General features: G+C 40.6%; 14 protein-coding genes across 19 annotated transcripts in view; 8 read left to right on the top strand and 6 right to left on the bottom strand.

Moving 5' to 3' along the window:
• LOC133623984 (uncharacterized) overlaps positions 1 to 8,206 on the top strand; it is a 75,836-nt gene extending 67,630 nt beyond the window's left edge. Inside the window, exons 1-3 of one of the 2 annotated variants that reach the window (XM_072916183.1) lie at positions 2,443 to 2,852; positions 5,039 to 5,257; positions 7,087 to 8,206. In XM_072916183.1, the coding sequence (XP_072772284.1) occupies positions 2,729 to 2,852; positions 5,039 to 5,257; positions 7,087 to 7,913 (1,170 nt within the window). In that variant the 5' untranslated portion in view covers positions 2,443 to 2,728 and the 3' untranslated portion in view covers positions 7,914 to 8,206. Of the gene's footprint in view, positions 1 to 2,442; positions 2,853 to 5,038; positions 5,258 to 7,086 lie in introns of those variants that run through there. The other variant, XM_072916184.1, reaches the window with a different exon arrangement.
• Positions 1 to 57,296, top strand: part of LOC133623983 (uncharacterized) — a 185,528-nt gene extending 128,232 nt beyond the window's left edge. The window contains exon 3 of the mRNA XM_072916108.1: positions 57,259 to 57,296. The gene's annotated coding sequence lies outside the window, so the exon portion shown is untranslated. The remainder of the gene's footprint in view (positions 1 to 57,258) is intronic.
• On the bottom strand, positions 14,176 to 30,470 carry LOC140679855 (uncharacterized). The gene is given in 3 exon segments (XM_072916206.1): positions 14,176 to 14,986; positions 14,988 to 16,029; positions 30,056 to 30,470. Coding segments are annotated over 3 exon segments (1,320 nt in total). The 5' UTR covers positions 30,252 to 30,470; the 3' UTR covers positions 14,176 to 14,904.
• Positions 46,323 to 50,119, top strand: LOC133624029 (uncharacterized). Its single transcript, XM_061987613.2, has one exon. The coding sequence runs from the start codon at positions 46,726 to 46,728 to the stop codon at positions 47,842 to 47,844; it is 1,119 nt and encodes a 372-aa protein (XP_061843597.2). The 5' UTR covers positions 46,323 to 46,725; the 3' UTR covers positions 47,845 to 50,119.
• A 3,088-nt stretch (positions 57,297 to 60,384) lies between the features above and the next one.
• LOC133623949 (uncharacterized) lies at positions 60,385 to 124,755 on the bottom strand. Its single transcript, XM_072916117.1, has 10 exons — positions 124,645 to 124,755; positions 118,363 to 118,469; positions 116,894 to 116,920; positions 109,874 to 111,055; positions 94,919 to 95,065; positions 93,713 to 93,869; positions 93,380 to 93,662; positions 70,779 to 70,941; positions 68,686 to 68,868; positions 60,385 to 62,040 (listed from the first exon to the last, which is right to left on the bottom strand). The coding sequence occupies exons 1-10, from the start codon at positions 124,695 to 124,697 to the stop codon at positions 60,611 to 60,613; spliced, it is 3,732 nt and encodes a 1,243-aa protein (XP_072772218.1). The 5' UTR covers positions 124,698 to 124,755; the 3' UTR covers positions 60,385 to 60,610.
• On the top strand, positions 71,198 to 84,318 carry LOC133623994 (uncharacterized). The gene is made up of 2 exons (XM_061987564.2): positions 71,198 to 71,857; positions 82,558 to 84,318. The coding sequence occupies exons 1-2, from the start codon at positions 71,743 to 71,745 to the stop codon at positions 83,925 to 83,927; spliced, it is 1,485 nt and encodes a 494-aa protein (XP_061843548.2). The 5' UTR covers positions 71,198 to 71,742; the 3' UTR covers positions 83,928 to 84,318.
• LOC133624013 (uncharacterized) lies at positions 96,870 to 106,919 on the bottom strand. Of its 2 annotated transcripts, XM_072916216.1 has the most exons (4): positions 106,785 to 106,919; positions 100,646 to 100,766; positions 100,543 to 100,569; positions 96,870 to 98,153 (listed from the first exon to the last, which is right to left on the bottom strand). In XM_072916216.1, exon 4 carries the CDS (start codon positions 98,116 to 98,118, stop codon positions 96,886 to 96,888), a length of 1,233 nt encoding a protein of 410 aa, XP_072772317.1. In that variant the 5' UTR covers positions 98,119 to 98,153; positions 100,543 to 100,569; positions 100,646 to 100,766; positions 106,785 to 106,919; the 3' UTR covers positions 96,870 to 96,885. The 2 variants fall into 2 exon arrangements, with proteins under 2 accessions (XP_072772317.1, XP_072772318.1); XM_072916217.1 differs by lacking the exons at positions 100,543 to 100,569; positions 100,646 to 100,766 and having other exon boundaries at positions 106,785 to 106,902.
• A 13,588-nt stretch (positions 124,756 to 138,343) lies between the features above and the next one.
• LOC133624007 (uncharacterized) lies at positions 138,344 to 141,493 on the bottom strand. Its single transcript, XM_061987582.2, has one exon. It carries the CDS (start codon positions 141,451 to 141,453, stop codon positions 140,161 to 140,163), a length of 1,293 nt encoding a protein of 430 aa, XP_061843566.2. The 5' UTR covers positions 141,454 to 141,493; the 3' UTR covers positions 138,344 to 140,160.
• Positions 141,494 to 141,499: 6 nt separating this feature from the next.
• Positions 141,500 to 240,218, bottom strand: LOC133623954 (uncharacterized). Its single transcript, XM_072916116.1, has 7 exons — positions 240,166 to 240,218; positions 237,696 to 237,818; positions 229,510 to 229,632; positions 162,440 to 162,667; positions 150,783 to 151,025; positions 141,565 to 141,719; positions 141,500 to 141,508 (listed from the first exon to the last, which is right to left on the bottom strand). Coding segments are annotated over exons 2-7 (759 nt in total). The 5' UTR covers positions 237,697 to 237,818; positions 240,166 to 240,218.
• Positions 168,447 to 181,097, top strand: LOC133623958 (uncharacterized). Of its 2 annotated transcripts, XM_061987495.2 has the most exons (4): positions 168,733 to 168,842; positions 172,929 to 173,084; positions 173,192 to 173,246; positions 179,253 to 181,097. In XM_061987495.2, the coding sequence occupies exons 2-4, from the start codon at positions 172,950 to 172,952 to the stop codon at positions 180,890 to 180,892; spliced, it is 1,830 nt and encodes a 609-aa protein (XP_061843479.2). In that variant the 5' UTR covers positions 168,733 to 168,842; positions 172,929 to 172,949; the 3' UTR covers positions 180,893 to 181,097. The 2 variants fall into 2 exon arrangements, with proteins under 2 accessions (XP_061843478.2, XP_061843479.2); XM_061987494.2 differs by having other exon boundaries at positions 168,447 to 168,842; positions 172,929 to 173,246.
• On the top strand, positions 199,522 to 211,361 carry LOC133624034 (uncharacterized). The gene is made up of 3 exons (XM_061987619.2): positions 199,522 to 199,639; positions 199,718 to 199,744; positions 209,872 to 211,361. Exon 3 carries the CDS (start codon positions 209,919 to 209,921, stop codon positions 211,359 to 211,361), a length of 1,443 nt encoding a protein of 480 aa, XP_061843603.2. The 5' UTR covers positions 199,522 to 199,639; positions 199,718 to 199,744; positions 209,872 to 209,918.
• A 606-nt stretch (positions 240,219 to 240,824) lies between the features above and the next one.
• On the top strand, positions 240,825 to 256,936 carry LOC133623985 (uncharacterized). The gene is made up of 2 exons (XM_061987549.2): positions 240,825 to 240,968; positions 254,821 to 256,936. The coding sequence occupies exon 2, from the start codon at positions 255,048 to 255,050 to the stop codon at positions 256,683 to 256,685; it is 1,638 nt and encodes a 545-aa protein (XP_061843533.2). The 5' UTR covers positions 240,825 to 240,968; positions 254,821 to 255,047; the 3' UTR covers positions 256,686 to 256,936.
• On the top strand, positions 240,929 to 277,276 carry LOC133623988 (uncharacterized). Of its 3 annotated transcripts, none has more exons than XM_072916190.1 (2): positions 240,929 to 240,968; positions 275,094 to 277,276. In XM_072916190.1, exon 2 carries the CDS (start codon positions 275,132 to 275,134, stop codon positions 276,686 to 276,688), a length of 1,557 nt encoding a protein of 518 aa, XP_072772291.1. In that variant the 5' UTR covers positions 240,929 to 240,968; positions 275,094 to 275,131; the 3' UTR covers positions 276,689 to 277,276. The 3 variants fall into 3 exon arrangements, with proteins under 3 accessions (XP_072772291.1, XP_061843536.2, XP_061843537.2); XM_061987552.2 differs by lacking the exon at positions 240,929 to 240,968 and adding an exon at positions 258,808 to 258,938; XM_061987553.2 differs by lacking the exon at positions 240,929 to 240,968 and adding an exon at positions 265,451 to 265,779.
• A 9,756-nt stretch (positions 277,277 to 287,032) lies between these two features.
• The window catches only part of LOC133624005 (uncharacterized), a 10,250-nt gene continuing 8,924 nt past the window's right edge, over positions 287,033 to 288,358 (bottom strand). The window contains exon 2 of the mRNA XM_061987579.2: positions 287,033 to 288,358. This exon is cut by the window's right edge and continues 200 nt beyond it. Within this exon, the coding sequence (XP_061843563.2) occupies positions 287,327 to 288,358 (1,032 nt within the window). The 3' untranslated portion in view covers positions 287,033 to 287,326.

The raw sequence follows: 288,358 nt of genomic DNA, 5'->3' as shown, positions 1-288,358 counted from the left end.
TCTTGCCCCCTTCAACATAATACATAATCTCATTCAATGGATATCATCAGGGGCGCCGAAAAGGGGGGGTAAAGGAGACGGATTCTAGGGGCCCATGATGGAGGGGGGCACAGAGAGGCCCCTAATGATGATGAAATTATAATACAGAAAAAATAATGACACTGTGTTGGGGGCCCTGTAAAGATTATTTTCATGGGGCCCAAAATACCTAGCGGCGCCCCTGGATATCATACAAACCAAACAAATATATCCAAATATAATGAAAACAAACAAAAAAACAGAACAAGTGCAAAAACCAGCCAAAAAAACAAGTGAATTTATAAATATTAAGCAAAATGTAAACACTTATGACTGTCCATGTGATCTTATTGTTCTGTCTTTATATATTTTTTTCAATTAGAATATATTTTTACAGTCTTTTATCTAATTGTAAGGAGAATTCCATAGTTTAACCCCCAGCACTAATATACACATTTGTTTTAAAGTTGTCCTTGAATACTGATGTTTGAAATGACCTTTTCTTCTACGCTCTTCATTCTCAGAAGTGATGGCAAGCATTTTTTTTGTAAATTTGCTGGTAATGTTTTACTTTTAGCCCACACTTGCCAACCCTCCCGAATTTTCCGAGAGACTCCCGAAATTCAGCGCCTCTCCCGAAAACCTCCCGGGACAAATATTCTCCCGAAAATCTCCCGATTTTCAGCCTGAGCTGTAGGCCACGCCCCCTCCAGCTCCATGCGGACCTGAGTGAGGACAGCCTTTTTTCACTACGGGAGGACAACAGGGTGACAAGAACTAAATCATCCAGACTAGAGATAAATTTAAATATTATTATGTTTATCTTACCTAAAAAAAAAAAAGATATTTAACATCCATCCATCCATTTTCTACCGCTTATTCCCTTTGGGGTCGCAGGAGCCTATCTCAGCTACAATCGGGCGGAAGGCGGGGTACACCCTGGACAAGTCGCCACCTCATCGCAGGGCCAACACAGATAGACAGACAACATTCACACTCACATCCACACACTAGGGCCAATTTTTAGTGTTGCCAATCAACTTATCCCCAGGTGCATGTCTTTGGAGGTGGGAGGAAGCCGGAGTACCCGGAGGGAACCCACGCAGTCACGGGGAGAACATGCAAACTCCACACAGAAAGATCCCGAGCCCAGGATTGAACCCAAGACTACTCAGGACCTTCGTATTGTGAGGCAGATGCACTAACCCCTCTGCCACCGTGAAGATATTTAACAATTAAAAAAAAAAAAAAAAATACTAAATACATTTTTACTATATTTTGCTAAAAACATCAAAATTAATTGTATTTTTATTTTTATTTTTTCTGACTCCTTATTACATCCAGCCATAGAATTTTACATTAAAGTAAACATATTTGAAATAATTAATTTTAAATTATCATAATAATTCATTTAAAATGACCATATTTAATTATTAAAATAATTGCTTGTTCATCAACAACTTTAGCATTTTATTCATTACATTTTGAAGCTCTCAGAAGCCAAGTTATGTTATATTCCTTAATATTTATTTATGCAAGTTTGAAGTATCAATTATCCAAACACAGTTTTGTTTGCATATTTTCAGGATGTATATATATATATATATATATATATATATTTATATATATATATATATATATATATATATATATATATATATATATATATATATATATATATATATATATATATATATATATATATATATATATATGTATGAAATAATTGACTTGGTGAATTCTAGCTGTCAATATACTCCTCCCCTCTTAACCACACAGTTTGTATGTGTAAAGTTAAAGTTAAGTTAAAGTACCAATGATTGTCACACACACACTAGGTGTGGTGAAATTTGTCCTCTGCATTTGACCCATCCCCTTGATCACCTCCTGGGAGGTGAGGGGAGCAGTGGGCAGCAGCGGCACCGCACCCGGGAATCCTTTTTGGTGATTTAACCCCCGATTCCAACCCTTGATGCTGAGTGCCAAGCAGGGAAGAATGCTGGTATGAGCTTTTAAACATAACCCGTTAACTGCTGCCAATCAAATGGTGAATAAGATACTCTTTAGGGTTCATATGTTTGTAAATCTGACTGTGATGAAGTCAGTGCCTCACCAGCCATCAACCTCACCACCGCACGTCACTGACATATATATATATATATATATATATATATATATATATATATATATATATATATATATATATATATATATATATATATATATATATATAATTATTATTATTATTATTAATTTTTTTTTTGCATTCTATTTTAGTTACTTTATTGAGTTTACAACCCCCTGGCGCTGGTTTTTACTGTTTTTGTACTTATTTTGATGATTATTTCTCAATTGTTTGTAAATGTTGCAATTTATAAATAAAGGTTTATAAAATTTAAAAAAAAAAAAAAAAAAGAAGAAGAAGAAAAAGCAAGATGGCGTTTGATGGAGAAGACGCGAGGTTGTTTATAATAGTTTTGTGTTCTTAATTGGTGCGTACATGTACTAATATATGTTGTTTTACAGAGAAAACATCGTTATTTGTTTGTGTTGGATACATTAGTCCGAGCACACTTTGACGCTTTCCGTGCTAGCTTAGCCTGCTAGTTAGCTTAGCGTGTTAGCTGCTAACAAAGAGAGGCGGAAGTGATGAAAACACATCGCTAAGCAGAGATCAAGTGTGAGTGTAAAGTGTTGTGATTGTGTGAAAATGTGCGAAAGAACGATAGCAGAGTACGAGGAGGAACTTTGTCCAACAAAAGAGGAGAAGGAGCGACAACATCAACTACTGGACGCTGTTTTCAAGAAACATCAAGTTGTGTTACACACAACAGGTTTGTTTACTTCTTACTCTCACATCTTTACTAACGTCATATTTATTAATTATCACTATTCTTAAATATTTTGTCTATAGGAAGGCGAGTTGTCTTGTGAGGATGATGCACTGCTACCAAGTAAAACATAAACAGGAGTGTTGCTTTCAAATATCTACTAAGTACATCAATAGTAAGAATGTTGTGTTCAAGTGTTTACCAAGTAAAATAATAGTGTTGCATTCAAATGTCTACTAAGTACATTAAAAGTAAGAATGTTGTGTTCAAATGTTTACCAAGTAAAACATAAACGAGAGTGTTGCGTTCAAATGTCTACTAAGTAGATCAATAGTAAGAATGTTGTGTTCAAGTGTTTACCATGTAAAATAATAGTGGGAGTGTTGCGTTCAAATGTCTATTAAGTACATCAATAGTAAGAATGTTGTGTTCAAGTGTTTACCATGTAAAATAATAGTAGGAGTGTTGCGTTCAAATGTCTATTAAGTACATCAATAGTAAGGATGGTGTGTTCAAGTGTTTACCAAGTAAAATAATAGTGTTACATTCAAATGTCTACTAAGTACATTAAAAGTAAGAATGTTGTGTTCAAGTTTTTACCAAGTAAAACATTAACGAGATTGTTGCGTTCAAATGTCTATTAAGTACATCAATAGTAAAAATGTTGCGTTCACGTGTTTACCAAGTAAAACATAAACGAGAGATGTGATGTTCATGCACGGTTCATTTTTTGCACCAGTAAAAAAAACATGGTAACACTTTAGTATGGGGAACATATTCACCATTAATTAGTTGCTTATTAACATGCAAATTAGTATCATATTGGCTCTTAACTAGTCATTATTAAGTACTTATTAATGCCTTATTCGGCACGGCCTTATTATAACCCTAACCCTCTAACCCTGACCCTAACAAACAACTCTAAATTAAGTCTTTATTACTTAGAATATGTTCCCCATACTAAAGTGTTACCAAAAACATATAACTTTGTCTTGAATTTAAAAAAAAATAACATTTTATTTTTCACTAAAGAAGGGTTGGGCGAATGCGCATATGAAACTGGTGGGGTTCAGTACCTCCAACAAGGTTAAGAACCACTGCTCTAGATCAACATTAGGTCTATGTGTCAATATAAAGTTGTTAAAGATTTAAGTTGTATGCTCTTTTTGTCAAAGAAAACCCTGTCTTTTTTATGGAAAAAACACAAAATATGCAATATTTTCACCCAAAAACATTTTTAAGTGGAATATTTTAGATTGTTTAATAATTGGAGCCTTAAAAATGTCAATAACTCATAACATTGATTTTTGGAGCAATGACACTTAAAAAAAAAAAAAAAAAAAAAAAAAAAAAAAAGGCCCACTAAAATTATTGGGGATCCATAAGGGTCCTGCTCAGTAAAGTTTTACAAAATAAATCATACTTTTTTTTTTCTTTTAACACAATAGTTTCGAGATCAACTTCAGATTTATCCGTCAATTATAAGTATTGTTGTTTATGTTTTTTGTTTGTTCATTTTAGGCCCTTCTTTTAAAAAAACAAACAAAAAAAACGTTGTTTTTCTAAATGGCAAACACAAAATATGCAACATTTTCCCCCAAAAATATATCAAATGTAACGCGCCACAGTCAATCAATCATCAATCAATCAATGTTTGCTTATATAGCCCTAAATCACGAGTGTCTCAAAGGGCTGCATAAGTCACAACGACATCCTCAGCTCAGATCCCACATCAGGGCAAGGAAAAACTCAACCCAATGGAATGACAATGAGAAACCTTGGAGGGGACCGCAGATGTACTAGGTCGCGTTGCGCCGGCGGACGCAGGTGGTCTTAAACGGTGGCTTGTTGTGTGTGGACACGGAAAAGGTTAGGTGGGATTTACCCTGGATAACCTTATCTGGTTTAGTGTAGAAGGGGCCTAAGAATGCCTCAATCAATGCTGGCTCGTCCTTATGAAAACTTTTCAAATTGCCCACCCCGCCCTCCTCAAATGTCCAAGCCTGATTTTTTTTACTCACTGTATTGCTTTTGAAGTAATTTTAGTGGCTGGGACAAACGGAAGTATTTCCCGGTTGTTAAGCTACACACTTTTAACACAACACACAAAAGAACACAAATAATGTCATTGTGTTGACAGTGTCAGTCAAAACGATTTCTATTTTCTCTTAATCTTATTTACCCAACAGACGCCCAACAGCGCCCCCACATTAAAGAGGAAGAGGAAGAGCCACAGCCCCCACATACTAAAGAGGAAGAGGAGGAAGTGTGGATCACTCAGGAGGAAGAGTGTCTTCTAGGGCAGGAGGAGGCTGATCTCACCAAGTTTCGACTGACTGTTGTCTCTGTGAAGACTGAAGACCATGAAGACAAACCACCTGAGTCCTCACAGCTTCATCACAGTCCAAGTAAGCACATATCATTTTATTCTCAGGGCATTCAGTCCATCACAACTGGACTGTTCACTTTGTCTTAGAAGATGTTTGGCCTCTCATCCAAGCAGGCTTCATCAGTTCATGCTCATAGACTTCATACTTACATCTAATAGTTTCATTTTTAGGTCGTAGGATATGGTAAATTCTTTCAAAATCTTGTAAAAAAAATCTTATATACCTACTTGAAAGGTCTGGAAAAATTATATTAACAATATTTTTGTTATGTATAGTCAAAGGGAAGGAGGCGACACCAGGGCAGAACTGCGGTTTAGAAGGTTTATTTAAAGGCCAACTGAAACCCTCCACTACCGACCACGCAGTCTGATAGTTTATATATCAATGATGAAATCTTAACATTGCAACACATGCCAATACATATAGTTTACTAAAGTGCAATTTTAAACTTCGCGCGAAGTATCCAGCTGAAAACATCTCGGTATGATGACGTCAGCCCGTGACGTCGCGGGTTGTAGAGGACATTTTGGGACAGCATGGCGGCCAGCTATTAAGTTGTCTGTTTTCATCGCAAAATTCCACAGTATTCTGGACATCTGTGTTGGTGAATCTTTTGCAATTTGTTCAATGAACAATGGAGACAGCAAAGAAGAAAGCTGTAGGTGGGAAGCGGTGTATTGCGGCCGACTTCAGCAAGAACAAACACGGCCGGTGTTTCATTGTTTACATTCCCGGAAGATGACAGTCAAGCTTTACCATTGGCCTGTGGAGAACTGGGACAACAGAGACTCTTACCAGGATGACTTTGAGTTGGATACGCAGACACGGTACCGTGAGTACGCTTCCAAACATTTGATCGCTTGCCCGTACGTGCGTGCCGCTATGTGCATGTCACGTACGTAACTTTGGGGACTTTGGGGAAATATATGTGCTGTATGAACTTTGGGGAGGTGAACAGTACTTTGGGCTGTGGGATTGAGTGTGTTGTGCAGGTGTTTGAGTTGTATTGGCGGGTTATATGGACGGGAGGGGGGAGGTGTTTGTTATGCGGGATTAATTTGTGGCATATTAAATATAAGCCTGGTTGTGTTGTGGCTAATAGAGTATTTATATGTCTTGTGTTTATTTACTGTTTTAGTCATTCCCAGCTGAATATCAGGTTCCACCCGCCTCTCACAGCATCTTCCCTATCTGAATCGCTCCCACTGCCCTTAGTCCTTCACTCTCACTTTCCTCATCCATGAATCTTTCATCCTCGCTCAAATTAATGGGGAAATCGTCGCTTTCTCGGTCCGAATCGCTCTCGCTGCTGGTGGCCATGATTGTAAACAATGTGCAGATGTGAGGAGCTCCACAACCTGTGACGTCACGCTACTCGTCTGCTACTTCCGGTACAGGCAAGGCTTTTTTATCAGCGACCAAAAGTTGCGAACTTTATCGTCGATGTTCTCTACTAAATCCTTTCAGCAAAAATATGGCAATATTGCGAAATGATCAAGTATGACACATAGAATGGACCTGCTATCCCCGTTTAAATAAGAAAATCGCATTTCAGTAGGCCTTTAATTCTTTGCCTCTTGTCTTGTTTAATAGATGTCATCAGTGTTTGAACCTGACACCCAATATCTAAGTTACATTTAAACCAGTGTGGGTGGCACTGGGGGCGGGTGGGTAAAGTGTCTTGCCCATGGACACAACGGCAGGGACTAGGATGGCGGAAGCGGGGATCGAACCAGGAACCCTCAGGTTGCTGGCACGGCCACTCTACCAACTGAGCAAAACCGCCCTAAATGTCTCTTGTGACTGGACCTTTCTAAAGCATGTGTTTGTCTTCTTGTGTCCCGCAGACGTCTGTGAAGAACATCTCCCTGAGCAGCAGGGGTGGAGCTTCAAGATGGAGCAGGAGGAGCCAGGGCCCTCTTACATTAAAAAGGAAGAGGAGACGACACAGCCTCCTTACATTAAAGAGGAAGAGGAGACGACACAGCCTCCTTACATTAAAGAGGAAGAGGAGGAACACATCATCGGTCAGGAGTTCCCAGTGATTGATGTCATTGTGAAGAGTGATGATGATGAGGTCAAAGGTGAAAGTGAGGAGAAGAGGGAGGTCTCTAAAGGTAAAAAGACACGTCACACTGACAACACACGCTTTAAATGTTCCCACTGTGACAAAACTTTTAAATTCCGTTGTAATCTGATCACGCACGTGAGACAACACACTGGAGAAAAACCATTCATTTGTTCAGTTTGCGGCGCGAGCTTCTCCACAAAGTGCAATTGGGACAAACACGTGCAATTGCACACCGCAGAAAGAGATTTTATCTGTTTCCTCTGTGGTAAAGGTTTTAAACAAAGACACAATTTGAAAACACACATGAGGATACACACCGGTGAGAAGGTGTTGAGTTGCAGTGTGTGTGGTGAAAGATTCTCTTATAAGTACCAGTGTAAGAAGCACAAGTGTGCTGGTGAGAACAGCCGCAGGAAGGGGGGCAACGTGGCTCAGATGGTGGTGTGGCCGTGCCAGCCAACCCAGAGTTGCTGGTTCCTCACGAGCGTCCGTAATCCGAGTCCCGGCTGTAGTGTCCTCGTTCCCAGTGCCCCAACTTTGTACGCCGCCGCTAGGCCCCTGGTCCTCTCAGTGTCGGGGGTGAACTCGTACTCCTGCGGGTGAAACAAAGATCCACGAGGAGGACCTGGTTTTCGATTTGTTCAATAACAGCAGCAAAAAATGAAGACGCAGGATTTGAAATAAACTGTCAAGACTTTGTGAACTTTGACTTTCTAACGACAACATGTGTGACATCATCGTTGTGTGCGTGTAACACCGTCTTGTTAATATGATTCTAACATTTATAGATTAGATTTTTTTTAGATTGGTGCTTTTTTCAAACAAGTACCGTATTGTGGAAGGTTATGGACTGTAGTTTTGTTTTTAATAATCTACATTTGTGAATAAAAAATGTACCAATGACAATTACTGTGTTCAAATCATTTTTATGTTTTTTCCCTTTTCTTAGAATCCACAAAACTATCAATTTCAGAACATGAGCACGTTTGGACTGTTAGGGAACACAATAATGTACATCATCCCACAGAGCTTTACTGTACGTACATTCATCAAATAAATGCACTGTTGATTCTATGTCGCCATCACAGAAAGAACACGTGTTGTCTTCAAACTCAAAATGACATCTTAAAGATGATTCTGAAGGGGTAGACTTCTAAATCTTCAAAAAAAAAGCCCTTCGAAAAGTGGGAAGTTTCAGGTTATCTTGTACATTTTTTGGTCTAAAAAATTAACCGAGAAATTGAGTTAATAAAAAAACAATTCTTATTTTTAGAATTTGAAAGTTTGATATGTGTAATATTGTGTCCATCCACCAAAAGCCTGGTAAGTTCTGGAGTTTCATTGTGAAAAAAATGATAGGCTGTGTTTAGTAATAATTTGAGGGATAGTCTTCATATTCTATGTAGTAACAGACACCTTCATAACAATATGTGATATGTACAATATACACACTGCAAGTATATATATAATGTAGTAACAAACACCTTCATAACAATATGTAATATGTACAATATACACACTGCAAGTATATATATAATGTAGTAACAGACACCTTCATAACAATATGTAATATGTACAATATACACACTGCAAGTATATATATAATGTAGTAACAGACACCTTCATAACAATATGTATTATGTACAATATACACACTGCAAGTATATATATAATGTAGTAACAGACACCTTCATAACAATATGTAATATGTACAATATACACACTGCAAGTATATATATAATGTAGTAACAGACACCTTCATAACAATATGTAATATGTACAATATACACACTGCAAGTGTATATATATATAATGTAGTAACAGACACCTTCATAACAATATGTAATATGTAAAATACTATGAGGTAGCATCTCTAACTGTTACCGGGAGGGCATTCCAGAGTACTGGAGCCCCAATAGAAAACGCTCTATAGCCTGCAGACTTTTTTTGGGCTCTGGGAATCACTAATAAGCCGGAGTTCTTTGAAGGCAGATTTCTTGCCGGGACATATGGTACAATACAATCAACAAGATAGGACGGAGCTAGACCGTGTAGTATTTTATACGTAAGTAGTAAAACCTTAAAGTCACATCTTAAGTGCACAGGAAGCCAGTGCAGGTGAGCCATTATAGGTATATATATATATATATGTATGTATATATACAATATAGACGTAATATGATCAAACTTTCTTGTTCTTGTCAAAAGTCTAGCAGCTGCATTTTGTACCAACTGATGGTTTTTGCTCTCCTGCTGAGCTCCTTTGGCGGTGGTCCTGGTCAGACCCTCCACGCCGGCTTTAGACTCGGCGTCCTTCACCTGTCCCACGTTTCCCACCTGTGGACGCGTTCCACCCGGTTAAACGAATCATCGGACCTCCAGCCAGCTTCTCCTAAAGCACAGGTTCTGGCCCCGGTTCTGGCCCGCCACATCATTTTATGTGGCCCGCGAAATCCTGGAAAAAATAGGTTTCAATAAAATACTTTCAAAACATTTTTTTTTACTTTAAATTTTGACAGAAAAAAAAGGCATATTTTAAACTTTAATATTATCTGATCATGTCAGGACGTGGACTATGGAGTGGTTGTTTTCCCGAGATGCAAGTGAACTTGAACCGGACATGGCGTGAGGGTAATGGCATCTTTTATTTTTACACTAACAAAAAGGAACAAACAAAAGGCGCTCACAGCGGAGGTACAAAACGTGGCTATGAAAATAAAACAGTCGCACGAAGGCAGAACTATGGAAAAAACAAAACTTGCAAACTATGGCCTGAATAAAGAGAACTTACTTGGAACGAGAAAAAGACATGAAAAAGAGCAGCATGGACATACTTGCCAACCTTGAGACCTCCGATTTCGGGAGGTAGGGGGTGGGGGCGTGGTCGGGGGTGGGACAGGGCGTGGTTGAGGGCGTGGTTAAGAGGGGAGGAGTATATTGACAGCTAGAATTCACCAAGTCAAGTATTTCATACATATACATATATATATATATATATATATATATATATATATATATATATCCTGAAAATATGCAAACAAAACTGTGTTTAGATAATTGATACTTCAAACTTGCATAAATAAATATTAAGGAATATAACATAACTTGGCTTCTGAGAGCTTCAAAATGTAATGAATAAAATGCTAAAGTTGTTGATAAACAAGCAATTATTTTAATAATTAAATATGGTCATTTTAAATGAATTATTAGGATAATTTAGAATTAATTATTTCAAATGTTTATTTTAATGTATAATTTTAATGCCTGGATGTAATAATGAGTCAGAAAAAATTACAATTAATTTTGATGTTTTTAGCAAAATATAGTAACAATTTATTTAGTTTTTTTAAAATTATTATTAATAAATATATTTATTTGTAGGTAAGATAAACATAATACAATTTATCTCTAGTCTGGATGATTTATTTCTTGTCACCCAGTTGTCCTTCCTTCGTGAAAAAAGGCTGTCCTCACTCAGGTCCGCATGGAGCTGGAGGGGGCGTGGCCTCCAGCTCCGGCTGAAAATTGGGAGATTTTCGGGAGAATATTTGTCCCGGGAGGTTTTCGGGAGAGGCACTGAATTTCGGGAGTCTCCCGGAAAATTCGGGAGGGTTGGCAAGTATGAGCATGGATAATCAACAAGGGTGTGTAGAGAGTGATGTCGCCAGGCTGACTGCCTGGCAACTACAGGCTTAAATAGTGATGACATGATTAGTGAAAACAGGTGCGTGACTCAAAATGTGAAAACGTGAGACAGGTGCGTGACATGAGGATGTGAACCAGGTGAAACTAATGGTTGCTATGGTGACAAAGCAAAGGAGTGAGACCAGGAACTAAAAAGTGTCCAAAAACCAAGCAAAACATAACTAAACAAAACATGATCACAGACATGACAGATCATGCTTATTTTATATATTGTATTGCAAAACTATTGTGATATAAAAACAAATAGTTGAATATCTGCTTGTCATCTTTGATTCTAAAGCAAGTTATACATTTTAAAAAATCTAAATCAAATGCATATGCATTTCGATTAATCATGATTAATCACAGGTTATTACCCGCATGCATAGTGTAAATTATTTTTTTTAAAAGCCATTAATGCGATGTGGTCCACAATGAAAATGAGTTTGACACCCCCGTCCTAAATGTTGCCAAACACTGACGTCTTCCCTCGCCCGCAATGCTGCCCCCAGTCATGGTGGACCCTTTGGCGGCTCCACAGGCCACCAGAGCCTGAGTGAGCAAGAAAGAACCCTGCAGCGACACGAGAGCATCGCTAACATCAAGAGGACGGCCACTGCGTCTCCATGGTAACATCATACCTACTTTGAGGTGGACCTTTATGAGCCTGTCAAAGTGGTCCTCCTCCATGCTGGCATGCATGGAGGAGGACTTAAAGTCAACTGGTCAGGACCAGTTGACTTTAAAGACAATCCCAGTTTTATACAGGGTATATAAGTAGAGGTCCATCTCTCCCCAACTTGTAGGATCAGGGTTGCCAACTCCTCAGTAAGGAACGCAGCTATTGGCTGTCGTCATCGCCTCATTTACATAATCCATTGCAATGGTTGCTATAGAAGAGAAGAATAATGTCACGGGAGAGATACAAAAGTGACTTTAAAATATGTTAAGTATGATTCAAACTGCAAATAAACTCTTCTATTGATTCTTTTTGTCACACCGCGGTGAGGGATGTCTTGTCTTGGTTTTTTCTGTCTTGTGATGTGCATGTTTTAGTTTGAAAAGTAACTCTCCTCTCGTTTCAGGTCACTTGCCCTTCCTTTTGTGTCATCAGTCGATTCCCTGATTGTTTCCACCTGTTCCCTATTACCCTCATGTGTCTTATAAGCCCACTCCTCCCTTTGTTCTGTGCCAGATTGTTTCGTTTATTCGTGCTCTCTAGCATCCATGTCCCTGTCCGTGTCCATGCCTTGTCTTGCCTTGCCTTGTCTTGTGATTAAGTTCCTTGATCCTGAATCCCTTCGTTGCTTATTTGAGTTTTTCCTTTCTTCCTCCTCAGCAGAGTGAATTTTTGTTATTTAGTTATTCAGCCGAAGTGGTGAGTTTCAGTTATTTTTCATTCTTTCCTCAAATTTTTGAGTGACAATTTGTTAATAATTTATTAGATTAGTGTAGAATTTTTCGTAGCTATTTGTTTCTTCCTCCTGTTGGAGTGTTTTCTGTTTATACATTTTATAGCATACACACAATTATAGTTCGTCTTTGCTTTTGTGTTTTCCTCCGTTCGGAGTGATTTTTGGTTGTTCCTATTTTTTTTGGAACCTTTTTTGCCGATTAGTTTTTGGTTAAAATAGATATTGTAATCCTTGACTTTGGAGGTGAAAGGAAGTTGTCAAAATAAAAGCCTGTCTAAATTCCCTACTCTGCATCTGAGTCCTATCCTTTTACCAAGCCTGACACTTTTTTCTTTTTTTATTTGAATTCAAATAATTTGTTCTGCATTGTTAAATGTTAGAATATCACATTTCATCAAAAGACTGGAGGGTTGTGACTTTGACGAGCGAACAGAATCTATTGACTGGCTCATTAACATGAACCATATTCAACTAATGTGACTCAATTAGGGATGTCCGATAATGGCTTTTTGCCGATATCCGATATTGTCCAACTCCTTAATTACCGATACCGATATCAACCGATATATGCAGTCGTGTAATCAACACATTATTATGCCTAATTTGGACAACCAGGTATGGTGAAGATAAGGTACTTTTTTTAAAAATTAATAAAATAAGATAAATAAATTAAAAACATTTTCTTGAATAAAAAAAGAAAGTAAAAGAATATAAAAACAGTTACATAGAAACTAGTAATTAATGAAAATTAGTAAAAAAAAATGAAGTGTTAAAGGTTAGTACTATTAGTGGACCAGCAGCACGCACAATCATGTGTGCTTACGGACTGTATCCCTTGCAGACTGTATTGATATATATTGATATATAATGTAGGAACCACAATATTAATAACAGAAAGAAAGAACCCTTTTGTTTGAATGCGTGTGAATGAGTGTAAATGGGGGAGGGAGGTTTTTTGTGTTGGTACACTAATTGTAAGTGTATCTTGTGTTTTTTATGTTGATTTAATTTAAAAAAAAAAAAAAAAAAAAAAAAAAAAAAAAATTAACGATACCGATTAAAAAAACCTGATACCGATAATTTCCGATATTACATTTTAACGCATTTATCGGACATCCCTAGACTCAATGTAACGTGCTTTGAGAAAATTGTGGAATATCTTTCATTTATAATCATGTTCTTAAAAAAATTCAGTATGAGCAAGATATGAAAGATAACTGCGATATTAAATAGCAGAAAATTCATACTCACAAATATTAACTACATTTATCGTACCCAACTTTAGTTGAAACATACATTGTGTTACGGTGGGGTTGCAGCTTACTGCGAGGTTTGTTCTCCCAGGATGCAAACGGACGACTACGGACAGGACTTGCAGGTAGGAACATGATTTAATCGTAAATTAACGCTCAAAGAGGTACAAAACAGAAAACAAACCGACGGAACAAGGTGCTGATCGCACCTGAAGCTAAGGCTACTACTTAGCACAGACTAGAGATCACTAGCAGGGGCTCGGAGACAAGCAAAACTTACGTAACAGTAGCGTGACACAAACTAAGAAGCCAGACCGACTGACTGGCAAAGGCAGGCTTAAATAATGTCTCTGACTACAGACAGGTGCGCGTCCCGAACACAAGAGGCAAGTGAAACTAATACGTAGTGTTGCGTTTGGACCAGATGTTTCTCCAAGTGAATTTAAGTTACTGGTCAATCCCAAGTTCTTTTGATGACACATAAACTGAGTTTAAATTATCACCAGAACAGAATAGGTATTTTGTAATTTATTTTCAAAGCTTTGAAGATAGAGACCAGCCTAGGACAACACATTCAATTGCGTAGCCAAGTTGATCTGAAAAACATTACCCAAGTGCTGTGTTCTTCAATATGTCCCTCACCCCCACTCTCCAGAACGAATACACATGTCTATTCTTCTCCTTAGCTAGAGGCAGGATGAGGTAACAAATAAAAGGGAGTATTGCTACTCCCTGCATTTCGAGCTCAAGGTAGTCCACAATGTACCCTCGGTCATGAGATGGAGAAAAAACAGAAAGAGCACAAAGAGAAAACACTAGTTATTAGAAAGAAATAACTCTTAAATATGGATATATGAAGATATCTATCTTCGTCAGTAGCCATGGTAACAAACTCAGAGGTGCATAAACAGGAACTCAAGGAGTCCAAAACTAACAGAAAACACAAGTGACTCGAAAAATTTAAACAGACTATGATCCGGGCAGCGGATCATAACACATTGCTTATTGCATAAAGGTCTGGGGACATACATATAAAACAATCACAAAACAATATTCATATTACAGAAGAGAGTAATAAAGATAATTAATAGAATGGATTATAGAGACCCAAGTCAAAGTTACTGCATCTTCATTTGCTGCTGCTGTTCTCACCAGCACACTTGTGTTTCTTACACTGGTACTTAGAAGAGAATCTTTCCCCACACACACTGCAACTCAACACTTTCTCTCCTGTGTGTCTTCTCATGTGTGTTTTACAAATTCGGCTAGGTGCCAAAAACTTTTGTTGCAGCTTGTACATTAATATGGTCGTTCACCAGTGTGTTCGCATGTGTGCTTTCAAATGGTTCCTTTGAGTAAAATCCTTGCCACAGATTGAACAGGAAAAGGGTCTTTCTCCGGTGTGTGTTCTTATGTGTACTTTCAAGTTGGTACTTTCGACAAAACCTTTACCACAGATTGAGCATGTAAAAGGTTTTTCTCCCGTGTGCGTTCTAATGTGTACTTTTAAAGAGTTACGGTGTACAAAACATTTACCGCAGATTGAACAGGAACACGGTTTTTCTCCAGTGTGTACTCTTATATGTTCGTCCAGCACACTTTTATGTGCAAAACCCTTTGCACAGAATGAGCAAAAAAAACGTTTTTCCCCAGTGTGTGTTCTCATGTGTCCTTTCAGCGCACTTTTAGTTGCGAAACCTTTGCCGCATTCTGAGCAGATAAAAGGTTTTTCTCCGGTGTGTGTACTCATGTGTACTTTCAAATATGGCCTTTGTGCAAAACCTTTACCGCAAACTGAACAGGAAAAAGGTTTTTCTCCGGTGTGTATCCTCGTGTGTATTTTCAGACTCCAACGGTGTTTAAAAGCTTTGTCACAGTAAGAACATTTGAAGCGTGTGTTGTCAGTGTGACATGTCTTATCCTCTTTAGAGTCTTCATCATTAGCGTCAATGTCACTATCTGATAGTGGAGCTAAGAGCTTGTCTGCTTGTGATCCTCCACAGTGGTCTCCATCAGCTTCTGTTGTCATGTGTTGAGTTGAGCTGCTGCTTGGAGGCTCCGCCTCTCTCTTCTCCTCACGCTCACCTTTGACCTCATCATCTTCACTCCTCACAGGGACACCAGTCACTGGCATCTTGGTGACATCAACCTCCTCCAGTCCTTCAAGATGCTCTCCCTCCCGACTGATGCGGAGTCCCTCCTCTTCCTCTTTAAAAAGAGGGGTCAGTGGGTCCTCCTCTTCCTTTTTAATTTGCAGTGTCTGTGGCGCCTCTTCTTCCTCTTTAATGCTGAAGGGCTGTGGGTCCTCCTGCTCCACCCCGAAGCTCCACTCTTGCTGCTCAGGGAGAAGATGTTCTTCACAGACATCTGCAGGACACAAGAAGACAAACATGTACTTTAGAAACGTCCAGCTCTGCTCAGTCACATAAGGAATTGAGTATGTTTACATGTGCTAAAGAAAACCAAGTTATTGTATGAACTGGCCTAAAATCTCCGTGGGGGACAAACACGCCACTCGTACAACATTATTCACAGGAAAAGAAGACCAGGTCGAGTAAGGGTTGGAGGTAGCGGGGGTGTATATTGTAGCGTTCAGGTGTTGTGCCGGATAATGCACCCCCGGCGTAGAATGCACCCTCTGACGGGAGTGTTATATCAACTAAAGCCCACGCTTAAAGTTTCCACGTGCAAGATTGAATCTATTTGAAAAAGTTATTTAATAAGAAGCCAAAAGTGCAAAAACAACAATGTTCGTGTTGGAGGAGTTGTGAATGAATGAAATATGAAATCCGTGCTGCAGTCTGCAGGTGTACCTAATGTTGTGGCCCAGCACCGACTGCAGCACGCGGCTTAAACAAGTTTTTTTTGTGTTTTTACTGCTCACAGTAAAACAGCAGCGGGTTACTTTGCTGTGTGTTAAAAAAATAGTCTGTATTAGCGTTTATAATAACAACATTGCTAATATTAAGTTAATATTCAGGTCATGATATGTATATAGAGTATTGTTGGTGGGTTTTGGATGGTTATTTAAAGGGTTTTGTGAGCAAAATAGAGAGCCCCCATTGACTGACTATTTATTTATTTATTTACGACTTAAAATGCATAAAAAAAAGAAAAAACGTGTTCATGTGTTATATAAAGATTGTGAATGATAGACAGCACTTCTCTCTCTAATGTTGGCGTATTTCCAGTATGACTGGCCTGGAAACTTGGTCAGAGTGCAGAAGTGTTACTCCAGTGACGTCAATCTAGGAAAACTACCGAAGGTACCGTATTTTCCGCACCATAAGCCGTCCTGGGTTATAAGCCGCGCCTTCAATGAACGGCATATTTCAAAACTTTGTCCACCTATAAGCCGCCCCGTGTTATAAGCCGCATCTAACTGCGCTAAAGGAATGTCAAAAAAACAGTCAGATAGGTCAGTCAAACTTTAATAATATATTAAAAACCAGCGTTCTAACAACTCTGTTCACTCCCAAAATGTACGGTAATGTGCAAATGTGCAATCACAAACATAGTAAAATTCAAAATAGTGCAGAGCAATAACATCAATAACTTAATGTTGCTCGAATGTTAATGTCACAACACACAAAATAAACATAACGCTCACTTTCTGAAGTTATTCTTCATTCATAAATCCCTCGAATTCTTCTCCTTCGGTGTCCGAATTAAAAAGTTGGGCGAATACGGGATCCAAAATGGCCGGCTCTGTCTTGTTCTGTGAATCTTGCCTTCCGGAAAGCTCGGACCACAGTTGTGACCGAAATATCCGCCCAGGCATTTACGATCCACTGGCAAATGTTGGCGTATGTCGTCCGGCGCTGTCTCCCTGTCTTAGTGAAGGTGTGTTCGCCTTCGGTCATCCATTGTTCCCACGCCGTTCGCAGTCATGCTTTAAATGCCCTGTTGACACCAATATCGAGCGGTTGGAGTTCTTTGGTTAATCCACCCGGAATGACGGCGAGTGTTGTATTTGTGTGCTTCACTTGTTTTTTGACACCATCTGTGATGTGGGCGCGCATGGAGTCGTATATCAACATGGAACACACAAAGGAAATGAAACGTAATACCCGCGCCCTTCTTCTTCTACGGGGGCGGGTGGTTGCTTACCGTAGAAGAAGAAGCGCTTCCTCTTCTACGGGGGCGGGTGCTTACCTTGGCAGTTGCTTACCATAGAAGAAGAAGCGCTTCCTCTTTTACGGGGAAAAAAGATGGCGGCTGTTTACCGTAGTTGCGAGACCGAAACTTTATGAAAATAAATATTTATATTAATCCATATATAAGGCGCACCGGGTTATAAGCCGCACTGTCAGCTTTTGTGAAAATTTGTGGTTTTTAGGTGCGGCTTATAGTGCGGAAAATACGGTATTCGGAGCGGAATATTCAAAATGGCGATGTTTAGAAGATATTTTCACATACTTTGCGGATTGTAAATACAATGGGATACGGTTTAATGGATACAAGGAAACACAATATAAAGCCAACTTGTTTTTTCCACTCTACTGGTACTTTAATGATCTTCAAATTTTAAAGTATCAGTATCAGCATTGCTATGATCAATACATAATTCCCACAATTTCCATCTGATTCAAACAGTTCCAACTTCAAAATATTCAGCCTGTTCAGGAATTGTGTGCTCTACTTCAACAATTCTAAAAAAAAAATTCCTGGATTTCCCATAATTCCCTTTTTTTTTCTTCTTTTTTTTTTTGCACTTTCCCCATTCAAAATGATTTGGCCATTTTTCAAACTGATTCAAACCATCCACCTTCAACACATTCAACTCATCCTGGACATTCAAACTACCATTTTTCCACATTCAACAAATGTCAGAATAATTGAATCTAAGTTATCACAAAACTTTGTGATAACTTAGCTGTCTTTAATCCTACCAAGCAAAAGGCTTGTAAAACTCCACTGTGTGGGATGGGAAGCAACATGAAGGTGTTCTGTTTCTTTGATGTATCGTAAACAACATAAGTATTTTGTCTTGACCCGAGATCTACAAAGCCAAGAGGAAGCAGGGCCTGACTCCCCTCAAGGCACCTTTTCTTTGAACTGTTCTGTGACCGAGGGCAACAGCTGTTTACGACCTTTTCTTTGAACCGACCTTTTCTTTGAACTGTTTTGTAACCAAAGGCGATGGCTGTTTACGACGAGGGCTACAACTAACGACTAATTTGATAATCGATTAATCTGTCGATTATTTCTTCGATTAAACTACATTTCTATCCTTTCCAGTATTTTATTGGGAGAAAAAAAACAGCATACTGGCACCATACTTATTTTGATTATTGTTTCTCAGCTGTTTGTAAATGTAGCAGTTTATAAATAAAGGTTTATTTAAAAAAAAAAAAAAAAAAAAAAAAAAGAAAGTTGCATCTGCGCATGCGCATAGCATAGATCCAACGAATCGATGACTAAATTAATCGCCAACTATTTCTATAATCGATTTCACCGATTAGTTGTTGCAGCCCTATTTACGACCCCCGTCCCTTAGAAACAGCTGTTGCCATGTAATCAGGGAAAGTCCAAATAAAAGAGGAGGCGTACAATCTTTCGTCAGAGCGTGGTGAGACTGTACAAATAGTACAGTCCAGACGTATTTCCTCAATTGAGCCAAATGTACTTCTCCATCCATCCATCTTCTTCCGCTTATCCGAGGTCAGGTCGCGGGGGCAGCAGCTTAAGCAGGGAAGCCCAGACTTCCCTCTCCCCAGCCACTTCGTCGAGCTCCTCCCGGGGGATCCTGAGGCGTTCCCAGGCCAGCCGGGAGACATAGTCTTCCCAACGTGTCCTGGGTCTTCCCCGTGGCCTCCTACCGGTCGGACGTGCCCTAAACACCTCCCTCGGGAGGCGTTCGGGTGGCATCCTGACCAAATGCCCGAACCACCTCATCTGGCTCCTCTCGATGTGGAGGAGCAGCGGTTTTACTTTGAGCTCCCCCCGGATGACAGAGCTTCTCACCCTATCTCTAAGAGAGAGCCCCGCCACCCGGCGTAGGAAACTCATTTCGGCCGCTTGTACCCGTGATCTCGTCCTTTCGGTCATGACCCAAAGCTCATGACCATAGGTGAGGATGGGAACGTAGATCGACCGGTAAATCGAGAGCTTTGCCTTCCGGCTCAGCTCCTTCTTCACCACAACGGATCGATACAGCGTCCGCATTACTGAAATGTACTTCTGTCTCTGTTTAATTCCTTGCTTCTTGTCTTGTTTAATAGATGTCATCAGTGTTTGAACCTGACAACAAATTTCCAGGAATTCCGTTTTTTTTGGTAACCTATTTCCTCCCTTCTTAGGTTCGACTACTCCTTTCACATTTTTCAACCCATTTCAACCGTTCCACCGTCAAAACATTCCTCATTTTCAGGACAAAAACCAAGTTGGTAAGGACCTAGAACAATTCCCGATTTTCCCGAAATTCCAGGAATTTCTCAATTAAAAACTGTTATTAATTCAACATTTATTCACCGATTTAAACAATTCCAACACCAACCAATTCATTTAGAAAAAAATGTCACTTTTCCCAAAATTTCCAAATTTCCAGGAAGTTCTCATTGAAATGAATGGGACATTTTTCCAAGTCGCACAATTCCCACATTTTTCAACCTATTCCAACCATTCCAACATCAACACATTCCACTCATGCTGCACTGCAAAAACTGAAATCTAAGTAAGAATAAATATCTCAAATAAGGTTGATATTTGCTTATTTTCTGTCTGATATAATAATTCTTCTCACTAAGCAGATTTTATGTTCGAGTGTTTTACTTGTTTTAAGTGTTTTGGTCCTAAATGATCTCAGTAAGATATTACAGCTTGTAGCTGAGATTTTATGACCTATATTGAGTAAAAACATGCTTGAAACTAGAATATCAACTGTTGCAAAGCTGTGTGATCAACACTCATGAGTATAAAACTACTTTTTTAACAAAATAATTTCTTATTTCAAGCATGAAAAATAAAATCATGATGCCAAGCGCATATCATTATGTCAAGATAATGGCACTAGCATTTACTTAATTGAAGAATATTTTTCAACATATTGAGCAAAAAGGTCTCATTTTTTTTCCACCAAGAAAAGTGCACTTGTTATTAGTGAGAATATTCTTATTTTAAGCTATTTTTGGGTTCATTGAGGTTAGCTAATTTTACTTGTTTTGGAAAGTCTTGACAAGCACATTTTCTTGTTCTATTGGCAGATAATTTTGCTTAGTTCAAATAAAATATCCATAATTTTTTTTCTTTTTTTTCTTGTTTTTGAACACTGACTTTTTGCTGTGTGGACATTCAAACTAACACTTTCCCAAATTCCAAACCAAATTCCGGTATCCCTGGAAATGCAAACTCTTCAACATTCAAACCATTCCAACATTCAAACTATTTCAGCCTTTCAACCATTTCAACATTAAACAATTTTTACATTCATCCTACGTTCCATTAGCATTTCAGTTCAGCGTCAACTTTTCATCATTCAAACCATTCCAACATTCAAACAATTTTTACGTTCAAACCAGTCTTACGTTCATACGACATTCTGTCAGCAGTTCAGTTCAACTTCAGCATTCATTCACACACGTCCTTCAGGAATTGCCTCTTCTAGTTAGTTTATGTCATTATTTTAAATAAAATATTGTTAACAGAAGTGTTGAGACTAGAGATGCGCGGATAGGCAATTATTTCATCCGCAACCGCATCACAAAAGTCGTCATCCATCCGCCATCCACCCGAACCAACATTTGATCAAAACCACACCCGCCCGCCACCCGCCCGTTGTTATATATCTAATATAGACGATGCAAGGCATTAGTGAGGTTAGAAAGCTTTTGCCTGTTAAAGAAAGGAGACTGATCAAATGTAGCAGAGACATTCAATGCGTGCCACGCATTAATATCTCTTGGCCACGCATTAGTGGCTAAGAGATATTAATGCGTGATATTATTTATCATTATTATAATATTATTGTCATTTCCATTAAGAAAGTGTTGACTATTGTTGCCAATGCCCTCAGATCAGGAGTGCGTTCCATCCTCACACTTTGTGTGTGCAGTTGCAGAAAGCAGAACGATGCTTTTAAGAAGTTAAAAAAATGTTTTACAAAGACTAGGCCTATATTTTCGTTAGGTAAAAAAAATGTTCTGAATTTATTTCAACGTTATAATGCTCAAATAGGGACGAGGGCGGGGTGCACAGTGAAACAGTGAACAATTTCGCGACAAAGATGAACCTTTTTGATTAATCTGCAGCCATGACAAAATATCAGACAATCTCCATTGTCAACGACAGGCAGGAAAATAAAGATAAGCACATAGCCTATGTTCTAGGCATAGGCATAGGCTCATACGCTTTTAAGTTGAAATTAAAAAAAAAAAAAAAAAATGTGCCTCATAAGCCTTAGGCTGTCAATCACGCGCACAAACTTAAATTTTACAATAACTAAACAAAAATAAATAAAATAAATAATAACAAATTACCTGCAACTTATTGGCCAAGGCAAATAGCTGAAGGGGGGGAATCAATCCCATCAGACTGCACTTTATCATCAAACTTGAATTATAATGAAAATAGACGGTCGCGACAAACAAAGCAGGCTAAATATCCTTACATTGTAGCCAATCGGAGATGCGCTTCACTTGAAAGCAAGGCCAAATAATTATTCACACATAGTAGTATATCTCGAATAGAAAAAAACCCACAATAAACAATTGCCTTAATTCCTTTGCATTGTAGTGCGCCCAAACAACACGTAACCATCAAAATTATTCAGCTGACCGAACTCAATATAGGTTAGACATGGGCTTATTTGGTATAGCCTAGGTAACGTAGACTAATTCGTTTAACATATCCAACCGTATGTCTACTTACTTTTTTTTTTGTTAGCACTATGCAGGAATAAAATGGCATCTACAGTGCCAGGATTCATGCGAGAGCGCCTGGCCTCTAAAATGCGCCCTGCTGCGCTGAAGGAGCGCTCACTTGCGCCACTTGTTGCTGGGACGCGGTGTCATCTTTTTCTTTTTTTCTTCTTCTTCTGTTGTGTTGTACTGCAGTGCTTGATGAATAATTGACTGTTTCATAGAGTGCTGCTCGTTTTTCGTATGTGGGTAACAACATTTAACTATGTATATATATTTCCGAATTGGTTCAACCGCCCGCATCTATTTACAATCTATTTTTACCCGCCCGTCCCGCGGTTTATCTGCGGTTGTGTCCGCAAACCGCGCATCTCTAGTTGAGACCTTTCAAGGATGTATTTGAATTTAAGACTTTTCACAAGATGTTGATAGAATAGCTGGGTTGCAATCACATGACCTAGAGCAGAGGTCGGCAACCCGCGGCTCTTTGATCACTCTGATGCGGCTCAGCTGCATACTTGCCGACCCTCCCAATTTTCCCCGGAGATTTTCGGATTTCGGTGCCTCTCGCAGAAAACTCCCGGGATTAATATTCTCCGATTTTCACCCGAACAATAACAATAAGGGCGTGCCATGATGATACAGCATTTAGCGCCCTCTACAATCTGTATAAACAGCGTGCCAGCCCAGCATTTTGTTGTATGCATCTTCTACTTGCACACGCAAGTGAAAGCAAGGCATACTTGCTCAACAGCCACACAGGTTACACTGACGGTGGCCATATAAAACAACTTTAACACTCTTACTAATAATGCGCCACACTTTGAACCAAAACCAAACAAGAATGACAAACACATTTCGGGAGAACATCTGCACCTTAACACAACATAAACACAACAGAACAAATACCCAGAATCCCATGTAGCCCTGACTCTTCCGGGCTACATTATACACCCCTGCTACCACCAAACCCCACCCCCACCCCCACCCTGCTCTTCCCCTTCGTGCGTCGGTTGAGGTGGGCGGGGTTTGGTAGCGGTGGTGTATAATGTAGCCTGGAAGAGTTAGGGCTGCATGGGATTCTGGGTATTTGTTCTAGTGTTTATGTTGTGTTACGGTGCAGATGTTTTCCCGAAATGTGTTTGTCATTCTTGTTGGTGTGGGTTCACAGTGTGGCGCATTATTAGTGCGTTGTGTCCTGAGCAAGACACTTCACCCTTGCTCCTGATGGGTGCTGGTTAGCGCCTTGCATGGCAGCTCCCTCCATCAGTGTGTGAATGTGTGTGTGAATGGGTAAATGTGGAAGTAGTGTCAAAGCGCTTTGAGTACCTTGAAGGTAGAAAAGCGCTATACAAGTACAACCCATTTATCATTTATTATTTATAAGAGTGTTAAAGTTTTTTATACCGCCACCGTCAGTGTAACCTGTGTGGTTGTTGACCAAGTATGCCTTGCTATCATTTACGTGTGCAAGCAGAAGCCCCATACAACGTGTGGCTAGGCTGGTACGTTAGTTGTAGTGGGCGCTAAATGCTGTACCATCACGGCACGTTCGAGAGAATAGTTGCCCTGAAATTCGTAGTCTGCCAGGAAAAATCGGGAGAGTTGGCAAGTATGACGCTGTCAAGCGCCCTTCATATAAAACTCGCGGGCCGCACTAACAATCAATTTTCACATTTAGGTGGGGGCCGCGTGTCTGAGACCCTTGGTTTATACATAGCACAAAGCAAGAAAAAAACTTTGTATGCAGTGTTATTTCATTTTAAATTTCAAAAGATTTTTGTAGCTCCCATTGTTTTCTTTAATTTGTGAAACTGGTCAAAATGGCTCTTTGACTGGTAAAGGTTGCCGACCCCTGACCTAGAGGCACACCCGGGCCCTTCTGGGTTTAAGGTCTAGAGTCCCATTGAGCTACTGTTTACTTACCTGCATCAGTGCAGATTTGGGCGTATCTTGAAAATACATAAGCGGTCATGAAAAAAAATATTCAAAATGGGCTGGAGTGGATTTTCACACTCTTAAGGAAAAATATCATATTTAAAGATTTAAACCATTTATCGTCACCAAGACCTTACTGCCCGTTACGACCTCACTTCATTTGACAATCACTAGATTGGGGGCACATCATGTCTTTACATCTGGAGGGGTGCACAAATTAAGAATTAATCGGTAAAAGACAAAAGTTGGACTTATTCGTGCATCGCTAAATAACGTCTTTGATTGACATAACGAGTGCCGTGCTGCTGTGATCGTGATGCTAATGACAAAAAAGGATATGTTTGTTTGCAGTTGATTTCCTGCGACAAATATTAGTCGCATCTACAATTCATGTCTGCAGTTGTTTTTATGGTGTGAAGTTCATATTTTGTCATTATTTAGCTGACGATGTCCCTGTTGTTCAGCAATGTATATTATGTATATATTCATATATATGTTAGATTTTTTTATCGCTATATTAGTCTTGTCATGTCTGTGTAATCATGTTTTGTTTAGTTTAGTTATTGGACTCTTTAGTTTCTGGCTTTTCACTCCCTTGTCTTGTTTCCATGGTTACCCATTAGTTTCACCTGTTCCACGTTTGGACTCATTGTGCACTCTTGTTTGTCACCATAGCAACCCATTAGTTTTCACCTGCCCTCACGACTCACGCACCTGTCTTTTATCATGTCACTATTATTTAAACCCATTGTTGCCAGGAAGTCTCCCTGGCGACATCATACCCCTGTCACACTCTGTTTACCTCTGCGTACTTCATGCCCTGTCCAAGTAAGTTTTTTCGATTCATGCCACAGTTAGCGACTTTTGTTCATGTCCTTAGTTTTTTGCCCACGTGCAAGTATTGGTTTCATTTGTCAAGTTTGTACTTCCGCCATGTGCGCACCTTTAGTTTGTTCTTTTTGTTATAGTAAAATTAAATATGTCTTCACCTTCACGCCATGTCTGGTCCAAATGTTCATTTGCACCACGGGAGAACAAACCACGCCACAGTCCAAGTCTTGACAAGTCTATTTATACCTGCATTGTCCTTTCCATCCTTATACTTTCCATCATTGTAGCTGAGCTACTGTGTTAAACAATTTCCCTTCATTAAAGTTTGTCTAAGTCTAAGTCTAATATTTGCTAGCGATATGAAGATTTAGTATATGTACATGTTGAGTCAACCCAAGATTTATTCATCTACTTTATTAATACTATTAAGGATTGTGGAGGGAGGTGCGTCAGCGCACTTGCAGGAGCAAAGGTCACCGCCTCTGGCAATGGTGTCGAGGGCGGAGCGCCATCGGCTAGGGGCGGGGCATGTGCGGGACGACGAGACACAGCTGGCAGGTGATTAGATTTCACGGGTGGTACGTGTTGATCTAATCATCTGTTGTCTTTAAAAGCTACACGCAAAGATTATGTTAAATCTGCATGGGGAAAAAATACAACTCTGGTAAACGGCACGCCTGGCTCGTGTGACGTGATATCCGTGGAACGGGTAAGGATCGACTTCCACGAGGACATTTTCTTGATGCTAACAAATATCACCAAAGACGCTATAATGTGGTTATCTATGTCGAATAAAGCACTTGGCTTTCCTGCACAACAACAACTAAGCTTTTAGTTTCGGTTATGAAAATCAACCACAAACATACGGAGGATTGGACCAACTATCACAATATTTATTACTAGGACTTAAAGGGGAACTGCACTTTTGCCTATCGTTCACAATAGTTATGAGGGACAAGAAGACAAAATGTTTTGTTTATGTACGCTTTCTAACATAGAAATTGTCTCGTTCTTGGTGGCTAGAAATGCAGCTAATGGGAGCAATCATTTCTACCTCTAAATTACTTAAAATATGCATTTAAATACAGTTCACAATACTTCATTTAGGTTCCGTAACTTGTATCATAACCAAACTGTAGCAACATTGTTATAACACATCGGCGTGCTACGGTATAAGCCGTAAAAGCTAGCAAGGGATAAGCTAGCTTTTATGTCAGCACGAAACACGTTTGAGTTTGTAATGCACTATAATGTAGTGTAATGTATATATACTTGCAGTGTGTATATTGTACATATTACATATTGTTATGAAGGTGTCTGTTATTACATTATATATATATATACTTGCAGTGTGTACATTGTACATATTACATATTGTTATGAAGGTGTCTGTTACTACGTTATATGTATACTTGCAGTGTGTATATTGTACATATTACATATTGTTATGAAGGTGTCTTACTACATTATATATATACTTGCAGTGTGTATATTGTACATATTGTTATGAAGGTGTCTGTTACTACATTATATATATACTTGCAGTGTGTATATTGTACATATTACATATTGTTATGAAGGTGTCTGTTACTACATTACATAAACACTTGCAGTGTGTATATTGTACATATTACATATTGTTATGAAGGTGTCTGTTACTACGTTATATATATACACTTGCAGTGTGTATATTGTACATATTGTTATGAAGGTGTCTGTTACTACATTATATATACACTTGCAGTGTGAATATTGTACATATTACATATTGTTATGAAGGTGTCTGTTACTACATTATATATATACTTGCAGTGTGTATATTGTACATATTACATCTTGTTATGAAGGTGTCTGTTACTACATTATATATACACTTGCAGTGTGTATATTGTACATATTACATATTGTTATGAAGGTGTCTGTTACTACATTATGTATATACTTGCAGTGTGCATATTGTACATATTACATGTTGTTATGAAGGTGTCTGTTACTACATTATATATACACTTGCAGTGTGTATATTGTACATATTACATATCGTTATGAAGGTGTCTGTTACTACATTATATATACACTTGCAGTGTGTATATTGTACATATTACATATTGTTATGAAGGTGTCTGTTACTACATTATATATATACTTGCAGTGTGTATATTGTACATATTGTTATGAAGGTGTCTTTTACTACATTATATATATACTTGCAGTGTGTATATTGTACATATTGTTATGAAGCTGTCTTTTACTACATTATATATAAACTTGCAGTGTGTATATTGTACATATTGTTATGAAGGTGTCTGTTACTACATTATATATAAACTTGCAGTGTGTATATTGTACATATTACATATTGTTATGAAGGTGTCTGTTACTACATTATATATACACTTGCAGTGTGAATATTGCACATATTACATATTGTCATGAAGGTGTCTGTTACTACATTATATATATATATTCTTGCAGTGTGTATATTGTACATATTACATATTGTTATGAAGGTGTCTGTTACTACATTATATATATACTTGCAGTGTGTATATTGTACATATTACATATTGTTATGAAGGTGTCTGTTACTACATTATATATATACTTGCAGTGTGTATATTGTACATATTTCATATTATTATGAAGGTGTCTGTTACTACATTATACATATACTTGCAGTGTGAATATTGTACATATTACATATAGTTATGAAGGTGTCTGTTACTACATTATACACAGTATAATTGCAGTGTGTATATAAAAGTTTGATGGAGGGGGTTTGAAGTTGTTTTAGAGGCTTTGAAGGCTACAACGGTGACTTTCTTTAGCCAAATCTTCCAAGTGTTTCATCTTTAACCCCCCCCCCCCCCCCCCCCCCCCAAAAAAAGACATGTGTGTTCTTATAATGATTGTGAATGATAGGGAAAAGTCCAAAAATAATGCAGTTCCCCTTTAAAGGCCACATTCATTTTAGTGTCTTTTTTGGATTTTGTACTTTGATGTTTAATGTTGTTACTTTGAATATTTATTGCTGTGCATCTTTATTTCTATGCATATCTTATGACACACTACAATCTATTGAGATCAGATAAATGCCAAATGATCTAAAATACTGCATAAAGTGTTTTTATTCTTCGATCAGTTAACATAAATATTAGGGATGTCCGATAATAGCTTTTTTGCCGATATCCGATATTGTCCAACTCTTAATTACCGATACCGATATCAACCGATACCGATATATACTGTTGTGGAATTAACACATTATTATGCCTAATTTGGACAACCAGGTATGGTGAAGATAATATCATTTAAAAAAAATAAAAAATAAAATAAAATAAGATAAATACATTTAAAAAAAATTCTTGAATAAAAAAGAGAGTAAGACAATATAAAAACAGTTACTTTGAAACTAGTAATAATGAAAATGAGTACATTTAACTGTTAAAGGTTAGTACTATTAGTGGACCAGCAGCACATACAATCATGTGTGCTTACGGACTGTATCCCTTGCAGACTGTATTGATATATATTGATATATAATGTAGGAACCACAATATTAATAACAGAAAGAAACAACCCTTTTGTGTGAATGAGTGTAAATGGGGGAGGCAGGTTTTTTGGGTTGGTGCACTAATTGTAAGTGTATCTTGTGTTTTTTATGTTGATTTAATAAATTTAAAAAAACATTTTTTTTAAAAGATACTGATAATAAAAAAACGATACCGATAATTTCCGATATTACATTTTAAAGCATTTATCGCCAATAATATCGGCAGGCCGATAATATCGGCATACTTGCCAACCCTCCCGGATTTTCCGGGAGACTCCCGAAATTCAGCGCGACCAGTCTGTGAACAATTGAAACGTCCTGTGTGCTTTTTCCTCCTGTATAACAGGTTAGTTTTGGTGAATCAACTCACTGAATAATATCCATGTGATCTTTATATGTTTAAGTACACATTCTGATGGTGGAGCCTAACTCTAAAGTGTTTGTGAGTTGTAGTTTGTATTTGTGAATGAATCCAGTGCACAGCTGCAGTAATCAATACAAAAAGGCGACGTGAGTGCGCAATGTTTATATAGGAACTTCTGATCCTAATTCAGACTCCCAAATTAGAGCTCCCGTTTTCTTATTGATTTTATAATGTATATTTGTATAATGTGTGTGTTCTAAAATAGTGACAGAGAATAGAACAAAGATGGACAATTCAACCCTTAACTCAACAATGAGTAGATGAGTGTTATGTGTGTGTATATGTGTAAATAAATGAACACTGGAATTCAAGTATTTATATATACATATATATATATATATATATATATGTAATAATATATATATATATATATATATATATATATATATATATATATATATATATATATATATATATAGCTAGAATTCACTGAAAGTCAAGTATTTCTTATATATATATATATATATCTTAACCACGCCCCCCGCCCCCACCTCCCGAAATCGGAGGTCTCAAGGTTGGCAAGTATGAATATCGGACATCTCTAATAAATATCTTTGACATTAAAGATGTTATCAAACGTAAGAATGTACAAAATAACAACATGAAAAATAACATCTCAGTTATTTTGCCGAATAACTAGTTACTCTTACAATGAAGTAACTAATTTACTAACTGGGTAGAACCGCGGTTAGCAAGACAATTCATCTTCTTATAGACAATATATTTAAGAATAGTGTTAATAAATAAATATGACGTTAGTAAAGATGTGAGAGTAAGAAGTAAACAAACCTGTTCTGTGCAACTCAACTTGATGTTTCTTGAAAACAGCGTCCAGTAGTTGACGTTGTCGCTCCTTCTCCGCTTTTGTTCTCGAAAGTTCGTCTTCGTACTCTGCTATCGTTCTTTCGAACACCTCAAATATTTCTTCAACGGCGGCAGTTAGTCGCTGATTCACCAGCGCCCTCAACATTTGTAATTTAGACATTTTCACACGACCACAACACTTGACACTCACACTGTGTCTATCACTTCAAAGTGCGCTCGGACTAATGTAACAGGATACAAACAATCAACAAAGATGTCTACTCTATTAAACGACGTATACGTGTACATGTACGTTTACGATTACGATCGACGAACTGTAATAACGACGACGTCTTCCCCGTCAAACGCCATCTTGTTTTTTTCGTCTTCCTGTTTTGACGTCGTCGAGGTGCGGAACCAACGTTCGCCGAACACGTGTTTCCTTCGGACACTAGTGAAGGGTGCACACTTGCTTCGCCAAGCCACAGAACCAAAAAGTCCCATTTAATTTGGTGTAACAATTAGAAATATATATTTGACTCCTCTTTAGTGCAAGCAGATAATAAGGTAATGTAAATGATATATTTTTATGATTATTTATGTTATTTACCTGATATGTTGTTCGAAGCTAACATGCTATCGTTAGCATGCTAGCAGGCCTATGTAGCAAATGCAAGCGTTTTTTTCAGCAATTAATTGTAAATGTTCACTATGAGAATTATATTGTGTTATTTAATACTTAAACTGTGTTTTTTTATATATTACAGTCACGCTTAATATTATTAAATATATGGTGCCCCGCGACCCCGAAAGGGACAAGCGGTATAAAAATGGATGGATGTTGCTTGAAAGTAACACCTCCTTCCATCCATTTTCTACCGCTTGTCCCTTTTTTGGGGTTGGTCTCGTCATTCTTAAACTGTAGTAATCTACTTTGTGTTGGTGGTTACTTAATAAGCATTGAATACACATTCTATTATGTCATTCTTGCCAACCTTGAGACCTCCGATTTCGGGAGTGGGTGGGCGGGGTCGGGGTGTGACGGGGGCGTGGCTGGGGGCGTGACTAAAAGGGGAGGAGTATATTTACAGCTAGAATTCACCAAGTCAAGTATTTCATATATATATATATATATGTCTTAATAAGTTTATCCAAATAATAGTGCTCGATACCGTAGTAGAGCGCAATATATGTATGTGTGGGAAAAAAATCACAAGACTACTTCATCTCTACAGGCCTGTTTCATGAGGGGTCCCCTCAATCATCAAGAGATCTCCTGATGATTGAGGGAACCCCTCATGAAACAGGCCTGTAGAGATGAAGTAGTCTTGTGATTTTTTTCCCACACATACATATATATATATATATATATATATATGTATATCTATATATATATATACATATATATATATATATATATATATATATATATGTATATATATATATATATATATATATATATATATATATATGTATATATCTATATATATATGAAATACTTGACGTTCAGTGAATTCTAGCTATATATATATATATATATATATTATTTTATTATATATATATATACATATATATATATAAAATAAATACTTGAATTTCAATGTTCATTTATTTACACATATACACACACACATAACACTCATCTACTCATTGTTGAGTTAAGGGTTGAATTGTCCATCCTTGTTCTATTCTCTGTCCCTATTTTTCTAACCATGCTGAACACCCTGTCTCTGATGATGCATTGATGTGTGGCACGCACAAAAGTGCTTTCATCAAATGCACTAGATGGCAGTATTGTCCTGTTTAAGAGTGTCACAACATTGCTGTTTACGGCAGACGAACTGCTTTACGGTATACAAAAACGTGACTGCTGTTGTTGTGTGTTGTTGCCGCGCTGGGAGGACGTTAATGAAACTGCCTAACAATAAACCCATGAGGACCTGAGTCCGCCTGAATTTCCGGAGATTTTCGGGAGAGGCGCTGAATTTCGGGAGTCTCCCGGAAAATCCGGGAGGGTTGGCAAGTATGTATTATGTTTGCACGCACTTCTATTACTTTGATAACATCCATCCATCCATCTTCTTCCGCTTATCCGAGGTCGGGTCGCGGGGGCAGCAGCCTAAGCAGGGAAGCCCAGACTTCCCTCTCCCCAGCCACTTCGTCCAGCTCCTCCCGGGGGATCCCGAGGCGTTCCCAGGCCAGCCGGGAGACATAGTCTTCCCAACGTGTCCTGGGTCTTCCTCGTGGCCTCCTACCGGTCGGACATGCCCTAAACACCTCCTTAGGGAGGCGCTCGGGTGGCATCCTGACCAGATGCCTGAACCACCTCATCTGGCTCCTCTCGATGCGGAGGAGCAGCGGCTTTACTTTGAGCTCCCCCCGGATGACAGAGCTTCTCACCCTATCTCTAAGGGAGAGCCCCGCCACCCGGCGGAGGAAACTCATTTCGGCCGCTTGTACCCGTGATCTTGTCCTTTCGGTCATAACCCAAAGCTCATGACCATAGGTGAGGATGGGAACGTAGATCGACCGGTAAATTGAGAGCTTTGCCTTCCGGCTCAGCTCCTTCTTCACCACAACGGATCGATACAGCGTCCGCATTACTGAAGACGCCGCACCGATCCGCCTGTCGATCTCACGATCCACTCTTCCCTCACTCGTGAACAAGACTCCGAGGTACTTGAACTCCTCCACTTGGGGCAAGATTTCCTCCCCAACCCGGAGATGGCACTCCACCCTTTTCCGGGCGAGAACCATGGACTCGGACTTGGAGGTGCTGATTCTCATCCCAGTCGCTTCACACTCAGCTGCGAACCGATCCAGTGAGAGCTGAAGATCCTGGCCAGATGAAGCCATCAGGACCAAATCATCTGCAAAAAGCAGAGACCTAATCCTGCAGCCACCAAACCGGATCCCCTCAACGCCTTGACTGCGCCTAGAAATTCTGTCCATAAAAGTTATGAACAGAATCGGTGACAAAGGGCAGCCTTGGCGGAGTCCAACCCTCACCGGAAACGTGTCCGACTTACTGCCGGCAATGCGAACCAAGCTCTGACACTGATCATACAGGGAGCGGACCGCCACAATCAGACAGTCCGAAACCCCATACTCTCTGAGCACTCCCCACAGGACTTCCCGAGGGACACGGTCGAATGCCTTCTCCAAGTCCACAAAGCACATGTAGACTGGTTGGGCAAACTCCCATGCACCCTCAAGGACCCTGCCGAGAGTATAGAGCTGGTCCACAGTTCCACGACCAGGACGAAAACCACACTGTTCCTCCTGAATCCGAGGTTCGACTATCCGGCGTAGCCTCCTCTCCAGTACACCTGAATAGACCTTACCGGGAAGGCTGAGGAGTGTGATCCCACGATAGTTAGAACACACCCTCCGGTTCCCCTTTTTAAAGATAAAGATAACATATCATGGAAATTAATTTAACTGGTCTGATTGCAAATCTAGTATTTGCACAAATTGCAAGTTATTAATGTTTATTCAGTCAGACTAAAATAAATATTTAATTAAATAAATGTTGAATTTGAAAACGTGCTTTAATACAGTATTTTTCAACCTTTTTTGCGTTGAAAAAATGCGGCGGCACACCACCAGCAGAAATCATTTAAAAAAACAAAACTCAGTTGACAGTAAAAAGTCGTTGCACTTGTTGGATATGACTTTAAAGCATAACCAAGCATGCATCAATATAGCTCTTGTCTCAAAGTAGGTGTACTGTCACCACCTGTCACATCACACCCTGACTTATTTGGACTTTTTTGCTGTTTTCCTGTGTGTAGTGTTTTACTTCTTGTCTTGCGCTCCTATTTTGGTGGCTTTTTCTCTTTTTTTTGGTATTTTCCTGTAGCAGTTTCATGTCTTTTTTTTTGTGATATTTCCCGCATCTACTTTGTTTCAGCAATCAAGAATATTTCAGTTGTTTTTATCCTTCTTTGTGGGGACATTGTTGATTGTCATGTCATGTTCGGATGTACTTTGTGGACGCCGTCTTTGCTCCACAGTAAGTCTTTGCTGTCGTCCAGCATTGTGTTTTCGTTTACTTTTGTAGCCAGTTCAGTTTTAGTTTCGTTCTGCATAGCCTTCCCTAAGCTTCAATGTCTTTTCTTAGGGGCACTCACCTTTTGTTTATTTTTTGGATTAAGCCATACTTGCCAACCTTGAGACCTCCGATTTCGGGAGGTGGGGGGTGGGAGCTGGGGGGGCGTGGCTAAGAGGGGAGGAGTATATTTACAGCTAGAATTCACCAAGTCAAGTATTTCATATATATATATATATATATATATATATATATATATATATATATATATATATAGTAAAATAAAAATAAAAATAAAAAATATATATATATACATGATAAAAAATAAAAAATAAAATATATATATATATATATATATATATATATACATGATAAAAATAAAAAATAAAAAAAATATATATATATATATATATATATAGCTAGAATTCACTGAAAGTGAAGTATTTTCTTATATATATATATATATATATATATATCCATCCATCCATTTTCTACCGCTTATTCCCTTTGGGGTCGCGGGGGGCGCTGGAGCCTATCTCAGCTATATATATATATATATATATATATATATATATATATATATATATATATATATATCAAGAGGGACAGAGACAGCGCATAGTGCATGAGGATCACATGTTACCATGGCGAGAAAACATGGAGAGACTGGAATGTAATAGAGTGATCTATGTTTGTCTGTTGCCATCTCCTGGTGAATGTTGGCTATAGCGTACTGGGGTCACTTTTTGGTTGGCCAACGATTTACGTGGTGTTGCGCACCTGACGTCAAGTGTCTGTTCTGAAGTCTACAGTAAAGAGACGTACTTCATCCCCTCGCCTGTTTATTGCCTCCAACTCAATATATTACAACAACATTGGAGGGTCCTCATGGAGCTGGAGGGGGCGTGGCCTCCAGGTCCGCCTGAATTTCGGGAGAAAATGTGTCCCGGGAGGTTTTCGGGAGAGGCGCTGAATTTCGGGAGTCTCCCGGAAAATCCGGGAGGGTTGGCAAGTATGGATTAAGCGTTAGAAACCTTTTTACCTTCACTCTGCCTCCCGCTGTTTCCGACATCTACAAAGCAATTAGCTACCGGCTGCCACCTACTGATATGGAAGAGTATTACACGGTTACTCTGCCGAGCTCCATACAGCACCGACACTCAACAACAACACATCATTTGTAGATTATAATTACTGGTTTGCAAAAAATATTTTCAACCCAAATATGTGAAATTAGATAATCTCCCACGGCACACCAGACTGTATCTCACAGCACACTAGTGTGCCACGGTACAGTGGTTGAAAAACACTGCTTTAATACATACTCGCCAACCTTGAGACCTCCGAATTCGGGAGATGGCGGGGGGTGTATATATTTTCAAGTATTTCTTATATATATATAAATAATTCGTTCATGAATGAGTATATCCGTTCGGCCACCGTGTTCAATGGAGAAGTCTGATCTACAAAATGTGCAGGCAGCATACCCCTTCCCCTTCCAGCTGTCCTAGATGAACTGACTTTTTTTTTCTCCAATCATTTTGGAACTGGCAAGTGTACTTCTTCTTACTCGTCGTCACCATGTCTCTTCTTTGTTCTTCTGCTTCGTCTCTGTTATGTTTTTGGACATTACTACTTGCCGTAGTTTTGAATCGGGATGTTGTGTGTCAGTGTATTAACGTGCCGGCTGGAATAAACTCAGTGCCTGCCTACTTTATGGGTTATAGATAAACCTATGGATAAAGGAGACATATATAATAGTCTCCTTTTCAGGTGAGAGAGGACGCTAAAGGCAGTGCCTTTAAGGCACGCCCCCAATATTGTTGTCCGGGTGGAAATCGGGAGAAATTCGGGAGAATGGTTGCCCCGGGAGATTTTCGGGAGGGGCACTGAAATTTGGGAGTCTCCCATGAAAAATCGGGAGGGTTGGCAAGTATGCTTTAATATGCTTGCTATGACCCGGTCTAGGGCAGGGGTCGGCAACCCGCGGCTCTAGAGCCACATACGGCTCTTTAGCGCCACCCTAGTGGCTCTCTGGAACTCTTTCAAAAATGTATGAAAAATGGAAAAAGATGAGGGGGGGAAAAAAAAATTGTTATAAAGCACACTGTTTATATTAAAGGGGAACATTATCACCAGACTGGTTTGCAAAAAATATTTTCAACCCAAATATGTGAAAGTAGATCATCTCCCACGGCACACCAGACTGTATCTCACGGCACACTAGTGTGCCACGGCACAGTGGTTGAAAAACACTGCTTTATGTCTATGTAAGCATCAATATATACCTTGATGTTGCAGAAAAAAGACCATATATTTTTTTAACCAATTTCCGAACTTTAAATGGGTGAATTTTGGCGAATTAAACGCCTTTCTATTATTCGCTCTCGGAGCGATGACGTCACGTTGTGACGTCACATCGGGAAGCAATCCGCCATTTTCTCAAACACCGAGTCAAATCAGGTCTGTTATTTTCCGTTTTTTCGACTGTTTTCCGTACCTGGGAGACATCATGCCTCGTCGGTGTGTTGTCGGAGGGTGTAACAACACGAACAGGGACGGATTCAAGTTGCACCAGTGGCCCAAAGATGCGAAAGTGGCAAGAAATTGGACGTTTGTTCCGCACACTTTACCGACGAAAGCTATGCTACGACAGAGATGGCAAGAATGTGTGGATATCCTGCGACACTCAAAGCAGATGCATTTCCAACGATAAAGTCAAAGAAATCTGCCGCCAGACCCCCATTGAATCTGCCGGAGTGTGTGAGCAATTCAGGGACAAAGGACCTCGGTAGCACGGCAAGCAATGGCGGCAGTTTGTTCCCGCAGACGAGCGAGCTAAACCCCCTGGATGTCTTGGCTCACACCGTCCCTTATGCCACCGAAGATGATCAAGAGAAGAATATCGACCCTAGCTTCCCTGGCCTGCTGACATCAACTCCAAAACTGGACAGAACAGCTTTCAGGAAAAGAGCGCGGATGAGGGTATGTCTACAGAATATATTAATTGATGAAAATTGGGCTGTCTGCACTCTCAAAGTGCATGTTGTTGCCAAATGTATTTCATATGCTGTAAACCTAGTTCATAGCTGTTAGTTTCCTTTAATGCCAAACAAACACATACCAATCGTTGGTTAGAAGGCGATCGCCGAATTCGTCCTCGCTTTCTCCCGTGTCGCTGGCTGTCGTGTCGTTTTCGTCGGTTTCGCTTGCATACGGTTCAAACCGATATGGCTCAATAGCTTCAGTTTCTTCTTCAATTTGGTTTTCGCTACCTGCCTCCACACTACAACCATCCGTTTCAATACATGCGTAATCTGTTGAATCGCTTAAGCCGCTGAAATCCGAGTCTGAATCCGAGCTAATGTCGCTATAGCTTGCTGTTCTTTCCGCCATGTTTGTTTGTGTTGGCATCACTATGTGACGTCACAGGAAAATGGACGGGTGTATATAACGATGGTTAAAATCAGGCACTTTGAAGCTTTTTTTAGGGATATTGCGTGATGGGTAAAATTTTGAAAAAAACTTCGAAAAATAGAATAAGCCACTGGGAACTGATTTTTAATGGTTTTAACCCTTCTGAAATTGTGATAATGTTCCCCTTTAAACATGCTTCACTCATTCGAGTATTTGGCTAGTGCCGTTTTGTCCTACTAAAATTTGGCGGTCCTTGAACTCACCGTAGTTTGTTTACATGTATAACTTCCTCCGACTTTCTAGAACGTGTTTTATGCCACTTCTTTTTCTGTCTCATTTTGTCCACCAAACTTTTAACGTTGTGCGTGAATGTACAAAGGTGAGTTTTGTTGATGTTATTGACTTGTGTGGAGTGCTAATCGGGCATATTTGGTCACTGCAAGCTAATCGATGCTAACATGCTATTTAGGCTAGCTATATGTACATATTGCATCATTATGCCTCATTTGTAGCTATATTTGAGCTCATTTGGTTTCCTTTAAGTCCTCTTAATTCAGTTTATATCTCATGACACACTATCTGTATGTAATATGGCTTTTAATTTTTTGTGGCTCCAGACATATTTGTATTTGTATTTTTGGTCCAATATGGCTCTTTTAACATTTTGGGTTGCCGACCCCTGGTCTAGGGCAGGGGTCGGCAACCTTTACCACTCAAAGAGCCATTTTGACCCGTTTCACAAATTAAAGAAAACAATGGGAGCCACAAAACTCTTTTGAAATTTAAAATGAAATAACACTGCATACAAAGTTTTTTTTTTTGCTTTGTGCTATGTATAAACCAGGGGACTCAGACACGCGGCCCGGAGACGTTATTTTGCGGCCCGCACCTTATAATGAAAATGTAATGTTAGTGCGGCCCCTTCCCGATTTTTCCGGTAGTTTCCCGTAATTCAGGGCAACCATTCTTTCGAATGTCTGCTGATTTTTACCCAATCATCACTAATAAGGGCGTGCCGTGATGACACTGCCATTAGCACCCTCTACAGTCTGTACTAACTGTGTGCCAGCCCGGTTACATGTTGTATGCGGCTTCTGCCTGCACACGTAAGTGACTGCAAGGCCTACTTGGTCAACAGCAATACAGGTTACACTGAGGGTGGCGATATAAACAACTTTAACACTCTTACTAATATGCGCCACAATGTGAACCCACACCAAACAAGAATGACAAACACATTTTGGGAGAACATCCACACTGTAACACAACATAAACACAACAGAACAAATACCCAGAATCCCATGCATCCCTAACTCTTCCGGGCTACATTATACACCCCCGCTACCACCAAACCCCGCCCCACCACACATCAACCTACCCCCCTCCCCCCTCTGTGCGTCGGTTGAGGTGGGCGCGGTTGGGGGGGGCGGGGTTTGGTGGTAGCGGGGGTGTATAATGTAGCCGGGAAGAGTTAGGGATGCATGGGATTCTGGGTATTTGTTCTGTTGTGTTTATGCTGTGTTACGGTGCGGATGTTTTCCCAAAATGTGTTTGTCATTCTTGTTTGGTGTGGGTTAACATTGTGGCGCAAATTAGTAAGAGTGTTTAAGTTGTTTAAATCGCCACCCTCAGTGTAACCTGCATGGCTGTTGACCAAGTATGCATTGCAGTCACTTACGTGTATAGGCGGAAACCCCATACAACATGTGACTGGGCCGGCACGCAGATAGTTTGGTAACAAAAGCTGACGCGACGACAGGTTGTGAAGTATGCTAAAGGCAGTGCTATCACGCACGCCCCCACTATTGTTGTCCTGGTGAAAATTAGAGAATGGTTACCCCGGGAGATTTTCGGGAGAGGCACTGAAATTCAGAAGTATCCCGGAAAAATCAGGGGGGGTCGGCAAGCAAGCAGCTGAGCCGCATCAGAGTGATCAAAGAGCCGCATGCGGCTCCGGAGCCGCGGGTTGCTGACCCCTGGTCTAGGGGAACCGAGGCACAACATAAAAGACAGAAAAACTGGCAATTTTAAAGATAAACAAATGTTAATTTTTTTATATAACAAGGCACGCAGGCCATAACCACAAACACAAAAAAACACAGTCACATGGGTGAGCTGAACTTCAGGGTAAACTAAGGCCAAAAGAACAAACAAAACAACCTACCACTCAACCAGTCCCTGCCCTGGGAGGAAAAAATAACAAACAAAAATACAAGCTTCTAAACTCACTACCCGACAGAAAAAAAACGGAGAAAAGGGTGTAACAGAAAATGGCAGTTTAGGGGCGGCATGGCGTGGTGGGGAGAGCGGCCGTGCCAGAAACCTGAGGCTTGCAGGTTCGCTCCCCGCCTCTTACTATCCAAAATCGCTGCCGTTGTGTCCTTGGGCAGGACACTTCACCCTTGCCCCCGGTGCCGCTCACACTGGTCGGAGGGGCTGTAGGTGCAAACTGGCAGCCATGCTTCCGTCAGTCTACCCCAGGGCAGCTGTGGCTACAAATGTAGCTTACCACCACCAGGTGTGAATGAATGATGGGTTCTCACTTCTCTTTGAAGCACTTTGAGTGTCTAGAACAGTGTTTTTCAACCTTTGTGTGCGTTGAAAAATCAGCAGAAATCATTTAAAAAACGAAACTCACTTGACAGTAAAAAATCGTTGTCGCAATTGTTGGATATGACTTTAAAGCATAACCAAGCATGCATCAATATAACTCTTGTCTCAAAATAGGTGTACCTGTCACATCACGCCCTGACTTATTTGGACTTTTTTGCTGTTTTCCTGTCTGTGGTGTTTTACTTCTTGTCTTGCGCTCCTATTTTAGTGGCTTTTTCTCTTTCTTTGGTATTTTCCTGTAGCAGTTTCATGTCTTCTTTTGAGTGATATTTCCCGTATCTGCTTTGTTTTAGCAATCAAGAATATTTCAGTTGTTTTTATCCTTCTTTGTGGGGACATTGTTGATTGTCATGTCATGTTCGGATGTACATTGTGGACGCCCGTCTTTGCTCCACAGTAAGTCTTTGCTGTCGTCCAGCATCCTGTTTTTGTTTACTTTGCAGCCAGTTCAGTTTTAGTTTCGTTCTGCATAGCCTTCCCTAAGCTTCAATGCATTTTCTTAGGGGCACTCACCTTTTGTTTATTTTTGGTTTAAGCATTAGACACCTTTTTACCTGCATGCTGCCTCCAGCTGTTTCCGACATCTACAAAGCAATTAGCTACCTGCTGCCACCTACTGACATGGAAAAGTATTACACGGTTACTCTGCCGAGCTCTAGACTGCACCGACACTCAACAACAACACATCATTTGCAGACTATAATTACTGCTTTGCAAAAAATATTTTTACCCCAAATAGGTGAAAATAGATAATATCTCACGGCACACCAGACTGTATCTCACAGTGGTTGAAAAACACTGATCTAGAAAAGCGCTATATAAATCTAATCCATTATTCATTATTTTTACACCTACTGCTCATTCTAAGGTGACTTCTAGTTACAAAACTAAAAGTGAACTAAAAAAGTGCAAACTAAAAATAATGATGTAACACAGCAAGAACACACGGCTATCAGACAGATCACAATTCACGGTCTATGGTCTCTAACACAGAGTTTCACGCGAGAGAAGACACACTGCTCAGTATCAACTCTGCCGAGGAGCTGAAGCAAAGGCCTCTTAAAGGGGATGTGATCATCAGTCCAACAAGATGCAGGTGCGCTGGGCGGGTGGGTGGCGGCTGGAGGCTTTGATTGATTGATTGAAACTTTTATTAGTAGATTGCACAGTACAGTACATATTCCATACAATTGACCACTAAATGGTAACACCCCAATACGTTTTTCAACTTGTTTAGGTCCACGGTAATTAATTCATGGTGGGTCCTGGAGAGGGAGAAAGATCCTTGCAGAGTCAAGAAGTCTCACACTGAACAAAGAGTAATGCCCACACATCAAACACAAACATAACGGCCGGGGGGCCGTAACAATGCTGAACACAAATTGAACATGCATCAATCATTTTATGTACTCCAATCATGAGGTGCCCAAAGAATCTCACCGCAGCACATTTCTTAAAGGGGAACATTATCACCAGACCTATGTAAGCGTCAATATATACCTTGATGTTGCAGAAAAAAGACCATATATTTTTTTAACCGATTTCCGAACTCTATCCATCCATCCATTTTCTACCGCTTATTCCCTTTTTTTGGGGTCGCGGGGGGCGCTGGAGCCTATCTCAGCTACAATCGGGCGGAAGGCGGGGTACACCCTGGACAAGTCGCCACCTCATCGCAGGGCCAACACAGATAGACAGACAACATTCACACTCACATCCACACACTAGGGCCAATTTAGTGTTGCCAATCAACTTATCCCCAGGTGCATGTCTTTGGAAGTGGGAGGAAGCCGGAGTACCCGGAGGGAACCCACGCAGTCACGGGGAGAACATGCAAACTCCACACAGAAAGATCCCGAGCCCGGGATTGAACCCAAGACTACTCAGGACCTTCGTATTGTGAGGCAGATGCACTAACCCCTCTGCCACCGTGAAGCCCTTCCGAACTCTAAATGGGTGAATTTTGACGAATTAAACGCCTTTCTATTATTCGCTCTCAGAGCGATGACGTCACAACGTGACGTCACATCGGGAAGCTATCCGCCATTTTCTCAAACACCGAGTCAAATCAGCTCTGTTATTTTCCGTTTTTTCGACTGTTTTCCGTACCTTGGAGACATCATGCCTCGTCGGTGTGTTGTCGGAGGGTGTAACAACACGAACAGGGACGGATTCAAGTTGCACCAGTGGCCCAAAGATGCGAAAGTGGCAAGAAATTGGACGTTTGTTCCGCACACTTTTCCGACGAAAGCTATGCTACGACAGAGATGGCAAGAATGTGTGGATATCCCGCGACACTCAAAGCAGATGCATTTCCAACCATAAAGTCAAAGAAATCTGCCGCCAGACCCCCATTGAATCTGCCGCAGTGTGTGAGCAATTCAGGGACAAAGGACCTCGGTAGCACGGCAAGCAATGGCGGCAGTTTGTTCCCGCAGACGAGCGAGCTAAACCCCCTGGATGTCTTGGCTCACACCGTCCCTTAAACTGGACAGATCAGCTTTCAGGAAAAGAGCGCGGATGAGGGTATGTCTACAGAATATATTAATTGATGAAAATTGGGCTGTCTGCACTCTCAAAGTGCATGTTGTTGCCAAATGTATTTCATATGCTGTAAACCTAGTTCATAGTTGTTAGTTTCCTTTAATGCCAAACAAACACATACCAATCGTTGGTTAGAAGGCGATCGCCGAATTCGTCCTCGCTTTCTCCCGTGTCGCTGGCTGTCGTGTTGGTTTCGCTTGCATACGGTTCAAACCGATATGGCTCAATAGCTTCAGTTTCTTCTTCAATTTCGTTTTCGCTACCTGCCTCCACACTACAACCATCCGTTTCAATACATGCGTAATCTGTTGAATCGCTTAAGCCGCTGAAATCCGAGTCTGAATCCGAGCTAATGTCGCTATAGCTTGCTGTTCTATGCGCCATGTTTGTTTGTATTGGCTTCACTATGTGACGTCACAGGAAAATGGACGGGTGTATATAACGATGGTTAAAATCAGGCACTTTGAAGCTTTTTTTAGGGATATTGCGTGATGGGTAAAATTTTGAAAAAAACTTCGAAAAATATAATAAGCCACTGGGAACTGATTTTTAATGGTTTTAACCATTCTGAAATTGTGATAATGTTCCCCTTTAAGGTGTGAGTGATGTTCAACCAACATATTATCGCACGGCCACACTAGCTCGCACTTGTTACACGTGCACGCTGCACTTCTGTTGATTTTAAAAATGTTGCTTTTGCAGACGAAAGAAACATGAAAGGAAATTACGCATAAAGAAAGCCAACCAATTACAGCTCTACAGTCCTTGTCGCTGTTGACGTGAGGTTAGAATTATTTGGAGGTGCACATCGAGGTTCGCTGGAAGGTTGGGATTGGGAGGAGCGAGTTGGCGCCACTTGCACCGGCACTGTGACACGGCTGCATAATGGCACTTTTATACGTTGTAGAAGTCGCTTCCTAGCCGCTCCACTGTAGACACGGCACAAGAGCCAACCGTGCTGGTTTAACAACGTTTTTAATGTTTTTAACAAGATTTTCAAAATGTTTTTCGGCAGGTCGTGACGTTGCCGTCACTCCCAATCCTCTCTCCTCCTTCTCTGTTAAAGACAACCGATGATTAGATTAACACGTACCACCTGTGAAATCTAATCACCTGCCAGCTGTGTCTCGCCGTCAGCACATGCCCCGCCCCTGCCCGCTAGTGCTCGTTCCTCAGTTACATGGACAGCGGCGGTGACTTTTCCTCCTACAGGCAGCGCTGACTTACACATGCCCCCACATACGTGCAGACTGACTTAAAGGGGAACATTATCACAATTTCAGAAGGGTTAAAACCATTAAAAATCAGTTCCCAGTGGCTTATTTTATTTTTCGAAGTTTTTTTCAAAATTTTACCCATCACGGTAATTGTTACCTTTAGACTTCACATCAGGGTATATCTGAACTCCAATATGTGCTCTTGACAAAGTTTGATAATCATCCTCTTCAGAGAACAGTGAATGTCGATAAGAGTTCGAAAAAATGTCCTGTAACACCTGTAACAAAATAATGGGGAGACTTCACTCAGGTTAACCATACCTAAATAGACACAAAATACTGCATTACACAAGACTACCCGAATGTACTCGAATGATTGAAAAAAATAAATGTTTTTAAGCTAAATTATTGGTAAACACAGTTTATGTATAATAATTTACGTAAAACCGCGAGTAACGAATAAAGTTTTCATCAATTAATATATTCTGTAGACATACCCTCATCCGCTCTCTTTTCCTGAAAGCTGATCTGTCCAGTTTTGGAGTTGATGTCAGCAGGCCAGGGAAGCTAGGGTCGATATTCTTCTCTTGATCATCTTCGGTGGCATAAGGGACGGTGTGAGCCAAGACATCCAGGGGGTTTAGCTCGCTCGTCTGCGGGAACAAACTGCCGCCATTGCTTGCCGTGCTACCGAGGTCCTTTGTCCCTGAATTGCTCACACACTCCGGCAGATTCAATGGGGGTCTGGCGGCAGATTTCTTTGACTTTATCGTTGGAAATGCATCTGCTTTGAGTGTCGCAGGATATCCACACATTCTTGCCATCTCTGTCGTAGCATAGCTTTCGTCGGTAAAGTGTGCGGAACAAACGTCCAATTTCTTGCCACTTTCGCATCTTTGGGCCACTGGTGCAACTTGAATCCGTCCCTGTTCGTGTTGTTACACCCTCCGACAACACACCGACGAGGCATGATGTCTCCAAGGTACGGAAAACAGTCGAAAAAACGGAAAATAACAGAGCTGATTTGACTCGGTGTTTGAGAAAATGGCGGATTGCTTCCCGATGTGACGTCACGCTCCGAGAGCGAATAATAGAAAGGCGTTTAATTCGCCAAAATTCACCCATTTAGAGTTCGGAAATCGGTTAAAAAAATATATGGTCTTTTTTCTGCAACATCAAGGTATATATTGACGCTTACATAGGTCTGGTGATAATGTTCCTCTTTAACAGTTTTGAGAAAATAACGCAACTTGAAAAGTCTAATTAATTACTGCAGATGTCAGTCATTTTTAAAAATAATTATATTGCTATTTTTTCTACTATTTTGTATTAAACAATATATTGCAAGACAGATTTTAGGTCATATCGCCCATCCCTAGTAAAAAAAAAGTCCCCCCTTCCCCAGCTTGGTCTTCTTTTCCTGTGAATAATGTTGCAAAGAGCGGCATGTTTGTCCCCCATGGAGATTTTGTGCCGATTCATACAATAACCTAGTTTTCTTTAGTACATGTAAACATACTGAATGCCTAGTGCAGGGGTCAGCAACCCGCGGCTCTTTGACCACTCTGATGCGACTCAGCTGCATTCTTGCCAACCCTCCCGATTTTTCCGGGAGTCTTCTGGATTTCACTGCCTCTCCCAGGGCAAACATTCTCCGATTTTCACCCAGATAACAAAATTGAGGGCGTGCCGTGATGGCACTGCATTTTGCGTCTTCTACAACCTGTCGTCGCGTCCGCTTTTTCACCTAAGAAACAGCGTGCCGGCGCAGTCACATTTTGTATGTGGCGTCTGCTCACACGCTAAGTGACAGCAAGGCATACTTGTTCAACAGCCATACAGATCACACTGACGGTGGCCGTATAAACAACTATAACACTCTTACTAGTATGCGCCACACTGTGAACCCACACCAAACAAGAATGACAAACACATTTCGGGAGAACATCCGCACCGTAACACAACATAAACACAACAGAACAAATACCCAGAATCCCATGCATCCCTAACTCTTCCGGGCTACATTACACACCCTGCTACCACCAAACCCCGCCCACCTCAATCTACGCACGGGGGGTGGGGGGGTGTTGTTGATGTGTGGGGGGGCAGGGTTGGGGTGGCGGGCTTTGGTGGTAGCGGGGGTGTATAAAGTAGCCCGGAAGAGTTAGGGATGCATGGGATTCTGGGTATTTGTTCTGTTGTGTTACGGCGCGGATGTTCTCCCGAAATGTGTTTGTCATTCTTGTTTGGTGTGGGTTCACAGTGTGGCGCATATTAGTAAGAGTGTTAAAGTTGTTTGTATCGCCACCCTCAGTGTGATCTGTATGGCTGTTAACCAAGTATGCATTGCATTCACTTATGTGTGTCTGCAGAAGCCTCATATAACATGTAACTGGGCTGGCAAGCTGTAGAGGGCGCTAAAGGTAGTGACATCACGGCACGCCCTTATTATTGTTGTTTGGGTGAAAATCAGCATACATTCAAGAGAATAGTTTCCCTGAAATTCGGGAGTCTACCGGAAAAATCGGGAGGGTTGGCAAGTGTGACGCTGTCAAGTGCCCTTCATATAAAACTCGCGGGCCGCACTAACATTACATTTCCATATTAAGGTGCGGGCCGCGTGTCTGAGACCCCTGGTTTATACATAGCACAAAGCAAAAAAAAAAACTTTGTATGTAGTGTTATTTCATTTTAAATTTCAAAAGAGTTTTGTGGCTCCCATTGTTTTCTTTAATTTGTGGAAACTGGTCAAAATGGCTCTTTGAGTGGTAAAGGTTGCCGACCCCTGGCCTAGTGGGACTGAGCAAAGCTGCATGTTTGTCTTCTTATGTCGTACAGAAAATCGTCTCATTGAACAACAGGAGTGGAGCTTCAGGATGGTGACGGAGGAGCCACAGCCCTTCCACATTAAAGAGGAAGACGAGGCACCAGAGACCCCTCACTTGAAAGAGGAAGAGGAGGAACGCACAATCAGTCAGGAGGGAGAGCAGCTTGAATGGTTGGAGGAGTTCCCAGTGACTGGTGTCCCTGTGAAGAGTGAAGATGATGTGGTCAAAGGTGATAGTGAGGAGAAGAGAGAGGCGGAGCCTCCAAGCAGCAGCTCAACAGAAGCTGATGGAGACCACTGTGGAGGATCACAAGCAGACAAGCTCTTAGCTCCACTATCAGATAGTGAGGACACAACGTCACACTCTCATGACACTGATGAAGAAGACTCTAAAGATGATAAGACATGTCACACTGACAACACACACTTCACATGTCCTCACTGCGACAAAACCTTTAATGACCGTCGCAATATGAAGAGACACATGAGAACACACACTGGAGAAAAGCCATTCATGTGCTCAGTTTGCAGTAAAAGATTCTCCCAGAAGGAAACTTTGGTAAGACACACAAGAATACACACTGGAGAAAAACCTTTTTCATGTTCAGTCTGTGGTAAAGGTTTTATAGGAAGTGGTGATTTGAAAGTACACATGAGAATACACACTGGAGAAAAACCTTTTACCTGTTCAGTATGTGGTAAGGGTTTTATACAAAGTCACTATTTGAAAATACACATGAGAATACACACTGGAGAAAAACCTTTTTCATGTTCAGCGTGTGGTAGGGGTTTTATACAATGTGGTGAGTTAAATGTACACATGAGAACACACACTGGAGAAAAAACATTCATGTGCCTAATTTGTGGTAAAAGATTCACCCAGAAGGCAAATTTGATGATGCACACAAGAATACACACTGGTGAAAAACCTTTTATCTGTTCAGTCTGTGGTAAAGGTTTTATACAAAATGGTGATTTAAAAAGACACATGAGATTACACACAGGTGATAAAATGTTGAGTTGCAGTGTGTGTGGTGAAAGATTCTCCTATAAGTACCAGTGTAAGAAACACAAGTGTGCTGGTGAGAACAGCAGCAGCAAATGAAGATGCAGGATTTGAAATAAACTGTCAAAACTTTAACTTTGACTTTCCAAAAACTTCAGCACATACAAAACCCAAAACCAGTGAAGTTGGCATGTTATGTCAATGGTAAATAAAAACAATACAATGATTTGCAAACTATTTTCAATTTATATTCAATTGAATAGACTGCAAAGACAAGATATTTAACGTTCACACTGAGAAATATTTGTTATATGCTAATGGCAGCAACACATTGCAAAAAAGTTGTCGTAGGTGCATTTTTACCACTGTGTTACATGGCCTTTCCTTTTAACAACACTCAGTATACGTTTGGGAACTGAGGAGACACATTTTTGAAGTTTTTCAGGTGGAATTCATTCCCATTCTTGCTTGATGGACAGCTTAAGTTGTTCAACAGTCCGTAGTCTCCGTTGTCGTATTTTACGCGTCATATTGTGCTACACCTTTTCATTGGGAGACAGGTCTGGACTACAAGCAAGCCAGTCTAGTACCCGCACTCTTTTACTATGAAGCCACGTTGATGTAACACGTGGCTTCGCATTGTCTTGCTGAAATAAGCAGGGGCGTCCATGAAAAAGACATTGCTTGGATGGCAACAAATGTTGCTCCAAAACCTGTATTTACCATTCAGCATTAATGGTGCCTTCACAGATGTGTAAGTTACCCATGTCTTGGGCACTAATACACCCTCCATACCTTGTGAAATTTGCGCCTATAACAGTCCGGATGGTTCTTTTCCTCTTTGGTCTGGAGAACACGACGTCCAATTTCCAAAAACAATATGAAATGTGGACTCGTGAGACCACAGAACACTTTTCCACTTTGCATCAGTCCATCTTAGATGAGCTCAGGCCCAGCGAAGCTGGCAGCGTTTCTGGGTGTTGTTGATAAATGGCTTTCGCTTTGCAAAGTAGAGTTTTAACTTGCACTTACAGATGTAGCGACGAACTGTAGTTACTGACAGTGTTCCTGAGCCCATGAGGTGATATTCTTTACACACTGATGTCGGTTTTGGGTGCAGTACCGCCTGAGGGCTCGAAGGTCACGGGCATTGCCGCTTACGTGCAGTGATTTCTCCAGATTCTCTGAACCCTTTGATGATATTACGGACTGTAGATGGTGAAATTCCTAAATTCCTTGCAATAGCTTGTTGAGAAATGTTGTTCTTGAACTGTTCGACCATTTTCTCACGCATTTGCTCACAAAGTGGTGACCCTCGCCCCGTCCTTGTTTGTGAACGACTGAGCATTTCATGGGAGCTGCTTTTGCACCCAATCATGGCACCCACCTGTTCCCAATTAGCCTGTTCACCTGTGGGGTGTTCCAAATAAGTGTTTGATGAGCATTCCTCAACTTTATCAGTCTTGTGCCAGCTTTTTTGAAACATGTTTTGCAGGCGTCAAACTCCAAATGAGCTACCGGTAATATTTGCAATAAATAAAGTTGACCAAATATTGCACGCAAAGCGGCGATGAGTGTTGATAAATCACATTGCGCGTGCTGTATAATATATTTGCATTTTCTCCTCCCAGTATTGAGGGTGTTTGTTAATTAGCATTTATTTTGTATATTTCATTAATTATTAAAAGTGGATTGCATGTCTTATTCTGCTCACTTAAAGGACCACTTTGCACACGTTGAATAGATCAGCTTTGCGTGTGTGCTATCAAGTTTGCACGTGTTTTACATACTTGCCAACCCTCCCGGATTTTTCGGGAGACTCCCGAAATTCAGCGCCTCTACCGAAAACCTCCCGGGACAAATTTTTCTCCCGAAAATCTCCCGAAATTCAGGCGGAGCTGGAAGCCACGCCCCCTCCAGCTCCATGCGGACCTGAGTGACGTCAGGTGCGCAACACCACGTAAATCGTTGGCCAACCAAAAAGTAACCCCAGTACGCTATAGCCAACATTCACCAGGAGATGGCAACAGACAAACATAGATCACTCTATTACATTCCTCCCCTTTTAGAAATGTATAAAAGTTACTCAAAATAAATAAACAACCCAACCAAAAAATGCAGCAGCTCAATTAAAAAACTGTACTTAAGCCACATTCTTTTTTCTTTTTTTTTAGTACTGAACTCTTAACCCTCATTTGTAAAAAATAACATGCTTATTATACAAACAGTATTTGTACACCTTTAACACAGATTTTTATACTGTCTTCAGAGATTCAGTTTTTTTGGTGGTACTCGAAACCTTTCTGGGTACCTGCGAAAGGGTGTTCAGCATGGTTAGAAAAATAGTGACAGAGAATAGAACAAGGATGGACAATTCAACCCTTAACTCAACAATGAGTAGATGAGTGTTATGTGTGTGTATATGTGTAAATAAATGAACACTGAAATTCAAGTATTTCTTTTATATATATATATATATATATATATATATATATATATATATATAATAAAATAAATATATATATAGCTAGAATTCGCTGAAAGTCAAGTATTTCTTGTATATATATATATATATATATATATATATATATATATATATATATATATAAAAATATATATATATATTTATATATATGAAATACTTGACTTGGTGAATTCTAGCTGTAAATATACTCCTCCCCTCTTAGCCCCGCCCCCAACCACGCCCCCGCCCCACCCCGACCACGCCCCTCCCCACCCCCCACCTCCCGAAATCGGAGGTCTCAAGGTTGGCAAGTATGGTTTTAGTACACGCACACCTTTAGTAAATCAGGCCCTTTGTGTATATGGTACTACAGTGTGTGTATATGGTACTACATACAGTATGCTACTACAGTACACTTGTTCTTTCTGTGATGGGGTTATAGACTCAACAGTACATTTATTTGATGAATGTATGTACAGTAAAGTTCTATAGGATGATGTACATTATTGACTTTTCTCTAGCATTCCAAACTTGCCCATGTTCTGAAATGTATATTGTTTTGAGGATTCTAAGAAAGGAAAATAAACATGAAAATGTTTTAAACACGCTAGTTGTCGTGGATCTTTTTGTTTATCACCAATCAAAGTTTACTTATACGGCCCTTAATCACGAGTGTCTCAAAGGGCTGCACTAGTCACAACGGCATCCTCGGCTCAGATCTCACATCAGGGCAAGGAAAAACTCAACCCAATGCGAACAAGAAACCTTGGAAGGGATCGCAGATGTGGGGACTAAGTCTGACTAACCAATACGTGTTTTGATCGACGGTATCAAAAGCAATAGATCAATAGTCATTTTTGCGAGGGCTGTCTCCGTAGAGTGATTTGCCCTGAAACCGGACTGAAAGGGTTCACAGAGATTTTTATATGCCAAGTGTTAAAGGCCTACTGAAATGCGATTTTCTTATTCAAACGGGGATATCAGGTCCATTCTATGTGTCATACTTGATCATTTCGCGATATTGCCATATTTTTGCTGAAAGGATTTAGTAGAGAACATCGACGATAAAGTTCGCAACTTTTGGTCGCTGATAAAAAAGCCTTGCCTGTACCGGAAGTAGCAGACGAGTAGCGTGACGTCACAGGTTGTGGAGCTCCTCACATCCGCACATTGTTTACAATCATGGTCACCAGCAGCGAGAGCGATTCGGACCGAGAAAGCGACGATTTCCCCATTAATTTGAGCGAGGATGAAAGATTCGTGGATGAGGAAAGTGAGAGTGAAGGACTAGAGGGCAGTGGGAGCGATTCAGATAGGGAAGATGCTGTGAGAGGCAGGTGGGACCTGATATTCAGCTGGGAATGACTAAAACAGTAAATAAACACAAGACATATATATACTCTATTAGCCACAACACAACCAGGCTTATATTTAATATGCCACAAATTAATCCCGCATAACAAACACCTCCCCCCTCCCGCCCATATAACCCACCAATACAACTCAAACACCTGCACAACACACTCAATCCCACAGCCCAAAGTACCGTTCACCTCCCCAAAGTTCATACAGCACATATATTTCCCCAAAGTTACGTACGTGACATGCACATAGCGGCACGCACTTACGGGCAAGCGATCAAATGTTTGGAAGCGTACTCACGGTACCGTGTCTGCGTATCCAACTCAAAGTCCTCCTGGTAAGAGTCTCTGTTGTCCCAGTTCTCCACAGGCCAATGGTAAAGATTGACTGTCATCTTTGGGGAATGTAAACAATGAAACACCAGCCGTGTTTGTGTTGCTGAAGTCGGCCGCAATACACCGCTTCCCACCTACAGCTTTCTTCTTTGCTGTCTCCATTGTTCATTGAACAAATTGCAAAAGATTCACCAACACAGATGTCCAGAATACTGTGGAATTTTGCGATGAAAACAGACGACTTAATAGCTGGCCACCATGCTGTCCCAAAATGTCCTCTACAATCCGTGACGTCACGCGCAGGCATCATCATACCGAGACGTTTTCAGCAGGATATTTCGCGCGTAATTTAAAATTGCACTTTAGTAAGCTAACCCGGCCGTATTGGCATGTGTTGCAATGTTAAGATTTCATCATTGATATACAAACTATCAGACTGCGTGGTCGGTAGTAGTGGCTTTCAGTAGGCCTTTAATTTAGCAGCTGTGCAACAATTTTTTCAAGGATTTTCGAGATAAAGGGAAGGTGGGACACCGGTCGGTAGTTTAGTTTAGTGAGCAGAGAATAAATAACTGCTTTTTTGAATGCTAGGGGAACAGTACCAGAGAAAAGTGATAAGTTAAAGGGGAACATTATCACAATTTCAGAAGGGTTAAAACCATTAAAAATCAGTTTGTAGTGGCTTATTTTATTTTTCGAAGTTTTTTTCAAAATTTTACCCATCACGCAATATCCCTAAAAAAAGCTTGAAAGTGCCTGATTTTAACCATCGTTATATACACCCGTCCATTTTCCTGTGACGTCACATAGTGATGCCAATACAAACAAACATGGCGGATAGAACAGCAAGCTATAGCGACATTAGCTCGGATTCAGACTCGGATTTCAGCGGCTTAAGCGATTCAACAGATTACGCATGTATTGAAACGGATGGTTGTAGTGTGGAGGCAGGTAGCGAAAACGAAATTGAAGAAGAAACTGAAGCTATTGAGCCATATCGGTTTGAACCGTATGCAAGCGAAACCGATGAAAACGACACGACAGCCAGCGACACGGGAGAAAGCGAGGACGAATTTGGCGATAGCCTTCTAACCAACGATTGGTATGTGTTTGTTTGGCATTAAAGGAAACTAACAACTATGAACTAGGTTTACAGCATATGAAATACATTTGGCAACTACATGCACTTTGAGAGTGCAGACAGCCCAATTTTCATCAATTAATATATTCTGTAGACATACCCTCATCCACGCTCTTTTCCTGAAAGCTGTTCTGTCCAGTTTTGGAGTTGATGTCAGCAGGCCAGGGAAGCTAGGGTCGATATTCTTCTCTTGATCATCTTCGGTGGCATAAGGGACGGTGTGAGCCAAGACATCCAGGGGGTTTAGCTCGCTCGTCTGCGGGAACAAACTGCCGCCATTGCTTGCCGTGCTACCGAGGTCCTTTGTCCCTGAATTGCTCACACACTCCGGCAGATTCAATGGGGGTCTGGCGGCAGATTTCTTTGACTTTATCGTTGGAAATGCATCTGCTTTGAGTGTCGCGGGATATCCACACATTCTTGCCATCTCTGTCGTAGCATAGCTTTCGTCGGTAAAGTGTGCGGAACAAACGTCCAATTTCTTGCCACTTTCGCATCTTTGGGCCACTGGTGCAACTTGAATCCGTCCCTGTTCGTGTTGTTACACCCTCCGACAACACACCGACGAGGCATGATGTCTCCAAGGCAGGCCCAATCTGGCGCCCTAGGCAAGATTTTAGGTGGCGCCCCCCCCCCCCCCCACATCGGCAGTGAAGTGTATATACTCACAAGAAACCGAATAGCTTTATCTTTGACCTTTTTTTTTTTACTTACAACTATACCTAATATATAAAGGGGTGGACAAGTGACTATTACCTGCAGGGCAAACATTAGCTAACCAGAAGGCAATAACAATGTAAACAAAAAACACCTGCTTAAAAGATCTAATACCTGAGGAATGTAAGGTGGGAGTACAGTAATTACCTAACGTTACATTATTATTTTCCATAACAATTTAGCCCCCTCCACAATATTAACCCGACGTTAAAACAGAACTAGCTATTTATTGATTAGCAATTGCCGAATCATGTAACATTAGCTTAATGCTAACAAGCCAGGTTACTATCACATTCTGTAACAGACAAATAATTTCATGTAGGCTAACGTTACCTACCTGCTACCTCTGTCTTTTCTCGTTTCTACTCCTCTTCTTTTCTCTTTTTTTCTTCCTTGGGCACCTGACAGTTTTGGCCGTTTTGACATCTTGTGTTGATTTTTTGATGTGTCCAAAAAGAGTCATGATACGGGAAGGGAGGGGGCGCACCGTATTATTTAGAAATAATAGTACCAACTTTTTCTTTTCTTTTTTTTTTCTCCAACATTTGTGGCACTGGCGTGGTGCCCCCTGATGGACGGCGCCCTTAGCATTTGCCTATACGGCCTGTGCCACGGGCTGGCCCTGCTCCAAGGTACGGAAAACAGTCGAAAAAACGGAAAATAACAGAGCTGATTTGACTCGGTGTTTAAGAAAATGGCGGATTGCTTCCCGATGTGACGTCACATTGTGACGTCATCGCTCCGAGAGCTAATAATAGAAAGGCGTTTAATTCGCCAAAATTCACCCATTTAGAGTTCGGAAATCGGTTCAAAAATATATGGTCTTTTTTCTGCAACATCAAGGTATATATTGACGCTTACATAAGTCTGGTGATAATGTTCCCCTTTAAAGACTTCATCAGTACATCCAACCTGGCGGAGATCAGTGGACAGATCTGGCCTCCCGGGCAAGTCCAAAGCGTGGATATATCAGCATGGTATATTACCAAGGATACTCTAGCCGCTACTTGTGTACGAGGTCCTCATTTCCACTGTGGAGACCCTCGAGAGGAAAGTCAGCACCTGTCTCAGGAGATGGTTGCGGTTCCCCAGAAGCCTCAGCAACATCGCCCTTTATGGGAACACTACAAAGCTTAGGTTGCCCTTGAAGTCGCTGGAAGAGGAGTTCAAGGTAACTCGGACCAGAGAGGTGCTGCTGTACGGAGGCTCGAGGCACCCAAAGGTGGCCCTGGCAGGAGTTGTGGTCAAGACCGGAAGGAATGATGCAGAGGAACTACTGACATAGATAGAAAGCAGAGGTAAGGAGAAGGAGAGGCTGATGCAGGAGGAGGTCAGGACAGCAGTGGAAGAAAGGACTATCAGAGCGGCTGGTCTAAAGCAGCAGGGGTCCTGGACCAGATGGGAGCAGGCCATGGACTGCAAAGTCACCTGGTCGGAGCTGTGGCAGGCTGGACCACACCGTATCAGTCTATGATGTCCTGCCTAGCCTAGTAAACCTATTTACCTGGGGGAAAGCGTAGACCCCTAACTGCCAACTGTGCTCAGCAAGAGGAACTCTAGAACACAGATATCCTTCTGGTGTTCTAGAGTCCTGCAAGAACATCATAATAATAGAGCTGACGGTGCCATTGGAGGACCGCAAAAGGAAGAAGACCAAATATAAACAACTGGTCATCAGCAGTCGTAAATGGGTTGTACTTGTATTGCGCTTTTCTACCTTTTTAAGGAACCCAAAGTGCTTTGACACTATTGAACAAGGCTGGAAGGCAAGATGTACGCCCATGGAGGTTGGCAGCAGAGGATTTGTGGGGCACTCACTCCACAAAGCCCGAAGAGCCCCGGGGATCACAGGAACAGCAAGGAGCAGAGCCATCAGGAACATCACCGAAGCAGCTGAGAAAGCCTGGAGATGGCTCAAACAAGTGCCACCTGACCACAAACCACTTTTTTTTTTTTTGCGGTTGGGTCACCTGGGAGAGGGTGTTTGATGTTTGAAAGACCCAAAACCCATTATGACCCCAGATACATCACTGGGGGTGTGTTCAGGTGCATCGGAAGATGTATCCAAGAACTTTTCTTTCTTTCTTTAGTTTATTTGGAACATGAACACACTTACATCATAATACATCACACAATTTCGTATCATTTCACTTTACATCATGCCTGAAAAGGAGTAGGAAGAAGCAAAGCTTATTTAATCCTACCCCTTTCCCACTTCAGAGCGTTTACAAATATATAGAATAATTTACTGACCTTTTTATATTATAAAATACCATCTATGAATTAGTATATACAACAGTTTTGTAATATTTAATTAATTATTTCAGTCATTATTAACATACTGAGATGAAGAATATCTTATTTTCAATAAGGTTGGAAATATTTCTCATAATTCTTCTTCTTTGTACTTTGTAAGCACTATTATTTTTGAACAACCTCTTAAACTGGATCATATGAATACAATGTTTAACTTCTTTACTCATACTTGCCAACCCTCCCGGATTTTCCGGGAGACTCACGAAATTCAGCGCCTCTCCCGAAAACCTCCCGGGACATATTTTCTCCCGAAAATCTCCCGAAATTCAGGCGGACTCAGGTCCTCCACAATATAAAAAAGCGTACCTGCCCAATCACGTTATAACTATAGAATGATGGAGGGCGAGTACTTGGTTTCTTATGTGGGTTTATTGTTAGGCAGGTTCATTAACGTCCTCCCAGCGTGGCAACAACACACAACAACAGCAGTCACTTTTTTGTATACCGTAAAGCAGTCCGTCTGCCGTAAACAGCAATGTTGTGACACTCTTAAACAGGACAATACTGCCATCTAGTGCATTTGATGAAAGCACTTTTGTGCGTGCCACACAGCAATGCATCATCAGAGAGGGTGTTCAGCATGGTTCGAAAAATAGTGACAGAGAATAGAACAAGGATGGACAATTCAACCCTTTACTCAACAATGAGTAGATGAGTGTTATGTGTGTAAATAAATGAACACTGAAATTCAAGTATTTATTTTATATATATATATATATATATATATATATATATATATAATAAAAAAAAAAAAAAAAAAAAAAAAAAATATATATATATATATATATACCTAGAATTCACTGAACGTCAAGTATTTCTTATATATATATATATATATATATATATATATATATATATATATATATATATATATATATATGAAATACTTGACTTGGTGAATTCTAGCTGTAAATATACTCCTCCCCTTTTAGCTACGCCCCCGTCCCACCCCGACCACGCCCACCCCCAACCCCCTCCCCCCACCTCCCGAAATCGGAGGTCTCAAGGTTGGCAAGTAAGTCTTTACTTAATCCATTCCATCATTTAATTCCACATACTGATATGCTAAAAGTTCTAAGTGTTGTACGTGCATATAAATGTTTTAAATTATTTTTTCCTCTAAGGTTATATTTCTCCTCTTTAGTTGAGAAGAATTGTTGTACATTCTTTGGTAGCAGGTTATAGTTTGCTTTGTGCATCATTTTAGCTGTTTGCAATTTTACCAAATCACCGAACTTTTATATTTTTGACTCAATAAATAAAGTGTTTGTATGTTCTCTATATCCAACATTATGTATTATTCTAACTGATCTTTTTTGTAACACGGTTAACGAATGTAGCGCACATTTGTAGTTATTTCCCCCATATTTCTACACAATAAGTCAGATATGGTAACACTAGCGAGCAGTAGAGAATATGAAGTGATTTTTGGCCCAGGACTTATTTTGCTTTATTCATTATTGAAATGTTTTTTGCCACCTTATGTTGTATGTTTTGTATATGTGATTTCCAGTTCATTTGATCATCTATTAATACTCCCAAAAATCTGGTTTATTTTACCCTTTTGATGTCTACTCCGTCTATTTGTATTTGTGTATGATGCTCTTTTCTACTGTTACCAAATAGCATTATTTTAGTTTTACTGAGATTCAAAGATAGTCTGTTTTTGTCAAACCATCTTTTTAATTTGTTCATTTCTTCTGTTATTATTTGTATTATCTTCTGTGTGTTCTCTCCTGAACAGAAAGCCGTTGTGTCGTCTGCAAATAAAACTAACTTTTGTCATGTCTGTGTGATCATGTTTTGTTTGTCATGTTTTGTTTAGTTATTGGACTCTTTGGTTTCTGGCTTTTCACTCCCTTGTCTTGTTTCCATGATTACCCATTAGTTTCACCTGTTCCACGTTTGGACTCATTATGCACTCTTGTTTGTCACCATAGCAACCCATTAGTTTTCACCTGTTTCACGTTTTGAGTCACGCACCTGTTTTCGTTAATCATGTCTGTAGTATTTAAGTTCATTGTTTTCAGTTTGTCTTTCTGGTGACATCCCCACATTTATGCTCTGCACATTTCTGACACTTTTTTCATGTCCATTGTTCACGCTGCTCCTTTTGTCCATGCTAAGTAAGTTTTGTTTATTAATGCCACAGTTAGTGTTTTTTTGTTTCTGCCTTTGTGCATGTATTTGTTTTCATAGCCAAGTTGTTTCTCCGCCACTGTGCGCGCTTTTCGTTTGTACTTTTTTTGATAAGTTTAAATAAATATGTTCTCACATTCCCTTCTCGCCCGAGCCAACTTTCCGTTGCCTTCTAGAAAAACTAAACCCCAGGACCAAGTCATGACAACTTTAAGTCCTTTGTAACTTTACAAATGCCGTTTATATAAAGATTAAACAATCTTGGTCCCAGTATTGATCCCTGGGGTACACCACAGGATATATCTAGCCGTGTTGACATATTTTCACCCATCTTCACATATTGCTTCCTGTTGGTTAAATAGCTTCTTACCCAATTCAATACCAAACCTCTGATGCCATATCGTTCTAATTTTCGTATTAAAATATCATGATTAATTGTGTCAAATGCTTTTGTTTAGGCCATGAATACTGCGGCCGCACATTCTTTACCATCTACTGTTTACTCTCACATTTTCAGTCAAATTATGTTCAATTATTTTTAAACGTACACAATGTTCTATATCTATCTGGAACAAGATCTAATCTAACATATCTCATCTAGAAATGATAGAATCAAGATTGTGTTACACACACAACAATGACATCACACATGATGTTAGAAAGTCAAAGTTAACAAAGTTTTGACAGTTTTGTCATGTCTGTGTAATCATGTTTTGTTTTAGTCATGTTTTTAGTTATTGGACTCTTTAGTTTCTGGCTTTTCACTCCCTTGTCTTGTTTCCATGATTACCCATTAGTTTCACCTGTTCCACGTTTGGACTCATTGTGCACTCTTGTTTGTCACCATAGCAACCCATTAGTTTTCACCTGTCACGTCACGCACCTGTTTCACGTTTTGAGTCACGCACCTGTTTTCGTTAATCATGTCTGTAGTATTTAAGTTCATTGTTTTCCGTTTGTCTTTCTGGTGACATCCCCACATTTATGCTCTGCACATTTCTGACACTTTTTTCATGTCCATCGTTCACGCTGCTCCTTTTGTCCATGTCAAGTAAGTTTTATTTATTAATGCCACAGTTAGTGTTTTTTGTTGTTGTTCATAGTTTCTGCCTTTGTGCAAGTATTTGTTTTCATAGCCAAGTTGTTTCTCCGCCACTGTGCGCGCTTTTCGTTTGTACTTTTTTTTGATAAGTTTAAATAAATATGTTCTCACATTCCCGTCTCGCCCGAGCCAACTTTCCGTTGCCTTCTAGAAAAACTAAACCCCAGGACAAAGTCATGACAACTTTAAGTCCTTTGTAACTTTACAAATGTTGTTTATATAACGATTAAACAATCTTGGTCCCAGTATTGATCCCTGGGGTACACCACGAGATATATTTAGCCTTGTTGACATATTTTCACCCATCTTCACATATTGCTTCCTGTTGGTTAAATAGCTTCTTACCCAATTCAATACCAAACCTCTGATGCCATATTGTTCTAATTTTCGTATTAAAATATCATAATTGTGTCAAATGCTTTTGTTTAGGCCATGAATACTGCGGCCGCACATTCTTTACCATCTACTGTTTACTCTCACATTTTCAGTCAAATTATGTTCAATTATTTTTAAACATACACAATGTTCTATATCTATCTGGAACAAGATCTAGAACAAGATCTAATCTAAAATATCTCATCTAGAAATGGTAGAATCAAGATTGTGTTACACACACAACAATGACGTCACACATGATGTTAGAAAGTCAAAGTTAACAAAGTTTTGACAGTTTTGTCATGTCTGTGTAATCATGTTTTGTTTTAGTCATGTTTTTAGTTATTGGATTCTTTAGTTTCTGGCTTTTCACTCCCTTGTCTTGTTTCCATGATTACCCATTAGTTTCACCTGTTCCACGTTTGGACTCATTGTGCACTCTTGTTTGTCACCATAGCAACCCATTAGTTTTCACCTGTCACGTCACGCACCTGTTTCACGTTTTGAGTCTCGCACCTGCTTTCGTTAATCATGTCTGTAGTATTTAAGTTCATTGTTTTCAGTTTGTCTTTCTGGTGACATCCCCACATTTATGCCCTGCACATTTCTGACACTTTTGTCATGTCCATCGTTCACGCTGCTCCTTTTGTCCATGCCAAGTAAGTTTTGTTTATTAATGCCACAGTTAGTGTTTTTTTTGTTGTTCATAGTTTCTGCCTTTGTGCAAGTATTTGTTTTCATAGCCAAGTTGTTTCTCCGCCACAGTGCTCGCTTTTCGTTTGTACTTTTTTTTGAAAAGTTTAAATAAATATGCTCTCACATTCCCGTCTCGCCCGAGCCAACTTTCCGTTGCCTTCTAGAAAAACTAAACCCCAGGACCAAGTCATGACAAGTTTATTTCAACTCCTGCATCTTCATTTGCTGCTGCTGTTCTCACCAGCACACTTGTGTTTCTTACACTGGTACTTATAGGAGAATCTTTCACCACACACACTGCAACTCAACACTTTCTCTCCTGTGTGTGTTCTCATGTGTCTTTTCAAATTGTGACTTGCTGTGAAAGTTCGACCGCAAATTGAACAGTTAAAAGAGTTTCCATCAGTATGTGTTCTCATGTGCTTCACAAGGTGTCTTTGATCACAAAAGCTTGTGTCACAGCTTGAACAGGAGTATGGTTTTTCACCAGTGTGTATTCTCATGTGTACCTTCAAATATTGACTTCGTACAAACCCTTTACAACAGATTGTACAGGTAAAAGGGGTTTCTCCAGTATGCATTCGCATGTGTATTTTCAAATCGTGACTTTGTGTAAAACATTTTCCACAGATCAAACAACGAAAAGGTTTTTCTCCGGTGTGCGTTCTCATGTGTTCTTGCAACCAAAGTTTTCGTGCAAAACTTTTACCACACACTGAGCACAGAAAAGGTTTTTCTCCAGTGTGTATTCTCAAGTGTCTTTTCAAATTCTGTTTCTGTACAAAACCTTTACCACAGACTGAACAGGTAAAAGGTTTTTCGCCAGTGTGTGTTCTCATGTGTACTTTCAAATTGGGACTTTGTATAAAATCTTTACCGCAGACTGAACAAGAAAAAGGCTTTTCTCCGGAGTGTATTCTCATGTGTACTTTCAAATAGTGACTTTGTATAAAATATTTACCGCAAAGTGAACAAGAAAAAGGTTTTTCTCCCGTGTGTATTTTCATGTGTTCTATTAACAGATAATTTCGGGCAAAACCTTTACCACATTCTGAGCAGGAAAAAGGTTTTTCTCCAGTGTGTGTTCTTATGTGTCTTTTAAGACCACTGGGGCGTTTGAACGTTTTGTCACAGTGGGAACACCTCAGGTGTGTGTTGTCAGTGTGACATGTCTTATCATCTTTAGAGTCTTCATCATCAGTGTCAGGAGAGTGTGACGTTGTGTCCTCACTATCTGATAGTGGAGCTAAGAGCTTGTCTGCTTGTGATCCTCCACAGTGGTCTCCATCAGCTGCTGTTGTCATGTGTCTGTTTGGAGGCTCCGCCTCTCTCTTCACCTCACTCTCACTTTTGACCTCATCATCTTCACTCTTCACAATGACACCAATCACTGGGAACTCCTCCAACCATTCAAGATGCTCTCCCTCCTGGCTGATGTTGTGTTCCTCATTCTCTTTAATGTGAGGAGGCTCTGGAGGTCCATCTTCCTCTTTAAAATGGGGGATCAATGGGTCGTCCTCTTCCTTTTTAAAGTGCGGGATCTGTGGCGTCTCATCTTCCACTTTAATTTGGGGGGAATGTGGCTCCTCTCGCTCCATTCCGAAGCTCCACTCCTGTTGCTCAGAGAGAAGATGCTTTTCACAGACGTCTGCAGGACACAAGAGGATAAACATGTTTCACTATACGTTGACATGTACTAAAGAAGACTTATTTCTGAGTTTGTAAACAAAGAAGGAGAAAAGATTTTTGATAATACAAAATATCGATCCAACTACTGTAGTATTGAACATCTTCTAGGGCTGGACCAGGGGTCGGCAACCTTCACCAGTCAAAGAGCCATTTTGACCAGTTTCACAAATTAAAGAAAACAATGGGAGCCACACAAATCTTTTGAAATTTAAAATGAAATAACACTGCATACAAAGTTTTTTTTTGCTTTGTGCTATGTATAAACCAAGGGTCTCAGACACGCGGCCCACACGTTAATATGTGAATTGAACGGCCCGCAGGTTTTATATGAATGGCGCTTGATAGCGTCATACTTATCAACCCTCCCGATTTTTCCGGCAGACTACGAATTTCAGGGCAACTATTCTCTTGAACGTGCCGTGATGGTACAGCATTTAGCGCCCACTACAACCAGCGTGCCGGCCCAGCCACACGTTGTATGGGGCTTCTGCTTGCTCACGTAAGTGACAGCAAGGCATACTTGGTCAACAACCACACAGGTCACACTGACGGTGGCCATATAAAACAACTTTAACACTCTTACTAATAATGCGCCACACTGTGAACCCACACCAAACAAAAATGACAAACACATTTCGGGAGAACATCTGCACCATAACACAACATAAACACAACAGAACAAATACCCAGAATCCCATGCAGCCCTAACTCTTTTGGGCTACATTCTACACGCCCCGCTACCAAACCCCGCCCACCTCAACTGACACACAGAGGGTGGGGAGGGGGGGTGTTTGGTGGTAGCAGGGGTGTATAATGTAGCCCGGAAGAGTCAGGGCTGCATGGGATTCTGGGTATTTGTTCTGTTGTGTTTATGTTGTGTTAAGGTGCAGATGTTCTCCCGAAAAGTGTTTGTCATTCTTGTTTGGTTTTGGTTCAAAGTGTGGCGCATTATTAGTAAGAGTGTTAAAGTTGTTTTATATGGCCACCGTCAGTGTAACCTGTGTGGCTGTTGACCAAGTATGCCTTGCTGTCACTTCACGTGTGCAAGCAGAAGATGCATATAACAAGAGGCTGGGCTGGGACGCTGTTTATACAGATTGTAGAGGGTGCTAGATGCTGTACCATCATGGCACGCCAGACCTGTCTCTCATTGAAAATGTGTGGCGCATTATGAAGCCTAAAATAGCACAACGAAGACCCCCGGACTGTTGAACAACTTAAGCTGTACATCAAGCAAGAATGGGAAAGAATTCCACCTGAAAAGCTTCAAAAATTGGTCTCCTCAGTTCCCAAACGTTTACTGAGTGTTGTTAAAAGGAAAGGCCATGTAACACAGTGATAAAAATGCCCCTGTGCCAACTTTTTTGCAATGTGTTGCTGCCATTAAATTCTAAGTTAATGATTATTTGCAAAAAAAATTAAGTTTCTCAGTGTAAACATTAAATATCTTGTCTTTGCAGTCTATTCAATTGAATATAAGTTGAAAAGGATTTGCAAATCATTGTATTCTGTTTTTATTTACCATTTACACAACGTGCCAACTTCACTGGTTTTGGGTTTTGCATATTGATAACGTTTATTTAGCCTTTTCATTAGACAATTTTATTAAAATCTATTATTGTGTTCACCCCCCAACACTGTTTTACCCTAAAATGAATAATCGTAATTTCAATATTGTTAAAACATATATTTGTGAATATTATTTTGGCCTTAATCGTGCAGCCCCCTCCATAATGACAAGAAAGTAGAAAGACATGAAGGAATATCAGAGGCCCAGAATGAATTAATTCCCTGCTCTTTCACATTGGAGAAAGATGTGCAACCCTTAATAAAAAAAAAATCTTGGCAAGGTCATTGTTCAGACGTTTTATCGAATACCAATGGCTTCATGTTGCAAAGTGTCCTTTCACGACAACAAATGAGAAGTAAGCTAAGGTGTAGTAAAGCACAACAAGATATTGTCTGTGAAAGAAACTGTCAGCATCTCTGATAAAACTCAATGGTTGATTTTTGCAGTGTTTTGGGCTGTTTTAGCCAACAGAGAAAAAACATCTACAGTACGATCGTCTGCACAAGGTTGGTAAAAACAGTGAGCACAGATACAACAATTGTGTAAGAAGAACGATGGCCATTTTGGATTGCAAACAAATAACTTTCACATTTGATTAGCTCATTTTGTATCTGGTATGTATTTCACCTTGAATACATTTTCACCTGCTTTCAGTCAACTGCTTGGAAATATATTGCTAATAAACAAGTTATTACTTTAGCATGAAAAGATGACATCCGCATATTTTCCTTGCTTTCAGGGTCCTCACCCAAACACAAACTGATTACAAGCTGACAACCTGTATAGCTTTTAATGTCAGTTATTGATGTATAAATTTGGATAAAAGATTTTGTAGTTTACTGTGTCTGTGTTTTCCCCCCAGTATAGCTCTGTATTCCATATTCTTGGTTGTGCTATGGCGCCATCTTGTGGTCGAGTTTGCTAACTGCAGGTGTTGTGGATTGAAAGTGTATTTCCTTTTCGCTTTGATTGATTGATTGAAACTTTTATTAGTAGATTGCACAGTACAGTATATATTCCGTAAAATTGACCACTAAATGGTAACACCCCAATAAGTTTTTCAACTTGTTTAAGTCGGGGGTCCACGTTAATCAATTCATGGTACAAATATATACTATCAGCATAATACAGTCATCACACAAGTTAATCATCAGAGTATATACATTAGGGATGTCCCGATCCAGGTTTTTGCACTTCCGATCCAATACCGATATTGTTTTTGCATTTCCGATCCGATACCGATACTGACCGATACCAATACTGACCGATACTGGCCTACCCGAGCATGTATTAAAGTTTAAAGTTATTTAGCCTACTTAGTTGTCAGAATCATGTTGAAAAGGGTTTTAGTACTCTTGATAACAACTAGCCAGCTGAATTAGGGGAGTTTGAATAACAAGAAACTGACCTGTTTATTCAAGGATAAACACAAAATAGACAAAATTATACATGACAAACAGAAATGGCATCATTGAACTAGGGCTGGGCGATATGGCCTTTTTTTAATATTGCGATATTTTAAGGCCATATTGCGATACACAATATATATCTCGATATTTTGCCTTAGCCTTGAATGAACACTTGATGCATATAATCACAGCAGTATGATGATTCTATGTGTTTTGATTGATTGATTGAGACTTTTATTAGTAGGTTGCACAGTGAAGTACATATTCCGTACAATTGACCACTAAATGGTAACACCCGAATACGTTTTTCAACTTGTCGGGGTCCACTTAAATTGATTCATGATACAGATATATACTATCAGATATATACTATCATCATAATACAGTCATCACACAACATAATCACATTGAATTATTTACATTATTTATAATCCAGGGTGTGGAGGGGGGCGCCGGATGTAAGTGTCAAAAAGACAGCTAAAAGAGTTTGATATGAGAATAAATCTAAAGTTAAAATATAGGGTAGAAATGCACCCATTTGCAGGAAACGTAGTCTTGATTTTCAAAATTTTCTTTCAAGGCTTGCATGTCTACATTAAAACATTCTTCTTCATACTGCATTAATATATGCTACTTTTAAACTTTCATGCAGAGAAGGAAATCACAACTAAAAAAATCACACATTTTTTCATATGGTGTTGATGTGGAAATTTTTGCCTGGGTATTTTGATGGTGTGGATGTGTGGCACCGAATGGAGATAAGCGTCTCGACAGACGTCACAATATTTGAACAATGATAACGAAAACTGTTTCCTCTGTCGTGTCCGTGTGTCGAAAATTGTTATGCGCTTATTTTTTTATTTGATTTTGTGCGTGGCATAGATTTGCTATGCGCAGACGACGCTTAAACAGTGTGCAATTGCACAGGCGAGCACCTTGGAGGGAGCGTTGCTCGCACGGCTGCGCTAGCATCACAGCTAATGTTAGCCATGCTGCTACGTCTCTGCTGGGAGAGGACGTATACGTATGTGACGTATGACGTGACAGTATGTGACGTGTGTCGTGACAGTATGTGACGTATGACGTGACAGTATGTGACGTATGACGTGACAGTATGTGACGTATGACGTGACAGTATGTGACGTGTGTAAGAAGGTGCGCTTGCTGTCTGTGAGAGGGAGATACAGGAAAGAGTGAGAAGAGCCTGTCGTGTAATGCCAGCAGCTAAAAGCAACTGCGTGAGAATCCACAGACCTGTGGATGTGTTGAAGGTGTGCTGGAAAATGCGGAACGGAAATTACAGAGCAGCAGAAAAGTGGAATGTATTATTTAAATCGGTGCGTTGGAAAACACGGACCGGAGTTTTTTTAAAACTGGATCTGGATCGGCATTTTCCCATGCCTTGCCGATACGCAATTTTTGGCAAATATCGGCAGCCGATCCGATCCAAATATCGGATCGGGACATCCCTAATATACATTGAATCATTTACGGGGGGTGGAATGTGGAGGGGGTTGGGACGGGGGGTCAGATTTGGTTGATATCAGCACTTCAGTCATCAACAATAATATCATCTGAGAAATGGACATTGTAACGGTGTAGGTCTGACTTGGTAGGATATGTACAGCGAGTAGTGAACATAGTGAGCTCAGAAAGCATAAGAACAAGTATATACATTTGATTATTTACATTTGATTAATTAATTACAATCCGGGGAGGTGGGATGTGGTGGGGGGAGGGTGTTAGTCTAGGGTTGTAGTTGCCTGGAGGTGTTTTTTTTAGTGCGGTTTTGAAGGAGGGTAGAGATGCACTTTCTTTTACACCTGTCGGAGTGCATTCCATATTGATGTGGCATAGAAAGAGAATGAGTTAAGACCTTTGTTAGATCGGAATCTGGGTTTAACATGGTTTGTGGAGCTCCCCCTGGTGTTGTGGTTATGGCAGTCATTTACGTTCTGAAAGTAGTTTGACATGTACTTCGGTATCAGGGAGGTGTAGCGGATTTTATAGACTAGGCTCAGTGCAAGTTGTTTTACTCTGTCCTCCACCCTGAACCAGCCCACTTTGGAGAAGTGGGTAGGAGTGAGGTGTGATCTGGGGTGGAGGTCTAGAAGTAATCTAACTAGCTTGTTCTGGGATGTTTGGAGTTTAGATTTGAGGGTTTTGGAGGTGCTAGGGTACCAGGAGGTGCATGCGTAGTCAAAAAAGGGTTGAATGAGAGTTCCCGCAAGAATCTTCATGGTGCTTTTGTTGACCAGAGAGGAGATTCTGTAGAGAAATCTCGTTCGTTGGTTGACCTTTCTGATTACTTTGGTTGCCTTTTTATCACAGGAAAGATTAGCCTCTAGAATGGAACCTAGGTAGGTGACCTCATCTTTCCTGGTGATAACAATGTCACCCACTTTAGTAGTAAAGTCACTGACTTTCTTAAGGTTGATTTGGGACCCAAACAGGATGGATTCCGTTTTACCTAAGTGTATGGATAGCTTGTTGTCAGCCTTGAACAGAAAGTATCTCAATTATCTTCCGTCTACGAGTTGTCAATAGCTTTTTTTCATCAATGGTTTCTTCATTCATCTCTCCAAACAATGTTGGTAAGTGTAACAATATAGATAAAATAATTCCTACTCGCTCAGCTGTCACATGAGTATTGTGATTACCGTATGTTTCGGACTATAAGTCGCAGTTTTTTTCCAGTGCGATTTATATATGTTTTTTTCCTTCTTTATTATGCATTTTTGGCAGGTGCGACTTATACTCCGGTGCGACTTATACTCCGAAAAATACGATACTTATGGAGTATATTGTGAATAAATTGAGTGCAGGAAGTGAACAAAAGTTTTAGCAACTGTTATGTAAAAGAGAAGGGGGAGGATTAAAGAAGCTCTGCTTCTTCCTACTCCTTTTTGAACATGTTCGAAATAAACTCAAACTCAAACATGTTTGTTGTCTGTAGGAGTGTTTTCATGCATATTTGTAGGTGCTATCACAATGTAATTCATCATCAGCATTAGCTAATACGCTAGCACGTTCACAAGTGTCTGTTTCAGTGTTACTACTTTACAATAACATTATTTTTGTATTGGTTCAGTTTCAGAAATTCCTCAGTAAATTCACCAAAACGTCAGCACGATGTTTACAAACGCTGTCCTCCATGATGATTTGAACAAATGTTAACCGTTTCTGTTCACTGGCTTCAATCACGCATGAAATTATTTGTTCTACAGCCACAAATGGTTGAACTTGTACTTACCATCTTACACAAGTAACTCTGCTTTGCTGTGGGCTTTCGTAATATCCGCTTCTAGCTAAACTCTGCTGTAACATACACAGCACCGCACACTCGTAATGCTCCAGAAATTCTGACCTGGCTGCACAGCTAATTAGTTTATGTATTTATTTTAACATAATTTTTTAGACCTTTTAAGGATGATTTAAGATTTGTTTTATGAGATTTCGATACAATTTAAGACATTCTAAGGCCTTAAGTTCAAATTATTAGATGTAAGACTTGAAGTCTATGATGAAGCCTACTTGGATGAGAGGCCAAACGTCTTCTAAGACAAAGTGAACAGTCCAGTTGTGATGGACTGAATGCCCTGAGAATAAAATGATATGTGCTTACTTGGACTGTGATGAAGCTGTGAGGACTCAGGTGGTTTGTCTTCATGCTCTTCAGTCTTCACAGAGACAACAGTCAGTGGAAACTTGGTGAGATCAGCCTCCTCCTGCCCTAGAAGACACTCTTCCTCCTGAGTGATCCACACTTCCTCCTCTTCCTCTTTAATGAGGGGGGGCTGCTGGACGTCTGTTGGGTACATATGTAAATAAAGATTAAGCAAGAATCAAAGTAATCTTTGACTGACATTGTTAACACAATGAGACTATTTGGGTTCTTGTGTGTGCTGTGTTTAATGTGTGTGGCTAAACAACCAATAAAACATGGAAAGTACTACTTATTGTTCCAGCCACTAAAATTACTTCAAAAGCGGGACAGTGAGTAAAAACAAACAGGTTTGGAACTTTTAGGAGGGGATTTGAAAAGTTTTTCTAAAGGATGAGCCACATTGATTGAAGCATTCTTAACTTTACACTCACTCGTAGGAAGTGTGTAACCAATATTTTCTGGATACATGTCAGCCTATTACACCTAAACCTTACGTCTAACCTTAACCATAATGACTTAGGCATAACCATAACTTAAATATAAACAAACTAAAACAATACTAACTCCAAAGATACTTATAACCATTCATACTATGTTTTTGCTTGACACAAAATACTTTCTTTTATGGTCATTTTGTTGGCTGGGCCATAAGGAACTCTTCCCAAAACACGTTTTACTATGTGGTGTTTTTATGGAGTATCTCCATTAACAATTCCTCTTTAGAGCACAACTCCCACATTCACTTGGAGACCATCTATGACACGCTGAAGGAAAGTCAGTCACCTTTATGTTCTTTTCATACATCAACTGTTGACTACTTTGTTTATTGAAAGATGATTGACAATAAATGTGTACTTTCACTTATTGATGCATGTCGGTCAGACTCCGGAAGGGAAATTAGCCATCCATCCATCCATCCATTTTCTACCGCTTATTCCCTTCGGGGTCGCGGGGGGCGCTGGAGCCTATCTCAGCTACAATCGGGCGGAAGGCGGGGTACACCCTGGACAAGTCGCCACCTCATCGCAGGGCCAACACAGACAGACAGACAACATTCACACTCACATTCACACACTAGGGCCAATTTAGTGTTGCCAATCAACCTATCCCCAGGTGCATGTCTTTGGAGGTGGGAGGAAGCCGGAGTACCCGGAGGGAACCCACGCAGTCACGGGGAGAACATGCAAACTCCACACAGAAAGATCCCGAGCCTGGGATTGAACCCAAGACTACTCAGGACCTTCGTATTGTGAGGCAGATGCACTAACCCCTCTGCCACCGTGAAGCCCGGAAATTAGCCATTTAACGCTTATTTAAATTGATTACAATGTAAAATATATTTGGTGACTGTGTGAGTTTTGTGTAAACATGTTGATACACATTGTTACACACTGAGAGGAACATAAACCTCTCATAAATACTGTGTGTCTGAAACTGTCTTGTTTTCATGAACAATGTAAAAACAAAGCAGTGCATCATCCTCACATGGCAATTCATTGTCCTTCCATCCATCCATTTTCTACCGCTTATTCCCTTTGGGGTCGCGGGGGCGCTGGAGCCTATCTCAGCTACAATCGGGCGGAAGGCGGGGCACACCCTGGACAAGTCAATTCATTGTCCTAATATAGACAATCTATTTAAGAATAGTGGTATTAATTAAATATGACGTTAGTAAACATGTGAGAGTGAGAAGTACTCAGTGGCCTAGTGGTTAGTGGGACGTTGCATAATTTTCCACGGCACACTAGTGGTTGAAAAACACTGGGTTAAGGAGATCGGTAGGTTGTGAGTTCAAACCCCGACCGAGTTATACCAAAAACTATAAAAATGGGACCCATTACCTCCCTGCTTGGCACTCAGCATCAAGGGTTGGAATTGGGGGTTAAATCACCAAAAATGATTCTCTGGCGCGGCTACCGCTGCTGCTCACTGCTCCCCTCACCTCCCAGGGGGTGATCAAGGGTGATGGGTCAAATGCAGAGAATAATTTCGCCACACCTCGTGTGTGTGTGTGTGACAATCATTGGTACTTTAACTTTAAGTAAACAAACCTGTTCTGTGTAACACAACTTGATGTTCCTTGAAAACAGCGTCCAGTAGTTGATGTTGTCGCTCCTTCTCCTCTTTTATTGGACACAGTTCCTCCTCGTACTCTGCTATCGTTCTTTCGCACATTTTCACACAATCACAACACTTTACACTCACACTTGATCTCTGCTTAGGGATGTGTTTTGATCACTTCCGCGTCTTTTTTGTTAGCAGCTAACAAGCTAAGCTAATTAGCACGGGAATCAGCAACGCGCACTCATAGACTAATGTATCCGGACCCAAACAATTATTAACGATAATTAAAGTTTACTCTTTTAAAAAGCAAATGCGTGTACATACACGTGCTGGTTAAGAAAACAACACTATAATAATAATCACAATAACGTCTTTTCCATCAAACGGCCATTTTACTTTTCCTCGTCTTTGTTGTGTTCACACGCAGTTTTGTCAGATCTCGCGAGAGAAACGAGCAAGCAGCTGCAATACTTCGTCTTCTTGCTGGCAGTTTGCAGCCATGACTTGAAAGCTTCTTACCGGCCTGTAGAATGTAGTGTGGGCCGTAGGACAGAAGGAGGAAACCCCGTTAAGAACTTGTTCTACCCGACTAAGATCTTCTACTAGTCTGCTGGAAATAGAAAGAAAAAGAATACGGAGGGGGAAGCAAGATGGCGTTTGGAGGAGAAGGCCTAAACGTGGGCGTTATAGTTCTGTATGTTTAATCAGTGCATACATGTGCACATATATGTCGTATAATAGAGTAAACATCGTCAATAATTGTTTGTATCCGGATACATTAGTCTGAGCGCCTTTTTGACGCGTCTTAGCACGTTAGCTAGCTTAGCTTGTTAGCTGCTAACAGAGACGCGACACATTCGTACAACTACGCGCGGATTAAGAACACACAATTAGTGATCAACACACATCACTAAGCAGAGATCAAGTGTAAAGTGTTGTGATTGTGTGAAAATGTGCGAAAGAACGATAGCAGAGTACGAGGAGGAACTTTGTCCAACAAAAGAGGAGAACAATCAACTACTGGACGCTGTTTTCAAGAAACATCAAGTTGTGTCACACAGAACAGGTTTGTTTACTTCTTACTCTCACATCTTTACTAACGTCATATTTATTTATCGCCGCCATTCTTAAATATGTTGTATGTAAGTTAAAGTACCAATGTTAGTCACACACACTAGGTCTGCATTTGACCCATCCCCTTGTTCAACCCTTGGGAGGGGAGGGGAGCAGTGAGCAGCAGCGGTGGCCGCGCCCGGGAATCATTTTTGGTGATTTAACCCCCAATTCCAACCCTTGATGCTGAGTGCCAAGCAGGGAGGTAATGGCTCCCATTTTTGAAGTCTTCGGTATGACTCGGGCCGGGGTTGGAACTCACAACTAATGTTCCCTCTAATTGTTCATGTGTGTGAGCAAACACAAAAACTCCCTGAGCATTCAGTGGAGCACATGTGCGCAACATCACACGTGGCAATACCAGAAGCACACCTGTCTCAAACCAATCTTTTATAATAACACTCAAATGAGAGGAGTCCATACTTGCCAACCCTTCCGAAATTCAGCGCCTCTCCCGAAAACCTCCCGGGACAAATTTTCTCCCGAAATTCAGGCGGACCTGGAGGTCACGCCCCCTCCAGCTCCATGCAGACCTGAGTCCGCTTTCCCACAATATAAACAACGTGCCTGCCGAATCACGTTATAACTGTAGAATGATCGAGGGCGAGTTCTTGGTTTCTTATGTGGGTTTATTGTTAGGCAGTTTCATTAACGTCCTCCCAGCACGGCAACAACACACAACAACAGCAGTCATTTCGTCTACCGTAAAGCAGTTCGTCTGCCGTAAACAGCAATGTTGTGACACTCTTAAACAGGACAATACTGCCATCTAGTGCATTTGATGAAAGCACTTTTGTGCATGCCACACAGCAATGCATCATCAGAGAGGGTGTTCAGCTTGGTTAGAAAAATAGTGACAGAGAATAGAACAAGGATGGACAATTCAACCCTTAACTCAACAATGAGTAGATGAGTGTTATGTGTGTGTATATGTGTAAATAAATGAACACTGAAATTCAAGTATTTATTTTATTTATATATATATATATATATATATATATATACATATATATAATAAAATAAATATATATTTATAGCTAGAATTCACTGAAAGTCAAGTATTTCTTATATATATATATATATATATATATATATCTATAGCTATATATGTGTGTATATATATATATATATATATATATATATATATATATATATATATACCGATTGTAGCTGAGATAGGCTCCAGCGCCCCCCGCGACCCCAAAGGGAATAAGCGGTAGAAAATGGATGGATGGATGGATATATATTTATTTATAGCTAGAATTCACTGAAAGTCAAGTATTTCTTATATATATATATATATATATATATATATATATATATATATATATATATATATATGAAATACTTGACTTGGTGAATTCTAGCTGTAAATATACTCCTCCCCTCTTAACCACGCTCCCGCCCCTGCCCCCACCTCCCGAAATCGGAGGTCTCAAGGTTGGCAAGTATGGCATACTTGCCAACCTTGAGACCTCCGATTTCGGGAGGTGGGGGTTGGGGGCGTGGTCGGGGGCGGGGCGTGGTTAAGAGGGGAGGAGTATATTGACAGCTAGAATTCACCAAGTCAAGTATTTCATACATATTATATATATATATATATCTACATCCTGACAATATGCAAACAAAACTGTGTTTAGATAATTGATACTTCAAACTTGCATAAATAAATATTAAGGAATATAACATAACTTGGCTTCTGAGAGTTTCAAAATGTAATGAATAAAATGTTAAAGTTGTTGATAAACAAGCAATTATTTTAATAATTAAATATGGTCATTTTAAATAAATTATTATGATCATTTAAAATCAATTATTTCAAATATGTTTATTTTAATGTATAATTCTATGGCTGGATGTAATAAGGAGTCACGAAAAAATACAAATAAAAATACGATTAATTTTGATGTTTTTAGCAAAATATAGTAAAAAAAATGTAATTAATAAATATATTTATTTTTAGGTAAAATAAACATAATAATACAATTTATCTCTAGTCTGGATGATTTAGTTCTTGTCACCCTGTTGTCCTCACTCAGGTCCGCATGGAGCTGGAGGGGGCGTGGCTTCCAGCTCTGGCTGAAAATCGGGAGATTTTCGGGAGAATATTTGTCCCGGGAGGTTTTCGGGAGAGGTGCTGAATTTCGGGAGTCTCCCGGAAAATTCGGGAGGGTTGGCAAGTATGGAGGAGTCATTGTCATGAGATTAGTTTCTAATATTAGTGATTTGGCCCGCTTGTAATGAAAATAAAAGAAATCTTTTTTTCATAAGCTATGGATTAGTGTTGTACAATATGTCTGGGTGGGGGTGCTGCTTTGGAAATCCTTTGTACCCCTTTCAGGGATCACATTTAGTTGCCCTTAAACATCCTCATGTTGCACAATGAAATGTAAGCATAGAATGAAGTGTGCATTCCTGTAAATTTCTAGTAACAGCATTCCATGATTAATATCAATAAATTAACATTAATAATAAATGACAGTAGAATAAGCACACATATGACTGAGGAGTCATAGTGTAAGTTTGTGTGGTGTTTGAGTTGTCCGACTTTTTGTGTGGCCATAAACGCACCAGTGGCTTAGTGGTATGTGTGTTGGTGACAGATGACAAGTTGCTTTTGGCCTGGTTTGCACGGCAGAAAATGACTAGTTTTTCGAGAGAGAAGTTTTTTGCTCATGTTTTTGGTGTGGTTATGGCCGAATATAAACAGTTTTGCTCAATAAAGTGATCGATATAATTCCTGTCCTCGAAGCATCTCGATAGACGTTACAATAATTGAACGGTGTTGACGAACATCGTTAGGGCCGCTTGTTGTCACTGTCACTCAGTTACATTGCAAAATTATACGGAATAAATGTGTTTATTTTGTTTAGAATTCAGATGGGATTTGATTTGGTGCGCGGCATATATTTGCTGTGCGCAGAGGACGCTTGAGCAGTGCGCAATTGCGCAGGCGCGCACCTTAGAGGGAACGTTGCTCACAACCTACCGATCTCAGGGTGGACACTCTAACCACTAGGCCACTGAGTAGGTTACTAGGCCATTGAGTAGGTGTCCTCCCCTCCAATGGACTCACCACGCTTAGGAAGGGTTATATGGTTGCTTTGTGAGCTGGGTGGCGACCGAAGGCAGGGCCCTTGGCGGTCCAACCCTCGGCTATAAAAGGTAGGTCTTGGATGTAGAACGTTACCTCGCTGGGCAGGGAGGAGTCTGAGCTGGTGCACGAGGTGGAGAAGTTCCAACTGGTTTAGTCGGACTCACTTCAATGCACAGCAAGGGCTCTGGAACCAGTCTTGTCGAGGGGCTGGACTCTCTTCCACTCTGGCGTTGCAAGCAGTGAGAAGCGACAGTGGCAATTCTTGTTGTCTGGCGGCTCAGAGTCTGCATTTTGGAGTTTAACCCCGTAGAGCATGGGTGTCAAACTCTGGCCCGCGGGCCAAATTTGGCCCGCCGTGTAATTTCACTTGGCCCTTGAGGGGATATCAAATTAACACTGGAGCTGGCCCGCCGATTATATACAGCGGCGGTGCCGCGGTAACGCCTCATTCACGCTAATTCTCATACTTACCAACCCTCCCGGAAGACTCCCAATTTCACTGCCCCTCCCAATAATAGTCACATCCGCTTTTCATCCAGTCCAACAAGTGCTGACCCAGTCACATAACATGTGCGGGTTCTGCACACACACACACACAAGTGAATGAAAAGCATACTTAATCGACATGCGATACAGGTTACACTGAGGGTGCCAATATAAACAACTTTTACACTGTTAGAAATATACGCCACACTGTGAACCCACACCAAACAAGAATGATAAACACATTTCGGGAGAACATCCGCACCGTAACACAACATAAACGCAACAGAACAAATACCCAGAACCCTTTGCAGCACTAACTCTTCCGAGACGCTACAAGGTGTGTGCGTGTGTGTGTGTATGTGTGTGTGTGTGGTGGGGGGGGTTGGTGGTAGCGGGGGTGTATTTTGTAGCGTCCCGGAAGAGTTAGTGCTACAAAGGGTTCTGGGTATTTGTTCTGGTGTGTTTATGTTGTGTTACGGTGCGGATGTTCTCCCAAAATGTGTTTGTCATTCTTGTTTGGTTTGGGTTCACACAGTGTGGCGTATATTTCTAACAGTGTAAAAGTTGTTTATACGGGCACCCTCAGTGTAACCTGTATCGCTGTTGTTTGTGCATACAGACGCCTGCATATATTGTGTGATCGGGCCGGCACGTTGTTAGAATGGATGAAAAGCAGACGTGACGACAGCTTGTAGTCGACGTTAAAGGCAGTGCCTTTAAGGCACGCCCTCAAGACTGTGGTCCGGGCGGACTACGAGATATAATGACTGATGAACACCTTCGTTCGATAATGAAGGTTGCCTCAGCTCAAAGCCTGAGCCCCGACATTAATGAACTAGCATCCAAGAAAAGATGGCAGGTATCTGGCTTGGGCACATCAGATTAGATCAGTGTGTTGCAAACTGAGCAGTTTAAAGTCCTAAATGGTTGGTTTATTCATTGTTATATTATTTTCAAATTTATTAGCCTGTGGAAAAAGTTAATGTTGATATTTACCTCAGAAGGTTGCAAATAGAAAATAGGCATTACATTTTTATTTAAAATGTATTTGATATGCCATTGATATTTTTTAATTATTATTATTATTATTTGAAACTCGATTTTGCATGTCACTATAAAGTTATATAAGCCTTGCTTGTTCAATATTCAATGCAAAACTTGTTTGGGTCCCTATTAAAAGGTTAATTTGTTCAACCTTGGTCCGCGGCTTTGTTCAGTTTTACATTTTGGCCCACTCTGTATTTGAGTTTGACACCCCTGCCGTAGAGGGTTAAGTTAAGAGTGCCAACCCTTTTTGGAGTCCCTAAATGAAGTACTGGAGATTGCTTTCTCGGGTGATCCCCTGTTTCCACTGGGTGACTTCAACGCTCACATTGGCAACGAAACTTGGAGAGGCTTGATTGGGGAAAAACGTCCGCCCAGATCTGAACCCGTGATTGTCCATAACAAACACCATGTTCAAACATAAGGGTGTCCATATGTGCTCTCGGCACCAGGACACCCAAGGGCGCAGTTGGATGATCGATTTTGTAATAATAATAATAATAATGCTGAATTACATTTGTAACGCACTTTACATTTGTTAAAATCTCAAAGTGCTACAAAGAAAATAATAGGTAAAAAATAAAAATAGAAAGTAAGAATGTCCATCCATTTTCTACTGCTTGTCCCTTTTTTAAAGTCGCAGGGGGTGCTGGAGCCTATCTCAGCTGCATTCGGGCAGAAGGCAATATAAAATAGAAAATTTTAATATAAATAAAAACATGAAAAACACTAGATAAAGCATAGAAACATAGATACAAATGAAAGCACCGGATAAAACAGATAGGCAAGCAGTGCATTTAAAAACAAGAAGGCAGAGAAATTAAGATAAAAGCTATGCTAAATAGGTGGGTTTTGAGTCCTTTCTTAACCTCTAAAAGCCCAAGCTGTTTGTTTACATGCTTTTTTTTATTCCTCTTTGCCATTTGGGTTTATTGGACCCTAATTAGAATAAAAACTAAGACTCATCTTTCGATATGATGTACTTAGTCCATAAGTACACAAACGTGTACTTCATGTTTAGTGACATGCTAATTCTTATTTTTACACTTTTCCCCCCAAAATTCCATTGTATGTTATACTCTTCTGACACCACCAGATGGCAGTATAAGTGGCCATAAGACCCCAATTCAGAAATGTACACAGTTTTGGAAATAAGAGGTAAAAGGTGCTGTCCACGCATGTGGCCACTAAGCCGACTGCGGTGCTCTAAGATGGTCGGGGAGAGCGTTCTAGAGTTCGGGTGCGGTCGAGCAGAAAGCCCGGCGGCTTTGTAGGTTTGTCCTAATGGGTTTGAGGAGGTTGGTGTTTGAGGAGCGGAGGTTGCGGGTAGGAGGTTGAGGGGAAACTAGGTCCTTGAAGTAGGAGTGGGCGTTGCTATATATGCATTGATGTGTTAGCAGGTTCATCTTGAATTGGGTCTGGGATGCAATAGGGAGCCAGTGGAGTGGTTTGATGATAGGTGTGATATGATCACGCTTGCGCACTCTCATCAGGATCATCTCTGCGCGGTTTTGTGGTTGTTTAACCAGATTTGCGGCCTCACGTTTTGGACATTCAAGTGAGGAGAGGGGCGGCGCTTTCTAGCAATCACCACCTGGTGGTGAGCTAGCTCCAATGGTTGGGCGAGGATGCTGGTCAGACCTGGCAGGCCCAAACAACTTGTGAGGGTTTGCTGAGTCTAAAGAGAGTTTCAATTCCCACCTCCTGGAAGAACTTTGAACATGCCACGAGGGAGGCGTGAGACATTGAGTCTGAGCGGACCATGTTCTGTACCGCTATTGTCGATAGGAGCTGTGGCCGCCAGGTGGTTAGTGCCTGTCGTGGCAGTAATTCCAGAACTCGCTAGTTTAAGGGATGCCGTCAAGCTGAATGAGTCTTATCGGGTCCTTTTGGCTCTTTGGACCCCGGAGGCAACGGGCAGGTAGCGACAGGCCAAACGGTGTGTGGTTTCTGCCATGATTAGAACACGCAACACGCATTTGATTCCAGAAGTAGGATCACACATTTGTTGTCAGAAGTTGGGAGTGTGTTGCCATGGAAACGGAAGTCAATGCACTGAAGAAATCAGTCAAGGCATTGATTAAAATGATCAAAATACAGTAAATATTGAACATATTACATATTGTTATGAAGGTGTCTGTTACTACATTATATATATACTTGCAGTGTGTATATTGTACATATTACATATTGTTATGAAGGTGTCTGTTACTACATTATATATATACTTGCAGTGTGTATATTGTACATATTACATATTGTTATGAAGGTGTCTGTTACTACATTATATATATACTTGCAGTGTGTATATTGTACATATTACATATTGTTATGAAGGTGTCTATTACTACATTATATATATACTTGCAGTGTGTATATTGTACATATTACATATTGTTATGAAGGTGTCTATTACTACATTGTATATATACTTGGAGTGTGTATATTGTACATATTACATATTGTTATGAAAGTGTCTGTTACTACATTATATATATACTTGCAGTGTGTATATTGTACCGTATTTTCCGCACTATTAGCCGCACCTAAAAACCACAAATTTACTCAAAAGCTGACAGTGCGGCTTATAACCCGGTGCGCTTTATATATGGATTAATATTAAGATTCATTTTCATAAAGTTTCGGTCTCGCAACTACGGTAAACAGCCGCCATCTTTTTTCCCCGTAGAAGAGGAAGTGCTTCTTCTTCTACGCAAGCAACCGCCAAGGTAAGCACCCGCCCCCATAGAACAGGAAGCGCTTCTTCTTCTACTGTAAGCAACCACCCGCCCCGGTAGAAGAAGAAGAAGCGCGCGGATATTACGTTTCATTTCCTTTGTGTGTTTACATCTGTAAAGACCACAAAATGGCTCCTACTAAGCGACAGGTTTCCGGTTCATGAAAAGACGCAATCTCTCCATCCGCACACGGACTACTATTTCACAGCAACTGCCTAAAGACTTTCAAGAAAAGCTGGCTACTTTCCGTGCATATTGTAAAAACAAGATAGCTGAAAAAAAGATCCGGCCAGAGAACATTATCAACATGGACGAGGTTCCACTGACTTTTGATATTCCTGTGAACCGCACTGTGGATACAACGGGAGCACGTACGGTGAATATTCGCACCACAGGGAATGAGAAGTCATCCTTCACTGTGGTTCTAGCTTGCCATGCTAATGGCCAGAAACTTCCACCCATGGTGATATTCAAAAGGAAGACCTTGCCAAAAGAGACCTTTCCAGCCGGCGTCATCATAAAAGCTAACTCGAAGGGATGGATGGATGAAGAAAAGATGAGCGAGTGGTTAAGGTAAGTTTACGCGAAGAGGCCGGGTGGCTTTTTTCACGCAGCTCCGTCCATGTTGATATACGACTCCATGCGCGCCCACATCACGCTGGTTTTTAATATATTATTAAAGTTTGACTGACCTATCCGACTGTTTTTTTGACATTCCTTTAGCGCAGTTAGATGCGGCTTATAACACGGGGCGGCTTATAGGTGGACAAAGTTTTGAAATATGCCGTTCATTGAAGGCGCGGATTTTAACCCAGGGCGGCTTATGGTGCGGAAAATACGGTACATATCACATATTGTTATGAAGGTGTCTGTTACTACATTATATATATACTAGCAGTGTGTATATTGTGCACAGGGGCGCCGCTAGGGATTTTGGGCCCCATAAAAAGAATCTTTACAGGGCCCCCAACACAGTGTCATTATTTTTTCTGTATTATAATTTCATCATCATTAGGGGCCTCTCTGGGCCCCCCTCCATCATGGGCCCCTAGAATCCGTCTCCTTTACCCCCCCTTTTCGGCGCCCCTGATTGTGCATATTACATATTGCTATGAAGGTGTCTGTTACTACATTATATACTGTATATACTTGCAGTGTGTATATTGTACATATTACATATTGTTATGAAGGTGTCTGTTACTACATTATATATATACTTGCAGTGTGTATAATGTACATATTACATATTGTTATGAAAGTGTCTGTTACTACATTATATATATACTTGCAGTGTGTATATTGTACATATTACATATTGTTATGAAGGTGTCTGTTACTACATTATATATATATACTTGCAGTGTGTATATTGTACATATTACATATTGTTATGAAGGTGTCTGTTACTACATTATATATATACTTGCAGTGTGTATATTGTACATATTACATATTGTTATGAAAGTGTCTGTTACTACATTTTATATATATATATATATATATACTTGCAGTGTGTATATTGTACATATTACATATTGTTATGAAGGTGTCTGTTACTACATTATATACAGTACATACTTGCAGTGTGTATAATGTACATATTACATATTGTTATGAAGGTGTATGTTACTACATTATATATATACTTGCAGTGTGTATATTGTACATATTACATATTGTTATGAAGGTGTCTATTACTACATTATATATATACTTGCAGTGTATATATTGTACATATTACATATTGTTATGAAGGTATCTGTTACTACATTATATATATAGTTGCAGTGTGTATATTGTACATATTACATATTGTTATGAAGGTGTCTGTTACTACATTATATACAGTACATACTTGCAGTGTGTATAATGTACATATTACATATTGTTATGAAGGTGTCTGTTACTACATTATATATATACTTGCAGTGTGTATATTGTACATATTACATATTGTTATGAAGGTATCTGTTACTACATTATATATATACTTGCAGTGTGTATATTGTACATATTACATATTGTTATGGAGGTGTCTGTTACTACATTATGTATATACTTGCAGTGTGTATATTGTACATATTACATATTGTTATTAATGTGTCTGTTACTACATTATATATACACTTGCAGTGTGTATATTGTACATATTACATATTGTTATGAAGGTGTCTGTTACTACATTATAAATATACTTGCAGTGTGTATATTGTACATATTACATATTGTTATGAAGGTGTCTGTTACTACATTATATATATACTTGCAGTGTGTATAATGTACATATTACATATTGTTATGAAAGTGTCTGTTACTACATTATATATATACTTGCAGTGTGTATATTGTACATATTACATATTGTTATGAAGGTGTCTGTTACTACATTATATATATATACTTGCAGTGTGTATATTGTACATATTACATATTGTTATGAAGGTGTCTGTTACTACATTATATATATACTTGCAGTGTGTATATTGTACATATTACATATTGTTATGAAAGTGTCTGTTACTACATTATATATACACTTGCAGTGTGTATATTGTACATATTACATATTGTTATGAAGGTGTCTGTTACATTATATACAGTACAGGCCAAAAGTTTGGACACACCTTCTCATTCAATGAGTTTTCTTTATTTTCATGACTATTTACGTTGTAGATTGTCACTGAAGGCATCAAAACTATGAATGTGGAGTTATGTACTTGATGAAAAAAGGTGAAACAACTGAAAACATGTTTTATATTCCAGTTTCTTCAAAATAGCCACCCCTTGCTCTGATTACTGTTTTTCACATTCTTGGCATTCTCTCGACGAGCTTCAAGAGGTAGTCACCTGAAAGGGTTTTCACTTCACTTGAAAAACACTATTAATCGATTGTTACACTATTTTAAGTAGGCTCTTAATGATTGTTGTTTTAATTGTATATTGTATATCTACATCTTGCCCAGGGACTATGATTGGAAACTAGCTTTGTAGCTAAAACTTGCGCATTTACAGCAATGTTGATGAATGTGCCTTGTGCCTGTTCAAATAAACTAATACAAAATAATCTGGTTCACTGTCACAAACTCAAGAATGTGCGTGGTCCATTAATAATTTTGTTTTAGAGTATTATATTTTTTATAAGAGAAGCCATAATTGAAATCAAAATTGTATTAATTTTCCTGCCTAAAAAATGGACAATGCTACAGTGGTAAAATCGATATATTTTTCCATATCAAAAATCTTGTGAACATACTGAATGCCTCATGTGTTTGTCGTCTTGTCCTGCAGACGTCTATGAACAGCACCTTCTCCCTGAGCAACAGGAGTGGCGCTCAAGGATGGAGCAAGAGGAGCCACAGATCCCGCACTATAAAAAGGAACAGGAGGACCCACATACCTCCCATTTCAAAGAGGAAGAGGAGGAACACAGCATCAGTCAGGAGGGAGAGCACCCTGAATGGTTGGAGGAGTTGCCATTGACTGTCATTGTGAAGAGTGAAGATGATGAGGTCATTGAGGAGAGTGAGGAGAGGAGAGAGGCGGAGCCTCCAAGCAGCAGCTCAACTCAACACATGACAACAGAAGCTGATGGAGACCACTGTGGAGGATCACAAGCAGACAAGCTCTTAGCTCCACTATCAGATAGTGAGGACACAACGTCACACTCTCCTGACACTGATGATGAAGACTCTAAAGATGATAAGACATGTCACACTGACAACACACACTTCGCATGCTCTCACTGCGACAAAACCTTTAAATACCATTGTCGTCTGAAAGTACACATGAGAAAACACACTGGAGAAAAACCTTTTTGTTGTTCACTCTGCGGTAAAGATTATACTCAGAGACAACATTTGAAAACGCACATGAGAACACACACCGGTGAAAAACCGTTTTCGTGCTCATTCTGCGGCAAAGGTTTCAAACAAAGTCACAATTTGAAAATACACACGAGAATACACACTGGAGAAAAACCCTTTTCATGTTCGGTCTGTTGCAAAGATTTTGTACAAAGACAGGATTTGAAAGTACACATGAGAACACACACTGGAGACAAACCATTCATGTGTTCATTTTGCAGTAAAAGATTCTCTGTCAAGGCCAATTTGATCATGCACACAAAAATACACACTGGCGAAAAACCTTTCATCTGTCCAGTCTGTGGTAAAGGTATTACACAAAGTCGCAATTTAAAAAGACACATGAGAACACACACTGGAGATAAATGTTTTTCATGTTCAGTCTGTGGTAAAGGTTTCATACAAAGTGGTGAGTTGAAAGTACACATGAGAATACACACCGGAGAAAAACCTTTTATCTGTACAATCTGTGGTAAAGATTTTGTAACCAGTCAACAATTGAAAGAACACACGAGAACACACAGTGGAGAAAAAACATATTCATGTTCAATCTGCGACAAAAGTTTTTGTCACCCTAGAAGCCTTGTGGTACACATGAGAATACACACTGGTGAAAAAACATATACGTGCACAATATGCAACAAAACCTTTGGTCGCCAGAGAAACTTCGTAGTACACATGAGAACACACACAGGTGAGAAAGTGTTGAGTTGCAGTGTGTGTGGTGAAAGATTCTCTTATAAGTACCAGTGTAAGAAACACAAGTGTGCTGGTGAGAACAGCAGCAGCAAATGAAGATGCAGGATTTGAAATAAACTGTCAAAACTTTAACTTTCTAACATATAACATGTGTGACATCATTGTTGTGTGTGCAACACAATCTCTGTAAAATGATTCTACCTTGTATAGATTCAATATTTTAGATAGTTTTTCTTCTGGAAGCATATTATTATTTACTTAATACATCATTTAAGCAGTTGTGTTTTATACAAGATCATTTATTTAAAAAATGTGTAAATTAGTGACTCATTTGTTGGGCGTTGATAACCAATTATATTATATTATTACGCTCTTTGGAATATGAATATTGTTTTGTGATTGTTTCATATGTATGTCTAAGACTGTTATGCATTCAGCAATGTATGCTTCAACAAACATTGGGTACAATAAATATAATTGGTATTTGTCAGTGTGTATCTTGTCCTATTTTGATATTGCAGTCTTTTTTAACTTTGTTTTTTATGTGATTTATACGTAGTTTGTAGTTTAGTTTATCATCTATGACAGGCCTGGGCAATTATTTTGACTTGGGGGGGCCAAATTTAGAGGAAAAAAAATTGTCTGGGGGCCGGTATATCTAATTTTAGGAACACTAATACAAAACCTCACAATAATCTCTGATTGAATGCTAAAAACTTTGACAGACAGCCTTAAAAAAAGGGAATGCAATTTTACATTTTCATACTGAATGAGACGCCCAGAATGTACATGAAAATAAAAATTTTTTGGGATTTACAATATTAACTATGAAGGATAAAACACTGAATATTGACAACATATGAACGTCACAACCCCTCTCTATCCACATATTTTACTATCAAGCGAAACACACACAAAAATGCAACAAACACAGCAAAATAGGAACGCGAAGGGTAAAAAAACAAAACAAAAACGTACAATCTGATATATCTGATAATCACTAAGCTTTAGAACTTTGTTGTAAAAATCTATTTCTGCGTCTGCCTGACAACCACATTTCAGGCTGACACTCTGGAAACACTGTGGAAACGCTCCCCACCCACACTGCTTGGTGCCTCGTCTGAGCTGCTGTGACTTAGATGACCATAGTAACTATTAGATTACCATAGTAACTAATTAGATTACCATAATAACTAGTATATCATGCAAAAGCGCAGATTCCAACCATTGAAATACTTTCTATAGTTGAAGACATGCGGTCATTAGAAAACGTCACTGCACATCATAATGGCAGCTACACTTTCCAGCTTAAAGATCTAAAAAAATTATCTGGGAATGTCTGGTGGGCCAGATTGAAAAGCTTAACGGGCCGCATGTGGCCCCCGGGCCTTTATTTGCCCAGGTCTGATCTATGATAATGCCATGCATCCATCCATCTTCTTCCGCTTATCCGAGGTCGGGTCGCGGGGGCGGCAGCCTAAGCAGGGAAGCCCAGACTTTCCTCTCCCCGGCCACTTCGTCCCGAGGCGTTCCCAGGCCAGCCGGGAGACATAGTCTTCCCAACGTGTCCTGGGTCTTCCCCGTGGCCTCCTACTGGTTGGACGTGCCCTAAACACCTCCCGAGGGAGGCGTTCGGGTGGCATCCTGACCAGATGCCCGAACCACCTCATCTGGCTCCTCTCGATGTGGAGGAGCAGTGACTTTACTTTGAGCTCCCCCCGGATGGCAGAGCTTCTCACCCTATCTCTAAGGGAGAGCCCCGCCACCCGGCGGAGGAAACTCATTTCGGCCGCCTGTACCCATGATCTTGTCCTTTCGGTCATAACCCAAAGCTCATGACCATAGGTGAGGATGGGAACGTAGATCGACCGGCAAATTGAGAGCTTTGCCTTCCGGCTCAGCTCCTTCTTCACCACAACGGATCGATACAGCGTCCGCATTACTGAAGATGCCGCACCGATCCGCCTGTCGATCTCACGATCCACTTTTCCCTCACTCGTGAACAAGACTCCTAGGTACTTGAACTCCTCCACTTGGGGCAGGGTCTTCTCCCCAACCCGCAGATAGCACTCCACCCTTTTCTGGGCGAGAACCATGGACTCGGACTTGGAGGTGCTGATTCTCATCCCAGTCGCTTCACACTCGGCTGCGAACCGATCCAGTGAGAGCTGAAGATCCTGGCCAGAAGAAGCCATCAGAACCACATCATCTGCCAAAAGCAGAGACCTAATCCTGCAGCCACCAAACCGGATCCCCTCAACGCCTTGACTGTGCCTAGAAATTCTGTCCATAAAAGTTATGAACAGAATGGGTGACAAAAGGGCAGCCTTGGCGGAGTCCAACCCTCACTGGAAACGTGTCCGACGTACTGCCGGCAATGCGGACCAAGCTCTGACACTGATCATACAGGGAGCGGACAGTCACAATCAGACAGTCCGATACCCCATACTCTCTGAGCACTCCCCACAGGACCTCCCGAGGGACACGGTTAAATGCCTTCTCCAAGTCCACAAAGCACATGTAGACTGGTTGGGCAAACTCCCATGCACCCTCAAGGACCCTGCCGAGAGTATAGAGCTGGTCCACAGTTCCACGACCAGGACGAAAACCACACTGTTCCTCCTGAATCCGAGGTTCGACTATCCGGCGTAGCCTCCTCTACTCTTTATGATTCAATATTACCCATCATAATCAATCAAAATGTATGTGTCTAGTCCTTAATTACTTAGTGCCTCAAAGGGCTTCACAAACTACAACATCCGGGCATGAAAAAAGTCAACCCAATGGGACAATGAGAAACCTAGGGAGGGACCACAGATGTGGGGAGGGGTGAGGTGGGAGGTGGTGACCAGGTGCAATGGATGTAGACAAGTCAGGAGCGCAGAGACGTCACCAACTCATGTATAGAGGAGTGGTCCACTTCGGGTCCGGACTTGGAACAGCTAACGCTCCTCCGTGGAAACTGATCTGTGGCCACTTGATAACTTCTCCACACAGGAGGGGCGGCGGAGCAGAAAAGAGAAGCGGCAGGTCAACTAATCTAAAAAGGGGTCTATTTATAGCCTGGAGTATCTAAATGAGTTTTAAGATGGGACTTAAATGCTTTTACTGAAGTAACATTTCTCACTTACCAGTAGGGCATTCCAGAGTACTGGAGCCCGACTTTTTTTGGGCACTGGGAATCCCTGATAAGCCGGAGTTTTTAACGTGCAGATTTCTGGCCGGGACATATGGTACAATGCAATCAGCAAGATAAGATGGAGCTGGGCCGTTTAGTATTTTATTTGTAAGTAGTAAAACCTTAAAGTCGCATCTTAAGTGCACAGGAAGCCAGTGCAGGTGAGCCAGTATAGGCGTAATGTGGTCAAACTTTATTGTCTTTTGTCAAAAGTCTGGCAGCCGCATTTTGTACCAACTGTAATCTTTTAAAGGAGCCATACAGTATGTAAGAATTTAATGTCAAGTCATTAAATAGCCCTGATATGTGAAAAGACATTAATAAATAATGTTATTTTCGAATACCTCTATAACTGATAACGGTAGTTCAGCCGGGATATGCTAGTTTCAGAATTTGACTTACAGCCCCGAAATCTTGTTATTATTTTCATTTCGATGCCCAGCCCTCCACCGTTTGACCATTTAGAAAGTCTGTGAGTGTTCCATTTACGCGCCGCCCTCTTCGTCTGGCTACTGCCACTGGTAAAGTTACTAAACATTTCAGATCTTAGTAAATATAAAAGGTGTCTTTACGATTCTCAACTTATTCATGACAAAGCCAGGAACAAAACAAGGATTTGTATCGGGGATTCCTTTGAAAGATGGAGACGATTTAAGGGGGGGAAGATTTTTTCATCTGACGCCAAACTTGCTCATTTCTAGTGATGGGTCCGGCAACACCGATACATCGGCGCATGCGTCGAGTTCATAGCGCAAAACCCTGTGTCGGTGCGCGTACCGCTTTTAGAAAGTCACGTGACCGATCATGAGCTGTTTTGGTCACGTGACCGATACGCGAACTGTGTCGCACTGACGCCTCCTCTGTGCCCTGTGAGCGGGTCTTTTCTACAGCCGGAGAAATAATAACTAAGAAGAGAAATCGTCTAAAATGTAATACGTCGGAAAAACTTTTTTTTTTTTTTTTTTTAATAAAAATGTGTAAAAAATAAAATTAAAAAAATACCCAGTCCACAATCATCCACAACACGTTCTCTTAGATTTCCATGTTATGATACATGTTCACATTATTTATTGACTGTATCTAAAAAGATACAAATATATTTTTATTTAAATGAAGATATGAAATAATCCTAAATGAAATACAATGACTTGGTTTATATTATTGTATATACTAGGGCAGGGGTCACCAACGCGGTGCCCGCGGTCACCAACGCGGTGCCCGCGGTCACCAGGTAGCCCGTAAGGACCAGATCAGTCGCCCGCTGGCCTGTTCTAAAAATAGCTCAAAGAGCAGCACTTACCAGTGAGCTGCCTCTATTTTTTTAATTGTATTTGTTTACTAGCAAGCTGGTCTCGCTTTGCTCGACATTTTTAATTCCAAAAGAGACAAAACTCAAATAAAATTTGAAAATCCAAGAAAATATTTTAAAGACTTGGTCTTCACTTGGAATAAGCGGTAGAAAATGGATGGATGGATGGGTCTTCACTTGTTTAAATAAATTCATTTATTTTTTACTTTGCTTCTTATTACTTTTAGAAATACAATTTTAGAGAAAAAATACAACCTTAAAAATGATTTTAGGATTTTTAAACAAATATACCTTTTTACCTTTTAAATTTCTTCCTCTTCTTTCCTGACAATTTAAATCAATGTTCAAGTAAATTTATTTATTTTTTATTGTAAAGAATAATAAATATTTTAGCTTCTGTTTTTTCGACGAAGAATATTTGTGAAATATTTCTTCAAACTTACTATGATTAAAATTCAAAAAGATTATTCTGGCAAATCTAGAAAATCTGTAGAATCAAATTTAAATCTTATTTCAAAGTATTTTGAATTTCTTTTAAAAATTTTGTTCTGGAAAATCTAGAAGAAATACTGATTTGTCTTTGTTAGAAATATAGCTTGGTCCAATTTGTTAAATATTCTAACAAAGTGCAGATTGGATTTTAACCAATTTAAAACATGTCATCAAAATTCTAAAATGTATCTTAATCAGGAAAAAATACTAATGATGTTCCATAAATTCTTTTTTTAATTTTTTCAAAAAGATTCAAATAAGCTAGTTTTTCTCTTCTTTTTGTCGGTTGAATTTTGAATTATAAAGAGTCGAAATTGAAGATAAACTATGTTTCAAAATTTTATTTTAAATTTTTTCTTGTTTTCTCCTCTTTTAAACCGTTCAATTAAGTGTTTTTTTCATCATTTATTCTCTACAAAAAACCTTCCGTAAAAGGAAAAAAAAATGTACGACAGAATGACAGACAGAAATACCCATTTTTTATATATATATATACATTTATTTATTTAGCTATTCTTGTTTAAATCACACTTACGTGTAACTTACAAATGACAATATATTTATTTATTTAAGTGTGTATCAAACTGGTAGCCCTTCGCATTAATCAGTACCCAAGAAGTAGTTTTTGGTTTCAAAAAGGTTGGTGACCCCTGTACTAGAGCATAAAATCAGTGTCAGTTGAGTCGGTCCATAGGTTGCCTGTAGGGATTTTTAATGTCCAGCAGATGTCAGTATTTAGTGACACAGTATCAACACAGTATCAATACAGTTTTGCAATGTGTCGAAACGCTTCATGACGCCTCATCAACCCATCACTACTCATTTCCTTCTTGCTAGGCAAGTAAGACATTTACATTTTCTTATTACTTGTAATAAATGGAAATGGACATTTCATATGTAAACTATATTGTCCAATATAGTCTATGACCTTGTCTAACAAAGCTAGTATGTTCGTGCAAAGAATGCTTAGCCCAGTCAATGACACATCGACATACAGGCTAACGGGGGGAAATATATGCCCGTTAGCCTGTATGTCGATGTGTCATCCAACTGACAGGGCAAAATATCCATCCATCCTGAAGCCTATCTCAACTGCATTCAGGCGGAAGGCGAGGTACACCCTGGACAAGACTCCACCTCATCGCAGGGCCAACACAGATAGACAGACAACATTCACACACTAGGGACCATTTAGTGTTGCCAATCAACCTATCCCCAGGTGCATGTCTTTTGTGGTGGGAGGAAGCCGGAGTACCCGGAGGGAACCCACGCAGTCAGGAGAACATGCAAACTCCACACAGAAATTGTATTGTGTATTGTGAGGCAAACAAACTAACCCCTGTTCCATGGTGCGACAAATAAACCCTACATGGGTAGTGCCAGTGCTTATTTTGTTCTCAATATGCTGATACACTGAGGAAATGGGTTCCAACATTAGCACAGCTGTCATCATGGCAATTTGAAACGTATGGAGACAGCCAAATCACATGATCAAATAATACATGCTCTACTTATTTTCACCAGTATAACCATTGTTAGCATTGGTTGTAGTTAGTTTTAGTCTTTGTTTTCTGATAGTACTGACAATAACCATATGGTTGCTATTTGGTGTGATATTGTATGCAGGCATAACGTATTTCTTCCTGAAAATAGCCTAATTCTGTGTAAAATGTGTTTGTTAGAGATTTGTTATTGACAAAACGCTTGTCTATTAATCTATTATGGTCCAAGCACCTCAACCCCTACTAAGAGACAGTGGAAGTTTGAACTTCCTTGGAGTAGCCCAGTCCATCGAGTTGGATTCGGTTGCGTACCTGGCGACCTCAGTCAGGGAGAAGGTGAGGGGACTACAGAATTTAGACTATGATTGCAGTACCATTTCTGGCCAGATTCATACATATGCTCCTTTAAATAGAAGTTCAAAAAGAAAAAGAAAAAAATCTTACAAAAATGTAGTAACATCATCTTGCCACAAGATGTCAGTAAGAGGCAGGACACCGAAACACACATTGTACATCCCAGCCCTCAATAAAGTGGTGCACACACAAAAGACACAACACAAACAACATAATAAAGAAGAGTTACAAAAGAGGACTCGAACGAGCCTAGGACTGGAACTGCAGCATCCAGGAGAAGAATATAGGCCGGATGTTACTCTCTCTTCCTCTCTGCCAAGAAAACTTCTCCTTAAAGGCCTACTGAAATGCGATTTTCTTAGGATTTAGTAGAGAACATCGACGATAAAGTTTGCAACTTTTGGTCGCTGATAAAAAAGCCTTGCCTGTACCGGAAGTAGCAGACGAGTAGCGTGACATCACAGGTTGTGGAGCTCCTCACATCCGCACATTGTTTACAATCATGGCCACCAGCAGCGAGAGCGATTCGGACCGAGAAAGTGACGATTTCCCCTTTAATTTGAGCGAAGATGAAAGATTCGTGGATGAGGAAAGTGAGAGTGAAGGACTAGAGGACAGTGGGAGCGATTCAGATAGGGAAGATGCTGTGAGAGGCGGGTGGGACCTGATATTCAGCTGGGAATGACTAAAACAGTAAATAAACACAAGACATATATATACTTTATTAGCCACAACACAACCAGGCTTATATTTAATATGCCACAAATTAATCCCGCATAACAAACACCTCCTCCCTCACGTCCATATAACCCGCCAATACAACTCAAACACCTGCACAACACACTCAATCCCACAGCCCAAAGTACCGTTCACCTCCCCAAAGTTCATACAGCACATATATTTCCCCAAAGTCACGTACGTGACATGCGCATAGTGGCACGCACGTACGGGCAGGCGATCAAATGTTTGGAAGCCGCAGCTGCATGCGTACTCACGGTACCGCGTCTGCGCATCCAACTCAAAGTCCTCTTACCAGGAGGACTCTTACCTCCTGGTCTCTGTTGTCCCAGTTCTCCACAGGCCAATGGTAAAGCTTGACTGTCATCTTCCGGGAATGTAAACAATGAAACACCGGCTGTGTTATCCGGCACAACAGTCAAGGGGTGCATTCTACGGCGGGGGTGCGTTATCTGCCACAACACCTGCCGCAATACACCGCTTCCCACCTACAGCTTTCTTCTTTGCTGTCTCCATTGTTCACTGAACAAATTGCAAAATATTCACCAACACAGATGTCCAGAATACTGTGGAATTTTGCGATGAAAACGGACGACTTAATAGCTGGCCACCATGCTGTCCCAAAATGTCCTCTACAATCCATGACGTCAGGCGCAGGCGTCATCATACCGAGACGTTTTCAGCAGGATATTTCGCGCAAAATTTAAAATTGCACTTTAGTAAGCTAACCCGGCCGTATTGGCATGTGTTGCAATGTTAAGATTTCATCATTGATATATAAACTATCAGACTGCGTGGTCGGTAGTAGTGGGTTTCAGTAGGCATTTAAGCACCATTTACATGAAGACACTTCCACTGTGTTGTGCTAATCTTGGGACCGGCACGTCTGGACAAAGCCCAGTTGTTTGTACCAATGCTGAAAAAATATGTGTTGTGACCTCTGACCCGTCGTCACTAATTCTATAGATGGTGGCTCCTATCAGACGTTGCCTGTGTGCTTTTCGATGGAATAACTCCCTCCAGAGTTCTGGGACCTGGGTTATATTTGAATCAGGCCCAATCTAATAGAACATGTACATGCTATAATTTACAGACACTACAATGGAATGTACATAAAAATAAAATAAAATGTAAAAATAAAAAATGTCTGCAATATTAAATAGAACAAAATACATACTCAACAAATATTAACTACATTTATTGTACCCAACTTTTGTTGAAGCATACATTGATTATTGCATAAAGGTTTGGGGACATACATATAAAACAATCACAAAACAATAATCATAGTAATAAAGTAATTAATTAATAGAATGTATTATCAAGACCCAACAAATGTTTCATTAAGTCACACATGTTAAAAGTAAATGATCTTGTATAAAACACAGCTGCTCTTTAACTTCAAAGACACACCTCCAGGATGCACTAGGACACGTCTTCAGTGATGTTGTATCCTGAGGTCTTTAAGTGTTTCGGATCTCGCTACATCAAACACCCTCGCCCAGGAGACCCAGCCAGGGTGATCAACCCAAGGATCTGGCCTTTTCAGCCAACTCTGCAGCTTCACTTGTGGATTGAATGACCCTCTTTTTGGTCGCCCTTGTAACGGCCAAACACCTTACAGAGAGAGCGACCTGCGAAACCTCTACAGCCAACTTCCATGGGTTCATAAAATGTCCTCCAGACCCTGCCCCTACACTACTCTACCATGAAAAAACAAGGCAGCTGGACTAGATGGGAGAGTGTAAAAGACAGATCTCTAACCTGGCAGGACATCTGGAGCATGGAAGGCCACCGGATCAAGTTCCTGCGGTGTTCTACATATGATGTCCTGCCCACCCCATCAAACCTCCATACTTGGGGAATGGTAGAGAGCCCCAGCTGCACACTCTGCGGGAAGATAGCTAACCTGGAGCATGTCCTCTCCTCTTGTCACTCAAGTTTAGCAGATGGCAAGTTCCGGTGGCGTCATGACCAGATCCTTGCTCAGCTGGCAGAGGGTGTTGAGGAGGCCAGGAAGAAGACAAGGCACCTCTATAATGGGCCTCGCTTCATCCACTTCCTCAGGGCAAGTGAAAGCGCAGCAGCAGGAGGGAGGAACAAAGGAGTCCTGGCCACGGCAAACGACTGGGAGATGCGGGCCGACCTGAAGAAGCAGCTCAAATTCCCAGAGGAGATAGCCCACACTACCCTGAGACCTGATATTGTTCTGTGGTCTAGAGGAACCAAACAGGTGGTGCTTATCGAGCTGACAGTACCTTGGGAAGAGAGGATGGAGGAGGCGTACGAACGCAAGCTCAAGAAGTACCAAACCCTCATCCTCGAGAGCCAGCAAAATGGATGGAAGGCCTGGAACCTACCGGTGGAGGTGGGCTGTAGAGGCTTTGCGGGGCGGTCGCTCTGGAGAGCCCTCGGACTGCTAAGGATCGAGGGGCTGGCTAGGAAGCGGCTGGTAGCCAACACCACTAAAAGGGCAGAGGAAGCATCACGCTGGATTTGGATACAAAGAAAGGTGCAGTGGCAGAGCCGACCTAGTGAAGGACTAGGGACATAGAGTTGGGTGGCATTCGGCAGGGGTAGATCCAGGACGCTGGATCTGCCGTCGAGCCCCTCCGAAGCGTCATGGGCTTAATTCGAGGAAACGTTGATGACGGGGGGTGCCCATTTGAGAACCTGCTGATGCCAACCAACTCATGTCCAGTTTAGGTATGCGGTCAAGCTTAGTCTTGGCTCAGGGAGGAGGACGTCCCTGCCATGCAGAGTCCCGCCGGTGCCTTGATGGAAGGAGAGATGAAGAGAGCGAGGCCACAGGCTCACAGATGGTGCAGGGGCGAGTACCTGTAAAGGTGAGCCAGTTGCGATACCCTTATCGTATTTTGCATATATATATATACCAGTTACTGGTACTTAGCACGTTTCCTTTCAATGGCTTCTGCAATCCGCTCTTCCCAGGGCACTGTAAGTTCCAGTCTGATCAGGTGTTTTGAACCCTCAGACGTGATGATCGTCTGGCCGGAGAGATGTTGGTGCAATGTGCTAGGGGAACCTCAACCGTTTTCCCAAGTCAACGTGCAGCTGCCAATCAGGGGCTCTGTGGAGGAGGCATGTTGTTGTCTGTGGACATGCCCAGGGTCTCTCTCCAGCTTTCATAAGGACGATTGCCGTCTTTGGAGCATGATGGTGTTTGCTGGTGCTGATGGCTGAGGCTATGCTCTCAGAAACTGCTTTGAGTACCAGGTCATGGCACGCGACATCCACTGGAGACATTTCGAAACAGCAGTGTCTTTCATTAGATTCACCATAGGGAACCTTTGGGAAGCTGTTGATGAGATCCTCTAAAGGTGGCCCTACCACAGCAAAGAGGACAGGAAAGTGTCTCGCTCTTTCCCCACACATCATGGTTTGCAGGGCCAGTGAAGGCCTCGAGACTACCTGCACTAGAAACCAGGCGCAGTGGGAGTCTGCCTGCCTGATGTTTGACCAGATTACTTTGCGTTGCACCGTGCTCTCCCACCTATTCCATTTTCCCTGCTGCCGGAGTCCCACTGCCCTGCCCACTCGCTCTTCCTCCAACCCTGCTCGGACCTCTTCCTGGAGTAGATGGTGTCTCTCTTTGCCCCGCTGACTTGGCTCTTGGGGAAGTAGCCCAGGCCCGCTGTCCCTGTTGCCAAGACCCCCACCAGCTCAAATGATGTATAATGTAAATAATAATATGCTTCCAGAAGTGGATGTTTCAGATGTGAACCAGTAAATATGAACTAAGAGGGATTCATGTGTACTCAAAAGCAAAGGTATGAACACATGTATGTCATTCATCCATGCAATCATTTACAATTAGAAATGGAAAAAAAATGTAACACTTCATTATTTAAAAAACTTATATAAAAACACTACTATAAATAAGTATAAAAGTGAATTGTGAATATCTATACACCTCTCACATGTTTATTGTATATTTTGTACCATTTACTCTCACCTTTTCAGTCAAATTCTTTGGTTATTTTTTTTATATTAAAAATACACAATGTTGAATGCATGTACTTGACTGAAAACAGCACAAATCTAAAATATCGATTCTATACATGGTAGAATCATATTAAGAAAATTGTGTTACACATGTTATATGTGCTGATGTTGTTAGAAAGTCAAAGTTAAAGGGGAACATTATCACAATTTCAGAAGGGTTAAAACCATTAAAAATCAGTTCCCAGTGGCTTATTATATTTTTCGAAGTTTTTTTTCAAAATTTTACCCATCACGCAATATCCCTAAAAAACCTTCAAAGTGCCTGATTTTAACCATCGTTATAAACACCCGTCCATTTTCCTGTGACATCACATAGTGAAGCCAACACAAACAAACATGGCGGAAAGAACAGCAAGCTATAGCGACATTAGCTCGGATTCAGACTCGGATTTCAGCGACTTAAGCGATTCAACAGATTACGAATGTATTGAAACGGATGGTTGTAGTGTGGAGGCAGGTAGCGAAAACTAAATTGAAGAAGAAACTGAAGCTATTGAGCCATATCGGTTTGAACCGTATGCAAGCGAAACCGACGAAAACGACACGACAGCCAGCGACACGGGAGAAAGCGAGGACGAATTCGGCGATCGCCTTCTAACCAACGATTGGTATGTGTTTGTTTGGCATTAAAGGAAACTAACAACTATGAACTAGGTTTACAGCATATGAAATACATTTGGCAACAACATGCACTTTGAGAGTGCAGACAGCCCAATTTTCATCAATTAATATATTCTGTAGACATACCCTCATCCGCGCTCTTTTCCTGAAAGCTGATCTGTCCAGTTTTGGAGTTGATGTCAGCAGGCCAGGGAAGCTAGGGTCGATAGGGGGTTTAGCTCGCTCGTCTGCGGGAACAAACTGCCGCCATTGCTTGCCGTGCTACCGAGGTCCTTTGTCCCTGAATTGCTCACACACTCCGGCAGATTCAATGGGGGTCTGGCGGCAGATTTCTTTGACTTTATCGTTGGAAATGCATCTGCTTTGAGTGTCGCAGGATATCCACACATTCTTGCCATCTCTGTCGTAGCATAGCTTTCGTCGGTAAAGTGTGCGGAACAAACGTCCAATTTCTTGCCACTTTCGCATCTTTGGGCCACTGGTGCAACTTGAATCCGTCCCTGTTCGTGTTGTTACACCCTCCGACAACACACCGACGAGGCATGATGTCTCCAAGGTACGGAAAACAGTCGAAAAAACGGAAAATAACAGAGCTGATTTGACTCGGTGTTTGAGAAAATGGCGGATTGCTTCTCGATGTGATGTCATCGCTCCGAGAGCGAATATTAGAAAGGCGTTCAATTCGCCAAAATTCACCCATTTAGAGTTCGGAAATCAGTTAAAAAAATATATGGTCTTTTTTCTGCATCATCAAGGTATATATTGACGCTTACATAGGTCTGGTGATAATGTTCCCCTTTAAAGTTTTGACAGTTAATTTCAAGTCCTGCATCTTCATTTGCTGCTGCTGTTCTCACCAGCACACTTGTGTTTCTTACACTGGTACTTATAAGAGAAACTTTCACCACACACACTGCAACTCAACACTTTCTCCCCTGTGTGTACTCTTATGTGTTTTTTCAAACATTGACTTTGTGTAAAACCTTTCCCACATATTGAACATGTGAAAGGTTTTGCGCCAGTGTGTATTCTCATGTGTACTTTCAAATATTGACTTTGTACAAAATCCTTCCCACAGATTGAACAAGAAAAAGGTTTTGCACCGGTGTGTATCCTCATATGTACTTTCAAATATTGACTTTGTACAAAATCCTTGCCGCAGATTGAACAGGTAAAAGGTTTTTCACCAGTGTGCATTCTCATGTGTCTTTTCAAATCGTGATTTTGCAGAAAACTTTTACCACAGATTGAACAGCCAAAAGTGTTTTCTCTGGTGTGCATTCTCATGTGTACTTTTAAATTTGTACTTGTTACAAAACCTTTGCCACACATTGAACAAGAAAAGGGTGTTTCCCTGGTGTGCATTCTCATGTGTACTTTCAAATTCGTACTTGTTACAAAACCTTTACCACATACTGAGCAGGTAAAAGGTTTTTCTCCAGTGTGAGTTCTCATGTGTTCTTTCAACACGTCTTTTCGTGCAAAACCTTTACCACACACTGAGCAGGGAAAAGGTTTTTCTCCAGTGTGCATTCTCATGTGTGTTTTCAGACGACAATGATAACTAAAGATTTTGTCACAGTGAGAACATGTGAAGTGTGTGTTGTGAGTGTGACATGTCTTATCATCTTTAGAGTCTTCATCATCAGTGTCAGGAGAGTGTGACGTTGTGTCCTCACTATCTGATAGTGGAGCTAAGAGCTTGTCTGCTTGTGATCCTCCACAGTGGTCTCCATCAGCTTCTGTTGTCATGTGTTGAGTTGAGCTGCTGCTTGGAGGCTCCGCCTCTCTCTTCTCCTCACTCTCACCTTTGACCTCATCACCTTCACTCTTCACAGGGACACCAGTCACTGGCATCTTGGTGACATCAACCTCCTCCAGTCCTTCAAGATGCTCTCCCTGCTGACTGATGCTGTGTTCCTCCTCCTCTTCTTTAAAACGGGGGTTCGGTGGGTCCTCCTCTTCCTTTTTAATGTACGGAATCAGTGGGTCCTCCTTTTCATTTTCAAAGTGTGGCGCCTTGTCTTCCACTTTAATTTGGAGGGGCTGTGGCTCCTCTTGCTTCATTCTGCAGCTCCACTCCTGTTGCTCAGGGAGACGTTCTTCATAGACGTCGGCAGGGCACAAGACAACAAACACATGACCATTGACCATCGTTAACCATCTTCTAGGGCTGGACAATTAATCAAATTGTGATTTCGATTTCAATCAAGGCTTCTCACGATCATGAAAATACAACGGTAGAGTTGGGCCGATAAAACAATATCAATATACATCGCGATGGACACAATGGATATCAATATAAAACATTCAGTATGTATTTTATACGATGAAGCATGATTTGTTTCATGAAGCCACTTGTACTTTGGGAACTTGGCAAACAGTAAACAGGAAGTGTCACTGAGCAATCAGCCAATCGCGTAACAGTATCAACTACAGAGTGCGGTTGTGCCGCCTTTCTGTACACACTGTGGATTCACTGCATGGACTGAGAAGAGAAACTGTGATATCTAGACACATCAACTTAATAACAGAAACTCGTCTTTTGTTTTGTTGGTTTTAAAGGGGAAGATTATCACCAGACCTATGTAAGCGTCAATATATACCTTGATGTTGCAGAAAAAAGACCTTTTTTTTTTTTAACCCATTTCCGAACTCTAAATGGGTGAATTTTGGCGAATTAAATACCTTTCTATTATTCGCTCTCGGAGCGATGACATCACAACGTGACGTCACATCGGGAAGCAATTTGCCATTTTCTCAAACACATTACAAACACCTAGTCAAATCAGCTCTGTTATTTTCCGTTTTTTCGACCAACGATTGTTATGTGTTTGTTTGGCATTAAAGGAAACTAACAACTATGAACTAGGTTTACAGCATATGAAATACATTTGGCAACAACATGCGCTTTGAGAGTGCAGACAGCCCAATTTTCATCAATTAATATATTCTGTAGACATACCCTCATGTCAGCAGGCCAGGGAAGCTAGGGTCGATATTCTTCTCTTGATCATCTTCGGTGGCATAAGGGACGGTGTGAGCCAAGACATCCAGGGGGTTTAGCTCGCTAGTCTGCGGGAACAAACTGCCGCCATTGCTTGCCGTGCTAGCGAGGTCCTTTGTCCCTGAATTGCTCACACACTCCGGCAGATTCAATGGGGGTGGCGGCAGATTTCTTTGACTTTATCGTTGGAAATGCATCTGCTTTGAGTGTCGCAGGATATCCACACATTCTTGCCATTTCTGTCGTAGCATAGCTTTCATCGGTAAAGTGTGCGGAACAAACGACTGACCATTTTCGTCGGCTTTCCCCACACCCTCGTATTTTGAACAAATTTCGTCCAATTTCTTGCCACTTTCGCATCTTTGGGCCACTGGTGCAACTTGAATCCGTCCCTGTTCGTGTTGTTACACCCTCCGACAACACACCGACGAAAGTGAGAAAATGGCGGATTGCTTCCCGATGTGACGTCATCGCTCCGAGAGCGAATAATAGAAAGGCGTTTAATTCGCCAAAATTCACCCATTTAGAGTTCGGAAATCGGTTAAAAAAATATATGGTCTTTTTTCTGCAACATCAAGGTATATATTGACGCTTACATAGGTCTGGTGATAATGTTCCCCTTTAAGAATGTCTGCTCGTTTCTTTTTTTTCTATTCTGAACCATTGAAGGAGCATATGTGGGTTATAGTTGAACGAGTGGTCGGTCTGACCATTCTACAAAATGTATTGATTGTTTGTTATGGCTAAAGGATTCAAGGAGGTTGCAGAATAAACATTTCCAAAACAACGGGACCTTGACACATGAGAAGAACAGATAAATGGCCAGTAGACCAGGCCTGTGTGTGATTCGCATGATTCTCCATTCATCCAACTCTTCCGGAGGACGTTGTCTGTTTGCATGGGCAATTCAATCCAACTTTGTACTGTTTGATTATGGGTAAATAAAACTTTTGTACTAAATTAACTTTTGTGGCTGTTTAAGATTCGGACCATCCACCACACATCCAGTGGAGACATTTAGAACAGCAGGTTCTTTCATTAAAAGAATTAAGCTCATTTTAATATTTAGAAAACTGATCTTGCGGGCCGTGGCCTGGAATATACCTGCTTGTATGTTTGACGCCCCTGAATTTTAATAATACATAATGTCAGCTATAGAGAAGACACAAACCCCTTTATTTACTGAATCACAAATACTGAAATTAACGACTTGATGCATTTTCAAACAGCTAAAAAACCTGCTCCCCAAGAATGTACAACAATTCTTCCCAACAAAAGAGGAAAAATATAGCCATGAGGAAAATCTCATTTAAAAGCATTTGTATGCACGTACAACAGTTAAAACCTTCAGCATATCAGTAGGTGGAATTAAATTATGAATGGATTAAGTAAATAAATCAAACAAATCACTAATTTGGAGAGTCAGCCCTTTTGTTTGGTCTCTAGCCTCTCAATGATGACATTCTTTCTTGACCTCCACTTACCTGTGTATTGTGATGTTGTCTGTGTCCCTGTACAAAGAAAAAAAACATTTGTTACAATGACACTACTGACTTCTACTACTAATAGTTACACTACTTTACACACCTTTACTTCTGACATGCGGTTGGAGAGTCTTTATGGTTTGCTGTGTCCCAACTGAGCATGTCTCTGGTGATGGTGTCTGACAGCCTGTATCAGTACATGTCTGCTGGCTTGTTCTATCTCTCTGTGGAAACACATTTAAAGGGGAACATTATCACAATTTCAGAAGGGTTAAAACCATTAAAAATCAGTTCCCAGTGGCTTATTATATTTTTCGAAGTTTTTTTCAAAATTTTACCCATCACGCAATATCCCTAAAAAAAAGCTTCAAAGTGCCTGATTTTAACCATCGTTATATACACCCGTCCATTTTCCTGTGACGTCACATAGTGATGCTAACACAAACAAACATGGCGGAAAGAACAGCAAGCTATAGCGACATTAGCTCGGATTCAGACTCGGATTTCAGCGGCTTAAGCGATTCAACGGATTACGCATGTATTGAAACGGATGGTTGTAGTGTGGAGGCAGGTAGCGAAAACGAAATTGAAGAAGAAACTGAAGCTATTGAGCCATATCGGTTTGAACCGTATGCAAGCGAAACCGACGAAAACGACACGACAGCCAGCGACACGGGAGAAAGCGAGGACGAATTCGGCGATCGCCTTCTAACCAACGATTGGTATGTGTTTGTTTGGCATTAAAGGAAACTAACAACTATGAACTAGGTTTACAGCATATGAAATACATTTGGCAACAACATGCACTTTGAGAGTGCAGACAGCCCAATTTTCATCAATTAATATATTCTGTAGACATACCCTCATCCGCGCTCTTTTCCTGAAAGCTGATCTGTCCAGTTTTGGAGTTGATGTCAGCAGGCCAGGGAAGCTAGGGTCGATATTCTTCTCTTGATCATCTTCGGTGGCATAAGGGACGGTGTGAGCCAAGACATCCAGGGGGTTTAGCTCGCTCGTCTGCGGGAACAAACTGCCGCCATTGCTTGCCGTGCTACCGAGGTCCTTTGTCCCTGAATTGCTCACACACTCCGGCAGATTCAATGGGGGTCTGGCGGCAGATTTCTTTGACTTTATGGTTGGAAATGCATCTGCTTTGAGTGTCGCAGGATATCCACACATTCTTGCCATCTCTGTCGTAGCATAGCTTTCGTCGGTAAAGTGTGCGGAACAAACGTCCAATTTCTTGCCACTTTTGCATCTTTGGGCCACTGGTGCAACTTGAATCCGTCCCTGTTCGTGTTGTTACACCCTCCGACAACACACCGACGAGGCATGTCTCCAAGGTACGGAAAACAGTCGAAAAAACGGAAAATAACAGAGCTGTTTTGACCCGGTGTTTGAGAAAATGGCGGATTGCTTCCCGATGCGACGTCACGTTGTGATGTCATCGCTCCGAGAGCGAATAATAGAAAGGCGTTTAATTCGCCAAAATTCACCCATTTAGAGTTCGGAAATCGGTTAAAAAAATATATGGTCTTTTTTCTGCAACATCAAGGTATATATTGACGCTTACATAGGTCTGGTGATAATGTTCCCCTTTAAAAGCAAATACAACCACGCATATTAAAACAGTAATAATAAATACATATGGCAAATTGTTTGTTCAAAGCCAGTTCAATCAAATCTTCTAGTTCCGTGATTAAGCTATTCGTTCTTCTTCCGACATCCGGTTCTTTATTCCACCCACACACACACACACACACACACACACACACACACACACACACACACACACACTCACACACTAGGTGTGGTGAAATTATTCTCTGCATTTGACCCATCACCCTAGATCACCCCCCTGGGAGGTGAGGGGAGCTGTGAGCAGCAGCGGTGGCCGCGCCCGGGAATCATTTTTGGTGATTTAACCCCCAATTCCAACCCTTGATGCTGAGTGCCAAGCAGGGAGGTAATGGCTCCCATTTTTATAGTCTTTGGTATGACTCGGCCGGGGGTTTGAACTCACGGCCTACCGATCTCAGGGTACTTTTGACTTTAACTTAACAATTACAAAAATAATTAAAGCTGCAAGCAGCGATGGACGGGACCGACTTTAACGGCGCATAAAATCCAAACCGGAGCAGTAATTAAAACTCTTTCATCAACTTTTAATTGGAAGGGTTCAATCTCTCTCTTGTGCTAGTTTGAAGCCGACACGACAAAAGCGCTCAGAGGAGATAATGTTTGAAAAAAGGTGACTGTTTTTACAGAACTTTTGTTTTGAAGGGGGAATTGCAAACTTCCTGTTAATTTTTGCTTGGGGTTGTCAATATATGAAATGTAGGTCTAAGTGAGACCTACATAGGGGTTTTTGTTTCATGTCTCCAAGACATTCCTACTGGAAGTTACAGGCAGTTTTGTCTGTTTTCTTCCTAGGGGTAGTTTTGTCTGTGTTTTCTTCCTAGGGGGCGCTAGAGCGCAATTTTGAGTTTTGGGGTTTGGTTTTTTTATTAGATCGCAATTTTCGCCAGTCCTGATGTGTGTGTCCTGTTTGGTGAGTTTTGAAGCATGTTAAGGGGGTCAAATTACAGCTCAAAGAGGCAAAGGTGACTGTTTTTACAAAACTTTTGTTTTGAAGGGGGAATTGCAAACTTCCTGTTGATTTTTGCTTGGGGTTGTCAATATATGAAATGTAGGTCTAAGTGAGACCTACATAGAGGTTTTTGTTCCATGTCTCCAAGACATTCCTACTGGAAGTTACAGGCAGTTTTGTCTGTTTTCTTCCTAGGGGTAGTTTTGTCTGTGTTTTCTTCCTAGGGGGCGCTAGAGCGCAATTTTGAGTTTTGGGGTTTGGTTTTTTTATTAGATCGCAATTTTCGCCGGTCCTGATGGGTGTGTCCAGTTTGGTGAGTTTTGAAGCATGTTAAGGGGGTCAGATTACAGCTCAAAAAGGCAAAGGTGACGGTTTTTACAAAACTTTTGTTTTGAAGGGGGAATTGTGAAGTGTGAAGTGAATTATATTTATATAACGCTTTTCTTTAGTGACTCAAAGCGCTTTACATAGTGAAAACCAATATCTAAGTTACATTTAAACCAGTGTGGGTGGCACTGGGGGCAGGTGGGTAAAGTGTCTTGCCCAAGGACACAACGGCAGTGAATAGGATGGCGGAAGCGGGGATCGAACCTGGAACCCTCAAGTTGAATTGCCAACTTCCTGTTATTTTTTGCTGAAGGATGTTAGTGTATGAAATCTAGGTCTAAGTGAGACCTACATAGAGGTTTTTGCTTCATGTCTCTACGACATTCCTACTGGAAGTTACAGGCTGTTTTGCCTGTGTTTTCTTCCTAGGGGGCGCTAGAGCGCAATTTTGAGTTTTGGGGTTTGGTTTTTTTTGATTAGATCGCAATGTTCGCCAGTCCTGATGTGTGTGTCAAATTTGGTGAGTTTTGAAGAATGTTAAGGGGGTCAAATTAAAGCTCAAAGAGGCGGCGGTATAATAATAATAAAACCTTAGAAATACAATAGGTCCTCTGTCCCAAAGGGACATTCGGTCCCTAATTAAAGCTGCAAGCAGCGATGGACGGGACCGACTTTGACGGCGCATAAAATCCAAACCGGAGCAGTAATTAAAACTCTTTCATCAACTTTTAATTGGAAGGGTTCAATCTCTCTCCTGTGCTAGTTTGAAGCCGACACGACAAACGCGCTCAGAGGAGATAATGTTTGAAAAAAGGTGACTTGTTTTTACAAAACTTTTGTTTTGAAGGGGGGATTGCAAACTTCCTGTTGATTTTTGCTTGGGGTTGTCAATATATGAAATGTAGGTCTAAGTGAGACCTACATAGAGGGTTTTGTTTCATGTCTCCAAGACATTCCTACTGGAAGTTACAGGCAGTTTTGTCTGTGTTTTCTGCCTAGGAGCAGTTTTGTCTGTGTTTTCTTCCTAGGGGGCGCTAGAGCGCAATTTTGAGTTTAAAAAAAAATAATTTTTTATTAGATCGCAATTTTCGCCAGTCCTGATATGTGTGTCCAGTTTGGTGAGTTTTGAAGCATGTTAAGGGGGTCAAATTACAGCTCAAAGAGGCAAAGGTGACTGTTTTTACAAAACGTTTGTTTTGAAGGGGGAATTGCAAACTTCCTGTTGATTTTTGCTTGGGGTTGTCAATATATGAAATGTAGGTCTAAGTGAGACCTACATAGGGGTTTTTGTTTCATGTCTCCAAGACATTCCTACTGGAAGTTACAGGCAGTTTTGTCTGTGTTTTCTTCCTAGGGGTAGTTTTGTCTGTGTTTTCTTCCTAGGGGGCGCTAGAGCGCAATTTTGACTTTTGGGGTTTGGTTCTTTTATTAGATCGCAATTTTTGCCAGTCATGATGTGTGTCCAGTTTGGTGAGTTTTGAAGCATGTTAAGGGGGTCAAATTACAGCTCAAAGAGGCAAAGGTGACTGTTTTTACAAAACGTTTGTTTTGAAGGGGGAATTGCAAACTTCCTGTTGATTTTTGCTTGGGATTGTCAATATATGAAATGTAGGTCTAAGTGAGACCTACATAGAGGTTTTTGTTCCATGTCTCCAAGACATTCCTACTGGAAGTTACAGGCAGTTTTGTCTGTGTTTTCTTCCTAGGGACCGCAAGAGCGCAATTTTGAGTTTTGGGGTTTGGTCTTTTTATTAGATCGCAATTTTCGTTGGTCCTGATGGGTGTATCCAGTTTGGTGAGTTTTGAAGCATGTTAAGGGGGTCAAATTACTGCTCAAAAAGGCAAAGGTGACTGTTTTTACAAAACTTTTGTTTTGAAGGGGGAATTGCAAACTTCCTGTTGATTTTTGCTTGGGGTTGTCGATATATGAAATGTAGGTCTAAGTGAGACCTACATAGAGGTTTTTGTTCCATGTCTCCAAGACATTCCTACTGGAAGTTACAGGCAGTTTTGTCTGTTTTCTTCCTAGGGGTAGTTTTGTCTGTGTTTTCTTCCTAGGGGGCGCAAGAGCGCAATTTTGAGTTTTGGGGTTTGGTTTTTTTATTAGATCGCAATTTTTGCCAGTCATGATGTGTGTCCAGTTTGGTGAGTTTTGAAGCATGTTAAGGGGGTCAAATTACAGCTCATAGAGGCAAAGGTGACTGTTTTTACAAAACTTTTGTTTTGAAGGGGGAATTGTGAAGTGTGAAGTGAATTATATTTATATAACGCTTTTCTCTAGTGACTCAAAGCGCTTTACATAGTGAAACCCAATATCTAAGTTACATTTCAACCAGTGTGGGTGGCACTGGGGGCAGGTGGGTAAATTGTCTTGCCCAAGGACACAACGGCAGTGACTAGGATGGCGGAAGCGGGGATCGAACCTGGAACCCTCAAGTTGAATTGCCAACTTCCTGTTGATTTTTGCTGAAGGATGTTAGTGTATGAGATCTAGGTCTAAGTGAGACCTACATAGAGGTTTTTGCTTCATGTCTCTACGACATTCCTACTGGAAGTTACAGGCAGTTTTGCCTGTGTTTTCTTCCTAGGCGGCGCGAGAGCGCAATTTTGAGTTTTGGGGTTTGGTTTTTTGATTAGATCGCAATGTTCGCCAGTCCTGATGTGTGTGTCAAATTTGGTGAGTTTTGAAGCATGTTAAGGGGGTCAAATTACAGCTCAGAGGCGGCGGTATAATAATAATAAAACCTTAGAAATACAACAGGTCCTCTGTCCCAAAGGGACATTCGGTCCCTAATTACAGCGTTACCCAAGTTCGCATGTCTGTTTAAACATCATACGGCTGTCAAATAAAAGACAAATAGTAAACTTGTCCAGGGCTCCAGCACCCCCCGCGACCCCCAAAGGGACAAGCGGTAGAAAATGAATGGATGGATAGTAAACAACACACATGTATGTTTATCATGTATCTCCACTCACATATAGCTGTGTCCAAACTCACATTGTTTCAAGTTGAAGTGCCTGTTTTCAGCTTATTTGCAGGATATTTCTGAAGCTATTTGACTGCAATTAAATACAGTTTTATAGTTACTTTGCCCACCATTATTACCGTCAATACAAACAAGTTGTATTCATATATGTCACGTGTTCAGGGCTGAAGTCAACTCAATCGTCGCGGCCATTTTACAACACAGCCGTGTTGTAAACAATTCAAAGTTATTAACGCGACTTTTCACGTCTTCCATCCAACACAGAGGTCGTAAAACATGTCATGAAACGTTATTATTCGCGAAAATTAACATTTGTGTGATTTTCACCGTGTACCGACCTGAAAAGAAGGTCAATATTGAGACAGGAATGAGACACCGCAGCTCCCGACATCAAACCGGCCGAGGAGGCGGAAGTGTCCTCAAGCCGAGGAGTCCGGCGCGCGCGGCACTTTGGTTCCGCCCTCCCGTTTCCCAGCATGGACATCTTATAAGGGTACGCATCATGGAGCGCTACTGCCTACTGGCGCTGACGAGACGCGGGGCCGCCATCTTGGAGTGGTGATCCGCTCCACTCAGTGCAATTCATTTGGCAGGAGCAATGAACTGTCAGCGCATTTAATTCATCTTACCTCACTGAATACCACTGATTTTCACGCGCTTTTATGTCATACGTGTAGCTTTGATAAAGGACACATGTTTTATTATTCACAGTTTGCTGAACAGTAATATAATTGTAGCGGTAAAGTCCTAAACTATTACTGCTACTGGTTGCCGAATATAACTGAAGCTAGTTCAGACGTGTGCAGCTGGCTAATAATTGATGTCCAGAATTGTGTCCATGTTTAACAAAAATATTTATTAACATACAGCCACATAAATCAAACTCACTTTGTAACAAAAACGGTAAATAAACGGGAGCAAACAAATCATAGCCTGGCACAGTCAAAAACTGTTGCACCTCTACTCAGCAACACCTGAGCAAGATCTCAGCCCCTCCCTAAGTAGACTAGCACTTGGCCTTGAGTCAACCCCTTTAGTGACGTCATGAATTTGACGGACAGAAAGAGTAAATGGCTCTAACAATAATATTCTTATATGCTATAAGTGACCAGACGTCCGAGATCAAAACTGGGAATATAATCCCAGAGAATGGGGAAAATAACGGTTAGCTATTTTTAAATTGAAGAAACAATATGATTAGGTTATATATACATGCGTATATTCTACATAAACAATGTATGAATACATTATATATATATATATATATATATATATATATATATATATATATATATATATATATATAAATAAATAAATGATAAATGGGTTATACTTGTATAGCGCTTTTCTACCTTCAAGGTACTCAAAGCTATATATATATATGTATATATATATATATATATGACTGCACGTCACTGATATATATATATATATATATATATATATATATATATATATATATATATATATATATATATATATATATATATATATATATATATATATATATATAGGCAGGTGAGGTGGGGCCTCACGTGCCATGATGGATAGAAAAAATATTTAAAAAGAAAAAAAAAAAATTAAATTGTTGTATGTATCCAGTGATTATACTATAAAGTTATTTTCCATTTAACTTCACCAGTTTTAGATTATTTTTATTCAAAATCGCTGAATTTTCACATTTGCCGTTCAAATACTGAGAAGAGACTTGCGGTGAGTCATCAGCCAGTTGAGCCTCACCATGGATTGCGCAATGACTCGGCTAACTGCTGGCCTGCTGTGCAGTGAGACCGTATTGCTATATGAATTATATTATACATTTCCATAGTTTAGTTAGCTGAGGTATATAATGTACAGTGTATTTTGTCAACAACTGTATGTGTGTAACGTATTTCTTGTGCTGAGCAATCATAAAACGGCTGCGAAGACGCACTGTGTGAGGCTCGCTGTAATCCCGCCTCCTGGTGGTAGAGGGCGGTAGTGATCCCAGGGATCATTTCTGCGACTACTCGGCTGCAGAAGAAGTGACAACAAGCAGCAACAGTTAGCATTTATTTTTTCCTCTCGCCTGGACTTTTAACATGGAGGATTACATATCTAAAATAAAACAGTTTTCTAAACTGGACTTTCAATCGGAGCAGGAGGTAATAATTAAAGGAAGATCTCCATCGAGACAAAGAGACTTTTAAAACTGAAGAAAGATAAGGAAGACTTCTATAAACAAGTTATCGATGCTTTTGTTCAAAAGGAGCTGCGCATGGACTTCATTTATAAGTAAAGGTAAGACCATAATAAAGTTTTTTTTTTTTTATTAAATGTGTTTTTTTGTGTGCTACAGTTTGTATGTGTAAAGTTAAAGTTAAGTTAAAGTACCAATGATTGTCACACACACACTAGGTGTGGTGAAATTTGTCCTCTGCATTTGACCCATCCCTTTGATTACCCCCTGGGAGGTGAGGGGAGCAGTGGGCAACAGTGGTGCCGCGCCCGGGAATCATTTTTGGTGATTTAACCCCCAATTCCACCCATTGATGCTGAGTGCCAAGCAGGGAAGAATGCTGGTATGAGCTTTTAAACATAACCTGTTAACTGCTGCCAATCAAATGGTGAATAAGATACTCTTTAGGGTTCATATGTTTGTAAATCTGACTGTGATGAAGTCAGTGCCTCACCAGCCATCAACCTCACCGCACGTCACTGGTATATATCTTATAGACTGTATCTCTGTTGCTGCAGCAGCAGAGAGTTTATTCTGTCTTGACACTTTGTATTGATATTTTCTATTACATTCTTCCCTTAAATGATCATGTTTACAGTCATTGTTTCATATGTATTTTTTATGTATGTCGCTTTAGATAAAAGTGTCTGACAAATACTTAAACATAAACATATATGAACTTATTTCTTATTTCAACTTTGTTATTCAAGTATGATATTTTTAAATGTAATTAAATTAATTGACAAGCAATTCTAAGAGGGATTTATGTGTACTCAAAAGCAAAAGTATGAACACATATGTATGTCATTCATCCATGCAATCATTTACAATTAGAAATGGAAAAAAAAATTAACACTTCATTATTTAAAAACGTATATAAAACCACTACTATAAATACGTATAAAAGTGAATTGTGAATATTTATACACCTCTCACATGTTTATTGTATATTTTGTACCATTTACTCTCATCTTTTCAGTCAAATTCTTTGGTTATTTTTTTGTATTAAAAATACACAATGTTGTATATGAATGAATGTACTTTACTGAAAACAGCACAAATCTAAAATATCGATTCTATACATGGTAGAATCATATTAAGAAGATTGTGTTACACACACACACAATGATGTCACAGATGTTATATGTGCTGATGTTGTTAGAAAGTCAGAGTTAAGTTTTGACAGTTAATTTCAAATCCTGCATCTTCATTTGCTGCTTCTGTTCTCACCAGCACACTTGTGTTTCTTACACTGGTACTTATAAGAGAAACTTTCACCACACACACTGCAACTCAACACTTTCTGTCCTGTGTGTACTCTTATGTGTTTTTTCAAACATTGACTTTGTGTAAAACCTTTCCCACAGATTGAACATGTGAAAGGTTTTGCGCCAGTGTGTATTCTCATGTGTACTTTCAAATATTGACTTTGTACAAAATCCTTAGCACAGATTGAACAAGAAAAAGGTTTTGCACCGGTGTGTATCCTCATATGTACTTTCAAATATTGACTTTGTACAAAATCCTTGCCGCAGATTGAACAGGTAAAAGGTTTTTCACCAATGTGCATTCTCATGTGTACTTTTAAATTTGTACTTGTTACAAAACCTCTGCCACACATTGAACAAGAAAAGGGTGTTTCCCTGGTGTGCATTCTCATGTGTACTTTCAAATTTGTACTTGTTACAAAACCTTTAGCGCAGATTGAGCAGGTAAAAGGTTTTTCGCCAGTGTGAGTTCTCATGTGTTCTTTCAACACGTCTTTTCGTGCAAAATCTTTACCACACACTGAGCAGGGAAAAGGTTTTTCTCCAGTGTGCATTCTCATGTGTGTTTTCAGACGACAATAGTAACTAAAGCTTTTGTCGCAGTGAGAACACGTCAGGCGTGTGTTGTCAGTGTGACATGTCTTATCATCTTTAGAGTCTTCATCATCAGTGTCAGGAGAGTGTGACGTTGTGTCCTCACTATCTGATAGTGGAGCTAAGAGCTTGTCTGCTTGTGATCCTCCACAGTGGTCTCCATCAGCTTCTGTTGTCATGTGTTGAGTTGAGCTGCTGCTTGGAGGCTCCGCCTCTCTCTTCTCCTCACTCTCACCTTTGACCTCATCACCTTCACTCTTCACAGGGACACCAGTCACTGGCATCTTGGTGACATCAACCTCCTCCAGTCCTTCAAGATGCTCTCCCTGCTGACTGATGCTGTGTTCCTCCTCCTCTTCTTTAAAACGGGGGTTCGGTGGGTCCTCCTCTTCCTTTTTAATGTACGGAATCAGTGGGTCCTCCTTTTCATTTTCAAAGTGTGGCGCCTTGTCTTCCACTTTAATTTGGAGGGGCTGTGGCTCCTCTTGCTTCATTCTGCAGCTCCACTCCTGTTGCTCAGGGAGACGTTCTTCATAGACGTCGGCAGGGCACAAGACAACAAACACATGACCATTGACCATCGTTAACCATCTTCTAGGGCTGGACAATTAATCAAATTGTGATTTCGATTTCAATCAAGGCTTCTCACGATCATGAAAATACAATAATAAAAAAAAAAAACGGTAGAGTTGGGCCGATAAAACGATATCAATATATATCGCGATGAACACAATGGATATCAATATAAAACATTCCGTGTGTATTTTATACGATGAAGCATGATTTGTTTCATGAAGCCACTTGTACTTTGGGAACTTGGCAAACAGTAAACAGGAAGTGTCACTGAGCAATGGGAGGGACACGCTAACAGCCAATCGCGTAACAGTGTCAACTACAGAGTGCGGTTGTGCCGCCTTTCTGTACACACTGTGGATTCACTGCATGGACTGAGAAGAGAAACTGTGATATCTAGATACATCAACTTAATAACAGAAACTCGCCTTTTGTTTTGTTGGTTTTAAAGGGGAAGATTATCACCAGACCTATGTAAGCGTCAATATATACCTTGATGTTGCAGAAAAAAGACTATATATTTTTTTAACCGATTTCCGAACTCTAAATGGGTGAATTTTGGCGAATTAAACGCCTTTCTATTATTCGCTCTCGGGGCGATGACGTCACGTTGTGACGTCACATCGGGAAGCAATTTGCCATTTTCTCAAACACATTACAAACACCTAGTCAAATCAGCTCTGTTATTTTCCGTTTTTTTCGACCAACGATTGGTATGTGTTTGTTTGGCATTAAAGGAAACTAACAACTATAAACTAGGTTTACAGCATATGAAATACATTTGGCAACAACATGCCCTTTGAGAGTGCAGACAGCCCAATTTTCATCAATTAATATATTCTGTAGACATACCCTCATGTCAGCAGGCCAGGGAAGCTAGGGTCGATATTCTTCTCTTGATCATCTTCGGTGGCATAAGGGACGGTGTGAGCCAAGACATCCAGGGGGTTTAGCTCGCTCGTCTGCGGGAACAAACTGCCGCCATTGCTTGCCGTGCTACCGAGGTCCTTTGTCCCTGAATTGCTCACACACTCCGGCAGATTCAATGGGGGTCTGGCGGCAGATTTCTTTGACTTTATCGTTGGAAATGCATCTGCTTTGAGTGTCGCAGGATATCCACACATTCTTGCCATCTCTGTCGTAGCATAGCTTTCGTCGGTAAAGTGTGCGGAACAAACGACTGACCATTTCGTCGGCTTTCCCCACACCCTCGTATTTTGAACAAATTTCGTCCAATTTCTTGCCACTTTCGCATCTTTGGGCCACTGGTGCAATTTGAATCCGTCCCTGTTCGTGTTGTTACACCCTCCGACAACACACCGACGAAAGTGAGAAAATGGCGGATTGCTTCCCGATGTGACGTCACGTTGTGACGTCATCGCTCCGAGAGCGAATAATAGAAAGGCGTTTAATTCTGTCACATCGTGGTGAGGGAAGTCCTGTTTTGGGGTTGTCTGGCAAACTTCCTGTTTTATTTTGAAAATTCTAATCCTCCTCTCGTTTCAGGCCACTTGCCCTTCCTCCTGTGTCACTGGTCTGATGTCTCTCCTGATTGTGCCCACCTGTGTCACCCTTCCTCATGTGTATATAGTCCTCGTCTTCCCCTGTCTTGTTGCCAGAGTATATCGTCTCGCTACGTACCTCCAGCCTTGTCCACAGCCTTGAATCAAGTTTGATAAGTATTGTCTCGCTTTATTTATTGATTTCTTTGTTTCCTCTGAGAGAGTGATTTTCTTTTGCTAAAGTTTTTTCGGTCAAGTCTTTTTGTATCAATTTTCATAGTGCCTTGTCTTCCTTTTTTCCCTCCTTCTGGAGCGCTTTTAGTTTGCAGGCTTCTCAACTCTTTATAACATATTTTCTGTTTATAGCTTCTCGACTTCTTTTCATGAGTAAAATTACCTTTTTGTAGATTATCATAGATTGTTGGTTTTTGTTATTAGACTCGTATAGAACTTTTGCTATTGCCCTTTTCCTCCTTATGGAGTGATTTTCTGTTTATTGCCTTATGTCCTATGCTACACATCCTCTTGTTGCTCGAGTATATCATAGATAGATTTTGTAGCCACTTTGTTTAATCACTCTGTCCAAGAGATAGCAAAGAAAACCATTTAAATAAAGTCTGAGTCAATTGTCTCTCTTCTGCACCTGAGTCCTCATTTTCGCCAAGACCTAACAAATTCGCCAAAATTCACCCATTTAGAGTTCGGAAATCGGTTAAAAAAATATATGGTCTTTTTTCTGCAACATCAAGGTATATATTGACGCTTACGTAGGTCTGGTCATAATGTTCCCCTTTAAGAATGTCTGCTCCATTCTTTTTTTTCTATTCTGAACCATTGAAGGAGCATATGTGGGTTATAGTTGAACGAGTGGTCGGTCTGACCATTCTACAAAATGTTTTGATTGTTTGTTATGGCTAAAGGATTCAAGGAGGTTGCAGAATAAACATTTCCAAAACAACGGGACCTTGACACATGAGAACAACAGATAAATGGCCAGTAGACCAGGCCTGTGTGTAATTCGCATGATTCTCCATTCATCCAACTCCTCCGGAGGACGTTGTCTGTTTGCATGGGCAATTCAATCCAACTTTGTACTTTTTGATTATGGGTAAATACAACTTTTGTACTAAATTCACTTTTGTTGCTGTTTAAGATTCGGACCATCCACCACACATCCAGTGGAGACTTTTAGAACAGCAGTTTCTTTCATTAAAAGAATTAAAGGGGAACATTATCACCAGACCTATGTAAGCGTCAATATATACCTTGATGTTGCAGAAAAAAAGACCATATATTTTTTAAACCGATTTCCGAACTCTAAATGGGTGAATTTTGGCGAATTAAACGCCTTTCTAATATTCGCTCTCAGAGCGATGACGTCACGTTGTGACGTCACATCGGGAAGCAATCCGCCATTTTCTCAAACACCAAGTCAAATCAGCTCTGTTATTTTCCGTTTTTTCAACTGTTTTCCGTACCTTGGAGACATCATGCCTCGTCGGTGTGTTGTCGGAGGGTGTAACAACACGAACAGGGACGGATTCAAGTTGCACCAGTGGCCCAAAGATGCGAAAGTGGCAAGAAATTGGACGTTTGTTCCGCACACTTTACCCACGAAAGCTATGCTACGACAGAGATGGCAAGAATGTGTGGATATCCTGCGACACTCAAAGCAGATGCATTTCCAACCATAAAGTCAAAGAAATCTGCCGCCAGACCCCCATTGAATCTGCCGGAGTGTGTGAGCAATTCAGGGACAAAGGACCTCGGTAGCACGGCAAGCAATGGCGGCAGTTTGTTCCCGCAGACGAGCGAGCTAAACCCCCTGGATGTCTTGGCTCACACCGTCCCTTAAGCCACCGAAGATGATCAAGAGAAGAATATCGACCCTTGCTTCCCTGGCCTGCTGACATGAGGGTATGTCTACAGAATATATTAATTGATGAAAATTGGGCTGTCTGCACTCTCAAAGTGCATGTTGTTGCCAAATGTATTTCATATGCTGTAAACCTAGTTCATAGTTGTTAGTTTCCTTTAATGCCAAACAAACACATACCAATCGTTGGTTAGAAGGCGATCGCCGAATTCGTCCTCGCTTTCTCCCGTGTCGCTGGCTGTCGTGTCGTTTTCGTCGGTTTCGCTTGCATACGGTTCAAACCGATATGGCTCAATACTTCAGTTTCTTCTTCAATTTCGTTTTCGCTACCTGCCTCCACACTACAACCATCCGTTTCAATACATGCGTAATCTGTTGAATCGCTTAAGCCGCTGAAATCCGAGTCTGAATCCGAGCTAATGTCGCTATAGCTTTCTGTTCTTTCCGCCATGTTTGTTTGTGTTGGCTTCACTATGTGACGTCACAGGAAAATGGACGGGTGTTTATAACGATGGTTAAAATCAGGCACTTTGAAGCTTTTTTTAGGGATATTGCGTGATGGGTAAAATTTTGAAAAAAACTTCAAAAGATAAGCCACTGGGAACTGATTTTTAATGGTTTTAACCATTCTGAAATTGTGATAATGTTCCCCTTTAAGCTCATTTTAATATTTAGAAAACTGATCTTGCGGGCCGTGGCCTGGAATATACCTGCTTGTGTGTTTGACGCCCCTGAATTTTAATAATAAATAATGTCAGCTATAGAGAAGACACAAACCCTTTTATTTACTGAATCACAAATACTGAAATTAACGACTTGGTGCATTTTCAAACAGCTAAAAAACCTGCTCCCCAAGAATGTACAACAATTCTTCTCAACAAAAGAGGAAAAATACCGTATTTTCCGCACTATAAGGCGCACCTAAAAACCACAAATTTTCTCAAAAGCTGACAGTGCGCCTTATAACCCGGTGCGCTTTATATATGGATTAATATTAAGATTCATTTTCATAAAGTTTCGGTCTCGCAACTACGGTAAACAGCCGCCATCTTTTTTCCCCGTAGAAGAGGAAGTGCTTCTTCTTCTACGCAAGCAACCGCCAAGGTAAGCACCCGCCCCCATAGAACAGGAAGCGCTTCTTCTTCTACTGTAAGCAACCACCCGCCCGCGTAGAAGAAGAAGAAGAAGCGCGCGGATATTACCGTACGTTTCATTTCCTTTGTGTGTTTACATCTGTAAAGACCACAAAATGGCTCCTACTAAGCGACAGGGATCCGGTTCATGAAAAGACGCAATCTCTCCATCCGCACACAGACTACTATTTCACAGCAACTGCCTAAAGACTTTCAAGAAAAGCTGGCTACTTTCCGTGCATATTGTAAAAACAAGATAGCTGAAAAAAAGATCCGGCCAGAGAACATTATCAACATGGACGAGGTTCCACTGACTTTTGATATTCCTGTGAACCGCACTGTGGATACAACGGGAGCACGTACGGTGAATATTCGCACCACAGGGAATGAGAAGTCATCCTTCACTGTGGTTCTAGCTTGCCATGGTAATGGCCAGAAACTTCCACCCATGGTGATATTCAAAAGGAAGACCTTGCCAAAAGAGACCTTTCCAGCCGGCGTCATCATAAAAGCTAACTCGAAGGGATGGATGAAGAAAAGATGAGCGAGTGGTTAAGGTAAGTTTACGCAAAGAGGCCGGGTGGCTTTTTTCACGCAGCTCCGTCCATGTTGATATACGACTCCGTGCGCGCCCACATCACGCTGGTTTTTAATATATTATTAAAGTTTGACTGACCTATCTGACTGTTTTTTTGACATTCCTTTAGCGCAATTAGATGCGGCTTATAACACGGGGCGTCTTATAGGTGGACAAAGTTTTGAAATATGCCGTTCATTGAAGGCGCGGCTTATAACCCAGGGCGCCTTATGGTGCGGAAAATACGGTATAGCCTTAGAGGAAAATCTCATTTAAAAGCATTTGTATGCACGTACAACAGTTAAAACCTTTAGCATATCAGTAGGTGGAATTAAATTATGAATGGATTAAGTAAAGAAATCAAACTAATTTGGGGAGTCAGCCCTTTTGTTTTGTCTCTAGCCTCTCTCGGCGTGGCGCAGTGGAAGAGTGGCCGTGCGCGACCCGAGGGTCCCTGGTTCAATCCCCACCTAGTACCAACCTCGTCATGTCCGTTGTGTCCTGAGCAAGACACTTCACCCTTGCTCCTGATGGGTGCTGGTTAGCGCCTTGCATGGCAGCTCCCTCCATCAGTGTGTGAATGTGTGTGTGAATGGGTAAATGTGGAAGTAGTGTCAAAGCGCTTTGAGTACCTTGAAGGTAGAAAAGCGCTATACAAGTACAACCCATTTATCAATGATGACATTCTTTCTTGACCTCCACTTACCTGTGTATTGTGATGTTGTCTGTGTCCCTGTACAAAGAAAAAAGAAACATTAGTTACAATGACACTACTGACTTCTACTACTAATAGCATACCTGCCAACTTTTGAAATCAGAAAAACCTAGTAGCCAGGGTCCAGGGGCCGCAAGCCCCGGTAGGTCCAGGACAAAGTCCTGGTGGGGGGTTCAGGCTTCGCCCCTCGACGCAAAATGATTATTAGCATTCAGACAGGTTAAAATGTTGCTAAAACCATCACTTTTCTATCAGTCACAGTGACTTTTCAAAACAAAAATATTACAGCAAAAATCATATGGGTTGATTGACATGTTTATTCTGTAAGCTAACTTCAATAGTTTGAAATTATTTTGACAGTTAATGCCAGTTATCCTGTCAACCTTTCACAAGACTTCAATTTGTTAATTGAAAGTATAAACAGTATAAACACTTTTTACAGTAAACAAATGGTAAAACAGTACTAAACAATTCCATTAAAAAAAAAATTTGGTGTCATTATTAACTTTCTGTCCAAGCTTGTATAATCTACTGCCTTGTTCAATTGTAAAAAATATTCTGTGCCTAAAATTCACATTTCTATCACAATTATCATACTGTAAACATGGTAAGCTAACTTCATTAAAATTAATAGTCCTGTCAATAGCATGGAATTACAATTCAAATGTAGTTTTTTTGTAAGCCTTTCAAAATAATTCAAAATATGAAAAATTACCGTAATTTAAGCCATCAGACACTTGAAAAGTGGCACATCACATCTCTAATGTAATCATTTTAATTTTCAACAGAAATAGCACTGCAAAAATATTAAGGACATACTTCTGTATTTTGGTAGTTATGCTGTCAACATTTAACAAGATTTCTTCAACTTGGACTTGAAAGCATAAATAGTATAAACACTTTTAACAGTATAACAGTACTAAACAATTCCAATAGATAACATTGGTGTCATTACCTTTTTGTGGCTAAAATCCGAAAAACGTTGAAAGTTTTCCACTTGTATCGCTAGCAACGGCATTAGACTTGTGTTTTTTTGTCCCAACGTGGTCTTTTACATCGCTAATTCCTCCGTGTCCGATCGAAAAATCTTGTCTGCACAAGGTGCAATTCGCGTAGTTTTCACCCTTTTTGGAACGAATAATTATTCCCGGATAGGCTTTTGAATATTCTTCACGGAATGACTGCAGTTTTCTTTTCGGTTTAAGACTCGTTTGCGATGTTTCTCCGGCTGATTCCAAGATCGTTCGCTCGTTTGGAAACAATGGCAACAGGTGCCTCGTGCTTGGCAGCGGTGCTATAAATAGCCTCGCGCATTTAAAAAAAAAAAAGTTTTTAATTAATGAAAAAACGTATTTTTTATCACTGCAACCGTAACCCGGAATAGGTTGATGAAAACCGTACTAATTACGGGAAAACCGGAGTAGTTGGCAGGTATGTAATAGTTACACTACTTTACACACCTTTACTTCTGACATGCGGTTGGAGAGTCTTTATGGTTTGCTGTGTCCCAACTGAGCATGTCTCTGGTGATGGTGTCTGACAGCCTGTATCAGCTTGTTGGATCTCTCTGTGGAAACACATTTAAAAGGGGAACATTATCACAATTTCAGAAGGGTTAAAACCATTAAAAATCAGTTCCCAGTGGTTTATTATATTTTTCGAAGTTTTTTTCAAAATTTTACCCAACACGCAATATCCCTAAAAAGAGCCTGATTTTAACCATCGTTATATACACCCGTCCATTTTCCTGTGACGTCACATAGTGATGCCAACACAAACAAACATGGCGGAAAGAACAGCAAGCTATAGCGACATTAGCTCGGATTCAGACTCGGATTTCAGCGGCTTAAGCAATTCAACAGATTACGCATGTATTGAAACGGATGGTTGTAGTGTGGAGGCAGGTAGCGAAAACGAAATTGAAGAAGAAACTGAAGCTATTGAGCCATATCGGTTTGAACCGTATGCAAGCGAAACCGACGAAAACGACACGACAGCCAGCGACACGGGAGAAAGCGAGGACGAATTCGGCGATCGCCTTCTAACCAACGATTGGTATGTGTTTGTTTGGCATTAAAGGAAACTAACAACTATGAACTAGATTTACAGCATATGAAATACATTTGGCAACAACATGCACTTTGAGAGTGCAAACAGCCCAATTTTCATCAATTAATATATTCTGTAGACATACCCTCATGTCAGCAGGCCAGGGAAACTAGGGTCGATATTCTTCTCTTGATCATCTTCGGGACGGTGTGAGCCAAGACATCCAGGGGGTTTAGCTCGCTCGTCTGCGGGAACAAACTGCCGCCATTGCTTGCCGTGCTACTGAGGTCCTTTGTCCCTGAATTGCTCACACACTCCGGCAGATTCAATGGGGGTCTGGCGGCAGATTTCTTTGACTTTATGGTTGGAAATGCATCTGCTTTGAGTGTCGCAGGATATCCACACATTCTTGCCATCTCTGTCGTAGCATAGCTTTCGTGGGTAAAGTGTGCGGAACAAACGTCCAATTTCTTGCCACTTTCACATCTTTGGGCCACTGGTGCAACTTGAATCCGTCCCTGTTCGTGTTGTTACACCCTACGACAACACACCGACGAGGCATGATGTCTCCAAGGTACGGAAAACAGTCGAAAAAACGGAAAATAACAGAGCTGTTTTGACCCGGTGTTTGAGAAAATGGCGGATTGCTTCCCGATGTGACGCCATGTTGTGACGTCATCGCTCCGAGAGCGAATATTTAATTCGCCAAAATTCACCCATTTAGAGTTCGGAAATCGGTTAAAAAAATATATGGTCTTTTTTCTGCAACATCAAGGTATATATTGACGCTTACATAGGTCTGGTGATAATGTTCCCCTTTAAAAGCAAATACAACCACGCATATTAAAACAGTAATAATAAATTCATATGGCAAATTGTTTGTTCAAAGCCAATTCAATCAAATACGTTTTAAAGGCTTCTAGTTCCGTGATTAAGCTATTCGTTCTTCTTCCGACATCCGGCTCTTTATTCCACACACACACACACACACTAGGTGTGGCGAAATTATTCTCTGCATTTGACCCATCACCCTAGATCACCCCCCTGGGAGGTGAGGGGAGCGGTGAGCATCAGCGGTGGCCGCGCCCAGGAATCATTTTTGGTGATTTAACCCCCAATTCCAACCCTTGATGCTGAGTGCCAAGCAGGGAGGTAATGGCTCCCATTTTTATAGTCTTTGGTATAACTCGGTCGGGGGTTTGAACTCACGACCTACCGATCGAAGCATTTAAGTACCATCTTAAAACTCATTTGTATACTCTAGCCTTTAAATAGCCCCCCTTTTTTAGACCAGTTGATCAGCCGTTTCTTTTCCTTTCTCCTCTGCTCCCCCCTATCCCTTGTGGAGGGGGAGACACACAGGTCCGGTGGCCATGGATGAAGTGCTGGCTGTCCAGAGTTGGGACCCGGGGTGGACCGCTCGCCTGTGCATCGGTTGGGAACATCTCTGCGCTGCTGACCCGTCTCCGCTCGGGATGGTCTCCTGCTGGCCCCACTATGGACTGTACTCTTACTATTATGTTAGATCCACTATGGACTGGACTCTCACTATTATGTTAGATCCACTATGGACTGGACTCTTACTATTATGTTGGATCCACTATGGACTGGACTCTTACTATTATGTTGGATCCACTATGGACTGGACTCTCACTATTATGTTAGATCCACTATGGACTGGACTCTCACTATTATGTTAGATCCACTATGGACTGGACTCTCACTATTATGTTAGATCCACTATGGACTGGACTCTTACTATTATGTTGGATCCACTATGGACTGGACTCTCACTATTATGTTAGATCCACTATGGACTGGACTCTCACAATATTATGTCAGACCCACTCGACATCCATTGCATTCGGTCTCCCCTAGAGGGTGGGGGGGATTACCCACATATGCGGTCCTCTCCAAGGTTTCTCATAGTCATTCACATCGACGTCCCACTGGGGTGAGTTTTTCCTTGGCCTTATGTGGGCTCTGTACCGAGGATGTCGTTGTGGCTTGTGCAGCCCTTTGAGACACTTGTGATTAAGGGCTATATAAATAAACATTGATTGATTGATTGATTGATTGATCTCAGGGTACTTTTAACTTTAACTTAACAATTACAAAAATAGCAGCGATGGACGGGACCGACTTTGACGGCGCATAAAATCCAAACCGGAGCAGTAATAAAACTCTTTCATCAACTTTTAATTAGAAGGGTTCAATCTCTCTCCTGTGCTAGTTTGAAGCCGACACGACAAACGCGCTCAGAGGAGATAATGTTTGAAAAAAGGTGACTTGTTTTTACAAAATTTTTGTTTTGAAGGGGGAATTGCAAACTTCCTGTTAATTATTGCTTGGGGTTGTCAATATCTGAAATGTAGGTGGTCTAAGTGAGACCTACATAGGGGTTTGTGTTTCATGTCTCCAAGACATTCCTACTGGAAGTTACAGGCAGTTTTGTCTGTGTTTTCTGCCTAGGAGCAGTTTTGTCTGTGTTTTCTTCCTAGGGGGTGCTAGAGCGCAATTTTGAGTTTTGGGTTGTTGTTTTTTTTATTAGATCGCAATTTTCGCCAGTCCTGATATCTGTGTCCAGTTTGGTAAGTTTTGAAGCATGTTAAGGGGGTCAAATTACAGCTCAAAGAGGCAAAGGTGACTGTTTTTACAAAACTTTTGTTTTGAAGGGGGAATTGCAAACTTCCTGTTGATTTTTGCTTGGGGTTGTCAATATATGAAATGTAGGTCTAAGTGAGACCTACATAGAGGTTTTTGTTACATGTCTCCAAGACATTCCTACTGGAAGTTACAGGCAGTTTTGTCTGCTTTCTTCCTAGGGGTAGTTTTGTCTGTGTTTTCTTCCTAGGGGGCGCAAGAGCGCAATTTTGAGTTTTGGGGTTTGGTTTTTTTATTAGATCGCAATTTTCGCCGGTCCTGATGGGTGTGTCCAGTTTGGTGAGTTTTGAAGCATGTTAAGGGGGTCAAATTACAGCTCAAAAAGGCAAAGGTGACGGTTTTTACAAAACTTTTGTTTTGAAGGGGGAATTGTGAAGGGTGAAGTGATTTATATTTATATAGCGCTTTTCTATAGTGACTCAAAGCGCTTTACATAGTGAAAACCAATATCTAAGTTACATTTAAACCAGTGTGGGTGGCACTGGGGCCAGGTGGGTAAAGTGTCTTGCCCAAGGACACAACGGCAGTGACTAGGATGGTGGAAGCGGGGATCGAACCTGGAACCCTCAAGTTGAATTGCCAACTTCCTGTTGATTTTTGCTGAAGGATGTTAGTGTATGGAATCTAGGTCTAAGTGAGACCTACATAGAGGTTTTTGCTTCATGTCTCTACGACATTCCTACTGGAAGTTACAGGCAGTTTTGTCTGTGTTTTCTTCCTAGGCGGCGCTAGAGCACAATTTGGAGTTTTGGGGTTTGGTTTTTTGATTAGATCGCAATGTTCGCCAGTCCTGATGTGTGTGTCAAATTTGGTGAGTTTTGAAGCATGTTAAGGGGGTCAAATTACAGCTCAAAGAGGCGGCGGAATAATAATAATAAAACCTTAGAAATACAATAGGTCCTCTGTCCCAAAGGGACATTCGGTCCCTAATTAAAGCTGCAAGCAGCGATGGACGGGACAGACTTTGACAACGCATAAAATCCAAACCGGAGCAGTAATTAAAACTCTTTCATCAACTTTTAATTAGAAGGGTTCAATCTCTCTCCTGTGCTAGTTTGAAGCCGACACGACAAACGCGCTCAGAGGAGATCATGTTTGAAAAAAGGTGACTGTTTTTACAAAACTTTTGTTTTGAAGGGGGAATTGCAAACTTCCTGTTAATTTTTGCTTGGGGTTGTCAATATATGAAATGTAGGTCTAAGTGAGACCTACATAGGGGTTTTTGTTTCATGTCTCCAAGACATTCCTACTGGAAGTTACAGGCAGTTTTGTCTGTGTTTTCTTCCTAGGGGTAGTTTTGTCTGTGTTTTCTTCCTAGGGGGCGCTAGAGCGCAATTTTGAGTTTTGGGTTGTTGTTTTTTTATTAGATCGCAATTTTCGCCAGTCTTGATGTGTGTGTCCAGTTTGGTGAGTTTTGAAGCATGTTAAGGGGGTCAAATTACAGCTCAAAAAGGCAAAGGTGACGGTTTTTACAAAACTTTTGTTTTGAAGGGGGAATTGCAAACTTCCTGTTGATTTTTGCTTGGGGTTGTCAATATATGAAATGTAGGTCTAAGTGAGACCTACATAGAGGTTTTCTGTTCCATGTCTCCAAGACATTCCTACTGGAAGTTACAGGCAGTTTTGTCTGCTTTCTTCCTAGGGGTAGTTTTGTCTGTGTTTTCTTCCTAGGGGGCGCAAGAGTGCAATTTTGAGTTTTGGGGGGGGTTTTTTTTATTAGATCGCAATTTTCGCCGGTCCTGATGGGTGTGTCCAGTTTGGTGAGTTTTGAAGCATGTTAAGGGGGTCAAATTACAGCTCAAAGAGGCAAAGGTGACGGTTTTTACAAAACCTTTGTTTTGAAGGGGGAATTGCCAACTTCCTGTTGATTTTTGCTGAAGGATGTTAGTGTATGAAATCTAGGTCTAAGTGCAACCTACATAGAGGTTTTTGTTTCATGTCTCTACGACATTCCTACTGGGAGTTACAGGCAGTTTTGTCTGTGTTTTCTTCCTAGGGGGGCGCTAGAGCGCAATTTTGAGTTTTGGGGTTTGGTTTTTTGATTAGATCGCAATGTTCGCCAGTCCTGCTGTGTGTGTCAAATTTGGTGAGTTTTGAAGCATGTTAAGGGGGTCAAATTACAGCTCAAAGAGGCAAAGGTGACTGTTTTTACAAAACTTTTGTTTTGAAGGGGGAATTGCCAACTTACTGTTGATTTTTGCTGAAGGATGTTAGTGTATGAAATCTAGGTCTAAGTGAGACCTACATAGAGGTTTTTGTTTCATGTCTCTACGACATTCCTACTGTAAGTTACAGGCAGTTTTGTCTGTGTTTTCTTCCTAGAGGGCGCTAGAGCGCAATTTTGAGTTTTGGGGTTTGGTTTTTTTTATTAGATCGCAATGTTCGCCAGTCCTGATGTGTGTGTCAAATTTGGTGAGTTTTGAAGCATGTTAAGGGGGTCAAATTACAGCTCAAAGAGGCGGCGGTATAATAATAATAAAACCTTAGAAATACAACAGGTCCTCTGTCCCAAAGGGACATTCGGTCCCTAATTACAGCTTTACCCAAGTTCGCATGTCTGTTTAAACATCATACAGCTGTCAAATAAAAGACAAATAGTAAACCTGTCCAGGGCTCCAGCACCCCCCGCGACCCCAAAAGGGACAAGCGGTAGTAAATGGATGGATGGATAGTAAACAACACACATGTATGTTTATCATGTATCTCCACTCACATTGTTTCAAGTTGAAGTGCCTGTTTTCAGCTTATTTGCGGGATATTTCTGAAGCTATCTGACTGCAATTAAATACAGTTTTATAGTTACTTTGCCCACCATTATTACCGTCAATACAAACAAGTTTTATTCATATATGTCACGTGTTCAGGGCTGAAGTCAACTCAATCGTCGCGGCCATTTTACAACACAGGCCGTGTTGTAAAAAATTCAAAGTTATTAACGCGACTTTTCACGTCTTCCATCCAACACAGAGGTCGTAAAACATGTCATGAAACGTCAATAAACATTTGTGTGATTTTCACCGTGTACCGACCTGAAAAGAAGGTCAATATTGAGACAGGAATGAAACACCGCAGCTCCCGACATCAAACCGGCCGAGGAGGCGGAAGTGTCCTCAAGCCGAGGAGTCCGGCGCGCGCGGCACTTTGGTTCCGACCTCCCCTTTCCCAGCATGGACATCTTATAAGGGTACACAGCATGGAGCGCTACTGCCTACTGGCGCTGACGAGACGTGGCGCCGCCATCTTGGAGTGGTGATCCGCTCCACTCAGTGCAATTCATTTGGCAGGAGCAATGAACTGTCAGCGCATTTAATTCATCTTAGCTCACTGAATACCACTGATTTTCACGCACTTTTTGTCATACGTGTAGCTATTATAAAGGACACATGTTTTATTATTCATAGTCTGCTTAACAGTAGTAGAATACTCTTATATGCTATAAGCCAGGGGTGTCACTAGCTTTTAAGGACAGGGGGGGCTTTGCCCCCAGGAGATGCACAGGATGCGAGGGAATGTTACGCACGAGCACAAAACTTCACAAACGGCTAACAAAGACTTAGAAATTATTCATTGTTATTATTATTATTTTTTTTTAAATGCACCGGACGAAATGAAATGCTCCCCGGGACGATGGCTTTTAACCATATATTTTCTTTTTCTTTTTATGTATTTATTCATTTTACATTTTATATTAAATGTCTTGGTTTTTCCTCCCTCTGAAAATCCTATTAAACGTTTAACAAGCCATCCTGTAATAATAAAACAGCTATTAATGTAACAATACAATAAAACAAATATATTTAATGATGTTTTTTTTCATTATTTTAACAATAGGCTTATGTATATTACTTTATATAGATTCTACAAGAAACACAAAACTTAAAAAATAAATGATTTACAATTGCACACACAAGGTTTTGTGCAGCTTCACTCATTTTAAAGGAAGATAATGTGCTTCGTACACCTGCAGGACCGCAAGCAAGGTCGCAGAGAAAATGCGGGCTGGAATTTGAGTGATGTGGGCATTTTCTATATGAACAAGTGGAATGGATTGGATACCGACGCACGAAATGGGCTCTCTACCTTACGCTACGAAGTGAGGGGAAACTGAGTGAATAATAACAGGTTATATAATTATTTATTTAAACTCATATTTGGGCCACTTTATAATGAATATGTCGGCATTTATTTGTAAAAAAAAAAAAAAAAAAACACCAAATAATTTAGGGGGGCTTAAGAATATTTTAGGGGGGCTTGAGCCCCCCTAAAATAGGCCTAACAACGCCAATGCTATAAGCAACGTTCCCTCTAAGGTGCGCACCTGCGCAATTGCGCACTGCTCACGTGTCCTGTGCGCACAGCCAATCTATGCCGCGCAAAAAATCAAATCCCACTCTAAACAAAATAAACAAAATCGTTAGTTTTGTCTGATTTTGCAATGCAACTGTGAGTAACAGGTGACGAAAGGCGGCCACAATAGATAAAACAATGTTTGTCAACACCATACTTGCCAACCTTGAGACCTCCGATTTCGGGAGGTGGGGGGTGGGGGCGTGGTCGGGGGTGGGGCGGGGCGTGGTTGGGGGCGTGGTTAAGAGGGGAGGAGTATATTGACAGCTAGAATTTACCAAGTCAAGTATTTCATATATATATATATATATATATATATATATATATATATATATATATATATCTACATCCTGAAAATATGCAAACAAACTGTCCATCCATCCATCCATCCATCTTCTTCCGCTTATCCGAGGTCGGGTCGCGGGGGCAGCAGCCTAAGCAGGGAAGCCCAGACTTCCCTCTCCCCAGCCACTTCGTCCAGCTCCTCCCGGTGGATCCCGAGGCGTTCCCAGGCCAGCCGGGAGACATAGTCTTCCCAACGTGTCCTGGGTCTTCCCCGTGGCCTCCTACCGGTCGGACGTGCCCGAAACACCTCCCGAGGGAGGCGTTCGGGTGGCATCCTGACCAGATGCCCGAACCACCTCATCTGGCTCCTCTCGATATGGAGGAGCAGCGGCTTTACTTTGAGCTCCCCCCGGATGGCAGAGCTTCTCACCCTATCTCTAAGGGAGAGCCCCGCCACCCGGCGGAGGAAACTCATTTCGGCCGCTTGTACCCGTGATCTTGTCCTTTCGGTCATGACCCAAAGCTCATGACCATAGGTGAGGATGGGAACGTAGATCGACCGGTAAATCGAGAGCTTTGCCTTCTGGCTCAGCTCCTTCTTCACCACAACGGATCGATACAGCGTCCGCATTACTGAAGATGCCGCACCGATCCGCCTGTCGATCTCACGATCCACTCTTCCCTCACTCGTGAACAAGACTCCGAGGTACTTGAACTCCTCCACTTGGGGCAAGATCTCCTCCCCAACCCGGAGATGGCACTCCACCCTTTTCCGGGCGAGAACCATGGACTCGGATTTGGAGGTGCTGATTCTCATCCCAGTCGCTTCACACTCGGCTGCGAACCGATCCAGTGAGAGCTGAAGATCTTGGCCAGATGAAGCCATCAGGACCACATCATCTGCAAAAAGCAGAGACCTAATCCTGCAGCCACCAAACCAGATACCCTCAACGCCCTGACTGCGCCTAGAAATTCTGTCCATAAAGGTTATGAACAGAATCGGTGACAAAGGGCAGCCCTGGCGGAGTCCAACCCTCACTGGAAACGTGTCCGACTTACTGCCGGCAATGCGGACCAAGCTCTGACACCGATTATACAGGGAGCGAACCGCCACAATAAGACAGTCCGTTACCCCATACTCTCTGAGCACTCCCCACAGGACTTCCCGGGGTACACGGTCGAATGCCTTCTCCAAGTCCACAAAGCACATGTAGACTGGTTGGGCAAACTCCCATGCACCCTCAAGGACCCTGCCGAGAGTATAGAGCTGGTCCACAGTTCCACGACCAGGACGAAAACCACACTGTTCCTCCTGAATCCGAGGTTCGACTATCCGGCGTAGCCTCCTCTCCAGTACACCTGAATAGACCTTACCGGGAAGGCTGAGGAGTGTGATCCCACGATAGTTGGAACACACCCTCCGGTTCCCCTTCTTAAAGAGAGGAACCACCACCCCGGTCTGCCAATCCAGAGGTACCGCCCCCGATGTCCACGCGATGTTGCAGAGTCTTGTCAACCAAGACAGCCCCACAACATCCAGAGCCTTAAGGAACTCCGGGCGGATCTCATCCACCCCCGGGGCCTTTCCACCGAGGAGCTTTTTAACTACCTCGGCAACCTCAGCCCCAGAAATAGGAGAGCCCACCACAGATTCCCCAGGCCCTGCTTCCTCATAGGAAGACGTGCTGGTAGGATTGAGGAGGTCTTCGAAGTATTCTCTCCACCGATCCACAACATCCGCAGTCGAGGTCAACAGAGCACCATCCCCACCATACACGGTGTTGACACTGCACTGCTTCCCCTTCCTGAGGCGGCGGATGGTGGTCCAGAACTGTGTTTAGATAATTGATACTTCAAACTTGCATAAATAAATATTAAGGAATATAACATAACTTGGCTTCTGAGAGTTTCAAAATGTAATGAATAAAATGCTAAAGTTGTTGATAAACAAGCAATTATTTTAATAATTAAATATGGTCATTTTAAATGAATTATTATGATCATTTAAAATCAATTATTTCAAATATGTTTATTTTAATGTATAATTCTATGGCTGGATGTAATAAGGAGTCACGAAAAAATACAAATAAAAATACAATTAATTTTTATGTTTTTAGTAAAATATAGTAAAAATTTATTTAGTTTTTTTTTTTAAATTAATAAATATATTTATTTTTAGGTAAGATAAACATAATAATACAATTTATCTCTAGTCTGGATGATTTAGTTCTTGTCACCCTGTTGTCCTCCTGTCATGAAAAAAGGCTGTCCTCACTCAGGTCCGCATGGAGCTGGAGGGGGCGTGGCTTCCAGCTCCGGCTGAAAATCGGGAGATTTTCGGGAGAATATTTGTCCCGGGAGGTTTTTGGGAGAGGCGCTGAATTTCGGGAGTCTCCCGGAAAATTCGGGAGGGTTGGCAAGTATGGTCAACACTTTAATTATTGTAACGTCTGTGGAGACACTTAAAAGGAGGACAGGAATTCCATCGGTCCCGTTATTTAGCGAAATTGTTTGTCGGCCATAACCACACCAAAACAATGTGTAAAATACTTTTATCTAGCAAAACTGGTCGTTGTCTACCGTACAAACCAAGCCAAAAGCAACTCTTTGTCATCTCTTACATCAACAGCAGCCGCTTGCTCTCTCTCACCTGCACCAACACATACACTATGGCAAGTAGCCACTGGTGCGTTTATGGCCACACAAAAAGTTGGAGAACTCCAACACTACACGTAAAGTGTAAATTTCAGGTGGTTTTACTATGACTCCTCAATCAGTGTGCTTATTCTACTGTCATTTGTTAAGAATGTTATTTTTTTGGATATTAATCATGAAATGATGTTACAGCACTACATAATTGCTAATAAAATATTTATTTTACAGACAGAAAGTGAATAAACACTTCATCTCATGCAACATGTGAATGTTTTAAGAGGAACTAAATGTGATCTCTGAAAGGAGCACACAATCTTTCCAAAGCAGGACCCCCACTCAGGCATAAAATACTATAGTGCATAGCTGATTAAAAAAAAAACAATATCTAAGTGGGCCAAATCACATCTATTAGAAAATAATCTCTTGAAATTGACTAGTCACTTGATTATAATAATAAGACATTTAAATTGTTATGTCAGGTTTGAGACAAATGCGGTGCTGGTATGACCACAGTGTGCACGTCTGTATTCCACTCAATGCTCAGGGTGTTTGTGCGTTTGCTCACACACATGAAACATTAGAGGGAACGTTGGCTATAAGTGACCAGACGTCCGAGATCAAAACTGGGAATATAATCCCAGAGAAGGGGGGAAAAAATGGTTAGCTATTTTTAAATTGAAGAAACAATATGATTAGGTTATATATACATGCGTATATCCTACATAAACTATGTATGAATACATTAGATATCTATATATCTTATAGACTGTATCTCTGTTGCTGCAGCAGCAGAGAGTTTATTCTGTCTTGACACTTTGTATTGATATTTTCTATTACATTCTTCCCTTAAATGATCATGTTTACAGTCATATGTATTTTTTATGTATGTCGCTTTGGATAAAAGTGTCTGCCAAATACTTAAACATAAACATATATAAACTTATTTCTTATTTCAACTTTATGTTATTCAAGTATGATATTTTTAAATGTAATTAATTTCATTGACAAGCAATTCTATTATGGTCATACTCTTGTTTGCTAGCGGCTACGATTTCAGTACTATTGAAGATCTTTGCTCCTTCTCAATTCTGTGGTAATGTTCTTTTCACAAAATACAACCAATAGTACGTTAATGTTAAATCTTACTTGTGAAAAGTAATCCCCCGATTCCTGTTTTCAACAGTCCGCTCATTTGAGCAGGAAAACGCTGAACACCATCTTTGTTTTCTACCTGTCAACTGTCAGTTTAGGCCATACTTGCCAACCTTGAGACCTCCGATTTCGGGAGGTGGGGGGTGGGGGCGTGGTCGTGGGTGGGGCAGGGCGTGGTTAAGGGCGTGGTTAAGAGGGGAGGAGTATATTGACAGCGAGAATTCACCAAGTCAAGTATTTCATATATATATATATATATATATATATATATATATATATACATATATATATATATATATATATATATATATATATATATATCTACATCCTGAAAATATGCAAACAAACTGTGTTTAGATAATTGATACTTCAAACTTGCATAAATAAATATTAAGGAATATAACATAACTTGGCTTCTGAGAGCTTCAAAATGTAATGAATAAAATGCTAAAGTTGTTGATAAACAAGCAATTATTTTAATAATTAAATATGGTCATTTTAAATGAATTATTATGATAATTAGTTCTTGTCACCCTGTTGTCCTCCCGTCATGAAAAAAGGCTGTCCTCACTCAGGTCCGCATGGAGCTGGAGGGGGCGTGGCTTCCAGCTCCGGCTGAAAATCGGGAGATTTTCGGGAGAATATTTGTCCCGGGAGGTTTTCGGGAGAGGCGCTGAATTTCGGGAGTCTCCCGGAAAATTCGGGAGGGTTGGCAAGTATGGTTTAGGCTGCTCGCCGGCTCCTCATCACCACTTCAAGATGGCGGCCCAATTTCTCGCGTCACAGCAGCCAATGCTGCGTCTACTTATTAATGTCTACAGTATTAATGTTTGTTTCACACCGAATGTTGCATAAATTACTCCAGGTCCTCACAATAATATCAAACTGTAATATTTTTTTTGGGGGGGGAATAAAATAATCCACAGGTAAATAAATGACCATCAGTTCTCAACATAAATTCTCAAAACTAAAACGGTGGTCTAGTTTTGAGTGTACCACACTAATGTGTCATTCACACATTTCTAACCTACTGTAATTATTTACGGTTTCATTGTCTCCCCCATTGCCATAAATAGTATACACTGACCCCGCCATTGAAAGTAGTTGTTTGGCAGGGAAAAAAGAACATCTTTATACTGTTGCAGGTTTGAGAAGCAGGAATCGTCCGAGTGGTTTGTGTCACGATATGCAGCTCAACTGACTGTAATACACAATGTGACCAGCAGGTGGTGATGTATAATGATTGTCAGCATAGACATGTTCTAAGTAGACGCAGCATTGGCTGCTGTGACGCGAGAAATTGGGCCGCCATCTTGAAGTGGTGATGAGCAGCCTAAACTGACAGTTGGCAGGTAGAAAACAAAGATGGTGTTCAGCGTTTTCCTGCTCAAATGAGCGGACTGTTGAAAATAGGAATCGGGGGGATTACTTTTCACAAGTAAGATTTAACATTAACGTACTATTGGTTCTATTTTGTGAAAAGAATATTACCACAGAGTTGAGAAGGAGCAAAGATCTTCAATAGTACTGAAATCCTAGCCGCTAGCGAACAAGAGTATGACCATAATAGAATTGCTTGTCAATCAAATTAATTACATTTAACAATGTCATATTTGAATAACATAAAGTTGAAATAAATGATTAAGATAAAGATTGTAAATGCCAACAGGGGTAAAAGTTAGCTAACATATATATATGTTAGCTAACTAGGCAATCAGATGGACAGTGGCTATGCAGTATTATACAAGTCTAAATTTAGTCTAGCTCTCCAACCCAGTTTTGTGTAGCCCACCTTCGTGAAATGTGTGGGACAAAATATGTGATAAATAGGAAAAGGCCCTGCCACACTTACCTGACACCTAGAATGGGGTAATTTTGGGGATTACTGTTGAACTACTAGGCTATGTATTCACCCCGCTATGAACTATAGGTTATACTACAGGCTATATGTCCCTAAAATATACATCCATTTTCTACCGCTTGTCCCTTTTGGGGTGATATCTAATCCTACATAAACAATCACACATTGTTTATGTAGGATTTCTTCAATTTAAAAATAGCTGACCGTTTTTTCCCCCTTCTCTGGGATTATATTCCCAGTTTTGATCTCGGACGTCTGGTCACTTATAGCATGTAAGAATATTCTATTACTGTTAAGCAAACTATGAATAATAAAACATGTGTCCTTTATCATAGCTACACGTTGTCATGTCTGTGTGATCATGTTTTGTTTTAGTCATGTTTTGTTTAGTTATTGGACTCTTTAGTTTCTGGCTTTTCACTCCCTTCTCTTGTTTCCATGATTACCCATTAGTTTCACCTGTTCCACGTTTGGACTCATTGTGCACTCTTGTTTGTCACCATAGCAACCCATTAGTTTTCACCTGTCACGTCACGCACCTGTTTCACGTTTTGAGTCTCGCACCTGTTTTCGTTAATCATGTCTGTAGTATTTAAGTTCATTGTTTTCAGTTTGTCTGTCTGGTGACATCCCACAATTATGCTCTGCACATTTCTGACACTTGATTTCATGTCCATCGTTCATGCTGCTCCTTTTAGTCCATGCCAAGTAAGTTTTCTTTATTAATGCTATAGTCTTTTGGTTTCATAGTTTGTTCTCCGCCACTGTGCGCGCTTTTCGTTTGTACTTTTTTTTGCTATACTCTTTTGGTTTCATAGTTTGTTCTCCGCCACTGTGCGCACTTTTCGTTTGTACTTTTTTTTGCTATAGTCTTTTGGTTTCATAGTTTGTTCTCCGCCACTGTGCGCGCTTTTCATTTGTACTTTATTTTTATATATTAAATAAATCATGTATTTACATTCCCGTCTCGCCCGAGCCAACTTTCCGTTGCATTCCGGAAAAGCAAACACCCAGGACCAAGTCATGACACACGTATGACAAAAAGTGTGTGAAAATCAGTGGTATTCAGTGAGGTAAGATGAATTAAATGTGCTGACAGTTCATTTCTGCTGCCAAATGAATCGCACTGAGTGGAGCGGATCACCACTCCAAGATGGCGGCCCCGCGTCTCGTCAGCGCCAGTAGGCAGTAGCGCTCCATGCTGCTGCACTGGGAGCAAGTGGGTGCAGTGTCTTGCCCAAGGACACAACAGCGTGACGAGGATGACAGAAGCGGAGATCGAACCTAGAACCCTCAGGTTGCTGCCACGGCTGCTCTACCAACCGAGCCACGCTGCGAAGTATCTCGTCCGTGTACTTACTACAACATTTAACTCTGAGCTGGTAACTGTGCTCTATCTTGTTTTCTTACACGTCTGAGTCGTGTTTGCAAGTGTTCATTTCAGTTTGTCGTAGTCAGGAAGTAGTCTTTGCCATTAGGTTGAATGTGGCAGTCTTGTCTTCTGTTGAGTCCTACAAAGTGTTTACACTATAAGTATTGGACTTAAGCTGTTTGATTGTAATGTGAATCTATGGAGGTTAATTTGTGTCTTTAATACCAAAGATTTTATTGACACTGAATGTACGTAACTGAATGTTTTAGTAAGTAAGTGAGGCTCTACTTTTTAAAATGTGCTAGCTCGATGATAATAAACATTGGATATGCCATATACATGCTACTGATTAGCGCAGGGGTCGGAAACCCAAAATGCTGAAAGAGCCATATTGGACCGAAAAAATGTATTTGTGATAGAGTGATTGGAGCACATACTTGTTGGTCACTAAAAAACATTCATGAAGTTTGCTTCTTTTATGAATTTATTTTGGGTCTACTGAAAATGTGATCAAATCTGCCCAAAGTCTTTTTCGTCAAGACCTCAACGCGCTGTTTCAGTTAATGTAGCCAGTATCAATGTTAGGAAAATATCTCCAGGAAAACTTTGTATCAAACTTTCTTTGGAGGTGTCAAAAATGATGTCACCAAGTGGGGGCGTGGCCAAAAAAAGAATTGAGAAGCACCGGATTAGGCTATTCCTGGTCCGTATCCAGTCCCCAGTATCCAGTCCATTTATTATAGTGGTTGTCCACACATTTGAAAATTTTTATTTTTTTAATACTTTTTTTATTTATTTGTATTATCCATCCACCCATTTGCTACCGCTTGTCCCATTTAATTTTTTGAATTTATTCATATGTTTTAAATTTTTGTATTGCTTTATTTATTTTCCTATGATACCGTATTGAGTCTTTGATTTATTTTGTACTATTTCCCATTTTGTCTATTATTTTTGAAGTTGTTCTTGATTTATTATATCAGTTGATTGACCGCAGCTGTGAAATGTGATTTTCTTATTTAAATGGGGATAGCAGGTCCATTCTATGTGTCATACTTGATCATTTCGCGATATTGCCATATTTTTGCTGAAAGGATTTAGTAGAGAACATCGACGATAAAGTTCGCAACTTTTGGTCGCTGATAAAAAAAGCCTTGCCTGTACCGGAAGTAGCAGACAAGTAGCGTGACGTCACAGGTTGTGGAGCTCCTCACATCTGCACATTGTTTACAATCATGGCCACCAGCAGCGAGAGCGATTCGGACCGAGAAAGCGACGATTTCCCCATTAATTTGAGCGAGGATGAAAGATTTGTGGATGAGGAAAGTGAGAGTGAAGGACTAGAGGGCAGTGGGAGCGATTCAGATAGGGAAGATGCTGTGAGAGGCGGGTGGGACCTGATATTCAGCTGGGAATGGCTAAAACAGTAAATAAACACAAGACATATATATACTCTATTAGCCACAACACAACCAGGCTTATATTTAATATGCCACAAATTAATCCCGCATAACAAACACCTCCCCCCTCCCGTCCATATAACCCGCCAATACAACTCAAACACCTGCACAACACACTCAATCCCACAGCCCAAAGTACCGTTCACCTCCCCAAAGTTCATACAGCACATATATTTCCCCAAAGTTACGTACGTGACATGCACATAGCGGCACGCACGTACGGGCAAGCGATCAAATGTTTGGAAGCCGCAGCTGCATGCGTACTCACGGTACCGCGTCTGCGCATCTAACTCAAAGTCCTCCTGGTAAGAGTCTCTGTTGTCCCAGTTCTCCACAGGCCAATGGTAAAGCTTGACGGTCATCTTCCGGGAATGTAAACAATGAAACACCGGCTGTGTTTGTGTTGCTGCAGCCGGCCGCAATACACTGCTTCCCACCTACAGCTTTCTTCTTTGCTGTCTCCATTGTTCGTTGAACAAATTGCAAAAGATTCACCAACACAGATGTCCAGAATTCTGTGGAATTTTGCGATGAAAACAGACGACTTAATAGCTGGCCACCATGCTGTCCCAAAATGTCCTCTACAATCCGTGACGTCACGCGCTGACGTCATCATACCGAGACGTTTTCAGCAGGATATTTCGCGCGAAATTTAAAATTGCACTTTAGTAAGCAATGTTAAGATTTCATCATTGATATATAAACTATCAGACTGCGTGGTCGGTAGTAGTGGCTTTCAGTAGGCCTTTAAGTGCATCGCCTCCTGTTGGAAATTACACAATGACGAAGACCTTGTCGAAACCGGTCTGTTTTGTAGCGCCTGCGCAGTTTGTATTAAAATTGTTCGAAGGACACGAGTGTTGCTGGCTTTGCTTTTTCTTTTAAGTACACATTTTGCCGTGCACCTCTTTATTTTTGTTTTATTACATTTTTTTGGAGAGCGCGTGTTTTTACCCCCATATTTTGTATCCAGCTTCTGCCATCTTAGTCACGGTCCTTGAGTCCTTGGGCAAGAGTTAAGAGCTAGGGACTCATGGGTGAGTCATTGAACGAGTTAATAAAGAGAACCTGTGGGAAAAAACCCAGGTTGATTCGATCATGACTCTCCCTTGAAAAGTGAGCACACTCACTGTGGAGAGAGACAGACATTTGTGGAAATAAGAATAGTTATGAACAATTCTTTTGCTGAACAGCTCCGAGGATCAGGTCTTTAGTTACGGTTCTCTGAATTTTATTCAACAAGGTCACAGGTAAAGGTTACAGCGCTGCTCTCATTTTGCAAGTACAAACATGATACAAAACGATATTTGGTCAGCTCATAAACTCTCAGAAGTAGAAAAGCAGACCTTTATTACATATTCAGGTTATAAGTGGCCTACTATGCAAATGACTGATAAACCATCAGAAGTTCAATGTTTGCAGTTGTGACAATTGACCCTTTTTGGAAGCAATTATTGTGACAAATTCCCTCTAAACATACCTCAGGACTATCTTATAAGTCATTCTTGTGGGACATGATCAATCAATCAATCAATCAATCAATGTTTACTTGTATAGCCCTAAATCACGAGTGTCTCAAAGGGCTGCACAAGCCACAACGTAATAGTGTGAGAGTCCAGTCCATAGTGGATCTAGTTAATAGTGTGAGAATCTAGTCCATAGTGGATCTAACATAATAGTGAGAGTCCAGTCCATAGTGGATCTAGTTAATAGTGTGAGAATCTAGTCCATAGTGGATCTAACATAATAGTGTGAGAGTCCAGTCCATAGTGGATCTAGTTAATAGTGTGAGAATCTAGTCCATAGTGGCTCTAACATAATAGTGTGAGAATCTAGTCCATAGTGGATCTAACATAATAGTGAGAGTCCAGTCCATAGTGGATCCAACATAATAGTGTGAGAATCTAGTCCATAGTGGATCTAACATAATAGTGAGAGAGTCCAGTCCATAGTGGATCTAACATAATAGTGTGAGAGTCCAGTCCATAGTGGATCTAACATAATAGTGTGAGTCCAGTCCATAGTGGATCTAACATAATAGTGTGAGAATCTAGTCCAAAGTGGATCTAACATAATAGTGAGAGTCCAGTCCATAGTGGATCTAACATAATAGTGTGAGAATCTAGTCCAAAGTGGATCTAACATAATAGTGAGAGCCCAGTCCTAAGTGGATCTAACATAATAGTGAGAGAGTCCAGTCCATAGTGGATCTAATAAATAGTGTGAGAATCCAGTCCATAGTGGATCTAACATAATAGTGAGAGTCCAGTCCATAGTGGATCTAACATAATAGTGAGAGAGTCCAGTCCATGGTACATCTAGTATAATAGTGACAGTCCAGTTCATAGTGGATCTAACATAATAGTGAGAGTCCAGTCCATAGTGGATCCAACATAATAGTGAGAGTCCAGTCATTAGTGGATCTAGCATAATAGTGTGAGTCCAGTCCATAGTGGATCTAACATAATAGTGAGAATCTAGTCCATAGTGGATCTAACATAATAGTGTGAGAGTCCAGTCCATAGTGGATCTAACATAATAGTGTGAGAGTCCAGTCCATAGTGGATCTAACATAATAGTGTGAGAGTCCAGTCCATAGTGGATCTAACATAATAGTGAGAGTCCAGTCCATAGTGGATCTAACATAATAGTGAGAGTCCAGTCCATAGTGGATCTAACATAATAGTGTGAGAGTCCAGTCCATAGTGGATCTAACATAATAGTGTGAGAGTCCAGTCCATAGTGGATCTAGCATAATAGTGAGAGAGTCCAGTCCATAGTGGATCTAACATAATAGTGTGAGAGTCCAGTCCATAGTGGATCTAGCATAATAGTGAGAGTCCAGTCCATAGTGGATCTAATATAATAGTGAGAGAGTCCAGTCCATAGTGGATCTAACATAATAGTGTGAGAATCTAGTCCATAGTGGATCTAACATAATAGTGAGAGTCCAGTCCATAGTGGATCTAACATAATAGTGAGAGTTCAGCCCTTAGTAGATCTAGCATAATAGTGTGAGTCCAGTCCATAGTGGATCTAACATAATAGTGAGAGTCCAGTCCATAGTGGATCTAACATAATAGTGAGAGTCCAGTCCATAGTGGATCTAACATAATAGTGTGAGTCCAGTCCATAGTGGATCTAACATAATAGTGAGAGTCCAGTCAATAGTGGATCTAACATAATAGTGTGAGAGTCCAGTCCATAGTGGATCTAACATAATAGTGAGAGTCCAGTCCATAGTGGATCTAACATAATATTGTGAGAGTCCAGTCCATAGTGGATCTAACATAATAGTGTGAGTCCAGTCCATAGTGGATCTAACATAATAGTGAGAGTTCAGTCCATAGTGGATCTAACATAATAGTGTGAGAGTCCAGTCCATAGTGGATCTAACATAATAGTGAGAGTCCAGTCAATAGTGGATCTAACATAATAGTGTGAGAGTCCAGTCCATAGTGGATCTAACATAATAGTGAGAGTCCAGTCCATAGTGGATCTAACATAATATTGTGAGAGTCCAGTCCAGACAAGGTGAGTTCGACATTCCAACCCCTTGGGACTGCAGAAGAAGATCATACACACACTATCTACTAGAGATGCGCGGTTTGCGGACACAACCGCGGAGTCCGCGGATTATCCGCGGGTCGGGCGGTTGAAATAAAAAAAAATTAGATTTTAAATAGATTCAGGCGGGTGGCAGTTAAACCAATTCGGAAATATATATACATAGTTAAATGTTGTTACCCACATACGAAAAACGAGCAGGCACCTGCAGCATGCCACAACAGAAGAAGAAAAAAAAAAGAGATGGCAACGCCGGCAGCAAACGTGGTACGCGACAAACTAAAAAAGGGAATAATAAAGACCAGGGGAAAAAAAGGCCAGAAAAGTTCAGCGTGGACTCGTTTTTATGAGGTTGTAAATCAGGATGATAGTAATGCTGGCTACGTGATTTGCAAGAGCTGCGACGCTGTTTATGTCTACGACAGTCACAAAACCGGGACATCTAACATGGTGCATCACATTTGTGCAAAACCCCGAAACTCCACAAACACCCTGAGCATGAGCAGTTTCGTCCGCCGTGATCCCAGAAGAGTGCCACAGGATGTTAAAACAAGATAGAACGCAGCTGCCTGCAGCAGTTTGAGTGGCGCGAGCGCGCTTGGAGGTGCGCTCAGCGCGGCTCCCAGATGATTGCGCACTGGTGTGCGTCTGGGCCGTGACAGCGTGGCACGCATTGAATGTCTCTGCTGAATTGGATCAGTCTCCTTTCTTTAACAGGCAAAAGCTTTATAACCTCACTAATGCCTTGCATCGTCTATATTAGATATATAACAACGGGCGGGTGCGGTTTTGATTAAATGTTAGTTCGGGTGGATGCGGATGGTTGACGACTTTTGTGATGCGGTTGCGGATGAAATAATTGCCTATCCGCGCATCTCTACTATCTACACATTATCTACACACGTCATGGTTCTTTGTTATTAACCATTAACACACATTAACCATATGCGTGAGTATACTGATGACCTCAAGTGATCCAGACCGTGTGTCTATTTCCATCAGGGTGGGGTCAAAGGTCAACACAGCCTGATGCTGAGCGAACTGCGGAGTGTGTATTGGAATGGGATGTGTATCTAAAAGAAGTATCAACAAGGCCCCAAATAAAAATACAGACATATGAATGATCATTATTCTTCATGATGGACTTTTCTTTTTTTTTTTACCAAATGTCAGGGTCACTGGGTTAAAGGTTTGATTGATTGATTGATTGAAATGTTTCTTGACATCTTAAAAGAATTGAATCCATGTAATGCTATAAAAAGGCAAATGGATGGCACAAAAAGCCCAAAGGCTTGTTTCCATTGTGGTCCATTAAATATTCATCACATTTGATACATTCATGAATAAAAGGTCAGGGTGTGATGTGTGAATATGACCCATTTATCGATTTTTTGTTTAACAACTATGTCAAAAGAAACTCAAGTGTTGTGTAATCTATCACATGGCTGGATGGCTGGGTCCAGACTGGCGTGCCTGGTGGTCAGGATCTGGACCCGAGTCCGGACTTTAGAAAATGCCCTGCAGTAGACCCTTACTGACTCTGCTGGAGTCCATTTTTTCATTGTTGTTTTTTTCAAACGTTTAGACACAAATGCAACAACAGCATTTAGCATTAACCGAAAAGGAGCAGAAAGAAGTACAACTTATACCTGCTCTGTTTCAACAAAAGTCATTTACAGTTCCACTTCATTTGAGCTGTCACAAAAACTACCTTAATAAAGTTGATCATTAATAGAAGACTTCCAATAAGAAAGTTATTCTCCTGTGTGTTTTCAATACCTCCTTTTCGAAACAAAAAAATTGTTACAAACTGAACAACTGAAAGGTTTCTCTGCTGTGTGCGTTCTCATGTGTAACTGCATTTTACTTTGAGCAGAGCGTCTTTTATCTCACACTGAACTGAAATGTTTTTCTCCTTTGCGTGTGTCCTCATATGAAATTGCACTTGATGTTTGGCGGAAAATCTTTTATCACACACCGAACAACTGAAAGGTTTTTCTCCTGAGTGTGTTCTCATGTGTCTTTGCACGTTCTCCCTTTTGGAGAATCTTTTCTCGCACACTGAACAACTGAATGGTTGCTCCCCTGTGTGCGTGTTCATGTGTATTTGCATTTTATATTTGACAGAGAATCTTTTAGCGCACACTGTACAAATAAAGGGTTTTTCTCCCGTGTGTGTTCTCATGTGTCTTTGCATGTTCTCTTTTTTAGAGAACCTTTTCTCACACGCTGAACAACTGAATGGTTTTTCTCCTGTGTGCGTGTTCATGTGCATTTGCACTCTATTTTTGACAGAGAATCTTTTGGCGCACACTGAACAGCTGAAAGGTTTTTCTCCTGTGTGCGTCCTCATATGTGACTTCATTGCACCCTTGACAGAGAACCCTTTATCGCACACTGAACAGCGGAAAGGTTTTTCTCCTGTGTGCGTTCTCATGTGTGTCAGCATTCTAGATCTCCCATAGAAATTTTTGCCACAGTTTGAGCACTTGAAAGGTTTTTCTCCTGTGTGCGTCTGCATGTGGAGAGTCAAATGAGAGTTTACAAGAAAGCGTTTTGCGCAGACGGAACAGCTAAAAGGTCTTTCTCCTGTGTGCGTTCTCATGTGTTTTTGCATTGAGGATTTGACGGAGAATCTTTTACCACAATCAGAGCAGCTAAAAGGTTTTTCCCCTGTGTGTTTTCTCATGTGTATTTGCATTGTACTTTTGTCACAGAATCTTTTGCCACAATCTGAACAACTATACACATTTTCTCCTGTGTGTATCCTCATGTGTTTAGTCAAACTAGATTTGACAAAAAAGCCTTTTGCACACATTGAACAACCAAATGTTTTTTCACCCGTGTGTATGCTCTGGTGGGATTTCATTGCACTTTGGACAGAGAATGTTTTACCGCAAACTGAACAGCTGAAGGGTTTTTCTCCCGTGTGCGTCCGCATATGTCGAGTCAAATTAGAGTTTTTAAAAAAGCCTTTTCCGCAAACTGAACAACCAAAGGGTTTTTCTTCTGTGTGCGTTCTCATGCGTGATTCTATATTTACGTTAACGTTTAACGTGTCCTCACTATCTGATAGTGGAGCTAAGAGCTTGTCTGCTTGTGATCCTCCACAGTGGTCTCCATCAGCTTCTGTTGTCATGTGTAGTGGTGAGTTGCTTCTTGAAGGTTCCACGGCTCTGTTCTCCTCACTTGGACTGTGATGAAGGTGTGAGGACTCAGGTGGTTTGTCTTCATGGTCTTCAATCTTCACAGAGACGACAGTCAGTGGAAAGCTGCTACGATCATCCTCCTCAGAGGTCCAGAGTTCCTCCTCTTCCTCTTTATGTTGTGGTTGTGGCTCATCTTGCTTTAAAGAGGAGGTCTCCTCCAGCGAGTGAGGGGGACGTTCTTCTGCCTGTTGGACGTCTGCGGGAACATACAAGAATTATATGAAAATATAGGAAATATAATGGCCTACCACGTTTGTATTAACGAGGTGATGTTTCCAAAACAATTATCTATTTTAGTAAATAACATGTCTTGGCTGTTGTGGTTCCAGGACACCAAACTTAGAAAGTTGTTTGTTTGTATCTACATGCTGAACAGCAGGTAGCTTATTAGGCGGGACACAAAGTAACTTTTACTTTAACTTTTTACATACTTGCCAACCTTGAGACCTCCGATTTCGGAGGGTGGGGGGCGTGGTCGGGGTGGGGCGGGGTCGTGGCTAAGAGGGGAGGAGTCTATTTACAGCTATAATTCACCAAGTCAAGTATTTCATATATATATATATATATATATATATATATATATATATATATATATATATATATATATATATATATATATATATATATATATATACACACACAGGTAAAAGCCAGTAAATTAGAATATTTTGAAAAACTTGATTTATTTCAGTAATTGCATTCAAAAGGTGTAACTTGTACATTATATTTATTCATTGCACACAGACTGATGCATTCAAATGTTTATTTCATTTAATTTTGATGATTTGAAGTGGCAACAAATGAAAATCCAAAATTCCGTGTGTCACAAAATTAGAATATTACTTAAGGCTAATACAAAAAAGGGATTTTTAGAAATGTTGGCCAACTGAAAAGTATGAAAATGAAAAATATGAGCATGTACAATACTCAATACTTGGTTGGAGCTCCTTTTGCCTCAATTACTGCGTTAATGCGGCGTGGCATGGAGTCGATGAGTTTCTGGCACTGCTCAGGTGTTATGAGAGCCCAGGTTGCTCTGATAGTGGCCTTCAACTCTTCTGCGTTTTTGGGTCTGGCATTCTGCATCTTCCTTTTCACAATACCCCACAGATTTTCTATGGGGCTAAGGTCAGGGGAGTTGGCGGGCCAATTTAGAACAGAAATACCATGGTCCGTAAACCAGGCACGGGTAGATTTTGCGCTGTGTGCAGGCGCCAAGTCCTGTTGGAACTTGAAATCTCCATCTCCATAGAGCAGGTCAGCAGCAGGAAGCATGAAGTGCTCTAAAACTTGCTGGTAGACGGCTGCGTTGACCCTGGATCTCAGGAAACAGAGTGGACCGACACCAGCAGATGACATGGCACCCCAAACCATCACCCAACCATGCAAATTTTGCATTTCCTTTGGAAATCGAGGTCCCAGAGTCTGGAGGAAGACAGGAGAGGCACAGGATCCACGTTGCCTGAAGTCTAGTGTAAAGTTTCCACCATCAGTGATGGTTTGGGGTGCCATGTCATCTACTCATTGTTGAGTTAAGGGTTGAATTGTCCATCCTTGTTCTATTTTCTGTCACTATTTTTCCAACCATGCTGAACACCCTTTCGCAGGTACCCAGAAAGGTTTCGAGTATCACCAAAAAAACTGAATCTCTGAAGACAGTATAAAAATCTGTGTTAAAGGTGTACAAATACTGTTTGTATAATAAGCATGTTATTGTTTACAAATGAGGGTTAAGAGTTCAGTACTAAAAAAAAATAAAGAATGTGGCTTAAGTACAGTTTTGTAATTGAGCTGCTGCATTTTTTGGTTGGGTTGTTTGATTATTTTGAGTAACTTCTACATTTCTAAAAGGGGAGGAATGTAATAGTGATCTATGTTTGTCTGTTGCCATCTCCTGGTGAATGTTGGCTATAGCGTACTGGGGTTACTTTTTGGTTGGCCAACGATTTACGTGGTGTTGCGCACCTGACGTCAAGTGTGTGAGTCTGTTCTGAAGTCTACAGTAAAGAGACGTACTTCATCCGCTCGCCTGGTTTTTGCCTCCAACTCAATATATTACAACAACATTGCTGTTTACGGCAGACGAACTGCTTTACGGTAGAAAAAAACGTGACTGCTGTTGTTGTGTGTTGTTACCGCGCTGGGAGGACGTTAATGAAACTGCCTAACAATAAACCCACAAAAAAAACCAAGAACTCGCCCTCGATTATTCTACAGTTATAACGTGTTTGGGCAGGCACGCTGTTTATACTGTGGGAAAGCGGACGTGAAAACAGGCTGTCGACATGTCACTCAGGTCCGCATGGAGCTGGAGGGGGCGCCTGAATTTCGGGAGATTTTCGGGAGAAAATTTGTCCCGGGCTGTTTTCGGGAGTCTCCCGGAAAATCCGGGAGGGTTGGCAAGTATGACTTTTTAACTTTGTCTCCTTCTGCTGTAATGTTTCAGAGCGAGGGACTCATCCGGTCTGTCCGTTATGATGTCTGTGCAACACTCGTGTTGTTTTAGCCAGCATCTTTGCAAAAGTTTGGACACACCTTCTCATTCAATGCCTTTTCTTTATTTTCATGTAGGTTGTCACATCAAAACCATGAATGAACACATGTGGAGTTATGTACTTAACAAAAAAAGGTGAAATAACTGAAAACATGTTTTATTCAAGATTCAAGATGAATTATTGTCAATTCTTAACATGCACAAGACACATAAGAACTGAAAAGTATATTTTCGGCACAGACCCACTAAGAGCAGACATACGTTACAGGGAGACAAGACAAGACCGCCGACGGCACAGCCATTTTTACGGCGCTCCTTAAAGAGGAACATTATCACAATTTCAGAAGGGTTTAAACCATTAAAAATCAGTTCCCAGTGGCTTATTTTATTTTTCGAAGTTTTTTTCAAAATTTTACCCATCACGCAATATCCCTAAAAAAAGCTTCAAAGAGCCTGATTTTAACCATCGTTATATACACCTGTCCATTTTCCTGTGACGTCACATAGTGAAGCCAACACAAACAAACATGGCGGAAAGAACAGCAAGCTATAGCGACATTAGCTCGGATTCAGACTCGGATTTCAGCGGCTTAAACGATTCAACAGATTACGCATGTATTGAAACGGATGGTTGTAGTGTGGAGGCAGGTAGCGAAAACGAAATTGAAGAAGAAACTGAAGCTATTGAGCCATATCGGTTTGAACCGTATGCAAGCGACACGGGAGAAAGCGAGGACGAATTCGGCGATCGCCTTCTAACCAACGATTGGTATGTGTTTGTTTGGCATTAAAGGAAACTAACAACTATGAACTAGGTTTACAGCATATGAAATACATTTGGCAACAACAAGCACTTTGAGAGTGCAGACAGCCCAATTTTCATCAATTAATATATTCTGTAGACATACCCTCATCCGCGCTCTTTTCCTGAAAGCTGATCTGTCCAGTTTTGGAGTTGATGTCAGCAGGCCAGGGAAGCTAGGGTCGATATTCTTCTCTTGATCATCTTCGGTGGCATAAGGTACGGTGTGAGCCAAGACATCCAGGGGGTTTAGCTCGCTCGTCTGCGGGAACAAACTGCCGCCATTGCTTGCCGTGCTACCGAGGTCCTTTGTCCCTGAATTGCTCACACACTCCGGCAGATTCAATGGGGGTCTGGCGGCAGATTTCTTTGACTTTATCGTTGGAAATGCATCTGCTTTGAGTGTCGCAGGATATCCACACATTCTTGCCATCTCTGTCGTAGCATAGCTTTCGTCGGTAAAGTGTGCGGAACAAACGTCCAATTTCTTGCCACTTTCGCATCTTTGGGCCACTGGTGCAACTTGAATCCGTCCCTGTTGGTGTTGTTACACCCTCCGACAACACACCGACGAGGCATGATGTCTCCAAGGTACGGAAAACAGTCGAAAAAATGGAAAATAGCAGAGCTGATTTGACTCGGTGTTTGAGAAAATGGTGGATTGCTTCCCGATGTGACGTCACAACGCGTGACGTCATCGCTCCAAGAGCGAATATTAGAAAGGTGTTTAATTCGCCAAAATTCACCCATTTAGAGTTCGGAAATCGGTTAAAAAAATATATGGTCTTTTTTTCTGCAACATCGAGGTATATATTGACGCTTACATAGGTCTGGTGATAATGTTCCCCTTTAACATGCACAAGACACATAAGGACTGAAAAGTATATTTTCGGCACAGTCCCACTAAGAGCAGACATATGTTACAGGGAGACAAGACAAGACCGCCGACGGCACAGCCATTTTTACGGCGCTCCTTAAAAAAAAGGTGAGAAAAAGGTGATTATTGGGAAAGGGGGGGAGAGTAAGAAAATATCAGTCAAAGGCTGGATCCGCAAGAGGGGGTCCAGACTGAGTCCAAGGGAAAAAAACCTAATTTGCAATGCAAACATAAACACGTTACATTTAGTCACAACAAACTCGCAACAGAGGGAGGGGGAGTTGGAGCAAACAAGCGGTGGTGAAGGCGGTGGTTGGGGAAGGGGCGGGTGCGTGCGTGTATGCCCAATCAACTTGGGTGGGATGTTGACTCAAAAGCGCTGATTTCAACCATTGAAATACTTTCTATATCTCAAGACTTATGGTCATTTGAAAACAGCACAGATATGTCATAACGGCGGCTACAGTTTTGATGTTAAATGTCTAAAAAAATGATGTAGAACCTCCTTCAGGCTGGATTGAAAATCTTAATGGGCCGCATTTTGCTTCTGTTCTGTTAGTTTTGGACTCCCTTCTTTCTTTCTTTCTTTCTTTAGTTTATTTGGAACATGAACACACTTACAGCATAATGCATCACACAATTTCATGTCTCATAGGAGTTATTACGGTAATGTACGTCACAGCAGCTCAGACAGGAACAAAGCAGAGTGGGCGGGGTTTGTTTTCGGAGCAGCCAGCCTGAAACGCATGTGTCAGGAACAGACACGGAAGCCAAATTGTACAACACATTTCTGCGTAAAAGTGATAATATATCATACTGTAGGTGTTTATTAAACTTTGCATGCATATTTTGCTGTTTGTTACATGTTTGTTGTGTTTTTCTTAAATGTAAAAGTATTTGGTCACTGTCGGAGGCAGATATTTACATATATCCGAATTTAAGTGTTACTTCCTTTATTTCATTGTCATATTACAAAACAGCTAGTGTTTTTCTTCCAAATGTGGTCTTTTGGTTGTCTGCAAAACTGTGTGCTTAACCTTGAAGTGAGGAATGTTAGAGAGAGCGATAATAAGCATTTGTTTTGGCTAGAGAGACATGACTGCCAGGGGGGGAGGAAGAGGGACTTAAGAGGAGAGGGGTTTTGGTCGAGGGGGGGGACAGACCATCTTGGCGGCGCGATAGAATGTTCTATACTGGATTGGTCTAAATGTATATATATATATATATATATATGCAAAGCTTTGCAAATATATTACAAAATACCTATTCTGTCTCTGGTGGTTTTTCAACTCACCTTTAAGTGTCGTAAAGAGCTTGGGAGCAACTTGTGACTTGAATTCCCTGGGAGGAACAACTGGTCCAAAACGCAACACCACCCATCCAAATGATGAGAGTCAGGGGCCCTACTCACTTGGCCCAATGTATAAAATCAAACACTTAGGCATGGAGACAGTTTCTACAAACATGTGTTAAAGTGATTTCCAGTGTGGAACTGTCATAGGATGCTACCAGTGTAACAAATCCAGTCGTGAAATTTCCTCGCTCCTAATTATTCCAAAGTCAACTTTATTGTAAGAAAAGTGAAGAGTTTGGGAACAACATCAACTCAGCCACCAAGTGGTAGGTCACGTAAACTGACACAGAGAGGTCAGCGGATGCTGAAGCGCATAGTGCAAAGACTTTCTGCACAGTCAGTTGCTACAGAGCTCCAAACTTCATGTGACCTTCCAATTAGCCCACGTACAGTACGCAGAGAGCTTCATGGAATGGCTTTCCAATGGCCGAGCAGCTGCATCTAAGCCATACATCATCAAGTCCAATGAAGTGAAGTGAAGTGTGAAGTGAATTATATTTATATAGCGCTTTTCTATAGTGACTCAAAGCACTTTACATAGTGAAACCCAATATCTAAGTTACATTTAAACCAGTGTGGGTGGCATTGGGAGCAGGTGGGTAAAGTGTCTTGCCCAAGGACACAACGGCAGTGATTAGGATAGCGGAAGCGGGAATCGAACCTGGAACCCTCAAGTTGCTGGCATGGCCACTCTACCAACCGAGCTATACCGCCCCTAACTAACTAAACTAAACTAAACTAAGAAAAAGAAAAATACATATTTATATAAATATGATATAGTGTATATGATACAAATCCTGTTTCCATATGAGTTGGGAAATTGTGTTAGATGTAAATATAAACGGAATACAATGATTTGCAAATCCTTTTCAACCCATATTCAATTGAATGCACTACAAAGACAAGATATTTGATGTTCAAACGCGTAAACTTTTTTTTTTTTTGCAAATAATAATTAACTTAAAATTTCATGGCTGCAACACGTGCCAAAGTAGTTGGGAAAGGGCATGTTCACCACTGTGTTACATGGCCTTTCCTTTTAACAACACTCAGTTTGGGAACTGAGGAGACACATTTTTGAAGCTTCTCAGGTGGAATTCTTTCCCATTCTTGCTTGATGTACAGCTTAAGTTGTTCAACAGTCCGGGGGTCTCCCTTGTGCTATTTTAGGCTTCATAATGCGCCACACATTCTCAATGGGAGACAGGTCTGGACTACAGGCAGGCCAGTCTAGTACCCGCACTCTTTTACTATGAAGCCACGTTGCTGTAACACGTGGCTTGGCATTGTCTTGCTGAAATAAGCAGGGGCGTCCATGGTAACGTTGCTTGGATGGCAACCTGTATGTACCTTTAAGCATTAATGGCACCTTCACAGATGTGTAAGTTACCCATGTCTTGGGCACTAATACACCCCCATACCATCACACATGCTGCCTTTTACACTTTGCGCCTATAACAATCCGGATGGTTCTTTTCCTCTTTGGTCCGGAGGACACGACGTCCACAGTTTCCAAAAACAACTTGAAATGTGGACTCGTCAGACCACAGAACACTTTTCCACTTTGTATTAGTCCATCTTAGATGTGCTCAGGCCCAGCGAAGCCGACGGCGTTTATGGGTGTTGTTGATAAACGGTTTCCGCCTTGCATTGGAGAGTTTTAACTTGCACTTAGAGATGTAGCGACCAACTGTAGTTACTGATAGTGGGTTTCTGAAGTGTTCCTGAGCCCATGTGGTGATATCCTTTACACACTGATGTCGCTTGTTGATGCAGTACAGCCTGAGGGATCGAAGGTCACGGGCTTAGCTGCTTACGTGCAGTGATTTCTCCAGATTCTCTGAACCCTTTGATGATATTACGGACCGTAGATGGTGAAATCCCTAAATTCCTTGCAATAGCTGGTTGAGAAAGGTTTTTCTTAAACTGTTCAACAATTTGCTCACGCATTTGTTCACAAAGTGGTGACCCTCGCCCCATCCTTGTTTGTGAATGACTGAGCATTTCATGGAATCTACTTTTATACCCAATCATGGCACCCACCTGTTCCCAATTTGCTTGTTCACCTGTGGGATGTTCCAAATAAGTGTTTGATGAGCATTCCTCAACTTTATCAGTATTTATTGCCACCTTTCTCAACTTCTTTGTCACGTGTTGCTGGCATCAAATTTTAAAGTTAATGATTATTTGCAAAAAAAAAATGTTTATGAGTTTGAACATCAAATATGTTGTCTTTGTAGCATATTCAACTGAATATGTGTTGAAAAGGATTTGCAAATCATTGTATTCCATTTATATTTACATCTAACACAATTTCCCAACTCATATGGAAACGGGGGTTGTAAGAAGGCGGCCCACTTCACTGGCCCGCCTTCAAAGATAACCCGGCATGTGTAAGACTGCTGCTCGACAGCGGGGCTTTCCCCAATGCCAGGGACTCCAACAACAAGTAGTTTAGTTTCTTAATCAATGCAAAGCGTGGGATGCAGTGGTGTAAAGCACGTCACCACTGGACTCTAGCGCAGTGGAGACTTGTTCTCTGGACTGATGAGTGACGCTTTTCCATCTGGCAATCTGATGGACCAGTCTGGGTTTGGAGGTTGCCAGGAGAACGCTACACTTCGGACTGCATTGTGCCGAGTGTGAAATTTGGTGGAGGAGGAATTATGGTGTGGGGTTGTTTTTTCAGGAGTTGGGCTTGGCCCTTTAGTTCCAGTGAAAGGAACTTTGAATGCTCCAGGATACCAAAACATTTTGGGCAATTCCATGGGATGGCACTTCAAGTTCATATGTGAGTAAAGGCAGGTGGCCAAATACTTTTGGCAATATAGTGTATGTTGTTAATGTTCAGTGTTTTATTGTTCATAGTCAATATTGTAAATCCCATTTTCTTTATTTTAATGTACATTTTGGGTGTCCCATTCAGTGAAAAAGTGTAAAATTCCAATCCGTTTTTTTAGGTGGTATGTCATAACTTTTTTAGAATTTTATCGGACTGGCTCCCTGTGCGTTATCGAATCAATTTTAAACTCCTTTTATTTGTTTTAAAAGGTCTAAACAACCTCGCGCCAACCTATCTCTCCGACCTCCTTCAGCCTTACTGCTCCACCCGATCCTTAAGATCAGCCGATCAGCTGCTGTTGACGGTCCCTGACACAAGGCTGAAGCTTAGAGGTGACAGAGCTTTCGCCGTTGCTGCTCCCAAGCTCTGGAACGACCTACCTCTGAGTATTAGACAAGCCTCCTCTCTTCCTGTTTTTAAATCTCTCTTAAAAACATACTTTTATTCCATGGCTTTTAACACTGAGTGATATCCATCCTGCAATGGCGCCCCATATTACACCTGCTGTGAACCTGTTTTTATGTTTTTATTTATTCTATTTTAATTATTTATTTTTTATCGTGTCCTGTTTGTGTTGTGTTGTGTTGTGTATTATCTTTTAACCTGCCCATTGTACAGCACTTTGGCTACTCCTGTGGTAAATTTTAAATGTGCTTTATAAATAAAGTTGATTTGATTTGATTTGATTGTGACTTTTGGTATTAGTGTTCCTGAAAAAAAGGGACCCAAACACCCATACTGTATGTAGATTCTTACAGCTAAATGTGTATATATCATTTATACACACATATACATTGGCCCCAAAGACACATTTTTTCTCTCAATGTGGCCCCCGGAGTCAAAATATTTGCCCAGCTCTGTATTAGATGATATGTGGATGTTGTGCTTACTTGGACTGTGATGAAGCTGTGAGGACTCAGGTGGTTTGTCTTCATGCTCTTCAGTCTTCACAGAGACAACAGTCAGTGGAAACTTGGTGAGATCCGCCTCCTCCTGCCCTACAGGACACTCTCCCACCCGAGTGATCCACACTTCCTCCTCTTCCTCTTTAATGCGAGGGGGCCGTGGCTCCTCCTGCTTCAAAACGGAGCTGGCCCCCAGCGGATGAGGAAGTCCAATCAGCTGTCGGACGTCTGCGAGACACAAACAAAACAAAACATATTTTGACTTAGACTTGGTTCTTGAACAATGTTTGTGAGCAAAAAAAGTTTATATATTGAAGAAAACTCAATGGGAACAAAGTAAACGAGAATAATGGGTTCCAGCCTCGACACAAGTCCATACTTTAGTCAAACTTTGTACATTTTGAACACAATATAAAGCGTTATACTAGGACTGTGTATGAAACAAACATAACAAGGGGGTGATGGATCAACTTTCTTAAAGGGGAACATTATCACCAGACCTATGTAAGCGTCAATATATACCTTGATGTTGCAGAAAAAAGACCATATATTTTTTTAACCGATTTCCGAACTCTAAATGGGTGAATTTTGGCGAATTAAACGTCTTTCTATTATTTGCTCTCGGAGCGATGACGTCACAATGTGACGTCACATCGGGAAGCAATCCGCCATTTTCTCAAACACCGAGTCAAATCAGCTCTGTTATTTTCCGTTTTTTCGACTGTTTTCCGTACCTTGGAGACATCATGCCTCGTCGGTGTGTTGTCGGAGGGTGTAACAACACGAACAGGGACGGATTCAAGTTGCACCAGTGGCCCAAAGATGCCAAAGTGGCAAGAAATTGGACGTTTGTTCCGCACACTTTACCGACGAAAGCTATGCTACGACAGAGATGGCAAGAATGTGTGGATATCCTGCGACACTCAAAGCAGATGCATTTCCAACGATAAAGTCAAAGAAATCTGCCGCCAGACCCCCATTGAAACTGCCGGAGTGTGTGAGCAATTCAGGGAAAAAGGACCTCGCTAGCACGGCAAGCAATGGCGGCAGTTTGTTCCCGCAGACGAGCGAGCTAAACCCCCTGGATGTCTTGGCTCACACCGTCCCTTATGCCACCGAAGATGATCAAGAGAAGAATATCGACCCTAGCTTCCCTGGCCTGCTGACATCAACTCCAAAACTGGACAGATCAGCTTTCAGGAAAAGAGCGCGGATGAGGGTATGTCTACAGAATATATTAATTGATGAAAATTGGGCTGTCTGCACTCTCAAAGTGCATGTTGTTGCCAAATGTATTTCATATGCTGTAAACCTAGTTCATAGTTGTTAGTTTCCTTTAATGCCAAACAAACACATACCAATCGTTGGTTAGAAGGCGATCGCCGAATTCGTCCTCGCTTTCTCCCGTGTCGCTGGCTGTCGTGTCGTTTTCGTCGGTTTCGCTTGCATACGGTTCAAACCGATATGGCTCAATAGCTTCAGTTTCTTCTTCAATTTCGTTTTCGCTACCTGCCTCCACACTACAACCATCCGTTTCAATACATGCGTAATCTGTTGAATCGCTTAAGCCGCTGAAATCCGAGTCTGAATCCGAGCTAATGTCGCTATAGCTTGCTGTTCTTTCCGCCATGTTTGTTTGTGTTGGCATCACTATGTGACGTCACAGGAAAATGGACAGGTGTATATAACGATGGTTAAAATCAGGCACTTTGAAGGTTTTTTTTAGGGATATTGCGTGATGGGTAAAATTTTAAAAAAAACTTAGAAAAATAAAATAAGCCACTGGGAACTGATTTTTAATGGTTTTAACCCTTCTGAAATTGTGATAATGTTCCCCTTTAATAAAAACAAATACAAAAAAAGAAGAACAGCTGAACTGTCCCTCTTTCTATGCAGTGGGGATGGCGTGGGAGAGTGGCCGTGCCAGCAACCTGAGGGTTCCTGGTTCAATCCCCACCTTCAACCAACCTCGGCACGTCCGTTGTGTCCTTGAGCAAGACACTTCACCCTTGCTCCTGATGGGTGGTGGTTAGCGCCGTGCATGGCAGCTCCCGCCATCAGTGTGTGAATGTGTGTGTGAATGGGTGAATGTGGAAATAGTGTCAAAGCGCTTTGAGTACCTTGAAGGTAGAAAAGCGTATTTATTTATTTATTTTTTTGTCATAAAAAAATACAATCATGTGTGCTTACGGACTGTATCCCTGCTGACTGTATTGATCTATATTGATATATAATGTAGAAACCAGAATAATAATAACAGAAAGAAACAACACTTTTGTGTGAATGAGTGTGAATGAGGGAGTTTTTTTGGGTTGGTGCACTAATTGTAAGTGTATCTTGTGTTTTTTATGTTGATTTAATACAAAATGTGTCATGTCTGTGTAATCATGTTTTGTTTTAGTCATGTTTTGTTTAGTTATTGGACTCTTTAGTTTCTGGCTTTTCACTCCCTTGTCTTGTTTCCATGATTACCTATTAGTTTCACCTGTTCCACGTTTGGACTCATTGTGCACTCTTGTTTGTCACCATAGCAACCCATTAGTTTTCACCTGTCACGTCACGCACCTGTTTCACGTTTTGAGTCACGCACCTGTTTTCCTTAATCATGTCTGTAGTATTTAAGTTCATTGTTTTCAGTTTGTCTGGCTGGTGACAGCCCACAATTATGCTCTACACACTCTTCATCCTCTTAGATCCTGCTTCATGTCCCATGCCAAAGTAAGTTTTTGTTCCATGTTTATAGTCTTTTTGGTTTCATAGTTTGTTCTCCGCCATTGTGCGCGCCTTTTGTTTACTTCCTTTTTTTTGTAGTTATAGTGTTTAAATAAAAATGTACTTACATTCCCGTCTCGCCCGAGCCAACTTTCCTTTGCATCCCGGAAAAGCAAACACCCAGGACCAAGTCATGACAAAATTGACATATCAAGATACAGGTGATGGAATTCCTGCTGGGCATTGCTGCCTGACGCACCTCCTCCAGTGCCTTTTTGACAGGTGTGCTGTGACACCTCACCGAACACCTCTGTGGGCATAAACGGGTCATCAGCTGGGGACCACCATTCATCAACGTTTCGCTCCTTTAACCCCAAAACGTCTCATGGTGGCGGAGCGATGGCAGGGATGTCTCCCTGCCACCCCCTGCTGATGTCCTAGGTGTTTGCCCCCCAACTCTTATGCTTCCTCCTTAGCTTGTTATGTTGATTTAATAAAAAATTAAAACAAAATTAAAAACTTCATTTTTTTAAATTTTTTTTTTTAATTTCTTGGTACCAATCGATCCACGGACCGGTACCGGGCCGCGGCCCGGTGGTTGGGGACCACTGGTCTATAAAATTGTTACAAGTACACCTCTGCATAACATTGTAATCTGATTAAAATGAAAGAAGGCAAAAATAGAAAGAAATAGATATCAATTTACAACAAAGAATAACTTTGTGCATAATACAATAATTATATCATAATTTAAACTAAACATTTTTTGACCGACTTGAACCATTTGATACAGTACTAAAATGATTAAAATCAAATAAACTCAGTAAATAAAAATGAATTCAGATTGATCAGCAACATTAACTCGGGAGCACAATATATAAAACATTTTAACTGGCAAAACTTTGAAAAAAAATTTAAAATAAGGAAGTTGGGTTTAATGGCTACAACAAGCACGTTTTATAGTGCGCAGCTTTTCGAAGCGAGGTTTGAAGCACGATACTGATAAAGCATGTTCCCTGGGGTCTGTCATGATCCGTTGTCCGGATCGTGTTTTTGTTATGTTCTGTTAGTTTTGGACTCTTTTAGTTCCTGTTTGACACCTGAGTTTGTTTTAGTTACCATTAGGGATGTCCCGATCCAGGTTTTTGCACTTCCGATCCGATACCGATATTGTTTTTGCATTTCCGATCCGATACCGATACTGACCGATACCGATACTGGCCTATCCGAGCATGTATTAAAATTTAAAGTTATTTAGCCTACTTAGTTGTCAGAATCATGTTGAAAAGGGTTTTAGTACTCTTGATAACAACTAGCCAGCTGAATTAGGGGAGTTTGAATAATACACAATGGTTGGTAACAAGAAACTGACCTGTTTATTCAAGGATAAACACAAAATAGACAAAATTATACATGACAAACAGAAATGGCATCATTGAACTAGGGCTGGGCGATATGGCCTTTTTTTAATATTGCGATATTTTAAGGCCATATTGCGATACACGATATATATCTCGATATTTTGCCTTAGCCTTGAATGAACACTTGATGCATATAATCACAGCAGTATGATGATTCTATGTGTTTTGATTGATTGATTGAGACTTTTATTAGTAGGTTGCACAGTGAAGTACATATTCCGTACAATTGACCACTAAATGGTAACACCCCAATAAGTTTTTCAACTTGTTTACGTCGGGGTCCACTTAAATTGATTCATGATACAGATGTATACTATCAGATATATACTATCATCATAATACAGTCATCACACAAGATAATCACATTGAATTATTTACATTATTTATAATCCAGGGTGTGGAGGGGGGCGCCGGATGTAAGTGTCAAAAAGACAGCCAAAAGAGTTTGATATGCGAGCACCTTAGAGGGAGCGTTGCTCGCACGGCTGCGCTAGCATCACAGCTAACGTGAGCCATGCTGCTACCTATCTGCTGGGAGAGGACGTATACGTATGTGACGTATGACGTGACAGTATGTGACGTGTGTAAGAATGTGTGCTTGTCTGTCTGTGAGAGGGAGACACAGGAAAGAGTGAGAAGAGCCTGTCGTGTAATGCCAGTAGCTAAAAGCAACTGCGTGAGATTCCACAGACGTGTGGATGTGTTGAAGGTGTGCTGGAAAAAGCGGAACGGAAATTACGGAGCAGCAGAAAAGTGGAATGTATTATTTAAATCGGTGCGTTGGAAAACACGGACCGGAGTTTTTTTTTAAACTGGATCTGGATCGGCATTTTCCCATGCCTTGCCGATACGCAATTTTTGGCAAATATCGGCAGCCGATCCGATCCAAATATCGGATCGGGACATCCCTAGTTACCATGGCTACTTATGATTTTCACCTGCCTCTGGTGTTTGGGACGCGCACCTGCTTCTAATCAGAGGACTATTTAAAGGGGAACATTATCACCAGACCTATGTAAGCGTCAATATATACCTTGATGTTGCAGAAAAAAGACCATATACGGTATTTTTTTAACCGATTTCCGAACTCTAAATGGGTGAATTTTGGCGAATTAAACGCCTTTTTATTATTCGCTCTCTCGGAGCGAAGCAATCCGCCATTTTCTCACTTTCGTCGGTGTGTTGTCGGAGGGTGTAACAACACGAACAGGGACGGATTCAAGTTGCACCAGTGGCCCAAAGATGCGAAAGTGGCAAGAAATTGGACAAAATTTGTTCAAAATACGAGGGTGTGGGGAAAGCCGACGAAATGGTCAGTCGTTTGTTCCGCACACTTTACCGACGAAAGCTATGCTACGACAGAGATGGCAAGAATAAACCGAAGATGATCAAGAGAAGAATATCGACCCTAGCTTCCCTGGCCTGCTGACCTCAACTCCAAAACTGGACAGATCAGCTTTCAGAAAAAGAGAGCGGATGAGGGTATGTCTATAGAATATATTAATTGATGAAAACTTTATTCATTACTCGCGGTTTTACGTAAATTATTATACATAAACTGTGTTCACCAATAATTTAGCTTAAAAACATTGATTTTTTTCAATCATTCGAGTACATTCGGGTAGTCTTATGTAATGCAGTATTTTGTGTCTATTTAGGTATGGTTAACCTGAGTGCTGAAATCGTGGAAAAATATATGTTCTTAGCGCGCCTGAAATGGGCTGTCTGCACTCTCAAAGTGCATGTTGTTGCCAAATGTATTTCATATGCTGTAAACCTAGTTCATAGTTGTTAGTTTCCTTTAATGCCAAACAAACACATACCAATCGTTGGTTAGAAGGCGATCGCCGAATTCGTCCTCGCTTTCTCCCGTGTCGCTGGCTGTCGTGTCGTTTTCGTCGGTTTCGCTTGCATGCGGTTCAAACAGATATAGCTCAATAGCTTCAGTTTCTTCTTCAATTTGGTTTTCGCTACCTGCCTCCACACTACAACCATCCGTTTCAATACATGCGTAATCTGTTGAATCGCTTAAACCGCTGAAATCCGAGTCTGAATTCGAGCTAATGTCGCTATACCTTGCTGTTCTATCCGCCATGTTTGTTTGTGTTGGCATCACTATGTGACGTCACAGGAAAATGGACGGGTGTATATAACGATGGTTAAAATCAGGCACTTTGAAGCTTTTTTTAGGGATATTGCGTGATGGGTAAAATTTTGAAAAAAACTTCGAAAAATAAAATAAGCCACTGGTAACTAATTTTTAATGGTTTTAACCCTTCTGAAATTGTGATAATGTTCCCCTTTAAGCCTGCCTTTGCCAGTCAGTCATGCTGGCGTCATTATTGGTTTCATGCCACAGTTTCGTGTTTGTTTCATGCCACAGTTTCGTGAGGTTCATGTCTATAGTTTCCTGTCCTAAGTTTTGGCCTTAGCTTCCGCGTGCGATAGGCACGCTTGCCTTCGGGTTGTTTTCTGTTTTGTACCTTGTTGATCCATCCATCCATTTTCTACCGCTTATTCCCTTTGGGGTCGCGGGGGGCGCTGGAGCCTATCTCAGCTACAATCGGGCGGAAGGCGGGGTACACCCTGGACAAGTCGCCACCTCATCGCAGGGCCTACCTTGTTGATTGTTTCTTAAAATTAAATCATGTTCCTACCTGCAAGTCCTGTCCGGAGTCGTCCGTTTGCCTTCCCGAGAGAACGACCCCGCAGTAAGCGAAAACCACGTCGTGACAGGGTCCCTGGCATCGCCCCGCCTTTGAGAAAAATTGCCTTACACTCACCGGACTTCACAGTGTAAACAAACATGGCGTCTGCCAAGTGGGACATCATTTCTACGTAAAAGGAAGACATCCTGTGTGCCGCCCGTGCCAAATGCCCTGCAAACACTCTGCGAAGAAGGAAAAAAACACCGGGTTTCGATAAATCGAAAACCACCCGAAACGCCGCCATTAACCATGTCTGGAAAACCCATGAAGGCGCCGGCAAAGAATCTGCCCAAAGCCAGCTGTTGGCCCTTCTCACAGACAAATGCAAAAAGCCCGCCATGGGCCAAACAAATCTGCAATTTCCTCATGGAAATGAAATGATGGCGCAGGACAGAACTAGCAAACCAAGCGAGTCATTCTGGACAATAACCTCTCTTTTGAACACCATGTCAACCACATTACAAGAACTGCTTTCTTCCACCTCAAAAATATTGCCCGTCTCCGTCCATCACCTCTCCTTCTCTGCCGCTGAAACCCTGATCCATGCCTTCATCACCTCCAGACTTGATTACTGCAACAGCATCCTCTACGGCTCATCTTGCAAAATTCTCAATAAACTCCAATACATTCAAAACTCTTCCGCCTGCTTGCTCACCCACACCCGCTCCCGTGAGCACATCACCCCAGTCCTTCAGATACTCCACCGGCTCCCCGTTCCTCACCGGATCCACTTTAAAATCATCCTCCTCACTTACAAAGCCCTCCACAACCAGGCCCCCTGCTACCTCACCAACCTGCTTCACCACCATACCCCTTCACGCAGCCTCCGCTCTTCTCAATTTTTGTCTCATTTGACATCACATGGACAAAGATAAGACCTTCTGGAGGATTAAAGGGGAACATTATCACAATTTCAGAAGGGTTAAAACCATTAAAAATCAGTTCCCAGTGGCTTATTATATTTTTAGAAGTTCTTTACAAAATTTTACCCATCACGCAATATCCCTAAAAAAAGCTTCAAAGTGCCTGATTTTAACCATCGTTATATACACCTGTCCATTTTCCTGTGACGTCACATAGTGAAGCCAACACAAACAAACATGGCGGATAGAACAGCAAGCTATAGCGACATTAGCTCGGCTTCAGACTCGGATTTCAGCGGTTTAAGCGATTCAACAGATTACGCATGTATTGAAACGGATGGTTGTAGTGTGGAGGCAGGTAGCGAAAACGAAATTGAAGAAGAAACTGAAGCTATTGAGCCATATCGGTTTGAACCGTATGCAAGCGAAACCGACGAAAACGACACGACAGCCAGCGACACGGGAGAAAGCGAGGACGAATTCGGCGATCGCCTTCTAACCAACGATTGGTATGTGTTTGTTTGGCATTAAAGGAAACTAACAACTATGAACTAGGTTTACAGCATATGAAATACATTTGGCAACAACATGCACTTTGAGAGTGCCGACAGCCCAATTTTCATCAATTAATATATTATGTAGACATACCCTCATCCGCGCTCTTTTCCTGAAAGCTGATCTGTCCAGTTTTGGAGTTGATGTCAGCAGGCCAGGGAAGCTAGGGTCGATATTCTTCTCTTGCCAAGACATCCAGGGGGTTTAGCTCGCTCGTCTGCGGGAACAAACTGCCGCCATTGCTTGCCGTGCTACCGAGGTCCTTTGTCCCTGAATTGCTCACACACTCCGGCAGATTCAATGGGGGTCTGGCGGCAGATTTCTTTGACTTTATCGTTGGAAATGCATCTGCTTTGAGTGTCGCAGGATATCCACACATTCTTGCCATCTCTGTCGTAGCATAGCTTTCGTCGGTAAAGTGTGCGGAACAAACGTCCAATTTCTTGCCACTTTCGCATCTTTGGGCCACTGGTGCAACTTGAATCCGTCCCTGTTGGTGTTGTTACACCCTCCGACAACACACCGACGAGGCATGATGTCTCCAAGGTACGGAAAACAGTCGAAAAAACGGAAAATAACAGAGCTGATTTGACTCGGTGTTTGAGAAAATGGCGGATTGCTTCCTGATGTGACGTCCCGTTGTGACGTCATCGCTCTGAGAGCGAATATTAGAAAGGCGTTTAATTCGCCAAAATTCACCCATTTAGAGTTCGGAAATCGGTTAAAAAAATATATGGTCTTTTTTCTGCAACATCAAGGTATATATTGACGCTTACATAGGTCTGGTGATAATGTTCCCCTTTAACAAGACATGTACCATTGATACACTTGCCAGCTGCGACATCAGAGATGCAGAAGACCCCCGCCCCCCACCATCGCTAAATACACAGGACCCCGTCAGCCAGCAGACCACCCGGAGCAATTTTTCGGATGTATGTCTGCTACAAAATATGAGGTGATGGCTCCACTCCTGCACACATTGATAGATGGAAATACGATTCATTACTAATTTATGGATGTGGTGTCCGCTCTACCTCAGTAGTGATGTCATATTTGGTTAGGACAAATCTACAGGTACACTTTGTCATATGTTTTGACTTTTTCTTACTTCCTGTTCACAAACGACACTTAAATCTACATTTCAAATTAAAAGATATACCGTATTTTCCGCACTATAAGGCGCACCGGATTATTAGCCGCACCTTCTATGAATTACATATTTCATAATTTTGTCCACCAATAAGCCGCCCCGGACTATAAGCCGCGCCTACGCTGCGCTAAAGTGAATGTCAAAAAAACGCTGCGCTAAAGTGAATGTCAAAAAAACAGTCAGATAGTTCAGTCAAACTTTAATAATATATTGAAAACCAGCGTTCTAACAACTCTGTCCCAAAATGTACGCAAATGTGCAATCACAAACATAGTAAAATTCAAAATGGTGTAGAGCAATAAATAGCAACATAATGTTGCTCGAACGTTAATGTCACAACACACAAAATAAACATAGCGCTCACCTTCTGAAGTTATTCTTCATTCGTAAATCCTTCGAATTCTTCGTCTTCGGTGTCCGAATTGAAAAGTTGCGCAAGCGTGGGATCCAAAAATGGCCGGCTCCGCCTCGTCGAAGTCATCGGATTCAGTGTCGCTGTTGTTGTGCAGCAGTTCTGTGAATCCTGCCTTCCGGAAAGCTCGGACCACAGTTGTGACCGAAACTATCTGCCCAGGCATTTACGATCCACTGGCAGATGTTGGCGTATGTCGACCGGCGCTATCTGCCCGTCTTAGTGAAGGTGTGTTCGCCTTCGGAGCTGTGTGAAAAAAGCCACCCGGCCTCTTCGCGTAAACTTCCCTTAACCACTCGCTCATCTTTTCTTCATCCATCCATCCCTTCGAGTTAGCTTTTATGATGACGCCGGCTGGAAAGGTCTCTTTTGGCAAGGTCTTCCTTTTGAATATCACCCTGGGTGGAAGTTAGCATGGCAAGCTAGAACCACAGTGAAGGATGACTTCTCATTCCCTGTGGTGCGAATATTCACCGTACGTGCTCCCGTTCCACAGTGCAGTTCACAGGAATATCAGTTGCTGTGAAATACGGTAGTAATCCGTGTGCGGATGGAGAGATTGCGTCTTTTTATGAACCGGATCCTTGTCGCGTAGTAGGAGCCATTTTGTGGTCTTTACAGATGTAAACAGGAAATGAAACGTACGGTGATATCCGCGCGTTTTTTCTTCTTCTTCCGGGGGCGGGTGAAGCGCTTCCTGTTCTATGGGGGCGGGTGCTTTCCTTGGCGGTTGCTTGCGTAGAAGAAGAAGCGCTTCCTGTTCTACCGGGAAAAAAGATGGCGGCTGTTTACCGAAGTTGCGAGACCGAAACTTTATGAAAATGAATCGTAATAAAGCGCACCGGGTTATAAGGCGCACTGTCAGCTTTTGAGAAAAATTGTGGTTTTTAGGTGCGCCTTATAGTGCGGAAAATACGGTAAATAAGTTATCAGTATTCAGTGTTTCCCCCAGAACATTTGTTAGTTAAGGTGGTGACTCTCCAGGGGGAGGGGACCGGGGAAGGTGTAAGGATCGGTGTAACTCGGCCTGTCGCCATCACGTCCCCACCTCGTCGCTGCCACCACAGCCTAGTGGCAATAGACTACAGACTGCTGTGAAGTAGGCCGGCTTCGTCGCGTGAAGAAGCCTACAACTTTTGGTTGTGTTTTCCACTCCATTTGCTGAATGGCGATATACGATATATATCTCGATATTTTTTTCTTAAAGTAGAAACAAAACAGTCCTAGTTACCTGAGATACTAATTAATGACTTAGTAATTTACTAAGTCAAAATAATGACAAAATAATGGCTTACTAAGTCAAATTAATGACTTACTGTAAGTAAGAGAGTAAGAGTTGGCTGAGTAATTAAAGCCCTAATTGTTTAATTCTTCTACAATTTTTGTTGTTCATTTAGCATTTTTTACTCTGTATTGTAAGTTTTGAATTGTCGCGCTCTGCATTGGCAAATATAGAACTTATGTTACGTGAATGTGGAGATAAAGAGCAAGTATATATCCACCTTTGGTCATAACTGTGGTCCCTGGATGAACATGTGTCACAAACATTGTATTAGATGATAGTGAAGTGAAGTGAATTATATTTATATAGCGCTTTTCTCTAGTGACTCAAAGCGCTTTACATAGTGAAACCCAATATCTAAGTTACATTTAAACCAGTGTGGGTGGCACTGGGAGCAGGTGGGTAAAGTGTCTTGCCCAAGGACACAATGGTAGTGACTAGGATGGCGGAAGCGGGGATCGAACCTGCAACCCTCAAGTTGCTGGCACGGCCGCTCTACCAACCGAGCTATACCGCTGATATGTGGATGTTGTGCTTACTTGGACTGTGCTGAAGCTGTGAGGACTCAGGTGGTTTGTCTTCATGGTCTTCAGTCTTCACAGAGACAACAGTCAGTGGAAACTTGGTGAGATCAGGCTCCTCCTGCCCTAGAAGACAATCTCTCTTCTCTTCTTCTTTAATGTGTGGGGGGTGTGGCTCCTCCACTTCCTCTTTTACATGAGGGGAATGCGGATCATCCTCTTCAAGGTGCGGACGCCACTGGACGTCTGTTGAGTAAATAAGTAAAATAATATAAAGAAGAATACAGGGTTTCCCCTTATAGTAACTAATTGTGGTGGTGCACTATAACAAATCCCTTAAAGGTGACGGTTTTTACATGAAAGCAAATTACAGTAATATAATGTGTTAGAATAATTGTATCAAAGTTATCACAAAACTTTGTGTTGCCATGAGTTCCCGGCGAGAAGACAAAAGCTGTCTTTGATCCTACCAAGAAGAAGGCTTGTAAAACTCCACTGTGTAGGATGGGAAGCAACATGAAGGTGTTCTGTTTATTTGATGTATTGTAATCAACAGAAAGATTTAGTCTTGACCCGAGATCTACAAAGCGGAGAGAAAGCATGACCCGCCCAAGCTCCAGGCACCTCTTCTTTGAACTGTTTTACGACCTTTTCTTTTAACTGTTTACAACCTTTTCTTTGAACCGACCTTTTTTTTAACTGTTTTGTGACAAAGGCGATGGCTGTTTGCGACCCCCGTCCCTTAGAAACAGCTGTTAATCAGGGAAAGTCCAAATAAAAGAGGAGGCGTACAATCTTTTGTCAGAGCGTGGAGCACTGTACAAGGGTACAGGTGTACGCGTTTCTCCTCATTGAGCCAAATTGAATTCTGTCTCTGTTTAATTCCTTGCTTCTTGTCTTGTTTAATAGATGTCATCAGTGTTTGAACCTGACATAATGTGTTGTAGCCTCCAGAAGAAGACACACAAAGTCCTACGCTCTTTTTAACTTTTATTGCCAATCTTCCGTGTTTCACTCCCAGACACACATCTTGCGTGCGTTGATGCATCAGTACACTGATCATCATACATACCTTGTGTGAATGATTGCACCACACACACAATAGGCTGATTTTTATTAGGAGTTGTGTGCAGTCATTTGTACCACACCTATTGTCGCAAAACCAAAGTACAGACAACATTTTTCTTTAGAACAAACGCCATGTTTTGCTAGGTGTGCCGCTAAGGAAGTACAAGGAGAAGAAAATGTATGTTTTTATTATTAAATCGTCGATAATATTGATAAAAATGTATGTATGGCCCAGGCCTGGATGTAAGCATTGCCCATTGTCTGCGCTATGTTAGTATATCGGAGGTATAACCACGGACAGAAATCCACAAAATTTGGCGGCTTTTAAGGAGAGAAAGGCTGGGGCTGGTGGTCGCCGACATGCGGCGACAGAAGAGTGTCTAGAAGAGCACATCCGCAAAAACAACAGAAAAAGATGCTCGATGTGTTGCTCGTCGTTTTTAATCAAGAAAAAGTGACAAAGGATTGGAGAACGAAGGAACTTCAAAACATCTCAACAAAGTACATTGCACAAGCACAATTTAAAAATAATAATTTGAAAATAATGTTAATAATAATTTTTGAATGTATGTATACATTTGTCTGTATATACAAAATGGTGTGTATATTTATTTTACTATATATTATTGTGGCTGTGCTTCCCCGCAGTTAGTTACACTGTTAGACACAGCACCGGAGCCAAGCGTGCAGTTTTTAACCAGGTGTTAATGTACATATATTTTATCACGAGTTTTCTCGTACGACCGTATCCTTTCTCCCCTCCTGCTCCCGACCGCTTACTGTTAAAGACAACAGATGATTAGATTAATACGTACCACCTGTGAAATCTAATCCCCTGCCAGCTGTGTCTCGCCGTCAGCACTGCCACGCCCCCGTCTGATGGTGCTCTGTCCTCAGCACCATGGACAGAGGCGGTGGCCTTTGCTCCTGCAGGCAGCGCTGGCCACACCTCCCCCCACAATTATGAAGTAAATAATTCATAGCAGATTATGCTAATTATATGATGGTGTCAAGTTGACAACGCCCCCACAGCTATGGGTGTGTTACCCTGGTAGTTTTTGACTGGCACGGTTACCACAATATTAGTTTGGACATGATAGTGAGAGTCCAGTCCATAGTGGATCTAACATAATATTGTGAGAGTCCAGTCCATAGTGGATCTAACATAATATTGTGAGAGTCCAGTCCATAGTGGATCTAACATAATAGTGAGAGTCCAGTGCATAGTGGATCTAACATGATAGTGAGAGTCCAGTCCATAGTGGATCTAACATAATATTGTGAGAGTCCAGTCCATAGTGGATCTAACATAATAGTGAGAGTCCAGTGCATAGTGGATCTAACATGATAGCGAGAGTCCAGTCCATAGTGGATCTAACATAATATTGTGAGAGTCCAGTCCATAGTGGATCTAACATAATAGTGAGATTCTCTCCTTCTAGTGAGTTTCATTGCAAAGCCAAAAATAACTCTTACCAGAACACGTTTTACTATGTGGTGTTTTTATGGAGTATCTCCATCAACAATTCCTCTTTAGAGCACAACTCCCACATTCACTTGGAGACCATCTACGACACGCTGAAGGAAAGTCAGTCACCTTTATGTTCTTTTCATAAATCAAGTGTTGACTACTTTGTTTATTGAAAGATGATTGGCAATACATGTTTACTTTCACTTATTGATGCATGTAGGTCAGAATCAGGAAGTGAAATTAGCCATGAAACTATGAATTATATTGATTACAATGTAAAATATATTTGGTGACTGTGTGAGTTTTCTGTAAACATGTTGATACACATTGTTACACACCAGTGTTGTTACCGTATTTTCCGCACTATAAGGCGCACCTAAAAACCACAAATTTTCTCAAAAGCTGACAGTGCGCCTTATAACCCGGTGCGCTTCATATATGGATAAATATTAAGATTCATTTTCATAAAGTATCGGTCTCGCAACTTCGGTAAACAGCCGCCATCTTTTTTCCCCGTAGAAGAAGCGCGCGGTGCATGCTGGGATATGTGACGTTTCATTTCCATTTGTGTGTTTATGTAAAGACCCCAAAATGGCTCCTATTAAGTGTGTTGTCTGTCTAATTATAAATAATGCAGACGAGGCGTGTTAACTGAGTTCTCAACGTTTACTCACAGCGTGCTCATAACCACATTCTAACTCCCAGCATACAACAACGCTTCTCAGGGCTACCGCGCATGCTCGTCACTATCGTTGCATGCTGGGTAGTGTAGTTGTTATATTTGCTAGCTCATAACATCACATTAAGAGACACGCTTACGCGCTTAATTCAATACTCGCCGTCATTCCGGGTGGATTGACAAAAGACCTCCAGCCGCTAGATATTGGTGTCAACAGGGCATTCGAAGCTAGACTGCTAACTGCGTGGGAACAGTGGATGACAGAAGGCGAACACACGTGACGTTCACCAAGACAGGGAGACGGAGACAGCGCCAGACGACATTTTGGATCCCACATTTGCCCAACTTTTCAATTCGGACAACGAAGGAGAATAATTCGAGGGATTTATGAATGAAGAATAACTTCAGAAAGTGAGCGCTATGTTTATTTTGTGTGTTGTGACATTAACGTTCGAGCAACATTATGTTGCTATTGCTCTGCACTATTTTGAATTTTACTATGTTTGTGATTGCACATTTGCGTACATTTTGGGAGTGAACAGAGTTGTTAGAACGCTGGTTTTTAATATATTATTAAAGTTTGACTGACCTATCTGACTGTTTTTTTGACATTCCTTTAGCGCAGTTAGATGCCGCTTACAACACCGGGCGGCTTATAGGTGGACAAAGTTTTGAAATATGCCGTTCATTGAAGGCGCGGCTTTTAACCCAGGGCGCCTTATGGTGCGGAAAATACGGTACTTTGTAACGCGTTACTGTAACGCCATTACTATCGGCGGTAGATAGTAATCTAACGCGTTATTTTTTATATTCAGTAACTCAGTTACTGTTACTACATGATGCGTTACTGCGTTATTTTTTTATGTAGTATCGGCTAGAAACTGAGAAGATCTGAGTGTTTTATTGCAGCGCTGCGGAAGAGGCGACAAGGAAGAGGCGCGCCGCGCGCTGTCTGTGTGTACGTGTGTGTGTGTGTGAAGGAGGGGGCATGTCTGTGTCTACTAACAAGACGTCATGGCGAACCCCTAAGCCGAGTTTCTTAAAATGGAGATATTTTCAGTATGTTTCTTTTATCGACCACAAAGAAAAGAACATTTTTAGTTGCATGTAAGTTGTGTCTTGGATCAAAGATCCTATCCTCGCAATTCAAATATGCTGAAACAGCTACAAAAACAACATGCTTCGACGAAGCTAGTAAAGAGACACACACTTCACCTCCACCTCCAACAGCGGCTGGATTTTAACGAGGCACTGCACACTGAAGGTACACACACTCTGTCAATTCTCTTATATACTCTTTCATTCTAGACTTCTAGAGTGTTTGATTATCACATCACTCTAAATGTTTAGACTATAAAGTTCACAAACCTAAAGAGGGATACAAGTGGGCCAGGCTAATATTTCCTTTTCTCTAAACTAAGTGGGGAAATGTGTAGAGTGTTCTGGGCTTCAGACATGATTTTATTTCAGAATTCCTTGGGATAAAAAAACGCCTGCTTAGGCTTTATGTATGTAGTGTGCCTTTCTTGGTTTACAGCTATGTTGTTATTATGCTGTTTATTATTTATGTATGTTAAGTTGCAGCTATTTAAAATAGTTTTGTCAATTTGTTCTGGTCTGAAACAAATTGGCCCTTTGAAACATATCTTTGTCTTTGTGTGTTGTATATAGACCACATTGCTTAGCAGAGTTCAGTAATGCAAATGCATGTCAAGTTGATCAACAGATTGTATTATTCTCCAGTGCAATAACAGTACTGAAATGAAGGCTAAAAGGGCATTAAATGGGGCCTTAAATTTTTTTTTAAATATATATAAGTAACTAAATAGTTACTTTTCACAGTAACGCATTACTTTTGGTTTAAGTAACTGAGTTAGTGACTGAGTTACTTTTGAAATAAAGTAACTAGTAACTGTAACTAGTTACTGGTTTTCCGTAACTAACCCAACACTGTTACACACTGAGAGGAACATCAACCTCTCATAAATATTGTGTGTCTGAAACTGTCTTGTTTTCATGAACAATATAAAAACAAAGCAGTGCATCATCCTCACATGACATTTCACCTTATTATAGACCACCTATTTAAGAATAGTGTTAATAATCCAACATAAAGTGTGAGAGTAAGAAGTAAACAAACCTGTTGTGTGTAACACAACTTGATGTTTCTTGAAAACAGCGTCCAGTAGTTGATGTTGTCGCTCCTTCCCCTCTTTTGTTGGACAAAGTTCCTCCTCGTACTCTGCTATCGTTCTTTCGCACATTTTCACACAATCACAACACTTTACACTCACACTTGATCTCTGCTTAGCGATGTGTTTTCATCACTTCCGCCTCTCTTTGTTAGCAGCTAACACGCTAAGCTAACTAGCACGCTAAGCTAGCACAATGAGCTTTAAAGTGCGCTCGGACTAATGCACCCGAATACAGATTTATGTTAACTATGTTTACTCTATTAGACAACATACATGTGTACATGTACGTCCTGATTAAGAACAACGTACTACAATAACCACAATAACGTCTTCTCCGTCATCATCATTAAACGCCATTTTGATTTTTCTTCGTCTTTGTTTTGTTCACGCGAGAGTGTTGTCAGATCTCGCGAGAGAATCAAGCAACCGGCTATGATTTTTCTTCTTCTTAGTGTCGGTTTGCAGCCATGACTTGAAAGCTTCGTACCGCCACCTACTGGACTGTAGAATGTAGTGTGGGCCATAGGACGAGAAAAAGCGAGCATGCTATGATATCTATGGGGTTTCATTGTTTTTCTCGCGAGATCTGCCAACACTACGCGGGAACCAAAACAGGACGAGAGTAAAGCAAAATGGCGCCTGACCAAGACGTTATAATCCGTGCGTGCATGTTCAAACATATATGTCGTTTAATAGAGTAAACATTATTAATATTTGTTTGTGCCTGGATACATTAGTCCGAGCGCCTTTTGACGCTTCTCGTGCTATCTTAGCTCGCTAGTTAGCTTAGCTTGTTAGCCGCTAACAAAGAGAGGCGGAAGTGATGAAAACACATCGCTAAGCAGAGATCAAGTGTGAGTGTAAAGTGTTGTGATTGTGTGAAAATGTGCGAAAGAACGACCGCAGAGTACGAGGAGGAACTTTGTCCAACAAAAGAGGAGAAGGAGCGACAACATCAACTACTGGACGCTGTTTTCAAGAAACATCAAGTTGTGTTACACAGAACAGGTTTGTTTACTTCTCACTCTCACATCTTTACTAACGTCATATTTATTTATTAACACTATTCTTAAATAGATTGTCTATAGGAAGATGAATTGTCTTGTGAGGATGATGAAGTGAAGTGAATTATATTTATCAGGCATGTGATTTTTCCGTCTAAAGTCGGAATTCCGTCTTTTTTAATCTCGGGAAGAAAAAAAAATTCCATCCATCCATCCATCTTCTTCCGCTTATCCGAGGTCGGGTCGCGAGGGGAACAGCAGCCTAAGCAGGGAAGCCCAGACTTCCCTCTCCCCAGCCACTTCGTCCAGCTCTTCCTGTGGGACCCCGAGGCGTTCCTAGGCCAGCCGGGAGACATAGTCTTACCAACGTGTCCTGGGTCTTCCCCGCGGCCTCCTACCGGTCGGACGTGCCCTAAACACCTCCCTAGGGAGGCGTTCGGGTGGCATCCTGACCAGATGCCCGAACCACCTCATCTGGCTCCTCTCGATGTGGAGGAGCAGCGGCTTTACTTTGAGCTCCTCCCGGATGGCAGAGCTTCTCACCCTATCTCTAAGGGAGAGCCCCGCCACCCGGCGGAGGAAACTCATTTCGGCCGCTTGTACCCGTGATCTTGTCCTTTCGGTCATAACCCAAAGCTCATGACCATAGGTGAGGATGGGAACGTAGATCGACCGGTAAATTGAGAGCTTTGCCTTCCGGCTCAGCTCCTTCTTCACCAAGACGGATCGATACAGCGTCCGCATTACTGAAGACGCCGCACCGATCCGCCTGTCGATCTCACGATCCACTCTTCCCTCACTCGTGAACAAGACTCCAAGGTACTTGAACTCCTCCACTTGGGGCAAGATCTCCTCCCCAACCCGGAGATGGCACTCCACCCTTTTCCGGGCGAGAACCATGGACTCGGACTTGGAGGTGCTGATTCTCATCCCAGTCGCTTCACACTCGGCTGCGAACCGATCCAGTGAGAGCTGAAGATCCTGGCCAGATGAAGCCATCAGGACCACATCATCTGCAAAAAGCAGAGACCTAATCCTGCAGCCACCAAACCGGATCCCCTCAATGTCTTGACTGCGCCTAGAAATTCTGTCCATAAAAGTTATGAACAGAATCGGTGACAAAGGGCAGCCTTGGCGGAGTCCAACCCTCACTGGAAACGTGTCCGACTTACTGCCGGCAATGCGGACCAAGCTCTGGCACTGAGCATACAGGGAGCGGACTGCCACAATCAGACAGTCCGATACCCCATACTCTCTGAGCACTCCCCACAGGACTTCCCGAGGGACACGGTCGAATGCCTTCTCCAAGTCCACAAAACACATTTAGACTGGTTGGGCAAACTCCCATGCACCCTCAAGGACCCTGCCGAGAGTATAGAGCTGGTCCACAGTTCCACGACCAGGACGAAAACCACACTGTTCCTCCTGAATCCGAGGTTCGACTATCCGGCGTAGCCTCCTCTCTAGTACACCTGAATAGACCTTACCGGGAAGGCTGAGGAGTGTGATCCCACGATAGTTAGAACACACCCTCCGGTTCCCCTTCTTAAAGAGAGGAACCTCTGCCAATCCAGAGGTACCGCCCCCGATGTCCATGCGATGCTGCAGAGTCTTGTCAACCAAGACAGCCCCACAGCATCCAGAGCCTTAAGGAACTCCGGGCGGATCTCATCTACCCCTGGGGCCTTGCCACCGAGGAGCTTTTTAACTACCTCAGCAACCTCAGCCCCAGAAATAGGAGAGCCCACCACAGACTCCCCAGGCACCGCTTCCTCATAGGAAGACGTGTTGGTGGGATTGAGGAGGTCTTCGAAGTATTCCCTCCACCGATCCACAACATCCGCAGTCGAGGTCAGCCGCCTCAGGAAGGGAAAGCAGTGCACTATCAACACCGTGTATGGCGAGGATGGAAAAAAAAATTATCTCCCGTTTTTCCGTTTTTTTTTCCGACCCTAAATCAAGATTCGAGACGTGGTTTATATTACGCCATAGTTGATTGGTCGATATGTTCCTTGTGACCAATCAGGACATCTGTTATGAATGATGACGTTATTAATTAAATTCATAATGGTTATTACCGCCATTTTCCATATGTAAACGATGTCGGTTCTCGAGAGAAAGGACGCTTTACGAGTAAAAGAAATTGATAAACATGTCAAAAATAAGTTTCGATGGGAATAGTAGCACACTTTGTGTATTATTCTAATGACCCTTTTTTGGAGTTTAATTATTGGGTCTATGTTTGTTCTATAAACATTTCCCCAAACGTCAACACAATATGTTAAATATGGAAAAATAAAAGAATAAAAGAGGGATGACATTGAGAAACCTTGAGTCAATGCATACATACATCAGTGCAAAGATGAGGAAGTAGACTCAGACTGCTGCTCGCTGGCAAATGTCTCTTCAAAATAAACCCCATGTGTGGGACTTTAAATAATACTGTTTTCGGCAATAAATGACGTACATTCAGGTAAAGCCATTTGTGTCAAAATACTGTGGTTGTTTCTTAGGTATTTTTGATTAAATTAAACTTTTATTAGTAGATTGCATAGTACAGTACATATTCCGTACAATCATACTTGCCAACCCTCCCGGATTTTCCGGGAGACTCCCGAAATTCAGCGCCTCTCCCGAAAATCTCCCGGGACAAATTTTCTCCCGAAAATCTCCCGAAATTCAGGCGGACTCAGGTCCTCCACAATATAAAAAAGCGTACCTGCCCAATCACGTTATAACTATAGAATGATGGAGGGCGAGTTGTTGGTTTCTTATGTGGGTTTATTGTTAGGCAGTTTCATTAACGTCCTCCCAGCGTGGCAACAACACACAACAACAGCAGTCACTTTTTTGTATACCGTAAAGCAGTTCGTCTGCCGTAAACAGCAATGTTGTGACACTCTTAAACAGGATAATACTGCCATCTAGTGCATTTGATGAAAGCACTTTTGTGCGTGCCACACATCAATGCTCAGAGAGGGTGTTCAGCATGGTTCGAAAAATAGTGACAGAGAATAGAACAAGGATGGACAATTCAACCCTTAACTCAACAATGAGTAGATGAGTGTTATGTGTGTGTATATGTGTAAATAAATGAACACTGAAATTCAAGTATTTATTTTATATATATATATATATATATATATATATATATATATATATATATATATATATATATATATATATATATATATATATACATATATATATATACATATATAATAAAATAAAATAAAAAAAAATATTAAAAAAAAAATATATATATATAGCTAGATATCACTTAACGTCAAGTATTTCCTATATATATATATATATATATATATATATATATATATAGGAAATACTTGACTTGGTGAATTCTAGCTGTAAATATACTCCTCCCCTTTTAGCCACGCCCCCGTCCCACCCCGACCACGCCCAGCCCCTCCCTCCACCTCCCGAAATCGGAGGTCTCAAGGTTGGCAAGTATGCGTACAATTGACCACTAAATGGTAACACCCCAATAAGTTTTCAACCACGTTAATCAATTCATGGTAGGTGAATGTAGATTATGCAATGAATTGCAATTAATTGTGATGAACCACCTCTCAAAAGTGATCAGTCTTGTTTTTTTCCAAATAAACCCTTTGACAGCACTAGTTGAAATACAAGAATCAAAGCCGACAAACTGTATATGTTTTTAATGAGGAAGATCATTTATACATTTACCTATTAAAGCTGTCCACTTGTAGCATGTTTCTATCTCATCAGGGATCGAGCAATTCCTCGAATGATTTGGGTAACTCGATTACAAAAAAGGGTCGAGTCATTTTCTCTGACTTAAAGAATGGTTTATATAACGGTGCATGGCGGCAGTCACCCAGGGAGTGGATGCAACGTTTCCCATGTTGTCATTTATTTGGGGCGGACATTGACAAACACATGGAATTTGCCTTGCCACAAACGTTGTTTGTTAATGGGTTTTATCCATTTACTCAAATAATCAAAGAACATTCAAGTAGTACACTTGATTACTAAAATATTCAATAGCGACAGTCTAATATTTGCCGTTTTTAAGTTAAAGTGTGTTTGTTTTGTTTGTGTCCTGTAGACACCCCTCATCTGTCCACGCATGGGGGGAGCGCCACTTGGGAGCGCGAAGAGCCACAGACCCCCCGTTTTAACGAGGAAGAGGAGGATCCACATCCCTCTCGTGTTAAAGAGGAAGTGGATGAGCCACAGCTCACCCTTGTTAAAGAGGAAGAAGGTGATCTACAGCCGTCTCATTTTAAAGAGGAAGAGGAGGAAGAGTGTCTTCTAGGGCAGGAGGAGGCTGATCTCCCCAAGTTTCCACTGACTGTTGTCTCTGTGAAGACTGAAGAGCATGAAGACAAACCACCTGAGTCCTCACAGCTTCATCACAGTCCAAGTAAGCACAACATCCACATATCATCTAATACAATGTTTTTCAACCTTTTTTGAGCCAGGGCACATTTTTTGCGTTTAAAAAATGCGAAGGCACACCACCAGCAGAAGTCATTAAAAAACTAAACTCAGTTGACAGTAAAAAGTCGTTGTCGCAATTGTTGGGTATGACTTTAAAGCATAACCAAGCATGCATCAATATAGCTCTTGTCTCAAAGTAGGTGTACTGTCACCACCTGTCACATCACGCCAATGTCAGGACTTGGTCCTTGGGTTTTGTTTTTCCGGAAGGCAACGGAAAGTTGGCTCGGGCGAGACGGGAATGTGAGTACATGATTTATTAAACACTATCAAAAAAGAACAAACGAAAGGCGCACACAAGGGCGGAGGTAAAAAAAACTTGGCTAATGAAAACAAAAGACTTGCACAAAGGCAAAAGACTATGAACAAGAAACAAAAACTTACTTGGCATGGAACTGTGAACATGGCATGAAGAAGAGTGATCATAAAGTGTGATGTAGCCAGAAAGTCAGCCTGGCAACTCGAAGCTTAAATAATAGTGACATGATTAGTGAAAACAGGTGCGTGACTCAAAACGTGAAACAGGTGCGTGACGTGACAGGTGAAAACTAATGGTTGCTATGGTGACAAAACAAGAGAGTGAAACCAGGAACTAAAAAGCGAAAGCCAAACAAAAACATGATCAACACAGACATGACAGCCATGACTTATTTTGAGTTTTTTGCTGTTTTCCTGTGTGTAGTGTTTTAGTTCTTGTCTTGCGCTCCTATTTTGGTGACTTTTTGTCTTTTTTTGGGTATTTTCCTGTAGCAGTTTCATGTCTTCCTGTGAGCGATTTTTCTCGCATCTACTTTGTTTTAGCAATCAAGAATATTTCAGTTGTTTTTAATCCTTCTTTGCGGGGACATTGTTGATAGTCATGTCATGTTCGGATGTACATTGTGGACGCCGTCTTTGCTCCACAGTAAGTCTTTGCTGTCGTCCAGCATTCTGTTTTTGTTTACTTTGTAGCCAGTTCAGTTTTAGTTTCGTTCTGCATAGCCTTCCCTAAGCTTCAATGCCTTTTCTTAGGTGCACTCACCTTTTGTTTATTTTCGGTTTAAGCATTAGATACCTTTTTACCTGCATACTGCCTACCGCTGTTTCCGACATCTACAAAGCAATTAGCTACCGGCTGCCACCTACTGATATGGAAGAGTATTACACGGTTACTCTGCCGAGCTCTAGACCAGTGTTTTTCAATCTTTTTTGAGCCAAGGCACATTTTTTGCGTTGAAAAAATCCAGAGGCACACCACCAGCAGAAATCATTAAAAAACGAAATTCAGTTGACAGTAAAAAGTTGTTGTCGCAATTGTTGGACATGACTTTAAAGCACAACCAAGCATGCATCATTATAGCTCTTGTCTCAAAGTAGGTGTACTGTCACCACCTGTCACATCACGCCCTGACTTATTTGGAGTTTTTTGCTGTTTTCCTGTGTGTAGTGTTTTAGTTCTTGTCTTGCACTCCTATTTTAGTGTTTTTTTGGTATTTTCCTGTAGCAGTTTCATGTCTTCCTTTGAGCGATATTTCCCGCATCTACTTTGTTTTAGCAATCAAGAATATCTCAGTTGTTTTTAATACTTCTTTGTGGGGACATTGTTGATTGTCACGTCATGTTCGGATGTACATTGTGGATGTCGTCTTTGCTCCACAGTAAGTCTTTGCTGTCGTCCAGCATTCTGTTTTTGTTTACTTTGTAGCCAGTTCAGTTTTAGTTTCGTTCTGCATAGCCTTCCCTAAGCTTCAATGACTTTTCTTAGGGGCACTCACCTTTTGTTTATATTCGGTTTAAGCATTAGATACCTTTTTACCTGCACACTGTCTCCCGCTGTTTCCCACATCTATAAAGCTACTGGCTGCCACCTACTGATATGTAAGAGTATTACACGGTTACTCTGCCGAGCTCTAGACAGCACCGACACTCAACAACAACACATAATTTGAGACTACAATTACTGGTTTGCAAAAAATATTTTTAACCCATACAGGTGAAATTAGATCATCTCCCACGACACACCAGACTGTATCTCACGATACACTAGTGTGCCATGGCACAGTGGTTGAAAAACACTGATCTAGTACAATGTTTGTGACAGATGTTCATCCAGGGTCAACCATTCTCTCTCAGGGTGGAGATATACTTTAACCCGCCAATTTATTTAAAAAAACAAAGCACAAATAACTTCATTAATCATTGCTAGGTTGCAACCATATGATCGAGGTTGGTTGTGATTGTGTAATGTTGTAGGAGCATGGTCTGAAATGACAATGCTGTGATATTCCCAACATAGCAGAGTTGAAATGAAACGCTCCCTGATAATAAAATGATATAATTCAACATTTGGAATAAAAGAGTACAATTTTGGGGTGCTCACCATCCCAGTTCCCAACATGAGTGTTGCACAGCCTCCCTGATATCATAACAGGGTCAGAGTGTAGATACAGTAAGTAAAAAAATAAAGTCAATAATTAAAGGTTATCAGAAATAGGAATGAGACAAGCATTTTGCCGACACGTAATTAAATGCTTGTTTGTGTCCTGCCTAATAAGCAACCTGCTGTTCAGCTTTAGGACAAATACACACGAGCCAAGACATATCATTTACTAAGAAAAGATCAGAATCAGCTTTGTTGGCCAGGTACGTTTAACACACAAGGAGCTTGCCTTGGTAGACTAGGCTCTCTTGTTCAATGTAAACAATGAATATTAGAATAGAATAGAATATACAGTGTTTCCCACAGGACAGGCATCTATTTGTGGTGGTGTGGTCAGGGTGGCGGGGGGAGGCGGCGGCAGCGCCGATGACCAAAAAGAACGCGGAGTTGGAATATAAGTACAACACATTATGTACATATTTAGCTAATTAAAATTACCGACAGGAAGGCGAGAAACACTTTATTTCAACAGACTCTGGCGCCGTACCTGTCGTCAAAACTCCAAAGACCGACTGCACAGTTGCGCTAACAAAATAAGAGTCTCAGAAAGCTGGCGTGCACAAGCTAGCAAGCTACGGAGTTTGCCGACAATGTATTTCTTGTAAAGTGTATACAAAGGAGTACAGAAGCTGGACAAATAAGATGCCAAAAACCAACCACTTTCATGTGGTATTGGACAGAAAGGAGGACCTTTAACTTGTTAACAATATTAACTATAAGTGTTAAACATGCTTGTATTATCTTTAAACACCTTTAACTTGTTAACAATATTAACTATATGTATTAAACATACTTGTATTATCATTAAACACCTTTAATTTATTAACAATATCAACTATATGTGTTAAACATGCTTGTATTATCATTAAACACTTTTAACTTGTTAACAAAAACATATATTTCATAAATAAGTAAATATAAATTATATATATGAATGAGGTAGATCCCCACGGCTTGATCAATGGAAAAGTAGCTCGCCTGCAGAAAAAGTGAGTTACACCCATCTGAACAGGTCAGCCACCTGTTTAAAGCCCGATCACAGTTGAAATCTTGAAATGAAAGGCCTTTAATGGCCAAAACATTAACCTGGACAACATTTTAACAGCTGGTTGGCTCAGATGTTATTCTTTTCATTGCATTCACATGCTGCAGTGGACAGTGGACAATTTAGCTTCATTATTAATGCAGTATCTGAAACACCGTCTCCACGTGTGTTTATTGACAACAGGGTTATAACCTGGACACGTTAGCTCGTCGGTATGAAAACAGGAGACTGTTACTACGTGCGTACCCCGAGTCAAACAGCGGCGGTGTTAATGAAGCAGCGTCAGGCTGCTCACCGTCAGTGAAACGCTCGGTGAAATCGCGGATTAACGTTAAATATATGACGAGCCGCGAGCGATGCAGCTATAACCTATCTACCTATAACCTATATTACCCTCGTATTTTGATCCGGTCGGTCTTCTTCTTCTTCTTCTTCTTCTTCTTCTTCTTCTGGCCCACCAGGTGAATTAAGTGCTATTGGCGGAGTTACAATGCATTGTAGGCTACCGCCACCTACTGCATCGGAGTTGTAACTACAAGCAACATTCACAGACAGAGTCCCATTGCTTTTATGAGCGGTCGAGCGAGTCAAAAGCTGAAAAATCCATTTGTGGCGGACGTAATTCTTTCGTGGCGGGCCGCCACAAATAAATGAATGTGTGGGAAACACTGAATATCTTTATTGTCATTGTACATTGTACAACAAAATTGCAAGCAAACTAATTTAATATAAATATCTAAAATATTAACCCATCCATCGATCCATTTTCTACCGCTTGTCCCGTTCGGGGTGGCGGGGGGGGGTGCTGGAGCCTATCTCTGCTGCATTCGGGCGGAAGGCGGGGTACACCCTGGACAAGTCGCCACCTCATCACAGGGCCAACACAGATAGACAGACAACATTCACACACTAGGGACCATTTAGTGTTGCCAATCAACCTTATTTTCCTCAAAAATATTATTTGTCCTGTCCTAGCTTTTTAATGGACAACAATTTAATATAGTTATTATTCTGCAACAGTCTGAGGAGCAGCACAATAACAGTATAAATAAATATTTATGAATGAATTACATTTCCAATGGGTAAATTAGAGCCAATCTGATCAGTAATCTTTAAAGGGGAACATTATCACCAGACCTATGTAAGTGTCAATATATACCTTGATGTTGCAGAAAAAAGACCATATATTTTTTTAACCGATTTCCGAACTCTAAATGGGTGAATTTTGGCGAATTAAACGCCTTTCTATTATTCGCTCTCGGACCGATGTGACGTCACATCGGGAAGCAATCCGCCATTTTCTCAAACACCGAGTCAAATCAGCTCTGTTATTTTCTGTTTTTTCGACTGTTTTCCGTACCTTGGAGACATCATGCCTCGTCGGTGTGTTGTCGGAGGGTGTAACAACACGAACAGGGACGGATTCAAGTTGCACCAGTGGCCCAAAGATGCGAAAGTGGCAAGAAATTGGACGTTTGTTCCGCACACTTTACCGACGAAAGCTATGCTACGACAGAGATGGCAAGAATGTGTGGATATCCTGCGACACTCAAAGCAGATGCATCTCCAACGATAAAGTCAAAGAAATCTGCCGCCAGACCCCCATTGAATCTGCCGGAGTGTGTGAGCAATTCAGGGACAAAGGACTTCGGTAGCACGGCAAGCAATGGAGGCAGTTTGTTCTCGCAGACGAGCGAGCTAAACCCCCTAGATGTCTTGGCTCACACCGTCCCAAGATGATCAAGAGAAGAATATCGACCCTTGCTTCCCTGGCCTGCTGACATGAGGGTATGTCTGCAGAATATATTAATTGATGAAAATTGGGCTGTCTGCACTCTCAAAGTGCATGTTGTTGCCAAATGTATTTCATATGCTGTAAACCTAGTTCATAGTTGTTAGTTTCCTTTAATGCCAAACAAACACATACCAATCGTTGGTTAGAAGGCGATCGCCGAATTCGTCCTCGCTTTCTCCCGTGTCGCTGGCTGTCGTGTCGTTTTCGTCGGTTTCGCTTGCATACGGTTCAAACCGATATGGCTCAATAGCTTCAGTTTCTTCTTCAATTTCGTTTTCGCTACCTGCCTCCACACTACAACCATCCGTTTCAATACATGCGTAATCTGTTGAATCGCTTAAGCCGCTGAAATCTGAGTCTGAATCCGAGCTAATGTCGCTATAGCTTGCTGTTCTTTCCGCCATGTTAGTTTGTATTGGCATCACTATGTGACGTCACAGGAAAATGGACGGGTGTATATAACGATGGTTCAAATCAGGCACTTTGAAGCTTTTTTTAAGGATATTGCGTGATGGGTAAAATTTTGAAAAAAACTTTGAAAAATAAAATAAGCCACTGGGAACTGATTTTTAATGGTTTTAACCCTTCTGAAATTGTGATAATGTTCCCCTTTAATAAAAACGTGTTAAACAATTATCATAATTCACAATCATTCTTATTTGTCCTGCAGACGTCCAGCAGCTGTTTGGTCGTCAAGAAGAACCTCTGCTTCAGTTACTTGGGGAGAGCTCCACTTTGAAGCGGGAGGATCCATATCCCCCACACTTTAAAGAGGAAGATGATGAACTCTGGATCACTCAGGAGGGAGAGCGTCTTCTAGGGCAGGAGGAGGCTGATCTCACCAAGTTTCCACTGACTGTTGTCTCTGTGAAGACTGAAGACCATGAAGACAAACCACCTGAGTCCTCACAGCTTCATCACAGTGAAAGTGAGGAGGAGAAGAGAGAGGCGGAGCCTCCAAGCAGCAGCTCAACTCAACACATGACAACAGAAGCTGATGGAGACCACTGTGGAGGATCACAAGCAGACAAGCTCTTAGCTCCACTATCAGATAGTGAGGACACAACGTCACACTCTCCTGACACTGATGATGAAGACTCTAAAGATGATAAGACATGTCACACTGACAACACACACTTCACATGCTCTCACTGTGACAAGACTTTTAAATACCATTATAATTTGAAAATACACATTAGGATACACACTGGAGAGAAACCTTTTTCCTGTTCAGTCTGTGGCAAAACGTTTAATCGACGTAACAATCTGATAATACACATGAGAACGCACACTGGCGAAAAACCGTTTTCCTGTTCAAGCTGCAACAAAAGCTTTTGTGACCAATCAAACCTTGTGGTACACATGAGAACGCACACAGGGGAAAAACCTTTCAGTTGTGCGGTTTGTGCAAAAGGCTTTGTGAGAAACTTTGTTTTGACTCAACACATGCGGACGCACACTGGAGAAAAACCTTTCATTTGCTCAAACTGTGGCAAAAGGTTTTCTCAAAGGGGAAAGCTGCAGTCACATATGAGATCACACACAGAAGTAAAACGTTTCACTTGTTCAGTCTGCAGTAAAAAGTTCTATGATGAACATAATATGCAAACTCACATGAAAACACACATAGGAGAAATGCCCTTTAGTTGTTCAGTTTGTGCCAAAGGCTACGTTAGAAACTCCGATTTGGTTTCACACATGCGGACACACACCGGAGAAAAACCTTTCAGTTGTTCAGTCTGTGGTAAAAGATTCTCCAGCAAACGAAATATGCAATCACACATGAAAACACACACAGGAGAAAAACCTTTCAGTTGTTTGGTTTGTGCTAAAGGCTTCGTGAGAAACTTTGCTTTGACTCGACACATGCGGACACACACCGGAGAAAAACCGTTCAATTGCCCAAATTGTGGCAAAAGGTTTTCTCAAAAGGGAGCATTGCAGTCACATATTCAAACGCACGCGGGAGTGAAAAGTTTCAGTTGTTCAGTTTGCAGTAAAAGATTCTCTCACGAACGAAATATGCAAACCCACATGAGAACACACACGGGAGAAATACCCTTTAGTTGTTCAGTTTGCGCAAAAGGCTTTGTTCGAAACTCTGATTTGGTTCAACACATGCGGACACACACCGGAGAAAAACCTTTCAGTTGTTCAGTTTGCGGTAAAAAGTTTTCTCAGAAGGGCACAATGCAGTCACACATGAGAACACACTCAGGAGAAAAACCTTTTAGTTGTTCTGTTTGCGGTAGAAGATACTTTAGCAAATCTAGCATGCAAACACACATGAGGACACACACAGGAAAATGACTTTTCTTTTCGGAACGTCCTCTTTGAACAGACTGCAGCATAGTCATTAAAGGGGAACATTATCACAATTTCAGAATGGTTAAAACCATTAAAAATCAGTTCCCAGTGGCTTATTATATTTTTCGAAGTTTTTTTCAAAGTTTTACCCATCACGCAATATCCCTAAAAAAGCTTCAAAGTGCCTGATTTTAACCATCGTTATAAACACCCGTCCATTTTCCTGTGACGTCACATAGTCATGCCAACACAAACAAACATGGCGGATAGAACAGCAAGCTATAGCGACATTAGCTCGGATTCAGACTCGGATTTCAGCGGCTTAAGCGATTCAACAGATTACGCATGTATTGAAACGGATGGTTGTAGTGTGGAGGCAGGTAGTGAAAACGAAATTGAAGAAGAAACTGAAGCTATTGAGCCATATCGGTTTGAACCGTATGCAAGCGAAACCGACGAAAACGACACAACTTCCAGCGACACGGGAGAAAGCGAGGACGAATTCGGCGATCGCCTTCTAACCAACGATTGGTATGTGTTTGTTTGGCATTAAAGGAAACTAACAACTATGAACTAGGTTTACAGCATATGAAATACATTTGGCAACAACATGCACTTTGAGAGTGCAGACAGACCAATTTTCATCGATTAATATATTCTGTAGACATACCCTCATGTCAGCAGGCCAGGGAAGCTAGGGTCGATATTCTTCTCTTATTATCTTCGGTGGCATAAGGGACGGTGTGAGCCAAGACATCCAGGGGGTTTAGCTCGCTCGTCTGCGGGAACAAACTGCCGCCATTGTTTGCCGTGCTAGCGAGGTCCTTTGTCCCTGAATTGCTCACACACTCCGGCAGATTCAATGGGGGTCTGGCGGCAGATTTCTTTGACTTTATCGTTGGAAATGTATCTGCTTTGAGTGTCGCAGGATATCCACACATTCTTGCCATCTCTGTCGTAGCATAGCTTTCGTCGGTAAAGTGTGCGGAACAAACGTCCAATTTTTTTGCCACTTTCGCATCTTTGGGCCACTGGTGCAACTTGAATCCGTCCCTGTTGGTGTTGTTACACCCTCCGACAACACACCGACGAGGCATGATGTCTCCAAGGTACGGAAAACAGTCGAAAAAAACAGAAAATAACAGAGCTGATTTGACTCGGTGTTTCAGAAAATGGCGGATTGCTTCCCGTTGTGACGTCATCGCTCCGAGAGCGAATATTAGAAAGGTGTTTAATTCGCCAAAATTCACCCATTTAGAGTTCGGAAATCGGTTTAAAAAAAAAGGTCTTTTTTCTGCAACATCAAGGTATATATTGACGCTTACATAGGTCTGGTGATAATGTTCCCCTTCAATGGTGTACTGCAGGGCCTCTCTAAAGTCTGGACCCGGTTTCAGATCCAAATCACGAGTCAGTCTGGACCCATTGGAGACACAGCCACTCCCGCCTTATATTATGATTTACAAATTAAGTTTCTGTTTGGTACTGGTTGAAAATAAATCAATAAATGGTTTGCAATGATAAATAGTGTTTTGACATATGAATCCATTAAAGATAACCGATAATATTTCCACATATTACACTCAAATTCATAACTGGGATAAGAACATGTCACATACATGTCCAAATACTTTCACAGGAACACATCACACCCTGACCTTTAACACAGTTACCCTGACATTTGGTAAAAACAAAGTCCATCATAAATAATAACAGTAATGATAACTCATATTATTTGGTATTATTATTTGGTGCCCTGTTGGTACTTCTTTAAGATACACGTCCTGTTCCAACACACTCAGTCAGCAGTTTGCTCAGTATCAGGCTGTGTTGACCTTTGACCCTGCCCTGTCACATCATTAGGAATTAGACACACTGTTAGGATCATTTGATTGCACACATATGAATAATGTCTAACAAGTAAGATTCATAAAGTGTGTAAATAATGAATTGAGTGTATATGATGTGTTTTGGAAATGCCTTATGGTTTCACAACAATTTGATGGCAAGTACATGTATGCGTCTCATGTTGACCGACTTTCCCCGGAACACGGACGTTGAAGACGGCACCATTTTTGTTTTGTTTTTGAGATTGTGCTAGTATTGTTTGGAAAGTGTGCAGGCGGCATAAAAATTCTTCATGAGTTTAAGACACTTCCACTCAAAAGTGTGATACTCAGGTAGCAATCATCTATGTTCATGTCATGAGAAATATTATTATTTACAACAAAAGGTGTTCAGTGAGTTCATTTTTTTGTTTTTGATGTTAGCCTGCACAGGAAATGGAAATTAGCCTTTGACTAGAATGTGTCACATTTTCCATATGTGTCGTTAATATGTACTGTCCATATTTATAAATAAATATACACTCTCTATATATAATATACACTCTTCTAGCTCTTTGGGATGTGTGCGGAGGTCCATTGTGCTCTGACAGCATTCTTTTGTTTGTCAACAACATCCTGTTAGAAACGCTACATGGAAAATAACAAACATTTAGTCAACAAAATTACATTTACTTCAGGTTTATTTAAGAGTCTTTTTGAGACGTTTGCCATGTTCCCAATTTGTTGTGTGTGTGTATGTGTGTGTGTGTTTGTGTGTGTGTGTGTGTGTGTTGTATTTATACCCTTCTTGAGACATCAACTAGGAACAAGTAGCTTCCATATGAGGAGGTGTGAACAAGAGATGACATAAATCATGGTCCCAATGCGGAAAACCATTGCATCTAATAGAGAATGTCTCATTTGCACCCCTAGTGGTGAAATCTATCAAGGGTGATCCCAAAAAGGAGGGATATTTTAAATTGACTGTTGGTTTTAAAAGTGCTCCCCCTCTGGTTAACATATGAAATAACAAGTGTGTGTAAAAAAAAAAGTGCTCCCCCTCTGGCTAAATACAAGAATGTGTGACTGTGTGTGTGTGTGTGTGTGTGTGTGTGTGTGTGTGTGTGTGTGTGTGTGTGTGTGTGTGTGTGTGTGTGTGTTTCTATTTTTCTTGAGACATCAAGAAGGAAAAGTAGCTTCCATATGAGGAGGTGTGAACAAGTGATGACATAAATCATGGTCCCAATGCGGAAAACTATTGCATCTAATAGAGAATGTCTCATTTGCACCCCTAGTGGTGAAATCTATCAAGGGTGGTCCCAAAAAGGAGGGATTTTTCAAATTGATTGTGTGTCGGTTTTAAAAGTGCTCCCCCTCTGGTCAACATATGAAATAACAAGTGTGTGTAAAAAATGTAAGTGCTCTCCCTCTGGCTAAATACAAAAATGTGTGTGTGTGTTTCTTGTATTTCTACCTTTCTTGAGACATCAAGAAGGAAAAGTAGCTTCCATATGAGGAGGTGTGAACAAGTTAGGACATAAATCATGGTCCCAATACGGAAAACTATTGCATCTAATAGAGAATGTCTCATTTGCACCCCTAGTGGTGAAATCTATCAAGGGTGGTCCCAAAAAGGAGGGATATTTTAAATTGACTGTTGGTTTTAAAAGTGCTCCCCCTCTGGTCAACATATGAAATAACAAGTGTGTGTAAAAAAATTGAAGTGCTCCCCCTCTGGCTAAATACAAGAATGTGTGACTGTGTGTGTGAGTGTGTGTGTGTGTGTGTGTGTGTGTGTGTGTGTGTGTGTGTGTGTGTGTGTGTGTGTGTGTGTGTGTGTGTGTGTGTGTGTGTGTTCTTGTATTTCTATTTTCCTTGAGACATCAAGAAGGAAAAGTAGCTACCATATGAGGAGGTGTGAACAAGTGATGACATAAATCATGGTCCCAATACGGAAAACCATTGCATCTAATAGAGAATGTCTCATTTGCACCCCTAGTGGTGAAATCTATCAAGGGTGGTCCCAAAAAGGAGGGATATTTTAAATTGACTGTTGGTTTTAAAAGTGCTCCTCCTCTGGTCAACATATGAAATAACAAGTGTGTGTAAAAAAATTGAAGTGCTCCCCCTCTGGCTAAATACAAGAATGTGTGACTGTGTGTGTGTGTGTGTGTGTGTGTGTGTGTGTGTGTGTGTGTGTGTGTGTGTGTGTGTGTGTGTGTGTGTGTTCTTGTATTTCTATTTTTCTTGAGACATCAAGAAGGAAAAGTAGCTACCATATGAGGAGGTGTGAACAAGTTAGGACATAAATCATGGTCCCAATACGGAAAACTATTGCATCTAATAGAGAATGTCTCATTTGTACCCCTGGTGGTGAAATCTATCAAGGGTGGTCCCAAAAAGGAGGGATATTTTAAATTGACTGTTGGTTTTAAAAGTGCTCCCCCTCTGGTCAACATATGAAATAACAAGTGTGTGTAAAATTTTTTTGAAGTGCTCTCCCTCTGGCTAAATACAAGAATGTGTGTGTGTGTGTGTGTGTGTGTGTGTGTGTGTGTGTGTGTGTGTGTGTGTGTGTGTGTGTGTGTGTGTGTGTGTGTGTTTCTCGTATTCCTACCTTTCATGAGATATCAACAAGGAAAAAGTAGCTTCCATTGCATCTAATAGAGAATGTCTCATTTGTACCCCTGGTGGTGAAATTTATCAAAATGAGGGTGGTCCCAAAAAGGAGGGATTTTTCAAATTGATTGTGTGTCGGTTTTAAAAGTGCTCCCCCTCTGGTCAACATATGAAATAACAAGTGTGTGTAAAAAATTGAAGTGCTCCCCCTCTGGCTAAATACAAGAATGTGTGACTGTGTGTGTGTGTGTGTGTGTGTGTGTGTGTGTGTGTGTGTGTGTGTGTGTGTGTGTGTGTGTGTGTGTGTGTGTGTGTGTGTGTTCTTGTATTTCTATTTTTCTTGAGACATCAAGAAGGAATAGTAGCTACCATATGAGGAGGTGTGAACAAGTTAGGACATAAATCATGGTCCCAATACGGAAAACCGTTGCATCTAATAGAGAATGTCTCATGTGCACCCCTAGTGGTGAAATCTATCAAGGGTGGTCCCAAAAAGGAGGGATATTTTAAATTGACTGTTGGTTTTAAAAGTGCTCCCCCTCTGGTCAACATATGAAATAACAAGTGTGTGTAAAAAATTGAAGTGGCCCCCCTCTGACTAAATACAAGAATGTGTGTGTGTGTTTCTTGTATTTCTATCTTTCTTGAGACATCAAGAAGGAAAAGTAGCTTCCATATGAGGAGGTGTGAACAAGTTAGGACATAAATCATGGTCCCAATACGGAAAACCATTGCATCTAATAGAGAATGTCTCATTTGCACCCCTGGTGGTGAAATCTATCAAGGGTGGTCCCAAAAAGGAGGGATATTTTAAATTGACTGTTGGTTTTAAAAGTGCTCCCCCTCTGGTCAACATATGAAATAACAAGTGTGTGTAAAAAATTGAAGTGCTCCCCCTCTGGCTAAATACAAGAATGTGTGACTGTGTGTGTGTGTGTGTGTGTGTGTGTGTGTGTGTGTGTGTGTGTGTGTGTGTGTGTGTGTGTGTGTGTGTGTGTGTGTGTTCTTGTATTTCTATTTTTCTTGAGACATCAAGAAGGAAATGTAGCTACCATATGAGGAGGTGTGAACAAGTTAGGACATAAATCATGGTCCCAATACGGAAAACCATTGCATCTAATAGAGAATGTCTCATTTGCACCCCTAGTGGTGAAATCTATCAAGGGTGGACCCAAAAAGGAGGGATATTTTAAATTGACTGTTGGTTTTAAAAGTGCTACCCCTCTGGTCAACATATGAAATAACAAGTGTGTGTAAAAAATTGAAGTGCTCCCCCTCTGGCTAAATACAAGAATGTGTGTGTTAAAAATAAATCAATAAATGGTTTGCAATGATAAATAGTGTTTTGACATATGATTCCATTAAAGATAATCGATAATATTTCCGCATATTTCACTTAAATTCATAATTGGGATAAGAACATGTCACATACATGTCCAAATACTTTCACAGGTGTGTGTGTGTGTGTGTGTGTGTGTGTGTGTGTGTGTGTGTGTGTGTGTGTGTGTGTGTGTGTGTGTGTGTGTGTGTGTGTGTGTGTTCTTGTATTTCTATTTTTCTTGAGACATCAACAAGGAAAAAGTAGCTTCCATATGAGGAGGTGTGAACAAGTTAGGACATAAATCATGGTCCCAATACAGAAAACCGTTGCATCTAATAGAGAATGTCTCATTTGCCCCCTAGTGGTGAAATCTATCAAGGGTGGTCCCAAAAAGGAGGGATATTTTAAATTGACTGTTGGTTTTAAAAGTGCTCCCCCTCTGGTCAACATATGAAATAACAAGTGTGTGTAAAAAAAATTGAAGTGCTCCCCCTCTGGCCAAATACAAGAATGTGTGTGTGTGTTTCTTGTATTTCTACCTTTCTTGAGACATCAAGAAGGAAAAGTAGCTTCCATATGAGGAGGTGTGAACAAGTTAGGACATAAATCATGGTCCCAATATGGAAAACCGTTGCATCTAATAGAGAATGTCTACTTTGCACCCCTAGTGGTGAAATCTATCAAGATTAGGGTGGTCTCAAAAAAAGGGGATTTTTCAGATTGACTGTGTGTCGGTCACCATATGAAATAACAAGTGTGTGTAAAATTTTTTTGAAGTGCTCCGCCTCTGACCAACATATGTAATAACAAGTGTGTGTAAAACTGTATCCACTAACTGACATTAGTGGATACAGTAAGCGGGAACACAACTACTGTCATCTCCCTGGCACTCCTCCTTAAGACATGACAGCTAGCTTGCTGTTGGTGAATTACATGTAAATACATTCCGTGTGGAAAAAAATGTCATTGTTATACCAGTAATATTTGTTGTATAGCATTATTGTGTCAGTTGTAATCTATGTCAGCGTTAAGGAAAATGACTAATAAAGTCGGAACACTGACACTAAATAAACAGTAGAGCAGTGTTTTTCAACCTTTTTTGAGTTAAGGCACATTTTGTGCGTTGAAAAAATGCAGAGGCACACCACCAGCAGAAATTATTAAAAAAAAAAAAACTCAGTTGACAGTAAAAAGTCGTTGTCGCAATTGTTGGACATGACTTTAAAGCATAACCAAGCATGCATCACTATAGCTCTTGTCTCAAAGTAGGTGTACTGTCACCACCTGTCACATCACACCCTGACTTATTTGGATTTTTTTGCTGTTTTCTTGTGTGTAGTGTTTTAGTTCTTGTCTTGCGCTCCTATTTTTTTGGTATTTTCTTTTAGCAGTTTCATGTCTTCCTTTGAGCGATATTTCCCGCATTTACTTTGTTTTAGCAATCAAGAATATTTCAGTTGTTTTTATCCTTCTTTGTGGGGACATACCGTATTTTCCGCACTATAAGCCGCACCTAAAAACCACAAATTTTCACAAAAGCTGACAGTGCGGCTTATAACCCGGTGCGCCTTATACATGGATTAATATAAATATTTATTTTCATAAAGTTTCGGTCTCGCAACTACGGTAAACAGCCGCCATCTTTTTTCCCCGTAGAAGAGGAAGCGCTTCTTCTTCTATGGTAAGCAACTGCCAAGGTAAGCACCCGCCCCCGTAGAAGAGGAAGCGCTTCTTCTTCTACGGTAAGCAACCACCCGCCCCCGTAGAAGAAGAAGCGCGCGGGTATTACGTTTCATTTCCTTTGTGTGTTCCATGTTGATATACGACTCCATGCGCGCCCACATCACAGATGGTGTCAAAAAACAAGTGAAGCACACAAATACAACACTCGCCGTCATTCCGGGTGGATTAACCAAAGAACTCCAACCGCTCGATATTGGTGTCAACAGGGCATTTAAAGCACGACTGCGAACGGCGTGGGAACAATGGATGACCGAAGGCGAACACACCTTCACTAAGACAGGGAGACAGCACTGCAAAAACTCAGTGTTCAAAAACAAGAAAAAAAATAATACAAAAATTAAAGGTATTTTATTTGAACTAAGCAAAATTATCTGGCAATAGAACAAGAAAATTTGGCTTGTCAAGACTTTCCAAAACAAGTAAAATTAGCTAACCTCAATGAATCCAAAAATAAGTATAGTCTCACTAATAACAAATGTACTACTATATGAGTACGTCTTTTCTATTGTTTCATTGAAAATAAAACAGCAAAGTCCATTTGGCTGTCATCTGTTTTAATTATGAGACACAATTGTGTCAAAGTCATGATTTTTTTTTACATGCTTGAAATAAGAAATGTTTACTTTAAAAAGTAGTTTTATACTTGTGAGTGTTGATGACACAGCTTTGCAACAGTTGATATTCTAGTTTCAAGCATGTTTTACTCAATATAGGTCATCACATCTCAGCAACAAGCTGTAATATCTTACTGAGATCATTTAGGACCAAAACACTTAAAACAAGTAAAACACTCTAACATAAAATCTGCTTAGTGAGAAGAATTATCTTATCAGACAGAAAATATGCAAATATCACCCTTATTTGAGATATTTCAACTTACTTTGATTTCAGTTTTTGCAGTGTGGACGCCGTCTTTGCTCCACAGTAAGTCTTTGCTGTCGTCCAGCATTCTGTTTTTGTTTACTTTGCAGTCATTTCAGTTTTAGTTTCGTTCTGCATATCCTTCCCTAAGCTTCAATGACTTTTCTTAGGTGCACTCACCTTTTGTTTATTTTTGGTTTAAGCATTAGACACCTTTTTACCTGCACACTGCCTCCCGCTGTTTCTGACATCTACAAAGCAATTAGCTACCTGCTGCCAACTACTGATATGGAAGAGTATTACACGGCTACTCTGCCGAGCTCTAGACAGCACCGACACTCAACAACAACACATCATTTGCAGACTATAATTACAATTGCTAATTGTTTCTGGAAATGCTATTGCAAAAGTAAATTTAAAAAAACATTAAAAAAAGTGGAATGAGGGGAAATCTAACTAGAAAAAGTTGCAATGTTGACACAAAGCTGCCATGCAGGCTGTTTTTTGTTTCTTTTGTCTATCTTTATTTTTCTTTTTTTGCCATTGCTCAAAAACAATATTAAAAAAGATCAATGTTATAATGAATTATTGACCTATTCAAGGCTCCAATTATTTCAAATAATTCACTTTAAAATATTTTATGTGGAAAATATTGCATACATTGTGTGGTTGCCATACAAAAACATCAACGTTTTCTTTGACAAAAGAGCATAAAACAAACAAAATAATGATTGAAATGTAAAATCGACAGATATATCTGAAGTTGATCTCGTAACTTAAGTGTTGAAAGTAAAAAAAAAAAAAAAAAGAATTTTACTGTAAGCCCATCCATCCATCCATCTTCTTCCGCTTATCGCGGGGGCAGCAGCCTAAGCAGGGAAGCCCGGACTTCCCTCTCCCCAGCCACTTCGTCCAGCTCTTCCAAGGGGATCCCGAGGCGTTCCCAGGCCAGCCGGGAGACATAGTCTTCCCAACGTGTCCTGGGTCTTCCCCGCGGCCTCCTACCGGTCGGACGTGCCCTAAACACCCCCCTAGGGAGGCGTTCGGGTGGCATCCTGACCAGATGCCCGAACCACCTCATCTGGCTCCTCTCGATGTGGAGGAGCAGCGGCTTTACTTTGAGCTCCCCCCGGATGGCATTACTGTAAGCGTTAAATAAAATAAAAAAATTTCAATAATTTGACTTGTTTTTAACATTTTAATGACTTAGACGCTTTATGGTATAGCAGGGAGCCCTAAAGGTAAAAAAAAAATAATAATTTAAAAAAAATCCATATATTTTGTTATGGTTTAAAAATGAAAAATATGAAAATGTCGCCTGGAGGCTGTTTTTTTTCGTTTGTCTATCTTTATTTTTCTTTTTTTTCCATTGCTCAAAAAAATCAATGTTATAATGAATTATTGACCTATTCAAGGCTCCAATTATTTCAAATAATTCACTTTAAAATGTTTTATGTGGATACATTTTGTGGTTGCAATACAAAATCATCAACGTTTTCTTTGACAAAAGAGCATAAAAACAAACAAAATAATAGTTCAAATGTAAAATGGACAGATATATCTGAAGTTGATCTCGTAACTTAAGTGTTGAAAGTAAAAAAAAAAAAACGAATTTTACTGTAAGCGTTAAATAAAATAAAAAAATAAAAAATAATATAACTTGTTTTTAACATTTTAATGACTTAGACCCTTTATGGTCCCCGGGAGCCCTAATGGTAAAAAAAAATAAATGAAAAAAAAAAATTAAAATCCATATACCGGTATTTTGTTATGGTTTGAAAATGAAAAATATCAAAATAGCCACCGCAGGTTGTTTTTTTTTCTTTTGTCTATCTTTATTTTTCTTTTTTTACCATTGCTCAAAAAAATAAAAATAATCTATGTTATAATGAATTAGTGACCTATTGACCTTCAAGGCTCCAATTATTTCAAATATTTCACTTTAAAATGTTTTATGTAGAAAATATTGCATATATTGTGTGGTTGCCATACAAAAACATCAACGTTTTCTTTGACAAAAGAGAAATAATAGTTCAAACGTAAAATCGACAGACATATCTGAAGTTGATGCCGTAACATATGTGTTGAAAGTAAAAAAAAATAAAAAATTACTGTAAGCGTTAAATAAAATAAAAAAATGAAAAAGAATTTGACCTGTTTTTAACATTTTAATGACATAGACCATTTATGGTCCCCGGGAGCCCTAAAGTTAAAAAATAAAAAATAAAATAAAATCCATATAGGCTGGTTTTTTTTATCTTTTGTCTATCTTTCTTTTTCTTTATTTGCCCTTGTTCAAAAAATCTATGTTATAAAGAATTATTGACATATTCAAGGCTCTAATTATTACAAATAATTAATTTTAAGATGTTTTATGTGCATATATTTTGTGGTTGCCATACAAAATCATCAACGTTTTCTTTGACAAAAGAGCATAAAACAAACAAAATAATAGTTCAAATGTAAAATGGACAGATACATCTGAAGTTGATCTCGTAACTTAAGTGTTGAAAGTAAAAAATTCCAACGAATTTTACTGTAAGCGTTAAATAAAATAAAAAAATAAAAAATAATATAACTTGTTTTTAAAATTTTAATGACTTAGACTCTTTATGGTCCCCGGGAGCCCTAAAGATTAAAAAAAAAAAAAAAAAAAAAATTCTCTTTGTCTATCTTTATCTTTCTTTTTCTTTTTCTTTTTTTCTATTGCTCAAAAAAATCAATGTTATAATGAATTATTGACCTATTCAAGGCTCCAATTATTTCAAATATTTCACTTTAAAATGTTTTATGTGGAAAATATTGCATATATTTTGTGGTTGCCATACAAAAACATCAATGTTTTCTTTGACAAAAGAGCATAAAACAAACAAAATAATAGTTCAAACGTAAAAATCGACAGACATATCTGAAGTTGATGTCGTAACTTAAGTGTTGTAAGTAAAAAAAAAAAAAAAAACATTTTACTGTAAGCGTTAATTAAAATTAAAAAAATAATAATAATTTGACCTGTTTTTAACATTTAATAACATAGACCATTTATGGTCCCCGGGAACCCTAAAGGTAAAAAAATAAAATAAAAATAAAAATCCATATATTTTATTATGGTTTGAAAATGAAAAATATCAAAATGGCCCCCGCAGGCGGTTTTTTCTTCTTCTTTTGTCTATCTTTATTTTTCTTTTTTTGCCATTGCTCAACAAATCATAATGAATATTGACCTGTTCAAGGCTCCAATTATTTCAAATAATTCACTTTAAAGTGTTTTATGTGCATATATTTTGTGGGTGCCATACAAAAACATCAACGTTTTCTTTGACAAAAGAGCATAAAACAAACAAAATAATGGTTCAAACATAAAATCGACAGATACATCTGAATTTAATCTCGTAACTTAAGTGTTGAAAGTTAAAAAACAAAACGAATTTTACTGTAAGCGTTAAATAAATAAAAACAATTGAAATAATATAACTTGTTTTTAAAATGTTAATGACTTAGAGCCTTTATGGTGCCCGGAAGGTAAAAAAAAATCCATATATTTTGTTATGGTTTGAAAATGAAAAATATCAAGGCATGCCTTAATTTTTCCCGTGTGCGGCCCTCAGTGGAAAAGGCTTGGACACCCCTATATGATATCTATGTGGCAAACGGGAGGGTGGAACAAAATATCAGAGCCCGCCGTGCGCGCCGGACTTTAATGTTTGAGGACACTTCCGCCTCGTCGCCAGGCAGGTGAAAGAAGAGAGAAGCGTCTTGGTCGTGTGTTAATATCTATCTGCTGTACAGGTTGGTACACCGTCAAAATAACACAAATGTGTTTTTTTCGTCGAGAGGAAGGTTTTATGACACGCATTGTGTCGGATTGTGGATGTGAAATGTCGAATAACTTTGTTAGACAAGTCCTTTGTTTGAGATGTTGTGGCAAATGGCCGTGATGCAAAATGGCCGCGGCTGTTCGCAATATATTTAATTGTAGAAACAACACGCAGCATAAAGGTCATTATTCACTTCACTTTGGCTCTGAACACCTGACATACATGTGGGAAACTGTTATTTACGTGATGTAGTGGTTGACAAAGTACGTTGTTTACCTCCTATAGTTTAGAGCAGGGGTGTCAAACTCAAATACAGAGTGGGCCAAAATGTAAAAGTGAACAAAGCCGCGGGCCAAGGTTGAACAAATTAACCTTTTAATAGGGACCCAAACAAGTTTTGCATTGAATATTGAACAAGCAAGGCTTATATAACTTTATAGTGACATGCAGAATCGAGTTTCAAATAATAATTATAAAATATCAATGACATATCAAATACAATTTAAATAAAAATGTAATGCCTCTTTTCTATTTGCAGCCTTCTGAGGTAAATATCAACATTAATTTTTTCCACAGGCTAATACATTTGAAAATAAAATAATGAATAAACCAACCATTCTGGACTAATCTGATGTGCCCAAGCCAGATACCTGCCATCTATTCTTGGATGCTAGTTCATTAAAGGGGAACATTATCACAATTTCAGAAGGGTTAAAACCATTAAAAATCAGTTCCCAGTGGCTTATTATATTTTTCGACGTTTTTTTCAAAATTTTACCCATCACGCAATATCCCTAAAAAAGCTTCAAAGTGCTTGATTTTACCCATCGTTATATACACCCGTCCATTTTCCTGTGGCGTCACATAGTGATGCTAACACAAACAAACATGGCGGAAAGAACAGCAAGCTATAGCGACATTAGCTCGGATTCACACTCGGATTTCAGCGGCTTAAGCGATTCAACAGATTACGCATGTATTGAAACGGATGGTTGTAGTGTGGAGGCAGGTAGCGAAAATGAAATTGAAGAAGAAACTGAAGCTATTGAGCCATATCGGTTTGAACCGTATGCAAGCGAAAACAACGAAAACGACACGACAGCCAGCGACACGGGAGAAAGCGAGGACGAGTTCGGCGATCGCCTTCTAACCAACGATTGGTATGTGTTTGTTTGGCATTAAAGGAAACTAACAACTATGAACTAGGTTTACAGCATATGAAATACATTTGGCAACAACATGCACTTTGAGAGTGCAGACAGCCCAGTTTTCATCAATTGATATATTCTGTAGACATACCCTCATCCGCGCTCTTTTCCTGAAAGCTGATCTGTCCAGTTTTGGAGTTGATGTCAGCAGACCAGGGAAGCTAGGGTCGATATTCTTCTCTTGATCATCTTCGGTGGCATAAGGGACGGTGTGAGCCAAGACATCCAGGGGGTTTAGCTCGCTCGTCTGCGGTAACAAACTGCCGCCATTGCTTGCCGTGCTACCGAGGTCCTTTGTCCCTGAATTGCTCACACACTCCGGCAGATTCAATGGGGGTCTGGCGGCAGATTTCTTTGACTTTATCGTTGGAAATGCATCTGCTTTGAGTGTCGCAGGATATCCACACATTCTTGCCATCTCTGTCGTAACATAGCGTTCGTCGGTAAAGTGTGCGGAACAAACGTCCATTTTCTTGCCACTTTGGCATCTTTGGGCCACTGGTGCAACTTGAATCCGTCCCTGTTCGTGTTGTTACACCCTCCGACAACACACCGACGAGGCATGATGTCTCCAAGGTACGGAAAACAGTCGAAAAAACGGAAAATAACAGAGCTGATTTGACTCGGTGTTTGAGAAAATGGCGGATTGCTTCCCGATGTGACGCCACGTTGTGACGTCATCGCTCCGAGAGCGAATATTAGAAAGGCGTTTAATTCGCCAAAATTCACCCATTTAGAGTTCGGAAATGGGTTAAAAAAATATATGGTCTTTTTTCTGCAACATCAAGGTATATATTGACGCTTACATAGGTCTGGTGATAATGTTCCCCTTTAATGTCGGGGCTCAGGCTTTGAGCTGAAGCATCCCTCATTATCGAACGAAGGTGTTCATCAGTCATTATATCTCGTATTCCACAGTCTTGAGGGCGTGCCTTACAGGCATTGCTTTTAACGTCCTCTACGAGCTGACGTCACGTCCGCTTTTCATCCCTTCTAACAACGTGCCCGCCCAGTCACAAGATATGAGCGGCTCTTGTACGCACACTCACGTAAATGCAAAGCATACTTCATCAACAGCGATACAGTTTACAGTGAGAGTGGCCGTATAAGCAACTTTAACATTGTTAGAAATGAACGCCACACTGTGAACCCACACCAAACAAGAATGACAAACACATTTTGGGAGAACATCCGCACATAAACACAACAGAATAAATACCCAGAACCCTTTGCAGCACTAATTCTCCGGGACGCTACAATATACACCCCCGCTATCTCCAAACCCCGCCGCCCCCCACCTACACACATACATACACCTTGTAGTGTCCCGGAAGAGTTAGTGCTGCAAAGGGTTCTGGGTATTTGTTCTGTTGTGTTTATGTTGTGTTACTGTACGGATTTTCTCCCGAAATGTGTTTGTCAGTCTTGTTTGGTGTGGATTCACAGTGTGGCGAATATTTCTAACAATGTTAAAGGTTTTTATACTGGCACCCTCAGTGTAACCTGTATCGCTGAAGATCAAGTATGCGTTGCATTCACTTCTGTGTGCGTGCCAAAGCCGCACATATTATGTATCTGAGCCAGCACTCGTTGGACTGGACGAAAAGGGGACGTTATAATTCTCGGTAGGGGCACTGAAATTTGGGAGTCTCCCGGGAGGTTTGGCACGTATGAGAATTAGCGGTGTACCGCGGCACCGCCGCTGTATATAATTGGCGGGCCAGCTCTAATGTTAATTTGATATCACCTCATGGGCCAAGTGAAATTACACGGCGGGCCAAATTTGGCCAGCGGGCCAGAGTTTGACACCCATGGTTTAGAGTATAGGAACATTGCTAATATGATGACATAATTGACTTTAGTTCATTTCTGTTTACTGTGAATTCCCTAAGTTCTGTGTTTAATATCTTAAATGAGAGATACCCTATTTCATTTTCTTTTTTTAATTTATTTACTTATTTCAGGCAATGACATAAAAAAAAAGTACAAAGTTGACAACACCTAATAATATAAATGAATATAGTGCAAAAGGTAATGCTTGATTATTTCAATGTCTATTAATATTTTGTGAAAGCCAAATATGTTCATGGTAGCATTCCACCTGTGTTGCACAAGACAAAACTATATTTAATTGCACAATGTGAAATAGCGTCAGAAAAATAAGCTGAAAACAGGCACTTGGACCAGGAAAATGTTGTAATTGTGAAATAAAGAGACGGATGTCGGAAGAAGAAAAAACATCTTTGGCGCTTCCTTCCTGTGTTAAAGGGGAACATTATCACCAGACCTATGTAAGCGTCAATATATATCTTGATGATGCAGAAAAAAGACCATATATTTTTTTAACCGATTTCCGAACTCTAAATGGGTGAATTTTGGCGAATTAAACGCCTTTCTATTATTCGCTCTCAGAGCGATGACGTCACAACATGACGTCACATCGAGAAGCAATCCGCCATTTTCTCAAACACATTACAAACGCCGAGTCAAATCAGCTCTGTTATTTTCCGTTTTTTTGACTGTTTTCCGTACCTTGGAGACATCATGCCTCGTCGGTGTGTTGTCGGAGGGTGTAACAACACCAACAGGGACGGATTCAAGTTGCACCAGTGGCCCAAAGATGCCAAAGTGGCAAGAAATTGGACGTTTGTTCCGCACACTTTACCCACGAAAGCTATGCTACGACAGAGATGGCAAGAATGTGTGGATATCCTGCGACACTCAAAGCAGATGCATTTCCAACGATAAAGTCAAAGAAATCTGCCGCCAGACCCCCAGGAAAATAGAGCGGATGAGGGTATGTCTACAGAATATATTAATTGATGAAAACTGGGCTGTCTGCACTCTCAAAGTGCATGTTGTTGCCAAATGTATTTCATATGCTGTAAACCTAGTTCATAGTTGTTAGTTTCCTTTAATGCCAAACAAACACATACCAATCGTTGATTAGAAGGCGATCGCCAAATTCGTCCTCGCTTTCTCCCGTGTCGCTGGCTGTCGTGTCGTTTTCGTCGGTTTCGCTTGCATACGGTTCAAACCGATATGGCTCAATAGCTTCAGTTTCTTCTTCAATTTCGTTTTCGCTGCCTGCCTCCACACTACAACCATCCGTTTCAATACATGCGTAATCTGTTGAATCGCTTAAGCCGCTGAAATCCGAGTCTGAATCCGAGCTAATGTCGCTATATCTTGCTGTTCTATCCGCCATGTTTGTTTGTATCGGCATCACTATGTGACGTCACAGGAAAATGGACGGGTGTATATAACGATGGTTAAAATCAGGCACTTTGAAGCTTTTTTTTAGGGATATTGCGTGATGGGTAAAATTTTGAAAAAGACTCCGAAAAATAAAATAAGCCACTGGGAACTGATTTTTAATGGTTTTAACCCTTCTTAAATTGTGATAATGTTCCCCTTTAATATTTACCTGCTTTTCCAGAAGAGGAAGAACACTCGTCCACCAACTAAAATTTCTACTTGTTACCGCCGTCCTGGTCACTTGGGAGCCGTAACATTAGCAGTGTTAGCTCGATTTGTAGTGTAGCTTTTAGCTTAGACTTCTAATGTAGGACAACCGCTTCACCAACTTCCCAAAATACCCCAAATACATATTGCGCACACACGATTGCACCATGCATAAAAGAAATAACAAAAAAAAGCTTCAGCCTATTGTTTACAAGCTTGGGCCAAAGCAGCAGTGCAGTGTAGTTAGTAACGAGACATCCGTGTGGAGGTTTTATTGATCATAAATTTAACATAATTATTTAATCAGGCTTTTTGGTGTTTTACTAGAGCAGGGGTCGGCAACCTTTACCAGTCAAAGAGCCATTTCGACCAGTTTCTCAAATTAAAGAAAACAATGGGAGCCACAAAAATCTTTTGAAATTTAAAATGAAATAACACTGCATAAAAAGTTGTTTTTTTTGCTTTGTGCTATGTATAAACCAAGGGTCTCAGACACGCGGCCCACACCTTAACATGAAAATTGAATGTTAGTGCGGCCCGCGGGTTTTATATGAATGGCGCTTGACAGCGTCATACTTGTCAACCCTCCCGATTTTTCCGGCAGACTACGAATTTCAGGGCAACTATTCTCTCGAACGTGCCGTGATGCTACATCATTTGGCGCCCACTACAACCAGAGTGCCGGCCCAGCGACACGTTGTTTGAGAATTCTGCTTGCTCACGTAAGTGACAGCAAGGCATAATTGATCAACAACCACACACGTTACACTGACGGTGGCGTTATAAAAAACTTTAAGACTCTTACTAATAATGCGCCACACTGTGAACCCACACCAAACAAGAATGACAAACACATTTCGGGAGAACATCTGCACCGTAACACAACATAAACACAACAGAACAAATACCCAGAATCCCATGCAGCCCTAACTCTTCCGGGCTACATTATACACCCCCGCTACCAAACCCCGCCCACCTCAACCGACGCACAGAGGGGGGAGGGGGGTTGATGTGTGAGGGAGCAGGGTTGGGGTGGGGGGTGGGTTTTGGTGGTAGCGGGGGGTGTATAATGTAGCCCGGAAGAGTCAGGGCTGCATGGGATTCTGGGTATTTGTTCTGTTGTGTTAAGGTGCAGATGTTCTCCCGAAATGTGTTTGTCATTCTTGTTTGGTTTTGGTTCAAAGTGTGGTGCATTATTAGTAAGAGTGTTAAAGTTGTTTTATATGGCCACCGTCAGTGCAACCTGTGTGGCTGTTGACCAAGTATGCCTTGCTGTCACTTACAAGTGCAAGCAGAAGATTCATACAAGAAGAGGCTGGGCTGGCACGCTGCATATACAGATTGTAGAGGGCGCTAAATGCTGTACCATCATGGCACGCCCTCATTATTATTGTAAGGGTGAAAATCGGAGAATATTAATCCCGGGAGGTTTCTGCGAGAGGCACCGGAATCCGGAAGTCTCCTGGGAAAATCGGGGGAGTCGGCAAGTATGCAGCTGAGCCGCATCAGAGTGATCAAAGAGCCGCGGGTTGCCGACCCCTGTACTAGAGTGTATAAAATTTCTGGGTTTGATTCTTTTAATAATTCATGTTTTTTAATTTACTCACTGTCATGGGCATGTTCACATTTTTGCTCAATGATTAGCCATAATCATGTTCCATTCTCTTTGTCATTGTTTTTAGTTGATTAACAGTTGCAGTGATGCTCGTGTGTGAATGATATTGGAGCGCAGTAATGCTCACAAAGTGCATTGTTAAATGTGTTTCCACAGAGAGATCCAACAAGCCAGCAGACATGTACTGATACAGGCTGTCAGACACCATCACCAGAGACATGCTCAGTTGGGACACAGCAAACCATAAAGACTCTCCAACCGCATGTCAGAAGTAAAGGTGTGTAAAGTAGTGTAACTACTAGTAGTAGAAGTCAGTAGTGTCATTGTAACTAATGCTTCTTTTTTCTTTGCACAGGGACACAGACAACATCACATCATACAGGTAAGTGGAGGTCAACACCGGGTGTCATCATTGAGAGGCTAGAGACAAAACAAAAGGGCTGACTCCTCAAATTAGTTTGATTTCTTTACTTAATCCATTCATAATTTAATTCCACCTACTGATATGCTAAAGGTTTTAACTGTTGTAGGTGCATACAAATGCTTTTAAATTAGATTTCCCTCTAAGGTTATATTTCTCTTTTTGAGAAGACTTGTTGTACATTCTCGGGTAGCAGGTTTTTTTTAGCTGTTTGCAACAGACAACATGACACTATACAGGTAAGTGGAGGTTAACACAGGATTGAGAGGCTCCAGACAAGTACCCTGTAGTGTTAAAAATATAAATAGAATGTAAACCAACTTGACATTAGAGATGTCCGATAATGGCTTTTTTGCCGATATCCGATATTGTCTAACTCTTAATTACCGATTCCGATATCAACCGATACTGATATATACAGTCGTGGAATGAACACATTATTATGCCTAATTTTGTTGTGATGCATTAAACAATGTAACTTTACCATGAATTGATTTACGTGGACCCCGACTTAAACAAGTTGAAAAACTTATTGGGGTGTTACCATTTAGTGGTCAATTGTACGGAATATGTACTGTACTGTGCAATCTACTAATACAAGTTTCAATCAATCAATCAAAAACAAGGTTTTCCAAAATAAGAGAATAACTTCAACTCAAGTTATGGAAAAAAATGGCACTGCCATATTTATTATTGAAGTCACAAAGTGCATTATTTTTTTTAACATGCCTCAAAACAGCAGCTTGGAATTTGGGACATGCTCTCCCTGAGATAATCCTGATACCCACTACAACTATGGGAAATACTTTCACATAGTGCATTATTTAAATTTTTTTTAAACATGCCTCAAAACAATAGCTACAAAAACAATGAAGGCACACAGCTTCAGTCCAAAGTATACTAGAGCATACTTGCCAACCTTGAGACCTCCGAATTCGGGAGATTGGGGTAGGGTGTTTGGGGGGGCAGGTGTAGCGTCCCGGAAGAGTTAGGGCTGCAAGGGGTTCTGGGTATTTGTTCTGTTGTGTTTATGTTGCGTTACGGTGCGGATGTTCTCCCGATATGTGTTTGTCATTCTTGTTTGGTGTGGGTTCCCAGTGTGGTGCATATTTGTAACAGTGTTAAAGTTGTTTATACGGCCACCCTCAGTGTGACCTGTATGGCTGTTTATCAAGTATGCCTTGCATTCACTTGTGTGTGTAAAAGTTGCATATATTATGTCACTGGGCCGACACGCTGTTTGTATGGAGGAAAAGCGGACGTGACGACAGGTTGTAGAGGACTCTAAAGGCAGTGCCATCATGGCACGCCCCCAATATTGTTGTCCGGGTGGAAATCGGGAGAAATTCGGGAGAATGGTTGCCCTGGGAGATTTCCGGGAGGGGCACTGAAATCCGGGAGTCTCCCGGGAAAATCGGGAGGGTTGGCTAGTATGCCCTACGTCCGTGTTTTACCGTACAACTGCGTTTTAAATAGTCATTAATTTTACTTTTTGAAACCGATACCGATCATTTCCGATTTTACATTTTAAAGCATTTATCGACCGATAATATCGGCAGGCCGATATTATCGGACATCTCTACTTGACATCCATTGAATGGACATGTGTAAGGGTGCTCCCCACATCTGGGTCCCTTCTCAAGGTATTGTTTTCCCTGGCTGGAGCTTTATTTAGTTTTTCCTATCCCGGATGCGGTTTTAGCCTGGATGTGGTTTTAGATCAGGGGATGTCGTTGTGAGCTAACCCACATAAAGTGCACATGCATGTAAGAATCATGTTAACCAACATATCTTTTTTTTTTAAAATTATTTCCTTATTCAACATATCTACACTGCTCAAAGTTATCTTTATTATAAATTTTCAACACATGCTGAACAAGCACGACAATTTTAAAAAGGTTTCTCCTTGCACGACGGTGTAAGTTAAAGGGGAACATTATCACAATTTCAGAAGGGTTAAAACCATTAAAAATCAGTTCCCAGTGGCTTATTTTATTTTTCGAAGTTTTTTTCAAAATTTTACCCATCACGCAATATCCCTAAAAAAAGCTTCAAAGTGCCTGATTTTAACCATCGTTATATACACCCGTCCATTTTCCTGTGACGTCACATAGTGATGACAACACAAACAAACATGGCGGAAAGAACAGCAAGGAATAGCGACATTAGCTCGGATTCAGACTCGGATTTCAGCGGCTTAAGCGATTCAACAGATTACGCATGTATTGAAACGGATGGTTGTAGTGTGGAGGCAGGTAGCGAAAACGAAATTGAAGAAGAAACTGAAGCTATTGAGTCATATCGGTTTGAACCGTATGCAAGCGAAACCGACAAAAACGACACGACAGCCAGCGACACGGGAGAAAGCGAGGACGAATTCGGCGATCGCCTTCTAATCAACGATTGGTATGTGTTTGTTTGTCATTAAAGGAAACTAACAACTATGAACTAGGTTTACAGCATATGAAATACATTTGGCAACAACATGCACTTTGAGAGTGCAGACAGCCCATTTCAGGCGCGCTAAGAACATATATTTTTCCACAATTTTAGCACTCAGGTTAACCATACCTAAATAGACACAAAATACTGCATTACACAAGACTACCCGAATGTACTCGAATGATTGAAAAAAAAAAAAGTTTTTAAGCTAAATTATTGGTAAACACAGTTTATGTATAATCATTTACGTAAAACCGCGAGTAATGAATAAAGTTTTCATCAATTAATATATTCTGTAGACATACCCTCATCCGCTCTCTTTTCCTGAAAGCTGATCTGTCCAGTTTTGGAGCTGATGTCAGCATCTGCTTTGAGTGTCGCAGGATATCCACACATTCTTGCCATCTCTGTCGTAGCATAGCTTTCGTCGGTAAAGTGTGCGGAACAAACGACTGACCATTTCGTCGGCTTTCCCCACAGCCTCGTATTTTGAACAAATTTCGTCCAATTTCTTGCCACTTTCGCATCTTTGGGCCACTGGTGCAACTTGAATCCGTCCCTGTTCGTGTTGTTACACCCTCCGACAACACACCCACGAAAGTGAGAAAATGGCGGATTGCTTCCCGATGTGACGTCACGTTGTGACGTCATCGCTCCGAGAGCGAATAATAGAAAGGCGTTTAATTCGCCAAAATTCACCCATTTAGAGTTCGGAAATCGGTTAAAAAAAAAAAGGTCTTTTTTCTGCAACATCAAGGTATATATTGACGCTTACATAGGTCTGGTGATAATGTTCCCCTTTAATTGAAGTAAATGCTAGTGCCATTATCTTGACATAATGATATGCGCTCGGCATTACATTTCTTGAAACCAGCAAACTTATACTAAAAACTAATTTATTGTTCTTAATGGAAAGGCAACAAGGCAACCGTTTGTTACTCTCGGGGTCTCCTAGCCGCTCAGGCAAATCATATTGTCTAAAAATGCATTTTTCCATCGACAACATGACATCATCGCGCCAAGTGTGTGCTCTTTCAATTAGTGCGCATATACACAGCCCGGCCCCCGGCCAAATTTTTTTCAATTGTAATTTTGAAGAATTTACCTGAATGTGCATGAACTATTTCTGTTCAAAATTGTTTGAAATGTTAAATGTTTAAATACTGTCAGTTTGCTGTGCTGTGCCAACTGTACTACTATATGAGTACATATTTTCTATTGTTTCATTGAAAATAAAACAGCAAAGTCCATTTGGCTGTCATATGCTTGAAATAAGAAATGATTACCGTATTTTTCGGACTATAAGTCGACCTTTTTTTCATAGTTTGGCCGGGGGTGCGACGTATACTCCAGAGCGACTTATGTGTGAAATTATTAACATATTACTGTAAAATATCAAATAATATTATTTATCTCATTTGCGTGAGCGACGAAGCAAATGTCCGCAATCGTCACACACACGCCAACCAATAAGAATTTGGCGGGGACGGGTCATGGCAGAAGTGCATTGTGGGTTTTGGAATGCTAACTGCTATATGCTATACGCTACTGCCGGAGCTATTAAAATGGATCACATCAACAATCGCGGTAACTTATAAAAACTGAGAAAGCCTGAACTAAAATGGCACCGAAAAGGAAATCATATACTGCAGATTACAAGCTGGACGTAGTGAAATATGCACCAGAAAACGGCGATCGAGCAGCAGAAAGAATGGACGCTAGCGGGGCGCATACCAGGAGCGACAACCAAGGAGGAAGATTTCATGGGATTTAGCGATTAGGAGTGACAGATTGTTTGGTAAACGTATAGCATGTTCTATATGTTATAGTTATTTGAATGACTCTTACCATAATATGTTACGTTAACATACCAGTTGGTTATTTATGCCTCATATAACGTACACTTATTCAGCCTGTTGTTCACTATTCTTTATTTATTTTAATTTGCCTTTCAAATGTTTATTCTTGCTGTTGGATTTTATCAAATAAATTCCCCCCAAAAATGCGACTTATGCTCCAGTGCGACTTATATATGTTTGTTTTCTTCTTTATTGTGCATTTTCGGCCGGTGCGACGTATACCGTATTTTCCGCACTATAAGGCGCACCTAAAAACCACAATTTTTCTCAAAAGATGACAGTGCGCCTTATAACCCGGTGCGCTTTATTACGATTAATTTTCATAAAGTTTCGGTCTCGCAACTTCGGTAAACAGCCGCCATCTTTTTTCCCGGTAGAACAGGAAGCGCTTCTTCTTCTACGCAAGCAACCGCCAAGGAAAGCACCCGCCCCCATAGAACAGGAAGCGCTTCACCCGCCCCCGGAAGAAGAAGAAAAAACGCGCGGATATCACCGTACGTTTCATTTCCTGTTTACATCTGTAAAGACCACAAAATGGCTCCTACTAAACGATCCGGTTCATAAAAAGACGCAATCTCTCCATCCGCACACGGATTACTACCGTATTTCACAGCAACTGAACCGCACTGTGGAACGGGAGCACGTACGGTGAATATTCGCTCCACAGGGAATGAGAAGTCATCCTTCACTGTGGTTCTAGCTTGCCATGCTAACTTCCACTCATGGTGATATTCAAAAGGAAGACCTTGCCAAAAGAGACCTTTCCAGCCGGCGTCATCATAAAAGCTAACTCGAAGGGATGGATGGATGAAGAAAAGATGAGCGAGTGGTTAAGGGAAGTTTACGCGAAGAGGCCGGGTGGCTTTTTTCACACAGCTCCGAAGGCGAACACACCTTCACTAAGACGGGCAGACAGCCTCGGACGACATACGCCAACATTTGCCAGTGGATCGTAAATGCTTGGGCAGATATTTCGGTCACAACTGTGGTCCGAGCTTTCCGGAAGGCAGGATTCACAGAACAACAGCGACACTGACTCCCGATGACTTCTACGAGACGGAACCGGCCATTTTGGATCCCACGCTTGCGCAACTTTTCAATTCGGACACCGAAGACGAAGAATTCGAAGGATTTACGAATGAAGAATAACTTCAGAAGGTGAGCGCTATGTTTATTTTGTGTGTTGTGACATTAACGTTCGAGCAACATTATGTTACTATTGCTCTACACCATTTTGAATTTTACTATGTTTGTGATTGCACATTTGCGTACATTTTGGGACAGAGTTGTTAGAACGCTGGTTTTCAATATATTATTAAAGTTTGACTGAACTATCTGACTGTTTTTTTGACATTCACTTTAGCGCAGCGTTTTTTTGACATTCACTTTAGCGCAGCGTAGGCGCGGCTTATAGTCCGGGGCGGCTTATTGGTGGACAAAATTATGAAATATGTAATTCATAGAAGGTGCGGCTAATAATCCGGTGCGCCTTATAGTGCGGAAAATACGGTACTCCGGATCGACTTATAGTCTGAAAAATACGGTACTTTAAAAAAGTAGTTTTATACTTGTGAGTGTTGATGACACAGCTTTGCAACAGTTGATATTCTAGTTTCAAGCATGTTTTACTCAATATAGGTCATCAAATCTCAGCTACAAGCTGTAATATCTTACTGACATCATTTAGGACCAAAACCCTTAAAACAAGTAAAACACTCTGACATAAAATCTGCTTAGTGAGCAGAATTATCTTATCAGACAGAAAATAAGCAAATATCACCCTTATTTGACATATTCAATCTTACTTAGATTTCAGTTTTTGCAGTGCATATTTGATTAATTTAGAACATGTTGACTATCTAATAGATTGTATGTTTCATCTTGCAAATTGACGCTGCTTTAAAACGTACTTGAATTGATGTTGACAAAGTTTAGCTGGCTGACTTTAGCTAAAATGATAAGTTATTTTTCACACAACTTCGTCTCACGCTTGTTAGCTAGCTAGTAGTGTTGTCCCGATACCAATATTTTGGTACCGGTACCATTATTATTTCGATACTTTTCGGTACTTTTCTAAATAAAGAGAACCACAAAAAATGGCATTATTGGCTTTATTTTAACAAAAAATCTTAGGGTACATTAAACATATTGTAGAGGTTGCCCTCCAGTGGGTTCCTCAGACCACCAAATACTGCCACGAGAGCCCGGATCAGGTTTACAACACTGTTTTATTTTCATAAAATCGTGCCAGTGTTTTGCTTTCCAGCAAAATGTTTTCTCTGCGTCCGTCTCTCGCTCCCACTCCAGCTCCAACCACGTGTCTCATTCCGGCTGCTGCTAATAAAGGCGACAGGTGATTAAATAACAAGGCCCACCTGGGCCATTTACGCACCTGTCGCTGTCTTCGAGGCCGGTCCTGGCACACCCTGTTCCGTGGCAGGCCCTCAGGCCACACCCCCCTCCACACATATGTTTCTTATTGCAAGTTTGTCCTTAGATAAAATAGTGAACATACAAGATGACCTTTTGTCTAATTTCTGTAAATCTGTTAATCCCGTCCTCAAACTTTTCAATACTTGACTGATGTACAAGGATAAAACAACAGCAACAACAAATGTGCATGGACTTGGATTTAGTTAAATAAATATAAGGCATTCAGATGAACAAAAATAAATGTAAGACATTCAGGGGGGGCATAGAGAGACACACGAGTGTTGTTTGAAAACAATCTTTGTCCACATTAAAACGTTTACCACCTGTCATTCACATCTTGTCCAAGGAGAAGCCAACAAAACTGACATAACACATGTGCATCAATATCGTGATATATTACATGCACAATCATGTATATATTATATTTAATATCACACACTAGGAACCATTTGTGTGAATGTTGTCTGTCTATCTGTGTTGGCCCTGTGATGAGGTGGCGACTTGTCCAGGGTGTACCCTGCCTTCCGCCCGATTGTAGCTGAGATAGGCTCCAGCGCCCCCTGCGACTCCAAAGGGAATAAGCGGTAGAAAATGGATGGATGGATCAATATAGTGATATATTTCATGTACAATCATGTATATATATTATATTTGATATCAATATAGTGATATATTACATGTACAATCATGTATATATTATATTTGATATCAATATAGTGATATATTACATGTACAATCATGTCTACTTTATATTTAAAATAAATGTAGTTATGTATTACATGTTCAATCATGTGTACTTTATATTTAACATCAATATAGTGATATATTTACTTTATATTTAACATCATTATAGTGATACAGTATATCACATGTACAATCATGTGTATATTATATTATATTTTGATATCAATATAGTGATATCAAATATATATATAGTGATATCAAATATATATATATATATATATATATATATATATATACACCGGTGTGTATATATATATATATATATATAGTTACATACTTTCTTTTTTAAATCAATATAGTGATATATTGGAATAAGCGGTAGAAAATGGATGGATAGTGATATATTACATGTACAATCATGTGTACTTTATATTTAAAATCAATACAGTGATATATTACATGTACAATCATGTGTACTTTATATTTAAAATCAATACAGTGATATATTACATGTACACTCATGTGTACTTTATATTCAAAATCAATATAGTGATATAGCACACGTACAAGCATGTGTACTTTATATTTAAAATCAATATAGTGATATACATTGATCATTGACTGTGTTGATTCAAGAGTGATATATTTTTAGTGGCCGTGCGCGACCCGAGGGTCCCTGGTTCAATCCCCACCTAGTACCAACCTCGTCATGTCCGTTGTGTCCTGAGCAAGACACTTCACCCTTGCTCCTGATGGCTGCTGGTTAGCGCCTTGCATGGCAGCTCCCTCCATCAGTGTGTGAATGTGTGTGTGAATGGGTAAATGTGGAAGTAGTGTCAAAGTGCTTTGAGTACCTTGAAGGTAGAAAAGCGCTATACAAGTACAACCCATTTATCATTTAAATGTGTGAATGGAACTGGAACATTTTAAGGAATCATCCAATCTGTTCCACGGTTGAACCCCCCTGACAGAAACACAAACACTATGTATTTGTTAAATATGTTCTCTTAAACCATTATTACAAACACATGCTAGCAATTCTTCGGGATTCTGAAAAGTAGGTTTACATTTTTTTGTCCTGTTCTATGTTCTCTTTCGGGTTTACCAGCAGCTGTCTTGTTTGTATGTAAGGTTAATCTTCTGTGATTATTTTGTCTTTTTTCATGGGTTGTTGTATTGCTTCTGTTATTCCCTGGTGTACAGTATGGTCATGACATCTTAAATATGTCAACCGGGTGACTGATGAGCTTTGGAGAAATGATCAGAACATAACCTGATGAAGGAGACAATGTCTTGTGTGACTGAGCAAAGCTGGATTTCTCTTAAAGGGGAACATTATCACCAGACCTATGTAAGCGTCAATATATACCTTGATGTTGCAGAAAAAAGACCATATATTTTTTTAACCGATTTCCGAACTCCAAATGGGTGAATTTTGGCGAATTAAACGCCTTTCTAATATTCGCTCTCGGAGCGATGGCGTCACAACGTGACGTTGCATCGGGAAGCAATCCGCCATTTTCTCAAACACCGAGTCAAATCAGCTCTGTTATTTTCCGTTTTTTCGACTGTTTTCCGTACCTTGGAGACATCATGCCTCGTCGGTGTGTTGTCGGAGGGTGTAACAACACGAACAGGGACGGATTCAAGTTGCACCAGTGGCCCAAAGATGCGAAAGTGGCAAGAAATTGGACGTTTGTTCCGCACACTTTACCGCGAAAGCTATGCTACAACAGAGATGGCAAGAATGTGTGGATATCCTGCGACACTCAAAGCAGATGCATTTCCAACGATAAAGTCAAAGAAATCTGCCGCCAGACCCCCATTGAATCTGCCGGAGTGTGTGAGCAATTCAGGGACAAAGGACCTCGGTAGCACAGCAAGCAATGGCGGCAGTTTGTTCCCGCAGACGAGCGAGCTAAACCCCCTGGATGTCTTGGCTCACACCGTCCCTTATGCCACCGAAGATGATCAAGAGAAGAATATCGACCCTAGCTTCCCTGGCCTGCTGACATGAGGGTATGTCTACAGAATATATTAATTGATGAAAATTGGGCTGTCTGCACTCTCAAAGTGCATGTTGTTGCCAAATGTATTTCATATGCTGTAAACCTAGTTCATAGTTGTTAGTTTCCTTTAATGCCAAACAAACACATACCAATCGTTGGTTAGAAGGCGATCGCCGAAGTCGTCCTCGCTTTCTCCCGTGTCGCTGGCTGTCGTGTCGTTTTTGTCGGTTTTGCTTGCATACGGTTCAAACCGATATGGCTCAATAGCTTCAGTTTCTTCTTCAATTTCGTTTTCGCTACCTGCCTCCACACTACAACCATCCGTTTCAATACATGCGTAATCTGTTGAATCGCTTAAGCCGCTGAAATCCGAGTCTGAATCCGAGCTAATGTCGCTATAGCTTGCTGTTTTATGCGCCATGTTTGTTTGTGTTGGCATCACTATGTGACGTTACAGGAAAATGGACGGGTGTATATAACGATGGTTAAAATCAGGCACTTTGAAGCTTTTTTTCGGGATATTGCGTGATGGGTAAAATTTTGAAAAAAACTTCGAAAAATATAATAAGCCACTGGGAACTGATTTTTAATGGTTTTAACAATTCTGAAATTGTGATAATGTTCCCCTTTAAGGATGTGTTTGTCTTTTTGTGTCCTTCAGACATTTGCGAAAAACATCTCCTTGAGCAGCAAGAGTGGACCTCAAGGATGGAGCAGGATGAGCCCCAGCACTCCTACATTAAAGAGGAAGAGGAGGAGCCCCCACAAATAAAAGAGGAAGTGGATCCCCACATTAATGGGGAAGAAAAGCCAAAGCAACCACACATTAAAGAGGAGGAGCCGCATACCTCTTACATTAAGGAGGAGGAAATTGAGTCACACCCTTCCCTCACCTTACAGAGAAATAGCTCCTCTCACATTAAAGAAGAGGAGGAGGAACACAGCATCTGTCAAGAATGGTTGGAGGAGTTCCATGTCATTGTGAAGAGTGAAGATGATGAGGTCAAAGGTGAGAGTGAGGAGAAGAGAGAGGTGGAGCCTCCAAGCAGCAGCTCAACTCAACACATGACAACAGAAGCTGATGGAGACCACTGTGGAGGATCACAAGCAGACAAGCTCTTAGCTCCACTATCAGATAGTGAGGACACAACGTCACACTCTCCTGACACTGATGATGAAGACTCTAAAGATGATAAGACATGTCACACTGACAACACACGCCTGACGTGTCCTCACTGCGACAAAACGTTCAAATATCGTTGCTTTCTGAAAACACACATGAGAAAACACACAGGGGAGAAACCTTTCTCCTGCTCAATCTGCGGTAAGGGTTTTTCACAAAACGGTGCCTTGACATTACACATGAGAACACACACTGGAGAAAAACCTTTTCCTTGTTCAGTCTGCGGAAAATATTTTACTCAAAGGCAACATTTGAAAATACACATGATAATGCATACCGGAGAAAAACCTTTTTCCTGTTCAATCTGCGATAGAGGTTTTGTACAACGCAGTGAGTTGAAGGTACACATGAGGACACACACTGGAGACAAGCCATTCATGTGCTCAATTTGTAGTAAAAGATTCACCCAGAAGGCCAATTTAATCATGCACACAAGAATACACAGTGGTGGAAAACATTTTATCTGTTCTGTCTGTGGTGCAGGATTTACACAAAATCACAATTTAAAAACTCACATGAGAATACATACTGGGGAAAAACCCTTTTCATGTTCAGTTTGTGGTAAAGGTTTTATACATGTTGGCGAGTTGAATGTACACATGGTAATGCACACAGGAGAAAAACCTTTTTCTTGTTCAGTGTGTGGCAAAGGTTTTATACAAAGTAGTTGTTTGAAAGTACACATGAGAATACACACTGGAGACAAATCCTTCATCTGCTCAATTTGTAGTAAAGTATTCTGCCAGGAAGCACATTTGAAAGTACACACAAGAACACACACTGGTGAAAAACCGTTTATCTGTTCAATATGTGGTAAAGGCTTTACTCAAAGTCACTCTTTGAAAACACACATGAGAATACACACAGGAGAGAAAGTGTTGAGTTGCAGTGTGTGTGATGAAAGATTCTCTTCTAAGTACCAGTGTAAGAAACACAAGTGTCCTGGTGAGAACAGCAGCAGCAAATGAAATAAACTGTCAAAACTTTAACTTTCTAACAACATCAGCACATATAACATGTGTGACATCATTGTTGTGTGTGTAACACAATCTTGTTAATATGATTCTAACATTTATAGATATTTTTCCGTCAAGTACATGAATTAATATACAATATTGTGTACTTTTATTTATAATGAACAGAACCATTTGAAAAGGTGAAACTAAACACATGTTACATACAATAAATATGTCACTTTTGAACATATTTACAGCGTTTTTATATAGGTTTTTAGAATAAAGAAGTGTATCATATTTTTATGTCTAATTATGAATGATTCCATAGATGATATCCTTTACACGATGCACGTGTTTGTTTTACATGTGTTCATACCTTTGCTTTTGACTGCACATAAATCCGTCTTAGTTCATATTTACTGGTTCACATCTGAAACATCTTCTGGAAGCATATTATTATTTACTTTATGCATCATTTGAGCAGTTGTGTTGTACACACGATCATTTACTTTTAACATTTATGAATCAATTGTTGGGTCTCTATAACCCATTCTATTATCTTTATTACTCTCTTGTAATGTGAATATTGTTTGATATTGGTTGTTTTATATGTATGTCCCTTATTCAATATATAGATGAGAGAAGATGGCAGAATTCTTTATGGAAGGTTTTGAAGTATGGTTTTATTTTTACGAATCTACATTTGTGAATTAAAAAAAAAAAAACTTGACAATTGCTGTTTAAAACAATATTTTTTTTCTCTTTCTTCGAATCCGAAAACTATCAATTTCAGAAAACATGGGCAAGTTTGGAATGTTAGGGTAAGCCATCATCCCGCAGAGCTTTACTGTACATACATTCATCAAATAAATGCTCTGTTGATACTTCTCTACAGGTTGAACATACATGGAGGACGTTTCTCAAAGCTTAATGATAGCTGGAATAAACTTCTTGGACCATAAATAAGTATCATATGATACGATATATCATGGTATCATATCATATGGTATGATATCCCATGGGGAAACCGTATGTTCGCCAACATTGAAGCAAAGACATGTCTTCTTCTCACCTGAATTACTCCATCTTGAACCTGTGCATCTTTTTCTAAAGCGTCATCTTGCTGACTTGAGACTAAATCAACACGCATAACTTGTGGAGGATAGAGAAGGTGGAGGATAGACTGGCTCGCATTAGCTGGTAGCTAGAGATCGACACAAAAGTGAGTGTGAAGGACAGTGCTGAGAAGAAGCGGGCGACATTCGTTGAATTGAAGAAAGAAATCAAAACGTGACAGCGTGTGTGGGCGGACTCGGAGCGCATCGCCTCGAGTCTGAAGCAGAACGAGTCGATAACGCCAGCCAAGGACGTTAATATTATGTTTTATGACATTTATCCATTAAAATATGGAGAAGATGCTGATGTGTTTGACGGAGAAGTAGCTGGAAGGACCTGCCGTAGAAGTCCACTCATGTTTACTTTACTTCATAAAACTACTCTACTTGTTTGTACTACATGCTATTGTGTTGTTTTCCAACACTATTTTATACAGAATTTGTTTTTCTTCTTAAAAACATGTTAAAATGCGATGTTGTGGGGGACCGAGCACCGCATAAAGTCATTTCAGCGGGTGATGTTGATTTGAGATAAAGACTGTTTTAAGTTACCAGCTCGGTCAATTAAAGGGGAACATTATCACCAGACCTATGTAAGCGTCAATATATACCTTGATGTTGCAGAAAAAAGACCATATATTTTTTTAACCGATTTCCGAACTCTAAATGGGTGAATTTTGGCGAATTAAACGCCTTTCTATTATTCGCTCTCTGAGCGATGACGTCACATCGGGAAGCAATCCGCCATTTTCTCAAACACCGAGTCAAATCAGCTCTGTTATTTTCCGTTTTTTCCACTGTTTTCCGTACCTTGGAGACATCATGCCTCGTCGGTGTGTTGTCGGAGGGTGTAACAACACGAACAGGGACGGATTCAAGTTGCACCAGTGGCCCAAAGATGCGAAAGTGGCAAGAAATTGGACGTTTACCGACGAAAGCTATGCTACGACAGAGATGGCAAGAATGTGTGGATATCCTGCGACACTCAAAGCAGATGCATTTCCAACGATAAAGTCAAAGAAATCTGCCGCCAGACCCCCATTGAATCTGCCCGAGTGTGTGAGCAATTCAGGGACAAAGGACCTCGCTAGCACGGCAAGCAATGGCGGCAGTCTGTTCCCGCAGAGGAGCGAGCTAAAACCCCTGGAGTCTTGGCTCACACCGTCCCAAGATGATCAAGAGAAGAATATCGACCCTAGCTTCCCTGGTCTGCTGACATCAACTCCAAAACTGGACAGATCAGCTTTCAAGAAAAGAGCGCGGATGAGGGTATGTCTACAGAATATATTAATTGATGAAAATTGGGCTGTCTGCACTCTCAAAGTGCATGTTGTTGCCAAATGTATTTCATATGCTGTAAACCTAGTTCATAGTTGTTAGTTTCCTTTAATGCCAAACAAACACATACCAATCGTTGGTTAGAAGGCGATCGCCAAATTGGTCCTCGCTTTCTCCCGTGTCGCTGGCTGTCGTGTCGTTTTCGTCGGTTTCGCTTGCATACGGTTCAAACCGATATGGCTCAATAGCTTCAGTTTCTTCTTCAATTTCGTTTTCGCTACCTGCCTCCACACTACAACCATCCGTTTCAATACATGCGTAATCTGTTGAATCGCTTAAGCCGCTGAAATCCGAGTCTGAATCCGAGCTAATGTTGCTATATCTTGCTGTTCTATCCGCCATGTTTGTTTGTGTCGGCATCACTTTGTGACGTCACAGGAAAATGGACGGGTGTATATAACGATGGTTAAAATCAGGCACTTTGAAGCTTTTTTTAGGGATATTGCGTGATGGGTAAAATTTTGAAAAACTTCAAAAATAAAATAAGCCACTGGGAACTGATTTTTAATGGTTTTAACCCTTCTGAAATTGTGATAATGTTCCCCTTTAAAGCATAACCAAGCATGCATCACTATAGCTCTTGTCTCAAAGTAGGTGTACTGTCACCTCCTGTCACATCACGCCCTGACTTGTTTTGTCTTTTTTGCTGTTTTCCTGTGTTTTACTTCTTGTCTTGCGCTCCTATTTTGTTGGTATTTTCCTGTAGCAGTTCCATGTCTTCCTTTGAGCGACATTTCCCGCATCTACTTTGTTTTTATCCTTCTTTGTGGGGACATTGTCGATTGTCATGTCATGTTCGGATGTACATTGTGGACGCCGTCTTTGCTCCACAGTAAGTCTTTGCTGTCGTCCAGCATTCTGTTTTTGTTTACTTTGTAGCCAGTACAGTTTTAGTTTTGTTCTGCATAGCCTTCCCTAAGCTTCAATGCCTTTTCTTAGGGGCACTCACCTTTTGTTTATTTTTGGTTTAAGCATTAGATACCTTTTTACCTGCACAAAAAAGCATTAGACACCTTTTTACCTGCACACTGCCTCCCGCTGTTTCCGACATCTACAAAGCAGTTAGCTACCTGCTGTCACCTACTGATATGGAAGAGTATTACACGGTTACTCTGCCCAGCTCTAGACAGCACCGACACTCAACAACAACACATCAATTGCAGACTATAATTACTAGTTTGCAAAAAATATTTTTAACCCAAATAGGTGAAATTAGATCATCTCCCACGGCACACCAGACTGTATCGGCACAGTGGTTGAAAAACACTGCATTATGAGACTGGTGGTGGTACATAAACCTAGCTAGCTAGAGATATTGGCCCCAAAATCATTTAACAAGTACAGGAACAGCTAGCTAGCTTGAGTGGAAGTCTGCTGGAGTAGTCTACAGTCATACAATAACAAACAATTACACCTCTATTACACTTAAATACCATAGATCAAATATATTTACCCCAGTAATATCATCTAATCCTACCGGATCTTGGGCTCAAATACTAGTGTGGCCCTGCTGTAGTGTGTAGCATGCTGGGAATGATCTGTGCATGTGATGGAAGAATGCACTGCACATGTGATGGAGGAATGCACAGTGCAGGGTTGAAATTCTACTGAATTTGCATTAAATCAGGTTGTTTCATCAAATAATCATGCTGCAAGATCTAGCATGTTGCATTCAATGTTTATTCCCATTAATTTCCTATTAATTCCCATGGAAAGTTTCCAACTTTGAATATTCTGGGAATTTTGCAACCCAAGTTATAAAACATGACGTCATGAAAGTTAAGATACAATTATTATTTTTTTGGGTCAAAGTTCATTACCAAAGTTGGTTGAATCAAATTAGTAACGTGTAACACAAAGTACACATTGTACTACACACTTGTGAAAATACAGAATGGTTCTTTCCTCCTGGCAGGCAAGCCCAGCATGGAACACTTCACTGTTTACTCAACACAGACGTCATAAAACATCAAAGCTCACATTAACGCATTCACACACCGGACCAACATTTGGGAATAAGGATGAGGTGCTAGAGGAAAGTAAAATCACCTCTTCACATTAGCCTTTCCAAACTGACCCTGCCCTAGGTGTCTCTTATTATTATTATTTTTTTAAGTTTTATTTTATTTTTTATTTTTATTTTTTCTAATAAAGTTGTTTTTATCGTCCCTCCTCCCCCAGCCCCCCCACCCCCACACACACATGTAAAGCGACTTTGGGTATTTAGAAAAGCGCTATATAAATCCCAGGTATTATTATTATTATTATTATTAAAATGTATTTCATCTATTTGTGGCAGTGTTTTGCCCTCACTTCATGTATTGAGGTTCTACAGCTTGGCACACTGCTAACAATCCAAGACGTTCCAATTAAGTTCCAAAGCAGATGAATCCCTTTAGAATTACTATCAAATTGAAGCACTTTCCACCTTAATATTGAAGTATTTGAACAGTTTACTTACAGACTTATCTTTTCCAAGGCTTGTAAGAGCTAACACAACTTGTCTGCTTCTCATTTGTCTAATAAACTGACTTCCTGAAATCGTCAACCCGGGAGTACCTAAACAAATCAAGCGCGGTAATTTCCTATTGCCACAAGGTGTTAGTAAGAGTCTACAATAAAATGGGCATAAAAGGCAGAATCACATAGTTATGTTTAAGTTTCACTTTTGTTTCTTATAGCACATACCTGTGGTACGTTCAATGACCCTTAAAGGCCTACTGAAAGCCACTACTACCGACCACGCAGTCTGATAGTTTATATATCAATGATGAAATCTTAACATTGCAACACATGCCAATAGCTTACTAAAGTGCAATTTTAAATTTCGCACGAAATATCCTGCTGAAAACGTCTCAGTATGATGATGTCAGCGTGTGACGTCGCGGATTGTAGAGGACATTTTGGGACAGCATGGTGGCCAGCTATTAAGTCGTCTGTTTTCATCGCAAAATTCCACAGTATTCTGGACATCTGTGTTGGAGAATCTTTTGCAATTTGTTCAATGAACAATGGAGACAGCAAAGAAAAAAGCTGTAGGTGGTAAGCGGTGTATTCCGACTGCAGCAACAACACAAACACAGCCGGTGTTTCATTGTTTACATTCCCGAAAGATGACAGTCAAGCTTTACCATTGGCCTGTGGAGAACTGGGACAACAGAGACTCTTACCAGGAGGACTTTGAGTTTGATACACAGACGCGGTACCGTGAGTACGCATGCAGCTGCGGCTTCCAAACATTTGATCGCTTGCCCGTACGTGCGTGCCGCTATGTGCATGTCACGTACGTAACTTTGGGGACTTTGGGGAAATATATGTGCTGTATGAACTTTGGGGAGGTGAACGGTACTTTGGGCTGTGGGATTGAGTGTGTTGTGCAGGTGTTTGAGTTGTATTGGCGGGTTATATGGACGGGAGGGGGGAGGTGTTTGTTATGCGGGATTAATTTGTGGCATATTAAATATAAGCCTGGTTGTGTTGTGGCTAATAGAGTATATATATGTCTTGTGTTTATTTACTGTTTTAGTCATTCCCAGTTGAATATCAGGTCCCACCCGCCTCTCACAGCGTCTTCCCTATCTGAATCGCTCCCACTGCCCTCTAGTCCTTCACTCTCACTTTCCTCATCCACGAATCTTTCATCCTCGCTCAAATTAATGGGGAAATCGTCGCTTTCTCGGTCCAAATCGCTCTCGCTGCTGGTGGCCATGATTGTAAACAATGTGCAGATGTGAGGAGCTCCACAACCTGTGACGTCACGCTACTCGTCTGCTACTTCCGGTACAGGCAAGGCTTTTTTATCAGCCACCAAAAGTTGCGAACTTTATCGTCGATGTTCTCTACTAAATCCTTTCAGCAAAAATATGGCAATATCGCGAAATGATCAAGTATGACACATGGAATGGACCTGCTATCCCCGTTTAAATAAGAAAATCGCATTTCAATAGGCCTTTAATTACATTTCGAAAGGAGAGTCATTACTTGGGGGTCAACCCTCAGTAAATTCACTGATAATAATAATAATGATATTTTATGATTTATTTTTATCCAGGAATATGTGAATCAAATGACAAACAAAACACACCAAATATCCATCCATGCATCTTCTTCAGCCACTAAATATTAACTACATTTATTTACCCATTTTGTTGAATCATACATTGTTTATTGCATAAAGGTCTGAGGACATACATATAAAACAATCACAAAACATATTACAAAAGAGAGTAATATAAATAATTATTGAATGGATTAAAGAGACCCAACAAATGATTCATAAAGTCACACATTTTAAAATTGTATAAAAGACAACTGTTCAAATGATGTATAAGGTAAATAATAATATGCTTCCAGAAGTGGTCCAGAAGATGTTTCAGATGTGAACCAGTAAATATGAACTAAGAGGGATTTATGTGTACTCAAAAGCAAAGTTATGAACACATGTAAAACAAATATGTACATCATATAAAGGAGTTCATCTATGCAATCATTTACAATTTGAAATACAAACATACATTTTAAAAAAACCCATCAAAAACACTATTATGAATATCCATGTAGGCAACATGTTTTGTGCTACTTTTTTAATGAATGGGGAGAAAAAATGAACGTACAGGTAGGCAGGGTTTTCCATAGACTGCCAAGATACCTCTGGCGGAGAGGCCGTGGTCTCCATTACCTCATGCGTAATTTGCAAAATGTGCTATTATGACATTTGTTTCTATAAAAAGGCTAACAAAAAATGTATACATACATTTAAAAACAAATTTGTTATTAATATTGACAAATATTTATTTCATTTTGCCACATTTTCAATTGTTGCTGCTTTTTGTACAATATACTTTGTTGAGAATTTTACAAGTGTCTAAAGATATTTAACGACATTTTAATCAAAAACGACTAGCAGCAAATATGGCACCTTTTCCTGGTGTTATTATAAAATGTACTGGTGTTTAGAGACAAAAGAACAAGCGAGCGTGACATCACACTTGCTTGGCGCTGTTGCTCCAGTTGGACTTTCTCTTCTTAAAAGCCGCCACTGTACTCTTTAAAATGTGCACATTTTGGCAGATGGATGTCTGCGGTTGTATCTGCAATATATACACACGTTCTGTCCGTGCCTGAAAGGTGATTGGCGGAGAATGGGGAAGTGTTTTTGTGTGTCCGGGGAAGCACGGACTCACAGACACAAAAGTCTTGCACGGGAGGCAAAATTTGTTGGAATTGTGTCGTTATCATAAGAGTGGTTGTGTGATTTCTTCTGGGGGCTACAATACATTATATCACTTTCATTTGTATCAAAGTAAAAAAAAAAAAAAACGTATTTTCAAGGTGTGGCGGTAATAAAAATGCAATTACATAAAACACACTTTCAATGACATAAAGGGCAGGCAGAAAACATATGTACACAATGTTGTGTACTACTAATTTGTGCACTTGACTGAAAAACACTAATCTTATAACATCTAATCTAAATGTTAGGAGCATATTAACAAGATTGTGTTTCACACATGTTATATGTGCTGATGTTGTTAGAAAGTCAAAGTTTTGACAGTCTATTTTGAATCCTGCTGCTGTTCTCACCAGCACACTTGTGTTTCTTACACTGGTACTTATAAGAGAATCTTTCCCCACACACACTGCAACTCAACACTTTCTCTCCTGTGTGTGTTCGCGTGTGTTTTACAAGCCCTGATGGGTCAGCGAAGCTTTTGCTGCAGCTTGAACAGGAATATGGTTTTTCGCCAGAGTGTTTTCTCGCGTGTACTTTCAAGTATTGACGTTGAATGAAACCTTTGCCGCATATTGAACAGATAAAAGGTTTTTCCCCAGTGTGTATTCTTGTGTGCATTATCAAATATGCCTTTTGGGTGAAGCTTTTAAGACAAATTGAGCACATGAATGGTTTTTCTCCAGTATGTGTTCTCACGTGTATTTTCAAATCACAGTTTTGTATAAAACCTTTAGCACAGATTGAACATGAAAAAGGTTTTTCTCCAGTGTGTGTTCTGGCATGTATATTCAAATGTTGCTTCTGGGAGAAGCTTTTTTTGCAAACTAAGCACAGGAATGTTTTTTCCCCAGTGTGTGTTCTCACGTGTACTTTCAGATGACTCGGGTATTTAAAGGTTTTGTCACAGAGAGAACATGTGAAGTGTGTGTTGTCAGTGTGACATGTCTTATCATCTTTAGAGTCTTCATCATCAGTGTCAGGAGAGTGTGACGTTGTGTCCTCACTATCTGATAGTGGAGCTAAGAGCTTGTCTGCTTGTGATCCTCCACAGTGGTCTCCATCAGCTTCTGTTGTCATGTGTTGAGTTGAGCTGCTGCTTGGAGGCTCCGCCTCTCTCTTCTCCTCACTCTCACCTTTGACCTCATCACCTTCACTCTTCACAATGACACCAATCACTGGGAACTCTTCCAGCTCTCCCTCCTGACTGATGTGATGTTCCTCCTCTTCTTCTTTAATGCGAGGGGGACGTGACTCCTCCTCCTCCTCCATAAGGTGTGGGGGTCGTGGCTCCTCCTGCGCCATACTGGAGGTCCACTCTTGCTGCTCAGGGAGAAAATGTTCTTGGTGTACGTCTGCAGGACACAAGAAGACGAACACATGCTTTTGAAAAAAGAAAACTCCAGCTTTGCTCAGTCCCATGAGAAACGGTCCTGCGCTAGCATATGTTCTGATAATGTCTCTGAATATCTCAGCAGCCACCACGTTGACGTTCAAGAAGTAATAACTAAAGCTGGGTATCATGTTCGATTTGTTTTCGATTCACAATCGATAAATCACAATTCCTTTCAATTCGATTAGGTATACGCTTAAAGGCCTACTGAAATGTGATTTTCTTATTTAAACGGGGATAGCAGGTCCATTCTATGTGTCATACTTGATCATTTCGCGATATTGCCATATTTTTGCTGAAAGGATTTAGTAGAGAACATCGACGATAAAGTTCCCAACTTTTGGTCGCTGATAAAAAAGCCGTGCCTGTACCGGAAGTAGCAGACGAGTAGCGTGACGTCACAGGTTGTGGAGCTCCTCACATCTGCACATTGTTTACAATCATGGCCACCAGCAGCGAGAGCGATTCGGACCGAGAAAGCGACGATTTCCCCATTAATTTGAGCGAGGATGAAAGATTTGTGGATGAGGAAAGTGAGAGTGAAGGACTAGAGGGCAGTGGGAGCGATTCAGATAGGGAAGATGCTGTGAGAGGCGGGTGGGACCTGATATTCAGCTGGGAATGACTAAAACAGTAAATAAACACAAGACATATATATACTCTATTAGCCACAACACAACCAGGCTTATATTTAATATGCCACGAATTAATCCCGCATAACAAACACCCCTCCACCCCCGTTCATATAACCCGCCAATACAACTCAAACACCTGCACAACACACTCAATCCCACAGCCCAAAGTACCGTTCACCTCCCCAAAGTTCATACAGCACATATATTTCCCCAAAGTCCCCAAAGTTACGTACGTGACATGCACATAGCGGCACACACGTACGGGCAAGCGATCAAATGTTTGGAAGCCGCAGCTGCATGCGTACTCACGGTACCGCGTCTGCGTATCCAACTCAAAGTCCTCCTGGTAAGAGTCTCTGTTGTCGAAGTTGGTAGAGTGGCCATGCCAGCATTCGGAGGGTTGCTGGTTACTGGGGTTCAATCCTCACCTTCTACCATCTAGTCAAGTCCGTTGTGTCCTTGGGCAAGACACTTCACCCTTGCTCCTGATGGCTGCTGGTTAGCGCCTTGCATGGCAGCTCCCGCCATCAGTGTGTGAATGTGTGTGTGAATGGGTAAATGTGGAAGTAGTGTCAAAGCGCTTTGAGTACCTTGAAGGTAGAAAAGCGCTATACAAGTATAACCCATTTATCATTATTATTTATCTTCCGGGAATGTAAACAATGAAACACCGGCTGTGTTATCCGGCACAACAGTCAAGGGGTGCATTCTACGGCGGGGGTGCGTTATCCGGCACAACACCTGCCGCAATACACCGCTTCCCACCTACAGCTTTCTTCTTTGCTGTCTCCATTGTTCATTGAACAAATTGCAAAAGATTCACCAACACAGATGTCCACAATACTGTGGAATTTTGCGATGAAAACAGACGACTTAATAGCTGGCCACCATGCTGTCCCAAAATGTCCTCTACAATCCGTGACGTCATGCGCTGACGTCATCACACCGAGACGTTTTCAGCAGGATATTTCGCGCAGAATTCGAAATTGCACTTTACTAAGCTAACCCGGCCGTATTGGCATGTGTTGCAATGTTAAGATTTCATCATTGATATATAAACTATCAGACTGCGTGGTCGGTAGTAGTGGCTTTCAGTAGGCCTTTAACTATAGACAATGTCTGAAATACACAGGTTTTTTTTTAATCTTCCCACAAACATCCATCCATCCATTTTCTACCGCTTATTCCCTTTGGGGTGGCGGGGGGCGCTGGAGCCTATCTCAGCTACAATCGGGCGGAAGGCGGGGTACACCCTGGACAAGTCGCCACCTCATCGCAGTCTTCCCACAAACAACTACGGCCAATTTTTAATTAAGAAAGGAATTGAAAGTGAATGTATACTCGTACTGCAACATTCCATGACTGCAAATTGCATTAAAATATTGTTTCTCCAAGTGCAAAATATTGACAGTAATATGTAAGCCACTCTCCTGGGACTGTCAGTTTTAGACAGGATTTAAATTCCTACTGAAAGCCACTACTACCGACCACGCAGTCTGATAGTTTATATATCAATGATGAAATCTTAACATTGCAACACATGCCAATACGGCCGGGTTGTAGGTGGGAAGCGGTGTATTGCCGCAGGTGTTGTGCCGGATAACGCACCCCCGCCGTAGAATGCACCCCTTGACTGTTGTGCCGGATAACACAGCAGGAAGATGACAGTCAAGCTTTACCATTGGCCTGTGGAGAACTAAGGACAACAGAGACTCTTACCAGGAGGACTTTGAGTTGGATGCGCAGACGCGGTACCGTGAGTACACATGCAGCTGCGGCTTCCAATCATTTGATCGCTTGCCCGTACGTGCGTGTTGCTATGTGCATGTCACGTACGTAACTTTGGGGAAATATATGTGCTGTATGAACTTTAGGGAGGTGAACGGTACTTTGGGCTGTGGGATTGAGTGTGTTGTGCAGGTGTTTGAGTTGTATTGGCGGGTTATATGGACGGGAGGGGGGAGGTGTTTGTTATGCGGGATTAATTTGTGGCATATCAAATATAAGCCTGGTTGTGTTGTGGCTAATAGAGTATATATATGTCTTGTGTTTATTTACTGTTTTAGTCATTCCCAGCTGAATATCAGGTCCCACCCGCCTCTCACAGCATCTTCCCTATCTGAATCGCTCTCACTGCCCTCTAGTCCTTCACTCTCACTTTCCTCATCCACAAATCTTTCATCCTCGCTCAAATTAATGGGGAAATCGTCGCTTTCTCGGTCCGAATCGCTCTCGCTGCTGGTGGTCATGATTGTAAACAATGTGCAGATGTGAGGAGCTCCACAACCTGTGACGTCACGCTACTCGTCTGCTACTTCCGGTACAGGCAAGGCTTTTTTTTATCAGCGACCAAAAGTTGCGAACTTTATCGTCGATGTTCTCTACTAAATCCTTTCAGCAAAAATATGGCAATATCGCGAAATGATCAAGTATGACACATAGAATGGACCTGCTATCCCCGTTTAAATAAGAAAATCGCATTTCAGTAGGCCTTTAACGCACAGCAATTTTATTGTGAAGACCAGAAGTGTGCTGTGTGCAGGGAGGTGTGTTTTTTTTAGTTACAGCTGCTGTCGTTCTAGTGTTATTAGAAGACTCTTTGTATCAAATACAATCAATAAAAACAGTTTCAGTCAGACGTTTATGCTGCATGATCAAAACGTACGAACGGCCGAGTGCAGATGTGACTTTTTGCCAACAAAAGTTGTGACGGCCTCTATTATTGTATCTTTATGGCCCTCGGAGAATTGGGTAACAAGCTGGTAAGTCCCTTTTTTTCTGTTTACCCCGTACAGCTTGATGTTAGAAGCTAACGTTTGCATGGTGAAACCTGGGTGTTGGCAACCTTCAAGGGGAACATTATCACAATTTCAGAATGGTTAAAACCATTAAAAACAGGTTCCAAGTGGCTTATTTTATTTTTCGAAGTTTTTTTCAAAATTTTACCCATCATGCAATATCTCTAAAAAAAGCTTCAAAGTGCCTGATTTTAACCATCGTTATATACACCCGTCCATTTTCCTGTGACGTCACATAGTGAAGCCAACACAAACAAACATGGCGGAAAGAACAGCAAGCTATAGCGACATTAGCTCGGATTCAGCGGCTTAAGCGATTCAACAGATTACGCATGTATTGAAACGGATGGTTGTAGTGTGGAGGCAGGTAGCGAAAACGAAATTGAAGAAGAAACTGAAGCTATCGAGCCATATCGGTTTGAACCGTATGCAAGCGAAACCGACGAAAACGACACGACAGCCAGCGACACGGGAGAAAGCGAGGACGAATTCGGCGATCGCCTTCTAACCAACGATTGGTATGTGTTTGTTTGGCATTAAAGGAAACTAACAACTATGAACTAGGTTTACAGCATATGAAATACATTTGGCAACAACATGCACTTTGAGAGTGCAGACAGCCCAATTTTCATCAATTAATATATTCTGTAGACATACCCTCATCCGCGCTCTTTTCCTGAAAGCTGATCTGTCCAGTTTTGGAGTTGATGTCAGCAGGCCAGGGAAGCTAGGGTCGATATTCTTCTCTTGATCATCTTCGGTGGCAAAAGACATCCAGGGGGTTTAGCTCGCTCGTCTGCGGGAACAAACTGCCGCCATTGCTTGCCGTGCTACCGAGGTCCTTTGTCCCTGAATTGCTCACACACTCCGGCAGATTCAATGGGGGTCTGGCGGCAGATTTCTTTGACTTTATGGTTGGAAATGCATCTGCTTTGAGTGTCGCAGGATATCCACACATTCTTGCCATCTCTGTCGTAGCATAGCTTTCGTCGGTAAAGTGTGCGGAACAAACGTCCAATTTCTTGCCACTTTGGCATCTTTGGGCCACTGGTGCAACTTGAATCCGTCCCTGTTCGTGTTGTTACACCCTCCGACAACACACCGACGAGGCATGATGTCTCCAAGGTACGGAAAATAGTCGAAAAAACGGAAAATAACAGAGCTGATTTGACTCGGTGTTTGAGAAAATGGCGGATTGCTTCCCGATGCTCCGAGAGCGAATAATATAAAGGCGTTTAATTCGCCAAAATTCACCCATTTAGAGTTCGGAAATCGGTTAAAAAAATATATGGTCTTTTTTCTGCAACATCAAGGTATATATTGACGCTTACATAGGTCTGGTGATAATGTTCTCCTTTCAGCATACAAAGAGCCATTTGAGTCCATTTCCCCCCCCCAAAAAAACCCACCCAGAGCCACAAAGTCAGTGCGATTCCTAAAATGACACCACCACTTGTAGTTTTGTTACACTTACGCTATAGAATTTATGAAATCAAAGACTTGACAAACAACGACTCACATTGTATTCTTGGCTATAACGAAGCAAATCACCAAATTATTTTGAACATTAGAAAAAAATACATTGGCCCTTCCCTTTTTAATGAATTAAGAAAAAAATCAACTCGCTCCAATTGTCTGAAGGCATACAACTGTGGCATATTTAATTTGACTAAAACGGGAAAACAACAACTTCATCATCAGTGAAAGCAAATTAATCTGCCCATGAACCATTAAATGTTCCATTTTCATCAGAAATGGACCAGGGGGTTGAGCGCTAAAAACAATACAATTTGCTTTGTAGCAAGAGATGACGCATAGGGACTGTGACGTACATTTCGATCGACAATATACAAAAAAAAAAATATTTTCATATGACAAGATCTCAGAACTCTCCAAAACAACTGTTAACATAAAATAAACTAACTGAATAATAGAATGAATTAAGTAACTATTAACATCCTCGCTCATCCGTGCAGACTGGACACTGGCCGAGAGTTAGTGGGCGGCCGAGGGTGGAGTCGGTTGCTTTGTTGGGTCTGCTCCTGTGCCCCCACCCCAGCAGACGATGGCGTGGGACACCGCAGAGGCCACCACAGTGTATACGGGTGTTGAAATTATGTTTTTGTTTGGTTGCTTGTCTATGCATGGTGCAATCGTGTATGTGCAACATACAAACCCCGTTTCCATGTGAGTTGGGAAATTGTGTTAGATGTAAATATAAACGGAATACAATGATTTGCAAATCCTTTTCAACCCATATTCAATTGAATATGCTACAAAGACAACATATTTGATGTTCAAACTCATAAACTTTATTTTTTTTTTTGCAAATAATAATTAACTTAGAATTAATGGCTGCAACACGTGCCAAAGTAGTTGGGAAAAGGCATGTTCACCACTGTGTTACATGGCCTTTCCTTTTAACAACACTCAGTAAACATTTGGTAACTGAGGAGACACATTTTTTAAGCTTCTCAGGTGGAATTTTTTCCCATTCTTGCTTGATGTACAGCTTAAGTTGTTCAACAGTCCGGGGGTCTCCGTTGTGGTATTTTAGGCTTCATAATGCGCCACACATTTTCAATGGGAGACAGGTCTGGACTCCAGGCAGGCCACTCTAGTACCCGCACTCTTTTACTATGAAGCCACGTTGATGTAACACGTGGCTTGGCATTGTCTTGCTGAAATAAGCAGGGGCGTCCATGGTAACGTTGCTTGCATGGCAACATATGTTGCTCCAAAACATGTATGTACCTTTCAGCATTAATGGTGCCTTCACAGATGTGTAAGTTACCCATGTCTTGGGCACTAATACACCCCCATACCATCACACATGCTGGCTTTTACACTTTGCACCTATAACAATCCAGATGGTTATTTTCCTCTTTGGTCCGGAGGACACGACGTCCAGTTTCCAAAAACAATTTGAAATGTGGACTCGTCAGACAACAGAACACTTTTCCACTTTGTATCAGTCCATCTTAGATGAGCTCAGGCCCAGCGAAGCCGACGGCGTTTCTGGGTGTTGTTGATAAACGGTTTTCCCCTTGCATAGGAGAGTTTTAACTTGCACTTACAGATGTAGCGACCAACTGTAGTTACTGACAGTGGGTTTCTGAAGTGTTCCTGAGCCCATGTGGTGATATCCTTTACACACTGAGGTCGCTTGTTGATGCAGTACATCCTGAGGGATCGAAGGTCACGGGCTTAGCTGCTTACGTGCAGTGATTTCTCCAGATTCTCTGAACCCTTTGATGATATTACGGACCGTAGATGGTGAAATCCCTAAATTCCTTGCAATAGCTGGTTGAGAAAGGTTTTTCTTAAACTGTTCAACAATTTGCTCACGCATTTGTTGACAAAGTGGTGACCCTCGCCCCATCCTTGTTTGTGAATGACTGAGCATTTCATGGAATCTACTTTTATACCCAATCATGGCACCCACCTGTTCCCAATCTGCCTGTTCACCTGTGGGATGTTCCAAATAAGTGTTTGATGAGCATTCCTCAACTTTATCAGTATTTATTGCCACCTTTCCCAACTTCTTTGTCACGTGTTGCTGGCATCAAATTCGAAAGTTAATGATTATTTGCAAAAAAAAAAAAAAGTTTATCAGTTTGAACATCAAATATGTTGTCTTTGTAGCATATTCAACTGAATATGGGTTGAAAATGATTTGCAAATCATTGTATTCCGTTTATATTTACATCTAACACAATTTCCCAACTCATATGGAAACGGGGTTTGTATATTGTAGGAACCAGAATAATAATACCAGAAGGAAACAACCCTATTGTGTGGATGAGTGAGAATCAGCGTAAATGGGGGTGGAGGGAGGGTGGGGGTTTGGGTTGGTGCACTAACTCAGTGTATCTTGTGTTTTTTTATGTTGATTTAATAATTAAAAAAACCCACATAATAAACCCATCATAGTAACGCTTTATTGGTCAGTTTTGTTTCTCGTGTAAAACAAAGCAAGAAAAGCAAGGTGTGATGTTATATTAACTCTTTACTGCTCAAATATTAATCAACACACGGTGGAAATGCTCGTAACTCAAGGTGTGCTCGCAATTCAAAGCATAATAAAAAGCTGAGCAACGGCTCGTAGCTGAGGTTACTCGCACGTTGAGGGTGCCACTGGATATGACATACTTGCCAACCCTCCCGGATTTTCCGGGAGACTCCCGAAATTCAGCGCCTCTCCCGAAAACCTCCCGGGACAAATTTTCTCCCGAAAATCTCCCGAAATTCAGGCGGAGCTGGAGGGGGCGTGGCCTGAGTGACGTGTTGACAGCCTGTTCACAAGTCCGCTTTCCCACAACATAAACAGCTAATGATGGAGGGCGAGTTCTTGGTTTCTTATGTGGGTTTATTGTTAGGCAGTTTCATTAACGTCCTCCCAGCGCGGTAACAACACACAACAACAGCAGTCAAGTATTCGTCTACCGTAAAGCAGTTTGTCTGCCGTAAACAGCGATGTTGTGACACTTTTAAACAGGACAATACTGCCATCTACTGTACATGCATATGTGACCCACCCATAATGTGTCACATTTTTGTGTTGATTCATTTATTTTATTTTGTGGTTTGAATTCGTTTTTGGAGCTGTCATTACACATTTATCAGTATTCACATTGGTCAGTATGGCGTTTCTTCCCAATTGAATGCTATCACCTGCAGACCGGAAGTGTCTTGTCATTCTGATGAGAGCGACCAGTCTGTGAACAATTGAAACGTCCCGTGTGCTTTTTACCTCCTGTATAACAGGTTAGTTTTGGTGAATCAACTCACTGAATAATATCCATGTGATCTTTATAAGTTTAAGTACACATTCTGACTGTGGAGCCTAACTCTAAAGTGTTTGTGAGTTGTAGTTTGTATTTGTGAATGAATCCAGTGCACAGCTGCAGTAATCAATACAAAAAGGCGACGTGAGTGCGCAATGTTTATATAGGAACTTCTGATCCTAATTCAGACTCCCAAATTAGAGCTCCCGTTTTCTTATTGATTTTATAATGTATATTTGTATAATGTGTGTGTTCTGAAATAGTGACAGAGAATAGAACAAGGATGGACAATTCAACCCTTAACTCAACAATGAGTAGATGAGTGTTATGTGTGTGTATATGTGTAAATAAATGAACACTGAAATTCAAGTATTTCTTTTATGTATATATATATATGTAATAAAATATAAATATATATATATATATATGTAATAAAATATATATATATATATATATATAGCTAGAATTCATTGAAAGTCAAGTATTTCTTATATATATATATCTTAACCACGCCCCCCGACCCACCCCCGACCACGCCCCCCACCTCCTGAAATCGGAGGTCTCAAGGTTGGCAAGTATGGGATATGAATACGTGACTTTTATAAAGTATATATGTGCCAATGATGCAAATTACACCATGACATCTTCTTGACACCACTTAGCCACGCCCCTACAAGATTGCAGTTATGTAGGAAACACCACAATTAGTTTATTTTTATTTTTTTAGCATTGTGTATTATCATTATGTTGCAAACTTTCACTTCTTGACAATGCTCCCACTCAATATGGACACTCCAAGTGTCTTGTTATATGAATAATCAAATATGACGTTAGTAAAGATGTGAGAGTAAAAAGTAAACAAACCTGTTCTGTGTAACACAACTTGATGTTTCTTGAAAACAGCGTCCAGTAGTTGATGTTGTCGCTCCTTCTCCTCTTTTGTTGGACAAAGTTCCTCCTCGTACTCTGCTATCGTTCTTCCAAACACTACAAATATTTATTCAACCTTCAACAAGTTCTTTGTTAGCAGCTAGCATGCTAAGCTAACTAGCCAGCTCGGCTAGCGTGAGAAGCTTCGACGCTTACTGAGACGAGTCGAATTCATCCTGACACCAATAATAAATAAAGTGTAGTTTTTCATGCGATAGAAAAACAAGTAAAATCGTAGAAATTCAGGATTAAGGCAGACTAAGACCGGAGTGCTCCGTCGCCGTCGCTCCGCGGTCGGTATCAGAAGACTCGATCAATCCGCGCATGCGCAAAGTGTCGCTTCCTGTCGACTTTTATTTTTATAAATCATCTTATTTTGCATACAAACGTGGCATTTCAAGTCGTAATTAAATCAGTGTCATAATCGTATAAAACTGAGAACAATATTAAAGTGTACATACAAGAAAAAGGAACGGTGTATGACAATTGTTAAGCCTTTTCATGAGATTTACAAAAAGAGCATGAAACGTTGCCTCTATTTATTTAAAAAAAAAACTGTACACATTACAGATTGCAATGCTGTTTATTTAAAACATGCTAAAACAAAAGCTATTTGAATTTGAAAGATATCATTTGGAAAAGTGACGTCGTACTTCCGGTTCACCACACTGCGTGTGGACAAACCCATAGACATGTTATAAGTAGACGCAGCATTGGCGGATGTGACGCGAGAAATTCGGCCGCCATCTTGAAGTGGTGATGAGGAGCCGGCGAGCAGCCTAAACTGACAGTTGACAGGTAGAAAACAAAGATGGTGTTCAGCGTTTTTTCCTGTTGAAAATAGGAATCAGGGAGTTACTTTTCACATTTTTTACATTTAACATTAACATACTATTGGTTGTATTTTGTGAAAAGAGTGTGTGCATAGTGTACATAGTTCTCTGCAAACCTGTTTTTTTTTTTTTTTAGATTGTAACTTTTATTAGTAGATTGCACAATACAGTACATATTCCGTACAATTGACCACTAAATGGTAACACTCGAATACGTTTTTCAACTTGTTTAAAGGGGAACATTATCACAATGTCAGAAGGGTTAAAACCATTAAAAATCAGTTCCCAGTGGCTTATTTTATTTTTCGAAGTTTTTTTCAAAATTTTACCCATCACGCAATATCCCTAAAAAAAGCTTCAAAGTGCCTGATTTTAACCATCGTTATATACACCCGTCCATTTTCCTGTGACGTCACATAGTGATGCCGATACAAACAAACATGGCGGATAGAACAGCAAGTTTATAGCAACATTAGCTCGGATTCAGACTCGGATTTCAGCGGCTTAAGCGATTCAACAGATTACGCATGTATTGAAACGGATGGTTGTAGTGTGGAGGCAGGTAGCGAAAACGAAATTGAAGAAGAAACTGAAGCTATTGAGCCATATCGGTTTGAACCGTATGCAAGCGAAAACGACGAAAACGACACGACAGCCAGCGACACGGGAGAAAGCGAGGACGAATTCGGCAATCGCCTTCTAACCAACGATTGGTATGTGTTTGTTTGGCATTAAAGGAAACTAACAACTATGAACTAGGTTTACAGCATATGAAATACATTTGGCAACAGCATGCACTTTGAGAGTGCAGACAGCCCAATTTTCATCAATTAATATATTCTGTAGACATACCCTCATGTCAGCGGGCCAGGGAAGCTAGGGTCGATATTCTTCTCTTGATCATCTTCGGTGGCATAAGGGACGGTGTGAGCCAAGACATCCAGGGGGTTTAGCTCGCTCGTCTGCGGGAACAAACTGCCGCCATTGCTTGCCGTGCTACCGAGGACCTTTGTCCCTGAATTGCTCACACACTCCGGCAGATTCAATGGGGGTCTGGCGGCAGATTTCTTTGACTTTATGGTTGGAAATGCATCTGCTTTGAGTGTCGCAGGATATCCACACATTCTTGCCATCTCTGTCGTAGCATAGCTTTCGTCGGTAAAGTGTGCGGAACAAACGTCCAAATTCTTGCCACTTTCGCATCTTTGGGCCACTGGTGCAACTTGAATCCGTCCCTGTTCGTGTTGTTACACCCTCCGACAACACACCGACGAGGCATGATGTCTCCAAGGTACGGAAAATAGTCGAAAAAACGGAAAATAACAGAGCTGATTTGACTCGGTGTTTGAGAAAATGGCGGATTGCTTCCCGATGCGACGCCACGTTGTGACGTCATCGCTCTGAGAGCGAATAATAGAAAGGCGTTTAATTCGCCAAAATTCACCCATTTAGAGTTCGGAAATCGGTTAAAAAAAAAAAGGTCTTTTTTCTGCAACATCAAGGTATATATTGACGCTTACATAGGTCTGGTGATAATGTTCCCCTTTAACATTAACGTACTATTTGTTGTATTTTGTGAAAAGAGTGTGTGCATATTGTATATAGTTCTCTGCAAACCTATGTTTTTTTTTAGATTGAAACTTTTATTAGTAGATTGCCCAGTACAGTACATATTCCGTACAATTGACCACTAAATGGTAACACTCGAATAAGTTTTTCAACTTGTTTAAGTCGGGGTCCATGGCATCATGCCTTGTGTGCATATTGTATATACCGTAGTTCTCTGCTAACCTATGAAATGTTCTATTTTGTCTTCATTATTTTGTCAGAATGCACCAGAATGCTTCATTTGTATGTGAAAATCACAAAGAAATCTTCTGGGGGAGGATGATGCCCCTACAGGGGTTTGCTTTACAAACTTTCTGCCCCACCTAAAACAAAATTCACCACCTGCCAATGATTATGATGCATTCTCTTTTTAGGCAAAGTATAAGACAATACTTTCTTAACAGTATAATTGTAACCAAGAATAAGTTTTCAAGTAACAATATTCAAATACTAACATTGTTGGGTAAGACAGAATTTGGTTTTATTCTGAATCCAGTGAAACAGATTGGTGGTTTTAGCTGATATAAAGACTTTCAGGTGTTTATATATGTTTATGTTTAAGTACAAACCCCGTTTCCATATGAGTTGGGAAATTGTGTTAGATGTAAATATAAACGGAATACAATGATTTGCAAATCCTTTTCAACCCGTATTCAGTTGAATATGCTACAAAGACAACATATTTGATGTTCAAACTCATAAACTTTAATTTTTTTTTTTGCAAATAATAATTAACTTAGAATTTCATGGCTGCAACACGTGACAAAGTAGTTGGGAAAGGGCATGTTCACCACTGTGTTACATGGCCTTTCCTTTTAACAACACTCAGTAAAGGTTTGGGAACTGAGGAGACATTTTTGAAGCTTCTCAGGTGGAATTCTTTCCCATTCTTGCTTGATGTACAGCTTAAGTTGTTCAACAGTCCGGGGGTCTCCGTTGTGCTATTTTAGGCTTCATAATGCGCCACACATTTTCAACGGGAGACAGGTCTGGACTACAGGCAGGCCAGTCTAGTACCCGCACTCTTTTACTATGAAGCCATGTTGATGTAACACGTGGCTTGGCATTGTCTTGCTGAAATAAGCAGGGGCGTCCATGGTAACGTTGCTTGGATGGCAACATATGTTGCTCCAAAAGCTGTATGTACCTTTCAGCATTAATGGCGCCTTCACAGATGTGTAAGTTACCCATGTCTTGGGCACTAATACACCCCCATACCATCACACATGCTGGCTTTTACACTTTGCGCCTAGAACAATCCGGATGGTTCTTTTCTTCTTTGGTCCGTAGGACACGACGTCCACAGTTTCCAAAAACAATTTGAAATGTGGACTCGTCAGACCACAGAACACTTTTCCACTTTGTATCAGTCCATCTTAGATGAGCTCAGGCCCAGCGAAGCTGACGGCGTTTCTGGGTGTTGGTGACAGGGGCGCCGAAAAGGGGGGGTAAAGGAGACGGATTCTAGGGGCCCATGATGGAGGGGGCCCAGAGAGGCCCCTAATGATGATGAAATTATTATACAGAAAAAATAATGACACTGTGTTGGGGGCCCTGTAAAGATTCTTTTCATGGGGCCCAAAATCCCTAGCGGCGCCCTTGGTTGGTGATAAACGGTTTTTGCCTTGCATAGGAGAGTTTTAACTTGCACTTACAGATGTAGCGACCAACTGTAGTTACTGACAGTGGGTTTCTGAAGTGTTCTTGAGCCCATGTGGTGATATCCTTTACACACTGATGTCGCTTGTTGATGCAGTACAGCCTGAGGGATCGAAGGTCACAGGCTTAGCTGCTTACGTGCAGTGATTTCTCCAGATTCTCTGAACCCTTTGATGATATTACGGAGCGTAGATGGTGAAATCCCTAAATTCCTTGCAATAGCTGGTTGAGAAAGGTTTTTCTTAAACTGTTCAACAATTTGCCCACGCATTTGTTGACAAAGTGGTGACCCTCGCCCCATCCTTGTTTGTGAATGACTGAGCATTTCATGGAATCTACTTTTATACCCAATCATGGCACCCACCTGTTCCCAATTAGCCTGCACACCTGTGGGATGTTCCAAATAAGTGTTTGATGAGCATTCCTCAACTTTATCAGTATTTATTGCCACCTTTCCCAACTTCTTTGTCACGTGTTGCTGGCATCAAATTCTAAAATTAATGATTATTTGCACACAAAAAAATGTTTATGAGTTTGAACATCAAATATGTTGTCTTTGTAGCATATTCAACTGAATATGGGTTGAAAATGATTTGCAAATCATTGTATTCCGTTTATATTTACATCTAACACAACCCAACTCATATGGAAACGGGGTTTGTATTTGGCAGACGCTTTTATCTAAAGCGACATACATAAAAAATACATATAAAACAATCACTGTAAACATTATCATTTAATGTAATACAAACTATCAATACAAAGTGTCAAGACAGAATAAACTCTCTGCTGCTGCAGCAACAGAGATACAGTCTATAAGATATATAGATATCTAATGTATTCATACATTGTTTATGTAGGATATACGCATGTATATATAACCTAATCATATTGTTTCCTCAACTTAAAAATAGCTGACTGTTTTTTCCCCCTTCTCTTGGATTATATTCCCAGTTTTGCTCTGGGACGTCTGGTCACTTATAGCATATGAGAATATTCTATTACTGTTAAGCAAACTGTGAATAATAAAACACGCCAAAACATGTGTCCTTTATCATAGCTACACGTATGACAAAAAACTGTGTGAGCCCAAATGACATTAATAACATCCTGTTGTTTGATTGTATTATTTATTTCATCTGATAGATTAGAAAATAACAATACAAGAGAACAAACACTGCAGAGTAGACCCAATTCCATGTAAAAAAAAAAAACTTTATGTATTTTATGCCAGAAAATATGTGTCCCGCATGTGCGTCTATTTTTCCTCAAACTATGTACTAACACAGGGGTGGGCAATTAATTTTTACCGGGGGCCGCATAAGCAACCCGAGCACATAAGCCACACCGACAATATTTCAATTAAATTTTGCTCAATATTATTTTTGATATACCGTAAGATAAATAATAATAATTAATAATAATAATTTAATTCAACCTAACTTAACTTTATACAAAAGCAGATTGCTTTTGATGGTTTTATTTTTAACACTGTCTTACACAACACTTCCTGATGTATAATACAATGCAAAAATGTCCATTTCTGCACAGGATTAATTTCTGTCACTTTATCCTGCATTATCCAACATTTTTCCCCGTCAGATTTGGACAACCATCTGTTGTTAAAAATCATTTTTAATCATATTTCTTTTATATTGTTTTTTTATATTGGTTTTATATGTAATTATTTTTTGTTTTAAAACTGAATATAATTACTATATATAATTTAAAACTGAATATCTCAAATAAGGGTGATATTTGCTTATTTTCTGTCTGATAAGATAATTCTCCTCACTAAGCAGATTTTATGTTAGAGTGTTTTACTTGTTTTAAGTGTTTTGGTCCTAAATGATCTCAGTAAGATATTACAGCTTGTTGCTGAGATTTGATGACCTATATTGAGTCAAACATGCTTGAAACTAGAATATCAAGTGTTGCAAAGCTGTGTCATCAACACTCACAAGTATAAAACTACTTTTTTAAAGTAATCATTTCTTATTTCAAGCATGTAAAAAAAAAAATCATGACTTTGACACAATTGTGTCTAATATTAAATCAGATGACAGCCAAATTGACTTTTCTGTTTTATTTTCAGTGAAACAATAAAAAATGCGTACTCATATAGTAGTACAGTTGTTATTAGTGAGAATATACTTATTTTAAGGTATTTTTGGGTTCATTGAGGTTAGCTAATTTTGCTTGTTTTGGAAAGTCTTGACAAGCCAAATTTTCTTTCAGATAATTTTGCTTAGTTTTAATTTATTTTTTTATAGTTTTTGAACACTGACTTTTTGCAGTGTGTACATTTATCATTTCTCTCCACTCACATTTAACTATTTATCCAAATTCACATTGTTTCAAGTCCAAGTGCCTGTTTTCAGTTTATATGCTGGATTTTTCTAAATCTATTTGACATAGCGCAATTAAATACAGTTGTGTTGCTGTGTAATATCTGTTTAAATGCAACCATAAACATATTTGTCTTTCTAACAAAATATTACTAGACATTGAAATACGGTATCTCTCATTTAAGCAAGTTAAACACAATATCTAGGGCAGGGGTGCTCATTACGTCGATCGCGATCTACCGGTCGATCTCGGAGGGTGTGTCAGTCGATCACCAGCCAGGCATTAAAAAAATAGTCCTAAAAATGAGCGATCATAAATCTTCACTATGACGTCACTTTCGTCACTTGATTGACATTCACGGCACCCGAGGGTCTTCTGAGATGACGCTGGCTGCTGCCAGCTCATTAAAATTACCGACTGGAAGGCGAGAAACACTTTATTTCAACAGACTCTGGCGCCGTACCTGTTGTCAAAACTCCAAAGACCGACTGCACAGTTGCACAATAAAAGCTCTGCTTCATCCTGCCTGCGCTACCAAAATAAGAGTCTCAGAAAGCTGGCGTGCACAAGCTAGCAAGCTACGGAGTTTGCCGACAATGTATTTCTTGTAAAGTGTATACAAAGGAGTACGGAAGCTGGACAAATAAGATGCCAAAAACCAACCACTTTCATGTGGTATTGGACAGAAAGGAGGACTTTTTTTCTCCTCCATTCGAAAATGCGGACATTATCATCACCACTGTCTGATTCCAATCAATGCAAGTCATCACAATCAGGTAATACACCAACTTATATTCTTGTCTTCATGAAAGAAAGGAATCTATATGTGTTAAACATGCTTGTATTATCTTTAACCACCTTTAACTTGTTAACAATATTAACTATATGTGTTAAACATGCTTGTATTATCTTTAACCACCTTTAACTTGTTAACAATATTAACTATATGTGTTAAACATGCTTGTATTATCTTTAACCACCTTTAAGTTGTTAACAATATTAACTATATGTGTTAAACATGCTTGTTTTATCTTTAACCACCTTTAAGTTGTTAACAATATTAACTATTTGTGTTAAACATGCTTGTATTATTTTTAACCACCTTTAACTTGTTAACAATATTATCTATATGTATTAAACATACTTGTATTATCATTAAACACCTTTAATGTATTAACAATATTAACTATATGTGTTAAACATGCTTGCATTATCATTAAGCACCTTTAACTTGTTAACAAAAACATATATTTCATATATAAGTAAATATAAATTATATATATGAAGGAGGTAGATCCCCACGACTTGATCAATTGAAAAGTAGCTTGCCTGCAGAAAAAGTGTGAGCACCCCTGATCTAGGGAATTCACAGTATTCAGAAATGAATTTTGATAAACAATCAAATGATGTCTGCATCAAACATATTAGCATGTTTCTTATACTCTAAACCAGTGATCCCCAACCTTTTTGTAACTGCGGACCGGTCAACGCTTGAAAATTTGTCCCACGGATCGGGGTCTGGGGGGTGTATGGATTTTAATTTTTTGTAATTTTTATTTATTTATTTTTGTCATAAAAAAATACAATCATGCGTGCTTACGGACTGTATCCCTGTAGACTGTATTGATATATATTGATATCTAATGTAGGAACCAGAATATTAATACATACTTGCCAACCCTCCCGAATTTTCCGGGAGACTCCCGAAATTCAGCGCCTCTCCCGAAAACCTCCCGGGACAAATTTTCTCCCAGCCGGAGCTGGAGGCCACGCCCCCTCCAGCTCCATGCAGACCTGAGTGAGGACAGCCTTTTTTCAGACGGGAGGACAACAGGGTGACAAGAACTAAATCATCCAGACAAGAGATACATTGTAGTATTATGTTTATCTTACCTACAAATAAATATATTTGTTAATTAAAAAAACAAAAAACCTAAATACATTTTTGCTATATTTTGCTAAAAACATCAAAATTAATTGTATTTTTATTTGTATTTTTTCTGACTCCTTATTACATCCAGGCATTAGAATTATACATTAAAATAAACATATTTGAAATAATTAATTTTAAATGATCATAATAATTCATTTAAAATGACCATATTTAATTATTAAAATAATTGCTTGTTTATCAACAACTTTAGCATTTTATTCATTACATTTTGAAGCTCTCAGAAGCCAAGTTATGTTATATTCCTTAATATTTATTTATGCAAGTTTGAAGTATCAATTATATAAACAGTTTTGTTTGCATATTTTCAGAATGTATATATATATATATATATATATGTATGTGTGGGGAAAAAAATCACAAGACTATTTCATCTCTACAGGCCTGTTTCATGAGGGGGGGTACCCTCAATCATCAGGAGATTTTAATGGGAGCATTCGCATACCATGGTTTATATAGGGCACAGAGTGGGTGGGTACAGGCTGGCGTAGGGGCGTGGTGATTGGCTCATGTGTTACCTAGGAGGTGTTTCCGTCTATGGCGGCATGCTGATACAATTTCGCTGCACTTGTTGAGGGATGACAGGTCTGGACGGTAGATAATAAACAGTTTCTCTTTCAAGCATAGGTTGCATCTTTTATTACCACTATTGTAAGGTGTGCTGGATGCAAGAATTTGCCATGTTATTGAATATTCAACATTATTGTCTTTGAGGTCCCAAATGTGTTTGCTTGAGTTCTGTGGTATTTCGCAGGTTTTGGTTCCTGAAAGAAGCCTTGTGATTGTTCCATCTGGTTTTGAATTCTCCCTCGGTTAATCCTACATATGTGTCGGATGTGTTAATGTCCTTGCGTGTTACCTTAGATTGGTAAACAACTGATGTTTGTAAGCACCCCCCGTTGAGAGGGCAATCAGGTTTCTTTCGACAGTTACAGCCTTTGTTGGTTTTGGAGTCGCTCTGTCCGGGGGCCGACGGCTCATTTGCGATTGTTTTGTTGTGGTTTGAGATGATTTGTCGTATATTGTTCATGCAGCTGTAGCTCAATTTAATGTTGTTCTTGTTGAATACTTTTCTTAGGGTGTTGTCTTTGGGAAAGTGTTTGTCAATCAGATTGAGGAATTTGTGTCCAATGTTAGTTTAGACGTTTTTGCTGTATGGGGGGTTGTACCAGATGATGTCGTTTCGTTTTCTGTTCTTTTTTGGCTGGTTTCCTGGCGTGGGTTCATAGGTGAGGGTGAAATTGTATCCGCTTTCATCAAGGGCTTTTTGGTACGGGGGGGTTGCTTGGTCAAATTCAGCTTTGCTAGATGACAGCATCGATAGCCTTTTATTGATTCCGGTAGGTATTCTTTTCGTGGTGGTGGGTGGTGATGATTGAGGGAACCCCCCCTCATGAAACAGGCCTGTAGAGATGAAATAGTCTTGTGATTTTTTCCCCCACACATACATATATTGCGCTCTACTACGGTATCGAGCACTATTTTTTGGATAACCTTATTAAGACATATATATATATATATATATATATATATATATATATATATATATATATATATATATATAAGTATGTATGAAATACTTGACTTGGTGAATTCTAGCTGTCAATATACTCCTCCCCTCTTAACCACGCCCCCAACCACGCCCTGCCCCACCCCCGATCACGCCCCCACACCCCACCTCCCGAAATCGGAGGTCTCAAGGTTGGCAAGTATGTATTAATAACATAAAGAAACAACCCTATTGTGTGAATGGGGGAGGGAGATTTTTTGAGTTGGTGCACTAATTGTAAGTGTATCTTGTGTTTTTTATGTTAATTTAATTTAAAAAAAAAAAAAAAAGTTTTTCTTGGGGACCACTGCTCTAAACTACAGAGGTCAGAAGTCACTTAATCAACCATTATATCACATAAATAACAGTTTCGTACACATTTAGAGACAGTGGAAACGTAATTGTTATCTCTATTCTGTGTGTGTTTCCACAATAATATATTTTGCAAACGGCGGCCATTTTACAACACGGCCACCTGCCGCGGCCATTTTACAACGCGGCCATTTGCCGCAACATCTCAAACAATGTTATTAACGCCACATTTCACGTCTAAAATCCGACACGAAGCTCGTCGAACGTGTCATACAAAACGTTCACATTCATGAGAACAAACATGTATGTGATTTTCACCGTGTACCAACCTGAAAAGCAGGTAAATATCAACACGAAGCTCCGTCCGGCGAGGAGGCGGAAGTGTCCTCCACCATAGGACTCCGGCTTTCGAGGCGGGCGTTAAACCCTTTGGTTCCGCCAAACCAGTTTCCAAAGTATTATTGTTTTGTTTCACACCAAAAATTTGAATACATATTCCCGGTCCTCACAACCATATTGAAGCGTAATAATATTTTGGAAATAAAATAAAATACTCCACAGTGTAAATAAATGACACAACATAAATTCTCAAAATTCAAACGGTGGTCTAGTTTTGAGTGCACCACAATAATGTATCATCCTCACATTTCTTACCTACTGTTAATATTTACTTTTCATTGTTTCCTCCATTGCCAAAATATTGTTCGGAAAATCCATCTTTTTACTGCCGCAGATTTTCAAAAGCAGTGGTTTGTGTCGCAATATGCAGCTCAACTGACTGTAATACATAATGTGGCCAGCAGGTGGGAATGGAAGTGTTCCTTGCGCATGCGCGAAGCGATTGGGTTGTCCATCACGAATCGTCTCGTAAAGCGCAACCTAGCAGTGTTGCCTCGAAAGCTGCATTTATTATTTCATTTTTACCTTTGTACTCATTCGTCCATCGTAGGAAAAACTGACCTTTATTAGTTATTCGTGTCAGGATTGACTCAACTCGTCTCAGTGACCTTTGACGCGTCTCTTCTCAGACTGAGCTTGCTAGCTAGCTTAGCCTGCTAGTTAGCTTAGCTTGTTAGCTGCTAACAAAGAGACGCGGAAGTGATGAAAACACATCGCTAAGAAGAGATCAAGTGTGAGTATAAAATGTTGTGATTGTGTGAAATAGCAAAGATGAAAGTGTTGGTGAATCAGCGACTAACTGGTTGTTGAATAAATATTTGTAGTGTTAGAAAGACAGATAGCAGAGCACGAGGAGGAACTTTCTCTAGCAAAACTTTATATTTGATTATTAAGATGAAAGAACACTGGGAATAAGTTAAGTGGGGGGATGTGTTAAATAAATTACATTGCAACACTGCTTGTGTGAGCTTACATGGAAGCTATTTTTAGCGTTCTATTCCATAGACATCTTATAAGTAGACGCAGCATTGGCTGCTATGACGTGAGAAATTGGGCCGCCATCTTGAAGTGGTGATGAGCAGCCTAAACTGACAGTTGACAGGTAGAAAACAAAGATGTTCAGCGTTTTTTCCTGCTCAAATGAGTGGACTGTTGAAAATAGGAATCGGGGGATTACTTTTCACAAGTAAGATTTAACACTAACGTACTATTGGTTGTATTTTGTGAAAAGAATATTACCACAGAGTTGAGGAGCAAAGATCTTCAATAGTACTGAAATCGTAGCCGCTAGCAAACAAGAGTATGACCATAATAGAATTGCTTGTCAGTCAAAATTAATTAAATTTAAAAATGTATAAATCTTCAAGTAACAATATTCAAATACTAACATTGTTGGGTAAGACAGAATTTGGTTTTATTCTGAATCCAGTGAAACAGATTGGTGGTTTTAGCTGATATAAAGACTTTCAGGTGTTTATATATGTTTATGTTTAAGTATTTGGCAGACGCTTTTATCCAAAGCGACATACATAAAAAATACATATAAAACAATGACTGTAAACATGATCATTTAAGGGAAGAATGTAATAGAAAATATCAATACAAAGTGTCAAGACAGAATAAACTCTCTGCTGCTGCAGCAACAGAGATACAGTCTATAAGATATATAGATATCTAATGTATTCATACATAGTTTATGTAGGATATACGCATGTATATATAACCTAATCATATTGTTTCTTCAACTTAAAAATAGCTGACTGTTTTTTCCCCCTTCTCTGGGATTATATTCCCAGTTTTGATCTCGGACGTCTGGTCACTTATAGCATGTAAGAATATTCTATTACTGTTAAGCAAACTATGAATAATAAAACGTGTGTCCTTTATCATAGCTACACGTATGACAAAAAAAACTCGTGAAAATCAGTGGTATTCAGTGAGGTAAGATGAATGAAATGCGCTGACAGTTCATTGCTCCTGCCAAATGAATTGCACTGAGTGGAGCGAATCACCACTCCAAGATGGCGGCCCCACGTCTCGTCAGCGCCAGTAGGCAGTAGCGCTCCATGCTGCGTACCCTTAGAAGATGTCTATGTTCTATTCACGTACTTGCAACACTGCCAACATTTGTGCGCATGCTACAGAAACACTGCAGGGACATAAAAGACGGTCACTGCTTTATGCATGCATTCAGAACATTACAGAGGAGTATTGTCAAAAAGTAAAAGTAAAATAGTTGGTTATGGAGATACAATTACTTTTTTTTATTTGCACACAGCAAATAACGTTAATATTATACCATACAATACATAATGACGGCATTGTTTTATTTATTTTTATGAATTATGTAAACCTTTATTTCTGCGATGAGGGGGCGACTTGTCCAGGGTGTACACCGCCTACCGCCCAAATGGTAGAAAATGGATGGATGGATAAACCTTTATTTATAAATTGCAACATTACAAACAATTGAGAAATACGTACAAAAACAGTACAAAACAGCGCCCAGGGGTTGTAGACTCAATAAAGTAACTAAAATAGAATGAAATATATATATATATATATATATATATATATATATATATATATATATATATATATAACACAATGTAAAGCCACAGGCTCACACAAATTCGGAAAATAATCTAAATGTGGAACACAGCATCATAGTTTTCGCAGCTTTTTGGTTGTTAGAGGTAGAGAGTGTTTTAACGTAGAGTTCTAATTCTTTTTTAAAGGCACTTTCATCAACTTACATTGATGAATATATAACTTAGCCAATAGTATAATGAGGTTGCAAAGGTAAAATTCCCTTTCAATTTTTTTTTTTTCAAACAGTGTAAATCCAAATAGCACATCTTTAAAACAAAGCACAAATGTTTACATGAATATTGTCCAAGATGAAGCGACAGATGCCTGTCATAGTGATCGAGTGCTGTCACAAGTCCAAAACAAGTGGTAAACAGTCTCTGGATGCATGTTACATAAGGTGCAGGGAACATCAATGTCCTTCTTGTATCTAACCATCACAGTCTTTACATGGAAATAACCATGAATGATTTTAAAATATATCTCTTTGATTTTGTAATAACGGCTTTGTTTCCCCACCTGGCGGCGTGGAATTACACGTTACAGCACACATTTGCATAATTGTTATAGGGTATTTTATCAGTATTAATATTTTCTTTTCTTGTTACATGATTAAGGCTGCAGCTACCGATTATTTTTCTATCGATTAATCTATAATTTTTTTCGATTAATCCATAGATTATTTTTCCTTTTTACCAATTATTTTTTTTATTTAAAATGAAGATGGAAAAATAAATGTAGGCCAGTTTTTTCAAAAGGCATGGCTTTTATTTACACAAAAAAAAGTATGGCCACTCAGTCAACATTGACAACAACATGACAAAATATTCTGTAACAATGTAAACATTTAAAACTTTTAACATTTAACAAAATTAAAAGTAAATAAATGATAAATGGGTTGTACTTGTATAGCGCTTTTCTACCTTCAAGGTACTCAAAGCGCTTTGACACTACTTCCACATTTACCCATTCACACACACATTCACACACTGATGGAGGGAGCTGCCATGCAAGGCGCTACCAGCACCCATCAGGAGCAAGGGTGAAGTGTCTTGCTCAGGACACAACGGACATGACGAGGTTGGTACTAGGTGGGGAAGTAGCTTGTTTGCTTTTTAATGTGTAAATATAAAAGTAAACATCCAGTGCAAATCTTAATATTCTGCAATAGTATAAGCATTTCAAAAGTAAGTATTGCTTATTTTGCTTTAAAATGTGCAAAAATAAAGATAAACATTCAATACAAAAAAGTGCAAAACGGAAATATTCTGTAACAACAGTGTAAACATTTCAACAAAAGTAAAAGTATTGCTTATTTGCTAAAATGTGCAAAAATAAAGATAAACATTCAATACAAAAAAGTGCAAAACGGAAATATTCTGTAACAGTGTAAACATTTCAACAAAAGTAAAAGTATTGCTTATTTGCTAAAATGTGCAAAAATAAAGATAAACATCCAATACAAAAAAGTGGAAAACGAAATATACTGTAACAACAGTGTAAACATTTCAACAAAAGTAAAAGTATTGCTTATTTTGCTTAATAAAACAACAATGATAGTATGACTAAAGTGAAAGTTAATTGTTGGTTTGTACATAGTATATGTAACTGTTAATGTTGTAAAAGGTATTTGCACAACTAATTAACGTTAGCGTTTGTGACACGTCTTGTGCTGTGGGGTTCTTTCAGGACCGACAGGCTGAACGCCAGACGGCTTTGCCAGGTTTACAATCTTTTAATTTTACACAAAGTCTTTTCTCTTCCAACTCTTTTCTCATTCTTTCCTCGCTTTTCAGCTCCTCTTCCTCGCTCGCTCGTCGTCCTCTGTCTCTGGCTCTCCTCCTCTCTCGCTCCACGTCAGCTTCACTCTGGCTCCTTCCAGTCTCTCTTCCCTCTCTCTCTGCTGCTCCCCTTTTCTTCAGCGAGAGGAGATTGGATAATCGTGCCCAGGTGCGCGGATCGTGCACCTGGGCATCGCTCGCTGAGGCGTCGCTCCCGGCGCGCCCCGCCTCGCTGCTCGCTCGCCGGCCCCGCCTCTCCACAGCGTTAAAGAGGAACGCGTCTTTGTAAACACTGAACAGGCACGCCAAACGCGCCTCTCAGAGCGAAACGGTGCTTTAGTTTATGAATTTACAACGCAGATACAAATGACACATTCATGTTTTTGTGTAATGATGACAACGTATACTCACGCGGACGATTGACTAGTTGATGGTGATGGCAAGAACGCTGTCGGGTGTTTTCTTTTCAAATGTTCGTTCATAGCCGTTGTGCAGCCATTTCCGCTCGACACAGTGTGCATTCAACAACATTATTAGGCCGTTTATTGAAATACTCCCACACCTTTGACGACTTTTGGCGTGCTTTTTTCCCCTCGCTCGCACCCCTCGCATCGTCTGCTTTGCGCTCCGCCATGACGGTAGTGTGACGTAAATATGCGACGTATTTACGTAACCGATGACGTCGACGCGTCGTTTCAGCCTTATACATGATGTCTTTTTGCCGTCTCTGGGACAGTTGTGATTGACAGCCAGGAAAGCCAGCATTTCATTCGGTCTGTGTGGAAGAGTTTTATAAAGTTTGACAAATACAAACATTTATGCATTACCGTTTAACCGCTATATATAACATTTGCTAGTCTTTGGTGGTGGTCTTGTATTATTTCGCTTTTAAAAATGCCATCCTGAGTCGTGATTAGGGTTGTACGGTATACCGGTATTGGTATAGTACCGCGATACCAATTAATCATATTCGGTTCTATACCGCCTCTAAAAAGTACCGGTCCTCCGTGGCCCTGTCGGCACCACGTCGGATCATTGCTGGTTTTACGAGCAGACGAGCATGTTCGGCAGCGCACACACACGGAGTACTTACAAACAGACACAGTGTGTGTAGACAGAAAAGGGACAATGAATGCATTTTGGCTTAAAAACTGACGATAAAAAGGCCTTAGTGGCCACATGCGTGGACAGCACCTTTTAACTCTTATTTCCAAAATTGTGTACACTACTGAATTGTGGTTTTATGGGCGCTTATGTGGACACTTATACTGCCATCTGGTGGTGTCAGAAGAGTATAACATACAATGGAATTTGGGGGGGAAAAGTGTAAAAATTGAGAATTAGCATGTCACTAAATATGAAGTACACGTTTGTTACTTATGGACTTAAGTGCATCATATCAAAAGATGATTCTTAGTTGTTATTCTGATTAGGGTCCAAAAGCCCAAATAGCAAAGAAAAATGAAAAAAAGCATGTAAACAGCTTGGGCCTTAAAAGGTTAAGACATGGCTAGCTAGCTAGCGGCTAAAGTCCACCCGCAGTCGGCAGTGTTTTAGCTACTTCTAAATCACTAATCCTGGTCTCCATGGTGACAAATAAAGTACGTTTCTTACAAGTATCAGTATTACTGCAGTACGAGGAATAGCTAAACATGCTTCACCACACACCGTAGGTCACCTGAATGTAAACAAATGCCATTAGTGGATCTACACCTAACATCCACTGTAATGATACCAAGTACAGGAGTGTGTAGTAGTCGATACTACTATAATTACATCAATATTGTTTACCATCAGAAAATCACATGAGGACTTTGAATATGACCAATGTATGATCCTGTTACTATTTGGTATCGGATCGATACCCAAATTTGTGGTATCATCCAAAACTAATGTAAAGTATCTAACCACAGGGGAAAAAACGGATTATTACATTTGAACAGAAGTGTAGATAGAACATGTTAAAAGAGAAAATAAGCAGATATTAACAGTAAATGAACAAGTAGATTAATAATCAATTTTCTACCACTTGTCCTTAATAATGTTGACAAAATAATAGAATGATAAATGACACAATATGTTACTGCATAGACTAATTAGGAGTCTTTGTTTGTTTACTTACTACTAAAAGACAAATTGTCTTGTATGTTCCCTATTTTATTTAAGGACAAAATTGCAATAACAAACATATGTTTCATGTACCCTAAGATTGTTTGTTAAAATAAAGCCAATACTGCAATTTTTTGTGGTCCCCTTTTATTTAGAAAAGTATCGAAATACATTTTTTTACCGGTACCAAAATATTGGTATCGGGAAAACCCTAGTCGTGACATAAATCATCTTTAGATAAAGTCTGTTTGTCCACTCATATATTTTGTCACTGCCGTTTTCAAACTAATGTCAAAATATCGTCTCGTTCCTGTGAAGTCAATATCGTGTATCCTTTGGTGAGCTGACCATATCGTCACACTCCAAGTTAAGAGCACACCAACCGCGTTTTAAAAGAAAAACAGATATAAAAAGTAACATATGTATAAAAATGTAATAGATTGTGTGCGGCCCAAACCAAACGACTCAGCGACCCGGTTTTGACCTTCAAGCCCTACTTTGGGCACCACTGGACTATGGATGGGAATAGTGACCTAAAATCTAAATCCTGCAACAACAATATATTATTTGGTGTATGAATAATAATATACTTATTTCAAATTGTGTTACAAAAGCCCCTAATTTGGCTGCTGACATATGCAGTAAACATATGTTGTATTATTTGGTCGAAACAATTACTATTAATCTACTTGTTAATTTACTGTTAATATCTGGTTACTTTCTGTTGTAACATGTTTCTATCTACACTAGGGATGTCCCGATCCAGGTTTTTGCACTTCCGATCCGATACCGATATTGTTTTTGCATTTCCGATCCGATACCGATACTGACCTATCCGAGCATGTATTAAAGTTTAAAGTTATTTAGCCTACTTAGTTGTCAGAATCATGTTGAAAAGGATTTTAGTACTCTTGATAACAACTAGCCAGCTGAATTAGGGGAGTTTGAATAATACACAATGGTTGGTAACAAGAAACTGACCTGTTTATTCAAGGATAAACACAAAATAGACAAAATTATACATGACAAACAGAAATGGCATCATTGAAACTAGGGCTGTGCGATATGGCCTTTTTTTAATATTGCGATATTTTAAGGTCATATTGCGATACACAATATATATCTCGATATTTTGCCTTAGCCTTGAATGAACACTTGATGCATATAATCACAGCAGTATGATGATTCTATGTGTTTTGATTGATTGATTGAGACTTTTATTAGTAGGTTGCACAGTGAAGTACATATTTCGTACAATTGACCACTAAATGGTAACACCCCAATAAGTTTTTCAACTTGTTTAAGACGGGGTCCACTTAAATTGATTCATGATACAGATATATACTATCAGATATATACTATCATCATAATACAGTCATCACACAAGATAATCACATTGAATTATTTACATTATTTATAATCCAGGGTGTGGAGGGTAAGTGTCAAAAAGACAGCCAAAAGAGTTTGATATGAGAATAAATCTAAAGTTAAGATATAGGGTAGAAATGCACCCATTTGCAGGAAATGTAGTCTTGATTTTCAACATTTTCTTTCAAGGCTTGCATGTCTACATTAAAACATTCTTCTTCATACTGCATTAATATATGCTACTTTTAAACTTTCATGCAGAGAAGGAAATCACAACTAAAAAAATCACAAATTTTTTCATACGGTGTTGATGTGGAAATTTTTGCCTCAGTATTTTGATGGTGTGGACGTGTGGCACCGAATGGAGATAAGCGTCTCAACAGACGTCACAATATTTGAACAATGATGACGAAAACTGTTTTCTCTGTCGTGTCCGTGTGTCGAAAATTGTTATGCGCTTATTTTTTTATTTGATTTTGTGCGTGGCATAGATTTGCTATGCGCAGAGGACGCTTAAACAGTGCGCAATTGCACAGACGAGCTCCTTAGAGGGAGCGTTGCTCGCACGGCTGCGCTAGCATCACAGCTAACGTTAGCCATGCTGCTACCTCTCTGCTCGGGGAGGACGTATGTGACGTATGACGTGACAGTATGTGACGTATGACGTGACAGTATGTGACGTATGACGTGACAGTATGTGACGTGTGTCGTGACAGTATGTGACGTGTGTAAGAAGGTGCACTTGCTGTCTGTGAGAGGGAGATACAGGAAAGAGTGAGAAGAGCCTGTCGTGTAATGCCAGCAGCTAAAAGCAACTGCGTGAGAATTCACAGACCTGTGGATGTGTTGAAGGTGTGCTGGAAAATGCGGAACGGAGTTTACGGAGCAGCAGAAAAGTGGAATGTATTATTTAAATCGGTGCGTTTGAAAACACGGACCGGAGTTTTTTTTTAAACTGGATCTGGATCGGCATTTTCCCATGCCTTGCCGATACGCAATTTTTGGCAAATATCGGCAGCCGATCCGATCCAAATATCGGATCGGGACATCCCTAATCTACACTTCTGTTAAAATGTAATAATTACTTATTATCTAAGATTTAACATTTTCCCTTATGCTTAATAAATGTCCCGATCTTGCTCTTGCCGTCTTTGCCCCGTTATATTGCACTCGCGTCGATTGGCTTGGTATTCCCCTCGGAGCTCACGTCATGTAGCGATGCGCGGCATATTAATGGACAATGGATGCGGATATCATGTATGGCATGATCAATTTTAATGATCATGGTGACTTTGAATACTTTGACGGGCATACTTAGTCAACAGCCATACATGTCGCACTAAGGGTGGCCGTATAAACAACGCCAACACTGTCATAATCCTTTGCCATATAGCGAGACTACACTAAACAACAATGACGAACACATTTCGGGAAAATATTTGCACCGCAACACAACATAAACACAACATAAATTCCCAGAATTCCTTGCAGTGCCAACTCTTCCGGGACGCTACAGTCATTTTCTCTTGCTTCCCGCCGTGGGGGTTCACAGCGCACTGCTGTTAAATGGAGACAGGTGTGGACAATATTGGAGACAGACGCACTTGTCCCCACACTGAACCACAAGGGGGCGTTGGAGAAAAACAAAACTTGTTTATTAGACGTTATCTTCATTAGCCTAACTGCTTTGTGTTTAGTAAACGCCATTTTTTTTTTACATTACTTGTGTTTTTTTCATGTCACAAATGTATTACTTTAAAAAACATTTGACACATCATTTTGTTATTGTGTATAGTTAATTCTTATACGACATATTTCTGCTCAAACTCTTAACGGATTTGTCCCGATACAGCATCTACATGTACATGTAAATGTTCATAACTTAAAAAATTAATAATAATAAAAATACTTCCCTGTATCAAAATTTAGAAATAGAGATAAAGGCATCATGAAATGACAAAAAGCTGACAAGTTTATATTAATAATGATTAAAAAAAACAGTGTGTATGTGTGTGTGTATGTATATATATATATATATATATATATATATATACTATATATACTACCACTTTACTCTTAACAAAATCTTAATTTAGTTAATTTTAATCTTAGATTAGTTCATTTTAGACCATATACAGATTTGTAACTTTTATGAAATTCATTTTATAGAACTAAATTAGGAGCTTCTACTGGGATGCAATACTTCTGTCTTGAATAAAATATGTATGTTAAAGGGGAACATTATCACAATTTCAGAATGGTTAAAACCATTAAAAATCAGTTCCCAGTGGCTTATTATATTTTTCGAAGTTTTTTTCAAAATTTTACCCATCACGCAATATCCCTAAAAAAAGCTTCAAAGTGCCTGATTTTAACCATCGTTATATACACCCGTCCATTTTCCTGTGACGTCACATAGTGATGCCAACACAAACAAACATGGCAGAAAGAACAGCAAGCTATAGCGACATTAGCTCGGATTCAGACTCGGATTTCAGCGGCTTAAGCGATTCAACAGATTACGAATGTATTGAAACGGATGGTTGTAGTGTGGAGGCAGGTAGCGAAAACCAAATTGAAGAAGAAACTGAAGCTATTGAGCCATATCGGTTTGAACCGTATGCAAGCGAAACCGACGAAAACGACACGACAGCCAGCGACACGGGAGAAAGCGAGGACGAATTCGGCGATCGCCTTCTAACCAACGATTGGTATGTGTTTGTTTGGCATTAAAGGAAACTAACAACTATGAACTAGGTTTACAGCATATGAAATACATTTGGCAACAACATGCACTTTGAGAGTGCAGACAGCCCAGTTTTAATCAATTAATATATTCTGTAGACATACCCTCATCCGCTCTCTTTTCCTGAAAGCTAATCTGTCCAGTTTTGGAGTTGATGTCAGCAGGCCAGGGAAGCTAGGGTCGATATTCTTCTCTTGATCATCGTCGGTGGCATAAGGGACGGTGTGAGCCAAGACATCCAGGGGGTTTAGCTCGCTCGTCTGCGGGAACAAACTGCCGCCATTGCTTGCCGTGCTACCGAGGTCCTTTGTCCCTGAATTGCTCACACACTCCGGCAGATTCAATGGGGGTCTGGCGGCAGATTTCTTTGACTTTATCGTTGGAAATGCATCTGCTTTGAGTGTCGCAGGATATCCACACATTCTTGCCATCTCTGTCGTAGCATAGCTTTCGTCGGTAAAGTGTGCGGAACAAACGTCCAATTTCTTGCCACTTTCGCATCTTTGGGCCACTGGTGCAACTTGAATCCGTCCCTGTTCGTGTTGTTACACCTTCCGACAACACACCGACGAGGCATGATGTCTCCAAGGTACGGAAAACAGTCGAAAAAACGGAAAATAACAGAGCTGATTTGACTCGGTGTTTGAGAAAATGGCGGATTGCTTCCCGATGTGACGTCACAACGTGAGCGAATATTAGAAAAGGCGTTTAATTCGCCAAAATTCACCCATTTAGAGTTCGGAAATCAGTAAAAAAAATATATGTTCTTTTTTCTGCAACATCAAGGTATATATTGACACTTACATAGGTCTGGTGATAATGTTCCCCTTTAACAAAAATGTTGTATATTGCATGCAAATAAATAATAATCTCCGACATTGAGATTAGTCACGTGAAAAATGAAAACTTCGGTCTTGAATAAAATACTTCTAAAAATAATAATGTAGTATTATATATTGTATGCAAAAATACATAATCAAGTATAGCACATTTTGGGGGGGTGCTTTAGTGATAGCCCTGTGCATAGTTCTTCTTTCTCATCATACATACCTGGAGTAAATGATTCCCCCACACTAAGATACATTTTAACAGGATTGTTGTTGCAGTCTTGTTTGGCTCGGGGAGTTGCATTTTCCACACTCGCCTGGAGGCTTTGGTTTCAGATGCAGGAATCAGTTTTTGCTCCGTTTTATTGTTATTTTTTTTTAAATAACTTTGCATTGTGCGGTCATTTGTTCCACGGCTGTTGCTGCAAAACCAAAGTAAGGAATTAAGGGAACTGGCGGGGACTACGGAAGCTAATGGGGGCAAGAAGTATGTCGGAACAATATATGTTTTTATATCATCTGCAACAATAAACACAAATGAAAAGATAAAATTGATGCACAGTATAACTCGAGCCTGATATCACCCATCCCTGGTAAAAAAAAAAAAAAAGTCCCCCAGCCCTGGCTTGGTCTTCTTTTACTGTAAATAATGTTGTAAAAAGAGGCATGTTTGTCCCCCATTTAGATATCGGGACAATTCGTACAGTATCTGGATTTTCTTTAGTACATGTATGTAGTGATGGGTTGATGAGGCGTCATGAAGCGTTTCGACACATTGCAAAACTGTATTGATACTGTGTCGATACTGTGTCACTAAATACTGACATCTGCTGGACATTAAAAATCCCTACAGGCAACCTATGGACCGACTCAACTGACACTGATTTTATGACCTAATATATACAATAATATAAACCAAGTCATTGTATTTCATTTAGGATTATTTCATATCTTCATTTAAATAAAAATATATTTTTATCTTTTTTAGATACAGTCAATAAAAAATGTGAACATGTATCATAACATGGAAATCTAAGAGAATGTGTTGTGAGTGAGTATGCTTGTGGACTGGGATTTTTTTAAATTAATTTTTTACACATTTTTATTTAAAAAAAAAAACAGTTTTTCCAACGTATTCAATTTTAGTCGATTTCTTTCATTGATTGATTGAGACTTTTATTAGTAGATTGCACAGTGAAGTACATATTCCGTACAATTGACCACTAAATGGTAACACCCCAAAAAGTTTTTCAACTTGTTTAAGTCGGGGTCCACTTAAATTGATTAATGATACAGATATACACTATCAAATATGTACTATCACATACCTGCCAACTACTCCGGTTTTCCCGTAATTAGTACGGTTTTCATCAACCTATTCTAAGTTACGGTTGCAGGATAAAAAATACGTTTTTTCATTAATTTAAAAAAAATTTTCTTTTAAGTTTTATTCACCAAATCGCGTAACAACAATCACAATGGACACTGCTTCCCGTAACTTCCTATCGAGCCATTCCGAATGCCATGTGCGAGGCTATTTATAGCACCGCTGCCAAGCACGAGGCACCTGTTGCCATTGTTTCCAAACGAGCGAACGATCATGGAATCAGCTGGAGAAAAATCGCAAACGAGTCTTAAACCGAAAAGAAAACTGCAGTCATTCCGTGAAGAATATTCAAAAGCCTATCCGGGAATAATTATCCGTTCCAAAAAGGGTGAAAACTACGCGAATTGCACCTTGTGCAGACAAGATTTTTCGATCGGACACGGAGGAATTAGCGATGTAAAAGACCACGTTGGGACAAAAAAACACAAGTCTAATGCCGTTGCTAAATTTGGATTTTAGCCACAAAAAGGTAATGACACCAATGTTATCTATTGGAATTGTTTAGTACTGTTATACTGTTAAAAGTGTTTATACTATTTATGCTTTCAAGTCCAAGTTGAAGAAATCTTGTTAAATGTTGACAGCATAACTACCAAAATACAGAAGTATGTCCTTAATATTTTTGCAGTGCTATTTCTGTTGAAAAGTTCAAATGATTACATTAGAGATGTGATGTGCCACTTTTCAAGTGTCTGATGGCTTAAATTAATTTTCATTAATTTTTCATATTTTGAATTCTTTTGAAAGGCTTACAAAAAAACTACATTTGAATTGTAATTTCATGCTATTGACAGGACTATTAATTGTAATGAAGTTAGCTTACCATGTTTACAGTATGATAATTGTGATAGAAATGTGAATTTTAGGCACAGAATATTTTTTACAATTGAACAAGGCAGTAGATTATACAAGCTTGGACAGAAAGTTAATAATGACACCAATTTTTTTTTTAATGGAATTGTTTAGTACTGTTTTACCACTTGTTTACTGTAAAAAGTGTTTATACTGTTTATACTTTCAATTAACAAATTGAAGTCTTGTGAAAGGTTGACAGGATAACTGGCATTAACTGTCAAAATAATTTCAAACTATTGAAGTTAGCTTACAGAATAAACATGTCAATCAACCCATATGATTTTTGCTGTAATATTTTTGTTTTGAAAAGTCACTGTGACTGATAGAAAAGTGATGGTTTTAGCAACATTTTAACCTGTCTGAATGCAATCAATCATTTTACGTCGGGGGGCCTGAACCCCCCACCAGGACTTTGTCCTGGACCTACCGGGGCCTGCGGCCCCTGGACCCTGGCTATTAGGTTTTTCTGATTTCAAAAGTTGGCAGGTATGCTATCATCATAATACAGTCATCACACAAGTTAATCATCAGAGTATATACATTGAATTATTTACATTATTTACAATCCGGGGTGTGGGATATGGAGGGGGCTGGGGGGGTTAGGTTTGGTTGATATCAACACTTCAGTCGTCTCTTCTTAGTTATTATTTCTCCGGCTGTAGAAAAGACCCGCTCACAGGGCACAGAGGAGGCGGGAGTGCGACACAGTTCGCGTATCGGTCACGTGACCAAAACAGCTCATGATTGGTCACGTGACTTTCTAAAAGCGGTACGCGCACCGACACAGGGTTTCGCTCTATGAGCTTGACGCATGCACCGATGCATCGGTGTTGCCGGACCCATCACTACATGTATGTAAACGTACTGAATGCCTCATGTGACTGAGCAAAGCTGTATTGTCCTAAAGAATGTTTGTCTTCCAGTGTCCTGCAAACATCTGTGAAGAACATCTCCCTTTGCAAGAGAAGTGGAGCAGGAGGAGCCACAGCCCTCCCTCATTAAAAAGGAATGGAAGGCACCACAGACCCCTTAAATTAGAAAGGTAAAGTAGGACCTACTCTCCCCTCATTTGAAAGAGGAAGAGGAGGAACACAGCATCAGTCAGCAGGGAGAGCATCTTGAAGGACTGGAGGAGGTTGATGTCACCAAGATGCCAGTGACTGGTGTCCCTGTGAAGAGTGAAGATGATGATGAACATCTTCCTGAGCAGCAGAAGTGGAGCTTCAGGATGGCGACGGAGGAGCCACAGCCCTCCCACATTAAGGAGGAAGATGCGGCGCTACAGACCCGGCACATCAAAAAGGCAGAGGAGTACCCACTGGCCCCTCACATTAAAGAAGAAGAGGAGGAACACAGCATCAGTCAGGAGGGAGAGCATCTTGAGTTCCCAGTGATTGGTGTCATTGTGAAAAGTGAAGATGATGAGGTCAAAGGTGAGAGTGAGGAGAAGAGAGGGGCGGAGCCTCCAAGCAGCAGCTCAACTCAACACATGACAACAGAAGCTGATGGAGACCACTGTGGAGGATCACAAGCAGACAAGCTCTTAGCTCCACTATCAGATAGTGACGACATAAGTTCACACTCTCCTGACACTGATGAAGAAGACTCTAAAGATGATAAGACATGTCACACTGACAACACACACTTCACGTGTTCTCACTGTGACAAAACCTTTAGTAATCGCTATCGGAAAGTACACATGAGAACACACACCGGGGAAAAACCTTTTTCTTGCTCAGGATGTGGGAAATGTTTTTCAAGAAAAAATGTGTTGAAAAAACACATGCAAATACACACTGGAGAAAAACCTTTTTCCTGCTCGGTATGTGGTAGAAGTTTTGTGTTAAGTCAAAATTTGAAAGTGCACATGAGAACACACACTGGAGAGAAGCCCTTTTCCTGCTCAATCTGTGGCAAAAGTTTTACACAAAGTCAGTGTTTGAAAAAACACAAAAGATTACACGCTGGAGAAAATGATGATGAAGACTCTAAAGATGATAAGACATGTCACACTGACAACACACCCCTAGGATGTTCTTACTGTGACAAAGCTTTTAAATATCCTAGTGATCTAAAAGTACATATGAGAACACACACAGGAGAAAAACCTTTTTCCTGTCCAGAATGTGGTAAAGGTTTTGCAACTAATCAAAATGTGAAAGTACACATGAGAACGCACACTGGTGAAAACCCGTTTCCCTGTTCAATATGTGGTAAAGCTTTTGTACAAAAGAGTGGTTTAAAAATACACATGAGAAAACACAGCGGGGAAAACCCTTTTACTTGTTCAATCTGTGGTAAAAGTTTTACAAGAAGTTCAAGTTTGAAATTACATATGGAAATCCATACTGGAGAAAAACATTGTTACTGTTCAATCTGTGGTAAAGGTTTAGCACATAATAAACAATTGAAAGTACACATGAGAATACACTCCGGCGAAAAACCTTTTACCTGTTCAATCTGTGGTAAAGGTTTTGCAAAAAGTAGCAATTTTATAATACACATGAGAATACACACCAGAGAGAAACCTTTTATGTGTTCAATTTGTGGTAAAAGGTTTTCACAAAGTCCACATTTGAAAATACACATGAGAACGCACACTGGTGAAAAACCATATTCCTGTACAAGCTGCAACAAAGGGTTTTGTGTACGCTCAAAACTTGTGGCACACATGAAAACACACACGGGCGAGAAAGTGTTGAGTTGCAGTGTGTGTGGTGAAAGATTCTCTTCTAAGAACCAGTGTAAGAAACACAAGTGTGCTGGTGAGAACAGCAGCAGCAAATGAAGATGCAAGATTTGAATTATGCTGTCAAAACTTGCATTAATATACAGCATTGTGTACTTTTATGTAAAAAAAAACAATATGACTGAACAGGTGAAAGTAAACAGTACCTAACATATGTTACATACAATAAACATTTAATGTGGTTATAGATATTCATATTTCTCTTTTATACCTATTCATAATGGTGTTTTATGTATCTTTTGGAAATAATGAAGTGTTAAATATTTCCATTTCTAATTGTAGATGATTCCATAGATCAGGGGTCGGCAACCTTTACCACTCAAAGAGCCATTTTGACCAGTTTCGCAAATTAAAGAAAACAATGGGAGCTACAAAACTCTTTTGAAATTTAAAATGCAATAACACTGCATACAAAGTTTTTTTTTGCCTTGTGCTATGTATAAACCAGGGCTCTCAGACACGCGGCCCGCACCTTAATATGAAAATGTTGAATGGCGCTTGACAGCGTCATACTTGTCAACCCTCAACCCTCCCGATTTTTCCGGGACACTCCCGAATTTCAGGGCAACTATTCCCTCGAACGTCTGCTGATTTTCACCCAAACAACACTAAAAAGGGCGTGCCGTGATGGCACGGCATTTAACACCCTCTACAAGCTGTACTAACAGCGTGCCAGCCCTGCCACATGTTGTATGCAACTTCTGCTTGCACACGTAAGTGACAGCAAGGTATACTCGGTCAACAGCCATACAGGTCACACTGACGGTGGCCGTATAAAACAACTTTAACACTCTTACTAATATGCGCCACACTGTGAACCCACCCCAAACAAGAATGACAAACACATTTCGGGAGAACATCTGCACCGTAACACAACATAAACACAACAGAACAAATACCCAGAATCCCATGCAGCCCTAACTCTTCCGGGCTACAATATACACCCCCGCTACCACCAAACCCCGCCCACCTCAACCAACACACGGGGGGGGGGGGGTTGATGTGTGGGGGGTTTGGTGGTAGCGGGGGTGTATATTGGAGCCTGGAAGAGTTAGGGATGCATGGGATTCTGGGTATTTGTTCTGTTGTGTTACGGTGCAGATGTTCTCCCGAAATGTGTGTCATTCTTGTTTGGTGTGGGTTCACAGTGTGGCGCATATTAGTAAGAGTGTTAAAGTTGTTTTATACGTCCACCGTCAGTGTGACCTGTATGGTTTTTGACCAAGTATGCCTTGCTGTCACTTACGTGTGCAAGCAGAAGCTGCATACAACATGTGGCAAGGCTGGCACGCTGTTAGTACAGCTTGTAGAGGGCGTTAAATACTTTGCCATCACCGCACGCCCTTATTATTGTTGATAGGTTGAAAATCGGAGAATATTTGCCCCGGGAGATTTTTGGGAGAGGCACTGAAATCCGTAAGTCTCCCGGGAGGGTCGGCAAGTATGCAGCTGAGCCGCATCAGAATGGTCAAAGAGCCGCATGCGGCTCCGGAGCCGCGGGTTGCTGACCCCTGCCATAGATGAACGCCTTTATATGATATACATACTTTTTTTTTTTTTTTTTTTTTACATTTGTTCATACCTTCGCTTTTGAGTACACATAAATCCCTCTTAGTTCATATTTACTGGTTCACATCTGAAACATCTTCTGGACCACTTCTGGAAGCATATTATTATTGACTTTATACATCATTTGAGCAGTTGTCTTTTGTACAAGATCATTTACTTTTAAAATGTGTGACTTTAGCAATCATTTGTTGGTTCTCTAATCCATTCTATTATTTTTTTATCACTCTCTTTTGTAATATGAATATTGTTTTGTGATTGTTTTATATGTATGTCCCCAGACCTTTATGCAATAAACAATGTTTGCTTTAACAAAAGTTGGGTACAGTAAATGTCGTTCATATTTGTCAGTATGTATTTTGTTCTATTTAATATCGCGGTCTTTGTTTGTTCTTTTGAGCGGTGTGGCGCAGAGCAACGTGAGTTTTTCTGGTATGTATTCAGCTTGCGCCAAAACCAGTTAAGGATGGGAAAGGGGAAGAAAAAATAATTAAAAGGAGGAATAAGAATTGGAACACAACAAAAGGTAATTTGGTCATGGTTGTTGTGTGTCTGAAAACAGACCAATGCATTTTAACACTTTCTTTTGTGCCTTAGGCTGGTATCGAATCTGCCAGTGGTGTGTCTAGGGGGTGGGCGAGGGTGGCATGTGCCACCCCAGAATCTGATAGGCCACCCCAGGTGTCACCCAAATCAGAGATGGAGCGATCTGAAGCATGGTTTGTGGTAAGTGTTGCACTTGGGCTCCGACTAGAGGTACGCCAAATAATAGCTTATAACAGATCAGGTGTTCCCTATTTACAGTGCACAGGTTGTCCCGAGTTTATTTTGAAGGCATGCTGATTAGATCATTTTGGCACCTGCCGAGGTCCACAGTATTTTTTTTTGGACCACATATAGGGGGGTTGCATATGAAATCACATCCCTTTTTCTTCTTCGTGGCTTCATTTGGTCAAGTGGCTTGAGCGTAGCATTAAAACAAGTGAGTGTAGAGTTTGAGCAGAAAATGTCATATTGCTGTTCGGTTTTTGGGTGTTCCAGTCGCTCAAATAGAGGGATTGAAAAGAAGTGGTTCGTTAAAGGGGAACATTATCACAATTTCAGAATTGTTAAAACCATTAAAAATCAGTTCCCAGTGGCTTATTATATTTTTCGAAGTTTTTTTCAAAATTTTACCCATCACGCCATATCCCTAAAAAAAAGCTTCAAAGTGCCTGATTTTAACCATCGTTATATACACCCGTCCATTTTCCTGTGACGTCACATAGTGATGCCAACACAAACAAACATGGCGCATAGAACAGCAAGCTATAGCGACATTAGCTCGGATTCAGACTCGGATTTCAGCGGCTTAAGCGATTCAACAGATTACGCATGTATTGAAACGGATGTTGTAGTGTGGAGGCAGGTAGCGAAAACGAAATTGAAGAAGAAACTGAAGCTATTGAGCCATATCGGTTTGAACCGTATGCAAGCGAAAACAACAAAAACGACACGACAGCCAGCGACACGGGAGAAAGCGAGGACGAATTCGGCGATCGCCTTCTAACCAACGATTGGTATGTGTTTGTTTGGCATTAAAGGAAACTAACAACTATGAACTAGGTTTACAGCATATGAAATACATTTGGCAACAACATGCACTTTGAGAGTGCAGACAGCCCATTTCAGGCGCGCTAAGAACATATATTTTTCCACGATTTCAGCACTCAGGTTAACCATACCTAAATAGACACAAAATACTGCATTACACAAGACTACTCGAATGATTGAAAAAAATAAATGTTTTTTTTGTGTTATTAGTAATTATGCGCATTATTAGTAAGAGTGTTAAAGTTGTTTTATATGGCCACCGTCAGTGTAACCTGTGTGGCTGTTGACCAAGTATGCCTTGCTGTCACTTATGTGTTCAAGTAACAGATGCATACAACAAAAGGCTGGGCTGGCGCTCTTTGTACAGATTGTGGAGGGCGTTAAATGCTTCACCATCATTGGATACCCCTATTATTATTAATACGTCGAAATTCGGTGAATATTAATCCCGGGAGGTTTCTGCGAGAGGCACCGAAATTCGGAAATCTCCCGGGAAAATCGGGAGGGTCGGCAAGTATGCAGCTGAGCCGCATCAGAGTGATCAAAGAGCCGCGGGTTGCCGACCCCTGGGATAGGCATACTCCTCGGAGTAGAGCCGCTGCTCATTCGCTTGGAAAGGAGCCAGCTTAGGTGGTTCGGGCATCTCGTGCGGATGCCTCACGAGCGTCTCCCTATGGAGTTCCTCGTTGCACGTCCCACTGGGAGGAGACCCCGCGGCAGGCCAAGGACCAGATGGGGGGATTACATCTCCTCTCTGGCCTGGAAACGCTTTGGGACTCCCCAGGAGGAAGTTGCTAATGTTGCTCTGGAGAGGGAAGTCTGGGGGTCTCTGCTGGAGCCTTTGTCCCCGCGACCCGATTCCGGATAAGCGGTTGAAGATGGATGGATCCTGATATCGCTACCAAACATTGCTGAACAACAGGGACATCTACAGCTACATAATAAGACAAAATATCAATTTCACACCATAAAAACAACTGCAGACATGAATTGTAGATGAGACTACCGTATTTTTCGGACTATAAGTCGCAGTTTTTTTCATAGTTTGGCCGAACTCCAGTGCGACTTATATATGTTTTTTTTCCTTTTTTATTATGCATTTTTGGCAGGTGCGATTTATACTCCGGTGCGACTTATACTCCAAAAAATACGGTAATAGTTGTAGCAGGAAATCAACTGCAAACAATCTTGTCCTTTTTCTCATTAGCGTCACGATCACAGCAGCACGGCACTCGTTCTGTCAATCAAATACGTTACTTAGCGATGTACACATGAATCCAACTTTGTCTTTCACGGATTAATATTACATTTGTGGACCCCTGAGATGTAAAAACATGATGTGCCTCCAATATTTTCTTCTTTAAATACCGTAGGTGTCAAGTGAAGTAAGGTAGCACTAACCTCTTGGTGATGTTTTATATTTTCCTCTAAACCTTTCAAAATAAGCCTAGATCTGACCAAATTCCAGTTAGCATACAGTAGCCTAATGAAGCGCAGACACAGGTGTAAGGTGCACAGATTATTTCTAACCCGTAGTCTAATTAATCAAAATGTATTAAAGGGGAACATTATCACCAGACCTATGTAAGCGTCAATATATACCTTGATGTTGCAGAAAAAAGACCTTTTTTTTTTTTAACCGATTTCCGAACTCTAAATGGGTGAATTTTGGCGAATTAAACGCCTTTCTAATATTCGCTCTCGGAGCAATCGGGAAGCAATCCGCCATTTTCTCAAACACCGAGTCAAATCAGCTCTGTTATTTTCCGTTTTTTCGACTGTTTTCCGTACCTTGGAGACATCATGCCTCGTCGGTGTGTTGTCGGAGGGTGTAACAACACGAACAGGGACGGATTCAAGTTGCACCAGTGGCCCAAAGATGCGAAAGTGGCAAGAAATTGGACGTTTGTTCCGCACACTTTACCGACGAAAGCTATGCTACAACAGAGATGGCAAGAATGTGTGGATATCCTGCGACACTCAAAGCAGATGCATATCCAACGATAAAGTCAAAGAAATCTACCGCCAGACCCCCATTGAATCTGCCGGAGTGTGTGAGCAATTCAGGGACAAAGGACCTCGGTAGCACGGCAAGCAACGGCGGCAGTTTGTTCCCGCAGACGAGCGAGCTAAACCCCCTGGATGTCTTGGCTCACACCGTCCCTTATGCCACCGAAGATAATCAAGAGAAGGATATCGACCCTAGCTTCCCTGGCCTGCTGACATGAGGGTATGTCTACAGAATATATTAATTGATGAAAATTGGGCTGTCTGCACTCTCAAAGTGCATGTTGTTGCCAAATGTATTTCATATGCTGTAAACCTAGTTCATAGTTGTTAGTTTCCTTTAATGCCAAACAAACACATACCAATCGTTGGTTAGAAGGCGATCGCCGAATTCGTCCTCGCTTTCTCCCGTGTCGCTGGCTGTCGTGTCGTTTTCCTCGGTTTCGCTTGCATACGGTTCAAACCGATATGGCTCAATAGCTTCAGTTTCTTCTTCAATTTCGTTTTCTCTACCTGCCTCCACACTACAACCATCCGTTTCAATACATGCGTAATCTGTTGAATCGCTTAAACCGCTGAAATCCGAGTCTGAATCCGAGCTAATGTCGCTATAGCTTGCTGTTCTTTCCGCCATGTTTGTTTGTGTTGGCATCACTATGTGACGTCACAGGAAAATGGACGGGTGTTTATAACGATGGTTAAAATCAGGCACTTTGAAGCTTTTTTTAGGGATATTGCGTGATGGGTAAAATTTTGAAAAAAACTTCGAAAAATAAAATAAGCCAATGGGAACTGATTTTTAATGGTTTTAACAATTCTGAAATTGTGATAATGTTCCCCTTTAATCAAATGGGAATCAGCACCTCCAAGTCCGAGTCCATGGTTCTCGCCCGGAAAAGGGTGGAGTGCCATCTCCGGGTCGGGGAGGAGACCCAGCCCCAAGTGGAGGAGTTCCAGTACCTCGGAGTCTTGTTCACGAGTGAGGGAAGAGTAGATCGTGAGATCGACAGGCGGATCGGTGCGGCGTATTCAGTAATGCGGACGCTGTATCGATCCGTTGTGGTCGATCTACGTTCCCATCCTCACCTATGGTCATGAGCTTTGGGTTATGACCGAAAGGACAAGATCACGGGTACAAGCGGCCAAAAAGAGTTTCCTCCGCCGGGTGGCGGGGCTCTCCCTTAGCCCTTGTGTGGTGTTCGGGTCTGTGGGACCCATTTTCATTTTTTATTAAAAGAAAAATGATACAATTGATTATTTTTTCAAACTGAGACTCACTGACTTTGGCTCATTTTCTGTGAAGAACATATATCAGAATACATATTTAATAACCACACACCATACACATTTCTATTACATATAAGATGTCCGGGTCCACTGGACCCAGGGTTAATAGAAGTGTGGAAATAGATGTTCTGTGTAGCACACACACACACACACACACACACACACACACACACACTGCAGGCCTAGACAGGAGGAGGACAGTGTGTAGGTACACAGAACATCAGAGGGTCAAATGTGCGAGAAAATGAGAGCAGACAGTGTTGACAAACAATGTTGCAACCTTGTGTGGGAACCGCAGGTGCAGAAACACAAAAGAAGAATCCCTGTGGGATGCAGAAACTGGCAGAGAAATTTTCCGTGCAACCTTCATATTGTTGTTACTCAGCCAGCGTTTGTGGGTCTGATGGACCCGTTGCATTTTGTGGCTTTTTAGGGTTAGAGATAGGGTGAGAAGCTTTGTCATCCGGGAGGAGCTCAAAGTAAAGCCGCTGCTCCTCCACATGGAGAGGAGCCAGATGAGGTGGTTCGGGCATCTGGTCAGGATGCCACCAGAACGCCTCCCAAGGGAGGTGTTTCGGTCATCCGACCTGTAGGAGGCCACGGGGAAGACCCAGGACACGTTGGGAAGACTGTCTCTCCCGGCTGGCCTGGGATCGCCTCTGGATCCCCCGTGAGGAGCTGGACGAAGTGGCTGGGGAGAGGGAAGTCTGTGCTTCCCCTGCTTAGGCTGCTGCCCCCGCAACCCGACCTCGGATAAGCGGAAGAAGATGGCTGGATGGATGGATAATTAATCAAAAACAAACAAAACGTTAAAATACGTGATACATAACACAAAAAATGTCTAGTAGTACTATACACAATCCAAGAATACACCCATTTAACCCATTTACCAGGCCTGATGGGTAATATATGCAAAACAATCTCCACACTTGACTGGACATGCATTTCAGTTGCTTGAGGGACAATCGGGGAGATGGATATTTCTGATTGATTACAAAACCTTAGTTGCCTGAAGGTTGTCAGGGAAGTAAACAAGGAAGGAATGGCTCACATATTCTTAATGGGCCTTTTGAATATCTCCCTAATTCTGGGGTCTCAAGGTTGGCAAGTATGGTATACTTGCAGCTGAGATAGGCTCCAGCACCCCACAAAAGGGAGAAGCGGTAGAGAAATGGATGGATGGATGAAACGGTGGTCTAATTTTGAGCGTACCACACTAATGTATCGTTAACACATTTTTTTACCTGCTGTTATTATTTACCGTTTCATTGTCTCCTCCATTGCCATAAATAGTATGTGTATATATATATATATATATATATATATATATATATATATATATATATATATATATATATATATATATATATATATATATATATATATATATATATATATATATATATATATGTGTATATATATATATGTATATATATATATATATCGTATACTGCAGGTTTGAGAAGCGGGAATCTTCCAAGTGGTTTGTGTCATGATCATACTTGCCAACCTTGAGACCTCCGATTTTGGGGGGTTGGGGGCGTGGTCGGGGGTGGGGCGGGGCGTGGTTAAGAGGGGAGGAGTATATTGACAGCTGTAATTCACCAAGTGAAGTATTTCATACATACATATATATATATATATATATATATATATATATATATATATATATATATATATATATATAAATATCCTGAAAATATGCAAACAAAACTGTGTTCAGATAATTGATACTTCAAACTTGCATAAATAAATATTAAGGAATGTAACATAACTTGGCTTCTGAGAGCTTTAAAATGTAATGAATAAAATGCTAAAGTTGTCGATAAACAAGCAATTATTTTAATAATTAAATATGGTCATTTTAAATGAATTATTATGATCATTTAAAATTAATTATTTCAAATATGTTTATTTTAATGCATAATTCTATGGCTGGATGTAATAAGGAGTCAGAAAAAATACAAATATAAATACAATTAATTATGATGTTTTTAGCAAAATATAGTGAAAATGTATTTAGTTTTTTTTAATTTTTATTAATAAATATATTTATTTTTAGGTAAGATAAACATATTCATATAATTTATCTCTAGTCTGGATGATTTAGTTCTTGTCACCCTGTTGTCCTCCCGTCTGAAAAAAGGCTGTCCTCACTCAGGTCCGCATGGGCTGAAAATCGGGAGATTTTCGGGAGAATATTTGTCCCGGGAGGTTTTCGGGAGAGGCGCTGAATTTCGGGAGTCTCCTGGAAAATTTGGGAGGGTTGGCAAGTATGGTCATGATATGCAGCTCAACTGACTGTAATACACAATGTCGCCAGCAGATGGTGATGGTCAGCTCTGGTTATATTGCCAGAGCATGTGAAGGGAAGTGTTCCTTGCGCATGCGCGGAACTTGCGTTTTCCAGTATTATTCGTGTCGCAAAACGTAACATAGCAGTTCTGCATTACTTCTCTAATTTTTACCTTTGTACTCATTCGTCCATCGTAGGAAAAACTCGACTTTATTAGTTCTTCGTGTCAGGATTGACTCAACTCGTCTCCGTGAACTTTGACGCATCTCTTCTCAGGCTGAGCTTGCTAGCCAGCTAGCTTAGCTTGCTAGTTAGCTTAGCATGTTAGCTGCTAACAAAGAGGGGCGGAAGTGATCAAAACTCATCGCTAAGAAGAGATCAAGTGTGAGTATGAAGTGTTGTGATTGTGTGAACATGTTTAAAATAGAAATTATGAGATTGTTGGTGAATCAGCGACGAACTGGTTGTTGAATATATAATTGTAGTGTTAGAAAGAAAGATAGCAGAGGAACTTTCTCCAGCAAAACTTAATATTTGATTATTAAGATGAAAGAACACTTGGAATAAGTTAAGTGGGTGGATGTGTTAAATAAAGCGCATTGCAACACTGCTTGCGTGAGATTACATGGAAGCTATCTTTATTGCTGCGCTTGCAACACTGCGCAACATTTGTGCGCATGCTACGGAAACACTGCGCAACATTTGTGCGCATGCTACGGAAACACTGCAGGGACATTAGAAACGGTCACCCCTTTATGCATGCATTCAGCACATTAAATTACAGAGCAGTATTGTCAAAAAGTGAAAGTAAAATAGTTGATTGCGGAGATAAATTTACTTGTTTTTATTTGAACAGAACAAATAACGATACTGCATTCTTTCCCACATGGCGACTGAAATTACACGTTAAATAAACAAATTTGTATTGTACTGTGTGATAAAACTGCATGTTCCAGCGTGGTCTTTTATGGTTGGCTGCCTTTGGCACACCTGTGCAGTAATCACGCCGTTTCGTCAGCATCTTTATATGCCACACCTGTGAGGCGGAATGGATTATCTCGCCAAAGAAGAAATGCTCACTAACACAGATTTGTGAACAATATTTGCGAGGAATAGGTCTTTTGTGTGTATAGTCAAAGGTTTACATCTTTGAGTCCCACTCGGGAAATATGGGAGCAAAAACCAGATAGTAACATTAAGTTAACATTTTAGATTACGGTAATAATAGTTTTGATAAAATAATACAACTGAAAAGGATGTAGTGTTTTCCTGCATATGTCAACAACTACATGAATAGCCTTTGCAACCTGTTTTAAATTGGCTTTATTAATAATTATATAAATAAATAATATATTGCAAAATTCAAATTACTATTTTTCCCTACTTAAAAAAAAAAAAAGAATACAAAAGGCCGATATAAATCAAAACATGTTTTTCTTTTACTTGCAAAGTGAATTATATTTATATAGCGCTTTTCTCTAGTGACTCAAAGCGCTTTTACATAGTGAAACACAATATTTAAGTTACATTTAAACCAGTGTGGGTGGCACTGGGAGCAGGTGTGTAAAGTGTCTTGCCCAAGGACACAACGGCAGAGACGAGGATGGCAGAAGCGGGGATCAAACCTGGAACCCTCAAGTTGCCGACACGGCCACCATACCAACCGAGCTATACTGCCCCTTATCGCCTACTTAATTAAAAACTAGTAGTTTGAAATGACACTGCATCTTACTCTTAGCAAAATCTTAATTTAAATAATGTTCATTTGAGACCATTTATACATTAGTAACTTTTTACGAGATACATTTCATAGAACTAAATTAGGAAGCAATACTTCTGTCTCGAATAAAATACAAAAGTTCCAAGTCATACCAAAGACTATAAAAATGGGCGCCATTACCTCCCTGCTTGGCACTCAGCATCAAGGTTTGGAATTGGGGGTTAAATCACCAAAAATGATTCCCGGGTGCGGCCACTGCTGCTGCTCACCGCTCCCCTCACCTCCCAGGGGGTGATCAAGGGTGATGGGTCAAATGCAGAGAATAATTTCGCCACACCTAGTGTGTGTGTGACAATCATTGGTACTTTAACTTTTTTTTAACAAAGATGTTGCACATTGCATTCATATACACAATAATCTCCGACATTGAGATAAGTCACGTGAAAAATGTCGCACTCGTCTGGGGGCTTTGGTTTCAGATGCAGGAATCAGTTTTTGTGCTGTTTTTAAAAAAAAACACTTTTCTTTTCTTTGGAACAAACTTCTCACTCTCGTTAGCGTTAGTTTTGAATCTCTGCTAAGGAAGTAAGGGGACTGGCGAGTACTACAGAAGCTAGTGGGGGCAAGACGTATGAGAGGAGAGGAGGAAATAAAACAAAATATTATTTTTATATCATCTGCAACAATAAACACAAATTATAAGATAAAATTGATATACAGTATAACTCGAGCCTAATACCACCCATCTCTAGTAAAAATGTCCCCCGGCCCTGGCTTGGTCTTCTTTTCCTGTAAACAATGTTGTAAGGAGAGGCATGTTTGTCAAGGTTTCTTTAATGGTACCCGGAGGTAAAATAGTTGTGCAGACATTTGTAATTCAGCATCAAGACAGAATGAAGCAAGTTATATAAAACATAACATTTTTAAAAGCCCACCAACGATCACTGGTATACAGGCACACAGTAGAACAATAAAATAGAATAAAGTTAAAGTACCAATGATTGTCACACACACACTAGGTGTGGCGAAATTATTCTCTGCATTTGACCCATCACCCTTGATCACCCCCTGGGAGGTGAGGGGAGCAGTGAGCAGCACCGGTGGCTGCGCCCGGGAATCATTTTTGGTGATTTAACCCCCAATTCCAACCCTTGATGCTGAGTGCCAAGCAGGGAAGTAATGGGTCCCATTTTTATAGTCTTTGGTATGACTCGGCTGGGGTTTGAACTCACAACCTACCGATCTCAGGGCGGACACTCTAACCACTAGGCCACTGAGTAGATAATACCTAATAAACCAATAACAATTGTGGTTAAAGTGCTATGGCATAATAAATAAATAAAATCACCATGTTGTGTGTGATGGCAGCAGGTACAAAAGTACTCTTATATCGTTTAGTCCTACAAATGGGTCGTACTTGGAAAGTAAAGTGAGGTCACGCTACTCGTCTGCTACTTCCGGTACAGGCAAGGCTTTTTTATCAGCGACCAAAAGTTGCGAACTTTATCGTCGATGTTCTCTACTAAATCCTTTCAGCAAAAATATGGCAATATCGCGAAATGATCAAGTATGACACATAGAATGGACCTGCTATCCCCGTTTAAATAAGATAATCGCATTTCAGTAGGCCATTAAACGATAGTTTAGTGTGGCTGAAAGGGGTTTAGGCTAAATAATTATTAGTTTAAGGAGTTCTCCGGTTTAGTGTAGACATAGTCTCAGATCAAATACCATTCACCTTGACTTGTTGGGATCGATAAGTCATACTTGCCAACCCTCCCGGATTTTCCGGGAGACTCCCGAAATTCAGCGCCTCTCCCGAAAACCTCCCGGGACAAATTTTCTCCCGAAATTCAGGCGGACCTGGAGGCCACGCCCCCTCCAGCTCCATGCGGACCTGGAGAGTCTGCATGGAGCGATGTTGTTGTAATATATTGAGTTGGAGGCAATAAACAGGCGAGGTGATGAAGTACGTCTCTTTACTGTAGACTTCAGAACAGACTAACACACTTGACGTCAGGTGCGCAACACCACGTAAATCGTTGGCCAACCAAAAAGTAACCCCAGTACGCTATAGCCAACATTCACCAGGAGATGGCAACAGACAAACATAGATCACCCAAACAACCCAACCAAAAAATACAGCAGCTCAAATAAAAAACTGTACTTAAGCCACATTCTTTTCTTTTTTTTTTAGTACTGAACTCTTAACCCTCATTTGTAAACAATAACATGCTTATTATACAAACAGTATTTGTACACCTTTAACACAGATTTTTATACTGTTTTCAGAGATTCAGTTTTTTTGGTGGTACTCGAAACCTTTCTGGGTAACTGCGGATCACTGGTGGGGTTTTTGTTGTGGGTGATCTGGGTTCTGATGATGGCAACTCAGCAGCCCTTGAATCTGGTTCAATGATGAGACTAGTTTGTGTCTGACTCACTGATGGTCCTGGTGATGGAACTGAAACAGCACTGTCCAGTTGTACTGATGGCACATTTTCTGCAACTGGTGGAGACTAGATAACTGGCAGTCTCTCCATGTTTTCTCGCCATGGTAACATGTGATCCACATGCACTGTGCGCTGTCTCTGTCCCTCTTGATATATATATATATATATATATATATATATATATATATATATATATATATATATATATATATATATAGCTAGAATTAACTGAAAGTGAAGTATTTTCTTATATATAAGAAATACTTATATATATATATATATATATATATATATATATATATATATATATATATATATAAGTATTTCTTATATATAAGAAAATACTTCACTTTCAGTTAATTCTAGCTATATATATATATATATATATATATATATATATATATTTTTTTTTTTTTTTTTTTTTTTTTTTTTTTATTATATATATATATATATATATATATATATATATATATATATATATACATATGTGTATATATACAGTATATATATATATATATATATATATATATATATATATATATATATGAAATACTTGACTTGGTGAATTCTAGCTGTAAATATACTCCTCCCCTCTTAGCCACGCCCCCGCCCCACCCGGACCACGCCCCCCCCGGACCACGCCCCCCCACCCCCCACCTCCCAAAATCGGAGGTCTCAAGGTTGGCAAGTATGCGATCAATTAAAAAAATCTACAATCCAAACAGTCAGATTAAAACTCCGATTAAAATCCCTGATCAGCTTTTCGGCTAGTATATGAGGTTGGATAGTGTTAAAAGCAGAGGAAAAATCAACAAATAAAGTCTAGCGTGGGTTTTATTTCCCTCCTAGATGTTAAAATAGAATGTTAAGAAGCGTGGGTGAAGCATCCACCACTCCTCTGTGTGCCCTATACGCAAACTGCATAGGGTTGTTGTTGTTGTTATTGTTGTGTTTGCTGTTGTTGTTTTTGTCTCTCTGTCTTATCCCCCTCTTGTCCCCACAATTTCCCCCTCTGTCTTCCTTTTTTTCCCTTTCTATCCCCTCCTGCTCCGGCCCGGCTGCACCAAATGATAATATAAATACATTTAAAGGGGAACATTATCACAATTTCAGAATGGTTAAAACCATTAAAAATCAGTTCCCAGTGGCTTATTATATTTTTCGAAGTTTTTTTCAAAATTTAACCCATCACGCAATATCCCTAAAAAAAGAAGCTTCAAAGTGCCTGATTTTAACCATCGTTATAAACACCCGTCCATTTTCCTGTGACGTCACATAGTGAAGCCAAACAAACGTGGCGGAAAGAACAGCAAGCTATAGCGACATTAGCTCGGATTCAGACTCGGATTTCAGCGGCTTAAGCGATTCAACAGATTACGCATGTATTGAAACGGATGGTTGTAGTGTGGAAGCAGGTAGCGAAAACGAAATTGAAGAAGAAACTGAAGCTATTGAGCCATATCGGTTTGAACCGTATGCAAGCGAAACCGACGAAAACGACACGACAGCCAGCGACACGGGAGAAAGCGAGGACGAATTCGGCGATCACCTTCTAACCAACGATTGGTATGTGTTTGTTTGGCATTAAAGGAAACTAACAACTATGAACTAGGTTTACAGCATATGAAATACATTTGGCAACAACATGCACTTTGAGAGTGCAGACAGCCCAATTTTCATCAATTAATATATTCTGTAGACATACCCTCATGTCAGCAGGCCAGGGAAGCTAGGGTCGATATTCTTCTCTTGATCATCTTCGGTGGCATAAGGGACGGTGTGAGCCAAGACATCCAGGGGGTTTAGCTTGCTCGTCTGCGGGAACAAACTGCCGCCATTGCTTGCCGTGCTACCGAAGTCCTTTGTCCCTGAATTGCTCACACACTCCGGCAGATTCAATGGGGGTCTGGCGGCAGATTTCTTTGACTTTATCGTTGGAAATGCATCTGCTTTGAGTGTCGCAGGATATCCACACATTCTTGCCATCTCTGTCGTAGCATAGCTTTCGTCGGTAAAGTGTGCGGAACAAACGTCCAATTTCTTGCCACTTTGGCATCTTTGGGCCACTGGTGCAACTTGAATCCGTCCCTGTTCGTGTTGTTACACCCTCCGACAACACACCGACGAGGCATGATGTCTCCAAGGTACGGAAAACAGTCGAAAAAACGGAAAATAACAGAGCTGATTTGACTCGGTGTTTGAGAAAATGGCGGATTGCTTCCCGATGTGACGTCACAACGTGACGTCATCACTCCGAGAGCGAATATTAGAAAGGCGTTTAATTCGCCAAAATTCACCCATTTAGAGTTCGGAAATCGGTTAAAAAAATATATGGTCTTTTTTCTGCAACATCAAGGTATATATTGACGCTTACATAGGTCTGGTGATAATGTTCTCCTTTAATAAAGTCAAATACAAATAAGGCAACAAGAGAAGTATCCCACACTTCTCTTTTGTAAAGTAAATGTGAACAGCCAATATGGGCATCTACATCAACTATATGATGTGTCTGAAAAGCTGGACAGTACAAAAAAAAGGTGTGCACAGTCTTCCTCTGACAGTGACAGCGCTGCAGCGTGTTGACGTAGATGCACACGCCCCCTCCGCGGGATTTCCCGCCCGCTTGTGCGTCACGATCCAAGCGAAATGGAATGCCAACTCCATCAAGGGTTCACGTCGTTGTCTCCGTAAATACCACAGCACAGCAGTCTCTGTAGTCCTGGAGGAAGCCAGCGTTTCCTTGAAGCTCATCAAGTGTATTTCGCAAGGACTGGACGTTCCCCCATAGTCAGGGAGGGCAAGGGGAGGCGGGTTATCTGCTGTTTCCTCATTCGCAGTTTTGACACCACCTTTTTTCCCACGTTTCCTTTTCTTAACTCCTCCTAAAGTCCTTGTTGCTCGGATTATTTCGATCCCTCCGCGTTAAATGAGTCAGCTGAACGTCCGGCGTGATTTGATTCAGGTTACTGAGCTGCTGTAGTTGGTCCCGAGTGTATTGGATCCTCGGACGCGAGAATTAAGCAGAAAACAGCGAAAAGTAGGAGCTCCATTGCTCCGGGTGTACAATACAATAACTAAAAGCACTTTTCATTTAACCTCTTAAGGCCCAAGCTGTTTGTTTACATGCTTTTTTTTATTTCTCTTTGCTATTTGGGCTTATTGGACCCTAATTAGAATAAAAACTAAGTATCATCTTTTGATATGATGTACTTAGTCCATAAGTACACAAACGTGTACTTCATGTTTAGTGACATGCTAATTCTAATTTTTACACTTTTTCCAAATTCCATTGTATGTTATACTCTTCTAACACCACCAGATGGCAGTATAAGTGTCCACATGAGCGGCCATAAGACCCCAATTTAGTAGTGTACACAATTTTGGAAATAAGAGCTAAAAGGTGCTGTCCACGCATGTGGCCACTAAGCCTTTAGAGGCTTTTAAGACATACTTGCCAACCTTGAGACCTCCGATTTCGGGAGGTGAGGGACGTGGTCGGGGTTGGGGCGGGGGCGTGGTTAAGAGAGGAGGAGTATATTTACAGCTAAAATTCACCAAATCAAGTATTTCATATATATATATATATACCGTATTTTTCGGACTATAAGTCGCAGTTTTTTTCATAGTTTGGCCGGGCTCCAGTGCGATTTATGTTTTTTTCCTTCTTTATTATGCATTTTCGGTAGGTGCGACTTATACTCCGGTGCGACTTATACTACGAAAAATACGGTATATATATATATATATATATATATATATATATAAGAAATACTTGACTTTCAGTGAATTCTAGCTATATATATTTATTTTATTATATATATATATATAGATATATATATATATATATATATATATATATATATATATATATATATAAATAAAATAAATACTTGAATTTCAGTGTTCATTTATTTACACATATACACACACATAACATTCATCTACTCATTGTTGAGTTAAGGGTTGAATTGTCCATCCTTGTTCTATTCTCTGTCACTATTTTTCTATCCATGCTGAACACCCTCTCTGATGATGCATTGCTGTGTGGCACGCACAAAAGTGCTTTCATCAAATGCACTAGAGTCTGGAATCTTCCATCTCTCCCTAGCATGGCACAAAACCGGTCAATCTTTGCTTCCTGAGGAAGATCTTCACTGCCAAGCACTTGGTAGTCCACTACTTCTTCCCGGAGGCTATCCAGGTCCAATCGCAGCTGCGGCTTGGAACTTACAAGCGTATTTCTTCATCTTCCTCGTTCTTCTGCTTCGTCTCCTTGTTGAGCGCGCAGTTGTGCACTGCACTCTAAAAGCCCTAGATGTTATTGTCACATATGCATGTACAGTAGATGGCAGTATTGTCCTGTTTAAGAGTGTCACAACATTGCTGTTTACGGCAGACGGAACTGCTTTACGGTAGACGAAAACGTGACTGCTGTTGTTGTGTGTTGTTACCGCGCTGGGAGGACGTTAATGAAACTGCCTAACAATAAACCCACATAAGAAACCAAGAACTCGCCCTCCATCATTCTACAGTTATAACGTCATTAATCAGGCACGCTGTTTATATTGGAGCTGGAGGGGGCGTGGCCTCCAGCGCCGCCTGAATTTCGGGAGATTTTCGGGAGAAAATTTGTCCCGGGAGGTTTTCGGGAGAGGCGCTGAATTTCGGGAGTCTCCCGGAAAATCCGGGAGCGTTGGCAAAAAATAAATCAGGCCTAAAAACACGCACAGATTCTCTCAAACAAACATAGCAAGACACTGAAAAACCCACCTGCCCTCGCCCCCACATAGATATCAGGACAGTTCATACAGTGTCTGGATTTTCTTTTAGTACATGTGTCACGTTCAAACACTGAGGACATCTATTAAACAAGACAAAAGGCAAGGAATCAAACAGAGACAGAATTCAATTTAGACTCAATATTGAGGAGAGACATGGCCACTGCACTCTCTGTACAGTCCTGCACCACGCTCTGACGAAGAAGGTTTTCGTCTCCTCTTTATTACAATATTCAATGTTCACGCACCAACACATGTCTCAGCAGGAATGGGGAGTATGTAAAACAGTCATTGTTTTCGGTCGCTTTGAAGACCAAGAAGTGGGATTTCTCGGGCTTGGGCTCTTCCTGGATCCAGCTGGGGCAGGTGTTGGAGGACAATGGATAACCCCTCCCGTCTCCTGACCACAGGGACTTCAAGAGGGCAGCGGGTCGTAAATAGCGTTGACCTCGGTTACCAAATAGTTGGAAGAGAGTTTGTGAAATACTTCAGAGAGAGTTCGTTTAACACTTCAAAGAGAGTTCCTCTGGAAGTTGAGCAGATCCTGCCATCTGTCCGTGTTGAAATCACAGTGGAGTTTTACGAGCCTTCTTCCTCTTGTTAGGCCTCGAAAGACAACATTCATAATACAACGTTTCTTTTGTGATAACTTACAAACAATTATTCCAACAACATGTATGTAAAAGTACTGAATGGGTCCTGTGACTGAGCAAAGCTGGAGTTTTCTAAAGCATGTTTGTCTTCCAGTGTCCTGCAAACATCTGCAACAGGAGTGGAGCTTCAGGATGGAGCAGGAGGAGCCACAGCGCTCCCTCGTTAAAAAGGGAAAGAAGGACCCACTCACCCCTCATTTTAAAGAGGAAGAGGAGGAACACAGCATCAGTCAAGAGGGAGAGCATCTTGAAGGACTGGAGGAGGTTGATGTCACCAAGATGCCAGTGACTGGTGTCCCTGTGAAGAGTGAAGGTGATGATGAACATCTTCTCCCTGAGCAGCAGAAGTGGAGCTTCAGGATGGCGACGGAGGACCCACAGCCCTCCCACATTAAGGAGGAAGCTGCGGAGCTGCAGACCCTGCACATCAAAAAGGAAGAGGAGTACCCACTGACCCCTCACATTAAAGAAGAGGAGGAGGAACACAGCATCAGTCAGGAGGGAGAGCATCTTGAGTTCCCAGTGATTGGTGTCATTGTGAAGAGTGAAGATGATGAGGTCAAAGGTGAGAGTGAGGAGAAGAGAGAGGCGGAGCCTCCAAGCAGCAGCTCAACTCAACACATGATAACAGAAGCTGATGGAGACCACTGTGGAGGATCACAAGCAGACAAGCTCTTAGCTCCACTATCAGATAGTGAGGACACAACGTCACACTCTCCTGACACTGATGATGAAGACTCTAAAGATGATAAGACGCGCCTGACGTGTTCTTACTGTGACAAAACCTTTAAATACCCAAGTCTTCTGAAAGAACACATAAGAACACACACTGGAGAAAAATATTTTTCCTGCACAGAATGTGGTAAGAGATTTGCACGAAAAAATGTGTTGAACATACACAAGAGAACACACACCGGAGAAAAACCTTTTTCCTGTTCAATATGCGGTAAAACCTTTGTACAAAAGCAATGTTTAAAAATACACATGCGAAAACACAGCGGGGAAAACCCCTTTTCCTGTTCAATCTGTGGTAAAGGTTTTACAACAAGTTCAAATTTTAAAGTACACATGAGAATACATACCGGAGAAAAACCATTTTCCTGTTCAATATGTGGTAAAGCTTTTGTACAAAAGGATTGTTTAAATATACACATGAGGAAACACAGTGGGGAAAAGCCTTTTTCTTGTTCAACCTGTGGCAAAAGTTTCACAAGAAGTTCAAGTCTGAAAGTACATATGGGAATCCATACTGGAGAAAAACCTTTTTCCTGTTCAATTTGTGGTAAAGGTTTTGCACATGGTAAACATATGAAAGTACACATGAGAATACACACGGGAGAAAAACCTTTTACCTGTTCAATCTGCGGTAAAGGTTTTGCAAAAAGTAGCAATTTTATTGTACACATGAGAATACACACCAGAGAAAAACCTTTTATGTGTTCAATTTGTGGTAAAAGGTTTTCACAAAGTCCACATGTGAAAATACACATGAGAACACACACTGGTGAAAAACCATACTCCTGTTCGAGCTGCAACAAAGGGTTTTGTGAACGATCAAAGCTTGTAGCACACATGAATACACACACAGCAGAGAAAGTGTTGAGTTGCAGTGTGTGTGGTGAAAGATTCTCTTCTAAGAACCAGTGTAAGAAACACAAGTGTGCTGGTGAGAACAGCAGCAGCAAATGAAGATGCAGGATATGAATTATACTGTCAAAACTTGCATTAATATACAGCATTATGTACTTTTATTTAATAAAAACAAAACAAAAACAATATGACTGAAAAAGGGAAAATAAACAGTACAAAACATATGTTACATACAATAAACATTTAATGTGTTTATAGATACTCATAATTCACCTTTATACTTATTCATAATGGTGTTTTATGTATGTTTTTGAAATAATGAAGTGTTAAATATTTTCATTTCTAGTTGTAAATGTTTCTATGTATGAACTTATTTATATGATATACATATTTGTTTTAAATGTGTTCATACCTTTGCTTTTGAGTACACATAAATCCCTCTTAGTTCATATTTACTGGTTCACATCTGAAACATCTTCTAGAAGCATATTATTATTTACTTTATACATCATTTTAGCAGTTGTGTTTTATACAAGATCATTTACTTTTAAAATGTGTGACTTTATGAGTCATTTGTTGGGTCTCCATAATCCATTCTATTGTCTTTATTACTCTCTTTTGTAATATGAATATTGTTTTGTTATTGTTTTATATGTATGTCCCCAGACCTTTATGCAATAAACAATGTATGCTTCAACTAAAGTTGAGTACAATATATGTCGTTAATTTTTGTCAGTATGTATTTTGTTCTATTTAATATTGCGCAGATTTCTGGTATGTATTCAGCTTGTGCCAAAACCGGTTAAGGATGGGAAAGTGGAAGAAAAAAAGAATTAAAAGGAGGAATAAGAATGGAATGCAACCAAAGGTAAATTGGTAATGGTTGTGTGTATGAAAACAGATAAATACATTTTAACACTTTTTTTGTGCCTTAGGCTGGTACTGAATCTGCCAGTGGCAAAAATCTGATAGGCCACTCTGGGTTTCTCCCAACTCAGAGGTGGAACAATTTGAAGAATGTGGTAAGTGTTGCACCGCCCGAATGCAGCTGAGATAAGCTCCAGCGACCCCAAAAGGAACAAGCGGTAGAAAATGGATGGATGGGGTAAGTGTTGCACTCGGGCTCCAACTAGAGGTACGCCAAATAAATGCTTATAACAGATCAGGTGTTCCCTATCTACAGTCTACAGGTTGTCCCAAGTTTATTTTGAAAGCATGGTTTGGTTATATACAAACCCCGTTTCCATATGAGTTGGGAAATTGTAAATATAAACGGAATACAATGATTTGCAAGTCATTTCCAACCCATATTCAGTTGAATATGCTACAAAGACAACATATTTGATGTTCAAACTGATAAACATTTTTTTTTTTGTGCAAATAATCATTAACTTTAGAATTTGATGCCAGCAACACGTGACAACGAAGTTGGGAAAGGTGGCAATAAATACTGATAAAGTTGAGGAATGCTCATCAAACACTTATTTGGAACATCCCACAGGTGAACAGGCAAATTGGGAACAGGTGGGTGCCATGATTGGGTATAAAAGTAGATTCCATGAAATGCTCAGTCATTCACAAACAAGGATGGGGCGAGGGTCACCACTTTGTCAACAAATGCGTGAGCAAATTGTTGAACAGTTTAAGAAAAACCTTTCCCAACCAGCTATTGCAAGGAATTTAGGGATTTCACCACCTACGGTCCGTAATATCATCAAAGGGTTCAGAGAATCTGGAGAAATCACTGCACGTAAGCCATGATATTACGCACCTTGGATCCCTCAGGCTGTACTGCATCAACAAGCGACATCAGTGTGTAAAGGATATCACCACATGGGCTCAGGAACACTTCAGAAACCCACTGTCAGTAACTACAGTTGGTCGCTACATCTGTAAGTGCAAGTTAAAACTCTCCTATGCAAGGCGAAAACCGTTTATCAACAACACCCAGAAACGCCGTCGGCTTCGCTGAGCCGGAGCTCATCTAAGATGGACTGATACAAAGTGGAAAAGTGTTCTGTGGTCTGACGAGTCCACATTTCAAATTGTTTTTGGAAACTGTGGACGTTGTGTCCTCTGGACCAAAGAGGAAAAGAACCATCCGGATTGTTATAGGCGCAAAGTTGAAAAGGCAGCATGTGTGATGGTATGGGGGTGTATTAGTGCCCAAGACATGGGTAACTTACACATCTGTGAAGGCGCCATTAATGCTGAAAGGTACATACAGGTTTTGGAGCAACATATGTTGCCATCCAAGCAACGTTACCATGGACGCCCCTGCTTATTTCAGCAAGACAATGCCAAGCCACGTGTTACATCAACGTGGCTTCATAGTAAAAGAGTGCGGGTACTTGACTGGCCTGCCTGTAGTCCAGACCTGTCTCCCATTGAAAATGTGTGGCGCATTATGAAGCCTAAAATAGCACAACGGAGACCCCCGGACTGTTGAACAACTTAAGCTGTACATCAAGCAAGAATGGGAAAGAATTCCGCCTGAGAAGCTTAAAAAAATGTGTCTCCTCAGTTCCCAAACGTTTACTGAGTGTTGTTAAAAGGAAAGGCCATGTAACACAGTGGTGAACATGCCCTTTCCCAACTACTTTGGCACGTGTTGCAGCCCTGAAATTCTAAGTTAATTATTATTTGCAAAAAAACAATAAAGTTTATGAGTTTGAACATCAAATATGTTGTCTTTGTAGCATATTCAACTGAATATGGGTTGAAAAGGATTTGCAAATCATTGTATTCCGTTTATATTTACATCTAACACAATTTCCCAACTCATATGGAAACGGGGTTTGTATATACAGTATGTTGGTTATATAGATGTTTGACTTTCAAACTGTTGAATTAGACAATTCTTGACTGATGTCTTTGTTCCTTTTAGATCAGATCATAACTACATTTCCCAGTTATTTTTTATAGATCCAAAAAAAACATTTTTAAAATTAGCTGAACTTCCCATTCCTCCAAGGGCAAAGGATATTGTTATTTTTTTTATCAGTAGGTTACCCTTGAAAATAATCTTTCACATGTCGTTCTGGGATTGAAGACAACTCTTATTTCTGTGATGGGTACCTAGACTCAACAGTACATATATTTGATGAATGTATGTACAGTAGAGTTCTATAGGATGATGTTCATTATTGACTTTTCCCCAACATTCCAAACTTGCCCATGTTTTCTGAAATGTATATTGTTTTTGGGATTCTAAGAAAAAAATTGAAATGAAAATATTTTAAAGGGGAACATTATCACCAGACCTATGTAAGCGTCAATATATACCTTGATGTTGCAGAAAAAAGACCATATATTTTTTTAACCGATTTCCGAACTCTAAATGGGTGAATTTTGGCGAAATAAACGCCTTTCTATTATTCGCTCTCGGAGCGATGACGTCACGTTGTGACGTCACATCGGGAAGCAATCCGCCATTTTCTCAAACACCGAGTCAAATCAGCTCTGTTATTTTCCGTTTTTTCGACTGTTTTCCGTACCTTGGAGACATCATGCCTCGTCGGTGTGTTGTCGGAGGGTGTAACAACACGAACAGGGACGGATTCAAGTTGCACCAGTGGCCCAAAGATGCGAAAGTGGCAAGAAATTGGACGTTTTTTCCGCACACTTTACCGACGAATGCTATGCTACGACAGAGATGGCAAGAATGTGTGGATATCCTGCGACACTCAAAGCAGATGCATTTCCAACGATAAAGTCAAAGAAATCTGCCGCCAGACCCCCATTGAATCTGCCGGAGTGTGTGAGCAATTCAGGGACAAAGGACCTCGGTAGCACGGCAAGCAATGGCGGCAGTTTGTTCCCGCAGACGAGCGAGCTAAACCCCCTGGATGTCTTGGCTCACACCGTCCCGAAGATGATCAAGAGAAGAATATCGACCCTAGCTTCCCTGGCCTGCTGACATGAGGGTATGTCTACAGAATATATTAATTGATGAAAATTGGGCTGTCTGCACTCTCAAAGTGCATGTTGTTGCCAAATGTATTTCATATGCTGTAAACCTAGTTCATAGTTGTTAGTTTCCTTTAATGCCAAACAAACACATACCAATCGTTGGTTAGAAGGCGATCGCCGAATTCGTCCTCGCTTTCTCCCGTGTCGCTGGCTGTCGTGTCGTTTTCGTCGGTTTCGCTTGCATGCGGTTCAAACCGATATGGCTCAATAGCTTCAGTTTCTTCTTCAATTTCGTTTTCGCTACCTGCCTCCACACTACAACCATCCGTTTCAATACATGCGTAATCTGTTGAATCGCTTAAGCCGATGAAATCCGAGTCTGAACCCGAGCTAATGTCGCTATAGCTTGCTCTTCTTTCCGCCATGTTTGTTTGTGTTGGCTTCACTATGTGACGTCACAGGAAAATGGACGGGTGTTGTCGGAGGCAGATATTTACATATATCCGAATTTAAGTGTTACTTCTTTTATTTCATAATCATATTACAAAACAGCAAGTGTTTTTCTTTCAATTGTGGTCTTTTGGTTGTCTGCAAAAAACTGTGCTTAACCTTGAGTGAGGAATGTAAGAAAGAGAGATAATGGGGGAGAGGGGAGAGGGTTTTTCGGGGGGGCAGACCGGCGCGATTGAATGTTCTATGCTGGACTGGTCTCAATGTATTTACAAAGCTTTACAAATATATTACAAAATACCTATTCTGTCTCTGGTGGTTTTTCTACTCAGCTTTAAGTGTCGTAAAGAGCTTGGGAGCGACTTGTGGCTTGAATTCCCTGGGAGGAACAACTGGTCCAAACGCAACAATATATATAACGATGGTTAAAATCAGGCACTTTGAAGCGTTTTTTAGGGATATTGCGTGATGGGTAAAATTTTGAAAAAAACTTAGAAAAATAAAATAAGCCACTGGGAACTGATTTTTAATGGTTTTAACCCTTCTGAAATTGTGATAATGTTCCCCTTTAAAAACAATAACGGTCATGGGTATTTTTTTTCTCACAAATGTCGATTCTTCAAAACAAAACCATCTTTCCTAATCTTCCACCAAGAATTCTGCCATCTTCTCTCATCTGTGGGACTCCTGGACAGGAAACAGGCTGTAGAACTGGACCATGCAGTTGGCCAGCGAGAACTTTTAGACAACCCCTAGTTATATGTACGTTTAGTTTTTATCTTTCTTCATTCTATCTTGTATCGAGTGTATATTTTATGCGTATAAATTGTTGCCGTGTATGCCATTTGTGTTGCAATTGTTCTACGTTGTTAAATAAAAGTCCAAAAAAGCAGCAGCCATTGGCTGTCTTAAAAGTCTTTATAAAATGACATCGCCTCATTTACATAATCCACTGCAATGGACGTTGTCGGAGAGAGGAATTAACAACACTAACTATGATTAAAACTGCAAAATAAACTCTCTTCTGTTGATTCTTCAAATGTAATTCATTTGTTGTGCATTGTTAAATGTAAGAATATCACATTTGAGGTTGTGACTTTCACGAGCGAACAGAATCTATTGACTGGCTCATTAACATGAACCATGTTCAACTAATGAGGCTCTCCTCTCGGCTCTGACTGCAGCTGGGACTGCTGCGCGAGGCAACCTGACCGCCTGTGAGGAGGGGCTCGTGGCAGCACCCGCTGCTCGTTGACCGCATAAACTGCAGCCTGATGCCTACTTCATACTTTCCAACCTTGAGACCTCCGATTTCGGGAGGTGGGGGGGAGGGGGGCGTGGTTAAGAGGGGAGGAGTATATTTACAGCTAGAATTCACCAAGTCAAGTATTTCATATATATATATATATATTAGAGATGCGCGGATAGGCAATTATTTAATCCGCAACCGCATCAGAAAGTCGTCAACCATCCGCCATCCACCCGATCTAACATTTAATCAGAACCGCATCCGCCCGCACCCGCCCGTTGTTATATATCTAATATAGACGATGCAAGGCATTAGTGAGGTTATAAAGCTTTTGCCTGTTAAAGAAAGGAGACTGATCCAATGCAGCACAGACATTCGCGTGCCACGCTGTCACGACCCAGACGCACACCAGTGCGCAATCATATGGGAGCCGCGCTGAGCGCACCTCCAAGCGCGTCTCGCTGCCGGCGACGGCCGGGTATGGGCCCGACGCTCCAGCGCCATCCATTTTCAGGGCTAGTTGATTCGGCAGGTGGGTTGTTACACACTCCTTAGCGGGTTCCGACGTCCATGGCCACCGTCCTGCTGTCTGTATCAACCAGGGTGAGCCCCACCCCTTTCGTGAGCGCACTGCGCGCGGAGTGACCCCTGTTACGCGCCCCTGGCAACAGGGGTGGCGGGCAGGTAAGCTGCGCGGGCGGAGCGCGCGGAGTGACCCCTGTTACGAGCCCCCGGCCACGGGGGTGGCGGGCAGGTAAGCTGCTTACCTGCTGCGCGTGACGCCGGCCGCGGCGAAGGCGGACGAGGCGGGGTGTCGGTGCGGTGGGCGCGGTGGTGACCCTGGACGTGCGTCGGGCCCTTCTCGCGGATCGCCTCAGCTACGGCTCCCGGTCGGGCCCTCTCGGGGGAAGGGGCCTCGGTCCCGGACCCCGGCGAGGCGTCGGGGGCCTTCACCGCTCCGTAAAAGTGTCCATCTCTTTTTCTTTTTTTTTTCTGTTGTGGCATATGCAGCAGGTGCCTGCTCGTTTTTCGTATGTGGGTAACAACATTTAACTATGTATATATATTTCCCAATTGGTTTAACTGCCACCCGCCTGAATCTATTTAAAATCTAATTTTTTTTTATTTCAACCGCCCGACCCGACCCGCGGATAAAATCTAATTTTTTAAAAATTTCATCCGCCCGATCCGCGGATAATCCGCGGACTCCGCGGTTGTGCCCGCAAACCGCGCATCTCGCGCGATAGAATGTTCTATGCTGGACTGGTCTCAAAAATATATCTGCAAAGCTTTGCCAATATATTACAAAATACCTATTCTGTCTCTGGTGGTTTTTCAACTCAGTTTTAAGTGTCGTAAAGAGCTTGGGAGCGACTTGTGACTTGAATTCCCTGGGAGGAACAACTGGTCCAAAACGCAACAATGTATATATATATATATATATATATATATATATATATATATATATATATATATATATATATATATATATATATACATATATATATATAAATAAGACAAATACTTGAATTTCAGTGTTCATTTATTTACACATATATACACACACATAACACTCATCTACTCATTGTTGAGTTAAGGGTTGAATTGTCCATCTTTGTCACTATTTTTCTAACCATGCTGAACACCCTCTCTGATGATGCATTCTGCTTCGTCTCCTTGTTGTGTGCGCAGTTGTGCACTGCACTCTCTAAAAGCCCTAGATGTTATTGTCACATATACATGTACAGTAGATGGCAGTATTGTCCTGTTTAAGAGTGTCACAACATTGCTGTTTACGGTAGACGAAAACGTGACTGCTGTTGTTGTGTGTTGTTGCCGTGCTGGGAGGACGTTAATGAAACTGCCTAACAATAAACCCACATCAGAAACTAAGAACTCGCCCTCCATCATTCTACAGTTATAACGTGATTGGGCAGGCACGCTGTTTATATTGTGGGAAAGCGGACGTGAAAACATGCTGTCGACACGTCACTCAGGTACGCCTGAATTTCGGGAGATTTTCGGGAGAAAATTTGTCCCGGGAGGTTTTCGGGAGAAGCGCTGAATTTCGGGAGTCTCCCGGAAAATCCGGGAGGGTTGTCAAGTATGTGTTTCATAGTGAAGCAAGGTGGCTCTCCCGGGGCAAATTGCTGTCACTTGCCCTGTCTTGCCAAATGCATAGCTCCTCCTTTTTTTTTTGCAAAGATTGCAAAGTGGCACTTTTATTTTATTTATTTTGAACTTGATGCAAGTTATTTGATTTATTATTGAACTTGATGCAAGTTATAACACTTTTATTTGATTTATTATTGAACTTGATGCAAGTTATAACACTTTTATTTGATTTATTATTGAACTTGATGCAAGTTATAACACATTTTTTGATTTATTATTGAACTTGATGCAAGTTATAACACTTTTGTTTTATTTATTATTGAACTATTGAATTATTGACGGCGTGGCGCAGTGGAAGAATGGCCGTGCGCGACCCGAGGGTCCCTGGTTCAATCCCCACCTAGTACCAACCTTGTCATGTCCGTTGTTTCCTGAGCAAGACACTTCACCCTTGCTCCTGATGGGTGTTGGTTAGCGCCTTGCATGGCAGCTCCCTCCATCAGTGTGTGAATGTGTGTGTGGATGGGTAAATGTGGAAGTAGTGTCAAAGCGCTTTGAGTACCTTGAAGGTAGAAAAGCGCTATACAAGTACAACCCATTTATCATTTATCATTTATCATTTAACTTGATGCAAGTTATTTTATTTATTATTGAACTTGATGCAAGTTATTTTATTTATTATTGAACTTGATGCAAGTTATACCAGGCAGCACGGTGGAGAGGGGTTAGTGCATCTGCCTCACAATACGAAGGTCCTGAGTAGTCTTGGGTTCAATCCCGGGCTCGAGATCTTTCTGTGTGGAGTTTGCATGTTCTCCTCGTGACTGCGTGGGTTCCCTCCGGGTACTCCGGCTTCCTCCCACCTCCAAAGACATGCACCTGGGGATAGGTTGATTGGCAACACTAAATTGACCCTAGTGTGTGAATGTGAGTGTGAATGTTGTCTGTCTATCTGTGTTGGCCCTGCGATGAGGTGGCGACTTGTCCAGGGTGTGCCCCACCTTCCGCCCGATTGTAACTGAGATAGGCTCCAGCGCCCCCCGCGACCCCAAAGGGAATAAGCGGTAGAAAATGGATGGATGGATGGGCAAGTTATACCACAACTGCACAGTTATTTTATTCATTATTGAACTTGATGTTATTTTATGTTATTGAGTTTGAATGTATACAACTTGATGTTACTTGATGTTCAATACATTTGAAAATGTTAAGCTTGGCATTAGCGTTCTGTTAGGCCGATGGGGGCAGGTGGGGCTTGAAAACTCGCCCTTGTCCAAAGTGGGGGATGACAAAAAAAGTTTGAGAACCACTGCCTTAGTGGTTGTGGGATATATTCCCTCACTTTGTAATTCATACATCACATTCACAGCTCAGCAGCCATTGTTTTATCAAACACATAAAATCATTTAATAAATGTTTTCACTCCTCTATTAGTCTGAAGGCTTTTATTTTCACAATTTTACTCTTTTTTTTTTTTCCCACTTCATTGACATTACTATAAGTACATTTGAAATGTTTCCTCTTAATGCTTAATGCTTTCCTCCATCAAGATAGCTCAGCTTCACAATGTTGACTGCTGATATTAATATTCTTCTATTGTTTAGCAGATTTCACTTTACTCTTATTTGCTCAAATGAACAGAATGAAAGTGTTTTTAATTGTCACTACTGAGTGTAACTATATATAATTATGTATATAATAATCTTCCATTCTTCACTGCTTCATTTAACTCATTTTATCCAGAAAGAACTTAACCATAAAAAGATGGCTGCACATCAATAAACTGTCAGCACACTTAAATGAAACTAAATGTATATTTGAATATTGAAAAAAATGAAAAACAAATTATGATGGATAATCATACTTGCCAACCTTGAGACCTCCAATTTCGGGTGCGGGGGGCGTGGTTGGGGGCGTGGTTAAGAGGGGAGGAGTATATTTACAGCTAGAATTCACCAAGTCAAGTATTTCATATATATATATATATCCCTGCGACCCCGAAGGGAATAAGCGGTAGAAAATGGATGGATGGATGGATATATATATATATATATATATATATATATACCGGTATATATAAATAAAAGAAATACTTGAATTTCACTGTTCATTTATTTACACATATACACACACATAACGCTCATCTACTCATTGTTGAGTTAAGGGTTGAATTGTTCATCCTTGTTCTAGTCTCTGTCACTATTTTTCTAACCATGCTGAACACCCTCTCTGATTATGCATTGCTGTGTGGCACGCACAAAAGTGCTTTCATCAAATGCACTAGATGGCAGTATTGTCCTGTTTAAGAGTGTCACAACATTGCCGTTTACGGCAGACGGACTGCTTTACTGTAGACGTTCTTTATATTAGGGGAAAGCGGACTCGGGTCCGCATGGAGCTGGAGGGGGCGCGGCCTCCAGCTCCGCCTGAATTTTGGGAGAAAATTTGTCCCGGGAGGTTTTCGGGAGAGGCGCTGAATTTCGGGAGTCTCCCGGAAAATCCGGAAGGGTTGGCAAGTATGTGGATAATATTGAAATAAAAAAAGGAAAGGTATCACATTTTTAGGAGTCATGATGATGAACTAAGCTACATATAAATCATCCATCTATCAATTTCTACCACTTGTGCACCTTGTTCATTTAAACATTAAATAGAAAAACATACACAAATATCCTCTCAATATTTCTCAAATATTAACTACATTTATTGTACCCAACTTCAGTTGAAGCATACATTGTTTATTGCATAAAGGTCTGGGGACATACATATAAAACAATCACACAACAATATTCATATTACAATAGAGAGTAATACAGATAATTAATAGAATGGATTAGAGAGACCCAACAAATGATTCAGTCACACATTTTAAAAGTAAATGATTTTGTATAAAACACAACTGCTCAAATTATGTATAAAGTCGATAATAATATGCTTCCAGAAGATGTTTCACATGTGAACCAGTAAATATGAACTAAGAGGGATTTATGTGTACTCAAAATCCTGCATGTTCATTTGCTGCTGCTGTTCTCACCAGCACACTTGTGTTTCTTACACTGGTACTTATAGGAGAATCTTTCACCACACACACTGCAACTCAACACTTTCTCACCAGTGTGTATTCTCATGTGTGCTTCCAAATGTTGACTTTGTACAAAACCTTTACCGCAGACTAAACAGATAAAAGGTTTTTCACCAGAGTGTTTAGTTGAGTGCATCGTCAAATGTGCCTTCTGCGTGAATCTTTTACCACAAATTAAGCAAGTGAATGTTTTTTCTCCAGTGTGTGTTCTCAGGTGTAATTTCAACTCACCGCTTTGTATAAAACCTTTACCGCACACCGTACATGAAAAAGGTTTTTCGCCAGTGTGTATTTTCATGTGTACTTTCAAATTGTGACTTTGTATAAAACCTTTACCGCATACTGAACAGATAAAAGGTTTTTCACCGGTGTGTTTTCTTATATGTATTTTTAATTGTGCCTTTACAGGGAATGTTTTACTACAAATCAAGCACATGAAGGGTTTCTCTCCGGTGTGTGTTCTCATGTGTACTTTCAAATCACCGTTTTGTATAAAACCTTTACCACAGACTGAACATAAAAAAGGTTTTTCTCCAGTGTGTGTTCTTGTATGCATTGTCAAATTGTGACTTTGTCCAAATCTTTTACCACAAATTGAACATGAAAAAGGTTTTTCTCCAGTGTGTACTTTCATGTGTATTTTTAAGTTATTATGGTGATTAAAGGTTTTGTCGCAGTGAGAACACGAGAAGTGTGTGTTGTCAGTGTGACATGTCTTATCATCTTTAGAGTCTTCATCATCAGTGTCAGGAGAGTGTGACGTTGTGTCCTCACTATCTGATAGTGGAGCTAAGAGCTTGTCTGCTTGTGATCCTCCACAGTGGTCTCCATCAGCTTCTGTTGTCATGTGTTGAGTTGAGCTGCTGCTTGGAGGCTCCGCCTCTCTCCTTTCCTCAATGACCTCATCATCTTCACTCTTCACAGGGACACCAATCACTGGGAAGTCCTCCAACCATTCAAG

This window comes from Nerophis lumbriciformis, linkage group LG26, assembly GCF_033978685.3.
Source record: "Nerophis lumbriciformis linkage group LG26, RoL_Nlum_v2.1, whole genome shotgun sequence".
Lineage (NCBI taxonomy): Eukaryota > Metazoa > Chordata > Actinopteri > Syngnathiformes > Syngnathidae > Nerophis > Nerophis lumbriciformis.
This window is presented reverse-complemented; position numbering and strand designations above follow the sequence as displayed.

Coding starts and splice junctions, on each gene's coding strand:
- LOC133624029 (XM_061987613.2), top strand. CDS start 46,726: ATGTTTGTCTTCTTATGTCGTACAGAAAATCGTCTCATTGAACAACAG.
- LOC133623994 (XM_061987564.2), top strand. CDS start 71,743: ATGTGCGAAAGAACGATAGCAGAGTACGAGGAGGAACTTTGTCCAACA. Junction 71,858..82,557: donor AGTTGTGTCACACAGAACAG/GTTTGTTTACTT, acceptor CTTGTCCTGCAG/ACGTCTATGAACAGCACCTT.
- LOC133624013 (XM_072916216.1), bottom strand. CDS start 98,118: ATGAAGCAAGAGGAGCCACAGCCCCTCCAAATTAAAGTGGAAGACAAG.
- LOC133623949 (XM_072916117.1), bottom strand. CDS start 124,697: ATGTCGGGAGCTGCGGTGTTTCATTCCTGTCTCAATATTGACCTTCTT. Junction 93,663..93,712: donor CTCTCGAGGATGAGGGTTTG/GTACTTCTTGAG, acceptor TCTCTTCCCAAG/GTACTGTCAGCTCGATAAGC. Junction 68,869..70,778: donor AGTTGTGTTACACAGAACAG/GTTTGTTTACTT, acceptor TGTACCCAACAG/ACGTCCAGCAGCCCCCCCTC.
- LOC133624007 (XM_061987582.2), bottom strand. CDS start 141,453: ATGACAACAGAAGCTGATGGAGACCACTGTGGAGGATCACAAGCAGAC.
- LOC133623958 (XM_061987494.2), top strand. CDS start 168,719: ATGTGCGAAAGAACGACCGCAGAGTACGAGGAGGAACTTTGTCCAACA. Junction 168,843..172,928: donor AGTTGTGTTACACAGAACAG/GTTTGTTTACTT, acceptor TGTGTCCTGTAG/ACACCCCTCATCTGTCCACG. Junction 173,247..179,252: donor ACAGCTTCATCACAGTCCAA/GTAAGCACAACA, acceptor TTTGTCCTGCAG/ACGTCCAGCAGCTGTTTGGT.
- LOC133624034 (XM_061987619.2), top strand. CDS start 209,919: ATGGAGCAGGATGAGCCCCAGCACTCCTACATTAAAGAGGAAGAGGAG.
- LOC133623954 (XM_072916116.1), bottom strand. Junction 151,026..162,439: donor ACAGCTTCAGCACAGTCCAA/GTAAGCACAACA, acceptor TGTGTCTCGCAG/ACGTCCGACAGCTGATTGGA. Junction 141,720..150,782: donor ACAGCTTCATCACAGTCCAA/GTAAGCACAACA, acceptor ATGTTCCCGCAG/ACGTCCAACAGGCAGAAGAA.
- LOC133623985 (XM_061987549.2), top strand. CDS start 255,048: ATGCCAGTGACTGGTGTCCCTGTGAAGAGTGAAGATGATGATGAACAT.